The sequence below is a fragment of the Cololabis saira genome, chromosome 9 (assembly GCF_033807715.1).
Source record: "Cololabis saira isolate AMF1-May2022 chromosome 9, fColSai1.1, whole genome shotgun sequence".
Classification (NCBI taxonomy): Eukaryota; Metazoa; Chordata; class Actinopteri; order Beloniformes; family Belonidae; genus Cololabis; species Cololabis saira.
Window position 1 is genome coordinate 14,007,306 of NC_084595.1, and position 288,358 is coordinate 14,295,663.

The window sequence follows — 288,358 nt, forward strand, 5'->3', positions numbered from 1 at the left end:
AACCCTGGTTTTCACAGACAGTTGACACCTGTCTGGTCAAATTAGCATTTTAACAAATGTGCAAACAGGAAGCAGCTCCCATGGTGCATCATTTCCTGAATGCGTGCTAAGACAGACCGCATTCATCATGTCAGAACATTTTAATCAGAACATGGCCCAGGGGAAGAGACGAGCGTGTTTGTGTAGGATGGACCTGATTTCAGGAGGGCAGGTGGGGTGTTTGTGTTTATGGAAGCCTGGGGGTGGTGGACCTGTCAGAGCACTAAACCCTCTGATCCATTTAAGGCGGATATGTACCAACCACAAGCACACTGGTTCGTTTCATCTGCTCAGTCCAATGATGTTTTTATTTTATTTTTGTTTTTCTTTATGTGCTCTGGAGAAATGCCGCATGTTTGGAAAAGCTGCCTGGCTCCGCAGCATGCTAATTAACCAGACTGCGTTTGCCAGCTTACAGCAATGAGAAGCAAAGAGGCCAAATTCATGTGATCCAAAAACTATCTTTTTGGTTGTTGCGACAAACTCAAACTACAAATGAGGTAGCAGGATGCTAATGTTGGCGCTCCTTGATGCACGCCGTGTTGCTGAAGATGAAAACGAGCCTCTTTTGGGCTTGAGTTTATGGCGTGATGGGGGTTTTATAAGCCTGTCAGTTACAAATTCCTTTCATCATTCGTAGCAGAAGAGCAGTTTGTAGATCACTTTGAAAACTGCCTCCAGTTGGAATATATTTAAATATACTTTAGACTAAATCTGTTAAAAAGTGTATTTTCTAATAAGCGAACTTGCCGTCCACAGAAAGGGTTCATGGTTAGAACCAGCAGAGTCAGCGAGGAGGGTTCGTGGTTAATTACACAGCCAGCAGTGATGCTGCAGTCCTTCATCTCCTGAGATCTATGCTTGTTCGGTGCACGCCGAACTGGCACAGTCTCTGCATTGTGTGACAAAGCATTATGATGAATGAAAAGTTTTGGAGTCCGCTTCTTGAACAATGGCTCCTGCTGCTTTTTGACATTTGGCAGAAAGAGCCGCTTCTCAATATGGATTACTCATCAGTGGTTTGATCCTGCACTCAAATGTCACCAAAACAATAGCTCAGACTTGGCAACAGGGCCCGTCTTTCTACAGCTCCGCGGGGTAAGGACTTGGCAATAATTACCACATCTAATGTGGTCTTCCGATGGATGAAGACGTTGTGTTCAAGCACGCTGAGTCTCAGTTTATCTTTGCAAATTCATTTAAAAGTAAAGTCTCGACAAACCACATCAGTGTAACATTGTGTTGTTTTCCAAATGGGTTGCAAAGATGCAATAAATCTCAAAAAACCTCTGCAGCACATCATTCGGTGATGTAGAAGACCTACACGTGAGTGAAAACATGCTGGCTGACCCAGAACATGTGTAACCAGAGCATCAACCCGTCAATCTTTCAATGGTTGAAATCAATACCCCAGTTCTTTTATACTGTCTTGAATACCCAACGGTGGGTCCTTTGAGCTGCACAGGAAAAGCAGCCCCCCCTCCCTGATTCTGATGAAAAGCTGTACATCTTTGAGCCGTAAAGATAAGATCTGACATGACAGCAGATAAGCGTGTGTTTGAATGCTATTTCTCCCTCTTTTAAACCAAATCAATGATTTTTATTTTAACTACAAGCTGCACAGTACAAGACAACCCTGACGTCACCTTATATAATTGCAAGTAGCCCACGAGTTAGGACAAAATGCCTACTCAGCAACCAGAGCCACGTTATTATTCATCAAAGGCTGTTTCACCACACTTGACAGAGCCCAACAAGGACTGTTGTTTCCACTCCAAACGTTTCCATTCTGTTACAACACACGTACTTTAAGTCTTTAAGACTTTTTTTTCAGCGCATTTTTGAAGTTTGGTGCCTGATATCGAAAACAAACAATGAGAAATGAATAAAAACTAAACTCTGTCAGACAGCATAACAAGAAAGTATAATAAACAAAATCATGTGGTAATTCTTGGTTTGAGTAGGACAACAATATAAAAAGGTGTTTCTCCAGTGAAGTATTGTTTTGTAATGTTGAAAAACCAATCTCCCCGTGCTTGCATGGGTTTCCTCCGGGTACTCCGGTTTCCTCCCACAGTCCAAAAACATGCATGCTAGGTAAATTGGTGATTTTAAATTGCCCGTAGGTGTGAGTGTGAGTGTGCATGGTTGTTTGTCTGTATATGTGGCCCTGCGATGGATTTGCAACCTGTCCAGGGTGTAACCCCTGCCTCTCGCCTGAAAATAGCTGGGATAGGCTCCAGCCGACCCCTGTGACCCTGCAAAGGATAAAGCAGGTATAGATAATGGATGGATGGATGGATGGATGGAAAAACCAATCTGTGTATTAATTTCATGATGCTCACACTTTAATAACCACGTGGTTTTCCTAATATTTGGTTCCGGAGTCTGGGGTGATTTCAAAATTCTGCCGTCATGGTTCTGACCCACCGAAGGTCCGTCCCTTCAGCCGTATATCACACCGGTTTGCACCGGCTCAAAGACAAGAAAGATCCAGTCTTCAGAAGGAGATTCTCCTCAACAGCTACAAGCCGCTTCACGTCGTTGCCCCTCTTCTCCTCTCTGACCTCCTTCACCTCTTCACCCCCTCTGACACTGGGCAGCTGTCAAACCTCTGCCTGCAGGTTTGCCCCCCGGAGGCAGAGGGTTCATGGTAACTGCCCTATTGGCATATTGAACCCAATAACCTACAAGGCAATTGAAGTCATTACTCACAGCTTCTCTTTTCACACTGATGTCGGCGCCTGTTTCTTCCCTCAGTTTCATGTGTGCTGAGTCTTTCTTCTTTTTTCTTTTTGTATAACTTTGCTTCTTCTTCTTTTACCTCTGTTGTTTAGTGTGGATGACCAAAACTGACCTAATTACGTTATAATTAAGTATATATTTTTTGTTTTACCTGACTGTGTAAACAGAAAGGCGTGAAAGCAGCATCATATATACACTTATACGAGTGTGAAGGTGTGTATGTTTATTCTAGTGTGTCACCACCGGTTGCACAATAGTCTTAATTTTGGCCTGAGCCCGCTGCTTCCTGTTTGTTGACCAATAGTAGAGGAGCTGGACCAGGAAGGGCCGTCCTCCTCATTTGCATAATGAGGAAAAAATGCATCAGGTAAAGTGAAAAAAGGAGATGAGGGGGGTGAGGGGGATGAGGAAAAGGAAATGAGTTGCTTGTTTGGACTGTAAACATTGGGAAACAGTGAGCAAACAAATCCATACCGCTTTGTCCAAACTAACAATCCACATCATGAAAACTAGGAAAAGCAAATCAGCTTCCCAGTTTCATCCCAGTGAGGAATGACATTAGACAAAGAGGGTTTTTCTTCTTCTTAATAGTCTACACTTAACGTCTCTCTAAATGTCCTGGTGCAATGTATGGAATGGGTAAACAGAGCACCGGGCCGGCTCTTATTGGATCCAGCTGTTTCTGCAGAGGTTGCTCAATTCAGCCAGCTCCAATTCCCCAAGACATAAGAGTACAACAAAAGAGTGAGTGTTTATCAGACAAGTTTCCATCGCTGGAGCTCAATTTGAAAGGATATACATGCCGTGTACGAGGTTCACATTTTTATGCTTCGTATAAAAAGAGAAGAAAACGCGCCTGATGCTTTTACCCTGAAACACTTCACTGTGGTTCTGTGCCTGATCTGTAGACTAAATGCGATTCATATGGATATGATAAAGGGTGGTAATTGCACAGAAAATGTCTGTCTGCAGGAAAATCCTCCAATTTCCTGCACACATTTCACTTCTAATATTGTCAGGTTGTACAGCTGATTTGTGTTACCCACCTCTGGTCTGGGGTAAAAACAGCCACAGCAGCGATAAACAAGATCCAGGATGGCAGTCATGTATGTGATGAGTGGAAGAAAACGAACTCATAAAACAGAAGAGGAAAAAAAAGGAAAACTCTGGACATTTTCTTTTCAACTATTTTCTTTTTAAACAAATTTGCTCAACATTTCCATGAAACAATTGAGAACTGAAAAAAAGCCTTTGCTTTGATTGGAAGGAGAGTTTTGTCCAACTGTTGTAAGGTAGGAAATTGGGGATAAAATTGCAGCGTTTTTGGTCCCAGTTGCAACACCCCATGGGTCAGTGCTAACAGAGCTTTACATCTGTTCCCGTCACGGACTGCCAGCATGCATCAGAGCGCGAAGCCTCATACGTCTCAAGGAGCCGTCACTTTCCACAACAATTACATGACATGTTACAGGCTGGGTGAAGGCTGTAACTGACCACCTCTCGTGTGATGACATCAGCATCTAATAATGCTGACACATCAGAAAGAGAAAAATGCCTTTGTACCGTTAGTTTGATAAATCCAAGTCTGGCCAATCCAAATTACTTTGACTTAGCTGACCCTCACACTAATGTGCATCAATCCACAGCAACACATTCTGCTCTTGCTCTTTTCTGAGGCATTTGCTGAACGTGACTAAGACTGAAAGGAATATAAACTTTTACATCTTGTGTAGGAATGAAAGGTTGCGTTCCAGGATCAGTGACAGCTGTACTGCTGGCTCGGATCGCTGACTATAAATCCTGAAGTGCAAGATCCTGCCAAAGGTTTTTTTTTTTAACTTTGCCTTCCTGCACTTTTACAGCAGGGGACCGCTGTGTACACAAGATATAATTTTACCCTCCAGAGGAGGTGGTACTTTGGGCATACGTGTACTCTCACAGCAGTGTTGGCAGCGGTGAACATTTCTGATTAATAAACGAGTCCAAGTCATTTCTTTCTGCTTTTCTGCTTATTTCTCTTCTCACGTCAGTGCGGTCCATGGCCTATACGTTGGGTTTCATTTCCATTCTGTCAGTCATGAAGCACAGCAGGAATTTCTGGCTGCAGCTCGCTCACACGTATGCAGCTCAACCACAGATAAGCGGACATAACCAGTGATTGTGATCACAGTACTGGAGCACTGAGCTCGGCAAAAAGCGATTTCTGACTTTTGGCGCTTTTACACGAGTACCTACTCAGCGCGATTCGACTCGCTTCTCCACTACGGGTGGAGGCGGGTGGAGGCGTGCCGAGTGGATACTTTTTCTGTATCTATTCTGCTGATGTTCTAAGCATGCTGAGTCGGCCTGCATCTGACGTCATCACACTACACGCCACCGATTGGTCGGGGGGCGGGGCCGTCAGACGTTTGAATCAGGAGGCGGAAATCAGTGAAAGAGCGACTTGCGCTTTCTACATTTTATTCGACAGGGAATGGGAGCGCAAAAAGTCTGTTTGGTGATCCAACTCTGAGGTGCAGATGTTCATAAACCTGGTGGCTGAGGAGAGAATTAAAAAGGGATCTAGAAGGGTGATAAGGAATGACCAGATCCACCAGGCGCTAGGTCACTTCCCAGCTGCTCGCGGCTCACAGCTGACTTTCAGCAGCGCCGGGAAAAACTAAATTTTTTTAAAAAGCGTCACCGCTTGAAGCTTCTTTCACTTTTTTAACTTGATATCAAACACAAGTCACAGACCCAGCAGCACATTTATCATCTCCTCCAGGTTCTAAATCTTTAGTGTTGTTGTCTTCTCCGTTTAGATCACACAATCAAATACGTCACAGCAGCTTCGCTCCAACCCGCCTACTTCTGATCTGGGTGTCTAAAAACAAACAAGGAAAAAGGCGAGTGGAGGCGAGACGAGTCGCGCTGAGTAGATACCAGTGTAAAAGCGCCTTTTTATGTTGTCTGTTGTGTGGGCCTGCAGTGAGCTGGTTACCTGTCCATGATGGATGGATGGATGGATGGATGGATGGATGGATGGATGGAAGGATGGATGAAAGGATGGATGATGATAGATGATGATAGATGATGGAATGATGGATGGGTGTATGTATGATGGATGGATCAATGATGGATGATAGATGGATGATAGATGGATGGATGGATGGTAGATGGGTGGGTGAATGATAGATGGATGGATGGATGGATGGTAGATGGATGGATGGTAGAGGGATGGATGGATGATAGATGGATGGATGGTAGATAGATGGATGGATGGATGGATGGATGGATGGATGATATATGGATGGATGGTAGATAGATGGATGGATGGCTGGTAGATGGATGGATGGTAGATGGATGGATGGATGGCTGGTAGATGGATGGATGGTAGATGGATGGATGGATGAAAGGATGGATGATGATAGATGGATGGATGGATGGATGGATCAATGATGGATGATAGATGGATGGATGGATGGATGGTAGATAGATGGATGGATGGATGGATGGTAGATGGATGGATGGATGGATGGTAGATGGATGGATGGATGGTAGATGGATGGATGGATGGTAGATTGATGGATGGATGGATGGATGGTAGATGGATGGATGGATGAAAGGATGGATGATGATAGATGGATGGATGGATGGATGGATCAATGATGGATGATAGATGGATGGATGGATGGATGGTAGATAGATGGATGGATGGATGGATGGTAGATGGATGGATGGATGGATGGATGGATGGTAGATGGATGGATGGTAGATGGATGGATGGTAGATGGATGGATGGATGGATGGTAGATGGATGGATGGATGGTAGATTGATGGATGGATGGATGGATGGATGGATGGATGGATATGTGTTTTTTTTACATTGACTGGATTGGAGATCTTCTGAGGCATTTCCCGTTTGGCTGCACAACATGATGATGACAATGGATTCAGAAAATAGATTTTCTGATGATTTTCTGTTCTAAAGCATGACTGACCCCCCCACCCCTGGCTTAATCCGGTCTGAAGGTGACACGATGCCACATTCAGAGTAAATGCAGTCGAAACGCTGTCCTTTGGGCTGTTCCTCGGGCTGCAAGGACTTAGCCCTTCTTGTCTGGGAGCTCAAACACGCGGTAATAAAAGCTCACATCCGACGTTGCTCAGACAGGTACATGGAAACTGATCAAGGTGGTGAGCGCCCTTCCTTCCTGGCCGTTATGGGATGAACTGTGAGGGGGCTCTGTGTGTGGAGGAGGGATCCAGTTGCAGGCGGCTGAATCAGTGCTCTGTTAGGTCTCCCCTGGACACTGTCATAGCATGTTTGTTGAAGGCGGGTCAATGAGGACTTTCTTTGGCAGAAGGAATTTCACAGCACATGACAGCACATGCACAAACACACGCACACACACAAACACGCACAGACATATTAAAACCAGTGCTGCCCTGCAACCCTGCGACTGTGCTGAGAACGGATGTGAGTGTTGGTCAAGCAGGAGGTAAAGAGGCCGTCACAAAGACCGTGTATGGGGTAAAGTTTCCTCCGATAAAGCGAACTGGGCATTTGTTGTAGCCCAAATATGTTCGTCATGTTTGCTGCAGTTTAATGGAACTTGACACAGACAGAAAAGCAGTGCCGTACAAACAGTGGGAGTGTTTACACTTCAAGTTTTCAACTGTCAAAGAAATTAAACTGAGAGAGCTCTGCAAACCTTCTCACCACAAATTAAACACTAAGGTCATGTCCTTTTTTGTGGCTTCAAAGGTTTAAAGGTTCTAATCATTTTAAATATTTGCTGCATGAAATGTAATTTTCATAAATAAAATCATATGATATCATCAGATGCAGGCTTTATATTTTAGTGCTGGCAAACACATGAAAAGACTAATATGAAGGAGAATTTGTAGGACGCTGAAATCAGAGCAAAAAAGTTTGTCCACAAAAGAGCACCAAAAACAAGACCAATACAGGAATCAAACAAGTGCAGTCATTAGCCGTTGCTCCAAAACAATTGTTGGCTCCAAAATACCTCCAGCTCCAATTACTTCAGTTCTCAGGCTCATCTCTCTCCAGCTCATCTCTCTTCTTGTCCAATATGACCAACATATTAACCTGTTCACCCCTAGGGTTTTTGGAGGTGAATTTCACCTGAACCAGGCCTATCCAAATTAAATCAACAATATCTCCACAATTATAAGGGCAATATGCATAATCTTGGTCTCAATGGATAGCTAAGACCTCACAGCATACATTTCCAGTGTCAGAAAAATTTTGAATGTTCACATGACTGAGCAAATTGTGATAAACCAAAGAAAAAAAATGACATTTTTATTATCGTCAAATTTTTTTCATGGGAAAACACCATGATAGCAATGCATATAATTATAAAGATACCACTGCCTGGATTCAGCCACTCCTTGACTACAATTGTACCAAGTTCCATGAGAATAGCTTAAAGCACATAGATTTTATAAAGGTTTTAGTGTGGATAGTACCAGGCCAACTCTCTATTTGGGCAATTGGATACCTATACTGTGCCAAAATGTGCTTATTACCCTTTTTGAGGGGAATCTGGCTATAAAATACTTTGATGATTTTATGATACATGATTTCGTAAATGTTAAATCCATAAATCACTGTGTCTGTGCAGGTCTCTCAGTGGGTGTCGCTCTATGCGCTGCTGCGCTCCAGAGTTTACGGTCAATGGTAGAGGCCTGATCGATGAAGTCTCGTTCAAGTGTAATATCTCATTTGAAAGCTTGCGACATGTAGAATGTCAACAAAGTTTACGTAAATTCCTAAAAGCCACGAGAAGTCAACAAAATGGCTGCGACCGGCAGGATATGAAATGACGGCTGATTAAGCAGTTTCTGTCAGGCTGGTGTGGTTGAGGACCCAGATGCAGGAGAGCGAGAGGCAGGAGTTCAGCAAAAACACATCTCACGATACGGTACGATACACGATATTGAGGTCACGATAACGATACGATACGATACGATATTATAGCAGTATTTTTTAACAACCTTGATAGAGGAATATATGACTGGAAAAAACGGTCTTTTATTTGAAAGACACATAATACAAAACAATGCTGTGCGTTTGACCTATTGTTACAGTTTGTAATGCTTTATAACTGTTTAAGTTTTAAAGAGAAAGCCAGGCCAACCATTTTCCACAAACTGAACTAAAAGTAAATGTCAGGTTTGCATTATGCATCTTCAGTTTCATACAAGTACAAATATTTTGCCACAAATTGAATAGTTTCTCTCATGTATGATTTGACTTTTTTCTTTTCCAGAAATTTAACAACTAAAATTAAATAAATAAATACAAGTAAATAAATACATACAATTTTACATCATAAAAAAGATTGATTCATGCTCACCTTATAAGTGTAAGAGGAGATTTATTTTTGTTAAGGTTATTTTGGTAATTCAGGGTTCATTATTTTATAAATATATTCTTTATATTCTGTAAATCAGGGACTATAATTACACTAGTCAGTTTATCAGTTGTTAGTATGTTTTAGAGGGCGGAGTGATACGGCACTAGGTGTTGTGTTGATGTTCTGAAATCCTACACTGTTGAGCGGACATTGAAGTACACGCAAACTCACGCAGAAGTTGTCCCGTGTTTATCCTACTCACCACCCGAAAAAGGTTTAATTTAATATGGTTAGGCTTAACTCTACACCAGACTTAAATAAGTAAAGGTTCAGAGCTCAAAACAGGACCGCAAAACGGGACTACTTTCTTCTGAGCGGAGGAAGATTTTGGTCCGCGCGGTCGCGGCCGCGGTCGGATGCGCGTTTCTAGTCAACACAATAGATTAATATTGATAACACAATATTGCGATACAGGTTGTCACCTCCACGACACCTATCGTGACGTTTTTGTATCGCGAAATTTCGTGGCACGATATATTGTTACACCCCTAGTAAAAACCGAAAACTTGGCAGGACACATGGAGGAAGGAAACACTACGGAACGACAAGGAGCAAGGGAAAGACAAGACCAGATATACACAAGGGGGTAACGAGACACAGGTGTGAACAATCAGGGCAGATGGAAGACAGCCGGGGCAGAACAGAAACACAAACTGGGGGAAATGTCAGACACTGACAGTTTCATTTCTATGAAGGATGAAGCCTGAATGTTGGTCAAAGAATGGTGAGGATAGACGGAAAATGACAACGAAACGGTAAGGAAATAAAATATACTGCTTTTGGTCAGAATAGTTTTGGGATTTGCTGACATAGTGTGTGACGAACACCCAATCTGATGAGCAGGCTGTGAAATCTGAATTTTGGCTTTCGGTTTGTTTTGAGATCGGCATGAAGTGGTCAGTCCAGAAAAGATTATGTTTGGTATCATCTGAAAGTGTAGCTTTTGCAGTTTCATATGATACCCACTACGTTGGGGTGGAGAAAATGGTTCTTGCGTTTTGTTGCGTTTTGTTGCGGGTGTTGCTCGTGTTGGGGGCGCCATCATTGTTGCATATGTATTTTGAAGTTGTTATAAATCAAATACTTTGTTGACAAAACATACCTGGAGTTTTGACATATTGGCTTTAGAGTTTCTTCTTTGAGAAACAGTTGAAAGAAAATACCCTGACAGCACTTGAGTAACTTTTCCACACATGAACTGGTGAATACAGCTGCTGGACCTGGTACCGGGTCCGTCGGGGGCAACGGTTTGGCTGAATACTTAAAAAGGCTTAAAAAATGGCCATTCACAAATCCCTGGCCAGCCGGGTTGAAACAGGAAAAGGGAGACAGAAGAGAGAGTGAAGAACAGGAGAGGAGAGGCACAGATATATTATCAATGGTACATAAGATGGTACAAGATATGTTAGTAGTCATTATCCATTAGCTGGAGAACTAGGAGTTTTGTGTACATATGACTGATACATAGTTAGTTGGTGTACTATAGAGGCAGCTATATAAACAGATGTACACAGCAGACACTGAGGTGGTCAGAGGGGCGGGGGTGGTCAGGTCAGGATGTCAGCAGGCATCTAGCAGACATCCACATAGACAGGTGGTAACAAGCAGTGGGATGATCAGATGGGGGGACTGCAGGTCAGCATGCAGCTCCTGAGGCTCTGGCCTGCAAACAGGCACAGATGAGAAAAGGAGGGGGCAGACCAGCACAATAAACTACAAGAACAATGGAGAACAATGATGGTGATGAGATACTTCTAAATAATAACTGTAGGTTGGGCTGACGGAAGAAAAGAAAAGAAGAGGAGCATATCTACAACAAAGCTCTGTTTAAGACGAGATGCACTAGTCTTGTCCTGTAGCTGCAGCTTTGACTACTCGCCTTAACACACTAGTTCCACTAAATAGAGGCTTTACGAAACACTAACTAGAGGTTTTACCAGACACTTACTAGAGGCTTTACTAAACACTGACTAGAGGTTTTACTAAACACTAACTAGAGATTTTACTAAACACTAATGTTTGAAGTTTGCTTTTAAAGGTGGAGGTGGTGTCAGCCTCCTGAACCCAAACTGGAAGTTGGTTCCATAGTAACGGTTCCTGATAACAGAAGACTGTCCTCCAAATCTACATTTGGATACTCTAGTGGCGCTTTTATACTAGTACCTACTCAGCGCGACTCGACTCGCCTCCACTCGCCGCGCCTCGTTTGTTTTTAGACACCCAGATCAGAAGTAGGCAGGTTGGAGCGAAGCTGCTGTGATGTATTTGATTGTGTGATCTAAATGGAGAAAACAACACTAAAGATGTAGAACCTGGAGGAGATGATAAATGTGCTGCTGGGTCTGTGACTTGTGTTCGATATCAAGTTAAAAAATAAGAGTGAGAGAAGTTTCAAGCGGCGAAGCTTTTTTTTAAATTTTGTTTGTCTCTGCGCTGCTGAAAAGTCAGCTGGTAGCCGCGAGTAGCTATGAAGTGACAGAGCTCCTGGTAGATCTGGTCGTTCCTTATCGCCCGTCTAGATCTCTCCTCAGCCACCAGGTTTATGAACATCTGCACCTCAGAGTTGGATCACGAAACAGACTTTTTGCACTCCCATTGCCTGTCGAATAAAATTAAGAAACCGCAAGTCGCTCTTTCGCTGCTTCGCGCCTCCTGATTCAAACGTCTGACGGCCCCGCCCCCCGACCAATCGGTGGTGTATAGTGTGATGACGTCAGATCCAGGACCGACTCAGCACGCTTAGAACCTCGGCAGAATAGATACAGAAAAAGTATCAACTCGGCACGCCTCCACCCGCCTCGACCCGTAGTGGAGAAGCGCAAAACCGGGGCGTGGCGAGTCGAGTCGCGCTGAGTAGGTACTAGTGTAAAAGCGCCATAGGAACTACAAGTAAATCTGCACTTAGGAACATAAGGTACTATTATGTCTAGCAAATTTTGCAGAGCTAGGGCGTTTTTAACTTTAAACACAAGTAACAGCATTTTGAATTGGATTCTAAGTTTTACGACGAGCCAGTGGAGGGAAAAAAGGCGGTTTTTCAAACCTGACTAATCTGCTGTTTGAATGACAACCTGATTGCACATAACTCCAAGGTTTTTCACAGTTGTAGTGGAGGCCAGTGCAAAATCTGCTAATCTGTTCCTAAGGTGTTTGGACCAAATACAATATCCTGTTTAATCAGAATTCAAAAGCAAAAAGTTAGTGGACATCCAATCCTTAATGTCCTTAAGTCATGCCTGAAGTTTGGCTAACGGTTCTGGTTCATCTTCATAGCCAAATACAGCTGCGTATCATCAACATAGCAATGAACATTGATGCCGTGGTTCTGGATTATACTTCCCAAGGGCTGAAAATCTAAACTGAACAAGATTGGCCCTAGCACTGAACCCTGTGGAACACCATAGCAGACCCTTTTCCATGCAGAAAAGACCTCATTAACATGAAAATGTGGACTCTTGTCAGATAGATCTGATTTAAACCAACCAAAGAGCTGTCCCTTTAATACCAACAACATGCTCTAACCTGCAGTGAAATGCTGATTTACAGGGTCAAAAGCAGCACGGAGGTCCAGTAGAACCAGTATGGACACTCAGCCATTATCAGATGATAAAAGAAGGTAATTAACCAGCGATGTTGCTCTGCTATGATGCATTCTGAACATTGAGTTCATTTCTATACAGGTGGTTGTATAACTGGCTTGAAACTACAGAATTTTACATATAAATGGAAGGTTGGAAATTGGTCTATGATATGCTCAAGTGACTGGATCAAGAGAGACTTTTTTGAGTAAAGGTTTAATTGCTGTAACTTTAAAACTCATGGCACGTATGCTGAGGTTAAATTGAGCCAATATTGTTGTACCAATATGAACGAAAACATTTTGAATAGTCCAGTTAGGGATGGGGTCTAAAAGACTTTACTGATGATTTTGAAGATTATTGGGACAAAAATAGCCTCTTGAATGACAACAAAGCTTAATGTGCTCTTTTACTCTTCTACACAACTCACTCTCCTGTTGACTCATTTCCGTTGATCTGATTACGTCCCTGTGTTTGTTACTCTGATTGGTCGTATAGCGCTAACCAACTGAGTGCAAAGGCAGTTTGATAAGCTGCCATCAGCGCCACCCCCATTGGGAGAGGGCCCTATGGGTCGATTTCAGACCCTACATCTTTTTAGATAGGAGCCTGAACTATCAAACTAACTAACTAATCACATCATACATCGGGACGCTACAGTGACCAAGAAGAGAGAAAATCAAATCATCAATCTATTATTTGTTCAATAAACCCAAGGATTCACTCTCGTTCAGTCCCTCTGCACCTTCTTTTTAGGTCTTTAGACGCTAACATTAAAATCTGTTGTTTAAGTGGGAAACTTTTTCGTAGTGTTTGCAAGTGTTTTCTTATTGGAATTTGTACTTAGCTACGATGACAGCTATGTCTTTTCGACTAATCACGGAGAAGCTGTGTGACAAATGTCAATACTAAAAAAACGAACTATACAGTCGGAGCTAAAAGACCTCATAATGGCAGCTTGATCAACTATAAATGGGAGCACTTCCTGTGTTTTCTAGCAAAAAAAAAGGATCATTCAGTTCCTGAGGTCCAAAAGTACCTTATGTCCATCAGTCTTTCCACACCTGAGCTAATCTCTGTTTTCCTGAGAGTAGAAAATCAATAAACAAAATAACTCCTACAGTTCCAAACTATGTCTGCATTTGAGCGCAACATCTGCAGTCTGGATATGATTTTTTTTTTTTTATTTCGAACACTTTTCATATGGAATGTCATTAATTTGAAGTCACTGATTGGTTTCCAAGTAGGGGCTTTGGGGCACGCTCATGGTACAACAAGCAATCCCTGGAAGAAAGTAGTACATTTCTACTCTTAAAAGATATTGATGTGGGGTTTTAATTTGCAGGCAATTTTTCTGAAACTGATATATTAAAAAGTAACTGAAAGAATTTTTAAATTTGTCCTTTTTTTTCCTCAAATTTTGGAGGAAAGTAGGTTTTGGTGATTGTGAAGTTTTCAGGGTGAGAATGCAGCATGTCACGGAGCAGAGATGGTAGAAAGCATCTGTCGGCACAGTAGCAACTCAGTGACAGTAAGGAGTCTGGATTTCAGTCTGATTGAAAATTAATGGTGGAAATCGAGAGAAAAAAAAATCAGTGGCAAGACTAAATCCTGCAACGTTGATCTATGGACTGCTGTATGAGGAAAATGGGATGCTGATTGATGAGGAATGTTTTTCATTAGTAAATGCCACAAGGAATGCAAGCTGTCATGAAAGCCAGAGAAAGTCCTTCAAAGTTCTAGTCTGCGTTTCAAAATTGAAATAATTTGGATTTATAGTTCCACATTTCCCCTTACAATTCACTGGATCCTACTCAAATAATTTTAATTTCATTTTATGAGGCATATACAAAGCTAAAATGTTAAGCTCAGCTGCTTCCTAAATCAGGTTGGTGTGGTATCTGGGGTTTATCTCAGTTGAATGAACGTCCCTTAACAGGGATTCCATATGTTTTGCCAGGGTTTGTGATTACAGTGAGCCAGATGCCAAACAACCCACTGGAGAAGGTGGGGGGTTGGGGGGCTCTGCCATAATTTCATGCACTCAACAGTTGCCCTGACAGTTTGAAAAAGGTTTGTTTGCCTTGACTGGATTTTCCGAGGGGGTACTATGGGTTCTTTGGCGTTCCTGTAGTGCTCGCAGCAGCACTACAGGTAATAAACTTCCAAAATGTAGTAACTTTGTCATTTCATTTTGTAATAAAGCCGCATTTTGTAATAAACTGCCGCATTTTGTAATAAACTACCCAAACACATTTTGTAATAAATTTTGCCGCATTATGTAATAAGTTATTACATTTTGTGAAGATTATTACAAAATGCACTTGCAGCTTTTTTATTCTCTAGAAAATGTAATAACATTGTGCATTATGTAAAAACAATTCTAAAGCATAGTTTATTTGTTTGTTATTGGCCTATATAATTCCAAACTACAAATAGGCAACTAAAGTTATATTTGGAGTATTATACATAGATTTATTGGGCTACATAGCTCTAAGGGAAATTGCATAAAAAACAACAAAAGTCCCTCTTGTATAAATTCATTGTTAAACAAACAACAATAATATTATTACATAATGCACCATGTTATTACATTTCCTAGAAAATAAAAAAGTTGCAAGTGCATTTTATAATAATCTTCTCAAAATGCAATAACTTAATACATAATGTGGCAAAATGTATTACAAAATGCGGCTTTATTACAAAATGAAATGAAAAAGTTATTACATTTTGGACGTTTATTACGAAATGCCCCGTTATTACAAAATGCGGCTCAACAAGTCCTGCATCCTCCAACGCAACAAGTAACCAGCGCAGCGGCCGCGCAGGGACAGGGTTGATCCAGGGTTGATCCCGGGTTGATCCAGGGTTGATCCGGGGTTGATCCAGCGCGGGTCCCTGGCCGCTCCAGCTCCAGCTCCAGCCTGCAGCTGCAGGCGCGCAGCGCCGCACTGCTTCCCTGGATGTCAGCTGAGGGCGACAGAGGGAGGTGTCCCCCCTTCTCCAGATCTCCCTCTGTCCACAATAAACTTTCACTTTGGAAAGTCGGCACACACATGCACGCACAACCCGCCGTCCTCACAGAAACAACCCACGACTTGTTTCCAAACCTGACGGAGGGGAAGACGCGAAGACACATAGACAGACGCACGCAGGTGGAGCCTCTCTCTCTCCTTTTTTTTGATCAACATTATCTTTCTAATCTGCCGTTATCTTCTGGGACTCTACAGAGAAGAGAAAAGACAGCAACATGACTACAAATCGCGTTTTAACAGTCGGATAATCCGTTTTTTTTTTTGTTTTTTTTTTCTTTTCGTCTCGCGGCTCCAGAATCACCTGGGATGGAAAAAGTTTGCCTCCTCTGGATTGTAATAAAAACCTCCCAGGAAAGAATGAAGTAACCCGCGATGGAGCCGGACAGTGCCCCGCACTCCAACCTGAAAGCCACTGGAGTCGGGGGGTGAGTGGACACGTCTCTAACCCGTTTCCCCCCCCAGGTTCACGCTCGTCCCTGCGCGCTCCTGACGCCGTCAGGAGGAGCGGGTTTGACGCAGGAGCTCAACTGCTGCTCGTGTTAAGAAAAGTTAGGATACGAGCCTCTAGCAGGGGTAAAAAGTTGCTGTGGTGCTTCAATTTTTAATAGAAATTGCAATACTTATTGTACTTATATAGTGAGAGCACGCGGGTGATTTAGGACGGACTGTATTCTGTTATAGGCTGTTAATAAACTGTTAATTACGCAGTTATTACCGCTCTTCAGACACTTTCACTGAAAACCTCGGCTTTACTGTACTTAGTTGTATCTTTGCTGCTTGTTTCAAAATGAGCTGCCAAACGATCTGGGACTGATTTGAGAGAGATGTATGAGGAGGAGGAGGAGACAACCCCCTCTCTCCTCCCTGCTGAGCATCTCACTCAGCCGGTTGGCCGACCGTCGCGATGGGAGGAGAGATAGAAGTTAACATTTTGGATCATAAAACCCCGCTGAACATTTTGGGAGGCTTGCTCACACTCTGGACCGGAGACCCCCCCACCCCCCCTCTCTTCTCCCCCAGCCCCAGTGGCGTCAATTCAGTGGAAGCTAAGGTATGGCAAGGTTACGAGTCACAGAACTTAACTAGAGTATCAATCAACACGTCCAGCAAATACTCATCACAGAAGTCTGCTATGGAGCTTATCTGGGTGGTCAAGAAAATTAGAACTTTTTCAAATGCAGTCTCGCTTACTGCAAAAACTCAATCTTACCAGGAATATTTGTCTTATTTCTAGTTAAAATGTCTCAAAAAAATTTGACATTTTAACTAGAAATAAGACAAATATTCTTGTTAAGATTTTGAGTTTTTGCAGTGTATAATAACTAGTGAAATCGATCATGTTGTTCTGATTTGCATTTGTAGTTATTCTATATGTATTAAGTAATAGAATAATCAATACAAAGAGACAGAGAGTAATTCCATAAATGTATTTAAAAAAACAAACATTTACATTTAACCCTTGAAGCCAAGGTGTTGCGGCTGCCATACCTTGCCATACCCAATTGACGCCCCTGCCCAGCCCTGGTGCTGCTGCTGATACGGGTTTAGAGTGACATGAAAAGTAGAAGCAAGGAGAACTTTTTAAAGCTTCCTCCCAGTGTGGAAGTGGTTGACCAGCGCTGCACAACCACACATGTAACAGATTTCCTGTAACAGCTGCCATTAGGGCCCAGACCACTGAGGGGGGGGGGGACCAGCCCCATCTGCTGCGTTTTAACTAAATCATTAGCTGAGGGGTGTAAAACAATCCAACATGATCCCGGAGATTCACAGTCATCTGTGGAAGGTTAAAACTTTCACTGTGATATCACCTCCGTCTGTAAGCAAGTGGTGTTCATTTTAATATTAAACTACAAAAGTCACTAAAAAAAATCAATGGGGAGAAATTAGCTGCACATTGGCTGTCTTGGGATAATAAATGCACTGCTGTCTTAAGAAAGCAGGCCTAACCCCCCCCCCCCTGGGAACGTTTGGCACTTCTCCGATGAATGAAAGTTCCTTTAACCCCCCTCCACACACACACACACACACACACACACACACCATCACCAAAATCACTGGAAGGGTGGGATACACGATTTTAGAGATAAAAGGAACATTTTTTCCCCCTTTATCTTTTTATTTATTTAAATACGTCAGAGGTGGTGCTGTCGGAGCATCCACGGGGCCAGCGGTGCCGAAGGTCAGAAGGTCAACTGGTGAGAGGAGAACTTCCTCGTTGTCTCTGACCAGAGCGGAGCTGCTGCCCATGCTTCAGCAGGCATCATCACTGCAATCTGCACATACACAGTTTTAGCACATAGCGAATATAACCTAGAACCTCATCAATTCCTGTAACTTCTGATTCTGTAACGGTTGATTCCAGAAACTGGACGTCTCAATTTCACAATTACGGTTTCTTTAATTCAATTCTTTATTTTTAAAAAGGGGCAGTGTACATTGATCAACGTTTCCTTGCAGAAAGTAAATGTACTCGAGTTAGCGGAAATGCTAATTTTCATCGGCAGTCCCTTCGCCAGATGTTAATAGACTTTTTTGAAAAATAAAATAAAAAATGCACAATAGACATAATCACAAATGCATGCATCCATGCATGACATATCCCAACAAAGACAGATACAGTGATACAGCGATAAAATACAGTCATAAAATAGAATAGAATAAAACAAATGAATAAAAGTACAGTACAATCGTCAGATTTAGTCGTTTCATAAATGAAACCTTTACTTTTCAGGCCCGAGCATCAAATGGTAGTCAGAAACCCAACAGGGTGCTTCCACATGAACTTGACACCCGGTCAGATGTGCATGACTCTGATGTTTTTCTTTCTTTGTAGGAAAACTCTGATTCTCTGGACCTTTCTCTGTTGCAGCTGCTCTCTACGGCTCTCGCAGGCTCAAGGTAAGAGCAACGATGGATGAGTTTGGTCTCTATGTTTTCCCCCCAGTTACACTTTGGAGGAAGTAGTTTCACAAATTTGCTTCACAAAAACTGTACGATTCAAAACAGAAGTGATTCATGCAGGGTAAAGTTTCTCATACATGGTGTATCACCTGATGAGCCTCTTAAACAGAGAAAACATTCACCGGTGGGGGGCAGGTCGCTCCAGCAAAACCAACAATCTGTCATTGATTACTGCTCAAATCCGGGAGTCTCTGGCTTTATCCAACCAGGCTGCCTTGTTGTCTGGCACCTCCACAACCCAGATGTGTTGGTATCGACAGGTGAGTAAACAGCTGGAGCTGCTGGATCTGAACGGGGACCGGGGACCGGGGGGCATCCCGGAGGTTGGTGGGAGTGTGTACGAAAGCGACATAGGATCACAGAGACTAACCAGCTGTGGATGGATGTCCGTGCACATGTGCATGTGGGTTATGGTGTTGTAGCTCCTCTAGAAAAGGGTTTTATAAACACAAAGCATTTAGCATCTCTTACCAGGAGCAGAGGAACCCACCGATCCAACATCAAGCTCGCTCAGCTTCACCCTCTATTCTGACCTCTTCTGAAAGTGGATGTTGGGTTATGGCACTTTTCCACTAGTACCCACTCGGCTCAACTCAACTCGGCCTGGTTTCTTTTCCATAACAGTCCAGCAACTGGAGCAGAACACTAAAGATGTAGAACCTGGAGGAGATGATAGATGTGCTGCTGGGTCTGTGACTTGTGTTCGATATCAAGTTAAAAAATGAGAGTGAAGAAGCTTCAAGCAGCGACGCTTTTTAATTTCTTTTTAGTTTGTCTCGGCGCTGCTGAAAAGCCCGTTGGTAGCCGCGAGCAGCTATGAAGTGACAGAACTCCTGGTAGATCTGGTCGTTCCTTATCGCCCGTCTAGATCCCTTTTTAATTCTCTCCTCAGCCACCAGGTTTATGAACATCTGCACCTCAGAGTTGGATCATGAAACAGACTTCTGCGCTGCCATTGCCTGTCGAGTCGCTCTTTCGCTGATGTCACATCCTGACTCAGACGTCTGACTCCAACCCGCCGACCAATCGATGTGATGATGTCAGATACAGCCCGACTCAGCCCGCTTAGAACCTAGGCAGAATAGTTACAGAAATAGTATCTACTAGGCACGTTACACCCCTAGTGGGAAAGAACCAAACCGAGTGGAGGTGAGCCGAGCTGAGTGGAAAAGTGCCATTAGTTGATAGAAACCTCAGAATATCTTGTTTCAGTTTCATGGCGCTGGTTCTGATTAAAGGTGGGATGAGGTGGCCGTAGAGCACCACGCTGTGCGTCTAATCCTTCTGTCTCGGTTCTCCTTCAGCGGTCACCATGTTCCCTTTGCAAAAAGCTCTTGAGGAACCTTTTATCTCAGCTGTTTCGCTAAAATTTCAGTGTGGCTTCGTACAAATATCAAAAGGAGTGAAACCGTGGGATTGTAGGTCCCTGGAGGTATTTACCTTTCTCAACCTGCAGACCAAAACGCAGAGGGAGGATGTAACTGTTACGCGTGGTGGTTGTTGAGCCCCCATGCGACGGGGGTGTTTAGCCGTCCGCTAGCCGCTACGTTACTGGAGCGTTCTCATCTGAGTTCCCACGGAGACGGACTGGTCCGGCTGCTGGGAACCCTCAGGCTGGGTACGATAGGCTCTCTCATGCAGGGTAACGTGCTTTAAGGAATATCGGATGTTATGTGTCTACGTTTATGTTTGCATGGTTGTAGAAACCTGCTAGCTGCAAATAAGCACACTAGGAGAAAGGGGAGGGGCCCAGGGGAGTCGCGTGGCTCACATCAGCAGCAGCTATGAACAGAGCTGTGAAGACATGGTTGGGGGGGGTTGCCCTGCATCTCTAGAGTGTTGTGACCAGAGCATCTCACGGATATTTTAACAGCGCGCAGTAAATTGTGTCCGTTGTAAAAAAAGAAGAAGAAAAAGACCTTATGCGTCTCTGCAGGCTGATGTTGTGGTACCGCGGGTGGAATACCCTTGTGACATGTGTCGGCACAGTGCCAGATGTTGACCCAGCTGTTCTTAAGGTCACTGTTTGAGTCGACTCATCTACCTGTGCTTTGATGGAAGTCGTGAAACAAGCGATAATAATAAATATAACATAAATGAATGGCGTACATCCTGCCATATCCTGTTTAAAGCCTGGCTGGTCTGTTCAACAATAGTTTATTCATCTCTGAAGGTAAATCTTACTGAAGTGGACTAAGTGATTTCTCTTAACTCATCTTAACAAGTAAAGTGTGTTGGAGAGTTTCAAACCTTCACCAATATCTGCTGGAATGGAGATCCATGGCCTTGCTCAGGAGGCCAACAACAGCAATGTGCTATTAAGCATTCTTGGTCTCGACACATAGCTCGTGGTTCATCTGCCTTTATTAAAAATGTAGATAGACTGTTTTTATTCAATACTTTTCCCTCATGTGGCTATAAAACATAATTTTCTGCTCTTTGTTGTGGAACCCGGGCTGATTTTAACTGAGGCTGCTGCAGGAAACCCCGGCCTGCATCGACTTCACCCCCACGGTGAGGGTTAACCCAGGCGTGCATGTTCCCTGCTCTGTTAACGTTTTTCTGTCTGCTGTGAACACTCTTCAACTTAATTTGTCTCCGGGAAGTGTTGTACCCAGTTCTCTGTTATTTTTGTTCTGCTCATCGGGAGGTCACAGAAAGCCCGAGGCGACCCGCCTACCCGCTTAGATTTAGATATTATGCAGCAAAAGCTCTGAGAAAACATCACGCAATCAAGGAACAAATTTGCTTCCTCACACTTCATTAACAATTCAAATCAGTGCAGTGTTAGAAGACTGAGTGCAGACGGTCGTTCTGGTTTCAGGATGCGTTTGAAGTTTCCTCTCCACTGTTTCCCAGTCAGGCCGACCTCCTGCTGCCTGCACGCCGAGCCGGCGCTCCCTCCTCTCACAAGGACTCTTGTCTCTACATATTTCCCTTCTGCCGAGCAGCAATTCATTATTCAGCAGTTTATTTCTGTCCTGGACTCATTTGTTTTGCATTAATCTGGAATGGGACGGATCTTTTACATGTTTACGCAAGGTTTTAGGGCCTATATTGGACTCACCAAGAGGATTAATGTTCTGCATCTGAGATGTGCTGATTGATTTGGGATGGAATGCAATATTTTCCATAAACAACAAAGCTTTTGTTTGACAGTACTGATGAGTTGCAGGGACGCCTAACAAAAACCAAATGGGGACATGTCCTACCTGTTTTGATGTTGGTGCTCCGAGGGAACTGGCTGTTACACTGGAGGCAGATTTGAATAAAACCTCAGGGCTTTAGTTCCAGTGGCTCTCAGTGTGGCGGTTGGCGCTTCGCGGCCTTGAATAGAAACATTCTTCTTCCTGTTTTACATCGACGCAGAGTAAATTCACATGCTAGATGTTTTTGATACACTTTTCTGTGCATACCGTCGTATGTGGCAACCACGGGGAAAGACGGAAAGTTGCTTAAAGAAGCATCTGGAAACAGTTTGCAGTTTTTGTTGTTGTTGTAATTTCTGTGCTGAAATGTGGATTTAAATAAATGCTTTCACGAAGGTGCAGATCCAATTAGGAGCAATGAACAGTGCGCACAACACTGCGAAGTGTGAACATTACTCACACTTTCCCCCTGTGATGTGCAAGTGGCAATTAAAACGTGGAGAAAGCACTGCATTATGGTTTCATGATCCGTCGGAAAGGGAAGGTCTTTAATCAGCAGGCACCGCCAGATCCTCCCGCACAAACACACAAACCTCCTGCATCCACACAACTGCTCCCACCCAGGGACTCCTGCAGCTGGGGCTTCTCCACACCGTCCTAATTAAGACTGATGTAACGATTACATTATATGCAGCAATCCCCCAAACCCCATGCTGATGTGTGACCATGCAGCCTTTTTAATTAGCCTTGGTTGCAGGTTTACATTATTCTGTTCCTGTGGGGTACAACATGTTGTTTCTATCTCAGGTTTTCATTAAAATGCCTCATGTGATGTTTATATTGAGTGAAATGCAGTATTTTTAACCCTTCTTTGTCATTCTGCGTTTATGTTTGCAGTAAGCACGTGATTTATTTTGTCTCTGTCCTCTCTCTCTCTAAAGATGTGGATGTCCTGCAGCAGCTCGGACTTTCAGGCCGAAGGACAGGCAGCTCATCGCCTTCAGGCGCTCGCCCCATCCCCAATGGCGTCATCCCCTTCAAGTCGGGCGTCATCCTCACTCCGAGGGCCCGCGTTCAGGCGCCTCTGCGCACGGTGGTCCCCGCGTCCCACAACGCCTCCAGCCTCTCTCTGATCCTCAGCTTGTCTGTCCACCGCTTCAACAGCGCGTTTCTTTTCTCCGTTCTCTCGAGGAAGAGGAAACTGCAGCTGGGAGCGCAGTTGGCGCCGGGGAGGGTCGTCGTGCACGTCGGGCAGAAGAGCTCCGTCACCTTTGACTATGACACGTACGACGGCCAGTGGCATCATTTTGCTCTGGACATTCGAGGCCGTCACGCATTCTTGCACACATCTTGTGGTAAGAAGAGCCTGCATGCAGATCTGGAGCCCAGGAAAGAGGAGGCCCTGGACCCAGAGGGCTTCTTCCTGCTTGGCAAGTCCAGCAGCAACTCCGTGCCGTTTGAAGGAGCCATCTGCCAGTTCGACATTTATCCCTCTGCCGAGGCAGCTCATAACTATTGTGACTACATCAAGAAACATTGCAGAGAGGCCGACACGTATCGGCCCGTGTTTGCACCCCTGCTACCTCTCTTTTCAGACCCAAACATTACTGTCACTCACAAAACTCCAGCGTCATCGACTGTGATGTCCAAAAAGGCCAAAACATCCACGTTTGGCGTGACTGGGGAAAAAAACGGCAGGACTAAAGTTCTTCTTCCAGCGGACCGCTCGCTGATGCTGAACAAAACCTCTGCGCATCGGACGGCGAGTGGTCCAAAGCCGGGGGCCGTGTCTGTTCCTCCACTGATTCATTCATTGGAAAGTCCCGCCGGCTTCCCGGTTCAAACCGTTACCGCGTCTCTTCGGATCAGCGTGACCCCACTGAACCCCAACATACATGCCAGAAAGAACATAAAGCGCGGAGTGACAAGTTCTCCAAAACCTTACGGGAAAAGTGGACCTGTTCCCAGCAGAGCTGCTCCCACGCGGGGGTCTGCTGCTTCTGACGCCCCCGCTTCCCATCACAAGCAGCTGACCACAGTAGCTCCACACAAGCCCGGGCCAGACGGGACCGGTGTGCGGCGCTTCAACCCCACCTCGCTCATTCCAGTCACTCCAGCTGCAACAGATGGCTTCCAAACGTTCGACCTGGCGCCGACCCAGTTCTCGCTGCTCGCTGGACCACCTGGACTAAAGGGAGAACCGGGACCGCCGGTGAGTGACTCAGCTTTCCGTGAAAACACAGACCTGCACCACACGTCCAAGGAATGAATAAGTGCACGTGAGCGTGTTGCATGACGAGCAGGAGGTCGGTCTCTGCAGCGGTTTGTCTGTTTTATGAATGAAGCCGGGTTGCAGGGACCTCCCTTGTGGACTCGCTTGATAGTCTGTTGCTCAACAGTTGAGTTGTTTGCCCCTCGTTGTCTCAAAGCTGCTGCTGACTCGGATTCTGACGCATCTCATTGTGCGGTTTTGCAAACTTGGCAGTGCTACTCTTGCTAATAACCGGAAATTATTTGTTTCACTGCTTCCACCCATGTTTTTTTTCTTCTCAGCTGCTTGTTATATTAATAGTTTTCAATCAGCACCACATTGCTGCTGATTAATGTGTGATTTTTTTGATTTCTGGCAGCAGAGCGTTCACGGAGGTCCGTAGCTGCCGTTTGCCGCTGGCTCAGGGGAGAGGCTGGCGACGAGGTGCTAGATTCCTCTTGCGAGCGGCGTGACTGCTCAGAGAATGGACACTTTTAAAGTCGGGTCAAAGGTCGACGGGATAAAGCACGTACACAATCAGCCATTCAGAGTAAATATTTAAAGCCCCCCCCCCCCGGCAGCATGAATGCAGAACTCCGAGGTCTGAATCGTAAGGAAAACTGGACTCTTTTTGTTGGTTCTTGAAGAAACCTTTAAGAAACAAACAAAACAAAAAGAAGAAGGACAGATGTCTGTGGTTCTAACCTCTGGTGGTTACCATGGTTACGTGGATGCCTGAGAGTAAACACCCCCATTTGATTGTAGTGCTTCATCTCTCATGTGGAGACATTTTTACACATTTGCAACTATAACTACTTTAGTGTTGTGAAGCTGGTCCGTGTTGTCATTTGTAGAAGTTTGCTGCAAAAGGGATATGATATAGAATAAAACTTGAAGACTGAATGGTGTACACTTATAGGAACCCTGACCGATGCATGAGATTTTCATGGGCCGAAGATATCGGTGGTGCAGATGATGAGGTGCTGGTGGCAGAAATGAAATGAGAGCACTTGTTACCAGTCGTCTGCTCTCGTGCTGCTCGTCGGCTACATTTGCGATGGACAATGACAAAATCAAGGCTTGAATTAAATTCCTCGCCACATGTCGCCCCGCATAACTTCATCCTCCCATGGAGACGGTGCTGAGGAGACGTTGCACCGTAGGGGACATTTGTCAATTGTGGAGATCCACGCTGTAGAAACGTTTGATGTTGGGGTCCAGCAGGGTTTAGCAGTTCAGCAGCAGTGATTTACAAATCACTGTCAAAGATCAACTCTTGGACAGCAATTTGTTAAAGGAGCATGAGGCAGGATTGAGGCAGGATTTATGAAAAAAATTTGTATACGTTTTAAGTTTTCTAGTAATAATGTCAGATGAAGCGTTCCAAACCAAAAAGAATTAGCCCTCTAGTGTATCTCTCCGTTGCCTTGAACAGGCTGTGTGCTGCAAAATGTGCTGCAATTCCAGGCCGGAATTTCCTGCGCTGGGCTGCGGATGTGACGTCACATGACGCTGCATGCGCGTTCTCCCCGTTCTCCCGTGCCGGCTTCACTGTTGGCTGCAGTACCCCCGACGGCCGTCGTGGCGAAGGGTGGCGCTAGAGAGTCTCATTTCTTAAAAGGAGCCTCATGCTCCTTTAAGCTTTTTTTTTTTTTTTTTACTTTTTATACAGTACATGATCTGGCATTTAAACATGAAGACGGCCGAGTTTTCCTGGCAGGTTGGTGTTCTAACCCGACAACTTGTTTTGCACCTTTGACAAAACTATTGTGACACTTCGGCTTGAGTTATGGTTCTGCGTCAAACCAACGCCGTGCCTACGGCGTCACCGTGACGCCGTCACCGTGAACCCTTCGGACTTCTCCGTCACTCCATTTCGCCGCGGTGCAGTACCCCCCGTGACCGCTAATTTGCGATCGTTTCCTGAATGGTTTATCCGACTTTTTCCGGTCACAGTGAATCAAAGAGATAAGGACAACTATTGTGCAAAAAAACAAAACAAAAAAAATCATACATACACGAAGGAAATAGCGCTGAAAGTTCACGACTGCTTCAAACCAGAAACCGGAAATGCGTTGCTACCAAGCGAACCAATCACAGCCCTCTCCATCTGCGTGTGGTCTGCGTCGCCTCGACGCGTAGTTACAATTTTTGGGAGGTGCACGTCAGTGACGCCGTAGGCACGGCGTCGTTTTGACGCAGAACCATAACTCAAGCTTTAGGCTGACTGCTAAACATGAATACTTAGATATTAGATAGATATTGGAGGAGAATGGATGCACGGACGCTGACGGAGGAGTGCAGTAGAAGAGGAGCTCTCGACACGTCCTCCAGCAGCGTGCTGCTGAATCAGGTGTCTCTCAGCCGAAGGACGAGACATCTCAGAAACAGGGAGGCTGAGCTCACCGACGCCTGGGACTGAGTAAAGAGACAGAGTTTTCAACACAGCAGCCACCTTTTTCATATTTGAAGGTGTGTGCAGTGGGGTCGAGGACAGACGTGGGGGGAGGCGGGAGCAGCGTCGTTGAGACATTGTTCATTCATCTTAATTTTCCCCAAATTGATTTCCGGGTCGCAGGCAGGAGGACGGAGGACAGAGGAGTCTCGGCAGGAAAAAATTAGACAAATGATGCAGCCCCTGCGTCTTCATCAGAGTCAGGGTGGACGCAGAAGTAGAGGACAGCGGTTTGTTTTCAAGGGGAAACCGTCAAGGACGAACCTTTGGAGACACGGCGGAGCTGAGGGCGTGTCCAACACCAAACCCAGAGGAGCAAATATCCTTCAGAGTTACAAACATAGAGAGAAATGAGAATAATAATAGTAGAGTAGGAACATCTGGTGGAGGATGAGTTGAGTAATTAGAAGGAACTGGCGTTCAGGGACAGGAAAAGGTTTGATTTCTGCGTGTGGATATGCAGAAGTCAGCAGGCTCCAGTCCTGACTGTGCATCAGCATTCAGCAGCTGTAGCACATGGATCATTCATAGTTAAAAGCAGGTGTGTAGAGGGCAAACTGTCTCGTGTAAGAGGCCCCTGTGGACTTTATATGCAATCTGAATTCAGGGGGAGTTTGAGTGCTGCTCACTTTCTACATCGTTCTCCCTGTTTTAATGAATTAGCAACATGAGAACCATCACGGAGGACCTGGAAGAGGAGCAAGTACGTCACGTTAGTGTTCATCGACCGGCTCTATGTTGATCTTGTCATAACTTCACATCCTCCCACTTTTCCTCTTCAGCACACGAAGCGTTTAGCCAGACTTTCCACCGCTAGAACAACTTCTGTTTTGTATTAAATCACGATCGACCGAAAATGTATGTCTTCAGTTTGTGCTTTGACAGAGAGGAAAAATGGTGTGTTAGTTTGTGGTCACAACCCCCCCCCCCCAGACCCCCCGGGAGGATTTTCTTGGTCATATTGCTTGCTCATGTTCTAGAGCTCGCAGTTTGATGAGTTCAGTGAATTAATCGGCTATTAAATCACCGTTACTCTTCTGAATCATTTACCAGACATCTTTTTTGGCTTGGAAGGACAGCAGTTTTGTTTGAGTGGTATTAAAAAGGAAATATTCCTCTGCTCTGTTTCAAAGCTCCTGTTCTCCTCTGCAGACGGTGATGCTTTCAGAACTTTGCTGGAGCGCTGCCCCGAGAGTTTCATTCTGCCATAATTTGATCTTCCAGCTTGCGTGTGGTTGATCAAGACAGACAACTTTTCAAACATGAAATACTAGACACTCGTGACGAAGACGACCGGAACCCCAAACTACAGTACGACTCCAAAGCTCTCGTTTCTGCAGATAAATTGGATGAATCCTGTGAAGACATTAGTTGCAGCGCAGACTGTTTATCTTGTGCGGACAGCCTGATGGCTGACAGATTATAATCATGGCGAGGGGTTCGGACCAAAACCGCACACAAACAGCGCTGGATATTTCCTGCAGCTTTGACAAAGTCCAGTTTCAAAACTTGTTGAATGTTTCCTCTCCCCCTCTAAACTTCCGGAGATATGGGAAAATAAATTGCGATGCCGACATCTCGCGTTCCTCAGATTGACCCCTCATTAAACGCGACCTCTCGGAGCTTTGCTAATCCATGTATGAAATTGTTTTAAAGCCAGCCGATGCTTCTAATGAATGTGATTGGCTGTGGCGGGAACGGCGGTGACCTCCCTGCCGGCACAATGACCCGCGCTCGCGGTCCGTGCACCCGTCCGGCGACGGCCGGAGAGGATGCTTCTGCTTCTGAAGACTCCTCGCCGACTGCTTTGTGACTTCCAGCTCGCTTCACCGAAGAGGAGAAGACGAAGAAAACAACTTGCATTGTTTTCACTGACTGAACATCTACATTTATAAGAGTTTTCTTAACTTTGAAAAGTGGAAACTTGCTTTATTATTCACCGCTCCCCTGAAACGACAGAAGCTCTTACTTTCCCGTATCTATACGCCTGCTGCATTCAGCTCGTGACATCTTTTATCTCCTCCTTTCAGGGCCCTCCAGGATTTCCAGGGTTGCCGGGGAAACCAGGCAAGAGGGGCCCACGGGTAAGCATATCACATTTACAAGTGACAGGTGTCTCATTTACCGTCTCCTATAGTAGCATCCAGGTGTGTAACACCTTTAAGACTGTGACACCTTCATCATCAGGTGATAACTCTGTTAGCCGCGCGCCGAGCAGGAAAAGCCAGATGTTGCTTTGCACGGCTCTGGCTCTGATCACGCTCAACTGCTGCCGAGGTCCGACTGTTAATGTGAAGCACAAACAACCCTAATCTACAAATCTGTGGGTTTGCTAGCGTGTGATTAGCTGGATATGCAGAGTAAGAATTAGATGGAGGAGAGATTAGGGCGCTTTCTGCAGTGTATATTGTTGTGTTAAGATCGTGTACTTAATATCTCTAATGTAAATACTGTTAGAACTTAAATGAAACCTCCTGTTAGTGGACACGTCTGTTGGACCTTTAGCGTACGAGTCCTGTGGTGCAGTGTCTCTGCTTTTCAGGCTTTTTTCTTGAGATTTCCAGCTGATGAATGTGAACATCTGTGCTGGAAACTGCTTTAAAGTACTCGTTGTAGAGGAAATGATGAGGAGAGAAAGTGCTGGGATGCAATGGTTTTGTTTTCTGACTCCTGTCTGTGGTGGTGGAGAAGCTGAGTGCTGCTCTGTGAGCTTCACCTCCTCCTCCAGGGGTGAAAGTGAAGCTGAATCTGACCTGTGAGCTTCCCCTCCTCCTCTCTCAGGGATGAAAGTGAAGCTGAATCTGACCTGTGAGTAGGAATGGGCAATATTTTTACCGTTCACGATATACCGTCAAAAAAATCCCCACAGTAAGAATTTGTCATCTCGCTGTAAAAATGATAAATTCCGTTGATGACGTTTTTGTGTAAAGCCGGATTTATGGTTCTGCTTTAAATCGACGCACAACGAAGGAAGGAAGGAAGGAAGGAAGGAAGGAAGGAAGGAAGGAAGGAAGGAAGGAAGGAAGGAAGGAAGGAAGGAAGGAAGGAAGGAAGGAAGGAAGGAAGGAAGGAAGGAAGGAAGGAAGAAGGGAAGGAAGGAAGGAAGGAAGGAAGGAAGGAAGGAAGGAAGGAAGGAAGGAAGGAAGGAAGGAAGGAAGGAGAAGGAAGGAAGGAAGGAAGGAAGGAAGGAAGGAAGGAAGGAAGGAAGGAAGGAAGGAAGGAAGAAGGAAGGAAGGAAGGAAGGAAGGAAGGAAGGAAGAAGGAAGGAAAGGAAGGAAGGAAGGAAGGAAGGAAGGAAGGAAGGAAGGAAGGAAGGAAGGAAGGAAGGAAGGAAGGAAGGAAGGAAGAAGGAAGGGAAGGAAGGAAGGAAGGAAGGGAAGGAAGGAAGGAAGGAAGGAAGGAAGGAAGGAAGGAAGGAAGGAAGGAAGGAAGGAAGGAAGGAAGGAAGGAAGGAAGGAAGGAAGGAAGGAAGGAAGGAAGGAAGAAGGAAGGAAGGAAGGAAGGAAGGAAGGAAGGAAGGAAGGAAGAAGGAAGGAAGGAAGGGAAGGAAGGAAGGAAGGAAGGAAGAAGGAAGGAAGGAAGGAAGGAAGGAAGGAAGGAAGGAAGGAAGGAAGGAAGGAAGGAAGGAAGGAAGGAAGGAAGGAAGGAAGGAAGGAAGGAAGGAAGAAGGTAGGAAGGAAGGAAGGAAGGAAGGAAAGGAAGGAAGAAGGAAGGAAGGAAGGAAGGAAGGAAGGAAGGAAGAAGGAAGGAAGGAAGGAAGGAAGAAGGAAGAAGGAAGGAAGGAAGGAAGGAAGGAAGGAAGGAAGAAGGAAGGAAGGAAGGGAAGGAAGGAAGGAAGGAAGGAAGGAAGGAAGGAAGGAAGGAAGAAGGAAGGAAGGAAGGAAGGAAGGAAGGAAGGAAGGAAGGAAGGAAGGAAGGAAGGAAGGAAGAAGGAAAGAAATAGTTAAAAAGATGGAGTTGAATTGGGTATTTTTTTTATCGTCATTTTTATCGTTATCGGATAAATGCCAGAAATGATTTTTTAGTGCATACCGCCCATCTCTACCTGTGAGCTTCACCACCTCCTCTCAGGGGTGAAAGTGAAGCTGAAGCTGAGCCCGGCGTGTCGGTGGCGGGATGATGGTCCCGACTGCTCTTTTGTGCCGCTCCAGGCTTAAGCACGCCCTGCAAAGGGCTGGTGCTCCAGAGGAGGGTGTATATTTAACTACCTGCTGCAGCCTGCAGCCGGGCCTCAGCCGGGCCTCAGGGGAGGTACGTGGGAACCCAATCGCTTTAAACGGGAAGAATGAGGCTTTGTCCCCGTCTTATTAAGGTATTTAAGACCCTGTCTGGGGCTCAGTTGTTCCCTGCAGTCGTGCACCAACCTCTATAGAGCTCATTCATCATCAAGATCTCCACACACCGGCTCAAGAGGAGAGTTTTCACCGGCTGTTTCCTTGAACCGTCAGAGTTTCCTCGCAGGGGTACATGGTGCGAGGGAAAAGCCCCGAGCTGAAAGCTCACAAGTGGACTCTGGTCCAGTGAACGCTGAGCAACAACCGGATTAAAAGGGACATTCACTGCACGTTTTATTTATGCTTACTTCCTCGCATCTCTTTGCTCGGTTGTTTAGTAAACAGCAAACATTTATCAGAAAACGACTTCACTTTGAAAGAACAGTTAAGCTTGGTTACCGGATCTCATTCCCGCTGAAGTGCACTGGACCAAGAAGTAGCTGCGTGTGTGTTCTTAATTATAACAAATCGTAGTAAATCTTCAGAGCCGAGCAGTAAACGTCTCAGCTTACAGATATGCACCATATTGCCACAACCAGTCAGTTATGACTACATGCACGGATAAATCTGCAGATTTATAGATACAACACGAAATGTAAGAACCTGCAGCTCAGGCACTTTTGAAAGCAAACACAGATTTCTTTCAAAAGTTCATTTCATGTTTGTACAGCTCTGTTCATAGTAGCCGGTTGTGCTGCCCCTCGGGGGGGCAGAACATGAGGTAGGTTTGTAAGGTTTAGTGGAAATAGTGACGAAGAACTCAGATTTGGGGTATACGATGTTTCAGCATCTGGAACATCTGAACCTTTGGAGAAATGCATTTCAAACTGGCTGATCCAAACAAAGTGTTGGGTTATGTCAGAGTTTCTGATGTACTAGTCACCTCAGGCTCTTACATGAAAAAATAACAAAATGGAAATTTTTCTTAATATGTCTCCGGTAAAACTCTTTCAACACTCCAGTCTTACTATTTTGGCCCCAAAAAGACATCCTGATTAAAATGTAATACTATAGTAGCGTTCATACTTTCTCATCTTCCCGAACAGAACAGCATACATGACATGTTGGACGTTTATTCCTGCTATTTTAGATAACAAAAATACTAGACAAAATATAAAAAACCTCGGTCTCCTTTAGACATTCAAAGCCCTCATAAAAACAGAGATGTGGGTAATGAGTGTTCCCTCCTCTGTAGTCCAATCTGAAGCAGGGCCACGACCCCATTTCCACATCTACTCTCAGCTCTGATCTTGGAACGATATCAGCGAGTTACGTCACACCAGCCAAAGCTGCTATTGCAGAAAGTGTGTGAAGATCGACGCCTCTCCTGAACGCTGTTTGCACTCCTGCTCATCACGAAAGCTCTAGAGCACTCGGAGCCGCGGGATCGCCGGGGCTTCACCTCTCCGATGGCGAGCAGTCGTGTCTGACAGGTGGACGGCCTCAGCCTCAGCGCTGCTTCCACTCTGCAGCTCGCGCACGTGAAAGTGTCCACGTTCCTCGACGCAGCCGTAAGCCCTGCAGAGCGCCGGGGGTCATCCGGCCCTTGGGGGTGGGGGGGGTTTGGCTTGAGAGTGGATAAAAGAGGGCTTTGTGCAGAAAAGCAGAGCCGCGAGCATGCAGTCAGCGTGTCACACTGACTTTTGTGGAGTTGGGATAATAATTGCTTAACGGATGATTGACGTGACGTGAAATAAAGAGTCAAATTCAAGCGATCTCTGTTCTGCTTTTGTTTGAGTGTTGAAGAAAAACTAAACAAATTATTTGAGATCGTCTGTAATGGCCCACATCTGTAGGCATGAATAAGCACTTTTTCAGAGGCTGGATTCCAGTTTCCTCTGCCATTGTTGATTACGTCGACAGTTTCCACCGTTGTTTGCACTCGAGCTAATGGAGAGCACATTCAGGGCTGGAAATAATTGACAGGGGTTAAAAAAATACACCAGCAATGTCTGAAACTGTTAATTCTGAGCATCGAGCGTAACACTACGGGTATGATGTGCTCTAGACATCTCATTTAATCAATCATCAGTCAATTGCCTGACTATTAATACGGTGTAAATGTTTACTTTTGCTGCTGCCCATCAGGCGCATCCCTTCTGCTCCGGAGGGGGGGGCCCCACCTCACATTCCCAGCTGCAACAACAGATGTTTGTTTTCAATGAACGCTCTGAGTGAAACGCTGATCTCAATCATTAACAGACAACCCAGGGGAAGAGATACAAGTTCATCATTTGAGACATTTTTCTTGCAAAAATGCCAAATTTCTAACTATTTGAAGCTTTTTGAGTGATTGAAAGCACCTCAATTGACACATTTTCCACGTTTGTGCATGATCGGTTTAGTAGAAGAATAACAAAACGAATCACCTTACTGTATATATTACATGTATTAAGTATTATACATAGTTTCTATCCATGCAGTCCAGATCAAGCGTGTTTTCCAGGTCTTTGAAGACAGCAGCACTGCGCCGTCCGCCGGCCTCAGGTGTAGCCGCGTGTGTTTCCGTGTCCGTCTAGTCAGGTTGTGACGACACACTTAACTCATGAGATGATGCTGCACAGATACGAGACAGAATGTTTTCATTACTTTGAAGAGAAATTCAGATTTGAAAGGAAGGGTTAGCAACGAAGGATTTGATTCTTCAGGCTGTCAAAACAAAGCAGTTTTATTTCGAAATATTTTATTACTGCAGTTATGTGAACTTATATTGATGAAGTAGCATGGGCTTTTGAAAATGGACCACTTGTCCACAACATGAAAGGAAACTACTTAAATATTTCTTCTTGTATAAAGTAAAGTAGCTCAACTTTGCTAACACAGGATGCAAAAGAATCTGCCTCCGAGGTCATGTTGGCTGCAGTTTCCCCGACTCCTCAGTGAGGAAAAACACTATCGACTGCAATTGTAATGGATGCTTTAGATGAAAAGAGTACTGTCATGGGAGATATAAAAAAAAAAATATATAAAAAAAACCCATCCTAAATATGTTTAGATGTACAAATTAAATCTTTTTCTAATTTTTTTCCCAACCTTTCTCTATCTGGAGTATGTGTGCAGTGCGATTCAATAATGATTATGATTACGTTAATTATAATTCTGCGTTTAGTTGGTAGCGCTGGGCAGGGCCGTTCCTGACCCATTTGGCGCCCTAGGCAAAATATTTGCTGGCGCCCCCCCACCCCGTTCCCGTCCTGTCCACTATCACCACACACACACACACACACACACACACACACACACACACACACACACACACACACACACACACACACACACACACACAAACGGAATGGCAATTTCTTTAGGATGTATTAAATAATTAAATATATAATATGTAATAAATAAGTAATACAACAACTCAGAGCAGCAATTCAATAAAGAAACAAGTGCAAACACAAACAAAATATCAAATAGTTTCAATTTCAAATAGTAAAATAGGTCAAGTAAAAGGTATTGCACACAAATAATAACTACTACCAATAAAAACTATATACAAAATACCCTGTAAAAACCTCAATTTAGCCCACAACATCTTACAATAACAATTTTAACAACAATAACAACAGCATTATAGCCAGACAATCAGAAGTAAGTTTAACAATAAAACGTGAGGATTACTTAAATGCACATAATTGTCAAGGTCAGGGGCGAAGCAGGGGTCCCAGCGTAGGGGGGGTGAAGCATTCTAGAAGGGCCCTTGAGGCCTAAACATCCCCGTTAAAACATAATCGCTAAAAAAATGCCACAGATCAGCTCTCTGACACACAACCACAGCACGCAGCAACACGGTCAGAACTATTCAAATGAGGTTTCAGCACCATGGATTTACCAGTCATTATGTCAAACCTAACTATAACCCTAATGCAGACTTTAAAATATAAGTATCAAACTGGAGATACAAATCTAATGACATCCAGTGATGTCTATAGAAGCTCATTTCCGCCAGTAAAAGAAAAAAATAAGATGAAATCTTAGCCTTAAAAATAAAAATATCCCCACGGTAAGTCATAATAATGAAATAAAAAGTCATAATTTCAACTTTCTATCTCATAATTATGACTTTTCTATCTCATAATTTCGACTTTCTATCTCATAATTTCGACTTTATATCTCATAATTTCGACTTTCTATCTCATAATTATGACTTTATATCTCATAATTATGACTTTCTATCTCATAATTTAGACTTTATATTTCATAATTATGACTTATCGTGAGGATATATTTATTTTTAAGGCTAAGTTTTCATCTTAGCCATAGATGTCGGATTCGCTGAGTAGATCAATTCAGACATGTGTTCAACCTACACAATGACAGTTTACAATGTGCAACGACATGTATTTAACACAATCAGACACGGCGGTCAAACAGCAACAAACAAAGCTTACCAATGATGGTTTCATCCAGGGTTGGGCAGAAAACCACAACAAAACATATTTCCATCCACATCAAAACATATTTCCTGCTTTAAGGCTCCTTCTGATGCGACAACTGGCTAAAGGCTGATTTATGGTTCTGCGTTACAGCAACGCAGAGCTACGCCGTAGTGGGTGGGGGAGGGGGCGCCGCACGCGAGTGAGTTGAGGTTAGGGACCGCAGCAAAATTAATTGTGGCTGCCAGAGAGGCAGAAGGATGCAGCCAGGCAGAAATTAAAATTAGAAAAACTATTTCATTATTATTTTAAAGACTTTGGGCTATATATGTAGCCTACTGTTGTTGTTTTTTAGTGTATTCATTTCTAATTTTTCAAAAGTTTATTAAAAAAAAAAAAAAAAAAAAAAAAAAACAGCTGGTTGCATGGCGCCCCCTGGCATGCTGGCGCCCCTAGCATTTGCCTAACCTGCCCTATGGGCGGAACGGCCCTGGCGCTGGGCTTTACGGATGCGTGATTCATTTGAAGTCCAGATAGGGCGGGGTGGGAGTGGCTGATGGTCAGGGGGAGGGGCCACAGCAGCACCTGCTGCTCACTGAGAAGCACGACAACAGTGCCTGTTTTCACGTTAGTTTACAAAACTATTCAATAATACCTGAAAAAACTGTTGGTTGGTCACTTGTCGCTTTTTAAAAATTCGCTGATGGGTCTGAAAAACGTGCTAAACATAGCGACAAAGTTGCTATGTCTGAAACTGGCTGCCAGTTGTTGTGTAGGCAGTTATTGTTCTTCTTCTTGTGGTTTCATCTCGTGATCTGAGAGAAGAGAAGCAGTGAGGATGTATTGCTCCTCCTACTGGCTGGTTCACGATACAGCTCTTCAGGCAAGGAGTAAATACGTTTCTTTTTAAAATCGCAAGATCTTCATCACACCCCTCCTGTTTATGTATTTGAGTTTACTTGCTGGGGATTTCCAGAAGTGTTGTTCAAGCAAAGATGATCTTCATTCCTTTTGTCGCCCACGTGGAGATAGATGGGTCAAGTGAGTCATTCTCCCAGTTATTATTGATCTTGCTAGGATACCACCCCCCTAACGGCACTATGTGGCAAAAGATAAGATCTTATGTATCTGCAGGAATGCAATTTGTTATGCTTTGTACCAGCCTACCCGTTCCTCCACTTTTCCTTTGGGTTCTTACCCAAAGATAATGGCTTCCATACGTTTTAATAAGCACGAAAGAAAGTGGGAACGGTTTGAATAGAGCAGAGAGAGGAGGAAATCTGTCGATGAGCTTCTGTTAAGTGTCTCCATGTGTCCAGCAGCGAGCGCCTGTGAGGGGAGGGGTCTGTCCAGTGTGAGGGGAGGAGTCTGCCTTGGCCGGCTAACTCGTAGAAAGCATCTAAATCCCCAGACCCCCTACACCCCCAGGCCCGTCACTTTTATTCAGAGAAGCACTATCTGGGGGGGGGGGTGGACGTCTCCCTTCACAACCCCATGGAAACTCTGAACATCTCACAGAAAAGGAAGATATTTGGTTTCCTGTTCAGTCCATCTGAACATGTTTCAGTGCTTTCAGCTTCTTGGAGGAGATTTTCCGTGCTCAGCATTTTCTCCCAACTCCACACAAAGCATGCATTTGAACTGAAGAACCTTGGATAGGAGTTGTGGCTTTAATTTTCCAAAAAATTCCCTCTTTGCAGCTTGCTTGAATTAATGATCCCTTCAGTGTAAAAAATAAAGAAAAATAAAAGACCTCGTCCCTGCTCTCTGCTGTTGTAGATGGGTTGTTTAGATGAAGTATTTTGGCGCCGACGGCTCGATGTGTTGACGTAAAGCCCACTTTGTGTCTCAGATGCCTGCAGTCTGTGACACAAAGTGATGTGAGAGTACGGTGTGATGGATGAGTGGCCTTGACTTTGCAGGACACTAAGAACCACGAAAATCACACCCATATGTCACAGCTTGGAGAAGCAGGCGGGCACAGGAGGCAGACAGGACTCACAACATGTCTCACCTACACACTAACAAAGAGGCAGCTCGGGGCGGATCTGCCATTTAAAGGAGCTTGAGGCAGGATTGAGGCAGGATTTATGAAAAAAATTCATAAAAGTTTAAATTTTTCTAGTAATAAGGTCAGGTGAAGTGTTCCAAACCAAAACGAATGAGCCCTCTAGTGTATCTCTCCGTTGCCTTGAACAGGCTGTGTGCTGCAAAATGTGCTGCAGTGCTGGGGCCGAGTTTCCCGCGCTGCCCTGCGGATGTGACGTCAAATGACGCTGCATGCGCGTTCTCCCCGTTCTCCCGTGCCGGCTTCGCTGTTGGCTGCAGTACCCCCGACGGCCGTCGTGGTGAAGGGTGGCGCTATATAGTCTCATTTCTTAAAATGAGCCTCATGCTCCTTTAACATGCACACAAACACATGGTGGTGCGGCGGCAAAACACACGTCTGTGAACACCTCTCATACAGCATTAATTCACCTCTCTGTGTCGTCCTAATGGCCCCCTGTGAGTCCTTCTATTCTAATCATATGATTCTCCGTTTTCAGGGTCCTCCTGGCCCTCATGGGAATCCTGGTCATGCTGGACCGCCTGGGGTGAAGGTAAGAGGATAACGCTCTACGTAAAGTCCAATAAGTATCTGTAAGACACACCTCATTAAAAGGAGCCAGAATATGAGCTTTTCCTCTTCTTGTTTTATAAATAAAGTCAGCCAAAGAGTTAATGACATGTTTGGTTTCAGATCCACACCAAGACATTAATAGAGCTGGAAGTTATCAGTCCATTCAAAGAGTGACTACTAATGTTTTCAGTCGTCCGTCTCTAAAAACCAGTGGTTATGTATTTTCTATTTCTGTTTGAATATCCCTGTTTATATCATAATGCAACAGTAATTTAAGGAAATAACTTGTCTTTTAAGATGAATACATAAACTGTGTTTTGTGATGTTTATTTATAACTTTGTCAGGACCCAAAAGAATTCAAGCTGACTGTCACAGTCGACGGTTGAGGCAGATCAAAGTGTTGTTTGTTATGATCGTCTAATGGGAGTTGCTTGCTGGAAATATCAGGGATCATTTTAAAATTACCCTTCAAATAACTCTGATCTCATTAGCGGTATGTTTGCATTAATAATTGTAAACACAGCGGGAGAGCCGGTCTGTACTTTCAGTTGCCTCGACGACACAGCGCTGAGGCTGAGGTAAAGACGCGGGCACCAAAAAGTGCAGCAGCTGTGGTAGTAAAGTCTGTCCTGAGTGGTCCGATCACAAGTGGACAGTCGGAAGTACAAGTGTAAACGTTTCCAGGATGCTTCCGAGATCCGATTTCTCCGACTACATCCGTAGGTGGTCTGGGCCACATGCAGCCACGTTCTCTTAGCAGGGTAAACACTGCGATCGCCTGATCGCAGAGTCGTATTAAAGTATGAAACAACTAGCAGGAGCCATGAAAACACATGGGTAGTTTGCCCTCGTGTTCTTCGTCTTTTAATTTCAGCCAGAAAGGAAGGGTCTTCGGTGAAAAGTTTAGGCCAGGCAAGGCCAGGCCAGGCCAGGCCAGGCCAGGCCAGGCCAGGCCAGGCCAGGCCAGGCCAGGCCAGGCCAGGCCAGGCCAGGCCAGGCCAGGCAAGGCAAGGCCAGGGAACGCAACGCAATGCAACGCAATGCAACGCAACGCAACGCAACGCAAGTTTATTTGCATAGCACATTTCCGCAACAAGGCAATTCAAGGCACTTTACAAAATATAAATGGTGAAAAGGAAAGAGGACAACTAACTTACCTGTAAGCTAGAGTTATAGTTTAGTACTGAAATTAACACAGAGCAAGTATTTTAGGAAGTCCTGTTTCACAAGTCGATTCAAACCAAAACCTTTTAGCACATCATTAGTTTAATGTGTTGCTGCTGCATGCATGTAAAAAAAAAAACAATAACAATGCTTTTGGTGTTTGTAAGTGGAAATCATGTACTTGTTTATATGCATATAACAGTTCCAGTCACTTTCCATCATGTTGTTGCTTAAGAACTATGTGAAGATTGATTTTAATGCCAGGTATGAACAAGCACACCCAGAGCTATCTACTAGTGATCGGATCACTCAGATGGATGTTAATACCAGACCTAAACAGGCCCTCAGATAACTGATTTTGTCATTAATGGACAATCTCTTTTCACAACTGTCCACATATATATTAATGGTTAGTACTATGATTTGGTAAAACCTTTATCTATAAACAAATGCGCATTTTAATCTTGCAGCAGATGTTTGTTTTCTTAAGGTGTGTGAGTGTGTACTTCAGTACTTTTTTACAGTCTGATTGAACACATTTGATCAATGTTTGAAATCCTGACAAAAATCACAGATGGGAAATATGAAAGGACAAGATGAAGACAGTGATGGGTGCAGTGTGTGTAGTCTGGTGATTGTTGGGGTGTTTGTGTGATGTGTCTTATCTCTTTTCACAGAATTATCCTTTGTTATTAATCTGATCTGAAATAAAACTGTTCAGACTCGTGGAGCAGTTAGGGCTCTAGTCTGAACCCATCTGGAGTTCAAGAATTCCGACACATAAACACTTGTCAGTTTTCCTTTATGATTTTAATTTGAGAGACAATTTCACATGGAAGAACATGTCTTGTTCTGTGAGTCTGCATAGAATCAAACGACCTATGATAGACAGAGTAGTTTTTTTTTTTTTCTGAATTAGTTTGTGGTTTCAGTTAGTTTGAAGATCAGAACCACTTGGCTTTTTTTATCCTGTTAAAAATGCATTTGTCTCTTTCTAGAAGAAAAATGAGCTTTAGGTTTTTCTCTCCCATCAGTTTACACGTGCGTGAAGTTGTCTGTGTTCCAGCTGAATTCCTCTGTCGCCACAGTGGCTTCCACATCAGGCCCCTGCCACAAACTGGTGTCCTTTGTTGGAATAAATGAACAAAAAAAAAAGTTTGTACCTAGTCCGTATAAATGCATTGACTTTCAGGATTTTCCACTGTCTTAGTGCATAAAAATCACATAATTGATACCATTCTTTGGCCTGCTTTAAACATGGAAAAACCATTACTCTTATTTTGTACATATGTGTTAGCTGGAGCTAAACTTCAAACTGACATCGTTTGGCTCGTTTGCACACAATCCTCAAGCTGCAGACTGTCTCGTCTGTCACGGAGCTCTGCTTTTGTCCTGAATATAACTTTACAATAGGTAGAATGATAGTTTGAGACAAAAAGGTCACCACTACTGTAAGTAGACTGGCTGTTACTCTGCAATTAACTTAAAGAAGCAAATAGTATGAGTCAAATCCGAGGAGCCTTCCTAAGAGAGAATGCAACCATGGTAATGAATCTATTTATGGTGAAAACATTTTTTTGCCACAGAAATTACCTCATTCTTGCTGGGGAGAAAAATCAGAACAAATTCACTCAAGAGTTTTTTTTTAATTTAAAGCTATATCTGGCAGAAACATGCTGGTTTACATGAGTCGATTTACTTTAAATGGATAGTTTTGTGCCATTAATTTTCATCTCTGCTGACGCGCTAATCTGCTGTTATTCATAGTGAGGAGTTTTGTCAAATTCAACGCCAGTACTCCTTTAAAAGAGAAACTGCAGGATTCCTTTATGTCACCACAATACACAATGAATTATTTCTACACTCACACTTCAATTTGTCAAATGAAATATGTCTGTTCGGTCTGCTTCTTCTTGGATCCCTCACATTGTAATTCCACAGATTAGTGGGCAGCTCTTTCACAAGAGAAATCGGACCTCGAACGCTGACCCCAGACTGCCCTGACAGGATTCCCACTGCCCGAAAAGGGAGAAGAATGTCCTCAATCACTCCCTATCACATCTCGCCCTTTCGGTTTAAACCCAGTCATAGGATGGTATAAGCGGACCACATGTTTGTATTAATAAAAGCACTAGATTCCTCAATAAAAAAGAATGAAGACTTTACTCTCTAACAGTGTAAATGCAGCTCAGATTACAAGTGCCTCCGTGCTGTGTGAGGAGAAGTGCAGTTTCTGACTGTGGCAGTCAGAAACTACTCGATGAATAAGTGTTTGCTGAAAGGAAATGTCTCTAAAAGTATTAAACATACTGTGTTCTTTGTTTTTCTGCTTTAGGGTCACACAGGAGATCCTGGACTGTCCCCCGGTAAAGCTCCAAAAGGACAAAAAGTATACAATTTTTCATCTTTCTCTCCTTTGTAGGAATCCCAACTAATAAGACCTCTAGGCCTTACAAAGCCACGATTATGCTCTCCTACTACAAAACATTGTTAATAAAAATACTTGAAATATTCAAAATATTCCCACATTTATTTTTCAGATATTTGAAGCTAAAGTGCCCACATTTACTTTCCAGACACATAAAGCAGTCTGGGTGGATAATGATGTTTCAGTGATGTTGCAGCTTCTACCATCCAGCGGTAAAGATGCTGATCGACAGTGACACACTGCTGGTTTGAAGTGTGGTTTTTAATCAATGCCACAAGTTCAGAAAGTCTGAACACAACTTTGTAAGACGCTGTAATTGTTCATCCATTTTCCATTGTCTAATAGTAACGAGGAGAAAGATCTCTCGGGGTTGCTTGTAGTTGGAATCCAGCCGGGTGTAAACTATATGCATGATTGAAATGCACTAAACAGACAAGCTGCGGACAAATGTTAATGTTTTCTAAAGTAATGCTGCAGTATTACTTGCAGTTAAGAGCAGATATCTCTGCTAAGTGCTCTGACAAATGCTAGTTTATTCCCACCAAGCCAGTTTCCAGATACAGCTCAGTCTCTTGTGCCCACTTTTTGACATTTAACTCTACTCTCAGGCGTTAGGACCTGAAAACTATAGTTTAAACAAAAAAAAAAAACACAAAACTAATCCAAATACAGATTACAAATGGAGATTGGGGCCTAAACTACACCGTCCCATGAGTCTTTGCACTGACCAGCTGGAGGCTTGCCTGGCTGTGTTTTCCTTAAGCAGCTGATGTCAGAAGGCTCCCCAGTAACTCCGAAAGCAGCTGTCCAACTCTTGCTTGTTCAGACAACCTCCATGACCCCCATTTACTTGTCTTCAGTGCTGATGCTGCTCTCAGGATCTGACTGAGACTGAGCAGAAGTCATTTATTTTACTGTCGGGTCCAGAGACTGGAGCTGCTTGCTGCAATCTGTTTTTTTCTTGTTGTTTTTTCTTTACACATTTGATTGCAAGCTGGAACATCTCTGGTGAACTATGAGCGGAAGGATTTTCTTAATTTCCAAAAGGAAATGATTGATATGTTGACTCTTTGACATATCCCATCTACATAAGCAACTCCGGTGTGGATGTTAATAAGCCAGAGAAGCTTTATTAGTCGGGGTTCCTCTTAAAACAAGAAGAGTATTAGCTAACCTAATCATGTTGCTTATATGAGTATGACTTGTCCCTTCAGGGAGAGCCTGGTGTCATGGGCCCCCCTGGACCACCTGGCCAAGATGGACAAAAGGTAAAAAGAGAAAAAGTGCAGTTTTCAGAAAATGAACCGCTGTACTTGTGTTTATATGTGTCTGTTTAAATCCACTTGGACGTGACTGGCGGTCATCTAAGCTTGCAAGGCTTCGTTCCAGTCCGAGGATCAGTCTGGTTCAGTTTATCGAGAGTTAAATTAATGCACCCTCAACTCTTTCTGACAACTGTATCTGCCAAAGTGTGGTGCTCAGATAGTGCGTCCAAATGTCTGAGCTCTGGTTTGGAAAGCAGACCAACATACAGTAACACACCGGTGTCCTGGCTCCTTTGTGGGTCCCATTATTAGGTTTGGATATCCGAGCTGTTACATCATCAGTATCACAGGCCTCGTATCTAATGAAGCAAGTTGAGGGGAAAACGTCCATCGCTGGGTGAAAAGTTCTACAAGCTCCCTCCAAATGTTATGTCACTCCGTCTCTGGAGAACAAATCTTGTGAAAAGTAGGACAAGTAAGGAATGTGTGTTGGATTAGTGATGTGGTCCCACTTGTGATATGCATTATTGGACTTTCTTTGCACGCTGCTTTGTCGGGTTCTCCCGGCAGAGAACGATGGTTTGCAGAAGGGTTTTCTCCACGGACGTGTGCATTTCATTCTTAACCCACTCACCGTAATTACAAGTGTCAAGCGTTCCAGGGCCTGCTGGGATATCTCAGCATACTTGGCAAATATGGTGGATCATATAGCATCACTTTTTGAGCATTGTGTATTGCTCATTATGTCATATATTGGAATAGTATTTCAAAACAAAACAGTGAAATAATAAAGGTTTAACTTTAACTTTAACTGTATTTATTTCTATAGCACTTTTCATGCAGGTAAAGTGCAACACAAAGTGCTTTACATCAAAAAGTGAAAAGAAACATTCCCCCTTGGCCCCCCCACTCCCGTACCCTCATTCATACAACACACACACACACACACACACATACACATACACACAGCATACTATACAGATGCACACACACCAGGCAACCCCCAGATGTTTGTGTTTGTCTTCCTGAGGTTGTGTTAGTTCACCCTCTTTCTTCAGTTCTGAGGTTTTTAATAGAACAACATACAATTAGGTGAATACAACCCCAAATAAATGACAACAGGTCATATAATACTGTGTCATTGAAAATATAAGAACAAACTAATCCACAATGCAGAACCAGTGTCTGGAACAATGAAGCACAGCCTCGCTGCGTCCACAGGAAATAAGAGGGGAAGATGCAGCCAGAAGCAGTTTAGATGCACATAATTACCGAGTCATCAGCACGTGTGAGCACCGCTGTGAAAGCAGAGGTTTTGGCACGACTCGGCGTGTGTTAACACAATGCCAAGGAGGAAAGACATCAGCAGGGATCTTTCCAGGCGCACTTGTTGTTAATTTCCAAACAATTTAGAGTCTATAATTCAACGATGAGAAAGATAGTGCACAAGTGGGAAAAAAAAGAAGCAAATGAGAAGTTATCCCCAATAAGTTATCCCCAAGGTCAGATTGTGCATAAATAAGAGAAACTGCATAAAAGCTTGACCTGGCTCTCTATCAAAATATCGCAGGAGGGCTAAAGCGTCCACATTTGCAACTGACCAACCAAAACAAACAAGGCAGAGGTGGACAGGCTTGGCCGTGATCCAGAGTACCACATTTGTGGAAAACCAGAACCAGTTGTCAGTCATGATGATTTGCACTTGTTTTCTAGCTTCAGCACCTGGGCACCCTGCAGGTATTGAGTTAACCAAGAATTGTATTTATAACATTGGGTTTTATAACAGGACGATGATCCCGACCTGTGAACCGAGGTGTGAATCAAGTAGTGAATCGAGGCGCTGTAGCGGGGAGCAAGGTGGCCTAGTGGCTGGCCCTGTTGCCTGTACAGAAACCTGCTGGTTTGAGTCCTGGCTGCTGCCTCTCTGCATGGAGTTTGCATGTGGTCACCGTGCTTTTTACGTGTTCTCCTTGTACTCTGGCTTCCTCCCACGGTACAAAAAACATGCACGTTAGGCTGATTGACCAAAAGACTGAGCATATGTGACCGTATTCCTTGTGTGGTCCAGTTGTGGCGACCTGTCCCCCCATCTTTTGCTGGAAGACAACTGGGACAAACTTACAGACCCTGTAACACTGAATATGAGGAAGTTGGTATGGGTAATGGATGGATGGATCCATTAGATAGATAGATAGATAGATAGATAGATAGATAGATAGATAGATAGATAGATCACAACCGTCCTTAAATGGTGAATCTTCCACGTCATTATAGGCAGTGCTTTTTTCATCACACAGACACCAATAAACAGATCTGGAGATCTGGAGATCAGGACACTTCAACGTATGCACCAACTTCAAGGTTGGCAGGCGACTGTTGCTGCTCCTGACCCCCAGCCCCCCACTGGTGCTGATAGGACTCACTGGTGCTGATAGGACCCACTGGTGCTGTGGTAGGGTCCACTGGTGCTGTGGTAGGGTCCACTGGTGCTGTGATAGGACCCACTGGTGCTGTGGTAGGGCTGACTGGTGCTGATAGGACCCACTGGTGCTGATAGGACCCACTGGTGCTGTGGTAGGGTCCACTGGTGCTGTGGTAGGGTCCACTGGTGCTGTGGTAGGGTCCACTGGTGCTGTGGTAGGGCCCACTGGTGCTGTGGTAGGGTCCACTGGTGCTGTGGTAGGGTCCACTGGTGCTGTGGTAGGATCCACTGGTGCTGTGATAGGGCCCACTGGTGCTGTGATAGGGTCCACTGGTGCTGTGGTAGGGCCCTTTTTACATGCTGTTTTTTAAACACAGCTAGTCTGGTTTCAGTCCTAATATATATGTATTCTTAGCTTAATCATTCCAGCCTTTTCTTCTTGTTACACGCTGCTAATCAAATATAAAAATCACTGGGGGGTAATGGTTTTAAAGCACGTAGACTTCCTCTCGTCTGTGAGTGACAGGGAGACTCAAAGATTCAAGTTAAAAATCAGAATCAGAATCAGAAATCGGTTAATTGCCAAGTGCGTTACTGGACACACAAGGTATTCTTTTTGGTGTAGTTGGTGCAACAGATTTTTAAAAATATTATATATATGGTAAGTGATTCAGTGAGTTGAATGAAAGAGCGGTGTGTATTCATGTATTCATGTAAGGAATCAGGCTGGATTAAATGAAATGGAGGATGGAAAGACTTTGCAGAAAGAGAGAGGGATATGTTACCTGATTTGTCACAGTAGTTTCTGCCGAGGAAAGAGCATGAATGATTACAGGAGGAAAGAAACAACCCTTGACGGTTGATGATTGCTCTGTTGTGGGCTGATGTCGGAGTTCTTACGGCTATGAAGCTGGAAGCAACACAGGTTGTTGTAGTGACCTCACAAGTCAGCTATTAGACAAATGCCAGTTATGAAACAATGGTCAAACAATCCAAGAAAACCTTTGTAAGCAACTTGATTTCTCAATGAGGTGCGTGTGAATGCCCGGGCCTCAGTTTTTGACGCAATGGCTTGGCAATGGCAGCTCCTGCTGTACGGTCGTTAGTCAAACAGATCTGACTGTGAAGAATCATCTGGTGCTCAAGGTTCTTTCCTTTAGTGTCGTAGTGGGGAGCAGCTTAAGAAGAGGATACCTCTTCTCATGGCGTGAGTCATGGAGCGATGCAGCGTGCAGTCAAAGGAACAGGAAAAGAAAATCCCTGCGGTTCAGGGTTGTATTGTAATTTTTTGGGGCAGGAACCTCCTTTTCCATGTTTTTGACACCAGCTCAGGTGGAACTCTGATTTTTGTCCCAAAGAGCCTGAATTGAAGGCATCTGCACGGATTAATTCTGCAGGTTCTTGAACACATTTCACCTTTAATCCAAAGAAGTTTCTCAGTTCTGAAACCCGAGGAGGCCCGTCAGGCGAGCTTTTCTGGATTACCAAGACTCGGATTTCTGAGAATCTGCACCAGCATGCTCTTGGTGGAAGTCTGTGTGAACCTTCAAAACCCTCACTTTGATAAGAATTGACCCTTTGTCAAGCCCCGCCCCCGTTGCTAGGTCGGACAAAACTATCATCTCTCCGGTCCACTTCCATTGTAAAAACATCACTTCATTTCTAATTATTGGGCCAACGAAAATCAACAGCAACTAGATATAAATAAAAAGGAACACTTCAGGTACCGTGTGGTGAGTTTAAAAAACTGAGGTTTTGGGCGAAAATGAGATATTTTGATCAGTTTAGCTGATAGCAAAGTGGAAGGTGTGGCTGTCCACATTTATCCAAAGCAGACATTTTTCGTAATTTACGGTTGGTTTTGGGATGAAATGTTTTCCTGTGATTCTCTCTGGGTAGCAGGTGTCACTTTTACAACTTTTACACGCCGCTTAACCATTTTAAGATAAATAAATAAACACTTTCGCGGTTGTAGCTATGGGTTGCAGCCTGCTGTCTTTGATCTGGAAGTACGGATCGGATTTCTGCCAGTTTGGGGATAAAAATACGCTGCACCCTCACTGCACTACAAGTGTTCCTTTAACTAATACAAAGTTTAAAAAAAGAATCCAGTGATCTAAATTTCGATACGAGGCAAGTAAAAACTAGGCTTTTTCCATCGATGTGAACGAGAGAGACGGCTGTTTGGTCCAACCGGATATTCTGATCTGTAGCAACGGAGAATGATTTTTCTGATTGGTCAGTCAGGAACCAATCAGAAGGCTTACAAAGGGTCAATTGGATTGTTAAACTTATCAAACATGTCCAGAAGATGCTTTTATGTGTCACAAGACAACGTCATCAACAAAATCAGTGCTGCTATGTTGAGGATTTCTGCAGAGATGCTCCAAATGTACCAATCCTACAACAAATTGTAAAGAAATGATGAAATGATAAGCAAGTCGCTGCTACGAGGGAAAAGTTAGCGTGCGCTCGGTGGGAAAGCTACATGGGGTGTTTTTAGTCAACCTGCATATCTTACCAAAAGTGAATTTAGTCCATTTAGAGACACATGTTCCTCCAGAAACACCAAACAGGATGTGGCTCTGCATCGTACACTGGTCTGACAGCTGCTTTGGAAATTTCATGCAAAAAAAGCTGGATTTTATTTGGCTTAAAAAATTGATTGCAAACATTGGTGATTTCAACTTATCCGGGGAGCCCTGTGAGTATGATCAGTATGATTTGTTTGTTTTTACATGCACGTGGTGGATAGCTCAGTCTGTCAGCTCTGTGTACATGTCAACGATCCCGTTGAGAACCAATCACCAGGTTCAAATCTGTAGGAATAAATGACTCCAGCATTAAAAATGGCCGTTCTACATAAAAGCGCAGTGTCGTGTGACACGGTGGAAACGTGGGCATCACATGAGGCACATGTGCGGTCATACTCAAGACATTTTACAGCCATTGTATCGGTCTTACTAATCATTTCATTTTAGCAACACAGTAGAGGATTAATAACTGCTCGTTAGGAACATACAAAGTTGAGCACAATTAAAAGCTGACAGCCAGTTCAGAGCAGTGAAATGCATTGTGTGTGCAGCTAATAAAAACAAGGCCCTGGGCTTGGCGCTGCTCAAGGCCACCAGACACATCATTGCTCGCAGCTGCGCTCGACTCTCATTTTCTGGCATAGAAAGCCAAAACTCCGTAGATTGCTGAACTTCACTAAATTTCCACCACAAGCCACAGATGAATCATGAGGTCTGCCTTCTTTCTGTCTACCCAGCCTGTAAAACAGCGACCTGCTCGATCGGACTCTTTCTGCTGAGTTTTCTGCCGAGGCCCTGGCCCGCTGCCAGAAAAAGCCTCTCTCGCTGTGGGAAGTGTGTAAAGATGTAATGGGAACGTTGCCTGGGACACAGTCAGTAGTTTGCCGTGTAAAGTAAGAAGGGGGCTCGTGTAAGTGTGTGTCAAACCCAAACACTGTGGAGAGTATTACCAGTTCTGGACCGGAGTGTCTTTAACACAGCCAGTTATGACTTTTGCCAAAGTGGAGAAACACTCAATTTTTATGAGGTGTGCAGCCATCAGGACTTTTTTCTCCTTGCTCTTTCAGCTTCGCTCTGAAACATTCGTGTACCTGTGCACGCCGCTGATTTACGAGAGATGAAAGCATTTGGCTTGCCAGGCGGGAGTACGTTTCTTGTCTTCTAATAAGGAGTGAGATTCATGTGAAAACGATGCAGCTGCATTGCCAGGTGCTGACACAAATCAGGACGGACGCCGCTGCTGCGTCACCTCGGCTGCTGGCTGCAGAGGGGATCTGCTGTGAGTCACGCTCATTTGCTCCTCATAAGAAAAGGCAGCTAATCAGGAATGCATTCCTTTACCATGTTCATGTCGGATAACAGACTTTCAGAACCTTGAAAGCTGTCGTTATACCAAAAGATAAACAGGAATAGCCTTCTCCTCCCCCTCTTTTCAGTTTTTACTCGGCTCTGATGACCCAGGCATAACTTTTTAGTAGCTGTGCCGTTTTCTGTTCATTTACTTTCCTATCAAATATTCCCAACTTGCAGAATAAATACTGGCCCATCTGCAGATAAATAGATAAATAAATGGTTGACAGAAACTCGGTACAACAGCAACTGGGAGAGTTATTGTGCGAGCCCGGGCGCCGGCATCTGGCTTCTATCTGCATCCAGCAGCTGCTGGAGATGTGGGCAACATTTTGAGTATTAATTATCTCCGTGCTCATTTCAGAAGACTTATTGGACTCAGGTACACGGTCTGGGTAAAGGAGTTTTTATATCTCTGTTGCTTACTTCTCTCAGCAGTTATATATTATGTGTCTTTGTGATGTAATTTTCTCTGAAGATTAAACACTGAACTAAAAAAAAAAGATGGCTTTTTATCAAGATGAGACATCCTCCTGTCAGCAGGATTTAACCTTCCACCCTCTGTCAGTCTGGCTCGGCGCTAGTCCTTCAGTGACCTCATCAGTTTCCACTCCCATTGTGCAGCTAAAGCTTTCTCAAACTGGACCCGAGCCTCGGCCTGGACCCTCTTCTGTCAACAAGATTTAGACAACCATCAATCTGTTCGTTTTCTCTCCGCACTTCATCTTGTTCAGGGTGGCGCCGGGTCTGGAGCGCTTCCCAGTTACTGTTAGGGCCAGAGTCAAGGTACGCTCTGGAAAAAGGTAGACGTTGGCTTGCTTTTGCAGTAATTCATATTTGGAGGTGTGACTCATGTCTGGGGCTCTCTGACCACCGGAGTGCTGCTCTGGAAGCTCAAGGCAGAGGATGCGGACGCCAAGCAAAGCACAAACGATGACAATAACAGCCTCCCCCACGCGGCACGCAACAGGCACGGCGCTCACCGCTTGGTGCCGCTTGCTAGTTGGCGGGAGAATGGCAGAGTACAAAGGAAAACAAGTTTCCAAAACCCTGCACACTTGGCAGCTGGAAGTGTCTGGTTTGTATACGACATGGCCAGAAAGAACGATCTGTCCGTCCCGTGCTAATAAACATGCCCCTGCAGTCGTCTTACTTGTGAGAGAAAGCATGTGAGGAGCAGCCGGGAGGTTGGAGACGTACTGTAGGTACATGAGTCCGGCTCGCTGAGTTCAGGAGCCTGGTTTCCACGGTGACCAGTTTAGTGTTTGTTTTCCGCTCATTTGTCATCCTGGATGGATGCCCCATGTCTGCTGGCTGTGTCGGTACATGCCACAGCGCGCAGAGGTCACATTTTAGACTGAACTTTGACTGTGGCGGGCTGGCTGTTTGGCACAAGCAAATCAATCAAATCCATCAGTATTAGAGTGCACTGGCAAAGTTCCCACTTTCAGTGTGTGAGGGGCTTTAGACAGAGTCTGTGGGAGGAGCTGGGGCAGAGGAGGGGTGTGAGGTGTGAGGTGGTCTGGACAGGAAGCAGCAACAGCAGACGGAAAAAAGCAGCTTATATTCAATGCAGAGCCGTCTGGGAGATTTGCGAGGGCCTGTGCGAAATGGCCGGGGGGGTCCCTTGCCTGAAATTTTGGGGTTTTTCGGGTCGCATTGGGTGTCTATATGCGCAATTTTAACTCTCCAATTAGCAAAATACTGGATACCTTCCCCTGCCTCATCATCATCTCTTGCCTCGACGCGGGGCCCCACGGCTGCTTGAGACCCGGTCGGATCGGTGATTTTTGTAACAAATGTATCAAACGAGAGGCATTAAACTCTTCAATTTTCTTTAGTTTTTTTCTTTTTTCATTCCCTGATGGAAATTTCCTGAATCTGTCTCGTTCTCTCGACATTGTGTGACAGTTTGTTCCAACTCCACCTGTCTCGATCAGAGCACCTTGTGTCTGCGCTTGGTCAGACACAGTTGTATTGAACAACAGACACGCGTCATCACTGCACATATATTTATTGATATGCACAGACTAGTACACATTTAGGTCTGTAATGGAACGTGACTGTTGATATTTATAAGGGAAAGAAGGGAAGAAGGAAAAAAAAAAAAAAACGGCCCATAGCGCGAGGCCCCTTGAGGCGCGAGGCCCTGTGCGGTCGCACGGTTTGCACACCCCTTGCGGCGGCCCTGATTCAATGTACTGCACACGGGAAGTTTAATGCACAAAGGTGATCAGCTGTCTGGCCCGCTGTCTGGCCTGGTGTGCAAAACTTCATTTAAATATTGTAGTAAACTCTGTGAGTAAGAGCTGAAATGCGGGCTGAACTTTGTGACTTTGTGTCCTGTTGGTAGTAAAGTCAGGCTTAATTTAAATATTCAAATCAAGGCCTCAGTTTCCAGTTCATGACCTCATCAGGCTCCAGATGTGGAAGAAAGAGAATATCAGATATTTAGTCGTTAGTCTTGAGCTTTCAGGACGGGGCAGCTGTGGCGTAGTGGGAGGCGTTAATGGCCCCCGACCCGGAACGTGATCCCCACCCGCGTTGTGTGCTGAATATCCCCCACTGCCCCCCACGAGGGCCAATCTCACCGTGCCAGCCTCAAGCCCGGGCACGGACACTGTCAGGAAGGGTGTCCAATGGAAATCATTCTGTGGAACTTTATGATCCACTTTCAGAAGTCCTAAATGGGAAAATCCAGAAGAAGTTGCTTTGTTATAACTAGAACTTTTGTATTGTATTGATTATAAGCACCAGATGGCTGAAATAAAGTGTTGAATGAAGCTGATAGTAAAAACCATAGTAAAAACGACATCCCCCACCAGGGCCAACGCTGTAGTTTGTAGTTTTAATGAAAACCCTTCATATCTACATGAGGATTTAATATGTTTTTCCTTCAAACATGCACCAACTTTCCACCAGGATTTATGGCATTTGGCTCGGTGGGTTTTGCATAATTATGCTAATAAATAGATTATTTTCTTAGCAACATTGCATAACAACCACTGAGCAAAAGCTGAAGGCACAAATTAAAACAATCAAAATATACCACCCTCGTTTTGATGGCTTTTCCCAGGAAAGCAAATACTAAAAAGCTGGAGGTTTTGGTTGTTTGTTTTAGCACAATTCAGCACAAGTATCTGACTATTCTGTTCCAAGATAAGCTGGTTTCTGGCCACGGCTTCTTATTTAACAGTCAATTGGGATAAAATCTGCTCATTAAGTTGTGGAACTAGTTCTTTATGGGAAATATGACGTTTCTATCGAACATCCTTCCAGAAACAGCTTTTTGTTTGGCTTGTACAAAAACAGTTAGATGCAACCAGAAAGAAGACTAATCACGGTCTTCTGAACTGCTTCAGCTTGATAATATCATCTGATTAAGGAGAGGTTAATTCTGGTTTACAGGCTACTGACTCGCAGGCTCGAGGCTTCTCTGTGCGGAGACTTGTTTGTTTACACTGATGCTGCTTATTTCAGCCTTCGGCGCCTGTTGTTTACTGGCTCTGCCGCTGACAGGCCAACACAGCTGGTGGCTAATGACTTTACACTTGAGAGAACAGACTTGTTCATCCTTCAGAAATGACTTTACACGACTTTATCCGCGCTGCTGTTGGCCCCGGTGGTGACAGAGTGAATATCTTTGGTAAGCAGCTGGCACGCTCAGTGACCATCACTTATCCCTCGGGGTTTCAGGTGTTACTGCCTAATTGGTTTACTGCTGTTATTAATGTCCAATAGTGTGGAATTGTTTTGTGGGAGTGCGGTGGTCTGAGTGATTAGAAAAGCAGGAGCGGCGAGCAGCAACGTGCAGCAACGAGGAAGAGAAACCTGCATCGTTCTGCTGGGCTGTTTTATTCAGAGTTAAGCAGCACTGCTGATACGTGTTGTTTTGGTTTCAAAGCTATTACATTTGCTTTTTCTTTTTTAACTAACCTTGCCAGATTCCATTATAATTTTTTTTGAAGCTTTTATGTGTAAACAGTTCTACACTTGTAGCTGGGAAATTGTTTGACATGATTTTATGAAATCAAAATAAATGGATCATTACATAAATATCCTCCAAGAATGAATTCAGACATGATTATGATGATGTCAGAATTTTCTTCCAGTCACAGCATCTCAAAAACGAAAAGAAATGCCAGTGTAGATATTTGACAACAGTTACAATCACAGATGGTGATTGTGTATTTATCTGGGATTTAAATCCACATTTGATTTAAATGTTGACTTGCAGACAGTTACACAATTCCAATACTAATATAGAGCCTTTGTACTCCAGCTGGTACCCGGTACAGATCTGATGAGATCTGAGCTGTGGAAGAGACTGAATGTATCAGGCTTCATCCTTTTCCTCAGTAAATGATGACATAGATACAACATGAAAGCACTTAAGTGTTTTTTGTTAAACTCAGAGGTGTCAAGTAACGAAGTACATATACTTTGTTACCTTACTTAAGTAGAAATTTTGGTTATCTATACTTCACTGGAGTAATTATTTTTCAGACGATTTTTTACTTTTACTCCTTACATTTTCACGCAATTATCTGTACTTTTTACTCCTTACATTTTAAAAACAGCCTCGTTACTCTATTTCATTTCGGCCTTTAAAAAAAAAACTATCCAGTTAAATTGCTCCATCCAGATAGAGTGAATTTGGTTGTGGTTGTTTCAGATGTTCTTGTCCAGTTTTGTTCTTACATCCGTTCCCTCAGATTCCTGCAACTAAACTTGGATGTACATTCCAATAAAGGTTAGGATAAATGATAACATGCCTCTGAAGTTTGACTTTTTGCACCATTACAATACTTATAGGCAACTAGTCATCATATCTCCTGCTCTCTGAAACACATGTTAATGCTCAATAGTACACATATATGGTTCTTTAATATATTTGCATTATACTAAGATGCATTCATTTTCAATGTCTTTTGTCCTTAATGGATTTTCCCCCCTTACATTACTTTTACTTTTATACTTTAAGTAGTTTTGAAACCAGTACTTTTATACTTTTACTTGAGTAAAAAACTTGAGTTGATACTTCAACTTCTACAGGAGTATTTTTAAACTCTAGTATCTATACTTCTACCTGAGTAATGAATGTGAATACTTTTGACACCTCTGGTTAAACTACATAGGCAAGACTAATTACATGAAACTCTGTTAAACGTTTCAGAGGTAACGGTTCACACAGAACTCTGAGCGAGCTACACTTTTCTGTATTTTGTGATAAGATGCTGCACGGTACTTTCTCAAAATTATCATCAAATGTTTAATTTGTGTTTTCTTCTCTGTCAACAGGGACAGAGAGGCCACCCCGGTCCTGCTGGGCTCCCAGGGGAACCTGTGAGTACTTTTCCCCACTGAAATCCAGCTACAGTCCCCGAGGGGCCGCTTTCTGCGTGTTTAAGATGTTTCGTTGCACCAGCACACCTGATTCTAATTAATAGCCATCATCAGCTCGTCATCAATGCTCTGCACAAGTCTGTTGGTGACACAGCGATCTGTATCAGGGTGGGTTGAAGCAGGGAAACATCTCAAACCTGCAGGACACCGGTGCTCGAGGACTGCCCCCCTGCCCCCCGTCTTAAAGGAAGAAAACATGTCTTCTATGTTCAGACATTTAAGTTTGGACCCAGGCTGAATTCCCTCTGCAGCCGTAATGCACACAAATACACACCCGGACCTGTGAAGAACGGTCTTCATTGACAAGAAGGAAGTTAGTTCTTCAACAGATGTCCTGGCAGGCGCACAGTTTTTCCAGGGAGTTTTCTCTGCCATCAATAATCCAAGAAAAACACTGGAGAAGTTTACCAAGGAAGGCTGGAGATGGTTTACAGGCTAACGTTTCATCATGTCATTTTTTTTTTACTTCATTTTTTGCATGCACTGCACTTTTCATAAAGTTAAACAGCTGCTGAGAATTTCTGAAAACATTTTTTGAGCCACCACATTGTACTTTTGTACAGTATTGTACGTTATGTCATGACGGATAGGAAACACAATGCTTGGTCTTATCGTCGGGGGAATAAACACACGGAGAGCATCATTTGTTACCAGTGAGGACTCCGGCGTGTCCTCCCATTTATAGTTGCAGAGCAAGAGACGACGGGGGTGGGGGGGCTGACTGGCCTGAAGAAATGCTAACACAGAGACATGTTTAAAGAAGCAGTGATGGTGTCGACACGGAGGATCCAGACATCTGAGACACGCACTTCTGCAGTATCGGTGGGAAAAAGGCGAGAGTTTTCTGGCAGAGGTGAAAGTGGGCTAAATAGTTTGGACGTCATAGGTCACTCCTCAGCACATCCTCCCGCTCCTTCTCCTCCTCCTCCTCCCCCTTCTTTCCAGAGTCCAGACCCCATCTCATATCTGCAGAGGAATTTGCAGAGCACAGAAAGAAAACCCAGCTTTCCTCTCTCTTCCAGTACTCTCTGGACCTGAAACACACTTTTCTGTTGCCTAAACGTGATATTGTGTCCAGCGTGTGTGTAACTGTACACGAAGATAGCTAAGCAGACGCAAACTGGCACTGAAGGAGTTAACGACTCCGGCGTAGAAGTCCGTTTACTCGTAAATCTTTGTCTCATAGCGTTCTTACAACACCATAAATCTGTGACACTGAAGTTACAACGAAGGAAGATGCTTTTAGTTTGACATGAACACGGTGAACTTGTGGCAACGATTGTTTTACACAGTTTGCTGCATGGAAATGATCCCACACATGTTCAGAAATACAATATAAAACCAAGAAATCCTCACTGATACTTATCTTAACGTAGTTGTGTGTAAAGCTTCTCCGAGGCTCAAGGCCATGCGATCGATCACAGAGGAAACAACATGGCTGCTCTGGAGTATAGGGTTGCAACCTTTCAGAAATAGAAATAAGGGACGCCCGATTTCAGCAGCGCAGGCGCCAAAAAAAAGGGACATCCCCAAAACTTCTAAACTGCATAGATGTGTATTTATTTTATATGAAAAAACTAAATGCTTTGATTTCAAGTTTAAAGTGCTTTAATAGCATTGAACTTGCATGACTGTACAGACAGCCAACCAAGTAAGAGTAGTAAGAGTAAGAGTTAATTTATTTCAATAATTCAACTTAAAAGGTGAAACTAATATATTACATAGTCTCATTACATGCAAAGCAAGATATGTTAAACCTTTTATTTGTCATAATTTTGATGATTGAATTGTTTATTGATTTCATAAAATAGGTTATTTACATTTTTTGAGATTTTTTATTTGGGGTTTTCATAAACTGTGAGCCATAATTATCAAAATTATAAAAACAAATAAAGGCTTGAAATATCTCAGTTTGAATGTAGTGGGAAATAATATATTTGTTTCACCTTTAGTTGAATTTATTACGACTATAGTTTTGCAATATATTCACATTTTCCGACCTTCACCTGAATATTATGACATCAATAAATAAGAGCATAATATATGTCCGTATTGGTTAAATACGGAACGCAACTTTTAATTCCCAATTACGTAAAGATTCCGTATTTTAAGGGACGGGTGGCGACCCTACTGGACTACGACCCTGATCAGGTGTTGAGAGCCAACCGATAGCAAGCATCCTAATATCAATAGACGGCTGACTTCCTAAAGAGCCACTAGGTGGCGCTACGCCACCTAGGGCACATGATGTTTGGTCTGGTTAGCAGGTTAGGCCTCTGGTTGGGTCCTCAGGGTGCTGCGTGCTTCTTTCAGAGCGAGGACATCTGTCCTCAAATCTGGAGATGCCTGCGAGTGCAGGAAAGCCTGGTATGCACTCAGGAAAGCAAGAGAAATGGGAAGCCAAGAGAGCGTACAGGAAAAAGGTGGAAGCCTGCTACGGCGGCTCGAGCACCACATACTAGTGGAGTGAGCGAGAGAATGGGACTGAAGTTCTGTTGGAGGAGGACGGCCGTCTTTTTCAGATCCATCGAGCAGACGTGTCCAAATACTGAAACAGGCGGGAAGCTCTCGTACTGGATGAAATCCGCAGAGATTCTCAGACTTCTCCCAGGTCCACTCACCTCCATTGTAAAGTTGCTTTCGTCAACGCCGTAACTCCATCCAGGTCAACGAACCTTTATCACCTGAGGAAAACGAGACGAGACGCGATGAAAATAATGGTCATGTAACGATAACAATAATTAATATCTAATGCAGTATCATCGACGAATAAAAACAGGACTAAAATGTAGATTACAAAATAAAAACTATGCTAAAATGTGTTTTCATTTTCATTGACCAAAACGAGACGAGACGAAATGTTAAAACAAAGATCCTTAATCTCCATGTTTTCAGTAGTTTCCTCTGGTTTAGTTCTGCTGGGTGACGTCACGTCCTCCATCCCAGTCGCGGCCCGCGGGGAATCAGATCCAGAAGATGCAGCTGCAAAGTTAACGCAGAGCTCTAGGTTCACGTCAATTAAAAACAAGAAGAACCATCTTTGGATACACTTTCCTACATAGATGTTGAAAAGAAAACCCAATGTGTCTTCGAAAAAGAAAAAGATATGGAGAAATGCAGAAAAGTAATCATGTTGTAAACTCAAATTAGAGTCTTCTGTATCTGGAATGAATGTATTCTTGAGTCTATAACGTAACAATAATATAATAACAAGATAAATCTTTTTTGAATTGTAAAATTGTCCAAGACAAATTTCTCTCAAGAGAGACAATAAAGATTATCCTTATCCTTAAAAGGAGTTTGGCTAAATACAATCTGTGACTAAAACTAGACTAAAATGGTCCTGGACAATTCTGACTAAAATAAGACTAAAATGCTCAGACTTTTAGTCGACTGAAACTTGACACGACTAAAAGGAGTTTGAACGTGACTAAAACTAATACAAACTAAAATGTTAGCTTGATCCAAAGACTAGACTAAAACTAGAATTTAAACAGGCTGCCAAAAACAACACTACTTTGTTGTTATCACATCAAGGCTCACGTCACATCTTCGTTGCCGCCACACCCAACCTAAACCCAACCTAAAGGCCAAACCCGCCCACAGACTATGGAATAGTGGTGCTCTGCAGACTGGGGTGCGGTCTGATACGACGTTGTGATGCTCTGGGCTACAAAGCTCTGCAGAGGGGGGTCAGAGCTGCACAATTCACTATTTAAACTTTATTTGATTTTAAGTGCTTTTATATTCTACTTCAATTTTATAGTTTATGTGCTTTTTTTAATTGTGTGTGTAATTTGTGATGTTTGAGGGGCTCTATTAACGTTCACTCTTAACTGTAGCATATGACAATGAACTTGTGAAACTCATATGCATTAAGTCAAGGTTAAAAATCTTTTTATATACATATTACCATTAGTAATCTCTCTCAGTCCACTGTAACCTTTATTTCTTGCATCTCATTTGTTTTAGATGCATTTTATTTGAATGATTTTATGTAAAGTCCTTTGAATTATCTTTTACAAGAAATGGGCTATACCAACAAACTTACCTCACTGCACAGTTTAAAATACATTATTCACATATAGACATTATTAGGATGTTTTCTGATATCCGTGAAGGTATCCATGACTGACAGGAACATTAGAAATACCACCTTTGGACAGGAGGTGTGCCAGATTAATGGTAGCTGAAGACATATATTTCAAGGATTGAACTGGACAATACTTTATTAATCCTGTCTACACTCACAATATCTACACCTGCAGTGTGGTGCTTAATTCCCACGCTGCCACCTCGTCTCCATCAGCTTCCGCATTAATTCAGAGGAGAAATGGTCTACACGTTTGACTCTACTTCATGCACTTCTCCTCTTTCGCCAAAACTGGATTTTTTTTAGCGTTGCTGGGGATTTGGAGAGCTCAACCAGCTGCTCCAGTCTGTGAACACATTTCTTGTCGCCATGGTTATTTGTAACAGTTGTTCAAATTATAAGCAGAATGTTTTTGGGGAACAGAGCATCCAAACAAGAAATTAGTATTTTAATTGAAGAAGAAAATCTTAACAAGTTTGAATATGACTTCTGTTATTACTGGTTTCTCTAAACGAATGATCAGTTTTAAAGATGCACGACTATATTCGTCTGTTTTAATAAGTATCTGTGTTAAAGGCAACAGTTACGCTGCTGGTTTCAGTTTCACTGTTTTTTCCGTACATGTGATGTTAAACATTCCCCTCTAAGGGATGGATTTAGCTTGGTTTCATGACTCATGGATGCGTGACGATGATGATGATGATGATGATGATGACTGATGTACTACTCCACTGCAGCTGCAGCAGCATGTGGCCTGACCGCATCCTATTAACATTTACTACATTCACTACTCTTTCCTGAAGGCAACACTCACTTGGCTAAACAAAAAGCCTTTATTGAAACTCTGGGAGACGTGTTTGTAGGAACAACTGACCATTGTTTCTTCACAAACTTCATTATTCCTGCCTCTCTCGGCCGTCTCTTACTACGATCAGGGAGGCTGCAACCGAAACCATGTGTGCTTCAATGATGCTCTGTCCTGAAGAGCGTTTCTTCCTGCATCCTTTCTTCCTTCCCATCCCTCCTTCAGCCTTCTCCTCTTGTTGCACTGACTTCTGTACCGTCTTTGTCTCCACAGGGTGAACGGGGAGATGATGGAAGTCCGGGGGCCAAAGGCTATCCTGGCAGGCAGGTGCAGTAAATCTAGTGTTGCAGTGCTGATTGAGCAGGGACACACACACACACACACACACACACACACACACACACACACACACACACGTCAGCATCAGGGCCCCAAAAATGTGTTCTGTAAATCCAATGACTGTCACCTGTGGTCCAATCAGGCGATAGATTCCTCTACTTTGGTGAGGAACTGAAACGTCAAACGTTTTACCAGCAAGCTTATGAATCTTTATTTCGTCTTGTACACACATTTTTTTGCAGAACAAGATGAAAAGGTAAAAAAATGCAAAAAAAAAACAACATTTCTTTTGCTGAAAAGGTGTAGGCTGAAGCCGTAGCTTATAGTGCCTACCCTTTTTTCTTATGATCAGCATAAATATGAGACATTGGCTTTACTCCGTGGAAACAACAATACATAAAGAAGACAAAAATAAGTAAGACAAAATATAAAATTGACGTTTCACATTATAGAATGTTTTTGATAGTATACTTTGTAATTATAGTGTTTTATATTTATTTACAGTATTTTCTTTAAACATTTCCTTAAACTTGAAGATAGAACTACACATGTTTAGGTTGTTATTACAACTATTCTCGGTAATGAACCAAAGGAATGAGGACTCAGAGTTACTTATTTCACAGCTCCCCGGGTACCAACAAGCCTCCCTGCTCCTTGACTCCCTGCCGCACTTCTTAGTAACATGAAGAAGTAAAGCTGGGGAGCTCGAGCGGCTCTGTTTATTCTGAACACATTCACACTTTCGCTTTCAGCAAGATTAAACTCCGGAAACAGCGAGACACGTTTTTAACGTGCTCTCAGTCCCTGGATGTTGGAGGTGAGGTCAGATCCAGGTCCCGAGCACGGTTACTGTGTCACAACCCTGATCCCCACGGGCCCTGGGCGGCGTGTGATGGATTAGGTTTTAGCACCCCCTACCCTTAGAAGGCTGAGAGTGGCCGGGCCGGGAGTCCGTGTCCAGACGCTTGCTGTGAGGAGCTGCTGCGCTGAGGGCCGTCCGCCCCGCTGCATCAGCGTCTCTCAGCGTCTCGGAGGAACCTGTGAACGCTGTGGAAGTACTAACTGTTTAAATGTCAGCCACGGTGCCATTCACAGTTTAGGGTGAAACCATCAGCTCTTGATTATTACCAAGTATCAGTGTTTTGATTTGATTAGTTTAGTTTATTTTATTTAGCACATACAATAAAAAATAACATCACACAAATAAGTGCAGTTAAAATAAACTGTGCAGGGAGGAGCGAGCAAGTCAGTAGGCTTATGAGGAGCCCCCACCTAATAACATTTAACAATAAAGTTATGAGGATACAAAATCATAAAATAAAAATAAATAATAAATCATAAAAATTGCATGCAGAACATGAATGAAAATAAAAAATTACTGTAGACCTATGATCACATGATCATGAAAATATGAATATTATGATGAACAAATGGCAACACAGACTATGAAGTACAAAAGAAACATTAACAGTGGGAAAAGCAAGAGCTTTCTTGACTACATTGATGAATTAAATGCTCTCTTGAGCGACTTTTGAAAATGGATAGGGACCTACAATTGTTTGCAATATGGTACCAACTATTCCAGACTTTGACACCTCTAAACCTAAACAAAAATTGGCTTCTAGATTCCAGACATTTCGGCGGATGTAGGGCGAGGGCCTGCCGAGTAGGAATGAAATTGAGAGTTTGTAGCAAAGTATGACCTAAAGTGCTCAGGAACATTTTCTTCTGAGGAAAAATGCATATTTGGTAACTGTTGATGTCATAAATAGTAAGGATCTGTAGATTTTTAAATAAGGGAGCAGCAGAAGCATCCCAGACAGATCCAGATGCAAGTTTTACAAAACGATTCTGGAGAATTAAGATTTTATGGAGAGTAGTTGTAAATGTACTCTTTTTGCGGGTCAGATGAGACAAAACAAAACAGCCATGCGTCTGATTGTACCAACATAAATGTGATTTATTGTCTTTTACTTTAGGGTCTCCCGGGGCCTGTAGGCAGAACGGGACCAAAAGGAGTTAGGGTAAGTAGATATTGGCAAGCTTTATCAAGGTTCTACAGTATGTCTGAAACAAATGAGTAAATACTGCACAGACATTTTTCTGCATCGGTCTGTATTTTATATTCTTGCCGAGTCCTCTCTCTCCCTTTGGCAGCCACGGAGGAGGGAGGGATGTTTCTTTTACTGTATGATAACACCGTTGAACTTTCTCTTCTTGAATGAGCTGTGAAACGCCCCCCTGACCAGGGTGGGTACCCAACACGATGACGATGGTTCTCTCCGTGAAGTCTCTGAGTTCCAGTATCGTGAAGCTCCGTGTCAGCAGAGGGAACCTGTGATGCATTCAGGCGGCGTCGTTGTTCCTGTTATGGGCAGGTTCTGATCTTCAGAGATCCCTGATGCGAGGGTATGTGCCCTTGGACTACATCGTGGAAGCCAGCACCATGCAGTCCATGGGCATATACACTTGCTTCAAGGCTTGGCTCTTCCAGACCTCCCTGCTGTGACCCCCCCCCCCCCACTAACCCATCAAAGCTGTGTGGTGATATCGACGTGTAACAGTCCTGGACAATGTCGGCCATCTTTCCTCAGCATCAGTGTCTCCTGCTTCTCTTTTTTCCATATCTTTCTGTGTGAGGCTTATTGCTTTCTCCTCTCCATATTTTATTCATCTTCCCAGGGTCACATCGGCATTCCCGGGGTTTTTGGGTTTCCTGGTCCCGATGGCGAGAGAGTGAGTATCGGTGCCTTTGACAGTAAACCCCTGAAGAGCTGCGCTGTGACGGGCTCAAATGATGAAATAAAAATACATTTCATTGTTTGAGTAATGAGATAGCTTGGGGGACGTTTCACCGTATCAGCAGTTTGAGCTTCGTGCTTGTTTATGGAGCCTTGTAGACGGCATCGGGCCAAGCTCGGCACCACAAGCCCTTTACTCTCCTGGATAATGCTGAAGTCTGGAAGACGGATCTAAATTTACTTAAACACATCCATAATTCAAACTCCCATGGATCAAAACAAAAGCCCCACTTTTCTCAGGACGTAATTAGCAGGTTTTTCAAACTAGAGAAGACTGATTTTGATCTAAGTGACGAAGCAGCTTTGCATCGGGAGTCACGCAGCAGCAGCTCCTCTGGTGCTTTTGATTTGGCTGATTTTTATCACCATATACCTGAATTTATATTTATAAAACTCTTACTATTAATTTGTGCAACCTTTAACTATGTCAAGGTTTTTCTTTTCTTTCATATTTAATGACGAGGGCTGAACTGAAAAAAATATAGTATTGAGTTCATACGTTTTTTGCTTCTTCCCACTCCTTTTTCGAGCATAACACATTCGCTATTATATTTATTAATACTCTTCTACTTTGTTTACGATGGTACATTTATTATTTAGTGATTATTATTGTTATTTTTTATGTGTTTATACATTTTTTGTTTTGATTTATTGTTCTGCTGTTTTATTTATTTATTTTTTGTGCTTATGTTCGAAATTAAAGATATCAATCAATCAGTCAGTCTTTTAATCTATATATCTATCTATATCTATATCTATACTACTGGATCATCAGGCTTCAAGTTTTGCATTTAGACAGGTTTTCCTCTCTTCTAGCGCCTTATCCACCTCTCCATCTCTTCTTTTTTGTCTCCCTCTCTGTTTCTAGGGAATTCCTGGCGTTCGTGGGAAGAAGGGCAAGATGGGTAGGCCGGTAAAGTTTTCTCTCAACATACTTCTCAGACAACATTTTTAATGCAACTTGATGAGCGTGACGGCGTTTGTGCTGCCCGGACTCTGGTGTTCTGGTGAAGGCCGTGACTGTGAACCTTCTCTGGCGTGTGTTGGTGAACATGTGGAAGACGTCAGTCCCTCTGAGCCGTGTGCATCATGCATGTGCACGTTTCCAGGGAATTACTCCCTCTGGGACTAAGAGAAAACAACGTTCTTTTTAAAAATCAGGAACCACTGACTTCATTAAAGTTGGTGCACGTTTGAGGACCCGTGATGAACTTGCTGGCATTGATTAGGAAGCGTCGTACTGTGGGCCGTGTGCGTATTACTGTGTTGTGTATTAGGAGGACATGTTAATGGTACATGTCAGCGGTGGTTTTGGCCCTCTGGGAGCTCTACCCCTCACACCGGGGAAGTCTGCCATCGTTGGCGCCGTGAAGTACATTTCCCATCTTTCCAGACTGACATGGAAAACCCTGATAGTTCACACAACCAACGGTATAAATGAGAGATTTCCCATGTCCTCAGCCTGCCCGTACATGATATTTTAAATGTTGTTATGTAATACGGTCAGCTACATACTCTGAGGTCCAGGAGCAAGCTTCATGAGCAAGCAGTTTTTCTTCCTCTGTGGTGAACGGTGACGTCGGTTAGACCGCCTGTCCTGACTCAGCAATACACCAGTAAAAGACAGGCAGCCAAAAGGTTTCTGATGCTTTTCTCCAACAAGACAAATTAAATCTTTCACAAGATGCCAAAAGTAAATAAAGCACTGACTTTTTGTAATTTATGACATCTATCTTCTCCCCCCCTTTGTCAGCCAAAAAGATGCAATTTATCTTGTGAGGAAAACCTTGGTTGCTTGAATCTCAAAGTAAAAAGTGGATGTGAAAATATGAGATGGAAGACTTGTTCTTGTTCCAGGCTGACGAGTTATTGGTGTTTTTGGAGTGAGGCAAACTTTTCCACATTTGCTTTGGGGCTCGTGTTGCACCGCTTTAGGTACATTTGAGTAACATTGTAAAGGAGCCGTTGGCCACAGAAACATCTCCTGAGCTCTTCCACCCGTTTTCTTCTCCCGTCTGTCTTCAGACAGAGAAAGACGGAGATCTTTGGCCGTTTGGCCGTCGATAGCCCGCCACTCCGCAGCACTCGTCTCCCGTAGGAAAGTGTGAGTCGTGACGCACGGCAGGTTGCGCGCTGACCTTGGCACGCTGACAGGCACATGATGAGCGCGTAGCCTCGCGGCTGCATCACACCTCTCGTTCTGCCGCTATAATGGAGTTACAAGCGCCGAGCGAAGCAAGAAAAGACGCAGTCAGCAGTTCCTGGGCCAAGTAGCTTTATTCATCCATTTAGGCAAGTCCTGGGGGTTCGGTTCACGGGCGGCTGACTGCTCCCGTGCCGGTGCGTGCACACACACACACACACACACACACACACACACACACACACACACACACACACACACACACACACACACACACACACACACACACACACACACACACACACACACACACACTCGTCACTTGGAAACACTCAGGCATGGAATTTCCAGCCGGTCTCCTGGGAATGAAGGAGCCGTGTATTTGAGGGGATTTGCTCAGCTTTACTCTGCAAACTTCTGTTTTAGGAAACACTCTGTTGATCCCTGGTGTTTGGCAGATAAACCATGTGATAGCCAGCACATCCAACATTCAAATGGGCATTTTGACAGTGTGAGCGTGATCGTTTGACTCAATTCCCCCTCTGATTGCATGACCATCCTGTTTCTCTGTGCCATCAGGGGTTTCCTGGTGACTTTGGGGAGCGGGGACCTCCTGGCCCTGACGGGAACCCAGTAAGTGAGATGAAGTCGACCTCTGCGCAGATTTAGCATGTTTTTTTTTTGTTTTGTACCAGCAATAACAGGCCAGAAGCCTATAAGCCAGTTTACTCATCATTGTATGAGGGGAGGGGGGTCCACTGCAAGTATGAAGCCTTTGGAATCTGCAAGAGAGAAAACAAACAAACAGAAAAGGGAACAGGCAGAGACACAAACGGCAACCATTCCAGGGGCCGGATTCACCAATATGTTCTTAAGAACGATCTTAAGAATGTCTTAAGATCTAAAATTAAGAAGTTCATAAGAAAGTTCTTAAAGGTATTGTGACATGAAAAACACATTTTTCTTGATTTTTTGTGTTTTGTTGGGTGTCTTCACATCAATTACACCCAAAAAACAACAAACTTTTAACATTCAGTGTATTGTGTGCTTTCTGGGATTTTCCGCATAACTGTGCAAAAACGGCGCATCTGGTTTGGTGGCGGTTCGTTACGTATAGACCCGCTAAATCACCGCCCCCTCCACCCAGCTCCCTGCCTCCTCTCCTCTCCAGCGCACCATAAAGGCTGATTTATGGTTCCGCGTTACACCGACGTAGAGCCTACGGCGTAGGGTTACGCGGCGACGCGCACCGTACGCTGAACCCTACGGCGTAGGCTCTGCGTCGATTTAACGCGCAACCATAAATCAGGCTTAACACGGAGCTGTTTAGAGCCTCTTTTGTTCTCGTCACCGGAGGAAAACTGCTAAGAAGACCCGCGGCCACTGACTGGACTTAAGATAAGGGAACACAGCTGCTTGCATGCCTTTATTTTTATGATTGTTTGCTGTGGACTGCTTCTCCCTGCTGCTTTTCCGTGCATGCTTCGCCTGTCGTTCCCGGCTTAACTCTCCAACGCCGCTGTGAGCGTATGGGTGGGCTGGAGGAGGTTTGGAGGAGGAGCGGCGCAATTATTGACAGGAAAGGGGGAAATTGAAGCGTTTTTCACGGCGCAAAAAAACACTGTCATAAAAAGCCAGGAATGGAGTACTAGAGTGAAGTTTTTCTTGTTACACTCTTTTAGACACATTTGAGGGATGTTGGCCAAGACTTTTAATAGTGTTAAAAGCATGTTAAAAATGATGTCACAATAATACCTTTTAATACCTTTAAGTGCAATTCCTCAATATTTTCTTAAGAACCGTCTTAAGGACTGTCCTTTCTTACGAATTTCTTATTTTTCCTACTTAAGAACTTCTTAAAATATGTAATCGCATTGCACGCGCCAACAACATTTATACAGGTAGTTTGCGTCTTAACCGTCAGTCACTCACTAAACATGGAGAAGGAGAAAAAGAGATGTAGGAACTTTTCAAGGCAGGAGCTTGAGGTTATGGTGGATGAGATTAATGTGCGAAAAAAAATACTATTGGGGAAAATTAATAATAATTAACTACCACGCTAACTAACATGCTAACAAACAGTTAACAGGCTCTTTGTGTAATTAATTACAAAGTATATCCTCAAACTATGACCTACTAGTCTAAACTTGTGTTGAAAAAGGTGATATTAGAGTCTTCCCTTTCACATAAGAAATTTGAAGACAGGTCAAGGTTGTCTTAAAGTTAAGAAAAAAGTCAAGAACAAATTTGAGAACTTTTATTTCAAGAATACCATTTATTCTTAAGTTTTTTCTTAAGAAACTTAAGAAGAAATTTGAGAAAATACTTGAGAACTTTTTTGGAGAATATGACTTCTTCTCTTTTTTCTTCTTAAGACTGAACTTAAGAAAAAAAATACACTTAAGAAGATTTTTTTTCTTAAGAATGTTTTGTGAATCCGGCCCCAGGTCCCTAAAACTAGATCAGGACTACTGCCATTATATGTCCCCAAAACTGTGGGATGAGCATGTAGCAATTACACAGGTGTGTATGTCTGTTTAATTGTGTGTGTGTGTGCAAAGTGAAAACAAGGCTTTACCTGAACTGCAACTACAGTGGAGGAGGGAGGGCACAACCACGCCACCAAAGAGACCAGAAGCCGACAAGGAAGAAACCTGAGATTTAGCATAGTTGGCACAATGACCCCCTTCTCTGTGTGCACGGCATCACACCTGACAGACTCATCAGATTTTAACACGTGGTCATCATATAATATCCATTAGTTTGCATATTTAATACAGAAATGCAGCAGAATTTGTAAAAACAGAAGCAGGTCAAAGGACGGCTGCGGTTTGTTTTTCCGCGTGATTCCAGGTGAACATTGCTGATGAAAAGTAAAAGTGCTCGCAGAGCTCGCTTGCCTATTGCTCTGCAACAGTTTCATTCCTATCCAAGACCGAATCCTTGCAGTCATTCGCTCGCTGGTGTTTCATAATTAAAGCAGCACTATGTAACTTTTCCACCTTAATCTAATATTTCCAGAGTCATTGTGATGGTACATCAACTTCCAACAGGTTTAATGACACCTCTGTCATGATCTGAGGGGTCTGTATCGCCTCCACTGGCACTATGTAACTTTGAGGTGCATGGTAGGAACCCTGCCACACTAAAAAACTACACATTTTTACGGCTTTGACTGCTTTACGGCACATACGTCACTTCCCCCTCCTTCCTAATTCGTAGTTGAGACGAAAATGGGCGGGGCGTGGAGTGCAGAGCTCAGGAGAAGCTGGTATCATGGCCGAAGCAGTGAAAAAACAGAAGAAAATAAAAGTTTTATCGGAGGAGGCGCATTATTATACCCCCCTGTGCTGAAACAGGACAGGGGGGCGGGGGTGACTTCACTAATAAAACCAAATTGAACTTAGTGATTTTCAACATCGTCATATTTTATTGTTTAGCCAAAAATAGATACATTACCTCTTCGCTATCCATCCTGCAAACGACCGCTAAAAAAACAGAAAAGTAGTTTTGAAAGTCCGTCCCGTCTTATTTCATTATCAAAACAAATGCACGCAACGGGGACAGGATCTTTCCGGCAGTACGCGCTGATGCTCATGGGAAATGTAGTGTTCTTTCTGGTAAAGCACTACCGCTTTTGTCCAAAGGAGCCGCCAAACGCAACAAAAGCTGAAAGTTACATTGTGCTGCTTTAACACTGACGTGAAGACGGCAGCAGCACTTTCACCCTTCGCTCCTCTTTCCACTTTGGCCCTGGCTTCCAGTGACGGACGAGGTCAGTGTTCTCGAGACGCCTCCAGGTTTCATTTCCTCTCCTTCTCGAGGGAAGAGGCCAAATGCATCTCTCCTCATGCAAAGACGGGTGACAGGCACCAGGAAGGCCTCGCTGTGTCCACAGCTCGGAGGAGATGCAGGCATGGCATGTGGCGGGGAGGGGATCGTCGGGACAACAAGCCGCTCTGCCTGCCAAGTTACTCATTTGGTTTGCAGGACTGTAGGAAAGACATGGATCGTTTGCAAAGATATAAATGCTGAGTGTAGCCCATCAAGAGAATCCCTGGAGGGTCATGCTCCCATCTGACTGTGATGAACCTTCATCTCTCATCACTTCTCCTCTTCCTCTCACTCAGGGCGAGCTGGGAGCTCCTGGCCCGTGCGGAGTTAACGGTCTCATTGTGAGTGTTGTTCTGTCCTTCATTTGCATCTAGTGGTCTGTCCACTTTCTTCGTCCTTCAAAATGTCTTTGCCTGTTTTTCTTTCCTGGTGGAAAGTTGCTCGTTTTTCTAAACGCGTTTCTGAAGTGTAATTAAAACTCTCGAACACCTAATCCACGTCTCTCTGATCAGAAAATGCTGCTTTGTTTTATGACACGTTTGCAGCAGATGTGAAGCATCGTTATTCCTCGTGACACCGTCCAGCTGCATTATAAGAAAGATCAGCGTGTAAAAACTGCGACTGCCTAAAGTGTACCACATGACGAGCGCTGCTTCTAGTAGTTTTAGATGTGTGACGTGCGTTTGTGCTGTTTGCAGGGGGATATGGGCCCCGCCGGCATCATGGGCTTACCGGGACCTCCAGGACTCAAGGTGAATCTCACGGCTCGTCTTTGCTTCTGATTCCAGTTTGATGTAAAATTTCACCATCTCAGAAAAAACTCTTTCTGAATAACTTCAATTCATCCATCCTGTTTTGGCTTTGAGAGACATCGGTAGGGAGGAGGAATAATCCCGCCTGACATTAAGAGAGAGAAGAATTTTTGCCACCATGCTGCTCTCTTTTCACTAGATTTTTTGAGAGTTGAGGATACTTCCTGTTACAGTTCAACACCAGGAACGAAGTTTTCAACATCGTTGGCTGCGTCTCCTCTCCATGGTGCAGAATAAGCTCCTAGTTAAAGACGCTGAACCTCACCCCTACCCTCCATATCCTCAGATATGCTGATATGTGATGGTGCAGCATGGAGAGTCTCCCCCATCTTTGATATGTATATGATAGATCTGGCTTCCTTTGACATTTCTGGGGGAGGGCTGGACTGTGTTGAGAGGCTGTGCTTTCCAAAGGAGCTGGTGAGATGGATGCTGCGTGAAGCAGCGCGGCCTCAGGGTGCACATGCAAGGCTGGTTACTGGACGTGACCTTAATCGTAATTAAGGGCATGATCCCCTGAATCTTTTTATGATTGTGCACCGTAGATGTCAGAATCCCAGGTTGTTTACAAGAGTTCATGTAGGGTTTGTTTTGATTTTTTTTACCGATCAATGATTCCTGTCAGAGTACAGACACGAAGCAACGAAGCAAAACCCTCAACTCATCCGTGGTAGGTCTTTTTCTACCTGATCCTTAGACGACGATGCCGTTGCCGACCTGCCGTTGCCCCCGGCTACTTCTTTCACTTTGGTTCAATTATTAGTTTGTTTTAGGTTCTCTGTTTATATGTTTTTAACTGTAGCTTTTTTGCACCGTAGAGTTTTTAAAATCTCTCCTGTCATTTTTTGCCTGTTTCCAGGCGTTACGTGAATGTGCCGATGACAGCAAGTCCTTTATTTAAATACATTTAGTAAATACAATAAAGTTGCACACTGAAAATTATGTTTTCAATTTTCAGGTGTAGGAAACCTTTTTTATAAAAGTTTTTTTTAACAATTTTAAAATTACGTTGGTTCAATTTGGCAGAGGTGGATGTTCATCAGAATTTGCTCTAGGAGGTGTTAACGCCATCTCTTTTAATTGCCCAGCATGCTTTACGTTTTATTTTGTTGTGTTTCCAAGGGGGTGTCTGGAAACCCAGGGGACGCAGGCCTGAAAGGTGATAAGGTGATCAGCATATGTCCTTTTCAAAAACTTTATAACAATCTTTTACTCCTTTATCAGCTAACATGCAACATATGCTTTGTTTTATTACAGGGTGACGTTGGGTTGCCAGGGGAGCAGGGCGAGGCTGGTTTCCAAGGCGATAAGGTGCGTATGTTGGGATGTGCTTAGTTAATGTAGGAGATCATCCATGAAAATGTAATTTGCTTGTGTCTTGTACCTACAAACACAGATTAAACGTCATTTTGTGAGTGAACACCATCAGTGTTCTCGTGTTCAGTCCAACTTTTTCACCTTGAAACGTGGACTTGGAGTGAGGCTCGGCGTCAACAGTGATCCTCTGTGTTTCAGGGCGTCCGCGGCTCACCCGGGTTGCCAGGTCCTCGTGGACAACCGGGGCCGCAGGTAATTTATTTCTGTTGTTCAAACTCTGACCACCAGCCAAGAAAACATTAGGGAATTAATCTGGGAAACTTCTCCTCTACCAAACTATACCTACAAATTATTTCCCTTTTCTTGCTTCAGAGAAGACTTTTCACCAGTATAACGTTCTCTAAGTCCAAAATGTATTCAGATTCGGCAGGATAAAATGCTTGGGAATTTGTCGGAGACTTCTGCTCAATTTAATTAATTAATATTTGATTAGGCACCAACGGTTCCTCAAACAGCGAAGCACCAACGCTTTACTGCCTTAATGCTTTGAGCTGCACGAGTTTGCACTTGTGATCCAAAGTGTCCTGAATAACTCGAGTGTACTCCCGCGTGGTGCAAGATCCCTGCAGCCCCATGCCCTCTCCGTAATAACAGTGAATATGTTTTCTCCTCTTAGCCTTAATATACGTGAGCTGCAGAGTTTCATGAACATTTTCTGAATATCTGAAATCAATTCTACCGAGTAAACTGTCGGAGATGTCTACAAGGCAGCTTTCTTGCCATATTTCTGGGTTTTCTTGGTCATTTACAAACTAAAACTGCTAGTATAAAACACGTAGGACGTTGGTGTCGTGCTGTGGATTTTGCTCATTTTTTGAAGTTTGATGTTTTTTAGGGCAAACACGGGGAAAAGGGCCCTGGCGGCATCCCGGGTCCCGCTGGCCCAGAGGTAAGACTACCATACCTTATGTAGAGGGATCTAAAGTGGAAAGTCCTTTAAAGACATAAACATGTCCCAGTATTGACAGTACAAAGCTGTGTGCCTTATTTCCCGTCTCTGCACAGGGCTTCCCAGGGGACATCGGCCCGCCGGGACACAACGGCCCCGAGGGACCTAAGGTTAGTAAAGTGACAATGATTTCATTTCTGCCTCAAAGAAAACAGACTTTCACCGTGACTGTGTCGTCTGATAGGGAAAGCAAGGGCTGAGGGGGTTGCCAGGTCCTGCCGGGATGACTGGACTCAAGGTGGGAACGTTAATCTTACATGTTTTGAACAAGGAAGGAAACTTTCTCTTCCTCTCAGTTTGAGCAACCTGTGTTTTCGTCAGGGCGACGAGGGACCGACGGGCCCACCTGGACCTGCCGGAGCCGAGGTGAGTGCCGATCAGAGGAGCAGAGCAACTCTGGGCCGGTTAGAACCACAACGAGGCGATTAGCATCCCCAGACGTGCCACAAGCTCGCCACACGCAGCACACATGTGTCCTAGCCTAAACTTAGCTTTGGGTGAGCCATTGGATCTGCTGAGTCCTTTGGCTCACTCATCGCTCTATTGTTCTGCAGATGTTATGAAAGGCTTCCCGTTGGTCGGCATGTGCACACGTTACCGTCAATGCTCCGCAAATTGCTGTGTGACTTTCTACCAAAAAAAACAAGACAATCACAAACAAAAATAATCCTGAATGTGAAAATACAGAAACACTTATGTTACATCTGAAATAATACTAACATTATAAATATGGCTGCATGTGCTTTTCCTTCTTTTAAAGTGCATTTCTATAAAGATTTATATACAAGACTGTCTAAGAAAATTAGAATATTGTGATAAAGTTCTTTATTTTCTCTAAGGCAATTAAAAAAACAAAAATGCCATACATTCTGGATTCATTACAAATCAACTGGAATATTGCAAGCCTTTTATTATTTTAATATTGCGGATTATGGTTTACAGTTTAAGATTAAGATTCCCAGAATATTCAAATTTGGATATTTGAGTTTTTCTTAAGCTGTTAGCCATGATCAGCAATATTAAAATAATAAAAGGCTTGCAATATTTCAGTTGATTGGTAATGAATCCAGAATGTATGACATTTTTGCATTACAGAAAATAAAGGACTTTATCACAATATTCTAATTTTCTGAGACAGTCCTGTATGTTTCATATTGGTATGTGATATTATCAGTGACAACAAGATAAACTTCTGATTTATTGGCTAAATTGGGCAGATCTGGATGGCTTGGTCGTGTAAAGGCGTGCATGTCTGTCCAAAGACGTGATTGTCAGGATTCGTTCCAGGCGACACAATAACAGCTCTATTTCTGCAGAGGGCTGACTTCAATCTACTCCTCCCAAAAGCCACAAGTGATTACTGAGAAAAAACACAAGTGACCCGGAGGGTTTTTTCTGTGTGATAAGAAAGCCTTTGATGCCGGAAATAGCTCTTTTTGTTTTTTGGATCGTTAACTTTTGGAAAGTAATGTTTTAGTTTTGGCACCAGCTGCTGGTTTTTGTTTTGTTTCGCGGACTCTTGAGGGACGGCTGACTCGTGCACGCCGTACCTCTCACAGAGTTTGTGTGTCGACTTCGTTGGTTCTGTGGAGCTGCTGCACACTTCTGCTTTCTGTGCAGGGCAGGCCTGGGAGGCAGGGATTCCCTGGGTTGACGGGCTCAGACGGACCCAAGGTCAGTCATTCAGCTCAGAAACGCCGTCGTCCCTGACTGTGCTCTCCCCGGTTCTCTTGTATGATAATGCATCATCTGAATATGTGTAAATTAGATGTTAATCTCTGCTACCACTGGGGAAACTGCCCTGTGAGCCCGTTTCAACTCAAATTTCAACCGGACTAAAAACGAAAGGCATGAATAGGTTTGTGAAATGCTAATTTGGCTGCTTTGCTGCAGGGCGAGACGGGCATAACCGGCGAAGTCGGGCGGCTTGGTGAGAGGGTAAGGGCTTTTCTCCCTCTGTCTGTGTGATGCTCAGTGTTTCTGTGGAGATGCCCCAGAGATGCGCAGCATCTAAGAAATGCATGTTCATGAAAAAACGAGACATAAAACTAAGAGGCAGCATGTTCCCTCCTGCAGGGGCTGCCTGGTTTCATCGGGCCATTTGGAGAGGCGGGCATCGCCGGAGAAAAGGTTGGTTGAGTCTTGGACGTGATACCTGTAGGGCAGGGGTCGGCAACCTGCGGCTCTTTAGCGCCGCCCTAGTGGCTCCCTGGAGCTTTTTCAAAAATGTTTGACCTTTATTTTCCTTTTTTTCTTCTTTTTTTCTCTTTTTTCCTTTTTTCCTCCCTTTTTCCTTTCCTTTTTAATCTCGACATTTCAAAATCTTGACTTTTTTTTCTCTACATTTTGGCTTTTTTCTCAACATTTCGACTTTTTTTCGAGATTGTACTTCAACATTAATCTCGACATTTTGACTTTTTTCTTGAAATTTTGACTTTTTTCTCAACATTTTGACTTTTTTCTCAACATTTCGACTTCTTTTCGAGATTGTACTTCAACATTAATCTTGACATTTCAACTTTTTTTCTCGAAATTTTGACTTTTTTCTCGAAGTGCATAATGAAAAAATCTTCCCCCAGTTATAACTAATATAGATACATGCAGCATGTGTTGCCTTCATTCTAAGGCTTAAAGCTGATTTATGGTTACACGTTACACCATGTTGGTGCGTCGATTTAACGCAGAACCATAATGCAGGCTTTATACAAGACTATACAAGACTGTTTTTGGTCCAATATGGCTCTTTCGACATTTTGGGTTTCTGACCCCTGTAACCGGTCACTGCACACAATGTATGTTGCAAAGTGCTTATTATTCAAATCATTGTACAATTTGACATCAAATATGTGCGGGAAACAGAAATATGAGGTTGTGTGTTGCACTAACTAGGACTTGTGGTTCCACAGGGGGATCGAGGGAGAACTGGAGCCCCGGGGCCGCCCGGTGAACCAGGGTCGATGGTAAGGAGTAAGTCTGGACCCCATCTCTCGGACCAGGGGCCTTTCAATTCTAAATTTGGATGGGATGGGGGGGTGATGACAGATAGAACTACTGATTTTATAATCACGGAGAGTTGTTTCATAGTTGTTTGTGATGGATCATGTTGTCTCCATCAGGGTCACGCTGGAATACCTGGTGTAAGAGGATCACCGGGACCTGAAGGAATCCCAGTAAGTTCAACATCATCACAGCTGAAGACTAATTGTCTCTTTAAGCTTAGCTCTGGCGCAGTCACACTCAAAGACAGTGTCTTCACCCCCCTGCAGGGGCCTCCTGGTTCACGGGGATCTCCAGGCATCAGAGGACCCAAAGGCAGGAGGGTATGTGGCAAAAATCAGGCTTCAAACATCAGTTATCCTGAAATGGTGAACAGTTTACACCCAGGTCGTGTTTTATTGAAAATGTTCACAAACTTCAGAGATATTTAATTTATCCTACACAGTTCCAAGTAATCTGCAAAACTAGAGGCCTTACAAACACACGACCCGCAGCTCTGACTACCTTGTGTGAGTGGAGGTATAAAATCTTGAACTATAGCTGCAGACAGATGTGTTTGGTGATAGCGGCCCGGTCACAAAACATCAAATGAGGTACAGAGCGCTCCACACGTGCAGAGACAACAAGTTTTAGTGGATAGTATTGGTAGGTTTCTGCACAAAGATGCACATTCATGATGGATCTGTACCTACAAAGGATTTGTACAGTAATCCCTCGTTGTTCGCGGGGGGTTACGTTCCAAAAAGAACCCGTGATAGGGGAAATCTGGGAAGTAGTAACCTTTATTTTTTTTTTAATTATTATATAAGGCTTCAAATTGCGGAGATCAGCACCGCCCCACCGCGACCCGAGTAATTGGATTTGAACGGAAGAATCGGTGCAGAACGTTTTGTCGACATTATGGGTTTTGGAGAAAATTTGCAAACTTAAATTTCGCAAGCTGTTTTACGTATATGTATATGTATATGTACAGTACATATTAAACCGTAACATTATTGACACACAGTAAGTGCAGAAGCGGGGAGAGTGTTAAGCCAATCAGAATGTAGAACACAATGCACAATGCAAATCCGTGAAGCAGCGAGACCGTGAAAGGTGAACCGCGTTATAGCGAGGGATTACTGTATTCCAGCTGTACTCTTTTATAAAATGTCCGGATGAAAGTTCAGCAAACGGCTCTTTCACCCATTCAGTGTTATTACATTGTGAATAGTTGGGTTCAGTTTTAAAGGCTAAGAGCAATCAGCTACGAGATTCCTTTGTAATTGCTCCTGGGTGAGCTGATGGGATCGCCTGTCGACCAATTCTCGACCGACTCTCGACCGACTCTCGATTAACTCTAGACCGACTCTCGACCGACTCTGATCAACTCTGATCAAGTCTGATCAACTCTCGACCAACTCTGATCAACTCTGATCAACTCTTGACCAACTCCCGATCAACTTTCAATTAACACTTGATCAACTCTCGATTAACTCTAGACCGACTCTCGATCGACTCTCGACCGACTCTCGACCGACTCCCGATCAACTCTCGACCAACTCCCGATCAACTCTCGATTAACACTTGATCAACTCTCGATTAACTCTAGACCGACTCTCGATCGACTCTCGACCGACTCTCGGCCGACTCCCGACCGACTCTCGGCCGACTCCCGATCAACTCTCGACCAACTCTGATCAACTCTTGACCAACTCCCGATCAACTCTCGATTAACACTTGATCAACTCTCGATCGACTCTTACCGACTCTGATCAACTCTCGACCAACTCTCGACCGACTCTCGACCGACTCCCGATCAACTCTCGACCAACTCTGATCAACTCTTGACCAACTCCCGACCAACTCTCGATTAACACCTGATCAACTCTCGATCGACTCTTACCGACTCTGATCAACTCTCGACCAACTCTCCATCAACTCTCCATCAACTCTCAATTAACTCTTGTGTTTACTGTGGCAGCTAATGGCCTCTACGGTTGTGAAATGTTGGCTATGGCTGCGTCGGGGCTGCGGTAGCGCCGGGGCGGTAGCGCCGGGGCGGCGGTAGCGTCGGGGCGGCATTGTATCAACGCTCTCTGAAAACGGAGAGCGGTGGTATGTTGAGAGCTCTGCTGTGTGGCGAGCGTTGTGACAGGAAAAGGAAAGAACAAAAGGGAAATGAGGATAATGCAAGCAGCCTGCATGTTTAGCAGAGCGAACCGCGGCTCAGAGACTCAGGAACAAGAAACAACAAGGTGGTAATGTGCAAACACGGGACGGCGAGAGAGTCGACCTGAGAGTCTGTTCAGTTTTGTGCTGAACAAGATGTTTTCAGTAAACTGGAGTGAGACACACTGCAAAGACACACCACAGAGACACACCGCAAAGACACACCGCAGAGACACACCACAGAGACACACCGCAGAGACACACTGCAAAGACACACCACAGAGACACACTGCAAAGACACACTGCAAAGACACACCACAGAGACACACTGCAAAGACACACTGCAAAGACACACAGCGGAGACACACTGCAAAGACACACCACAGAGACACACCACAGAGACACACAGCGGAGACACACTGCAGAGACACACCACAGAGACACACCACAGAGACACACTGCAAAGACACACCACAGAGACACACTGCAAAGACACACTGCAGAGACACACTGCAGAGACACACTGCAAAGACACACTGCAGAGACACACTGTAGAGACACACTGCAGAGACACACTGCAGAGACACACCACAGAGACACACTGCAAAGACACACTGCAGAGACACACTGTAGAGACACACCACAGAGACACACCGCAGAGACACACTGCAGAGACACATCGCAGAGACACACTGCAGAGACACACCGCAGAGACACACTGCAGAGACACACCGCAGAGACACACTGCAGAGACACACTGCAGAGACACACCGCAAAGACACACTGCAGAGACACACCACAGAGACACACCGCAGAGACACACCGCAGAGACACACCGCAGAGACACACCGCAGAGACACACTGCAGAGACACACTGCAGAGACACACTGCAGAGACACACTGCAGAGACACACTGCAGAGACACACCACAGAGACACACCGCAGAGACACACTGCAGAGACACATTGCAGAGACACACCGCAAAGACACACCACAGAGACACACTGCAAAGACACACTGCAGAGACACACCGCAGAGACACACCACAGAGACACACCGCAGAGACACACTGCAGAGACACACTGCAGAGACACATCGCAGAGACACACCACAGAGACACACTGCAAAGACACACTGCAGAGACACTCCACAGAGACACTCCACAGAGACACACTGCAGAGACACATCGCAGAGACACACTGCAAAGACACACTGCAAAGACACACTGCAAAGACACACCACAGAGACACACCGCAGAGACACACTGCAGAGACACATCGCAGAGACACACTGCAGAGACACACCGCAGAGACACACTGCAGAGACACACCGCAGAGACACACTGCAGAGACACACTGCAGAGACACACCGCAAAGACACACTGCAGAGACACACCACAGAGACACACCGCAGAGACACACTGCAGAGACACACCGCAAAGACACACTGCAGAGACACACCGCAGAGACACACCGCAGAGACACACTGCAGAGACACACCCCAGAGACACACTGCAAAGACACACCACAGAGACACACTGCAGAGACACACCACAGAGACACACTGCAGAGACACACCACAGAGACACACCGCAGAGACACACCGCAGAGACACACCGCAGAGACACACCGCAGAGACACACCGCAGAGACACACTGCAGAGACACACCACAGAGACACACCGCAGAGACACACCACAGAGACACACCGCAAAGACACACTGCAGAGACACACTGCAGAGACACACTGCAGAGAGAAAGTGTTTGCTAGTTTGCCAAACGGCCACGATCTTTGATGATGCGCCTCTCATGTGAAATAACGCTTTGTACGCAATAAACCAGTAGTGCTGCCTCACCACTGCCAGGCTTTACTAAATGTGGATGGGGGGTGAAGGGGGGGGCAGGGGGTCTAAGAATATCTTAGCTGTTAAACAACTTGAGCTGCAGGTCCACTGAAGGACACACCAGTAACATGTATTATTCATCTCCCAGGGTCCACGGGGTCCTGACGGCGCAGTGGGGGAGGACGGGCCTGCGGGGCTGAAGGTGAGCACATGGGGGACGACTGCTAACCACCTCAAGATGGTGTTGTCTTACAGCTGCTTAGGAAAAATCTTTGGCCTCCAGTTGACGAATTACAGGCGTCAAAAACAAAGATGAGCAAAAGCCCGAAGTATCTCGACTGGAAGGATGAGCTGATTCTAACATCTAAAGAATATTCAGCACTTATTCAGTATTCAACTGTGCTGTTATGAGCAGAATCTCTGATCAAACAGATTTCAAATATTAATGCTTGCTGGTGGTGGACGGGAGCCCGACGCCTTCGATCAGGGGGCGTCTCAGAAAGCTGATGGTTCCTCATGTTCCTCTGCAGGGTTCTGACGGTCCGGTGGGACGACTGGGCCTCCCCGGGGAGATGGTGAGCAAGGTCCTTCACGTTCCTCTGGGAACTGTAGTCACATCATTAGTTCAGACCAATCCGGCTTCATTTGTTCATTTGGACTTGCAGAGTGTTTCGGTTAAACATGTAAAACTGAGACTTTAACTCCCATGTTTATGTTAAATATAGCATGTTTTTTCCTAATATCCTTTCTCTCTTTTTCTCTTCTGTCTCAGAGTTAGTTGTAACTGGACCCATCGGCTAAACGGGTTTTACAGATACTCAATAGGTGTCAACATAGTTTAGTTAAAGAGTTGTATTTGCAGCATTTAACAGCAGGATAGCTATTTCCAGTTAAGGTGAAAGGATGTAAATAATTCAATAAATAATGCAAGAAAGCAGCAGTGTCCTAGAAGCTGCATGTCCCGTATTTGTAATCCCTCGTAATCTCTCCTCACATCTGAGAGCGTTTCCTCTGGTCTTTGTCGCTCTGCAGGGGAAACTCGGGGAGCCGGGGGAAGCGGGGCCGCCGGGTTTTTCAGTAAGTGTCTCGGGGCCCAAAACTCTCATCGTTTAGCTCAGTCTTGATTTTACGGTGGACAGACCGGCTTCTGTAGGAGACTGTTTCTGTGGTGATTTCTGTATTTCCTCCATGTGAACATGTGTGTTACACATGACTGTTTTACTTTCAGGGTGTTCAGGGGCCCTCGGGACCTCCAGGAGCCAAAGGAATTACAGGAGAGCCAGTGAGTTTATCATTCATGCACACGACTGTAAAGCTGATCTGGGACTTAACCTCAGCTACCGTTTATTCCTTAAACTGTAACTGGTTCCTGGACAGGACCGCTCCGCTTCCACTTGCCCGCCCATAAATCCCCTTTCTGACACTTTTTATTCAGCAAAAAAGAACCCAAACAGTTTAATCCTCCTTCTCTGCTGCTTTCCAAGACTCTGACACATGAGCAGCAAAGTAGTGAGGCTGAGACAATCTGATTTACACCCCCCCCAAAAGGCTTTCTTTAGTCTGAATGAGTCTCAGTAGCACTTTCTTCATCCGTTGTTTGGAAGGTTTTTAGCCCTTTAGATCAACTCGTCTCATTTGCTCTTACTATCAGAGTTCTCTATCTGAGACGAGAACAACCCCTTAACTGTTTTATTGATGTCCCTGCTCGACTGCTGCAGGGGCCGCCGGGGCCACTGGGACGGATGGGGCCTCTGGGGGACATGGGGTTGACGGTGAGTTTGTCACGCCACCAGAGGAGGAACTCTCTGCGACTTTTACATCTGCACACAATAATCCAGGCTGTCGCTTTGATTTCTGCAGGGGCTTCCAGGGAAAACTGGAGAACGAGGACCACCTGGGGAAGCTGGTGAGAAGGTAGAGGCAACCATACATTAATTTAACGCTTGACTACCTCAGGGTCATAATCGCTTTTGGCCGTTAACTGTGTGTCAGATTCAATATTTTCACATGCAGCACCACTCAGATTAGTACATTTGAGCCAAAAATGAGCAAATAGTGAAGGCTTTAACTTCTGCTGTTACTCGTGTCATTTACGAGCAACAAAACTGAAGCCATCTCCTTCCTGTGACGAGGTTCTTGTACAGTTGTGTAGAAGATCAAAATAAATCCCACCGTTGCTCTGACTACCCAGGATGCACACTGACTTGTCACATAGTGAAAAGTTTGAGTTTAATCATCATTCAAGTCAAATGTTTTTCGCGAAAGACAAAACAAGCTGATGTGTCTGCTTTTCAGGGGGCCCCTGGTCTAGACGGAAGCTTCGGGGAGCAGGGTTTGATCGGCCAGACTGTGAGTAGAACACCTTTCTCTCCTGTTGTCATCTCTGTGAAGGAAATAACCTTCAAAAATATACAAACTCTCAATCTGTTTCCAAGGTGCCATCAAACGTGTCTGTCAGTTTGTAGCTTCGGTCTTAATCTTGATGTTCTTCTTGTCAGTCTTGGATAAAAGCAGCTATAAGATCTTTGCTGATTTGTCCATCAGGGTGAGCCAGGCATTGATGGAGAGGCCGGGACGGGTGGACCTGATGGAGCCAAGGCAAGTATAAAATAAAGATCCACAGTCAGGTTTATTGCTGATCCGTGAACCCGACCAACTCTCGACCAACTCTCGACCAACTCTCCATCAACTCTCCATCAACTCTCGATCGACTGTTGACCAATTCTCGACCGACTCTCGACCGACTCCCGATCAACTCTCGATTAACTCTTGACGACTCTCGATCGACTCTCGACCAACTCTGATCAACTCTCGACCAACTCTGATCAACTCTCGACCAACTCTGATCAACTCTTGACCGACTCTCAACCAACTCTGATCAACTCTCGACCAACTCTGATCAACTCTCGACCAACTCTCGACCGACTCTCGACCAACTCTGATCAACTCTCGACCAACTCTCGACCGACTCTGATCAACTCTGATCAACTCTGATCAACTCTCGACCAACTCTGATCAACTCTCGACCAACTCTTGACCGACTCTCGACCAACTCTGATCAACTCTCGACCAACTCTGATCAACTCTCGACCAACTCTCGACCGACTCTCGACCAACTCTGATCAACTCTCGACCAACTCTGATCAACTCTCGACCAACTCTCGACCGACTCTCGACCAACTCTGATCAACTCTCGACCAACTCTGATCAACTCTCGACCAACTCTCGACCGACTCTCGACCAACTCTGATCAACTCTCGACCAACTCTCGACCGACTCTCGACCAACTCTGATCAACTCTCGACCAACTCTGATCAACTCTCGACCAACTCTCGACCGACTCTCGACCAACTCTGATCAACTCTCGACCAACTCTGATCAACTCTCGACCGACTCTGGGCCGACTCCCGATCAACTCTCGACCAACTCTGATCAACTCTCGACCAACTCTGATCAACTCTCGACCAACTCTGATCAACTCTCGACCAACTCTGATCAACTCTGATCAACTCTGATCAACTCTGATCAACTCTCGACCAACTCTGATCAACTCTGATCAACTCTGATCAACTCTGATCAACTCTCGACCAACTCTGATCAACTCTGATCAACTCTCGACCAACTCTGATCAACTCTGATCAACTCTCGACCAACTCTGATCAACTCTCGACCAACTCTGATCAACTCTCGACCGACTCTCGACCGACTCTGATCAACTCTCCATCAACTCTCAATTAACTCTTGTGTTTACTGTGGCAGCTAATGGCCTCTACGGTTTGTGAAATGTTGGCTTTGGCCATGTCGGGGCTGCGGCACCCTCGGGGCTGCGGTAGCGTCGGGGCGGCATTGTGTCAACGCTCTCTGAAAACGGAGAGCGGTGGTATGTTGACAGCTCTGCTGTATGGCGAGCGTTGTGACAGGAAAAGGAAAGAACAAAAGGGAAATGAGGATAATGCAAGCAGCTTGCATGTTTAGCAGAGCGAACCGCGGCTCAGAGACTCAGGAACAAGAAACAACAAGGTGGTAATGTGCAAACACGGGATGGCGAGAGAGTCGACCTGAGAGTCTGTTCAGTTTTGTGCTGAACAAGATGTTTTCAGTAAAGTGGGGTGAGGGGTTCCAGGCCTCGTTGCAGTCTCTGGGTGGAAAAGCTGTCAAGGATATAGAGCTTCTGCTGCTGGGTCTGGAGGGATTTGCAGTGGCTGGATTGTTGAGTCAGAGCGGCATTAACTTGTGAAACATGAAAACGTCACAAATATTGAAAAGATTCAGTTGTCACATAGCTCTTAAATTGTCATTTTTTAAAGTTGTGATGTGTGAAGATGTTATGAGGTCGGCAATAGTCACGGTTTTATTTTATGATGATCCTGAAAGGGACAAAACGTTAACACCTCTTTGATGAGGAAAATGATCCGAAATGATCTGACCATCTTATGTTGCTGAATTTGGGTCAGATTCTATTTTATCTGCATATCGTTGCAGATTTGTTCATTTTTCAACAACTAATAAACAAGTTATTTTGTTGCATTTTGTCTTCGGAAAAGATTGTTTAGTTTGGAAAAAAAATGTAGATGCCTTAAGTCCACGTGGTGAACATACGGTTGTCCATTCAAGCGGGAGGGGTTGTTACTGGATATCGATTGCAAATCCCAGGTATCGATCAATAAGCGAACCCCAGGTATCAATATCGGGACTGAAAACATTGGATCATTGCATCCCTGGAAGACTGCAGGAACTAGACGATACTTAGTCGTCTACTTCCTGCATCAAGTATGAAATAATCAAGTATACCTTGAAATGAGATTGAAACATTTTTAATTAAAAAAAAAAATAAATAAATAAATCAGACAGCATGACCCAGTTTTTAAATTTTTTTTGCATGTAGTAGATAATATTTTTACAAACTTGTAAACATTATTTGTAACGTGCTTTTACATGTATTTTTTTATCGGATAAAAGCAACTCGTTAGTTTCACTAGTTCAGTCCCATAAAGATGGGAATTGTGGGAAATATGCTGTGTAATTAAAAACAAATAGACTGAATGATAATTTCCAAGCAATCTGAGTCATCTCTCCTGGTCGTGTTCTTGGTCTAAACTCTAAAATGATATTTTAATGCATCGGCTTAATCATCTTTCTGTGCCTCAGTTCTCAGTTCAGTCTTTCTCTTATGTTGTCATTCGCTGATTATCAGTTGTTGATAGTATTTCTCATGTTTTTTGACATTACAGTTGCTATAAGGTTGCATGATATGCTGGTTTTTCTCATGAGGAGACTTTTATTGTTTACAGTCAGACGGACGGTTCCTCTCAGCAACTTTCATCAGAAGTAAAGTTCTCCCGCTGTGGCCTACTTCCTCATGACGTGAGGCTCTGGGAGCATAAACACAACGTGTCAAGTCACATTGTTATGTTTTGTCTTGGAAGTAACTCCAATTCACAGCCGGCTGTGTCTAACTAATAAATAAGTCATGCTTTAGTGCCATTCTGGTTCGAGTACTGTAACTCTCTGTTTACATTCACGAGCTGTCACTCTGGAAACTTCAGCTTCAGTTTAGAGAGCGGCACAAACTTTTATGTCGATCCAGTCGATCGGCATCCTCTCTGTCTGAGATTCTTGAAGTTCCTTTTGGGGAAAAGATCAAATCCAGGGTTTTATTTGTTACCCGGGGTGTGCCTCTCGTTGGTAGATATAAACCCTGTTTACTACAGGAAGTTATCTGCGCTGATGATGTGAGGCCTTGCTGGAAAACTGAAACATCTCAGCGGTTAAGCTTTTGTTGACTTTGGACCACTGGAGCGTCGGGGGGAAGTCAAACAGAGTGACTCACGGGGAGGGAGGATCAGCAGGACGGTTTATAGGGACAGAGCCATGAGAACGGTCAGGAGAAGAGGGGAAGTCCAACCGAAAACAACGCTCACTTTCAAAATAAGACTAGAAAAAGGAGCAGCTGGTACGCACGTAGAAGACCAGATGAGACTGAACTTTATCATTTCACCGTTAGAAAACAAGACTGATCCAGAAAAACCCATAAAATAAATGAAAAAAAACACAAAATACAGTAAAAGGGCGAAAAGCAAACACAGGCTAAACCGACCGAAACCCACAGGAATGAAGCAGAGACTGGGCTTTAAATCTGGCCGAGTCAGAACCACGTAAAGCTCAGAATCCCAGCTGAAGTATCTCGTGGTTTTTAGCAGAATAGTTCAGGTAGGCTGAAAGGTGTCACCTGTTTCATCGGACTGGTACTAATCTCCCCAGGGGGAGAAGGGCGACGCCGGTCCGGAGGGCGCTAACGGAGACAGAGGTGAAATGGGCCTGAAAGGAAAAGAAGGAGCAGCCGGGCCTCCCGGACTCATGGGGGTGAGGGTGAGTGTCCCAGCAGCCACCTCCAAATGTCTCTCCCTTCCTCTAAAGACAGCTCCTTTTGATCTGCTCGTAACCTCGTCTTGATTTTCTCTTACCAGGGTCCAGAGGGCAAACCTGGAGGAATCGGTGAACGAGGAAAAGCGGGACAAAAGGTTTGTCAGTTAACTTGTTTGCAGCTTAGTGCACCTCTCTTTTCTGTGTCTGTTGGTTTACCCTCCTGTATGAGGAATGGCTCGCCGCTGCAGCCGCTAACAAACCGCCGGGTGGTTGGGGTCCGTACCCAGTACCCGAGTTGTAAAAAAAAAATCAGGGGGGATGGTGGATTTTATCATATGGGGACAGATAATTTGTGCTAATTACAAATAATATAATATATTACAAATAATAGCACTGACCAAAACACCTGCAGAAATACTGCAGGAATGACATAGCAGCAGTTATATGCAGCCTTCTGTAAGCTCTAAATATCCACTGGGCTTACATCAAATACATCAAAACACAAAAATAAAAAACAGTTTTCTGAACTTATCAATATGCCTCTGTCCTTCACAGGATAAGTAAAATGGATCACTGCAAAAACTCAAAATCTTAACAAGAATATTTTGTCTTATTTCTAGTTAAAATGTCTAATCTTAGTAAAAAAAAATCTCATTACACTTAAAACAAGACTCATCACTGGAAAAAACAACAATTTTCACCTGTTTCAAGTAGATTTTCACTTGAAATAAGTAGAAAAATCTGCCAGTGGAACAAGATTGTTTTGCTTGTAATGAGAAGATAAATCTTGTCCCACTGGCAGATTTTCCTACTTATTTCAAGTGAAAATCTACTTGAAACACGTGAAAATTGTCAAATAAGTTATTTTTCTGGTGTTATTTTTCTAGTGAGGACTCTAAATGTTGAAATAGCAGTAAAACCACATTCATTGATGAAATGACATAAGGGATGGAAAGGGGGGATGGCAGTTTTACTGGAGGGATGATTTTGACCGTTTTTATTTCAGGGGGGATGCCATCCCCCCTCATCCCCCCTCAACTCCAGTACTGTCACTACCCACCATGGGGGTGGTGTCTGAGCATGTTTGTACATACCTGCCCATTGGTGGTCTTTCTGCAGGGGGGCAAGGGTCCACTGGGCCACTCGGGCGAGACCGGCCTGGCGGGTGCGCAGGGAGAGCCGGGGTTTCCTGGACAGAAAGGAGCGAGAGGAACCGTCGGGCCAGTGGTATATATGAATAAAGCTCCTGCACTTTAAAGGAAACCCAGACTGCTCTTGTACGATGTCAAGCGTGCGTTTACTTCCTCAGGGTGCTCCAGGGAAGATGGGCCCGCAAGGCGATCCAGGCATACCAGGCTACAAGGTGGGCACTTCATTTAAAGCATGTCGATGCAGGTGGCTACGAAAAGCCACTGAGCTTCAGTGCTTCTGAAATGGAAGGAAAAGTTGAGTCTTTACTTTGAAAATTAATTATACAAATGCTTTAGCTTCTACGCTGAAGGCTTTCTTAATTCATTTTTAGGAGCTCACTAGAGGGTCTCACTTTTTGAAGAGACCCTGAGTGCAACTCTGCAAATTCTTTTTAAAATGTGTTTTTTTCGAGGGTTGTATCATTAAACGATGCCCTTTACTCGCTCGTGCATCATATGCTCTCATCGTTCCACTATTGCATCGGTGCTTCCTCTTCCTCTTCACCGGTGACTCCGGCCAGTGGATTCAGCTCCAGTCTCAGTCCGTAGTGTGTGTGGATGCACATGTGCATGTTCCTTCTCCATGATACTGTCCGGTCGCCCGCAGGGACCACGTCAGTTGCCTGCAGGCTCAACAATGTCTAAAATGAGTTTCCATTCTTTTTAAATACCATTTTCATTTGTGTGGATTAGAAAAAGGCCAGTATCGAACAAAGAGAGGAAGAGTGTGATTTAGAGGCAGCTTTAGGAGGACAGCAGTCTTGAAGCTTCGTTCAGAGCAGCACATGTTTTAAATGTGAAGAAGAAGCCCTGCGACAGGGAGATATTCAAGGAAGCAATGTTTAAAGAGGAAGAAAATGGTCTTTATATCATCTCCGCTCTCTCGGATGTCCAACAGTGGGCAAGTACCGTGGTTAGACTCGTGGACTCGACAGAGCAGCTGGACCGGGATCTGGTCAAATGCCGGTAGTTTAGCATCCAGTGTGATGAGTCGGTGGACAAATGACACATGTTTCCTACTACGATAAATCAATGTGATATATATTGTGAGGAAACGTTGAGGCAGCGCTTATAACAAGTGGATATCAAATATTGTCATCCAAAGAGAAACCCTGCCTTATTCAGTTCAGTCAAGCAAGTAGCCGTTCAGTATCCCTGAAGTAGCTCTCAGTTTCAGAAAGGTTGGTGACCCCTGCTGTGGACAATGAGGCAGATTCAACCTCCATCCAACCTCTCGGTTACCTGCTAAGCTTCCTGCTGGATGTCTGAAATGACTAATCCAAGATAAATGGAGGATCTTCACCAGTGTAAGGGCTGTAATCTGGGTCTCAAAAGGAAGCTAAGACGTGCTAGATCACTGCAGGAGTACACACACACACACACACACAAACACACACGCACACACACACACTCACACACACACACAAACACACACTCACACACAGCGGCCCGTGGTAAGTAAGAGGTTAAAAGGAGACATACTGACTAACCTCCTGAGGTATTAATGACCCGTCTATGGCCTGCAGTCCCCTTTCCAACTATTAGTGAGTTTCCATTTCCACCAGATTTGCCCAAATATCATAAAGAAAAACCTGCGATGGAAACACCTATAAACTTTTGTACGCTTTCATAAGGCAGTTTTTCAGACATGTCGTAGTCCAGTTTAGAGAAAAAGTGTAATGGAAAGACGTTTCACTGGTTTACACGTCTCCGGCATCACTGGATGTTACACAGTCTATCAATCCAAAGTCATCAGAATCCGTTTCTTTGGTCATATTTATGTGACGTAGTTGTGCCATAACTACTCATTCATTATGCATGACTGCGTTACATAAGGGCTTTGCCTTTGAATGATCATCGGAATGATCTTCTGCTGCCGTTGTCTTCTGTTGACTATTTTCACAACAGCGGCAATCGCAGTCATTTGTCCAAATCTAAAGGTGTTTTCATCTTCAAAGTCAAGATCTTCTCGCAGGAGGAGATGCAGAGAGAGAACTAGGAGAGCTATACTCATTCAAAGAAAAACACGGTTTAATGGAAACACCTGCTTTTGGTGTCAGACCTGATTTATCCTGAGATCAAGCACATGAAACCAACTCATCTGGACCTGTGATGTCAGAGTGACATGTTATCAGTGTGGTGGGATCATCTGAGGGTCTAAAGGCTGAAATATGCTTCTGCGTCACACCAACGCAGAGCACACGCCGCAGCCGTGACGCCGTGCTGAACCCTTCAAGGCTCAGTTATGCTTCTGCGTCAAAATGACGCCGTGCCTACGGCGTGTGGTTTGGATCGACGCAGAGGACACGCCGTCACCTGCGCCGTCTCTGACGTGCACCTCCTGAAAATTGTAACTACGCGTCGAAGGGTTCAGCACGGCGTCACGGCTGCGGCGTGTGCTCTGCGTCGGTGTGACGCAGAACCATAACTCAGCCTTCAGACTTCTCCGTCTCTCCATTTGGTCGCGGTGCAGTACCCCCCGCGGCCACTAGTTAGCGATCTTTTTCTGAATGGTTTATCCGACTTTTTCCGGTCACAGTAAATCAAAGAGATAAGGACAACTATTGTGCAAAAAACTAAAACAAAAAAAATCACATATAAACGAAGAAAAGAGCCCTGGAAGTTCACTACTGATTCAAACCGGAAACCGGAAATGCTTCGCTTTCAAACGAACCAATCACAGCCCTCTCGGTCTGCGTGTGGTCTGCGTCTCCTCGACGCGTAGTTACAATTTTCGGGAGGTGCACGTCAGCGACGGCGTGTCCTCTGCGTCGATCCAAACCACACGCCGTAGGCACGGCGCCATTTTGACGCAGAAGCATAATTCAGCCTTAAGGTGGACCATGGAAACATTCACCGTTTAGAGAAAACGCTTCAGAAACTGACTGTGGTGCAGCTGGTGTGAACTAAGATTAAGATTAAAACTGAAACTGGACTAAACTCACATTTAAAACTGAGTTTTTCAAAATAGGCTACATAAGATCTTACTGAATCTTTTGTGAAAGTATTTATTCACATCTAAATGTGTTGTTGCGTAGGATTTTTTCAATATTAATGTAACTTGTAAAGAAGACTAAAAGCCAAGAACAGAGATGAACATAACAAGAGAGACACGATTCAGCTCACTGCGACTGGGCCGAGTGCTTGTAACCTGCTTCTAAATAAACCAATGAAGAAGACACTTTGTTTGCAAGTGAAACTCAGGTTTGTTGTTTACTTTTTACACGTATGGAGGGCAACTTTATTGATCCCTCAAGGGAAATTACAACTGCATTTACAACGCCACGGCAAACAGCTTGTTGACACGCACAGTCGCATCTTTACTGTTGGATATTAAAACTGCTCCGTGGCTGCGGCGGATGAAGTGAGGATGGATGACACCGCTGCGGTCTCACGTCACGGGACGATTATCCGTCTCGGCGTGCTGCAGCGTGAAGTGGAGTCACAGCTGGGAGGCTGCTGCTCTGGAATTGCATTCAGTGAGTCCTTTTTGTTTTCGTAGGGTCACGTGGGGCCTCAGGGCCCACTCGGACCTCCTGGACCAAAAGGTGAAAAGGTAAATAATTTTCCACTCTTTATTTGCTGTTCTCAACAGTTGTCTGCAGCTTGATTGTGTTTAATGAGCCCCGGGAGCTTTTTCTTTTTCTTTCAAGTTATTGTTTGATGCGCTGACACTTGAGTTGAGTCTAATTAGTGCTTTCTTTGACTTCCTGTGTCCTTGCAATATTCCCAAAGTTATCCTTAATTTGATCAATGATCTGAACCAGGACACAGCCAATTAACTCACCATCATCAAATGTATATAATAAGCCGGGCACCTGGACTCCTCATAATTCTATATAATAGCTAGATAATTAGTGTTTATTTGACAGGAGTGCCCTGCGATTTAACTCGGTGTATCAGAGTTTAGTCACACACGGATATTTTTTCTATTTTTGAAATCCCTCAGCAGAAACCATCTGGATGTGGGGATTTGTTGTTTCCCACGTTGCCAGTATTCTCGCTTTAATAGCTGTATTTGTGCGCTAATTACATCAATGTCATGGTAACACGAGGGGTCATTGAAGAATGTATGATTGTCAGTTTAATGCCTGTTAATCCTGGGCTCCGCATCTGTGCGCTAAATGCAGATCTGAATCCCACGCCTGTTGTATTTAAATCTCTAATGCTGCATTTTATTGAATTTTATCCATGAACTTTCCTCTGGCCCATATCTATGAGTAATTATCTTGTTTTTGTTTTTGTTTAGTTTCCATGTAGGGCTTGTTCATTTGCTCTGACATATGTGCAGCATGTAACTATTTAAATAATACACACATCTGTGGCTATTGTTTATTGAATTCCATATAAAAAAAAACAAAACAAAAAAACAACCCTGGAGCAAACACTGTCTCCGTTTATGTGAAGTGAGATCATCGTGGGTAATCGCTTGTGCAATGATTTGCCATTTATATGACAAGCGGGTTTCAGGCAAACATGCCACTCATGCACTGCCTCTGCACGGACCATCTGATGTTCAGGATGTGATTTTTATCGCTTATTTAGGGAGAACAGGGAGATGACTGCAAGGCTGAGGGCCCTGCAGGTCCCCGAGGTGACAGAGTGAGTTTCTTACATGTGCTTCATTTAGGCGAGTTGTTTGTTAGCGATGCCATGGATTGCTGAACCTCTGCTTGTTGCCATGGTGAAACCAGGGTCCTGTTGGAGCCAGGGGAGAGAGAGGCAGGCCGGGTGACCCTGGATACATTGTAAGTCCCCATCAGGACTTTTTTTTTTTCAAATATAGGTGAATTTAGATCAAACTGTTGTAAACATGCAGAAAATGACGTGTCTCAGGGTCTGATGGGCGTGGACGGACCTCGAGGTAGAGCTGGTGCCCCAGGGCTTCCTGTAGGTATCCACTTTCAGTCTCCTAAAATGTTAAGCTCGCTCTTTATCTAAGCTCTGTGTGGAGTTGTCCGATGAAACGTTTGCGGTGATCAGATCAAATAGCTGTGATTGTTTCAGGGACACGTTGGACCAAAGGGACGACCGGGACCGAAGGGATCCAAGGGTGATCAAGTAAGGACATGAATGAAGAGTTGCGTCATTCTCTCTGTGAACATTATTCGGGGCGTAAAATGATTTGTGCCACTATGACAGAAATGTGAAACATGAACTCTTTATACCCCAGGGCCTGAAAGGAAAATCAGGGGCAGCGGGAGCATCTGGGGCCAAAGGACCACCAGTGAGTTAAACGCATTCCTCGTCAAAGTTAAGACCCAAGCATCAGTTAACATAAAAACAATATATTTTTTATCTTTTCCAAGGGTCCAGAGGGCCCGACTGGGCCGCGGGGGGTCCTGGGCAGAGAGGGACTTGAGGGTCAACCTGGAATTGATGGCATATTTGGAAAAGATGGAACTAGAGGAGCCAAGGTGGGAACAGTGCCCGTGGCTTTTGCTTCAGTCGGGAAAAAGAAAAAAAGAGTTCATCAGGTGCGTTCTGTGTCCAGGGTGAGCAAGGACAAGATGGAGAAGTGGGTTTACCTGGAAAATCTGGCCACCCGGGGGAAAAGGGTGTGATGGGACTTCCAGGAAGCCAAGGCTCTGTTGGTCCAAAGGTGAGAAGAAATCTCTTCTTTCTTCCTCTCTCATGTGGAGAACGTTTTGATCTCCTACACTGAGTTCTAGCACAATCATTTCATTGCGTTGAAAAAATGAAGCAGATTTATTAGCAATAGTAGTTGCCAACAAGTTTAAATCTTCTGGAACAGTCTCTCTTGGCCCTTCAGCTTTTTTTATATCTGGAAACCTTTCTGATTTCAAAGGCCAAAGTCTACATTGAAGTCTTTGTACCTTCATTCACAACATCTGCTGTCCCGTCCAGGAACATTGGGAAGTTCGTGTTGCGACAACAGTCATGAAGTTTGAACTCCTTACTCACGTGGCCTCGCCAATATTATATAAAACCCCAACTGCTCGACTGTGGCAGACAACTTTTATAGATGTTGTGCTATTAAACAAGGTTTACCTCCCTGCCCTTTCCTCAGGTATACTGTCTATCTCTGTTATTCTGGTTTATACATTGTTGCTAAAAGCAACAAAACAGGACAGAACTGATCCGATTTCACTGAGGTAGAGGTTGAATCCTCACAGGTCATTTTTGCTTCATGACACCAGCTGCGCTTAGTGTTGACTGTCGGGGAGACGCCTTTGACGAGTCATGAAATGAGCTTGATTGCTTTAATGTTTTAAGCCGCTCTTTCTTGTTTTGGGTGCGAGGGTTGGGAGGTGGATGTGAGGATGATATTAATATTTGGCTTTCCAGGGCGAGAGAGGTCTGCCAGGCCAGATTGGTCCGGCGGGGAAGAGAGGATCTGTTGGTGGAACTGGATTTCCAGGAAAACAAGGAGACCTGGGAACTAAAGGGCAACCGGTTAGCACTGCTTTTCTCATTATTCTCATTTCTCCTTCATGACAGCATCGTTAAGATGATCACGGGTCACGCTACTTTCCCATCTGTCTGTTTATCAGGGGGATAGCGGCGAACAAGGGTTTCCGGGAGTGTTCGGCCTGTTTGGACCGAAGGTAACATTCTCTGCGGTTTCCGTTCAACTCTTCACTTCCCCTTTCCTGCTCCTCACACTCAGACCAGTCTTCTCATATGGAAAAATATCAACTTTCAGTTTAACTACTTTTGCAAAGCTTTAACATTTCATGTTGTCAGGAGATCTATTAGATTATATCGTCTGTTGGAAGGTAAAGCATTAAAAGTGCATGTATCACTGCAGCATGTCCTGAGATGACATCTGCTGTATATGATAACCAGCAGACGAAACAGCAGGGTTTATTAGTCCAAATCTTCTTCCAAACCCCCCACCCCTTCTCTGCTGGAGCTCTAAGTGGCCAAACAGTTCTTTGTATTCAGTAGTTGTTCTGATTCAGAAGCACTTGGTGAAGATAATTACAGCAAAATCCCTGGATTTAGTCCACAGCTGAGGGTTCTGCAAGAAGAAGCCGAAGCTAATCCTTTGTGTTTATTATTCTAAATAAATTAGATTACAAATGTTGCACAACCTCATAAATAACTCTGCATTTTGTTACTGTTCTCGTGTCTTTATGACAACAGTTTCCTCCACAAAAGCAGCTACTTAAGGGTGTATTAAAAGATAAAAGCACAAAGTCAAAGTCAAAGTCAAACACATTCAAAAAGCAAATAAAAATCTCTAATACTTAAAAAACTCACCAGACGATAATAAGGCATTCCAAATGTACTTACACGAAGTTATTCTTAATTTGATCAATTTCAAATCGGATTGTAAACAGTCAGGAATGCAGTGAAGGAAGCCCAGAGTATTTTGAACTATTTGCAAATGCTGCAGAAAAAAGGCTGATCTAAACTGACGTACAGTGCGTTGCTGTGATCTAATGGAGTGGTGAATTACACTTCACCTTGGCAAACAGACTTTGATTTGACAACTGCACTGGTCTACTCATCCGACTTAAAAGAGCTGTCAAAGAAATCACACCCATGTTTCCGACAACAGATTGATATACGGAGCCAAAGGGACCAAAGCGGGAGCAGAGCTGAAAGGCAGATCAGAATTACCTAACCAAATGAGTTCAGTCTTGTTTTCCTTAAGAATTTTGATTAGCTGGTAGAAAATTTTTTTAAAGTTTAATGTCGGTAAAACCACCTTGAGAACTTTTCAAGGCTCCCTGAACCAAAATGGCTACCACGACATTATGCAGCACCTGGTAGGAGTAAGTTACTTCTGGTAGGGGTTAGGGTTAGTTCCCTCTGGTAGGGATTAGGGTTAGTTCCCTCTGGTAGGGGTTAGGGTTAGTTCTCTCTGGTAGGGTTAGGGTTAGTTCTCTCTGGTAGGGTTAGGGTTAGTTCCCTCTGGTAGGGGTTAGGTACTTCTGGTAGGGTTTAGGGTTAGTATCCTCTGGTAGGGGTTAGGGTTAGTATCCTCTGGTAGGGGTTAGTTTTAGTATCCTCTGGTAGGGGTTAGTTTTAGTATCCTCTGGTAGGGGTTAGGGTTAGTACCCTCTGGTAGGGGTTAGGGTTAGTATCCTCTGGTAGGGGTTAGGGTTAGTACCCTCTGGTAGGGGTTAGGGTTAGTTCCCTCTGGTAGGGGTTAGTTTTAGTATCCTCTGGTAGAGGTTAGGGTTAGTTCCCTCTGGTAGGGGTTAGGGTTAGGACCCTCTGGTAGGGGTTAGGGTTAGTTCCCTCTGGTAGGGGTTAGTTTTAGTATCCTCTGGTAGGGGTTAGGGTTAGTTCCCTCTGGTAGGGGTTAGGGTTAGGACCCTCTGGTAGGGGTTAGGGTTAGTTCCCTCTGGTAGGGGTTAGTTTTAGTATCCTCTGGTAGGGGTTAGGGTTAGGACCCTCTGGTAGGGGTTAGGGTTAGGATCCTCTGGTAGGGGTTAGGATGAGTACCCTCTGGTAGGGGTTAGGTTTAGTATATTCTGGTAGGGGTTAGGGTTAGTATCTTCTGGTAGGGGTTGGGGTTCATTCCCTCTGGTAGGGGTTAGGGTTAGGACCCTCTGGTAGGGGTTAGGGTTAATTCCCTCTGGTAGGGGTTAGGGTTAGTTCCCTCTGGTAGGGGTTAGGGTGAGTATCCTCTGGTAGGGGTTAGGGTTAGTTCCCTCTGGTAGGGGTTAGGGTTAGTACCCTCTGGTAGGGGTTAGGGTTAGTACACTCTGGTAAATGTAAATGTAAATGTACTTTATTTGTATAGCACCTTACATCAACCTCAAGGTGAACCAAAGTGCTTTACATAACATACAACAAAATAAAACAAGAATAAAAGTATAAAAAAAGTGTCGCCACACTACTGGGTATTAAAAGCCACCCTGAATAAATAAGTTTTAATTTTAGATTTAAAAAGGCCAAGGTCAGAGATGGTGCGTAACTCACAGGGGAGCTTATTCCAGAGCCTGGGGCCGGCAACTGAAAAAGCTCGGTCACCCCAGCGCTTCTGCTTTGACCTGGGCACTTCCAACAAACGTTGGTTGGAGGTAAGGGGTTAGGATTAGTATCCTCTTGTAGGGGTTAGGGTTAGTATCCTCTGGTAGGGGTTAGGGTGAGTATCCTCTGGTAGGGGTTAGGGTTAGTTCCCTCTGGTAGGGGTTAGGGTTAGTACCCTCTGGTAGGGGTTAGGGTGAGTATCCTCTGGTAGGGGTTAGGGTTAGTTCCCTCTGGTAGGGGTTAGGGTTAGGACCCTCTGGTAGGGGTTAGGGTTAGGACCCTCTGGTAGGGGTTAGGACCCTCTGGTAGGGGTTAGGGTTAGGACCCTCTGGTAGGCGTTAGGGTTAGGACCCTCTGGTAGGGGTTAGGGTTAGTATCCTCTGGTAGGGGTTAGGGTTAGTACCCTCTAGTAGGGGTTAGGGTTAGGACCCTCTGGTAGGGGTTAGGGTTAGTTCCCTCTGGTAGAGGTTATGGTTAGGACCCTCTGGTAGGGGTTAGGGTTAGTATCCTCTGGTAGGGGTTAGGGTTAGGACCCTCTGGTTATGGTTAGGGTTAGTACCCTCTGGTAGGGGTTAGGGTTAGTATCCTCTGGTAGGGGTTAGGGTGAGTGTTCTCTGGTAGGGGTTACGGTTAGGACCCTCTGGTAGGGGTTAGGGTTAGTACCCTCTGGTAGGGGTTAGGGTTAGTATCCTCTGGTAGGGGTCAGGGTGAGTATCCTCTGCTAGGGGTTAGGGTTAGTTCCCTCTGGTAGGGGTTAGTTCCCTCTGGTTATGGTTAGGGCTAGTACCCTCTGGTAGGGGTTAGGGTTAGTTCTCTCTGGTAGGAGTTAGGGTTAGTTCCCTCTGGTAGGGGTTAGGGTTAGTTCCCTCTGGTAGGGGTTAGGGTTAGGACCCTCTGGTAGGGGTTAGGGTTAGTTCCCTCTGGTAGGGGTTAGGGTTAGGACCCTTTGGTAGAGGTTAGGGTTAGTTCCCTCTGGTAGGGGTTAGGGTTAGGACCCTTTGGTAGAAGTTAGGGTTAGTTCCCTCTGGTAGGGGTTAGGGTTAGTTCCCTCTGGTAGGGGTTAGGGTTAGTATCCTCTGGTAGGGTTAGGGTTAGTACCCTCTGGTAGGGGTTAGTTTTAGTATCCTCTGGTAGAGGTTAGGATTAGTTCCCTCTGGTAGGGGTTAGGGTTAGTTCCCTCTGGTAGGGGTTAGGGTTAGTTCCCTCTGGTAGGGCTTAGGGTTAGTTCCCTCTGGTAGGGCTTAGGGTTAGTTCCCTCTGGTAGGGGTTAGGGTTAGTTCCCTCTGGTAGGGGTTAGGGTTAGTTCACTCTGGTAGGGGTTAGGGTTAGGGTTAGTACCCTCTAGTAGGGGTTAGGGTTAATTCCCTCTGGTAGGGCTTAGGGTTAGTTCCCTCTGGTACCCTCATAGTTGGTCAGGGATTCATCCTACAGTAAGATAATGACCCAAAACATAAGTTCAAGAACAATATAGTAAGCTTGAAAACATCAATTATCCAGCTCAGTCTCCAGACTTAAACCCCACCCAGCTGGTTTGGGATGCACTGAACAGGAGGGTGAAAGAGTGTGACACATTTATGAGAACTTCTGCAACAGAGTTGGGAAGATATTTCTAAAGATTATTTGATTTCTATTGTTGAAAGAATGCTGAAGAATGAGAGAGATCAGCTGTCATCTGAGCTAAAGGTGGCTACTTTGATGAGTCAAAGGTTTAGACTATATTTAGGTTCACACACTGATTCCATGATTCAGAAGTCAATTGTTTATGCCCTACACTTTCATTTCTGAGTACAATGAGATGGTGCATACATTTCAAGTAAAAACATTGGAGTCTTCTAAAACTTTTGACAGGTAGTATCATATATATATATGTATATATTTACTTCAATAGCAACTGTTCACAACAGTTCCAGAAGTGAACAATTAAGGTGGCAACTGCATGTTATATGAGCTTAACTAACTGTTATTTGGGTATTTGTTAGGCTTTAATCACTTTTCCTTACTTACGTTCTTACTTATATACTCTCCTTGATTTTGAACCAATATTACTAATATGACCAATGTTGAAGGTAGTTAAAGTAAAGAAGTAATTCTGACAACATTGTGTAAAAGTGTTTCTTTAAAATATTCCTTATGATAAAACAACGTCAACAAATAAGTCATTTTTGCTTCATGTATTTGGTTTCCTAATTTCTGAACAGGTAATCAGGTTTATGTTTTTATTTTATAAATTACAATTTTTGAGCTCTTTACCAACCAGTCGACTTGTTTGTGTCTCAGTGAAATTCCTGCTCCTGGTGGACTGTTTTTTGTTTTGATGATTGAAAGAAACTCCGTCTGCACTATCGATGATCCACAGCCACATGTCAGCTCGCTCGGCTTAGGCAAAGTTCCCATCAATGAAGAGCTAAAGCAAAAGTAAAAACAAACAAAACAAACTACCTCTTCCAATCTGCACAAATTAATTTCTAAGAAAGTTAAAAGGCCTACTTTCGGGCCGCTCGGTGGCGCAGTGGGTTAAGCGGCGGCTCATAAACTGAGGCTACAGTCCTCCTCCTGCAGCGGTCGCGGGTTCGAATCCAGCCCGTGCACCTTTGCTGCGTGTCTTCCCCGTTCTCTCTCTACCCCTTTCCAGTCTGCATCTCAATAAAGGGCCACTAGAGCCCAAAAAAATCTTAAAAAAAGGCTTACTTTCAAAAAACCTAGGGGACTAATTTAGACTATTCTGTTACAATTTAAATCTTTAACTTTAACATATCCTCCAGTAAGACTTGTTAATGTGTTTCCAGGGGCCCCCAGGAGACTTCGGCCCTGCAGGAATACAGGGACCAAAGGGACCACGAGGTTTGATGGTAAAATTAAGATTAATGGCATTGGAAGTTTTGGTGCAGTCTTTCAGACGATGAATTCCTACAAACTGCACTCTTGACATGAAAATTAAGTACAGCATCATCAGATGTTCCATCAAACCTGTGTCCTTCGTTGCTAACGTGCTTGGGTTTCCAGGGTGTGGAGGGCGCTTTGGGCCCCGTCGGCATCATCGGGCCCAGCGGTCATCCGGTATGTGCTTCATATTTCATCCCATCTGCCAGCTTTATGTGACTTCCCTGGCTCTCATTTGGCAGTGATAGAGTGATGTCCTGTCTTCTCTCTCTCCATCAGGGACCACAGGGGGACAAAGGCAGCCGGGGGGACACGGTGCGTGGCGCTGCTTTGATGAATCCTTGCCTGCCTGTACTGTGAGCACAGAATAGGATACTTAGCATGGAGACGGAGCACTCAGCCCCCTTTGCCCTCAGCACTTTTCTTTTCATTTCCTATTGTGTTCCGCTGTTTGTTGTTACACTCGCAGTGACACTTAGCTGCTGTGGAAATCCTGTCAGTGTGATAAATGCTGGCTGCTCGCTCGTCTCAAGCTTGTTAAGAGGTTTGTCAAGCATTCACACACAGGCAAATTCACCGCGCTGCTCCTTAAACGCCAACGTTCATGTGCAGCGTGGCTGAAAATGGGATTTGCCGTATGTAAATAAGATTTCAGAGTAAAAACTTGCAAGAAAGGCAAAAAGAGCATTTCAGAAAATGCAGCTCTTATAAAACGCATCAGTAGCAAAATCCTTTACTGGTTTGAAATCTGGCCGTCCCTGATTTCTATAATTGATTGAATTTTCTTTTATCTCCTCCAGGGGCTGCAAGGACCAAGAGTGAGTAATTATTCGCATCTGAATCATTAATCATCCCACAGCGTGAGATGTAATGAATGAATTACATCCCATTAAATCCTAAATTATACACTGAAGACTCACATGGTGCTGGATTTTTTCAGGGATCTCCTGGCCCTCAAGGACCCCCTGGACCACCAGTGAGTCCTCCCTTATGTACACTTTGCATATGAAAAAGAACCATTTTCCAAATGTGTGTGTTTTTCTTCACATTTAAGTCATTATTACACAGTTAAATCAAAAACATGGACTGAAAGTGCTGGAACATGTAAAGCAGGCTTTAATTTCAGAGTATTCACGTCCCTAATGGGACCAGTTGTTAGCTTGAACCCTCGAAGCTCTCCTAAAAAGTTCATGTTTGTTTTGTGGAGCCTGGAGCTGAAAAAGGCTTTCCTGCTTGCTGAGACTTGGCCAGGCCTTTTCCACTGCATCTCCAAATCTTTCTTTTTCCATTGTCTTTTGTTTGTCTTGTGATTCTTTTTTCTCTTCCACATTTTAAATGAAGTTCTGATGTTAATTATGTACTGTACATTGCGCAACAGTTCACCTCTTGATCGCCGAAGACCCCTGTGTTGCCTTCGAGCTGCATTTTGGATCAGAGGTTTCCAGTTGCTGCTCTGAGCTGGACCTGAGCAGATGTGTGTCCCTCTGTACTCGTGAGAGTTCATCCAGCTGCTTCCATCCTCGTGTATAACGTGTGTCCACCACTGGACCACAGGATGCTGTGCACCTTCATGCCATCACGCTGCTTCAGTGTGCAGGTGACATCCTAAAGTCCAGAGCAAAAGAAATGCCAAGCCTCATCCTTCCTTTTTTCTTCCCGCCATTCCACTTCAACGTGATCTCGGTCCTTCCTGTCCACAGAGAGCTGACAGTTCAGGTCCAGAAGAATTTGGACACAGTTTCTATACTTTTTCTTTTCTACACCTCCACAATAGATTTAGAATAAAATAATCCAAAATCTGGTCAAAGGGCAAGATATTGTCTTTAATTCAGGAGGTTTGTGAAAAATAGATCTACCATATTTTCTGGACTATAAGCCGCACCTGCACACAAGCCGCATCCGCTCTATTTAAAAAAAAAAGATATACAAGCCGCAGATATTTATGTTGTTAGATTAGATATTTACTACGTGTACAGAACGATTTTGAACTGTAAATTATGTACATGTTTGTACCTAAATAGATCCTTTCCTAACAGTGTCTTTTAACACGGCAGCAACTTTGCTGATTAAAACGGGACAGAACCAAGAGAAAATAACCGGTATTTATTTATCTGTTTGAAATCTGCTTCTACCTACTTCTTTCTGCTAAAGAAGAAGTAGCGTATTCTTTTTTGCATTTATTTTGTCTTAGTTTTGATTCTAATTCCGGTTAGAGCGCCCCGAGCGGTGGAAGAAAAATCTACTAAATAGCCGCACATTTGTATAAGCTGCATGGTTCAAAACCTATGAAAAAAGTAGCAGCTTATAGTCCAGAAAATACGGTACTATGTCAGCGTGGTCTGGAAGATGGAGGTCAGGCGGCCGCTTGACCTCTGAACTCTGCTCCATGTCATCGTCCACCTGCGGCGCAAAGTGCCGTCCCATCACCCTAGTAGCGCTTGGCTGAACGTGATCAGGGCGTAGAGCCCCGTTACCTCAGACCTCATCCTGCTGCTTCTGTCAGCAGTCAGTGAGCCATACACGCCCGTACCATAACACCGCCTCCACCGTGTCTCACACACGAGGTCAAAGGTTCTGGATCCTGAGCTGTTCTTCCCTTTTCCGCTCTTTTCTAAGTTCATCTTGGTGTCATCTTTCCAAACAATCTAGTTCCAGAACATGGATTTAAAATGTTTCCTGGCAAGGTCAGGAAACCATCTTCCCTGCTCTGGACTGGTAACAACCGGCAGCCCGGAGCTTGTTTTGAACCGTCTGTGTTTTCACTCATGAACCTGTCTCTTGATTGTAGAGTCTGACAGTGACAGACCTATCCTCTCTCTTGATGCTGTGATCATCCTCTTCAGTTGTGTTCCTTGGTCTTCCAGCTCCTGTGATGCTTCCCAGCATTCCCAGTGTTTGCTCTTCCTGACTGTATCTTACTTTTTAAAGATGTTCTTGGGAAAATGCAATCAGGCCTTCTTGTTCTGGAGGTTCATGAACGCTTGTAAATGTTCTTATGAATGAAGACTCATGAACAGGCGTGCAAGCCGGCCGGGGCCAGTCTGATGCACGTTTGAGATGTTTCCCAGCTTCAACTCTCCTGATTCTCATCGCTGGTCGTCATCAGCACGTCATCGAGGTCACAGCCACTTCCACCAGGGTTGTGTTGAAGCAGAGAAACGTCTAAAACCCGCTGTAGGCGGTACCGGCTCGTCTGCACGTCTAGCATCTTGTGGGGAACCAATTGCATTTCCTCTCAGTCTCCTCATGTGGGTTTACTTGGATAACACACCAGCCCAGCTCCTGGGGGGGGTTCTTCGCTCGGCTAAATAGTGATTGATTTGCCCGCTCCTAACATTCCCACCGCCTCTCAGTTGGACTTGTTTTGATTCCTTCAGCATGAGCTTGACTTGTTTGAATCACGCTGAGCGCTCCTGTAAATCCTTGTTGTGGGTTCTCACAATGAGCTGCAGACCTTTAGCTGCTGAGCTGATGACGAGATGCTGAAGCAGTCGGCCTCAGCAGCCCGCGAAACCACAGGCAATTGTCCATCTGCATGTTGCAGACTTGTAATTCTCCTCCAAACGGGATGTGGACGCTCTTCTAAATTAAATCTGACAGACTGGACTCGAAGGCCGTTTTCATGTTCATGACTGTCGCTGAGTGCCGTATGTGTCTGTAAACAGACTCAGAATCATGTTTATTTGGCCAAGCCAGGTCAAACAAGACATGGAACTTGACTCGGTATTTTCGCTCACTGTACAGTAAATAGGCAAATACAGGACTGTCTCAGAAAATTTGAATATTGTGATAAAGTTCTTTATTTTCTGTAATACAATTACAAAAACAAAAATGTCATACATTCTGGATTCATTACAAATCAACTGAAATATTGCAAGCCTTTTATTATCTTAATATTGCTGATCATGGCTTACAGTTTAAGAAAACTCAAATATCCTATCTCAAAAAATTAGAATATTCTGGGAATTTTAATCTGTAAACCATAATCAGCAATATTAAAATAATAAAAGGCTTGCAATATTTCAGTTGATTTGTAATTAATCCAGAATGTATGACATTTTTGTTTCTTTAATTGCATTACAGAAAATAAAGAACTTTATCACAATATTCAAATTTTCTGAGAGAGTCCTGTAGGCAAATGACAGCTCTTATTAACATATATACAATTTTAAAAAGTGAAAGGTGCAACAGTATGAGGTAGATATGGATATTGCATGGTGCATTGTTACAGCTTGTGATTGTGGTTATTATCATTATTGAACAGTGATTGATTACTCTGAGACTCTATAAGTGACGAGAGTTCATCAGAGCAACAGCTTGGGACATTCTGCTTCTGCTTCAGACATCTCCAGCATCGCACAGATGAAGCGGTTGTTCAGATAAGCGTGACTTGTTTCGGCGGGAGGATGTGCGTGGGCATCAGACAGGTTTAGCGTCCAGCAGTCGTCCAGCGGATGGAGCCAGAATATAAAAGCACTTTTGATGCTCGTGACGCTCCTAACGCATCGCAGCGCACACACACACGCCCTCCAGGAAGACGTCCAAACCAAATGTTGTCTTTTCCTCGGCGACTGCTGATCCAGAAAGTCAGCAAACATCCGATCGGCACTGAACACGAACAAAGATCAGGTCTGACTTCCTCCAGTCGTTTCACTCCACATTTACATTTCCTTAAATTCTTTTAAAAGTTGCTCATTTTCGGCCTCGTTAATCTTGTTTTATTCAGGGAATAATCCTTGTTGTGGGTTATTCTCTCCGTCTTGTAGGAGAGCTCAGAACACCTGATTTATGTCTATTGCAGCCGCGCCTCGTTATTAGCGCTCTCATTATCTTCGTTTTGAGGGAGCTGAACGTCACCAGTTTACAACTACAAATATAAACAATAAAAGAAAGAGGGGAAAAGTTGTGAAGATTTAATGACAAGAAAAAGCATCCTTATAGTTTTATTTGAAACAGCTTATGTCAAAATCAAATCTGTGATCATTCTAAGGCACAGAAGCAGTTTAAATGATCGAAAGCAGCCAGCAAAAGCTTGATGAATCATTTGAATATTTAAAAACAAAGTTCCTGAGATAAATTTCCCCCGGCGGGACACCGAGATTACTGAGAACTTTGTTAAGCTTGTCCTGCGGCGGCGGCGGCGCTCACATCCCTGGACTCAGAGGCACGGAGTGTGATGTCATCAGTGCTCCATCTCAGTAGAAACTAACGCCTGGTGCTCCGGACCAAACACAGGAAGTGGTTTCCAGATGGTGCTGTGGCGGTGCAGAGATGAACTTTATTTTAGAGGAGGAGAAAAGGTCTCTCGGGTCATATTTTGATTAGGACAACCAAGCCCGAGATTTGACCTTTGACTCTGTATTGTTCCTCACCTTCAGACATGTTTGTAACAAGATCGGGAGAAATAAGAGCTGGAGTGAATGATTCCCTGAAGTATTCGATGCCAGGAGGCCTTTTAGAAACAAAAGCAACGTTGAATGAACAAAAAAAGTTTTTTCTCTCGGCAGTGTTGGAAATGTCTCTGAAATACTTGGTAGACAAAAGATGAAACATTTGTTCTGTCTAAACTAAAATAGAAGTTAAAGTTAGTGTAAAAACTGTTGTCCATACAGACGTATGATGCAGTTAGCGTTTCACACCTTTGTGATAACTTTCTTCTCTCTGGTTTCAAGGGTCGTACCAGTTCCGCCTCGTCACCGGTGAGTGTTTCCAACGAGTCCACGATTAAACATTCAAAACCACAAAATACAAACTACAGACTGTCTTCTGCTTGCAGAGAACGGAGGCTCCTGGAGCCGCCTTTGACCTCCTCATCGATTCCCATGATGCACTAAGGCAGGAGGTCAGTGGCCAATTAAACTGCTAGATGTGATCAGAGCTGTTGATATGATAACGTGATTAATCACGACTGCAGACGCGACCGCTTGGCTTGATTAATATAAATAAATGAGATTAATACTAATTCATCAGTAGACGGTGATACGTCAACCCTGACTGAACATGTTGCTGCTGCTCAGAACGCAGTTCTAATCCCGAGACTGATCCAGCGCTCGTGTTCAACAGAATTCAGACCTGCCCATGTTGGACCAGGGCGCCGAGATCCTGAAGACCCTGCAGCATCTGAGCACGCTGATCCAAAGTCTGAGGAACCCCCTGGGGACCCGGGACAACCCGGCCCGGATCTGCAGGGACCTCTCCAGCTGTGAGCAGCGGATGCACGACGGTGAGAGCACGTCCCGCCGGCGCCGTCTGGCAGGGAACCCGTCCTTGTTGTGGCTGATCCGGGTCCTCCGTCTCCCAACAGGCCTTTACTGGGTCGACCCGAACCTCGGCTGCAGCGCCGACAGCATCGAAGTGGTGTGCAACTTCTCTACCGGAGGACAGACCTGCTTAAAACCCATCACCGTCTCAAAGGTCTGCTTCTGTCCCTCCGTCTGTCTTTTTTTATTTATGTTTATTTGAAATGGACATAGCAATTACATTGGACAAACCAGATGCATTGGTTAAGTGTTCTAGCACAAGTGCTAATTCGCAACACTTGTCCATAGGCAGCTTTTGAAAAGAATAGAGAGCAATAAAATATTAAGATAACAAGAAAGGGGGGGGAAAAAAAGAAAAAAAGAAAAGAAAAGAAATAAATGAAAAATGAAAAAAACAAACAACAAAACAATTGGAAAGGAAATCAAAGAAATACAAACAATTTTCAATTAGAAACATAAAAAGACAAAGCAAGCAGTCAACAAGTTAAGAACTATTCATGTGTACACTGCTGATTAGATTTTAACCACTGTTTGAGTCCTTTGTTAAAAGCTTTTGTATTGGTCTTTAATTTTAACTCAGTGGGTAGAGAGTTCCAAAGTTTTGCCCCCTTTACAGAGAGAGCAGACTGGCAGAAGTGTTGCATTGTGGGATGAGACAGTCACCACTAGTGGATGCTCGTGTGGTCGCTCTGTGAGAGCTGTGACGCCTAATGGCCACGTCAGAGAACAGTGATGACACATGATTATTTAAACAATTAAAGAAAAACTTCTGTTGGTTTTATTCATGGACCTCAGCTAAACTCAGAGACTCAGAAATATACATATATATATCACTTACAGACGGACAGGATTACTAATTAATTAAATAAGATCTGCCGTGCGACTACACGGCGGCACTTTGAACCAATAAGTGCACAGATGCTCATTTCTGGCTTGGCTCAGAAATCTCTAGCACCATTTGGATGATTCTAGCTTTAGATCTAAAAGGTTTGGTGTTGAGACCGGCAAATAAAACTCTGGATTTTTATTCTGCCCTTCATCCTTCGGAGATGTATTTTATCCTCAAGATATTGCACACACGACCCAAATCTGGGCTGGCCCGTTGACAGCCGTACCTGGGGCGACGGTCTGCGATCCAGATGTAACCGGTTCAGATTCAGCTGCGAGCCATCGGCTTCCAAGCTGCTCAAGTCTGTCTCTTCCCAGTCTTATTATTGTGAGCTAGGCTGTGCTAAAGATCCCTCTGCCCTCTAGTTGGAGGTGGGAGTGGGCCGAATCCAGATGAACTTCATCCACCTCCTGAGCACCGAGGCCGTGCAGCACATCGTGGTCCACTGCCTCAACGCTCCCGTGTGGGCGGCGGGACCTTCTCTGCAGCCGTCGCCCAGGGCCGTGGGCTTCAGGACCTGGTCCGGGGAGACCATCCAGGCGGGGGACTTCCTGGAGCCGCTCGTACCCACCGACGACTGCTGGGTACGCTCTTATGTCTGACAGAAAACTTTCCCCCTTTTCCACCAAACCGGTTCCAGGGCTGGTTCCAGGCCAGTGCTGGTTTGTTTTTCCATAGTTCGGGTGTAAGGGGAGCCACGTCATTACGTCACTGCAAACGTCAGTTACGTCGCTGCGTTGGTCCACATCTCTAAAAGACAGGTCGTCTTCTCCTCAGACCACTGCTGCTTTGCTGCATCCACATTAATTCTTCACTATTGCCGTTGGTCTAAATAACTCCGCTCCCTCCGCTTACATAAGCGTTTTTTTCTTCTAGCCCAGCAAAGAGTTGGTGCTACCTTGGAACCGGTTTTTCTGGCGCGGAGCCAGTTCTTTGTCAGTGGAAACAGAAAGCCCGGTTCCAAAACCAGCACTGGCACAGAACCAGAACCGGCCCTGGAACCGGTTTGGTGGAAAAGGGCTATCTGTGACCTCGTCCAAAATGCAGACAGCTTCTGGTCAGCACACCAAATGTCCTGAATCTAATCACCTGCCGACGGTCTTGGACTAAACACCTGTTAGTTCTCACTTCTCTAAAGGATTTCATGTTTGAACAATGATTAAATGACGATGTTTCGGAGTGCTCACAGCATCAGGAAAGAAATCGGCATTAGTGGAAACGTTATAAACGCAGTACTCTCGATAATCCACAAGAGACTGAGGAGTCTGTGGATCATCCAGCGTCACTGATGCTTGTTTTCTTCTAGACCTCGGTCAGACGCTTCATCCGCTGAACACGTGTGAAAGCAGAAGTGAAGTAAAAATTCCTAAGCACGTGTGACGTTAACGCTCTCGTGACTTTCAGATCCAGGACGGCCGCTGGCACCAGACCCACTTCGTCTTCGAGAGCCAGGACCCAAACCTACTGCCGGTGGTGGACGTGTACAACCTACCGCCCGCGGAGCCCGGCGCACGCTTCCACCTGGAGGTCGGACCCGTCTGCTTCCTGTAGGGCCCGGCGCTGGAGGCCCGGCGGCGCTCCGCCAGGACGCGGCAGATTCTTAGGTGTGGATGGGAGCGCCGTTTTCTTTCTACGAAATATGCCTGGACTGCAGAAACAGGAGGTGCCGGACAGCGGACACTCGGTGGGGCGCAGAGATGAGACTTCTGGCACTTCTCAGCCGACGGAGACGATAATAAGCTCCCTCCTCAAAGACAGTCTTGTGTGGTGCAAGACCTTGCTTCTCGCTCCGGGGGGGAAGGAGCGTGAACTTCTCGAACCTCCTCATCTCTCAGGCCATGTTGTAACATATTTCCTTCAATGTCTGGTAGAACCGTCGCGGTGTTTGAGGTCTGTACAGAAATATGGGCAGTTACATCTGCAGATTCACTTCCATGTACTTTCATGACGGGATTATTTATATATGTACTGTATATTGTGATATAAAGTGCAATGATTATTATTGGTGTTCAGAACTCTTTAGGGGTAGATCCGTATCACGTCACATCATTCAGGTATGCAGTGTGTCTCAGACACAAGACAAACTCTCCGGGTAACTATTTTTGAGCCTTTAACTGTCGACGCTGAGTATTTGTGCAGGTTTCGTCACACGAGCAGCCGCCGTGTGTTACTGTCGGTGTGGAGGTGGAGCCAATGCTCCCATACGTGTCACGACGCTACCTCGTTCTGCGCCTCTCGTCTCGCAGCGAACACAAGCCGTGTGGGTGGAGTCGCGCGGGACGGCACGGAGGCTGGTGCTGCGACGGCTGGCGGCTGACGCTCCGGCGACTAACATTTGTCAGAGCTTTGATTCCGCCTTAAAAAGGGCGACTAACATTTGTGAGAGCTTCGATTCCGCCTTAAAAAGGGCGACTAACATTCGCCAGAGCTTCGATTCCGCATTAAAAATGGCGACAAAAATTCATTAGAGCTTTGATTCCGCCTTAAAAAGGGAAGACTGTCAAACTTGTTACACGTGGGCCAAATCTTTCTTCTTCGTTGCATTTGTGAGGAAACATCCAACCAAAAGGTTTTTCTTGTCGAGTGGATTCTATTTAATTCTTATTTAAATTCTGGTCAGATTTCCGCCTCAAATCCAGACATAAAGGTTTCGCTGCATGTTTCCAGTTATCTGGAGCCTCAAAGGCTGCTGGGTAACGCATCAGAATGTGACTGGTCACATGGGTTCCCACGCTCCCGACAGGTACCGGGTCCCTGCGCTCTGTGTTTGGTCTGTACAGATGTTTCATGGCTGCCAGTGATTCAATAAAGCCTCATACTTTCACTGAGCTGTCCTCGTGTTCTTGAGCTAGCATGTTGGTTGTCGTGCACATAGACATATTTACGTAGCGCTGAGCCGTACGTCAACGTCGCAGCCATATTGGATGTGGCAAGACTGCGCTGTAAACTAATACAAGTAAATACTTATTTTCTTAAAGCGCCTTTCTACAAAGAAATGTACATTTTACGTCTCATTTATTCATTCACACACGCACTAAAATACTTGGGAAACAGTTAGGCACCAAATATAATATATGTAATTTTCTCAGATGGCAAAAATAAGAACTATTGATCCCACATAGGAGTAATTCATGTTCTATCAGCTATAGAGAACAAGGTAGTGCCGGAAAACAATATATATCCCCCTCACAAAAATAGAGAAACATGTTTTCTCATCAACAAAGCATATTTTTCATAAACATATTTTAAAATTTTCAAGTGACAAAATAACATATTTGAACCATTTTTCAGATTTTTTTCAGTTATTTTATTGTCTGAAAAATGGTTCAAAAGTTATTTTATTGTCTGAAAAATGGTTCAAATATTTTATTTTGTTATTTGAAAATTTGTTTATTTGTTTTGTTGATGAGAAAATATGTTTCTCTATTTTTCTTATTTTTGTGAGGGGGGATATATATTGTTTTTCGGCACTACCTTGTTCTCTATAGCTGATATAACATGAATTACTCCTGTGGGATCAATAAAGTTCTTATTTTTGCCTTCTGAGAAAATTAAATATATTATATTTGGTGCCTAACTGTTTCCCAAGTATATTAGTGCGTGTGTGAATGAATAAATGAGACGTAAAATGTAAATTTCTTTAAGGCGCTTTATGAAAAAAAGTTCATTTACTTGTATTAGTTTACAGCGCAGTCTTGCCACATCCAATATGGCGGCGACGTTGACGTATCGCAGCAGCGGCAAAACCACTCGATGCAGCGTCTACGTATATATGTCTATGGTCCTGCAGACCCCCTCCCCAAACAAACGACGCGGGAGACTCTGGAGGTTCAGAGGCTTGTATTTGGGTCACACTGGGTCTCAGCGGGGGCACATGGCGTGGCGGCCCCCGTCCACGGGCAGGTTGACCCCGGTGATGAAGCTGGCGGCGTCGGACGCCAGGAAGGCGATGCTGTGCGCCACCTCCTCCACCTCGCCGGGCCGGCCCAGCGCGTGGGTCTGACTGCACTTCGCCAGGAACTGCCGGCAAAGACACGACAGGGATGAGAAGCACACGTGTGAGATGACGTTTGTGGACTCACGCAACGCCACGGTGAGGTGGGTGAGGTGGGCGGGGCTACCTGAGCGTACTGCTCCTCGTTCAGCCCGGCTCTCTTGTGGACATCAGTGACGATCACGCCGGGACTGGAGAGGAAACGACACATTCAGCACCACGCAACCAGAGGCGTCGTGGCGACCAGAGACGGCGACGGTACCTACCAGACAGAGTTGACCCGGACCTGCTTTGACGCCAGCTCTGGAACAGAAAAGCCCATCAGTGTGGTTTTGTGCCGACGGTGAACTTTTGGCACTTTTCCACTAGTACTCAGCCCGGCTCGGCTCGGCTCCACTCAGTTTGGTTCTTTCCCACTAGGGGTCTAACGTGAAGAGTAGATACTTTTCTGTATCTACTCTGCAGAGGTTCTAAACGGCTGAGTCGTATCTGACGTCATCACACTACAGGCCACCGATTGGTCGGGGGGTTGGGAGTCAGACATCTGAGTCAGGATGTGACATCATTTCAAGAGCAACTCTGACGGCGGCTTCTTGTTCATTTTATTCCACCAGCAACGGCAGCAGAAGTCTGTTTGGTGATCCAACTCTGAGGTGCAGATGTTCATAAACCTGGTGGCTGAGGAGAGAATTATAAAGGGATCTAGACGGGCGATAAGGAACAACAAGATCTACCAGGAGCTCTGCCACTTCATAGCAGCTCGCGGCTACCAACAGACTTTTCAGCAGCGCCGAGACAAACTAAAGAAAATTAAAAAGCGTTGCCCCTTGAAGCTTCTCTCACTCTCATTTTTTAACTTGATATCGAACACAAGTCACAGACCCAGCAGCACATATGTCATCTCCTCCAGGTTCTACGTCTTTAGTGTTGTTGTCTTCTTCGTTTAGATCACACAATCAAATACGTGACAGCAGCTTCGCTCCAAACCCGCCTACTTCGGCTCCAATTATTATGGAGAAGAAACCGGGCCGAGCTGAGATGAGTAGAGCTGAGATGAGCAGAGCTCAGATGAGTAGAGCTGAGTAGGTACTAGTGGAAAAGTGCCATTTGACACACGAGTGACCCGACTCACCGAGCGCTGTGCAGCGCGTGAACTGGTCCACGGCGGACTTGGACATGCAGTACGCCAGCACGCCGGGGAACTGCAACAACAAAGGTTCACACTTCTCATCACGTGAGATGCTCCGGAAGTGGGCGGCACCGAGGCCGGCGTGCAGATCTAACACCTACGGATCTCTGTCCGTTCACGCTGGACACGTTGACGATGCAGCCTTTGGTCTCTATCAGGTGGGGCACGCACACCTGGGTCAGGTGGTACACCGACCTGCAACACACACACAGAGGCACTGCTTTAGGAACGGTAACTGCCCAGGAACTGACCCGGGGAACTACTTTACTTTTGTATAAAATCCAATATTCACAGTTATCCAAGTAGATGAGCGTCTCACCTCCATCCACCCCGATGTCGCACCATTAGAGGGCAATATAATTGTAGGAGCCAAAACAGCATTTATGTTTTTATTAAAGGAATAATTATGATTTCACCACTTCCCACATTTTTGGTTCTAGTTCATTGATTTGTTTTGGCAGTTTGGCCACTGAGTGACAGCTTGGCCACACCCATGGCAATTGTGGGTATGGTGCCAGCTAACAAAGGGAAGTGGAAAAAGTTTGAGGGACAATGGAGTCCGAGCCTTAGTTGGGAAGCAAACACAGTTTTTTAACCACAACTCACCGTAGAATCTCACCACAGCATTCTCATACATTTTCTTTCTTTCACATAAACTAGAACATACACTTTGTGCTGGCTTATGAAGTTTTGTAGGATATTTTTTGAGTTTATTTTCACACAATGACTGGCTGCATGGTGACTGGATCTGGATCTACAACCAAGGTGTGTTAAAACCACTCTTCTAAGGCTGGGGCTGTGGCTATATTGAAGTAAATAGCCAGAACAATAATATTAAACACAGAGGGGTCGCCCTGTGGAATAACTTCTCAAACCTAGTATCTAGCACTCCATCCCTCCTTGTGTTCAAAACAAGATTAAAAAACAAACTCATAGCTGAGACGTAAACAGCTGCTGACCCAGTACCATCAACGTCTGCTGTAGCTTGTGTGTCTGTCTCTACATGCACATACAAGTACACTGTATATACTATATATCCAGTTGCTCTTTGTTCTGGTTTATGCTATAGTCTGCTCCTTTTATCATATTTTTTATGATGTCTATTTTGACTATTATTTAATTTTATTGTGTTTTTTTTGTTTTGTTTTCATCTTTGTTTTTTTTGTCTTTGCTTCTTGTCTAGATACCTCTGTTACTTGTCCAATATATCCATTCTTTTTCAATGTTTGAACCCAAATTGTTAGTTTTGTTTTGTATAAAAACTCCTGGGTCGAGGTTCATACAAGGGTAGGCATAATAAGCCTTGGCTTCAGCCTATACCTTTTCGGTGCCATTTAAAATATTGGACCTTTTTTTATGTTGTATTATTTGTGTATCATAGAAGGGAGGTCACTCGATAAGCCCTCTCAGGTTTCTGACCTCTCTTCTCTTTTTTTTTCCTCTCTCTGACCTATATTCTTTTATGTTGTTGCTTTTTTTTAAACATTTTTTTGTAATTTTCTCTAAACGTATTCCATTATATTTTTTTATTTTCTTCTTTCAAAAATGTGCAAATAAATAAATCTAAAAAAAAAAAAAACTGACCCCAGGGAACTGACTGCATGTGAACAAACCGCAATAAGTCGTCTGGACGACGTCTGACAGAAGTGGAGAGATGTTTAGCTTTAATGCTCAGACATGTTGCTGAAAACATTTTTAAAACAGCTCAGCACGGAGTGAGGATTTGAGTTATTTCACGTCAACAACGTCGACCACCAGCTCCTCTGAGCAGCAGCGTTCTGGAGACACAGGTGAGGTCACCTGTCCGGCAGCCTGATTGAAATTAGAAACACGACGATAATCAGGAGCATGTCGGCAGATCTGGATCAGAATGACTCAAATAAAAATCCAGGTTTGAGTCTGGCCGTCAACCTGACGGAGATGCTGCGGCTGGACGCAAGGGGGCCTGTGCACAAGTTTCTGTCTCCCAAACCGCTTTGCTTTCTCCGCTCAGCTTCATTTAAAGGAGAACTTGACCTGACGCGTTGATAAATGTGCTGGCGAGGCCTTCACGAGACTGTCACCTAGAAAAATGTCATAATCCACTTAAAAAGGACAGAGCGCCCTTAAAAACCAATTTATATGTATTAGATTGTCCTGTGGTTGCAGGCGTCCCTGCTGATGGATGATAGGGGTCTCTGTATCGCACCGGTACCATGTAAAGACGGTTACACCCTCATATTCATCCAACCGAGCAGGAACATGCATTAAAATACGGTTAAAAGATTCAGAGATACACAAAAGTTCAAGCTGAAATCAAATCACGAGCGGCTGTGATCTGAGTGTTTATCCCGATTTTTAATCGAACGGGACAGAAAATACGTTTCTTAATTTAAGCAGCTCTCCGAGTCGAAAAAGGTATTTTCAATTAAACTGTTGCAACACGAGAAAGAAGGAAGACTTTTGAGGTGGAGTGCAGGAAGAGGTGACTGGCACGCCGTCGGCTCCGTGTCAGTCTCAGGGTGGACGTGGGGCTGAAGGGACCCAGGAAGTGCTGAAACACGCAGTTCCTCCAGCGACCACTAGGGGCGGCCGCCAAAGTGTTGACTGACAGATGCATTTCAGTATATGCCATCAACAACGAGGTTATATCAATTTGATGTCATTTTCTGTGAATTTTAGACCTGAGATCTGGATCAAGAGCATATACACTCTTATTTTTAAGAATAATACGGCCTTTTGTGCTGTCAACCGTACTAACAGACTGCTGTTGGTCTCAGAGAGTTCTCCCAGGGTCTTTGGTCCAGAACTGCTTCAGCTGCTTCAGACCGAGTCACCTTGGCCTTCAAGGCCGACGGCTCCAGTCCAACCACGGCCGTTGTCAGCCGCTTGGCCTGACCCACCTCGCTGGGCTGAGGTATGGTGGAGCTTGGCTGGAGCTCAGCTGGAGCTCAGCTGGAGCTCAGCTGGAGCTCGGATGGAGCTCGGATGGAGCTCGGATGGAGCTCGGATGGAGCTCGGATGGAGCCCGGATGGAGCTCGGATGGAGCTCAGCTAGAGCTCGGATGGAGCTCGGATGGAGCTCGGATGGAGCTCGGATGGAGCTCAGCTGGAGCTCGGATGGAGCTCGGATGGAGCTCAGCTGGAGCTCAGCTAGAGCTCAGCTAGAGCTCGGATGGAGCTCAGCTGGAGCTCGGATGGAGCTCAGCTAGAGCTCAGCTGGAGCTCGGATGGAGCTCGGATGGAGCTCAGCTAGAGCTCAGCTGGAGCTCAGCTAGAGCTCAGCTAGAGCTTGGATGGAGCTCGGATGGAGCTCAGCTAGAGCTCAGCTGGAGCTCGGATGGAGCTCGGATGGAGCTCAGCTGGAGCTCAGCTGGAGCTCGGATGGAGCTCAGCTGGAGCTCGGATGGAGCTCAGCTAGAGCTCAGCTAGAGCTCGGATGGAGCTCGGATGGAGCTCAGCTGGAGCTCGGATGGAGCTCGGCTAGAGCTCAGCTGGAGCTCGGATGGAGCTCGGATGGAGCTCGGATGGAGCTCGGATGGAGCTCGGATGGAGCTCGGATGGAGCTCGGATGGAGCTAAGATGGAGCTCGGATGGAGCTCGGATGGAGCTCGGATGGAGCTCGGATGGAGCTCGGATGGAGCTCGGATGGAGCTCGGATGGAGCTAAGATGGAGCTCGGATGGAGCTCGGATGGAGCTCGGATGGAGCTCGGATGGAGCTCGGATGGAGCTAAGATGGAGCTCGGATGGAGCTCGGATGGAGCTCGGATGGAGCTCGGATGGAGCACTGGCTGTTCTTGTGTCAGATCCTTTAGTAGCAACGTCTGTGACGAGGCTAGGTTCCATTAATCAGCACCACAGGTTAACATGAACTAAGTTACACTAAAACTGAATTAAGCCGGGCGTCTCTCATCCGACTGCCAGGTTGCTTCCCTCCTCCCATTTGCTCTTTGTTTTAGTTTTTTCAATTTTTAAGAAACGTTTTTCTGTTGGTCTCCTTAGCGAAGCAATAACTGTTATTGTTATTTTATTGGCTTTGTTTCAACTAATTTGGAACGTGTTCAACGGCATCGGCGAAGTGCCTGGAGATGATGTTTGTCAGGATTTGGTGAGATAGAAATCAAGCTGCACCGAATTCAGTTGAACTGAGTTGTCTTGCTCATTTCAGCAAGACGATGCACAAGAGAAACCTGCAGGTATTATAACGACCCGACCCCAATAAACAGGCCAAACCTGAGAAACAAAACCAGTGATATCATTTTGTACATCCTGCAAGCTAGAAAACTATCAAACAAACAAAAACTAAACGTAACGACTGAGGCCAGACTACTATTTCAGGCAGAACAGCCTTAACACTCGACCCTCAACTTTCTCCTGCTCCATTGCTAAATACTAACAGTGATTTAAAAGAGGGTGGGAGGGATCTGGTTTACAAAGGAGCTGACTTCCATCGGGCCGGCCACCTCCTACAAGTCTGATGGCGGCCCAAAGTAAGGGACAGCTGGAAGGAAGGGGAGGGGAAAGAAGTTTAAAATTAAGAACTTACAATAAAAAGGAAAACAGGAAAATATGAAAATATGTGAACTGCCGGTTGGGAGTTTGGGCACACGGTCTCATTCAAGTCAATGGGGGCTCTTGACTGGCAGGAAACATACCAAATTAAAAAGCAAATTAGGGGAAAAAAAGGGAAAAGGAAACAAAAACCAAGGAAAAAAGCAAATTAATGTATTTAACTCCGCTCTGGCTCTGCCGTCTGTTTTTTTTTTTTTTTTTCCATTTTTCCATATTCATTTATCCTATGTATTTATTTATTTATTTTTTGGCTGCTGTCTCTCTCCTAAAATAACCATCACTAGAAAACCATCATTCTCATACACACCACACACGTGCATGCATACATAAACGCACGCACACACGCACGCACAAACCCACATAGACGCCCACATATAAGAAGAAATGTGAGCAAAAACATTGATTTTGTTGTTTTGTACTGTTTTGTTTGTCTGTTTGTTTTCTAGCGTCCCCTCCTTTCCTGTATGCATTTTTGTTTGTGTTTTGCACACTTGTATTGTTACTTGTTTTGTATTTAAAAAAAAAAAAAAAAAGAGGTGTAATGCAACACAGTTCTAATATGTCCCTGTTTCGCTGTCTTTGAAGAGTATTAACTGGCAACCTTTTTAAAATTTGGAGTTCAGAAGAAAACAAATCTCAGTTTTTGACTTTGAACATCTAATCAGTGCTATTAAGTTCTAAATGAGCCGTGTTTCGTTTCATTGTTTTATTTACATTTTCCACACAAAACTTTTAGGGGACAGATTTTTCAAATGATCTTTTTCTTTTATGAAACTGCTCCTGCTAAAAGAAACTTGCATCCTTGGAGCTATTAAAAACGGTGATTTTCCGCCGGCACCGCTTCTCTGTCGTAAAAACACAAACACCTAATTTCCTCCACGGGGCTTCCCATGATGCACCTCTTCCCACTTGACTAACTAACCTCCACGAGTGCCTCACAGAGCTCACCTCACGTTGACGTTCATGACCTTGTCGTACTGGGCCAGGTCGCCGGTCTCGATGCTGCCCATGGCCAGGATGCCGGCGCTGTTGATCAGCACGTCCAGCCGGCCAAAGCGGGTTATGGTCTGCTCCACCGTTCTCCTCACCGTCTCCTCGTCCGTCAGGTCCCCGGGAACCAGCAGGGGCTGAGCAAATCACACATTACTGGCTCAAGCTAGTCTCACTGGACACCAGTACAGGTCAATAACATGCTGTTTTCATGCAACAATGACACGACACATTAATGCGTTGAAGGAAGAAATACAATATAAAGACTGAGAACAGAAACCGTGAAAAGCTTCAATTACATCCTTTCAGCATGATGCCACATGAATAATAAAAGCTGTCACACGTTACAGATATCTGTTAAAGAGATATCAGTTCTATCTAGAAACATCTGTAAAAACATCTGCAGGAGGCAGATTATTAGTCAGGGTTTTTTCCCCTAAAGATCTGACTGGTGAAGCTCAACCTGTCGAGTTTATACACCAAACTGCATAAAAAAAGTAAAATAATTTAGGTGCAGAAGCTCAACTTCCCACCATACATCATTCCCCTTCACATATTTTACTTCCCCACAAACACCTACAACTTAGAACATCAAGATCCCAATTCAGAGAGTACTTTAAATCCTCAAAAGAGAGAAATTCAGGGTTTTCTGTTTCACAAACTGAGGTGACTTTTACTGTAAGTGAGATAACTTCCTCTGTGACCCCGACCAGAAGGACCTAGAGACTAGTGGAGCTTTTCCACTAGTACCTACTCAGCCCGACTCGCCTCGGTACGGCTCGTCACGCATCGTCCCGGCTCCACCCGCTTTGGCCTCGTTTGTTTTTCCACAGCCAGGTGAGAAATGGGCGGGTTGGGGTGAAGCTGCTGTGACGTACTCGATTGCGCAACCCCTTTGTTCGTGTCGGCGCTGATGAGAAATCAGCTGAAGCCGCGAGCGACTGAGAGTAAAACAGAGCGCCTGTGGATCTGATCGTTCCTTATCGCCCGTCTACATCCCTTTTTTAATTCTCTCGTCAGCCACCAGGTTTATGAACATCTGCACCTCAGAGTTGGATCACCAAACAGACGTTTGCGCTGTATAATAAAATCGCCGCGAGCCGCCAGCAGCCCCCCAGTCTCGCGCTCAGAAGCTGTGCCGATTTTTTCCAGTGGCCAGCCGCGATACTGCAACAAAAAATCCCATGGGGCCCAGAAAGCTTTTTTCCCCATAGACTGCAATAGTAAAAGAGAAGCCTCTAAAACTGTTCACAGGACACCTCCAGCTGTAATCACCGGCAATTACTAATCTTTGTATTCTATATTTTTAAGTCATGGACTTTATATCCGTCAAAAATGTTTTATAACGGCCAGAAAAGTCAAACAAAAGTCTCTTTCTGGGCGTGACGTCACGGCCGTGTCGGTGCCATTGATGTTGCCCCGGAGGCCCCAGAGCATCATGGGAGGTGACTCAACTGCGCATGCTCTATGGGCCCGTGTACCAGGAAGTAAACCAGGAAGTCAGAAATTTTTTCGGCATATGCGCTGGCTGAGCAGAATGCATTGAAATGAATGGGCGGCCATTTTTGGTACTGTATCCAGTTAATATTATAGATCCATGGCCGCCAGTCGTTCTCGCGCTGACTTCCGCTTCCTGATTCAAACGTCTGACGGCCCCGCCCCCTGACCAATCAGTGGCGGGGAGGGTGATGACGTCAGATATAGTGACGGCTCAGCCCGCTTAGAACCTCGACAGAATAGATACAGACAAAGTATCTGCTTGTCACGGCTCCACCCGCCTCCACCCGTAGTGGAAAAGCACAAGACGGGGGGTGGCGGGTAGAAGCGCGCTGCGTAGGTACTAGTGGAAAAGGGCCATAGAAGGACCAGGGACCGGAGGACCAGGGACCAGAGGGCCCCGAGGGGCCCAGAGGCACCAGGGACTAGAAGGACCACAGGGACCAGAGAGACCAGAGAGACCAGGCTGAGACCAGGTCTCTCTGCATCTCATACCCTTCATAAAGCTGAAACAGGTTTAATCCGATCAGGACATCGATGCTGTAACAGTCTGAACACCGACGTGTGCGTCTGTTGATGCTGCCCTGGTTGCCATGGCGTCGTTGCTCTGGGAGAGCATACTGACAATCCACATATGTGGCGTGGCATATCCAGATGTTTATGTCGTTCTCAGCAGTCACACATGCACCATCTTATCTGCCAGCGCATCTCAAGTATCACCCACCACATGCTTTAACTTCACACCAAACACTGGGATGTTTTATTTATCCTGATGTCCTGCAGCCTTTTAAATAAATTGCTACTATGAATTTCCTCTGTAGGAATGATGATGCTAAACACAGCGTGATTAGAGGGGGAATGGTATGCGGAGCTGGCGGGGGGTCCTGACCACAAACCTGTACGATGAGTTTCACAGGATTTTAGCTCGACTTTTAGAAACTGGTATTATTAATGATTCACAGCATCCTGCTCTCGGCTCTGAGAGTAAAGAGCTGTTTCCATGCAGGACAGCTCGGTGTGATTGGATGTTTTCCTGGCCCCCACTTTCCCATCAAAACCCCTGGAAGGATTTTTCATTCGAGGGCAGATTGTTATTAAAAGAGACAAGCAAGACCATGTTACTTTTAAATCACCTGTGTGATTTATGTGTTTAGACTTTATCCTTAACTACTTTCATACCTGTCAAGTCTCCCGTTTTGGCCGGGAAACTACCGTATTTTACCATCTTTCCTGCCGTCCTCCCGGTAAATTTACCATTTTATAATATAATAATTTTTAAAAAGCATTATTGTGCCTCTCCAAACTGAATTGTCACTAGCCTCGCGAGAACTGCTGTAGCCTGGGTGGCAGTTATTGCGAGGTTAGTGGCAACAACGGAAACAAACTTGGAACAACAAATCAGAGATGGATGGATGTGACGAGAGAGAAGACATTTCTGCCAAAAAAGCGAAGACTTCGTGTAAATATCTCTAAAAATGGGAAATCGAATTTACTTTCCTAAAGAGGAGCAGGATGGGAGATGTTAGTGTCTCTCACGGGGAGAAGGAACGTGCGTCTATGTCATCAATCAGTGAATGCCAGAGGGCCACATGAGTGAAAATGTAAATTTTTCACTTGAAGACAATCAATGTGTATATAAACTGAACATAATATAAATAAATGTGCTTTAATTCACTTTTGTGTTTTCATTTAGGCTCTATTATAGCAATTACATACACAGGAATTTCCACAGCATTTCAGTGTCAACAAAGGTCGGCCTATCAGGCTATGAGCACATAATTAGGGCCCGAGCATTGACAGTGCGAAGGCCCTATTGTATCTGTAGGAATTGTTTTGTTTTTTTTTCTGACGAAATGAGAGCCTTTTTATTTTGCCCCCCTAAACGTGCCACAAAGGTCATCAAATTTTGCATGCCAGCCAGGCCTGGCGAAAAATGTGATATTTAATGATTTGCATTAATGGGCGTGGAAAAAGGGCTCAACAGCGCCCCCTAGAAAACTTTGTGCCTCAAGCCCCACGATACGGTTTGACGTACATGCACGAAAATCGGTACACACCTGTATCATGTCGCAACTTAAAGAAAAGTCTCTTGGGGCCATGGCCGAAACTGAACAGGAAGTTGGCCATTTTGAATTACTCGTGTAATTTTGGCGCAATTTATGCCATTTCTTCAGGCCGTTAATGCGTCCTGAACCGTAACGTGCACCCAGGTGTGTTATACATCAAAATGTGCGTCTCGATCCTGCGACGATGGGCATTACTTTTCTCAGTCAAAAGCGTTACCGTGGCGATGATAGACGCCAAAGAGCGCCCCCCCCCCCTTCATCTGATTGGTCCATATTTGATAGTTCCTACTTTCTGCCATAACTTTTGAATGGTTTGACATAAAGAGTCATGGGTGGTGTCATCGGACTTAGTTTGGAGTCCTTGAGTTTTATTGATGAAGATTGCACGCGCGAGGGCCCGTTCATCACTGCTTGCAGCTTTAATTGTAGTTTATAAGTGGTTGACACGTAGTTATTTTATATTTCTTGTAAACCTGTCTTGAAATGTAATACTGGACGTCATTTGGGCTGGTGGGACATTTCCCTTATTTTTAACTTGACAGGTATGACTGCTTTCCAGGTATTAAACCCCCCAGCCCTGTCTGAGTATCTGGCTGACGTCACACCTGGCCCTCACTGACCCTGAGGAGACAACACCATTGGATTATTTTTATTTACAAAGCCATCCTGAATAAACTCCCCTCATATCTGTCCAACTTGTTGTCTCCAGCCCACAGTGTGTACAGCTCCCACTCTTCCACACGGAAGCTGTATAAACTAAAGTCCCCAGGATTCATACAGAACTTGGCAAAGCAGCTTTCTCCTACGCTGCTCCTGGAACCACATTCAGAACTCTCTTCAACTTTCTGGACTCATCTCCTTGGGTGAATTCAAGATTCTTAACCCTTGTGCTGTCTTTGGGTCAAAATGACCCAATTCTTCTATCCTTCTTTCCTCCTGCCATGCTCTCTCCTTCCTTCTTCCTTTCCTCTTTTCCTCCTTTTTCACCCTCCTTTACTCCCTTTTCTTCCTACCTCCCTTTCGTCATTCGTTCCTTTATTACCTTCTTTGCTTTTCCTTCCTTCTTTCTTTCCTTTTCTCCATTCCTTCCTCCCTACCTTCTTTCCTGATTTTTCTCCATTCCTTCCTTTTTCCTCCCTTCTTGCTTTCCTTTTCTCCATTCCTTCCTCCCTACCTTCTTTCCTACTTCCTTCCTTCCTCCCTACCTTCTTTCCTACTTCCTTCCTTCTTTCTTTTCTCCCTTCTTTCCTCCCTTCCATATTTTCTCCCTTCTTTCCTCCCTTCCTTCTTTTCTCCTTTCTCACTTCCATCTTTTCTCCCTTCTTTCCTTACTCCCTTTCCTACTTCCTTCCTTCTTTCCTTATTTTCTCCATTCCTTCCTTCTTCTTCTCTCCCTTCTTTCTTTCCTTTTCTCCATTCCTTCCTCCCTACCCTCTTTTCATCTTTTCTCCCTTCCTTACTCCCTTTCCTACTTCTTTCCTTCCTTCTTTTCTCCCTTCACCCTCCCTTGACCCAACAGCACAAGGGTTAAACAGAAACTAACAGAAATGTGCACCTGCTATTTTTAATGTAAGGTATTGTAATGTTGTTTGCACTGTGTTGTTGTTGTTAAATTTATTTAATTGTTTTTGCACCAGTTAAGCCTCTTGGCCAGGTCCCCCTCGCAAAAGAGATTCAATCTCAAGGGATTTTCCAAGTAAAATAAAGGTTAAATAAAATTAAATAAACCTCCGCAGCTCCCACGTCGGTACACTGTTTGGCCACTTTGGCGAGGTTTTCCACGTCGCGGCCGTTCAGGGCCAGCAGAGCTCCGAGCTTGGCGAACAGGACACTCGTACCTGCCCCGATCCCCGAGCTGGCCCCCGTTATCAGGGCCACTTTGCCCTTCAGAGAGGAGACCTGAAACACACAAACAACACATGGCTACAGTTTTAAGGGGAACTTTTACGTGCAAAAAGGACGGTAAGATTTGGTAAAAACACAAAAATGTTTTGTTACAAATGTATAAGCCGGGTAACTGCCTTTAATAACGTCAGCTTACTTTAAATGCGTCCTCTGAAGCCATTTGTGCCAAGCTTGCTTATTTCTCAAATCCAGCTGAACCACACACGACGTCCTCTGTTGATGACGCAATCACACGCGACAGACACACATTTGTAGTTCAAACGTGACTTCAACATTGCGCATGTCCACGTTTCTTTAAATTGTCTTTTTTTTTAACATAATTTTGCTGAAATCCCAAAACATTAAAAAAAATGTTTAAGATAAGATAAGATATCCTTTATTTTCTCCCTCAGTGGGGAAACTTATTTTTGTTGGCAGCAGTACACTTAGCACACACATGCAGGGGAGGGGTAAAAAGACTAAAAAGTCAGAAATAAAAAATATATTAAAAAAATACAAAAAATATATATAAAATATGTATAATATGTATATACATATTATAAAAACAAAACATAACCAATGTATTTGCTCACCTGTAAAAAAATAAACTACAAGTTATTTTTTAAAGTGTTTATTAGAAACTTTGCCAATATATTTTCTTACATCACAAGAATAAAAACAAAAACAAACCGAAGTCAACTTGGTTGTTCAGAATTCAAAATGTTGATTAAAAAAAAAAAAAGAAGGCTTGAAGTTACATCAGTACTTGTTTCCTCCCTCTACAGCAGGTTTCCCATTTCTGCAGGACACCCATGTTAGTGGATATAACACAATTTGTGCCTCATCATCTAAAACTAACGTGAGCTACCCAGCGAAGGGATTGGCATGCATGGTCACATCTTTTATCCGGATTTCCTCCAGGGGTCGGAATGTCTTTTCATTTACAGGCAGCTTCTCCAGCTCATCCAGCGTCTCCAAGCCATCAATAATCCTACATGCAAGAGAGAGTAATATGTTACAGTGATAGATGATTACTTTGTGCATAAATAATAATAATAATAAAAAAGACTGGATCCTAATAGTATACATACACACACACACACACGTGTGTGTGTGTATATATATATATATATATATATATATATATATATATATATATACACACACACATACATACATGCATGCATACATACACACACAATAAAAAAAAAATACAAATAAGTCATCCTGGAATCTAGTCAGCTCTCCATCAACATTTAGTGTCGACATTATACACGTTTATATATATTTATATATTTATAAGCTTCCTACTTTCCAAAGACGGTGTACTTCATGTCCAGGTGAGGTTGTTTGGCATAGGTGAAGAAAAACTGGGAGCCATTTGAATTGGGACCAGAGTTTGCCATCGAGACAACTCCTCTGACATTGTGCTGAAATCAGGAAAGAAAATATATCCAATTCAATAACAATCATAAAAAAAAGAAAAAAAAAGAAAAGGTGAGCAGAGCTTCACCCAACTAACTCCATCATCTACTCACCTTCAAGTGTTCATTGAATTCATCTTCAAATTTGCGACCCCAGATACTAGTTCCTCCTTTTCCAGTGCCTAAAATGACAAGTGTAAGTAACAGAAGTAGGAAAAGTAACCTGGACATTTCAGGTGAAACTCCCACCTGTCGGGTCTCCAGTCTGAACCATGAAGCCTTTTACGTTTCTGTGGAAGGTGCAGCCAACATAAAACCCGCTGGCAGACAAAGCAAGGAAGTTCTGAAGACATTGAAGGACAGATAATTTGTGCTGATTACAAATAATATAATATATTACAAATAATAGCACTGACCAAAACACCTGCAGAAATACTGCAGGAATGACATAGCAGCAGTTAAATGCAGCCTTCTGTAAGCTTTAAATATCCACTGGGCTTACATCAAATACATCAAAACACAAGAATAAAAAACAGTTTTCTGAACTTATCAATATGATTCTGTCCTTCACAGGATAAGTAAAATGGATCACTGCAAAAACTTAACATTTTAACAAGAATATTTGTCTTATTTCTAGTTAAAATGTCTCATTTTAGTAAAAGAAATCTCATTACACTTAAAACAAGACTCATCACTGGAAAAAACAAAACAATTTCCACCTGTTTCAAGTAGATTTTCACTTAAAAGAAGTAGAAAAATCTGCCAGTGGAACAAGATTTTTTTGCTTGTAATAAGAACAACTACTTATTTCAAGTGAAAATTTACTTGAAACAGGTGAAAATTGTCAAATTAGTTATTTTTCTGGTGATGACTCTAAATGTTGAAATAGCAGTAAAACCACATTCATTGATGAAATGACATAAGGGATGGAAAGGGGGGATGGCAGTTTTACTGGGGGAATGATTTTGACTGTTTTTATTTCAGGGGGGATGGCATCCCCCCTCATCTCGAGTACTGGTTATATCATTATTATAATAAAACACTGCAGCCAGATGTCCTTTTATTATTAGTATTGTTCACTGTTTTGCGGTTCAACCCACCTCACATGCTCGCGGGGCGCGCTCACAAAACAACTCGATTTTAACGTCTCCTACATCTGTGTGGAGGGTGACCGCCTAAACAAGGAACATAAACACAAACACGCACATTATCAGGCTGCTCTGCTCAGTCTGTCGCAGGAAACAAGTCAAACAAGACCAATAACGCAGTTACACGCGTTTATTTGGGGAGGTAGGCCATTACGCCGGTAAAAGGTATTACATAATAACTTTTTGGAGATGTTTTATTCTACATTTACAACAGAAAACGCTCTAAATGTGCTAAACTGATGCTTACCATTTCAAATGTTTCGGTGTACTGGGTGCGTCGGAGAAATTCGTCCGGCTGGAGTGGGCATCCGGAATTCAATAGTTCCGCATTTGGAGGGGGGTGATGGAGACAACAGCTCTCGGTCTGTTTAGTGTCCTTGTGGTTCTGTGTTTGTGTCCCTGATGGCAGAAGGACAAACGGAGTGCAACCTTTGTGGACCGGGTCCCTAATTATGGTAGGCAAGGTAAGTTTATTTGTACAGGACTGTTTCAGAAAATTAGAATATTGTGATTTTCTTTAATGCAATTACAAAAACAAAAATGTCATACATTCTGGATTCATTACAAATCAACTGAAATATTGCAAGCCTTTTATTATTTTAATATTGCTGATCATGGCTTACAGCTTAAGAAAACTCAAATATCCTATCTAAAAAAATTAGAATATTCTGGGAAACTTACTCTTAAACTATAAGCCATAATCAGCAATATTAAAATAATAAAAGGCTTGCAATATTTCAGTTGATTTGAAATGAATCCAGAATGTATGACATTTTTTTTTTTTTTTTAATTGCATTACAGAAAATAAAGAACTTTATCACAATATTCGAATTTTCTGAGACAGTCCTGTATAGCACAATTCAACACAAGGTAATTCAAAGTGCTTTACGTCAACATTAAAAGCAGCAAGACACAATTAAACAGTAAATAACAAATAAAATGAAACAAAATGATAAGAGAAGAGGTAAGATAATAAAAAGCACAAGTTGTTAAAAAGTAAGGGCAGTAGAGTACAGCAGGTAAGTATTTAATTTAAGAGTACGCTTCAGTGAACAGTAATGTTTTTAGCCCTGATTAAAATATACATTAAATGCCATAATAGGTCCCCTTTAAAGGAGCTGACAGTTGGAGCAGACCTCAGGTCTACAGGAAGTTTGTTCCACCGGTGAGGAGCAGAATAACTGAACGCTGCCTCACCTTGCTTGGTTCTGGTTCTTGGGACACACAACAAACCAGATCCAGATGAACCTCAGGGGTCTCAGAGCTTCATAGGGAACTAACAGATCCAGCATGTATTTGGGTCCAAGACCATTCAGGTCTTTGTAGACCAGCAGTAAGATTTTAAACTCTATCCTTTGACTCACTGGAAGCCAGTGTAGTGATTTCATGACCGGTGTAATGTGGTCCAGTTTGTTTGTAAGTACTCCGGCGTCGGCCAACTAGTCTTTTGGTTGGCTGGCTTATGTCGGGTTCACATTTGGGAATTTTTTTGTCTCGTTTTTAAAAGATTGCATCTCCCACTGACAAATATGGGTCTTATTCATTTTGGAGAGCAATACAAAAATAGATAAATAAAAAGAGAACAAAATGGAATTGCTTGTTGACAGAACTTTGGTAGTGACATTTCCTTTCAGAGTTTTAACACAATTGTTGCTTATGAAGACAGCAACAAATCACAAAACTGCAAATTGGTTTTTAAGATCTGAGTGAACACTACACCTATCACATTCACTATTTGACACCTCGACAAATGATTTAAGAAAAACAAGAGATTCCAAGACAAATTTGGTCAACATGATTTATTTTATTTTCTCCGGTGGATGGTGCACAAGAGGACGAGACATGTTCAAACAGAATACTGAAACACGGCTGCATCAATTACGCTGTTGTCCATTTAATTTTGGCAAAAAAACACAGCACAAAAAGAAAAATGTGAATCCCTCATGACTTTAACTGAATTTGTACCCAGAATGATGACTTTTAAGACGACAGAACAAACCTGGAAGAAAGAGGTGAGGACGCCCCGTCATACAAACACACACTCACACACTTGACCTACGTGGTTCACAAGGACGATACGGATCAATTTATACATGATCACGGTTGAAATACAGAACCGGCATCAAACCGGGTGGTTTATCTTTAAAAACACGGCTCATCCTGTTCAAGATTCAAACACCCAGCTTCAATATTAAAACTAAAAAATAATATGTATAAATGTATATAAAATGTCATCACAGCTGTTTAAATTAATACAAAGAACAGGTGTCATAAAAAAGTAGGCAATAAACTCAAAAAAAAGGTGAGTATTAACTGGTTTCCTGAGAAATTCAGTTGTACTATAATACTTATAGCTGTCACGGCAGAAATAAAGTTAAATATTGAAAAGAAGGGAAAATACAGAAAAAAATGAGTTTAACAAGCCTGTGACAAAACCTACACAATATACTAACACTTTACTTGCAACCCACACATTTTATATTCTGCTTCGCCACAGCTAATATTTTTCTGGAGTCGTGAAGGAAAAACTCACAAAACGTTGATTGTCTGAATGTGACACGTATTGCTGTCATATTCTCTGTGCAATTCAAAACTCACCAGGTGTCACTTAAAGGTATAAAACAATTCATTACTGAGCAGATACGCGTTTGGTCTTGTGGCTTGCGGTCACTCAGCTGCCATACGGGAAAAAATATACAAAAACGCACTGTGCATCCATCAGGGGGGGGAATATTTGCTTTAGCCTAAGTGGAACTTCTGGGAAAGGTGCCGTAGTGCAAAAGCAGTTTCTAGGATCATTTCCTCTATTGAAATTCTCACGATTACAGTAGTAAAACAAGCAAATGGGGAAAAAGTAATGCCAATTCACAAAGGAAATCGTGTAGCTTAAATGAAAGCATTTATTGCACTGTGCAGCATAGTTGAGGCATGTTACTGAAACAGATGCCCCTAGCTTACAATACTTCTGTATTCTTCAGTCAAATAATGACACTGTTTATTGCTTCTATCCATGTTTTCTGATGTTTGGGTCTGTAGGAAAAGAAAAATAGATTTCTTTTTAAATTTTTAAATCAGGGTAAACACAAAAACCCTCTCATGTGTTGCATTTCCTCAGGGCCAAGCATCAGTTTATTCCACATCAATAGCAACACTTTGCTCAGTTATAAAAAAAAAAAAAAAAAAAAAAGAACGGTCCAGAGAAGTTTCCCCAGTGCAAACAACCACGAAAACGCTTCTCTACAAATAAACAAAATTTAAAAGGAAAAGAAAGAAAAATAAACATCTAATGAGGCTTTAATTCAAACATTTTTACTGCCTCGCAGGTGTGAATTTAGAGCCCGCTTCTAGTCAGAATTCAAAGATTAAAGTATAAAACACTGCTAAGCATCGACTACAAAAATAAAAACAAGGGTTGAAATCTCTCTCTCTCTCACACACGCACACACACTTAATTCTGAGCATTTTCAAAACAATGAACAGCACACCCAAACCCACGTTTTCTCTTCTTTCTTTTTTTCTAAATCAGCAGTACATTACAAAACTAGCAGAGTTAACCCTACACTCTGTGGTTTATGTACAAATAAAATTAACACCTCAAACGCACTGTAGTTAGGAAAGCAAAGAGACGCCAGATCCATCCCTTTGAGACTGCTGACGGCAGCCTCGGCTGACCTATGTTCAGGTGGTGATCAGTCACGGCGACGTGACAGACGGCAAGCGCGTCCTGCCGGGCCCACAGACGGCTGAGGCTTCGTGGCGGCTTGGACGCTGAAGGACGACGACGGTATCAACACACGACTGTGGAGATGTTCACCTCTGAAGACGCAACCACGAGGGTGAAACGCATAATCCACGATGATGACGGGAGAAGACAAACGTTAAGGCGACAAATCTGAAAATCCTTTCAAAAAATCATAAAACTCTCATCTCGTCTGTAAAACAAAAATCTATTCTTAACATTTACTTTCCCTTTTTATGTAAAAAAAAAAAAAAAGCAAAAAAAAGAGATATAGCTTGTTTTTGTGAGCGCATGATCTCAAATTGCTATCTACGGAAGAAAACAAAAGTTCAAATGTACATAATCTCATTTCACCGAGTCTAATATTTATCACTTTAAACATAATTATTTTAGATTTAAAATAACTCTTGGAGATGGGGTGCCATCTGCTCGGAGCAGGGGATTCCTGTAACGCCATTCATCGAGGTTAAAACAGAACATAGTAACAAGGTTGACGCATCATTACAGCGTCATAATAAACTAGCATGAGGCCAGAGGCTCAGAAAACTCATTTGCGGGTGTGTGATTTGTTGCCAACGACGCTCAGTAACCCAGACACACACAGGGTTCCCCGTCTAATAAGCACATCAAGCATTTCACAAAACCATCAACATTTGTTTCAGACATTTTATCAATATTAAGCGGCTTTCATGCTGTTGCCATCGCAGCGTTACTGTGTATAAACATCAAATTAACTTTCACGACTGATCTTATTTAAAGCCTCCTCATCTCTCGCCTCAGATTTGTTTGTTTTGCTCCGTGCACGCGAGTACAATCGCATAAAAACAGTAAAGGCCATCAATTCAAACCAAACAGAGTTCTCGCTGTGAGGTATTCTGAAGAGATAGTTTACTAATGTACAAGAAATGAGTGACAATTGCTTCTCACGGATGATCTCAGGATCACGCACTCGAAGATCACAAGTAAGATCGCTGCAACGATTCAGCAACTCCTCCATCTCCACCACATTTGCATTTGTAACCTTGGTAACCCTTTTAGCTCAGCATGTGAGAACATCCTTGATACCATCCATGCATCAAATGATTGATGAAGAACTGATAAGAACATTCTCACCGATGCAGTGGTGCCGTAAAGAGCTAGAAGATTACCAGCTGGATGTCATAATTAATTAATTGTTAGCTAGAATAATTACACTCTCGAGGACTCCCCGTTTTCTGATTTTGTATTTCTTGATTGATGTAATCAGAGTTATGTAACCTGGGCTTTTAGTGTGAATTTTGTAATCTGACATCAATATATGCCGGGTGCTTTTTGCGATAAAATCTTGATAAAACAGGAGCCTAACTGCAGATTAAATTGTAAACACATGATCCGGATCCCAATGGCACCGCTACATTATTGCCAAAAAAAAAACGAGATTACTGGGTTCTGATGTAAAGGCCTGAGATGTCATTTGTAAATTAATTAAAAAAAAAACAACCAGCGGCCTGCAGAGTCAGCCTTTGGGTTCATGTTGCCCAGCCTTGCTGGCGCTGCCCTGCAGCAAGGCCGAGTCCTGCTCCAGGTTCCACTCGGGGACAGCATGAACGTACTTCCAGTGTCCTGACCAGCTTGTCAGCTTCTGTTTTACTCACACGCCTGTTCAAGCCTGTTCTTTATCAGCTTTCCACAGCTGCTCCTTGACCTCGGTGGGCAGCGTGTTGAACAGGTCCTCCTCGACCACCAGGCCAGTTCTCTTCAGCTGCCGGCACTCGCCCAGCTCCACGGGCAGACACTCCAGCCGGTTTCCCCGCAGCTCTAGCTGCGTCAGTGCAGTCAGCTCTCCGAAACGGGACGGCAGAGACTGCAAGCAATTGTTCCCCAAGTTTAAAGTGCGAAGCTTCTTGCACTGGAAGAGCTCGTTCGGCAGGCTCTCGATCTTTGTGACGGGGAAAAATGGAAAGAACATAATGCGCAAATGTTAATTTACAGCAGCAGACAAAGCCTGAATGATGAAATCCAATGTACAAGAAACAAAGACTGCGTTTACATGCACTCAATAACCCTTTTAAAACGCGAATATTGGCAATAACCCGAATTTGCACGGCCATGTAAACCCCAATAACCCCTTTGAACCCGAATTTGCTCATATTCCGGTTTTTAAAAACCTGAATATGACCCCTGGGTTACTCCTTTTAAAACCCGAATATTGGGTCATGTAAACGCCAAACGGAATATCCCGATCAAACGGAACATGAATTTGTTTTCTGCGCATGCTCTGTTCACAAGGAATCCTGGTCTTTTGAGTCCAGGAAGTTCTTATAAACACGGAGAAACACAATACCACGTCACACTTTCGGAGTGAGGAGGAGACTAATCACATAAATGTAATGAAGGATATGAACATTTTGGCATTTGTAGACGGTAGAAAGTACGGGGATAGCGAGATTTACAAGAAGGTGAGCAAAAAGTTGCACGAAGCAGCATTTGTTTTGAATTTGGATAAAGGAAGAAGAAGCGGAAATGACGCTAATTGCGTCATCACGTTCTCCGCGCGTCGCTGTTTTGATCGGGATATCCTGAATGATTAATTACCATGTAAACAGGGATAACCCCGTTAGCTCACGCATGGAAACGGAATATTCCGAATGTTTCAGTAACCGGAATATTAGCAACCCAAATTTTGACTGCATGTAAACGTAGTCACTGATTCGCGTAGAAAACGGCGAGTTAAATACTCACCCTATTGGCCGTCACCGCCAGGTACTGAAGATTATAGAGGAAACCGATGTCAGTTGGAATGTAAGTGAGGTTGTTGTGGCTCAAGTCTAAGATGCGCAGCTTGCGGCAGTAAAACAACTGACTGGGAATCTTCTCAATCTTGTTTCTGTTTAGATACAACTTTTCCAGGTTGGTCAGAGTGCCAATCTGAATAGGAATATAGGCGATCTGGTTGTACCAGAGCTTCAGGCAGACTAGCCGGTGAAGGTGCTGGAAGCTGATGATCTCCTCAATAGTCTTCAGGTTGTTGTCCTTCAGATCGATCTCCTGCAGGTTGTGCAGACTGAAGATTGAATGCGGTATGCGCTCCAGATCGCAGCGAATGAGCTCCAGTTCTGTGAGGTTCACCATCTTTTTCAGACTGTTGAGCACCATCAGCTTAGTGCCTTCATTATTAATAGAAAGCTTCTGGAGGTGCAAGCCCACATCGGTCACCACTTGAGGTAGCTTGGTGAGATTGCTCTTCAGACGGAGAACTTTGAGCCTCTTGAGCTCCCGGAGCCCGTCGATGACGATGAAGCGGTTGTTTTCAGCGCTGAGATTCCCCGTCAGATGGAGCTCACTGAGATTCTTCAAACTGTAGATCCATAAAGGGATTTCTTTGATATCCGTGAACTTGATGTGCAGTGACTTCAGGTTTTCACGCAAAAAAGCCAAAGCTGGGGCTTCGATTTTGGCTGGAGTGTGATAAAGCCACATCTCGCGCAGGTTGACCAGCTGGGCGATGATGGGTGGAATAGTCACGTCGGGTATGAGCTCCAGTTTCAAGACCTCCAGCTCCATCAGATCAAACACTGTATCGGGAATGCCGCTCAACATGAAGAGGTGCAACTCCAACTTCTCCTGAGAGTTCTTGGTGATCCTCTGCCGGAGCTTATCAAGCGTCCACTCGTTGTTGAGGTTGAGCTGCCTCAGCTTATTTTCACTGACCTCTGAGAGGAACACGGCAAAGCGTTTAGAGTACAGAGGGTCATACTGATCTATCATGTGCAACATGAACGCAAAGTCATTCTTCACATCAGGGATGTCACTGTAGCTGCTCTCCTCACGAATCGACTCAAAGGAGTACTTCTTTAGCGAGCGCCGCAGCATCCAGCAGAGCGTGTACATGCAGATCAAACCATACACCACTACTAGACTTATGTAGAAGCAGGCTAGGATTTTAAAAAGTGTAGCCAGCGGGTGAGCGCAGCGGTAAACTCTGTAGCCAGTCAGGCTCTCTATATTTACAGAACAGTCCACACTGAATTTAATGTCGTGCACATAATACCCTGTGTAGCATATTATCAAAATGAACTTGATTACTTTGATGATGGTCTGACGAATGTACAGTCTGTATACAATGTCTCCTTCTTCCACGTGAATACGAAACTTTTTCACTTTTTCAAACAAGGCTTTTGCTTGTTCGCCCTCCTTCTTGTCCAAGACTCCCGTTTCTGTTCTATCCACAATGCCCTGCTCAAAGCGCGTCTTTGTCCTTTGCAGCATTGGAACACTTGCTTCGACGTCCTCGCTTATCACAGACTCTTTATGGTCCATGATGGATCCGTTCATTTTCATGGGTTTTGGATCACTTTCTTCGACCACGGTCTCCGACAGAGCCCTCGTTGTCCAGGGAGAGTCAAAGCATTTCAGCAGAATGGATACAAAGTGCTCTAGCTTGGAACTAGTCCGAGGAAACTTAAACCAGAAGTTGCTGCAAGCTAAAAAAATAAGGGTGTGTAGTAATACTAGGTAGGGGAAATACTTGGCAAACCAGTGCAATCTATTTTCATAGCACACGGCATCAACATAGTTGTACTGGTGGCGGTCCAGATCATACTGGATCCCTTTGGGTTCCAAGAACAATGATGTGGAAAAGTTGGGGGTGAAATTTTTCCTGCAGGTGTCATTGACGACCCATTTGCAGGGAAGGCAGATCATCTTGTCCTGGGTGATCTGCAGCGTCCCCCCGAACACGGAAATCATGAGCATGACAATGGAGATGTAGTCGGTGAACACATCCCACCATGGTTTCAGGATGCGGTATGCTGGCTGTGTGTCCACAAAGTACCGCAGCTCAGTGATGGGGATCATGGCTTATCTGTGAGGGGAAAAACACAAATGAAGACAAAAATAACACAAGCATCAACTGCACAAATTTGAAAAATATAATAATAAAAATGTTTCTTCCAATGTCTGAATCACCAAACAAAATCATACCAACAGGTTCATGTCAACTCAGAAGCTCATACATTGGATGATTTCCGATATTCATGTTAAATTCTTCCCAGAATAAGGATATTGAAAGTGTACCAAAGCATTTCTTGTTTGACTTAATTCAGAGGGCTACCATTTTATAGAATGGTTTTGAATTCAAAAAGATGCCATGATGTAGCCATTAAGAAGTCTAAAAAACTAGAATACCCAGAGAAAACCGAGGTAAGCATAGGGGAGGGCACACAGGAAGTCCACACAGGAAGGTCCTAGCTGGGATTTGAACCAGCAACCTCCTACCTGTGAGGCAACGGTCCTAACCACCATACAGGAGCAGATCAGTCATAAACACTAATCAACCAACTGTATTAGCGTTGAAGTCATTACATTTCAATGTATAAACATACTGCTACATTTCCCTGTTGTTATCCTAAGAAAGATAAATGTCAAACTAATGCAATTTTAATCTCTTTTCCCCCATGTCCTCCCATCGCTGTGGTTTAATGGCACTTAAGCAGAGAAGATTGTGCCAAGTGTTTTTTCCGAAGGTGCTCACCTTCTGATCAAATGCATTTTGACATCCAGGACTGACATAATGTTGTACCTTTACATGCCCAACTGTACAATAACGCTGTAAGCGCCATGTATAGCTTATAGTTTAACTTATAGTAATGACTTATAAACTTATAGTCGGCACATTACGAGTCAAATTAAAAAAACAGCCCAATATCTAAAAGACAGACATACAAAGACAGATGTATATAGGTTATTCAAATTATTTATTCCCTACGTTTTTCTACTTTGCTTAGAACACAGATTTTTAATTGTGGAATAAATTATAATGTCATTAAATGCCGAATGCCAATAAATGAATTCTCTTTTTTCTTGAGGTATACTTTGAAAAATTAAACCCCTTATGGCACTTAAGCTTTAATAATGATGTAAAAAATGCTCAAAAAGGCAGACGTTGATCCCAATTATTTACACAATACTTAATCATCTGCAGAATTCTAATAAGGAAAAGAGTTTGATAAAGCTAATTAACATTCTTTTAAATATTATGAACATCTCTTTAACTCCTGTTTTGAGCCAAACCTGCACATCTGTAGCACATCTCTGGATTAACCTTAGCGGGTTTTTTCTTGTTATTTCATACATGCTTTTACATTTGTTTTTCATCCAACTTATAAGAAAATTATTACTACAATTGTAAAATAAACGTATAAAACCCATAATTAATTTTCTGATCAACTGCTAAAGTTAAATACCAAACATGCAAGTTTGATTTACACTGGCGTGAAATACAGCCAACTCATAAATAATAAGAAAAGAGAAGATAACAAATGTGTAATGTGAACTGAAAGAATAAAGACACCCTTCATACACATGAAAAACTGTTTTACTTACAAATCCAAACTGTAAAGCTGAGTGACGCCATTCACAAACTGTCCAGAGCAATCGACGACTGCTCTCCTTGATCTCCACTGTTATGAGAGCAGATACAGTCCCTCACATCAACCTCTTGCCTTGTGCAACTGCACCACACCCAATACAACAACCCAGACCAGTCACTTTTCTAAAGATGATGTTCCGTTTTGGCTTGTTTAACCCAAACAACACACGCTCCAAAGGAGCCACCTTGCTCCCCTGCTCTCTATTCTTAGCCATTTCCGTTAATAATACCCAGAGTATTGTCTGTGGGGGCCTTGAGAAGCACCTCCCTCAACCTTCAGGAAGGGATCCTGTTTACCTTACAGATGCTTCTGTCTCCAACCAATGTCTCTCTGGAATACTCTGTCTTCACCTTTTGCACTCCTTCCCAAAAAACACACCCCCACCCACACACACACACAAAGGATAAAGAGTTGGCATTCATCACAGCTTGGACTTTGTAAGGAAACTGTAAAGTTAAGGGGGTTAGACACCTTGGCTGATGCTCAGCCAAATACGGAAACATATACAATACATAGGCTTCAGTTCTGATAAATGTTTACACACCTAGCAACATGTCCAGCACAGACGCTTGGATGGATAGATGATGTAGCAGCACCAGCTTCACCCAGTTAGAAAAATACTGGCCACTTTGGGAGTTATTATCTGTGCTTCAGCTCCCGATGAGGTCCCAGGCTGCCCTCCCAGTGTCTGTAAATCCAACAGTCCTCATGATCCTTAGGGCCTTTCATGACCATCAAATTGACCTGGAGATCTGAAAGAGACATTCATGAGACTGAGTGAGGCTCCTGCTGCTGTCCGGTTGATCTGATTATGACATGGACCAGTAAAGCTATTAAAGACAGTTATCTGCAAGCAGGTAAAACTACAATCCAATTTGCATGCCATGATTTTAAAGTGCTGAGCTTTCCTTGCCAAGAGCAATCGCAGATTGTGCTGGTTAAATGTTGCACTGGCTGGCTGCATGGTTGATGACGTGATGACAGTTTTAAAAGTTAATGCAGAGTGACGTTTTCCTGCATAACATCACATAACGAGACGCACAACTTAGCAGAAGCACGAAGGTATCTTTCAATTTTGTCCTGTTTGCAGATGAAACAAACCGGTTATGCTCTGGTAACGATCTTGAACAGCTGCTGGATACAGTGGAAACAGAGTTACACGTTTTGAAACTTTGGTTCAGTGTTAATAAATTGTCATTAAATGTAAATAAAACTAAATATATAATCTTTTGTAATCGTGAAGTCCATAAAATGGTTCAAATCAAGATAGATAAAATCGAAATAGAAAGAGTTTACGAGAATACATTTTTGGGAGTGGTCATTGACCATAAACTTTGTTGGAAACCGCATTGGTTATATCAAAAAGAAAATATCTAAGTCTATTGCTATTTTGTATAAGGCTAAATAATTTCTCAACACAAATGCATTACAAATACTATCATTCTCTCATACATTACTTACTGTGTGGAGATTTGGGGGAATTCATACAAAACAATCATAAATCCAATTATTTTGCTCAAAAAAAGACCAATCAGTTTTCAACAGAGCTGATTATCAGGAACCAACAAATAAATTATGTATTAATTGTCAGATGCTCAAATGTAATGAACTTGTTGATTTCAAAATATCAGAGTTGATGTACAAAGCTTATAATAATCTGTTGCCGCACTGTATCCAGAAGCTGCTTCAGCAAAGACAAAGTGTATATGAACTGAGAGGAAGCTGTATGTTCACAAAAACAATGAACAGAACGGAAGTCAAACATAGATGTGTTTCAGTTTATGGGGTTAATCTGTAGAATGTTTTGGAAATGGAAATTAAAGAGTGCAGTACATAGCAAATATTTAAAAAAATATTGAAGAATAAGATGCTGATTAATTGTGATAATATTATATGAGTGTTTATGTAAGTGTCAGAACTTAAATAGATAATAGGTCTATGGAGTATATTGAATGTTTTCAATCTACAAAAAGTAATTGAAATGTTTTTCTTTTAATTGATTTACTGCTCTGTATCAGTATATGTAGGAGCTGACAGAAATTGATTATAAAAGGGTTACATTAACGTAAATACTCCAACCCCGTAACATTTGTACAGACTCACATCCGACACTTTAAAAACCCCATATTGTACATTTCTGTCTATACTGTTCATTTCTGTTTATACATTTTATCTGTCATCTGTCATCCTACGTCACTTTTTGTAAAGATTCATATCCGGCACTTTTTAATCCTCATATTGTACATTTCTGTTTATTCCTTTATTGTATCTCTCAGTTTATCTCCATATATATTTGTTTGCTTTTATATTTTTTATTTTTATTTTTACTGTATTGCACCAATCACCACAACAAATTCCTTGTGTGCAGAGGTGGACAGAATACTCGACCCCAGTACTTGAGTAAGAGTACAATTACTACTGGTCAAAATTTACTCCGTTACAAGTAAAAGTAGCTCAGTCAAAATATTACTCGAGTAAGAGTAGAAAAGTACTTGCTTTTAAAAGGTACTTAAGTATCCAAAAGTAAATGCTTTTAAATTTACTTTAAGTAAAAGTAAGAGTAAGAGTAAATTTCTTATTTTCCACATCAGTAAATTACAACATTTTTTCTAAATTAATTTAAGGATCTTTTAACTCTTGTTTCTGAGAATTAACTCTTTGAAACCAGCTGCACTGATGTGCTGCTTTTAGAACCACAATGTTAAATAAAACCTGCAGTCTTGACTTGTTGCGGCTCTGTGTTGACAAACGCAAGCTACTTTGGCGGTATCGTTTTGAGGAGGCTTGACGTATTTCCGCTTTACGTACATCCCAGTGGAGAGCGTGCACTGTGATAGGTCTCCTCCTTTGACAAAAACAGCTTGTGTCCAATAGGATTTTAGGGAAGAAGAAAAAAGAGCAGACCTGAAAGTAACGAGTACTTTTCAGCCTTCCTAGAAATTTACTCTAGTAAAAGTAAAAATATTTGTCTTGGAAATGTATTCAAGTAAGAGTAATAAGTACCAAAGAAATCTAATACTCAAGTAAAGTACAAATCCTCTGGATATGTACAGTACTTAAGTACAGTACTCAAGTAAATTTACTCCGTTACTGTCCACCACTGCTTGTGTGTGTTGACAAACTTGGCAATAAACCCCCTTTCTGATTCCGATTCTAATAAGCCAAGCTTCATTCTACACCTTTTCAGTCTTGTTTTGTTTATATATTTCGGTCTAATGCAATATTAGCATTAACTTCATATTTATTTGTGGTTTTCTCTTCTTTCATTTCTTTTGTATTTGGAAATGACCGAAATAAACAAACAAAACAGACAAACAACCTGACAAAATACGAGTTGTCTGTTTCTCTCCCGTGGTGAGAGTGGGTGAGCACTTTGAGAAGAGCTTTGATGTGAAAACACTCAGCTAAACTGGGCTATCCTATTATTAGCTGTTAAGCTAACCCATCATCTGAAGTTTACATCCCCGCAAACGCTGCACTTAATGCGACGGTGCTGTATTTAACTGGGGCTCAGAATAAGCCCGAAAGGCTTCAACTTACTTCGTTCTGGGCGCTACATTCACAAAGGCACGTTATTTGAGTTATTGTTGGCTGTAATGTTTGCTCGTGGTTGTTTCTCTCTCCCCGGCCGGCTGCAGCTCGTCCGAGGCGGCGCTGCTGCAGTTCCTCCTCCGCGCCGCGCGGGGGCGCTGCGGGGCCGGCCGGGGGAAACGCAGCAGCACCGCTTCCTGCCCCCGCTGCTGCAGCTGGACATGTTTTGAGATCATTCACAACAGTTCAGATGCCGGCTTCATCAAAACAACCAATATAGCCCTTTTATTTTAATTTCCGAAATGTTTCGAAGTGGCTGTCTGAGGATGACAAGCAGGTTGAGCCGCCTGTCTGTTGCAAACTGTGTGTCTACCAGCATCCCAAAGAAGGACACACACTTTAAATCATCTGCAAAAGAAAATGGAATATTTTACAACTTGAATAAAGTATTTACACCCAGGACTTGCTACACGAGCCGAGTTAAAGTGAACTGCTGGAAGTGTAAGCGGCTTCTCGACCGAGAGCCTGCGTTCTTCTGCAGCTCGTGTGAGGCGGTGCAGCCGCCGGAGGAAGAAACCAGCTTCTTCACAATCATGGACTGGTCAGTCTCCCCACATCTCTCTTCTTTACCACATAATGCACGCAAGAAATCTCACTTAGTGTTTGAGCAACATGTTTAATTTCTAATTACAGTGTCAGTTCTGTATGTGGGTCAATGACGGATTTTCAACAGGTCAATTTTAGAATAATAAAAAAAGAATATCTATTGCAGTACTTCAAACATTAAGAATGTTGTGTACACATAAATTCATATAAAAATGTTAAATTAAGTGATTTCAGAGTTTTTTGTCAAGATGAATTAGCCTTAAAAAATGTCATGTGGTGCAACCATGATTCATATTAAAATAAATTAATTTCCTTAACATCTTGACATCTTTTTTTTTTTTACAAGTTTTCAGTATTATACAAAAATTGTTGTTTTTTCAATGGTCACACCGCATGATATTTCATAAAATGGACATAATCAGTCAAACTTTGTTTGTATATTATGATGGAAATATAAATACAAATGTGTTGCAATCTTACACACTACAAGACACTTGGAAATCATGCCAGATAGAAGAAGATTGATTTAAATACATTTAGAGTGATTTCAAAAAGGTTTTCAAAACAAGAGTCCTGGTTGGACGGTCGCACCACATGACATTTTGGCGCTTAAGACAACAACAAAATCCCCAAAAACTAGTATTTTTTGTAAAATTCAAGTGAGTCCATATGTGGGACAGGGAGGTCATATATATGGCATTTGTTTTATCCATTTAAACCTTTTTTTGAATTAAAAAAGTCTGTTTTTCAGAAAATATAGGCGTCACGTCATTGACCCATGTACAAATACTGCAGGCATCTTATAAACCAATGATAATTCAAATATATTTTTGGTAAAGTGAATTTAATTCTATTACTTCTGAAATAACATGGAAAGTAGTGTGGAATGATATCATTCAAGCATCAGAAAATCCTAACCATCAAACTATACACTTAAATATTGTTCATAGAGCGTACTTTTCTCCCAGACTTAGACATTCAATGAAGCTGGAATCATCTCCCCTCTGCCAATTATGTAAACAATGTTGCTTAGGTACTTTTACACATATGTTTTGTGAATGCCCTGGAGTACAGTTGTTTTGGTTACAAGATAGATAGATAGATAGATAGATAGATAGATAGATAGATAGATAGATAGATAGATAGATAGATAGATAGATAGATAGATAGATAGATAGATTGATTGTACCCTTGGGTAAATTTGGTTCACAGTGAGTGCCTCCTCATACAATCTAAAACCGTACACTCAACAACACAGGATAATATAAAGTGACAACAGTGCTTTGGCTAAAAGAACAAAGAACAAGAAGGATGGCCCCAAGATAAGAATCAAGATAAGTTAAAACATCAGTAGATAAAAACACTAAAATATTAAAACCAAGCCAAAGGATAAAACATGTGCCTTTTCATAAAAACAAGATAAAGGAAACAATACAAAACATAAATACAAAGTTATGTTGCAGTTCCCTCACTTATTAATAGCACTGTCACCAAAGTCACCAAATCTTTATCTAAAATATTAAATAAGGAGGTTCCATGCTGCCCCGTACTTTGTTTGCTGAATGATAATTCTCGATTCTCGATGTCAATACATGAAAAAAGAATTTGGCTTTCCGGCCTAACTGCTGCTAAAAGAATATTGGTAGTACGGTGGAAACCACCATATACTCTATCACTGGATCACTGGTGGCAAATTCTGATGGATATTTTAACCCTTGAGCTCTCTGTTGCACGGTCTCATGGAGCAAAAGAAAAGACCTTAACATCCTGGTCAGAAGCATCAGAGCTGTGAAGTCTTGCCTATAAAGGGGGTAACGGGGAGGGGATGGTGCAGATCACTCACTGGGGTGGGAGGGTATTTGTTTTTGTGAGAGCGTGTATGTGGGTCAAGGAGGAGACAGACAAGTATGCACAGTATATGCAGTACTCGAGTTGTAAAAAAAAAAAATCAGGGGGGGTGGTGGATTTTATCATATGGGGACAGATCATTTGTGCTGATTACAAATAATATAATCTATTACAAATAATAGCAGTGACCAAAACACCTGCAGAAATACTGCAGGAATAAGCAGCAGTTAAATGCAGCCTTCTGTAAGCTTTAAATATCCACTGGGCTTACATCAAATACATCAAAACACAAAAATAAAAACAGTTTTCTGAACTTATCAATATGCCTCTGTCCTTCACAGGATAAGTAAAATGGATCACTGCAAAAACTCAAAATCTTAACAAGAATATTTGTCTTATTTCTAGTTAAAATGTCTCATTTTAGTAAAAAAAATCTCATTACACTTAAAACAAGACTCATCACTGGAAAAAACAACAATTTTCACCTGTTTCAAGTAGATTTTCACTTGAAATAAGTAGAAAAATCTGCCAGTGGAACAAGATTTTTTGCTTGTAATAAGAAGATAAATCTTGTCCCACTGGCAGATTTTCCTACTTATTTAAATTAAAAATGTACCTGAAACAGGTGAAAATTGTCAAATAAGTTATTTTTCTGGTGATGACTCTAAATGTTGAAATAGCAGTAATACCACATTCATTGATGAAATGACATAAGGGATGGAAAGGGGGGATGGCAGTTTTACAGGGGGGATGATTTTGACCGTTTTTTATTCCAGAGGGGATGCCATCCCCCCTCATCCCCCCTCAACTCCAGTACTGAGTATATGAAATGTTTTTGTTTTGTTCTAACTGTTGTAATAAATTTTCGCCCCTTTTTTTTTGCGTTTGTTCTTTTCAAATGTATAGTGGACATGCTGCTACAACAAAATGTATAGAGCTGAGCCTGTGACTGTCTGCCTTTTTTTTTTTTTAAAGTTGGCATAAAATTAATAAAAAATTGTTAACAAAAAACATGTTTAATTTCTCGCATGTTTTTGCCTTTCTGCAGTGACTACACGTTTACTGTGGACACACACAAGCTGCAGACGAGATACCTGCAGCTCCAGCGGTCTCTGCACCCAGACAACTTCAGCCAGAGATCTGCGGTAGGCAGGAGATCATGGTTACCTGGATGATGGTCCAGGAGTCGGAGGAGGTTTACCTGTTTGAAAGCACTGAGACGCTGGGAATATGTCTGCCCTGTTGTCAAAGTTAGGGCACTTCAGTGTAGAGGGTTATTTAGTTGTTTCCTTGGCATGGTTCTTGTTATGAGGCCAAGGGAATAACTGGGAGGAGGGGGAGTGGTTGTATAACACTGATGCATCCAGGCCTATTTAAAGTAACTTCCCCCATATCAAGTTTAAAAACCAAACCAAAACAAGATCTCTGTTATTTATTACTGATTCCAAGTCATTTTCACTGTGTAATAAAGGCTCATATTTCTTAAACGGAGATGAGATGGAGAAAAAAACATATTTGGGAAAAACTATTTAATCGAATGAATTGTATATTTTCACAGTTTGAGACACTCAGAAAGAGCGGTACTCCATGTGTGGTGAGTGGTGTATCTTCAAGAAGGTATAATGTGGATCAGGCTCCAACTTAAAGCTGCCCACCTCCCACATGACCACTTACAATGCAAGAACGAAAGCAGAACATTGTTAAATCTTCTACATATTTGCTCAGTTGTATGTCTGAACAGAAGATTAAGTTCAGCCTGTAAGTATGTGGGTAAAGTCCTTTTGCAAGGCCAGGACACTTTAGCCACAACAGCCTAATCCATCGACTTTTTGAAAGATCACTTTATGAAATGAGTCGGTTACCCCGCTGTTGTGTTTTGCGTGGGGTTTGTGCTCTACCAACAGCTCTTAGAAGGTGTAGGGACTTATAGAAAAACTGTGATAACGACTTGAAACCAATGATTCACGGCCATTTCCACCAGTACACTTCATACTGAAACAACCGCAAAGGGCCAAGCTTTATGTGATCACTTATTCAGTAGCATCCAAGCCATCAAGATGTAAAACTGACAACAGCCATTCACCGACGCTCCCAATCCACTTCACGGCATTTTGGATGTCTTTTCTTACTTGTCTGGTTGTTACTTTATCTGTAAGTTGCTATGGTAGATTGGATGCCCATCCAGTGGGATTCAGTTAGTTTCTTCGGCCTCTGGGCAAAAAAAGGTAAAATCCAAAGGAACCAGACTTTGCAGACCAGCACAACAAACTACAAGAACAATTGAGAACAATTATGGTGATGAGATAGTTAATGATTAATAACTGAGGGTTGATCTGAAGAAAGGAAAGAGAGAAAATTAACAGTTATATAAATAAATAATAAATCTTCTGATAGTTGGGTTAAGGCGCCCCGAACCGATCTGATGTGTCACTACTCCCTCACAAAAGTTACCCAAGATTAGATTTTTTTTTTTTTTGCGTCACATAAACACAGATTCATGACTGTTTATTTGTATTCAACAGAATGTTAGTAGGCTATAAACAACAAATAATCAGTTCAGGATTCAAAATCTGTAAAATACTGTGTTTTTGTGCATCTTTCATCAGCTTTCTCACCACGGTTGCGGTCTATTACAGGATTGACAAACTGCTTTTTTAATTAATTAAACGAAGGGTTCATATGTGGAAAAGTAATGATCGGAGCTTCTACTCACAAATAACATGAAACATTGTTAACAGGACAAGATAAAAGGAACTTGGAAATGCCCATGACCATCTTACAGTAACCATGGTGACACATTCCTAAATGACCAAAACTCAAAGAAATCACTATCATGTAAAACTTAAACTAAATCCTGTCATTACAGGGGGCCAAATCAGTTAAGTTGGACAGTTAATGATGGTTTTCTGCTTTAAAAAGAAAGAAAAAGAACATTTAGTTTTCAAAACTTATGTTGGTTTTGTTCTTTTAACGATAACCTACAGATGAACTAAGATCTCGTACTGTATGCAAATTTGATTTTAGTTATAAATAAAATGAACTATCAGCTTGTATTAGAGACGCGTTGTATTCCTTCTGAAGTGTAACCCATATAACAGAAGAATTGATGTGGATTTTTTATTTTTATTATTTTAGAGACACTAAAAAAAAAATCCCTAGCGGTCTTTTTTTTCTGAAACATGGTAAAATATAAAAGAAGAAAGAGCCACACAAAATAAATTATGAACATAAAAATTAATATTATAGAATTTCATTTCATTTTATGAATGAAAGGAAAAACCCCCTGCGCTCACTCACGTCTGCGCCTTGGAGGATAAACTGGCATTTTTTAGGAATTCCATTCATTTGTTTAAGAAGTCTATATGTCTTTTAGAAAATGTAAAACATTCACTCTTTCATGTTAAAAAAAGGAAAGGGGGAGGGGTAAAACTGTCATAAATGGCAAATGAATACACCAGACCTTTACATCATTAACACAAAAGTAGACCCGACTAGTTTTCCGTAGGTCTCATACTGATCAGCCCGTAATATTGACAAGACTGTTATTTTGCCATTTCCTGATTGGTGGTTTTGTCGGTTGCCTGGTGCCACAACTCATGATCTTTCACATGTCCGTGATGTTGATTACTGTGGTTCGTTAAGCCAGATCAGTGAAAGATACCCTGAATATCATCCTTACATAGTCATAGATGCTTAAAACTTGTATGCTGTGATTTTGTGTTTTATTTGATTCTGTTTAACACAGTTCTACTGGCAAGACAGTCGGAGTTATCTTTTGAAAAAGTAGATAAATAAATCCATTGAACCTTTCACAGAAGGGAGAGGAGAAAGAAAAGCGTGTCGAGAGCATTGGAGCAGTCACTGTGAGGTGCACAAGCGCATGTGTTTCACATTATCAGGCGTCCTCTCTCTGGATCATTATGAAAAATGCACAGCCGTTTACAAGAGTGGCCATTACAAGTACAGGGCCGGGAAGCAGCGCGCTGCCCTGCATGTGATTTATTTTGTACACTCAGGTGGAAAAGTTCACAACATGACATGAAAACTAATCTCAGACTGAACAGAGAGCATGAAAGGGAAGCCCAGACCCCCACTCTCTCTCTCTCACACACACACACACACACACACACACACACATCATGCTTAATATTATTCAGGTCATTTTTTATTTATCTACCCCTCTGGCCATTTTTTTATTAATTAGCCACATCCATCCTCAGGGGTCTTCATCATGTATAGAAAAAACTCATTACTTACACAAGGTTACAAGGCAGGAATCTACAGCGCTGGTTGTTACCGTGGAGATACAGTCGCAGGACGGGCCCGTGGGCCAGAACGGGACACTATTGATTTCACGGGAGCTGACAGACCTGATAGCTGCAGAATGTGCTTAGATCTGCCAACTGTTTCCAGGATATCTTCCTCCCCGTCTGGGTTCCACACATCCGTCATGTCTAACGCGCACCTGCTTCTCTTGACAGTTCCTCACTGCTACGCGACACAAGGCGGGTGTCAGACACCTAATCGACGGTTTCACCGACGATTTGGTGTCTGACGGAGGTAGACTTCTGGAAGGCAGTGTATTAAACACTCAGATGTTATTCCCTTTAGTCAAAGTTTGGTATTTGTTTGAGGGACAGTGAATGTTGGTTGAATAGCACTCATAATAATACAGATTTGTTGTATTTAATGAACCCTGGACTGAACTGGCCTTCGTTAAAGGTTGATGTTATGAAACCATGTTTTGCAGAAAGAGCAGGAGTATTCAGAGAGCCAGTCAGCTCTTGTGAATAAAGCATACAGGACGCTGCTTAAGCCTTTGAGTCGTGGTCTGTACATGGTGAGTCTGAAACTCCTCGTTTATCTTCAGATGAATAGTTTCATAGCTGAAAACTCAGACTGTGCTCGGCCGGCCTTTGCCGGCCGACAGTCGAGGGAGTTTAAACGAGCAGTTTGATTAACTTTTCTGATGCGTTTCAGCTGGAGCTGGAGGGGATGCGTCTGGAAGAAGGCACCGACTCCGGGGCCGATCCAAACTTCCTCATGGAGCTGATGGAGATAAACGAAGCCGTCGATGAAGCGCAGACTCCCGAAGAAGCCACCAAGATCGGCCGGGATACCAAAGGTAAACCAATGCCTACATCTTCCGTTCATATCGTGGTTGTGTGATTTAGGTTAATAGTCAAATCAGAAAGTTACCCACCAGAACAGATATGTAAACATTGAAAATGTTCAAATTAGTTTCCAGACTTCAGCAAGAAACTGCTTCAGATCATTCTGATTATTTTCATGATTTCATTTGCACGTCACATCAGTTTATAGCTTAAGCTTCTCACTGCTGAATTAGGCTCAAAAGTAGTTTGAACAGCTACTGTTTGTTGGTGCTGTCCATGACACTGTGGCTGTCACACAGTTTAAACATTAAGGATCGCCGTTGTCCACGTTACAGTGTACTATGTACTGAGGGTGCTATTTAGAACGCCGCCTAAGATTCCAGTCCTTTGGTTACTATGGTAACCAAAGTTGCCACTGTATGGCGTTAATACTACTATCATTTAGCACAGTGGTCCTCAACCTTTTTTCAGTGATGTGTGAAAATATTGTGAAATATTTTTTCAGCCAAGTACCCCCTAACCAGCGCAAAGCACTTTTGGTTGTAAAAAAAAGACCTAAAACAGAGCACTGTGCCATCAGTAACTGATTTATTAAACATAAAAATATTGCTGCTATGCTTCAACCACGACTCCATCGTTGGTCCAAGTGATTGACAGGTGAAGCCAGGTGGCATTTGACAGGTTAGGTGGAACCATCCTGGTGTGGGGGATACTCTGCGGTTTTAGGATAATAAGTTGAATAGCCTACTCCTGAAGATAAAATTCATTTTATGAATTTAGACTTATATTTTCCTCAATTATTTATGAAATATTTATTTTTAAAGGATTTTTGCATGGATGCTACTTTTTAAATATATGTATATTTTAAAATCTCACGTACCCCCTGGAGTGCCTTCACGTGCCCCCATTTGAGAGCCACTGATTTAGCAGATGCTTTTATCCAAAGTGACTTACATCTGAGAGAACAAACGCACCATTTCAGCCAGACCCAAGCCCACCTCTGTAGCATCCCCCCCCCCGTCCTTTGTTGTAAAACGTTCACTTTTCCACGGTCCTCTTTGGAGGAGAAGAAGACAAACTTCTGGGCAACCCACCCCAAGGAGACCATAATACAAGGAATAAAACAAAAAGAGAAAACACATTGTTCGAAACAAAACTTCTCCACAAGTCTTTGCTTTTCACACATTAAAATGACCATAAAAAGTTGTCATCTTTTTAGAGCAATAAAAAGATGCACAGAAATAATGTCACAGAGGCTGAAATGATCTTTTTAACAATCACAAAGTGCATCCTGTCCAAAAACAAGAAAAAACAGTTCAGCTATCCGGGGAAACAAGTCAGATACCTTCACTCGTTCGGACCTTGTCGCTGGTCACTGCAGTGAACTTTGTTTCACTTCAGGTCATTTGGGAGGAGTTGAAAATGTCAATAATGGTAAGATGACTTTGCATCGATTGCATCGTATCTGACGACAGGACTTTATCAGCCTCTTTGCAGCTGTGTCTAACTAAGATATGAGAATGATTTGTTCGTACTTTTATTTCTTCCCATTTTTCTAAACTTTGCCCAAATAATGCACAAATCAATATGAAGCAAGAAAACACCGATCAATCTTTCCTTTGTCCTCTTTCTCGCTCAGATCACAGTCAAATGATGGAGAAAAGAAAAGAAAAGAGGGGCCGTGTCTCCTATTGTAAGAATCACAGGGCTAAGTCTAAATTACATCCAATGTATGAGACATCAGAACAGGAATAAGAAAACAAGATTACTGTAGTTTCACTCTGAAAATCTGAAGCCCCTGGGATCATTGTGCTGGTACTCACACTGCTCCAGCAAACTGATTGTCAAATATGGACACTTTCTGGCTGCTGTGCATCCTTCCTCGACTAGCCATGCCGCTTTCATAAGATATATATTACTATAAAATAACAAAATAGACTCATCTTAACAACAGTGCAAACAACAATGTGGATGCAGAGCAGCGACTTTGTTGACTTTGGCTGCAAACAGCTGATATCAAAAGCAAACTGTCTTATTAATGCTGCAACTGTCTCTAGGCACATACGCTCAGGATCTGCAACTGTGGGCCCTGATGTGTGAAATGCTTTTTATGTTGATCGTCTCCCTTCACAGAGTCGAAACTAACGGGAACATGGATCGGCTTCATTGTAAAACTGAAACTGAGCCGGTTAAACTGAAAGATCCACAACTGAAACCCATCCAACATCCAACAATATGCATCTATGTAATCATAAAATGATGTCAGTGCACTGTGTTACTGTGTGACATGACTTCATATGACTCAATTTCAATTGTATTTATGTATCGTCATGACCCCTGAGCAATTATTACATAAACATTACATAAACAGTGGCAGGTAAAAAAAACTCCCCTGGTGGGAGAAAAACCTTAAGCCAAACAAGTGGCAAGGAAAAACTCCCCTTTAGGAGGGAAGAAACCTGGACCAGGACCTGGATCATAAGGGGGGGACCATCCTGCCGGAGGCCAACTGGGCAGAGCAGGAAAAGAGAAGTGAATGAATGAAGAACAGAGAAAGAGAAAGAAAGATACAAACGCATTCATTCGCATCACTCTGCAAGAGGATTTTCCAAGGGGAGTTGGAAAAATGCTATTTTACAAACCTGATTAATATACAGTTTAAACGCCAAATCCTGATCGAAAACAACAGTTTTCTCACAGTTGCACGGGAAGCCATCGCAACACCATCTAATCCCTTCCTAAGACGCTTTGGACCAAAAATAATAACCTCTGTTTTATCTGAATTTGGAAGCAAAAAACTTTCCCGACATCGAGTCCTTGATGTTCCTAAGACACGCCTGAAGTTTAGCTAACGGTTCTGTTTCATCTGGCTTAAAAGACTAATAGAGCTGCGTATCATCAGCATGGCAATGAAAATGTATGCTTTGATTCTGGATTATACGTCCCAATGGCTGCATGTATAAACTGAACAAGATTGGCCCTTGTACTGAACCCTGCGGAACACCATATCAGACCCTCGACTGTTCTGAAGGAACCTCATGTACATCAACAAACTGGAATATGTCAGATAGATAAGAGTCAATATCCATGGAAACAATGTGATGACCTAGTTCTTCCTGAGTGGGGAGGTGGAGATTTAATGGAGTATTGCCATTGAAAGAGAATCCTTTCAAATCTGAGCTCAGTGGTCTTTTACATATGATCCACCTATCCCAGGATGTCCAATGTGGGCATAAATGTTTAACAGTTCAAGATGTCCGATATGTCAGCCACCTCCATCTTTGTGGTCTGTGCAGTTTCCACTTGTTCGCACATTTCAAACTGAGAGATCTGAGAGTTCTGAGAGATCATTTAAGATGCCACTCCGATGTCCGTCTCAGGTAGTGCACAGTGTAGGACTCTGGGTATTCAGCCAGCGCAGGTTCCAATGTTGATTGTTGGAAGGAGGAAAATAAATCCTTTCTGCACCAAAATGAACAACAATGGACGGTGATGGACGAATCCCTGCAGATCGATCACCCAGATCAGGTGGAGGCTCCAGACTGGTGAATCCCATCTTTTCCATCCATCTTCTTTATCACAGCTACACAAACCGACTGAGTAGGTTCAGGCATCCGTACAGTCAGATTTGCTGTTCTCCAGACCTCCTCTTCCAGTCGTACACCAGTTAAAACTCCCCGCACTCGCGGCTCAGCGGTGCATCGTCATGATCGCTGCTCTGCAAGACTGTCCTCACTTCTAGTAACTGTGTTTTGTCTTTTGTGCGGTCGGACACTCAGAACGTTAAAATAGATCAAATTCAGCTTTCCAGCTGTTAACATTTCCAAACACCCTTAGATTTGACGTAATGTATTTTTCCACTTTTGCTAAAATACATAATTTTGCCACATTTCGATTTTCTTTTGTCCGCCTTATTTTTCAGACTGCCCCGAGTGGCAGCAGTCTGCTATAGCATGTGGTCTGCAAACACATGTAGGTTTGCCATTATGCAAGAAAATATCCAGAGGGTTTGCTGTTTCTGGCTAAATGTTTTGTAAATGATCTATTAAGGTGACTAGACTGCAGACTGTGACAGGCAGGTCATGACCCTTCATGACCCTGATCCCAGGAGTTTCCGGTCCACTGTTGAGTGTCCTCAGGGTGGATCCGTACAATCTGTACATTTAAAAAAATGGACTTCGTGAATTTTTAATTTGGACTGGATTTAATTAAGTTTGACTATAAATAGATTACAATGAATTAGATTAAATTGAATTCAGTCGTTTAGGTTCTGCATGCAGTGCCATGAGATGATTTCCTGTCCCATAATGCAACACATCTCTACAGAGGAAGCATTTTGCAGAATTATCACTTTTTCAGCAGCATACTACGTACTAATGAACGTGTAGTACATACTGTATGGTGTTTTGCATCCGCAGTCCAGCAGAGCAAAGCTAACGGATACATCAGCACAACCATTAGTGGCCCCCACCCCAGATTCTTCCACCATCCCAAAGTAGCACCAGCGCCGTATAACGTAGACCTGGGAAATCCATTCAATAAATGGAAATTATACTTTACTGTCGTAACTAAGTTAGTCGTTCTTATGGTACGTGTGTTGCATTAACCAACATGTGCAAAACGTGAACGTTTCTTCTCTTTTGCAGTGAAACTTGCAGGATTGACAGATCAGATCGACGCTGCCCTCCATGAAGGTACTGCTGCACTGCAGTGTTGTCTGTGCTGCCTACTGTTGCTTTTGTTTACTTCTCACAGAGCAGCATCTCTTCCCTGAGTGCGTCACTAACTGAACTTTCTGTGCCCTCGTCCTTGTTTGTGCTCGTATTTGTCTAAAACAGGGGATCTTCATGCTGCCAAAGCGCTTCTCGTCCAAATGAAATACTTTGCAAACATTGAAGAGAAAGTGAAGGAAAAACTTTCTGACTTTATGTAAGATTGTCCTTTATTTGATGTCGCCTAATTCAATATTTTACAGCCACTTTAAAAAGAAAAGTTTTTAAACATTTGCACAAATAATTGTATATTAGCCTTGGTAAATGTGTTATTTTATTATTCAAAGATGAAATAAAAGCTGCAATGCAATATATGAAATTAATGTTTGTTTATTACTCCTCAAAGCTTTTTCTTTTTTTCGATGATACACTGTAAAAATATGCGGATGCTAGTTACCATCCGATTCATCATGGGCCTTTAATTCCACTAATTTCACAACTAATCATATCTACTTATATCAAATGTGCCAAAGATCTATAATTGGCTCTGATTTAAAAGCTCCGTCGAGTGTTTACGGCATATGATTATCCTGCCTGTCAGTTCAGGGCTTTGTCACGTTGAACACGCAGACGCAGGGCTGTTCCTCAGTTCCCCAGGTTACCTGTAGGGGGAGACATAGCACCTTGACAGTCGTCCTGCAGAGAAGGTGGATGTTGCACAAACAGGATATGAGACTAGACCAGAGAAGGGGTCCCTAATTGAGGTAGTCACAGTATTGAATTATTAATGCTACCTTTATATGTGGCATTAATGCTAGGATAATCAGGAGAACCTCACTGAATGAAAATTACTCAATGAGCCAAAAAATCTGTGATCTCTCTAAATTAGGGCTCACGAATTGAGGTACGTTTACTTCATACATTTATGCCTGCAGCATTTTCATAGATGCATCTAAATGTAAATTCCTTCATCCTTTCATCCATCTCGTATTTAACTTTTTTCAACCCCAATACCTTTGAGCGAAATTGTCATAATCTCTAATTACCTGAAAACGGAAGCTTAGAATAACATAAAAGCTTTTTAACCATGAAATGGGTACAGGAGTTTCTTTTCTAAAATATAGGAAGAGCCACTTGATCTGCTTGCAGAGCATAAACCATCAGATTGCATATCAAAAGTGTTATTTGGGATGCATGTGACCGCCTAAACAATGTTGTGTAAGTCGTTCGTTTCACACTGACACCGTCGGTTTGTGTACGACGTCCCACTGTAACGCAATCTGACTGGTTGCTGATTAAGTCTGGAGCAACAATGTCATGTGTCTGAGGCTGTTTGGGTCTATATATTTGTTTTATTTATTTCTTTACATGTCTATTTATTTCCATATGGAGAAGCAGTTGCCTTAATACCCTTGGATAGACTGAATGAAATGAAGCTTTTCCCACCAGGGGGCTAACAGAGCTATTTATTATTCATGTCGTAATCGGAAGGCATCTACGGTGGCTTACATTAATGAGAAAATGTGATCGACTGACAGCGAGACCACTGCTGTCTCCCAGAGCTCTTTGAAATTGAGTTTGAAAGAGACAAAATGGGGAAAAACTCACTACAGCCGAGCTGTGAAATAGACTTGGATGGGGAAGCTTGGCAGAATAACAAGGTGCATGTGACCGCTGTGCAGGGTGTGAAATGACTGAGGTCAATATCAGGCAGAGTTCTCAAACTGAGCTGCTGTTGGGAATGCTGACTGGTTATTATTGTGCAGTTCACTCACTTGTTTGCTAGTTAATCACTTCTTTTTTTTTTACCCACACTGAATGCAACTACAGCATTATGAAATAAAGAGAATTAGATGAGAAGATATTCCTGAAGATGTCTGTTCACAATCACAATCACATAAAGCAAGTCTGGAGTAAGAACGAAACGGCTCGAGAATAACTGGGATGACGGTGAAGAAAGCACAGACTGATCCAACGAAAATGCTGAACAGGCCTCTCTAGTGACACATTTCACAAACGGACCATATAATGGGCTGAAAATACACCAGTAGTACCAGTACCAGTACTATCTGTGATGGACTAGCCGCCCGTCCAGGGTGTACCCGCCTTTCACCTGAGCTGGGATAGGCAGCAGACCCCCAGCTGCACCGTGGGTAGAGAAAATGGATTGACAGTAGTACCAGTTGAGTAGTTAATTAGCATGTTTTTTTTTTTTTTATATTGGACTCATGGATATGGAGGAAGATATGAAATATAAAGACCCCAACAAAGTCAGTATAAAGGGAAATTAATGGATGGTGATGGATCTGCAGAAATCTTCACCCAAACATCCCTTGTTTGCTTGAATCAGGGTTGGACTTACCGTTAGGCAAAACTAGGCGGTTCCCTAGGACCCCAAGTTTCTGAGGGGCCTGTAAAAATCCTCATACATTTATGGTTTAATACAGTTATTACTTATTTGCACATATTATTTATATTTATGATTAAAAGCCCCAAATTTCTTAAATCCGCCAATGACTGTGTTTTTTTGTTTGTTTGTTTTTCTGTTGGCTATTAGTCTTCTTTTCATCCTGTTTGGTTATGTTGAAGTGACGGTTAAGGAAATATTGATTTAGGCAGCTCAGCCTTCGCTGGAGAAGAAAAAAATCTTGCTGAATGTCCTTGACAAGTTTTACATGAAAGTAATTTGTGCCCATTGCCTGTTCAAAGCGCTTTACATCATGAAATTCCACAGAAATAACAGAAACGACACACTGCAGATTAAAAGAGAAGAATATTTCTTGTTCTCACACTTTTCTATGCACACAAATTCACGGTAAACCCTGATTCTGAAGCAGTTTTGTCAGATTTCCAGCCTGAACGATCCATAGCTCCTCCCCATTCAAGGGATTAAAAATCGAACCGAAAAAGCGAACTCAAAATTTTATAAATGAATTATTTATGCCCGTATAATTCTAAGAAGTAAATTATTTAGCCATAATCAGGCTTTTTGATGCTCTGTAGATGTCTACGGTTGGCCGTGAACGCACTGATTTGACTGTGACAGAGTTGGTGGAACTAATCCATCACCGTGTTGCGGAGCCGACAGCTCGGGTTTAGTTGATGCAGGTTCAGAAAACCTTGAGTCAAGGAATTTATCTCTGAGTTGTGAAACCTCCTTTCTGGAATCCCCCCTTGAGTCTTGTGAATTTGGTTAAGAACCTTATACACAGAAAAGTCCATCCTTTCCTGGATCAGAAGAACGGTAGAACATCCTTTTCTTCCTCCTCTGACTGAATGTCTGGTTTGCGTTTCACTCCAGCGCTGGAGCCATCATCACCTCCGAGGGCACGATGTGCCAACCTGCTAATTGAGCCCGCTGGTCCTGCAGACAGATGTGAAATGAAAACACGCTGCAGTCACGTTAGAAGCTTGTCAGAGAGACTCTGCCGCAGCGGGGAACGTCAGGAGTTTATGTTCATCTTACGTGCTGATGTGGGACCAAGCTGTAAAAGTGAAAGAGATTACACATCCAATTTTTGAAACACATGATGTGTGATTCTAAAATATTTTCATTTTCTTCACACTTAATGCGTTGAGGATGAGAGATTAAGATGTTGTAGTCATGCCCTGAATGAGACAACATTACTGAGGCAAAACAAACGGGAGCCATCCAAACACCAGGAGGGTTTCAGATATCTAAAGAATAAAACTCCACAAGGAAATGACTGTTCTTACAATCATGTAATCTTCAACGGAACAGCTAATGCAGCTTTTGATGATTAAGAAAACCAAAGCAAATAAAAACAAACCATTTTATTTGATGACTGTGTGTTTCAAACGGCTTCCTAAAGATCAAGCAAACGGCATCCTGCTCTGGGAAAACATCTCGGGTGGGTCTGACATGCCTTAGTGAATTTTTAAACAAATCACAGCAAATTTATCTCAACACAAACATAATTTACAGTAGTAACAGTCGGAAAACTGGCGGCACACTTGCTCCGCCAAGGCTGCATCACTCATAGACGTTACACAACATTTCAAAAAGAGCATCATTCCAGGTCTAGTTTGTCCCTCATAGAGACCAGAGCTGGGTAGAGTAGCCAAAAATTGTACTCAAGTAAAAGTACTGTTACTTCAGAATAATATGACTCAAGTAGAAGTAAAAAGTAGTCATCCAAATAATTACTTGAGTAAAAGTAAAAAAGTACTTGGTGAAAAAACTACTCAAGTACTGAGTAACTGTTTAGTAACATCTGATTTATTTTTTTAACACAACCATTCAAACAGACAAAAGTACAAAATAATCATCTTCAGGCAAATTAAATCAATAAAATAATACAATAAATTAAAATGAATAAAAAATTAAAAAATGCTTAAATTAAAATAAGCTTAAAGTAAATTCAAGTACCTTAATAAATAATAAAATAAATAAGATAACAGAATAAAAAAATAAATAAAGCACAAGTATCACAACATTTCAAGCCTTTGTACTTTTCTTTTTTAACCAGGCTCCGCAGGCAGAACTAGAACAAGCCCATGAACTCATAGAAACTCTGTATGTGTTTATGTCTGTGTAAATGTGACAAAACATGCAAAAACATTTTTCCCAAAGAATCACTCAGTGATGTCATGAGATTGACGCGTAAGCGGAGGGGATAAAAGAAAAGTAATGAGCTCAACGTAGCCTAATGTAGCGGAGTAAGAGTAACAGTTTCTTCTTCACAAATCTACTCAAGTAAAAGTAAAAAGTATAGTGATTCAAAACTACTCCTAAAAGTACATTTCCCAAAACTTACTCAAGTAAATGTAACGGAGTAAATGTAACTCGTTACTACCCACCTCTGATAGAGACATACTGAAGAATCCTTATTTGCATGTCAGACTTTATACTTTGAGAAAGCTTCCTTGGTATCATGGGAGTTTTGTTGCTCTTCTATCGATTATGACCTGCAGAACATCAAATTACTCCAGGCATACCTGGCAAGTGTTGTTGCTGACAGAAAAGTTTGACCTGGTCTCCAGCTCCATGACGGATGGCGGGTGCAGGGAACGAGCCGTTAATCATACCCATGTGACCTGAACATAAATATCACAAGATGGATGTGTTCTTGTGACCCCAATCGTAATGTTTTCATGAGCATATGAAGACAGACGTGTCAGCGGGCCATTGAAACAGTTGTGCCAATGCTTAACGGAAAAGAAAACAATAATGGAGAAACGTGCCATTATGAACTTTCTGCCCTGGGTCCAAACAACTGCCAATTTAAGATCTGATTGGCAGATAGGATTATAACACACATACACACACACACACACACACACACACACACACACACACACACACACACACACACACACACACACACACACAGCCATATAGACATTTACACACACACTCACGCACACACACATATATATATATATATATATATATATATATATATTCACACATGCACACATACACACACATAGCCACACATATGCATACACGCACACACACGCACACTTAGCCACGCATACATATACACGCTCACACACACACACGCTCTCACACACACACACACACACACACACACACACACACACACACATACAGCCACTCAGTCATATACATATACACACACACATACACACACATAGCCACACATATGCATACACACACACATACACACACGCACACTTAGCCACACACACACACACACACACACACACACACACACACACACACACACACACACACACACACACACACACACACACATACACACACATACACAGCCACACAAACATATACATACACACGGTGGATGTAAAAAAAAAAGATCTGATTGGCAAAGGTTAAAACAAAGGAGGGGCGTGAATGACTATAACAAAAGTCTTTTCTTCTCACAGCCAAGCGACGGTCTTATGATTCCCTCTGCTCAGATTATATATGGCTCAGCTGCTGAGTGTCATTCCCAGCATCCCTCAGCCACTCCAGGCCTACTGCGTGTACTTGTGTCTCCCCAGGATGTAATGCCATTATAATCCAGCACCATTAGGCTGTCTGCCCGCCCTTAATCTGTGCTTTAATTTTGTTTTCCTCATCTCACCAAGCTTCCTTGTTCAGCTCCCAAACTATAGCTCATTTTGAAGCATTGCTCTGTGCGAATGTGCTCTCTGAATTGATCGATAGTCGTCTTTTTTAGAGCTTATTTTTCAGTCCGGTCTTCCATCTGGCTCTCGTTACAGACACCTCTCAGACACTGCTTTTAAAAAATATGCACTTATTTCTGATATGGGTATTTGGGGGAACTGAACTGGCAGGATGGCACCTATTCTGCTATTTAGCTCACTGGGTTTCTTCTTTTTATCTGTACATAAACATTCATTGATTTTCTCCACGATTGCCATCATTGTTATTCATCTGTTTCATTAAAACTTTGGATGTGACATCTCAAGCACTCCAGATTGACGTGCTTTTCCTCACTGAATGTAGTAAGTCGAACTGGAACACACTTTGACAATAACTGCCTTTGTTCTCAGCTGCATATTTGTGGGGAGAATCCCCAGCGGGGAGCCTTGCTGCGGCAGTCTTCAAGCTTTTGATAAAGGGCCTGCTAAGAGGTTACTGGGGGAATCTCTGCTCTCCTCAGCAATATGAGGCAAAGGCCTGTGCATTTAGATACAGATTTGTGTGGGACTCATTGTGTGTTTGTACACACGGGTGCATATGTGTTTCTTCATATCCCTTTGACTGCTATGAATGGGTAATCAGGCTGCCAAAAAGCAACTGTCAAATAAGCCTCTTATCAATTGCCTTTCTGAAAACCTCTTGTCACACGTATTCCTCTGATACTGGGTTTGATCTGGCGCATTCCACCAATCAAATACATTTTCTGTTGTGTCATGTAGCCCACATCACAATGTGAGGCTTTGGCTGGGAAGAAAATAGGAAGCTTACGGAAGCAAAGAGAATGCATCTTCAAAGTCAAATAATCCAATGAAAACAAATATCAAATATTTTCCCTGTTAAGAGCTTGTCCCCTTCTTGTATTTCTGCAATCTGCAGGGGGGGAAACCAAGGTCCAGTTTTAATTACACATCTGTGAAGCAGCAGAATGCAGGAGAATCTGCAAGTTAAGAGGGATTTTTTTTCCGGTTCTTGTCTGTCCTATTGAAACATCAGGCGATATTGCTTCAAAAGACTCATTCGTGGTTTTTGAGTCTGCAAAGCCTTTGAAGGTGAACAACCAGGGGTTTTAAACAACGTGCATGTGTGTGGAAACACTGATCAGCCATTCACTTTCGACTGAGTAGAAAGCAAACCAGTCGCCTCTGGTGAGATAGCTCTCCTCACCTTATCTCTGTGCTGTGCTGCAAAAACTCCGCTGCCTATCTCACACTGATCACATTGCCTTCAGTTCAGATTTGGTCTGTTTGTTTCTTGTCTCGTCTGAATAGTCCAGACAACATTGTGTTACAGTGCTCAATCAAGTTCTGGAAGCCAGTCAGTCAAAGATAATACATTTATTTTTCTGTGCCTCCTGGCAAATGTGGCTCTTTTCCTAAAATGTCTCAGATACAAACCGATATCATCCAATATCCAACTATGTGGCGAGTTAATAAGTGTGGGCTAGAATTACTAAGGCCAACCAAGTGTACCACAAAAAAAAATAAAAATCAAACAAAAGAAAAAACCACCAATGTTATTGGTAACAAAGATACTCTATACAGAAGATAGCGCATTACCGTTACTGCCAATGGTATGAAATGGTATACACTTCCTGTCTCCTAAGTGGGCGTGGTCGCCCCTCTCCCCACATCGTTTTGGAACATACAACACTAGATACAGTACAACTTTAATATTTGCGCCTTATTTTGCCGCTCGTTTTTTCTTTTTTTTATCTGCTACCTTTTATCTGCTCTGCTTTATCTGATATCAACCCAGTACAAGATCATCGGATCAGTCTAATATTCTTTTTTCCCTTCCAAAAAGACAGTTCCAGAAAGAAAGGCAAGTTTTATTTTAGTTTTAAACTTCATTTTATCCGATGGGAAAATGACTTTGGCAGTTCTGCAGTGACCGAAGACTCTGAGCAGAGCTATGTATTATTATTATATTATATTATTAGCTATGAGAGCCAAATCTCGCGAGAGTGTGTTGCTCAGACAGAGACAGGTCTCAAACAAAGTTAATTTTCTCCTAATCTGTCGGTCTGAAAATTGCCATTTTGGTGTCAGAATGTTCAGAAGGTTTGTGGCTTTTGAAAAATGGGTCCCATATTTACTTAGGTTACTATGGGGCGAAGGAATTGGTAATAATCTGTGCTCACGTTCACTTTTCTCATAGGACTCAATAGACTCAGGACCTGCTGTTAGTCTCCTAAAGGGGCGGGGCAGTGGGGAAACCCACGTGACACAGATACAGGAATCTGAACCGTAGTGGGGTGTCTCGTTCATGGAACGTCTCTGGTGGTAACTACGAATCATTTACAAACTTGACCTCTTTACACCAATAACATTAGCACCTGTGGTTTAACCCGCATCTAATGATTAGCCTAATCTCTGCTCATGTTTATTTCATCTTGATACACAAAAGTATTGAAGGTATATTAAGGGATTTGTGTCATGAAAGGTGGTATTTGAAACAAAACATCAACAAAACACAAAGCGTTCGTTCCTCACACCCCCTCCCTCCAGGTCTCATCGTGAACTCACCCAAACCTTCCTACACGAGCAGAAACCCCCACCCTGAAGGTGACTGCCTGGAGTCATTTAGGGGCAGCTTGTCCCTACTCTCAGTAACAGCGAGAGCTGTTAATGCAGACTTTTTTTTTTCCAGTGTACCCATAAAACAGGTACTGTAGTTAGTGGACGGTGATGAGGTATTCACTGAGTGTGACGAACTGTGTTCTGGATAAAATTTGCATACAATACTTACCCTTCCATTTACACAAGTCTAAGTAATGTCTTTCACAAAATTAGACATGTGTCTTACCCGACACCTATTATATTGATATGTTCTGTAGTTTGGGCCATGCAGTTACCAAATCTGTAAAATGAACTGAGTCGAAAGGCTACATTTCAAAGTCTTAGTGTACATCACATTGTAGCTTCCCACTCAGCAGCTTGCAAAAGGGTGACTGCCAAATCAAAAGCTACATAGCCAAAGCCACCTTCAGGTTTTTGTGTGGAGCACAACTAAGGTACTGGGGATTCCTCTCAGCAGTACATAACACCCAAAACTCAAGTCTATCAATGGTCTTTTTATTTCCTGCACTCTTCAGAGTATCATGTCCAGCTCGTAGACTCTAGCTGCTACAGTTTTTATGATAGGTCTACACAGAAGCGTTGCGGCAACCCATAACGAAGGCTGACTTCAACACTTCTGGTGGATTCTGTCTTCACAGGATGGGATTATCTGAACTCTCCTCAGATCATCTACCAACCCTCAGTTCTGTGTGCATTCTTCTGGCAGAAGCGCAGGCAGATAGGTGAATTTCAGGCTTGAAGCCGGCTGTGATTCATTTTTACCCCTTTGTGCAAGGATGTGTGTTCAAATGTGTGACCTCAATGTATAAATTTATTTGCTAGACTCTGGGCTTTGATTGGCTGGCGCATGCTATGAAGCAGGTAAAATTGAAAATCCCACAACTTTTGCAGGAGACAATTCAAAAAACGTAATGCACACAACCCAGAATACATTTCAGCAACTGATGACGCCCAACCCCACTCAATATGTGTGGAGACAGACGCAGATGATGCGCACAAAGCTGCTGTCTGAATCCAGCTTTAACTGGGTGATATTGATTAGCTGAGTGGATGCAGCTGGCTGCTCTGTTGCCACAAACACCACAGCTCCCACTATAGCTGATCCTAAAACACACCTCCCAAGCCCAGCGTATACTTCTCATCTCCAGTTGAGTTAACTGCTGATCAGCTGAACCCATCCATCTTGTAACACTTAAACCGCTTTCGACTTTGAGCATAGCTGCAGGTTTAATTTGAAATGCTACGTTTAGATATTGCTATGGGAAAGCAGAGATAACTAATAGCTAAACAAAAAGGTGCTTTTCAACTGATCCACTGAAAGTAACTAAACTCCTTCTTTCACATAAGTACCCATGAGACTTCAATTATCAGTGTTCACATTCAAATTCCTGTAAGTTCAGGACCATGGACAGTGCAGGAGAAACACTTCCTCACAAACAATGCATTTCACGTTTCACAAATAAAATTACATACATTTCATTGCTGGGGTCAGTTTAAAAAATCTAAACAAGGATGTGGATTGTGAGATTTCTTTATTGCTAGAGGGCAACAGGCTAATGGGTAATAAATCAAAAGTCATACAGCTAAAACTGTTACAGAGATGGACTGTAAAAGATCCTTCAAATATTTTTTTGTTCTTGTACACTTTTAAACCAATTTAGGTTCTATAAGGTTCTTCGAAATGTGCTGGTTCCATAAAGACTTGTACATCACTTATGATATATGTGCTTTCTGTACACTGTACGAAGCAGTTTGCTTCTACAATCAACCCCTGATTAACATATCAGGGGGGTAATGAGGGGATTCAGTGTTTTGCCCAAAGACAGTGACATATGGGAGAGGCAGAGATCAAACCGTTAGAGGGTGAACAGTTGGAGGACGAGCTGCTCCACCGGCCCACAGCCATCCTTTTTGTGTTCTTGCTTTACTGTTTCATGTTGGTTTTATAAATGTAAACCAAACCAGTCATATATTTTACTTCATTACCAACTCTTTTAATTGAAAATGATGGAAAAAAGGATTTTTAAAAATAAAGTGTATTGTTATATCGCAAACGACTTACCACACTCAACCTCTCCCAGCAAACTTTGCCTTATCTAGGGTTCGTCTGCATCACCTTCACACCCATCACACATCTAAACACTCTTTATTACTTGAAAATTATCAAGAAAAATGTCCATTCCTTTAACGAGAAGATGTAGGGGTTTTCTGACTGCTTGAATGCCTGTGAGCTTTCCGTAGGGGTTGGGGGACGTTTCCTGTCAGGAAGGGAGATACGACACAAACTTCGGCAGGTCCAGACATCCAGCCAAAAATGTTCAAGCCAGGATCGAGGCAGGGATATGAACGTCGCCAGAGAAACAGCAACAGGAAAGATTAAGCGCCAATGTCTGTGTTTGGGATGGCTGTAAAAGCAATCAGTTTGGAAGACTTGGATACACAGTGTTCGTTTTGCATAAAAAACACATCAACATTGACATCAAAAGTAAGAAATAATCATCCCAACATAACAGATGAGTGAAACCAAAAACAGAAAAACATGCCATGCCCACTTTCAACCCCACTTTAGTACAATTGCAGTGTACAAATCATACATTTTTTAAATCAAAACAACAATATATTCAGAGTGATTACTGTTATTTTAATGTTTTTCCCAAAAAGAAGGCATTCAAATGTTTCTGCTCATGATATCCTCTTGACATTTGAAAACGTACATTTCCAATGTTTGGTACACAGCAGTAAAAGAATCCCAATTCACATAGTTTGCTGTGAAATCAAGATTTGGAAATGATTTTATGTAAAATATACACCGTTCCACCTATTGCACCGGGCCGTGTAGAAGTTTCAATGTGAGAAAAGGGCTCTGCAGATAACTCATTATTATGTTTGTAACATTGAACTGAATTGTAAACACTTTTATGAAACAGGAAATGCTTTGGATTGGAAGCACTCTGTAAGCTCTCCTGGTAGATGTGAATGCTAATGTGCAATCTTCAAGGAAGGAGACGTCACAGCTCAGCTTTACTGCGGGTAGGCCAGACAGGATTCATTTTTAAAAGGAAGAAAATACAAGATGATTGCATTTGTGGTGCAGGTACCAACCAAATACTGTGCTTTCAAAACACAATTCTCTCATTGAGTTTTATATGCAGGAAGGCTGCAAAGTCTAGACACCTGGGGCATTATAATGCCTTAACCCAATATATCTCTGGGCCTCTATACTTGCCTGTTTTTTCTTATAGGGGAGAAGGATATACATGTGACATTGATTATTAATTCCTACGGCCATCGTTTTTAAGAAAACACAAACCGCAACGGTGCTTTGTTTACTCATGCTGCTGATGTTTCTCTCTTTACAACACACATCTGATCCTACCAACTCCATCAACAACTTAACCTTTTTCTGCTGCGCCCGTTCCTATGACAACTCCAGCCCCCGCTGCAACTTTGCAGCACGGGGAACGCAGAAGCCAGATAATAGGTTTGATTGATCTTGTTTCTCTCTGCGGGTCTGATATCAAGACTGATAGTGTTTATGTCATTGGCCAAGATGAAAAGGTGATCATTTATTTTGTGCTGCTTACAAACTATGTGTATGAAAATGTCTTTGAGCAGTGGGTAAGTATAGGGTTTCCTAATTTGTAATGATGTGTGTTGAATGTGTTGAATGAGAATTACAACTCTTGTGTTTTGTGAGAGCGCACATGCATATCTAGCCATGCACTTATATCAAAGTACATTTCTAAGGAAAGAGGTGCAGGACTTGGTGTAAACAGTGAATGTCTTTTACAGCACTCACAAATACCTTGTGGTTTTGAAATTTTCCATGTTATGAAAACATAATTGTATTATGGCCTCTTGGTGTTATATGAGTATCTGGCTGCAAGGAGAACACTGAGCTTCTCTCTGAATTTCTACCTTATTGCATCTGACAGGACAGTAACCGCATAATTCAATTCTGTCACCAAGTTCAAATTGGGAAATTTAAGAGAGTGCTTCGCCATTGACCCTTAGGGCTCAGTGTCTCTTCAGCTTAAATCACATAAGAATATGCCGTTCATAGACGGACTGCTGTTGTAATCCAGATTCTGGAAAAAAATAGCAACTTGTTTAGATGTGGGGCACGGTGACGATGATGATGTGGTACGGTCAGTTGGACTCTCTTACCAATCACAAGTGTGGAATTAAATTAATCACTCTCTGGGCTGTCAGTTTGTGTCGACCAGGAGACATTTATCTTTGAAGCCACGTAAGTAATTTGGCAATAATGATTCCTTTGATTAATTCCCTGCCTGAATCCCTGCCAGGAGAGCAGGGGTTCACAGGCAGTGACAGATTGATGACACTTGTGTCCTGTAGCCCCTCAAACTTTACAATGATTACGCTTGTGGACAAAAGACAACACAGATAAATAGCATACTCCTAAACTACTCCCGTAAGATATATTGAATGTGAATGAAACCTATCTGGGATAAACCCAAGATACTGTGCTGACAGAAATGACGTGAACCTGTTGGAATTCACTTGTGTTATCCATTAATTTCCTATTGAACATGTCCCGATGATAAGCCAAGTCAAAATAATTCACAAACACAATGAACTTGAGTTGATTATTCACACGTGGTTGTGATTTCTTTCTTTACTAAACACGCCCATTACACATTCACGGTGTTGGAGTTAAAACCAAGTGAATCCCTGGAGATATGAGGTGATTATAACGTCCTCTTGCAGCAATGCTAAGCATGTGTCTTCAGTTGTTCTGGATCAGACCTGCACAGTGTCCAAGAAGATTTTTTCTTTACAGAACAATCAAATATGCGAGTTCAAGTCGGTGAAGCGGCAGTCTAAGCAAAGAGGCCCTGGCTACGTTCTCCAGCTTTTCTCAGGGAATGCCAAGGTGTTACCAAGCCAGCTGAAAGATGATGTGTCCCAGATCTGCCCTGCGGTCCCCAGGGAGAGGCACAGGAAGCATTGTAACCATGTCCCTGAACTTCTACAACTGGTTCCTCTCAATGTTTGAAAGAACCCCAACTGTCTTTGTTAAAGTAAGTAGTTCACTCATTTTTCTAGGGTCCTTAGTCTGACTTAGTACTGACCATTCCTGCATCCTCCAATTTGTTCATGTGGCCCCGTCTAACCAGAAAACCTGGAAGTGTATTTCTGTGAATTGTGCCAATATCCAAAAAGTAGGAGAGTGGTTCCATAATAATAAAATAATAAAGTGGTTGTAAATTTGGAAATGACAAGATATCCGGGTTCCTACGATAATGAGGCTGCTGTAGTGTCATGGAAATGTAAAGTAAACCAGGTAAGTCCCCATCTTTTTCAAGGCAGCCCTTGCCAAGACAGCAGCAGTCCAAAATCCATTACTATTATTAGAATAAAACATAAATCATATACAATATTATAGTTCTAAAAGGGTAAAATAATAGTGAAAGCAACATTACCTGGCCCTCGCTGAGTCAGCCTTCACGTTCTCGTTTAAAAGCTCTAACCGGGAGCAGCTTCTGCAGATTTAACACAGTCTGTAAGCTGCTCCAGGCTGCAGGGGTCGAGAACTTAAAAGCCTTTTTGCTCAGTTCAGTGTGAGCTTTGGGGACTGAATGTACCCAGACGAAGACCTGGAACGCTGATGTCCTGACAGATTGAAACTTGACCTGAATCTCTGCAGGGAGTCGAGGATGAAAAATGCTTTCACAAACAAATCCATATTCCATATTTTTTTTCTTACTTTTTTTTAAGAAGTAAATGTTCTGTATTCTTAAAACCAGGGTCTGTAGTGTACAGAATTTAATTGTATCAGCGCCCTTTGAAAAAGTATTTTATACTTCAGCTTTGGTGAAAGAGTACATGTCAATGTTAAAGCAACATATGTAAAAAACAACATGTGTATAGCAACATCCTGTGCACATGCAACGGTGTACCTGAAAACCCTAACCCTAACCCTAAATTCAAACGAATAAATAATTTATTCATCCTCAAAAAGGATATTAATTCTTGCAGTTGTCATAAGTTAGGCCTCTTGTATAGAGGTATTGTAGAGGTTTGTCGCTGCGGGCAGGAAGGATCTTCTGCAGCGGTCTGTGACCCTGAATCTGAAGAAACGCTCAGCTGGATCACTGAATCACCGAGAAAGAAGAGCAACATTAAACAGCAGTAAAAGCTTCACCGTGCCAACTTTTCTCCTGAATGTGTCGCAGGCCTTCGTCATTCCTCTACTTGTATTATTGACCACAGTGGATCACCTGTCTCCTGGCCTTCTGGACCTTCCTCTGCTCCACCAGTGAACTGCATCACCTCTGTCACCACATCCAGAAGTGGACACTTATCAACCAATGAAAGGATGCTAAATATTTTGGGGTATTTTTGGGTAAAAACAACGCATTTAAGAGGACCTCATCTTCTGTCATTTGACGCCTTGGAAAGCAGCGGCACATTTTCTTAGTTCTGTTTTTGTCTGTAAATATTTACACACAACACAGCTTTCCATGAACCGAAATGGAAATTAATGACTGTTATCCTCCACACTATTGAAGCTTTTGAGAAACACTGGAGTCTTAATTTGGGGCGTCACTTGAGCTATTCTTTTAATTCAGCCAGATGTCAAAGTGAAATAGTGCTTCATTACTACATTTAATTGGTATTCTGAATAATAATAATAATTAAAAAAACGTTTTTGGCCACAGGTCTAAACTAAATATGAAAATATAGTGTGGATAGCAAAACAAGTCTTCTTTAAACCACTTGTCAAAATTATTAATGCGATAAACTAAGTCTGCAAACCGTCTTAAATAATTGGTGTCAAAGGTAACGCGCAGTGTTGTTCTTTGGAATTGAGCAGTTGAAAGCAAGTCTGGTTAAAAAGAAAGTGGGAAATTAAACCGGCATTTATAAATCCTAATGCCAGCTTGATGAGACTAGCCTGAGCTGTTTACTGTAGGGGTCACATGACTGTTTACCAAGCTTCATCTTGCTTATCCATCAGCTCTGCGAGTGCGCCGCCTGCTCGGCTGCTCTGACTTCTCCTTTCTCTGCCTCACAAACACTCGCCAGTTGATGGTGAAATATTCTGAAGTCCGGGAGCCGTGTCGTATGTGTGGGTGTTGCATTTCACTCGATATTTCTTTCAACTCTAGATTCCTGACTGTAGCCATGGAAACCCTGCTCCGCTATGACCCCCCCCCCCTTTGATAATACCTTACTAAACTCACACTTTGTAATTTAATAATGTGCAATAGCTGTAATTGGATTAGTATGTTATTAGAGCCATTATGCTTATCTTCACCACCCTCCATTAAATCTTTTAAATGTTCCTCTCATTGATTTACTTTTTTAGAGCTGAATAGTGTCAGAAAGTACCATAAAGCAAACGTTCTACGAGGCAAATGTTTGACAAATTTTCGCATTGGTATGCAGTAACTAAGGGAAAGTTACCTGCTGGAAATTAAAGCATTGTTAAATGGATCACAAAAGTCGTTTTTACTTTCAGATGGGTGTGTTCTGAACGGCTGCAAAGCTCCATCTTTGGCATGTCCCCTTGGCTGATTCCAGCTGCCTGCTTAAGGAATTAAGGCGATTTGGAAGGCCCGGGCAGATGTAACAGCTGAGTTGACATTAGGCTGTGCGGGACAACATACTGTTCAGATAAAGAAAATACTCTGGACTGGTAACTCGGAGGCTCAACGATGTTGCCTGCATCATTATGTCCCAGACAAGCTCTCCGATTTGCAAGCCAAAGTATATTTTCTTGTCAACCGGCCATGCATATTGGAGGGAACGGAGATAGACAGGTGGGTTATGCAGGTGTGGAAACCTGCAGCAGAATGTGCCTTCCCGGGACAAGGGATGCCAGATGTCAGAGTTGTGGTGCTGAAAGGAAACCTGGAATAACGTTGGAGTGACTGCTGGATTCAGGTTGAATATACAAAACTTTATATCAGTTGTAGAAGATTTTACACGGCAGGATACAACAACTAACCAACAATCTGTATGTCACACAGAAATAGCATAGAACCATAAATCAATCAGCTCTGCAGCTCTAATGTATAAGCTTTTCCTAAAAAGAAGGTCATCATCAGCATCATCATTATCAGCATCATAGTTGACTAAACCAGAGCCATGTTTGACTTTGAAAAGTAAAATGCTCAACATAAAACACGAAAGCTCCCCAGGACCCGTTTGGGCTTCTGTGCAGTCTTGCAAAACGTCTGTAAGTTCACTCATTCCTGTTATCTGTGACGCAGCTGTGAAACTACCTGCTGGTGTTTTTCGCTGGACCAGTTTGCCTTTTGTGCACAAGGCAAGGCGAGTTCATCCGTATAGCACAATTCAACAACAAGCTGCTTTACAACAAAGTGCTTTACAGAGACCTTAAAACATCACATAGTAGAAGAGGTTAAAAAGAGGTTAAAAGCAGCTATTAATGACAGACAGACATCAGTTAAAAAGAATGAAACAAAGGAGAAGCAAGAAATAAAGGCTGCAGTGCATAATGGGAGATTACCGGTACTGAAATGCAGCAGTAAATAAAAGGTTTTCAACCTTAACTTAAAGCAGCTGGCTGTTTCAGCAGTCCTGATGCATTCTGGGAGTTTGTTCCACAGATGACGAACGTAAAATCTGAACGATGCCTCGCCGTGATTGGTTCTAACTCTGGGTACATAAAGTGGGCGTGGCCATGAGGACCTGAGGGTTTTGGTTGGTTCATCATGGACCAGGAAATCAGAGATCTGTTTTGGAGACTATTCAGAGATTTATAAACTAACAGCTGGATTTAACATCTGGTCTGGGTAAGACAGCATAAAGATCCAAGACCTGGACTTATATGGTCCACTCTCCTGGACTGAGTGAGGACTTGGTCTCCTGTGCCGCTTTTGCACTAGTATCGCTTCTCCTCGGTTCTACCCGCCACGGCCCCATTTTGCGCTTTCGCACTAGGGCTGAGACGGGTAGAGCTGCTCCAAGCCGATACTATTTTCTGTAACCATTTCAGCGAGGTTCTATAGCGGGCTAAGCCGGGACTATTTCTGACGTCACCACCCTCCGCGCCACTGATTGGTCGGGGGGCGGGGCCGTCAGACGTTTGAATCAGGAAGCGGGAGTCAGAGCGAGAGCGACCCGCGGCTCGCAGCGATTTTATTATAAAGCGCAAAACGTCTGTTTGGTGATCCAACTCTGAGGTGCAGATGTTCATAAACCTGGTATGGGGGCTGACGAGAGAATTAAAAAAGGGATGTAGACGGGCTGTTTTACTCTCAGCCGCTCGCGGCTCCAGCTGATTTCTCATCAGTGCCGACACAAACAAAGGGGTTGCGCAATCGAGTACGTCACAGCAGCTTCACCCCAACCTGCCCACTTCTCACCTGGCAGTGCGAAAACACACGGGTGGAGCCGTGTCAAGCCGCGCGGAGCCGGGCTGAAGTGAGACTAATGCAAAAGTGCCAATGGTCTCAGTGAGGACTTGGTTCCTAGTCTTAGTAAGGACTTGGTCTCCTGGTCTTAGTGAGGACTCAGGTCTCTTGGTCTTAGTGAGGACTTGGTCTCATGGTCTTAGTGAGGACTCAGGTCTCCTGGTCTTAGTGAGGACTTGGTCTCCTGGTCTTAGTGAGGACCACTACTGTCTCAATGCAGCTGTTAAAGTTCAGGTCTGAGTCCAGAATCAGTCCCAGATTTCGGAATTTCAGAAAACTTTGAACTTGTGAAGTGGATTTGAGAGATTTCACGTCCTTTTGTGTAACTATGAAGTATAGTATTCCACCTTGTTTAGGCAACACGCCGCAAGCGTTTCAAGCTTCTTTTGTCAAAATACTCAGTTTTGACCAATTTCTTGCTATCATTTATTTCTCCTCTTCTGTCACGCGTTCCTCCAGTCACATATTCCATCAAGTGAAATGGTGGATATGAAGTTTCCCTCCCTTGTCTTAGCAAAAGGTCGATCAGCGTTGAACACTACGGGCCATGTTGTTTGTTTCCAACGAATCTATGGAGGATTCATCAGAATGAAGCGTTCCTCTAAAGCACTCTTAACAGGAGATGTTGTAAAACTGTGCTGAACCGGAGCTTCGTGGATATAGACAGTTTATCATGGTTGCCCTGCCAGATGGGTTTGTAGGTCCAACAAGTAATGATGCAGCAGTTGGACCAGGCAAGATCTGTAAATGGACCATAGTTCATTAAATAGCTTTATGAAGACAAATTAAGCTGCTATTTTAAAATCCAGACACAGAACTATATTGCCCATGGCTGTGAGAAACAAATGAGCTGTGAACACATCAAAACTGTTTGAGGCAGCAATTTGACTGGAATCAATTTGGAATTGACACCTAAAGCTCAAACAGAAGGATAGAAAAACAAAACTCCAAGATAAGTACGGTCTATTTAAAATGAATAACATGAGTAACGCTCTTACGCAAATTAGTCTAATTTAAGCTGTCCATAGTCAGCGATCATTTAATGCTGACCATGTCTTACTGTCTGCTTTTATAATTCAGATAGCAGTATGGAAAACACAATGACGTTTTAAAAATTCTATAAAATATTACTTTAAACCATTAAATAGGTGGATTAGAAATATTAATCGAACATCTCTGTTTCATAGATTGCTCATGCCCTAAAAATTAATGTCGTTTTTTTTTCAAGCTCTAAGAATCTGAGTATTTTATTATTGTTATTATTTTTACTTTAAAATTCACACCAGCAGGAAGAAACCCTCCTCTGTAAAATATGAAATGCTATGGTAAGAAGTTAAAAGGTTAAAAGGCAACTACCGTATTTTACTTGTGTACGAACTGTCAGCTGTGGTTATGTCATCTATGAGCCAGGTGTCCAGCTCTGCAGGATGAAGTGATGGATGAAATCATCCAAAACTTTACATTTCATAAATATCCATTTTTTTTCCTTCTATAGGTTCTGCCTGTCAGAGGAAGTTGTAGCACAGCAAGTTCACAACTACATCTGAACATAAAATATTCATCAAGGTTAAGAAGGCTCCTGTCTCAGTGTGAGAAAGCAACTGAATTCCATAAGTTCCAGTTCATGAAGTCGAAATGCTTGTTCCATGCTCTCATAGCTCCTGTGGGATTTTAAGGAAAAGGATGCAGTCTTACCTTCTCACGTGCTGTTATGTTATAAATGATCAGATACATATTCATTCATTTCTACGAAAAGCGTATGTCGGTAGTTCAGAGTTTTACTGCGCAGTGACATGTGTTCACTCAAACCTAATCACGGGCTTCAGTTTTGGCATAACAGCGTGCAACAGATGTCCAGAGACCCACACATTTCTAACGTCCTGACTGATGGCTGTGCCACATGTTGATGTGCCTCCCTGCTCATGTGGCGGCTTTAAATTTACATTTTATTTTAAATCTAAAGGAACACTCGCATTTCAAGTTTTGTCTTTATACCAAGGCAGCATCTCCAGTGATCCCCCTCCACTTATGCTTGAAATTTTTTTTAAAAAGGCTCAAGACCTTCCTTTTTAGTTTAGCTTGTAACTGAATTTTATTTATTTTATTAATGTAGTTTAGTTAATTGTTATCTAGTTATTTATTATTATTTTAACAAATTTTTCAATTATTTTATTACATGAACTTTTTAGGTTTTTTTTTTTTAGGGGGGGGGGGGGGGGGGCTGGTGTGGATAGATCCCCAAGATATTGTTCCTCACCTCAGTGTCAGGTATTTATTTATTTAGGTATTTATTTATTAATGAGGTTTTTTATTTTTTATGATGTTTGTGATTATGTTTTAATGTCTATGTGGGGGTATATGTTATATGCTGTGTGGGTATTTTTATGAGGATGTGTGTGAAAACGACCAGGTGTGTGTTTTTAACCATGAGTGTGTGAGTTTTTCTATGTTAAGGGTGCGTCCCAATACTCCCCCTCGCCCTCCTTTTCTTCCCTAACCCTAACTTTTGCGCGTTCCCGTGAAGGTAGTGGTGTCCCAATTCCTCTTTTCACCAAGGGGGAGGGGGCATAACGAGGGCTAGGGGCTGAGAATAGCCCCTTCAAATCGAGGGATTTCAGATGCTGACTTGGCGAGCGAGGGGGTATGAAGATTTCCCAGAATGCTTTTCGTCGTCATTTGCGGACTGAATCAAAAAAAAAAACATGGAGGACATTTCTGGTTTTTTGGGGAGTAAAATCAATATTTTGAGTTAGTTTCTGCATAAAAATGCATTTTGATTACATTTCTCGGCGCAAACCGATATTTTACTTTCATAATATTCACTCAGTGAATGTACATCATCCCTTTTTTGTCCGTTGTTCGCTAAGATCGCGCCGGAATATGGTTACGTAAGCTACGTAAGCTACGCCGTAGGTTCCGTAAGCTACGCCGTAGGCTGCGTCTATTTATAGCTCGCCGACCGAGGAAAACATGCTTTACAGACTCGTCTCGATTTTGAGCAAGCAAGCATTTTTTCATTTTTTTGAGTCAAATGGCGAACCGCAAAGAGCAGGAGGATATTGAACCCACAAATGTAAGTATAATGTCCCATGGAATTAAAAAAATCACAGTGCTTTTGTATGTTTTAACAGTTTGAACAGTACATAGAAATACCACATTGTTTATTGTTTATTTTTAATACCAAAGAGTGAAATTACCGGAGTCAAATTACTTGTTGGACAATGTTAGAACCTGGCCAATAAAGCTGATTCTGATTCTGAGTTAACGTAAGATAATATGTGGCTGTTCATGATGAGTCGGGTAGATAACATTGCCGTGTCCTGTTAACTACTCGTTAACTCTCATATTTTCTACAAATTTGTTGTATATTTCACATTACTATAAGGCAGCAACGTTATTTGGGGGGGGTTACGAAGTAATAACGTTGCTTGCTGCCTTGTTATCATAGTTCAAACGTTTTCTTTTTGTTGTTTGTTTTTTTTTTTTTACGAGGACGTTTGTGCATTGCAGTAATCACATTTCATTCCAGGGACTCCGGATCAGGTCCGACACCTAATAAGCTTTAGGACTACCAACGAGGAGAATTTCAATAAGAAGAAATATGCTGCTAAACCACTGTGGGAGTGAGTGATCTAGCTATCTGCTTGCAGAATATCTGTGATGGGGTCCTTAACCATGGTATAACTACTATTCATCACTGTTTTCTGTTACAGGAAACTCATCAAAGAGCTGGAACTGGAGGGAAAGGTGACCACAGCACAAATTGGCAAAAAATGGGAAAATCTTAAAAAAAATATAAGGTAAGCAATGGTTATGGTAAGTTATATTATCTGCTGAAGAGATGATGCTTAACAAAAAAAAATCCATGTAAAGTATTTATTAATAATCTTCTGTAAATTGTGTGTGTGTGTGTGTGTGTGTGTGTGTGTGTGTGTGTGTGTGTGTGTGTGTGTGTGTGTGTGTGTGTGTGTGTGTGTGTGTGTGTGTGTGTGTGTGTGTGTGTGTGCGTGTGCTCCGGGACAGACAGTGGGGAGGCCACAACAGCCTCATGGCCTTTCTACGAAGATATGCATGAGCTTTTGGGGTCCAGACCTTCAATCCAGCCTCCATGTTTGTTGGCCTCTTATGAAGATCCCACGCAAATACTCATGGTAAGTTTAGCAGTAAAAAAGCACAATCTTATTCCCCAGTCCTTCTTCCTATAGCTAGCTTGTGCTACGACCGGTGGTTCCTCCTGATTGTGAGTGATACGACACTACAGTACCTGAAGATCTAACTGTTATTTTCTTTTCAGAACATAATCGACCCTCCATCCTCACCGGTGTCCTCTCTGACAAATTCAGAGGAAAGCACAGAGGTAATTTTTATTTATACAGTGATAATGAACCTGGTATGGTGTTGTGGGTGTGTATGATAGTCCAGTCATGTGTGTAATCAACATGTGTATCCATCTTTTTTTTTATCTCAGAACACTTTGGAAGACGCCAGCACATCGGCCTCAAGCTCTGCCTCACCAGCTGGAAGAGGAAGCTGGAAGCTTCAGGCATCAGGTCCACTTTCCCCCCGATCCCCAAAAAAAAGAAACTCTCTATGCAGGACTTCCTTCAAGCTGAGGCCGCCAAAGAAGACAGAAGATGTCAAAAGAATGAAGAACACATGGACAGGATCCTGAACCTTTTAGAGAAAATGGTGGACCAGACACCTCATCAGCAGTAGCAGCACATACACTGCAAACTTTTTTTGTACATATTTCTGTGCAAATTTTTTTATATGGAACAGCACCTTTCTTTGTTCTGCGTGCAATGTTTACTTTTTTTCTTTTTAAAAATGTTATTTGAATATAGCAAATAAAGCCTTTTTTACTGCGGATTCTCTCACTATCCTTATTTTACTATTGATCTCGTTGTACAGTTTATAATTTGAGACATTACCTTACTTTGAGAAACCCCAGAAGAGAAAACTGTTGTGAAACAAGTTTTATTAGACAATTTAAAAGTATTTCCAAGTGAGTAAAACCACACAAGTACAAAACTATATGAAGAACATATGGACAGGTTCCTAAACCTTTTAGAGAAAATGGTGGACAGGACACCTCATCAGCAGTAGCAGCACATACACTGCAAACTTTTTTTTTTGTAAATATTTCTGTGCACATTTTTTTATATGGAATATAAGTGCCATATTAACAGAGCTACCGCTGAAATTAAAACAGCTTTTGGCTCTCAGCTTCCTGATCAGGGTAGGGATGGAAACGAGGGGTAGGGGGAGAATTGGGACAGGCACCTGGGCCAAGTGCCCTAGATTTCAAGTGCCCTAAAATCTCCCCCTTCTTTTTTAGGGCTTAGGGAAGAAAAGAAGTGCGAGTGGAGAAAAGAAGGGCGAGTGAAGGAGAATTGGGATTGGCCCTTAATGTTGATTTTATTATGTAAAGCACTTTGCGTTACTATTGTATGAAAAGTCCTTTATAAATAGAGTTTGATTTGATTTGTATGTATCTTACATTTTCATCACTTAAATACTGCAGGAGTCATTAAGTTGAGAAGATAAAGGCGAAGGTTGCTAGCGAGCTGAAAGTGAACACCAGTGCAATATATCGCGACAGAGTGTGACATACTTTGGTTGGTAAATTGATTTCCTTCACGTCCATACGGGACAAAGAAAAAGCTGAATGAATATTAATTAAAAATGTTCAGTGTTAATTTAAAAAAAAGAGGAAAGTTTAAAATAAAAATATAAAAAAAACACTTGATTCTGGTCGACACTCGATATCGGAACATCTCGACTCGTTCATCTTCTCTACCATCTTTACTTACTATGGTGGCAGTTACGTAGATGACGCCCTAAAAAGTAATAAAATATTCTTTCAAATTATTTGAAACTGATATTTTAAAATGAAAAGTATTTTCTGCCTCAGTTACTAATGTAATTAGCCATCTGATTTGAAAGTTCAGTTGTGAGAACTGGAATAAACCAGGATACTGATGTCTTGAGAATTTAAACGGGAATAAAGAGAAATACTGTGGGGTGTGTTGATGAAATATTACTTTTGTGGTAATTATAGGGTTTGAACGTTCACTCCTGCATCCTGACTTTGTTCCAGACTTGTCTGCTGAAGAGTTTTGACATCCCTCCCAGTAGCAGCTGCAAACAGGTGACTTCTTCCCCTTCATCAACCACACGTCTGCTAAAACTGGATCACGCAGAGAACTTCACGTCTGGGTTCTGATGAGAACACAAGCTTCGTTTGTAGTGACATAATCAGCGACATCCGTCTTTGTACTCTTGAGCCGGTCCCTGAACATCCTGGTGTGGAAACCGCTCAATGAACAGGCTGGAATAAACACGATGAAAAGACCATTTGTTTTTGATTACTTCCTGGATTCTCGTTGTTTGTCATCTGTTGTTAACTATCTAACTATTGTTAAATATTCTTTTCCACCACAGAGGAGACTGTGAAGGCATCTGGGACTGCTCAGTCTCGCCTCCCGAGGGTGACATCCTCTCCCAAAATCATCCTTCTATCACTTTCGTGGACAAATTACCCCGACAGCCTGGCAGGCGGTAATTGAAAGGTCTGACAGTGGATTTCATTTAGAAGCCTGAGAGCTGAGACGATGAAGACAAAAATCAGAGGCTGCAGTCGTTACATAATCATCACTGGTTGGATCACATCTTATGCACTTCTGACACCTTTATCTGTTTTTTTATTTATCCTTTTTATTTATCCTTTATTTATCCAGGAAAGTCCCATTGAGATACAATATCTCTTCTGCCAGGGAGACCTTTATCTCCACAGCTTGTCGTTTTGTTTTGTTTTTTTTTACCTGCCTCTCAGCATTTCATTGCAGCCAGTTCCCCGAAGTGTGTTGCTGAACTTCATAGCTCGTTGGGATAATCTGCCAGGAGGTCATGTCTTCTGTTTCTAGTCCAGCGAGTGGGCAGTGGTCCCACGGGGTTTTTAGGTGATACTCAAATGATGTACACGAGTGAACCATTAGGAGATTTCAGTTTTTTATAATCCTGAGTGTGTTGAAAGAGGAGGCTTTGTGAAAAAACAACACTGTGACATGCCGGGTCTCTCCACAGGAGCCAGACTCTCTCCATGAATAATCCCACCTTGTACGTTTGTTTGTTTTAACGGTTGTGCAGGCTACTATTAGCTTATTTAAAGGAGCTTGAGGCTCCTTTTAAGAAATTAGACTCTCTAGCGCCACCCTTCACCACGACGGCCGTCGGGGGTACTGCAGCCAACAGCGAAGCCGGCACGGGAGAACGGGGAGAACGCGCATGCAGCGTCATGTGACGTCACATCCGCAGCCCAGCGCGGGAAATTCCGGCCCGGAATTGCAGCACATTTTGCAGCACACAGCCTGTTCAAGGCAACGGAGAGCTACACTAGAGGGCTCATTCGTTTTGGTTTGGAACGCTTCATCTGACATTATTACTAGAAAACTTGAAACATTTACGAATTATTTTCATAAATCCTGCCTCAATCCTGCCTCAAGCTCCTTTAAAGTGTGTTTTTTTTTTTGAGTGATTTGTAAATATGTAGATTTTAATGTATGCACGATACGAGAACGGCCGTCAGGAAAACTTGAGGGTGCTTTTCTAAACAATACCTTCTGACAAGGTCACATTCCTCACATCTCTTGTTTGGATGTCTCGTTAAGCCTGTTAAAAGCTCCGTGGCAATGAGGACAAGCATTTCATCTTTGTGAGGGAGGATCTGTTGTCTACGAAACATCGGGGGGCTTCTAACGACGCGTCAACGTTTTTTCCCCTTTGACTCAGAAAGGCTTTTTGGTGGTGGGAGGTGAGGAGACTCTGATCGTCTCTATTTGAATGCTTACAGGGGAAAGCTGAGCACAGTGTGTTTAATTCATTACATCTTCTCTTTAGTACGGCTCTAACAGCCGTTTTATTTCCTTCTCGCTGCCGTCTGGGCAGACAGCAACAACACAGCCAACAAGTCATCCGTCAGAACCGCATGGCCGGGTCCCCGCTGAGCGCTGAGGTTTGCCACGAGGCGTCACACACTCCCGCAGAAGCGGCAGAGCCAAAGGGTTTGTTGAAGTACACATGGCGTGGAAATCAGCCATCCTACGCCTCCTCTTTGTTTGTTTTTTTCCCTTAGTACATGCTGCCCATCTTATCGTTCCCTGCTCTGTCCAGCATCGCTGTGAAAGGCGTGGCCGCCGGCCCCTCGGGGAGCCATTTGCCTTCTATAAAGCCTATTGCTATGGAAATAGTGTGTAATTTCAGGGGCCATTAGCACTGAGAGTGCAGGCATGCATATAGAGCGCGACTATCATCACTGTGGAGCACAGTATCACCCTGGGCAGAATCTTATATTCATTGCTCCTTAGCCAGTCTCTGCTCCACAACATATCATGCACCAGATACCAGTGGAATAAGGAATTGACAGGCTGAGGAGTGGGCAGCTGGAAAAGAGATGTGAGCTGGATAGAGTGAACGGAGAAAGACTAAATCAGGGGGGAGGCAACCACTCTGAGTGCCACAAGTACAGAGGCACGGGGTGTTAAGGAGGAATGGAGATAGCTATGAGGTGGATGTACGAGGAAGGTGATAGTAGAGGGGGGTTTTAAGGAGAGAGAAGCCTGAATCAATATTTATACCGTGAGGAAAGACAATTTTGAGGCAGTAATTAAATTGGCGTGTCATATTTCATTCCATTACTCGGCCGCGCTTGCATGCAAATGAACCAAAAGGCGTCCTTTTCAAGTGGATTTCATTTCTTTTATGACAGTGAGTAGAAGTGAGCCAGGCAGAGAAAAATAAAACACTCCTCCAGTATTCATGAGCCTATTGTTGGGAACTAGGGGGCCGTTCAGCTGCAGTTCAGGCAGAGGGGAGGTTGGCGCCAGTCGACTGCGCTGTAAAAGCGTCTCCACCTGGGACAGGGGTGAAGAGGCAAACCCATCTCATTTGAATAATTATCAGAACAAGGAACATGACTGTCGCTGATTGGAAACACAATCTGATTTCCAGCGTCACCTCCCTTCCTCTCTTCTCTGGAGAAGAAAGAGGAATAAATCACATCAGAGTTAATGTTGCTCTGGAAGTCTGCTTGTGCAGATACTTCGGTGGAGACGGCGCCTCTTCAAGCACACTACAAATCTCATGTCACTTTCACACGCATGACTGCATGGATGAGTCTGGAAGGTGACTGCCCCTCCGTAAACCCTGACACTGGTGTTTACAGTAAGCATTAGTTGCAGGCGCCTCAACTAATACTTACTGGGGGCAGAAAAACGCAGCTGTGCTCAGTACAGCCAATTAAAAGTTTCCCTTCCGTCTTTTTTGCCTTTCAGCATTGCCTGTTCTTTTTCTGTTTCAAATCTGCTGTGCAGAAAAGGATCAAAAGATAGGAGAAAGTGTTCAAAGCACTGCAGCAGTGATTTTTTCCCCCCTAACTAACTGAAATTGCCTTTTTCGCACCTTCTTCTATTCTAACTGAGTGTATTCCATCTCCTACGAGAGAGATAGAGAGAGAAATGACCCCGCCCAGAGTGCGCAGGCAGAGGCATTAAATGGCAAAAGGATAGAAAGCCTTTGGAGCGATGCCATGCTCCCAGTACAAGTTCTGCTGATGGCATCTGAAGTGCTGCCAGTGGGAAACACAACATTAACAGCGAGCGCGCTGGAGAGGAGAACAGATGCTTATGTTGGGTATCCCAGTGCCAGCACCCATAGGGACCCACGGTTGTCTGACATGTTCTGTGTTGCTGCAACTGTCTGGAGTTTGTGTGCTCGGCGTGCAAAGTCAGTGCAGAAAGTAAGAACTTGTGCAGCAGATGTATATCTTATCACCATGAAGAACTTATGAGCTCTGTAAACACTGACATGTGATGCATACGGTCTTAGATGATTTGCTCATTTGCTATTGCCTTAATCGCTAGTAACTAGTGTACGTCACATACTACTACTACTACTACTACTACTACTACTACTACTACTACTACTACTACTACTACTACTACTAATAATAATAATAATAACAATAATAACCCTTGTGCACGTTCAGGCGTGCTGCAGTGAAAGCGCTTGCGTATTACTACTTGCATGTAGATGTCTTCAGGCCTGGACATTTAGCGGATGACACCACCCATGAGTCTTTATGTAAAACCATTCAAAAGTTATTGCAGAAAATCGGAACTATCACATAACGACCAATCAGAAGAAGGGGCGGGGCTAATTTGCACCAATTATGTTCAAGGACTCAAAACCGAGTCTGATGACACCACCCACGAGTCTTTATATCAAACCATTTAAAAGTTATGGCAGAAAGTAGGAACTATCAAATACGGACCAATCAGATGAAGGGGGGTCTATCGTCGCCACGGTAACGCTTTTGACTGAGAAAAGTAATGCGCGCCGTCGCAGGATCGAGACGCACATTTTGAACACACCTGGGTTCACGTCACGATTCGGGCTGCATTAACGGCCGAAGAAATGGCATAAATTGCGCCAAAATTACACGTTTAATTCAAAATGGCCGACTTCCTGTTCGGTTTCGGCCATGGTGCCAAGAGACTTTTCTTTAAGTTGTGACATGATACAGGTGTGTACGGATTTTCGTGCATGTACGTCAAACCGTATTGTGGGGCTTGAGGCACAAAGTTTTCTAGGGGGCGCTGTTGAGCCATTAGGCCACGCCCATTAATGCAAACCATTAAATATCAAATTTTTCGCCAGGCCTGGCTTGCGTGCAAAATTTTGTGACACGTTTTTGGGGGCACGTTTAAGGGGGTAAAAAGGCCCTCATTTCATCGGAAGAAAAACGAGGATAAAAACAAATGCAAAAAAAAGTTAATAAATGCTGGTTGTAATGACAGTCACTTCTTGGTATTTGCATTTTCATTTTTAAACCTTTAATTTTGACATCTGGCTTTCTGAACCCGGAGATACTGTACGTCCACCCAGCAGGTACTGCGACACCAACCTGTTCCTCTAAGTGACCCAAGACTTATTTAATCATAGATTCAAGTCTGAAGTTAAATAGCGCCATGAACACAGCCAGCTCATTCTGCCACCGCTCCACCTTGGGAGGTAGTAACAGCGGTGAAACAGTGTGTGAAATGGTAATTCTGAAAGATGTAACAGGTGCATGAAGATGGCTGCACACTGAGCGGAGGATGAAAGCAGTGCATCACGGGGACGATGAAAGCTGGTCTGCTGGGAAAACACCTTGATGGAAACATCTAACTAAGTTACACGTAAGTTAAAGACTGTCATAAATATTGTTTGCGTGTTTGTTTATGTCTCTTTCTATATCCTGCTTTACTCTGAATGGATCTTCCGTGCATGAAACCATTATAGGAATATGTATGTATTTGTGAGAATCAGTGCTATTGTGTAGTTGTTTGTAAACATTATTAGTGGACAGCCAATATAGTTTCTCTAAGCCAATAGCTGTACATGGTCATTGGACATTGGTAACTGAGCTGTGGAAGATGAAGAGACAACAACTAAGTGTCTGTTCTTGCAGGAGGAGACTTTGATGTGACCACAGCAGCCAGAGAGGTGGAGCCAGCTGGACCGGCATTATTATGGACTTTGTCACGTGACTTGGACTTCTAGCTACCCAGCAAACCCTGTTGTCTTGCTTAGCAACCCGGAGGAGCCCCCACCTGCCGCCTCCCCCCTGCAGCCTCGGGGTAGGCAAGGAGCAATGGAGGAAACTCATCTAAATTTATACCAATGGGATTGATTAACCTCAGATAATATTGATAACAATGTTTACATATTGTAGGACAAAATAAAAATAGTTTATTTCGTCACATCACGGGACGGACTCATTACTCCGAGGAAGTTAATATGTCCAAGAAGAAAAAAAAAGGAAAGGAAAAGTCAAATGCCTGCTCTCTAAAGGATAATCATTCTGCTGGTGTTGACAAGCTGATAAAACGTCATGCATGGCCTCTCACTTTGTCGGGAGCAGCCAGCCAGAAGAATGACGTGTCTACTCATTACTGTGGAGAACAGTGGTGGGAGCACACAGCTGCCAGACACAGGGACTGGTGCTCGGTGGCTTTCGGGGGGGGGGGGGGGTCTCTGCTGGTTTCTGGGTCAGCTGAGATCTGCACAAGAGTGCTCACTTTGACGTCCAGAGCACCAAACCAAAGTCTTAGTTTCCCACGTCACAAGCGTTAATGACAGCTGGAAGGCCATCACTCCTTCGATTCAGGGTCATGGAGAGCTGAACCTTCACTGAGGGGGGAAAAAAACCACACAGAAGCAACTGATCATCAGCTGATCAATCATACAATGGTAGTTTCCGTGGTATTTCCTTCATTGGGAAAAGTGCATCTTTGAGCTGTGAGATGAAAGAAATACAAACACCATCATGCAAATTGCAAACCTTTTTTGTGTTTGTCTTTTGTCTTTGACCGTGACTTCAAAGCTCCTCGACATTACACTGGTCTCGTGAAGATTTTTACATCCATGCTTCAGCTTACCAACTGTAGATGGCACTGGAGGCCCAGTGGACTATTTTTGTGTGTGTGTGTGTGTGTGTGTGTGTGTGTGGGGAGAATATTTTTGCATGCGAGTGTGTGTGTGTACACGAACACGAAACCACGTTGTGTCTGAATCTGCACATATGCCTCCCAGATTCAATTATTCATCATTTCCAGCGCAAATATGGTTCGTCTTTTCTCTGTCCTTCTTTTCTCTTTTTCCCCCTCCCTCTTACAGTTTTCTTTATTATTTATGAAGCCAAGTCTCATGATGTTTGAATAAAATAGAAAGCTGAGCAACAATAATGTTGCTGCGGGGGTGCCGTAATTGTGTTCTGAACAGACTCGCAGGGAAATGTATTGCCCCTGCGTTGTGGTACACCCTTCTGCCAAGTCAGGCGCATTTGTTTGCCCCATGTCTCAACACTGATAACCAGCATCTGCCGCCTGCATCATTCCCACCATAACCAGCAGATAGGATTCACAAATACTGCAGCCCCGAACACGTATCGACCAATAAATCATCCAACAGTCCACCATGCCATTTATTTAGCTTCATACATTTATGCTTTCTGTCTGTGAGGGGATTTTAGACAAAGAATTATTCATTATGACATATCAACTTTGCAAAGAGACTCTCTATCTCTGTTAAATCCACAATTCATTCAGCAGCCACAGTAAATGTACATTTATTGACCGTCGCATCTTGCCATGAATCATTCGAGCACAACCAGCGGTTGAGAGCGCTTCACAAACACAACGTGAAGACCGCTGACTTTGTCTCACTCTGAACGGCAGCAAGCACTTCAAGGGCAAAAATCATAAATACTGGGTTAGATTTCTAGTGATTGTACAATTTTTTTTTTTTAAACTATAGGAAAACATCCTATAATGAAATCAAAATCTTACAGAGACGTAGGGAGAGAGGGAAAACATACTGTATTTAGTAGATTTTTCATCTTGTCACTGGAGGATGAAGACATCTCTGCAGGCCTCCATTGCAAAAGAAATGAGTCTGTAAAAAATTGTTGTGGTGACTGAAATGAAAATCCATCTTCATTAAATGTTAAAAATGATTACATATTTGGGATGTCTTCAACATGGCTTGTGTGGTGCAAAGGCCGAATAAACACGGTTGTTAAATAAAAGGACAAATAATGCAGTACGGTCATGTTGTTGGCACGACAGCAGAATATTGCTTAATACTAATATCTTAGAATTCAATTTGCATGTTACTGGTACAAACTGGGACTGAAAAAAACTGTTTTGCAGATTTGGGATTTTATGTTACTCTTTGCTTCCTGCAGATTTTTTTTTTTTTTTAAAGGGAGAAAAAAAGTGCCATGAGAATGTCTTTCCTCTTTCCTACTCTTGGTAGCTCTGCAGCTTAAATCAGAATTTCATTTTCATTGCTGGGATTTACAGATTTATAGTTTTCATATAACTGTCCTATTCAGGAGAGAAAGGCTGGAATCAATCATTTTATAAATACATTTGTTGTTTAGGGGTTCGGTTTATGCTCAGTGGAAAGAGAGGAATGTGAGGTAGGCCATTGTAAAAACCAAATACTGCACATACTAAGCAATATGCACTATATACTTGCAGATGGATGCAGTATGTACTACAGTAATATGCAGTATGTACTGCAGATGGTTGCAGTATGTACTGCAGTACTATGCGGTATGTACAGGTGGATGCAGTATGTACTGCAGTATGTACTGCAGATGGATGCAGTATGTACTGCAGTATGTACTGCAGTATTTTGCAGTATGTACTGCACATGTATGCAGTATGTACTGCAGTACTTTGCAATTTTTACTGCAGATGGTTGCAGTATGTACTGCAGTATGTACTGCAGTACTTTGCAGTATGTACTGCACATGGATGCAGTATGTACTGCAGATGGATGCAGTATGTACTGCAGATGGATGCAGTATGTACTGCAGTACTATGCAGTATGTACTGCAGATTGATGCAGTATGTACTGCAGATGGATGCAGTATGTACTGCAGTACTATGCAGTATGTACTGCAGATTGATGCAGTATGTACTGCAGATTGATGCAGTATGTACTGCAGTACTATGCAGTATGTACTGCAGATTGATGCAGTATGTACTGCAGATGGATGCAGTATGTACTGCAGTACTATGCAGTATGTACTGCAGATTGATGCAGTATGTACTGCAGTACTATGCAGTATGTACTGCAGATTGATGCAGCACACTGATCAATTTGAACTCAATAGTATGTAGCATGACTAAAAGCTACAATGCTACAGAATTCATGACGGGATTCTGGTTTTGGAAGTGGGACACAGGTTCCCCGTCTTTCTGCTGCAGTGTTCTCAGACCCCAGATGCTAAAATGATGAGGGACCTGAATGTGAGCCAGTTGTGCATCCTTCCAGCCCCACTACCCTTGTCTGTCTTGTTTTTCTTACCCATCCTGCAGTTCTTCGTTCACTGGCAGGCAGATACGTAACCCCAATGAAGCCACGGAGAAGGACAAAAAAAAGGCAGTGAATGTGGCTACCAGCCAAGAGAATATAAGTCTTTACTGTGTCTTGGTCATGGTTGGCGCTGCTACAAGGAGGCTAAAGATAAGATGGGAGCTAGGATTTCTGCTTAAAGATTAAAAAGAGGGAGGGATTTGGGGAGAGATAGATTGGAGAGGCAGAGTTAAAGGAAAAGGGGAGGAGACAGAGGGCGATAAGGGACGGAGTTAAAACGAGAGGAGGGCAAGAGGGACCACACTTGAGTAAGAGGAAACAAGTTTGGATTGGAAGATTTAGTGAAGAGAAGAGATAAAGCAGGGGGATGGGGTCGGTTGAATGGAGAGAGACGCAGAGTCAGAGAGTGGAAAGAAAGAAGCCAGACAGAGAGCATGTTTAAGCTGGCTGCTTTGTCAGAAGAGAAGATTCTGGACTTGATTCCCACACTTTCAAATCTGTTATTTTCACTTAGTGCACATTCACACAAGCTCACCCTCCCTCCCGATCCCCCCACTGACCCACACTCGCATTACTCTGGTCTCACTCCGGTTTGAGCACGAATGCTGCCAGTACACAAGTAATGACATCATAAAACGAAGCACTCGCTGGTCTGCTCAAAGTACTCGAGATCTCAGAGAATCAGCCCAGGAAAAATGATGGCCGTATCCTGGTCACCTTTTCACTTTTGAAATGTCTGGATGTTGTGTCTACGTTATTAAAAGATAGGTAGCATCTGTTATGGTAAAGAATTTAATCAGTCACCACTGCAACACTTCCATACGTTTGTCTCAGAAGACATGATTCAAGCTCTGGCAACAAACACGATTGAGTACAAGATCAAAATGATGGAAGATATGTGAACACTAATACGAAGGAAATGTTGGGCGTGTACCTGAAGACGGGCTTGGTAGCAAGGGCTGGAACACGTATTTAATAGGAGACAGATACTCCCCTGTTGCTGATGTGATGTACCATAACAGATTCAGATCTCTGTTGACACCATGACGTTACAGGGTTTGAGACTGAAAAGAGGGACAACTCTGGAAACTCACGGCTTGAATCATTCAGAGAGAAATGCCTGCAGGTGGGACCCGAAGAGCACGATTCTGTGGATGATCATTCCTTTCAATGGGAGGTTCAACAGCATCCAGCTGTATATGTGAAGGAAGACAACTCGGCATGATGCTTGACCTTGATGTTCACCAAGAGAGCAACACTGGAATACGAGTCAAACCTGAACGTGGAGTATCAGGTGATTTTGTAATGAAGCTTGCCTCCACACTTCCAAAAGGCGTGGATTTGTTGGACTCGGAAATCCCGGCGTTGTTACATGTACAGTACATCTTCTGGCACACCATCACACCTGCTGTGGTCAATGCCTGGCTCCCCCCGACACATGGCCAAGCTCTCAAGATGCCAAAGACGGAGAAACTGAACATGAGAAAGTTCCCGGTACAACAAGCACTGTCTCTATTTGCCATGTTTGTGATGTCCTTGACTTGTATCATCATGCCTTTTTGGCATGTACATAAATTGATTATTAATACCAATATTGATTCTGGACACAACACTTAAAACTCAGAAGAGAGGACGACCATCTTCAGGCAACAGGAGCCCAGATGCAGCAGGAAGTCCCTTGAATGCTGGGAAGAGACCATTCCCAGCCGATGGGAGTCCAACCGGTCCCTCTTCCAAGAAAGCATGTGCACACCCCCCACAGGATGTGCACAGATGGACCTATCTGGACATTTCCACGATAAACGTGAAGAGCGGACGCTGCAGACATTGCACTAAAGGGTAAACTAATACCCAGTGCAGCAAGTGGGATGCTCACCTCTTCCCCCTTTCGGAGGACGAGAACTGTTTCCGGGACTATCACTGTAAATAAATGTAAAAATTCTTGTTGTTGCAGTAAATTAGTGTTAATAACAACATGACTGATTTTTACTGTTCTGGGACAAAAAAAAACCTGCAAATGAATCTTTAGTTCTGTATTGTTGTTCAGACGATGAGTACAGATACAGGAGAGCCCAACGTTACAATATTACAACGTATCCTTAAAAAAGTACTCAGAAAATCAGGTTTTTAAAATGTTTTCATCCTCAAAGGCCTCCTACAACAACATCTTAATGGTTGAAATGTCTTTTTCTGTGTGTTAATCTATATTTGGGTTTTACATGGTTGCTGGTGTTCTTGGGGTCTTGTTCTTTTGATATTTAGCTTGTCTGTTGTTGTTAACTTCACTTATTGTTTTACCTTCATATGTGGGTGTGGCAGCCGACAACCGTGACGTAGAATGTTTCAGTTTTCTGTTAACATAATAAAAATGATGTTGTCAACAACTCACCTTGAGCTCAGTAGACTATAAAGTCCATGTTTACGGCATCTCCAGGATTTTTTAAACATTTTTCCGTCTTTTCTTGTTTTTATTTTGGGATTTTCCCCGAAACAACAGTCCCAAGACCACCATAATTTCCCCGTCTTGTATGTCTTCTTCCATTGTATTGTGTTTTCCGGTTGTTATGGCTGTTGCCATGCTTCTTCCTCTTCATTTTTCTTAGATCCCATTTGATCATGTGAGATTTCTGGCTCGGAGGACGAGATTCTTGAGTCTCTGCGGGACAGAATCGTTGTGTGTGTGGTGTGCTGAGATTATCAGAAATCAGTATCAGTAAGATAAATGCCCGTTTTTATTTTTAATCCTCATGTGTGGGATCTGTACAGAGAAAAAACATCTCTTCAGATTAAAAACAAAATCCTCATATGTGTACCCCGCTTAATAGAAGAGGCGAGAGGAGTAAATATAGTTGTAACTTCGTTTTTGATTGACAGCATGTAGTTTTAAGATGTTTTCATGTGAGAATGTAGTTATTATAACTTTATATTTGTGGGCAAGTCATAAAGTTTACCACAAAGTTCAGAGACGTTTTCCCCCGGTCTTTTCCCTGCTACCAAACTTTATTTATAACATGGTAAGCATACAAAAGCATAAAGTTAATTAAGAACGCATCGTATGAAGTATTGGTTATAAATACCAGAGCGGGAGCGATGTAAGGCCCATCCGCAATAGTATTAGTGTTTCAGGTGTTTGTTTTTATGACCAGTTAAACTGTAGAACATGATGTGAGGCTGTTAGCTCTGATGTGACGTCATCAAGAACACAAGTAGGCCCAGAAAGCTTTTTTCCCATAGACCGCAATAGTAAAAGAGAAGCCTCTAAAACTGTTCACAGGACACCTCCAGCTGTAATCACCGGCAATTACTAATCTTTGTATTCTATATTTTTAAGTCATGGACTTTATATCTGTCAAAAATGTTTTATAACGGCCAGAAAAGTCAAAGAAAAGTCTCTTTCTGGGCGTGACGTCACGGCTGACGTCACAGCCGTGTCCGTGCATTCCACGGATGTATTATATTAATATATATTATGTAATTATATTATATTAATACATTAATAATATATGTAATACTATACATGTAATAATATACATTAATTAAGATATTATATTAATACATTTTATATTAATATTCGCGTCATTGCCCCGGGGCATGATGGGAGGCCCCAGAGCATCATGGGAGGTGACTCAACTACGCATGCTCTATGGGCCCGTGTATGCGGAAGTAAACCCGGAAGCTAGAGATTTTTTCGGCGTATGCGCTGGCTGAGCAGAATGCATTGAAATGAATGGGCGGCCATTTTCAATCTCCCATCCAGTTTTATAATAGATCCATGCTGGAACTGCAGAAAAAGAGAGATCCGTTTCTTGTGTCCTCCCAAGTACGTTTGTTTTTCAACCTCTGTTTATCGTCTGTGTACTGGTCTGCCTCACTGGTTGGAGTTTCTTCTGTTTTTCGAGTAAATACCTTTTGCTTTTGATTCCTGCCTTAGGAGCGCTTTTGGTTAAATAGAGTTCTTTGTTTTGAAGGTCCTTCTGCCTTATAACCTGCATTTGGGTCAACTCCGCTCAACACACAACAGTGTCTTTATGTCACCCACCGCGTACATGTCCTGCTCCACATGCAAGTGCAACATCTCCTCCTGCTTTTAGAAATTTAATATGCTATCATTTGTCTGAGGAAAAAGAAAATCCCATTTCTGATATGAGTACTTCAAGAAAAAATAGCAGATTAGATTGGGAATGCTGAACGCAAGTGTACAACATCACAACATAACACATCATCCCTTTGGGGCTATTTTTGAAATAAATTCTCCCATCAAATTGAATGGAAAGTTTGGACTAGTGCTTCCTCTCTGTAGAAGGATGGTAGACAAAAGAAAGGGAAAGGTTGGCCTGCTGAGTCATTCTCTCTGAGGAGCCGCTGGAGAGGAGATTTCACTGAAGATTAGATGCGAGATCTCACTTGTGGAAGCTTCCAGCGAGGTTCTCTGGGTATGAGAGTTTACTTTGAATCATACTCATTAAAAAAAATGGTGCTCAAAGAAATTCAAACATCAACCAGATTTTTTTTTTTCCCAAGGAAATCTCTAGCTTATTCTTAAAATAACAAAATGAAAGTATTAAAGCCTTGGAGGAGGTGGAAAATACAAAGAGAAGCACCACTGTATTGAGCTTTCAAACATGTTACGCTGCTGCCCTGGGAGAGTTCAGCCAGTATTAGTAAGTTTCTGTCTGCTTTAGAAAGAAGCAAGAGAAATGGAATGTGTTTGTCCCTTTCCTCTCTGTTATCATAGTTAATGGAGCAGCTCCAGGCTCTGCGTCGATGTGACAATGCAGATTAGAGTTTCAGCACACCAGTCTTGAAGCTTTAGAGGAAAGTTTTCCCAAAATCCTTCAAGAACTTTCCTGCACCAAAAAGAATAATGCACAAATATTTCCATTCAAGAATGCAATATGGGCTCAAAACAAAAGAAGGAGACTCTCGAGTGTTGTCTGGATGTGTAGACCATCAGTGCTCATTGTGGAGGGGGAGAGAAAACCTTAAGACAGTATTTTACCATCCCTCAAACACTGAAACTATAGCATCACTGTTGACATCTATTCCTTCTTTCCAAAAGGTCCAGGCATTTCCAGCAGCCCAGATCCACATGGATCCTTCTTACTTAGGCTTTCAATGGGCTGCTGGAGATGCCTTGGTCAGTAATATTTATCCTAACCAGCTTGATCAAATCTGGTTATAGATTATACAATTATCTTAAACTAGTTGCGTGTCATTTTGATGAGGTCGCTCTGAACCCACTGCTCTGTCCCTAGTTTTGCTGAAGAGTTTAAAACGTGCAAAATAGCTGTAAATTGTACAAAACAATGGATGTAGGGGTTAAGCTGTGTGGCCCACTGGTTTCTGAAGAGCTGTTTTGAAGCCTATTTTTCTACATACGGGGTGCAGCCACGTTGCTGGGGAAGCTGAGGGGAACATGCACAACGTCTGTCAATCAAAGTTCCTTCAGTGGGTCCCCGCCGAAATACCTCCAGAGCTGCCGGGAGACGTTTACAGAAGAATATACTCTTTAAAAAAGTTTTTGACAGTAAAATCAAATAGTTTTTAGCCGACGGCTAGGTTTGTACAAACAGCTGGTTGCAGAAAGACTATGAAGAAGTAATAGCGGCCAGCCGTTGGTCGAACTGACTGTCTGTCATTCATTCAAAGAAGAAATAAATGTATTGCTGTATAAACATTTTGCTGCTGTTTTACAAAAAAAATCAATCCCCGTCAGAGTTCTCATGGCTGTGGGACCAAAAATCCTTTTGAACCGGATTGTAAATATATTTATCTTTGCTCAAAAGTTGGACATTTTAAGACGTCAATCTTAGCTCCACTGAGGATTCAATCTGAATGTTGGATATTTGGCCCTCGGACATACCAAGTTATACAACTTAAACCCCATCACACTGTAGTTTAACCTAACAAGAAGATGAAGGTTATTTGATCTCATTTCCTGTGTCCTTAAAATATAAAACAATCCCCTCCACCACCAGTGGTCCCTTTACCTGCATTTTTTGCTTTAAACCCATTACATGGTGTCAATTCAAAGTCAAATGTGTCACGGATCAAATCAAAACCCAGAATCTGTAATCAATTACGGAATTACTACCACTGAATGACGCCTTATGACGTAGTGGTAAAGGTCAGTAATAACTTTATCAGTTACATCAACTTGATCGTACACAAAAAAGATAAAGAAGGAACAACTTACCGGAGGTTGCTGGTTCTCCATGACTGTGACCAGCACATTTTTGGTGCTCTGACGTTCACGCAAGGCACTACTAGATCTCGACTATGTCCCACCTCCCCTCTGCAGATTGAACCGGTGCTGGTTTGACACTCGTTTCAGACTTGTAATTGCAAAAAGAAAATGCACACCAGGAAAGTCAGTTTGAAAAGGGGGATGGTTTCATGGTGAGAAAAGAAATGTGTAACCCAGAAAAATGATTTCAATCTCAGTTAGAAAGTCTGAGTTCTTGGCTACAGATTCTGGGTTTTGGTTCTCAGATATTTGGTCTTTACTTCTCACCATACTGACACGGGTACGTTTTAACATGAGTTTATGTCCCAGTTGGGCAGACCCAAGACCTCCCCAATATGGAGATGTGACCAAATTAAGCTCAACCCGATGAAGAACATGGGTTTTCCCTCCTGTGAGCTCATCTTTTACTGGAGAGGCCAAACGCCCTACGTGTGCAGCCGTCTAGGGGACGGGCCTCTGTGTTCTGACCCTTGTTCTTTGGACTGGTTTTCATTTGTGCCTGTGCACTCAGGAGCGGTAGGCAGGCTGCAGATTAGTTCCCATTTCTAATTTAAATGAATGTTTGGTAAGTGGAGCATCTACCAGATCATAACAGTGTATGTGTTGACTTTTCTGCCCCACTCAGGAGGAACAGCAGAAATTGAGCCGTTCAGATTTTGATCCTGTTCCTACATCGCATAAAGACCCCGGTTTATGCACCATAAAGTTTGCTGCGACAGCACGTGACTAACTTTTTTCTCAATTATAAAAACAAAATGATCAGTCAAGGCGATCAGGACCGCTACTTAAACTGATGTCTGCTGTACATAGTTATATTGTAGTCGGTCAAGCAAAGATAACACATTTTACAGTCTTCAGTGTCTGTAAGTAAATAGCTAAACATATTTATGTGTGTGATGTCATTTTTCATCGTCTTAGATGGTATACAGAAGGCTGCAGGTCACATTTGCCTTTTCATAGGTCAAACATGCATTTTTACCACTTAGAACACTGCATTTTTCTGGCCAAATAGAAAGTGCCATTACACACTGCAGCATTGTTTTCTCAGTTTATTCATTATTTACTGCACACTTGCCAAGCATTATGTTGTTGTGTTTTTCAGATATCTGTGTAGACGAACACTAATAGCTATGGAAGACCCCGAGGCAACTTCAAGCCTGCCTTTGAGAGTCATTCATCCATCCTCACATGCCTATCCACCCTCCATCTTCATTCCTTCAGTAATTGTTGGGTAGATAAAATGTGCAGTGTTATATCATGTACAGTGTGATATAAACAATCAATGTAATAGACATGATTTCAGAAAATAAAAATAGAAATTCCTGTAAAATACATAAGGCTATATGTAATTCAATTTAACACCATAATGCACTATTACATTGATCATTGACTACAATTACATGCGCACTGTAATAACTGTTATCAACACTGCAAGCAAAGCAAAAGTCTAATTAAGCTGTTAACATAATCCTCCGCGCTGACAGCTCCCTGTAATAATCCTCTGCATGTGAGTGAAGTGTGCATCTTGAGAGGCAGCTGCAAGAATTGGAACAAGTCTTGACAAATGAAAAAAGACAAAAAAAATAGTTTCTGATCCTCCTGCTATCAAATTTTACCATAAAATAATTACTGCAAAGACTCTGTAGAGGCACAAAAGCTTTTAATTCCTGCGGCTCTCTGGCAGCGCTGCTCTGACAGCGTATCTGCTTTCCTGACTCTTATTACAATCCCACCGGAATGGCACGAACACTTGTTCAAAATCTGCACCGCAATTGGTTTTTGCAGAGTCTGTAATGTTATGGGATTCTAACGCGTTTCCCTCCCAACTATTTGAATACCGGTACATTAAAGCCACACAGAAGAGTAGCAAGAAGCACCATATCCCTCTGTGAAGCCTGTAGTATTTGTTTAGATTCTCTGTTAGATATTTAGCACAATCCAGCTACAGCCAAAGTGTTGTGATTTCAACATATTGCAACATGTTTTTCTTGTGTGTACATAGCAGAAGATACCTTTAAAAAAAAAAAAAAAAACTGTACATACCATCTTCTTGTCCGGATAGTGAATACTTCATGCTGATTCCACTTAACAGATTTTCACAAGTCACAGGTTACCTTTGGCACAAATATCTCTCAAGGAATCTGCCAAAAGTCATAGCGCAGTTTCATCACACTGTGACTCGTGAGAGCTTGCAGCCGTAGATTCAAGGAGCTGCAATCGCCAAGTTGAGGTTGTACCGCAAAGTTAACACATGCAAAAGATAAATTATTACAAGTAAACTATGGATGATAATGTCTTCTGTAATTTCATTTGTGTTAACATAAATCTCCACATCTGTAAATACGTTTCTGTGCATTCACATTCAAAGCACGTTTGTGTGAAAATTGGACATACAAGTAGACATTTTCTCCACATGGTCTTACATGATCTATCTTCTTCTATAACTTCAAATTCAGTTCACGTGTGTGATTTTTCTTTACAGCAGAATACAAGTTAAAATTTTTGTTGCACAAGTTCTCACATTGTATTTTAACATGTTTTCCCAACAAATCTACAAGCTTGTGCATTTTGGCACACATCGACCTCCATACCTTTTGGCTGAAATTGATTTTTCCCACTTTATCTGCAATGAAGTTCCACCTTGAAGATGTGCACTCTTCACAGCAGACAACTTTAGTCTTGAGGCAAGAGCAAGGCACTTAATGTTTCCAAATTAAATGTCAGAACCATTTAAAGCAAAAAGGCTTTTCCTCAGTTCTTTGTAGGGCTGTTTTCACTCCAGTTATGTCTGGGATCAGGGCTGGACAACACCACCACTCCAAGATCAAGATCTGCTGTACAGTTCCAAGATATGTCTGCCTAAACACAACCCAGTATTTGATACCTAAATAGAAACAAAACTAAAAACAGCACACTTAAACCCAATTACACAGATCTAATGAATATCCTGGAATTAGTAAACTACAGGAAAATAGACAAACCTTTCCTCTCAGGATTGAAGCAGGAAGGTCTCTGATTCATATCTATCAGTTGACAACCCCTCTTTCTCACAAAAACTGATTATTTTTTGTTTTCCTCAGTAGTGTGAGTCAATTTATGTGTCCACCACATCAAGGCCACTTATTGGCTTGCCATTTCTTTCCCTGATGGAGCATTATGCAGTGTCACCACGTACTGCATCGTGAAATATGTTGCACCTGTTCATACACGGTTTTTCTCGCTCGGATGATGCCTCCTTTTGAAATAAATTAGGTCACAGGACGCCGTCTACCTCATCTCACTGTGAGAGAGGCGTGTATTGTTTGTCCAAGGTGAGCTAATTAACTTGTGAGCTAATGGTCCGCGGAGGTTGAATCTGTGAGTATCTCGAGGTGGATGCAGCACAAAATCAGCTGTTCTCCACAACTAAAACTCAGAAGTGTTAGGATTTTATGACATTGTTTAAAGTTTTGAATGGTTTTTCTATAAGACTCTACAGTGGTGGTGGTTTTCGGGGCAGGATCACCTCCTGTTTTTTTATGACTAGACTGTTGACACTGTTTGGCTGAGTTCTCTTCTTTAGGTGAAGACAATGAAGAGAAATAGATGTTTTAAAACTGATGGGTCCTATCCTGTTTTTCCTAAAGTTTTAGTTGTCTTAGATCTTTTCTGGGTTGACACCTCAAGTAGGAAGCTATCAACAGAGATATAAGGCTGAAGGTGTGACATGTTTGGGTGTCTTTCCCTGCAGCCGGCTCCACAGACGGGGTTCACATACAAAACACCTCCTTTTCCAGTATAAATACGACTGGATGGATGACCACTGTGTGCATTTCTCTCCTACCTCTGTGGTTTGAGAGAAGTGTACCTCCGGCTGGAAAATATTGTGCATGATATGATAAAGCTCGTATTAACATATGATTCTGTTCATTGGTTTTTCTTATGGTGCACCAGACAAACGAACATGCATCTCTTTCAGGAGCATATCAGACTGATCGAGCCAAAACCTGGCTTTGATCAGAACATATGTACTCTGGTCCATAATGTATGAGACAGTTACCATTAAAACAAGATAATTTGGTCAATGAAATCACCCTCTAACAACACAACCACGACTGTTTTACAGCCGTTTTAGTGTGTACTCCCTGTGCATCCTGACTTTTTTGTTACTGCCTCCATCTTGCTCCTTTGAAGTCCCTCGGTGGAAAGCTCAGCACCTGTTCTGCTCTGCATGAGCATAGGGGCTTGGTAGTGGTGGGGGTGTGAGGGGATGGATATCTGGAGTCTGGGGGCCCGTCACTCCAGACCTCTCTGACAGAGTTGGGCAGCAGGCAGATGCTTCCAGGATCAGTGAATCTTTGACTGCAGGCGAGGAGTGAACAGCCGGGTGTAGGAATAGATTTCCCTTGCGTCTGGGGGTCTCTCTGTCTCTGCCGTTCCTTCTCTCCGTCTTTTCAGAAACAAAATGAGCACCGCTGGCAGGAGAGATAGTCAATGCAACTGTGAGAGTGCATGTGTCCCTACGAGTGATTGCTGATTGCTTGAATATAAATTGGATGTGCTCATTCACCTAAATCAAGGCCACATGCTTGGTCCTGCAGTAAAGTGCTCTGAGTGCAATGAAGCGTAGCGCTGTATTTGCCGCCTTGCTTCTGGAAATAATGCCGACCACTTTTCCTGCCCTCCATGAAATACTTGGGGTAACCTTCAAAGACTGTTGTTGTCAGCTGTATTGATGACTGACCTGTTTCCAGTTGCGTCCAGTCCATGTTAGATAGCACGTGTATGATTTTTCCTGAAGGGTCGCCCGGAGGAAACCTCTGCTCTCAAAAATAATGGCAGCATGACTTAGATTTGCAGAGCAGCACCCAAACGAACCACGATTATCCTGGAACAACGTCCCACGGACTAACGGGACCACAGCAGAGATGTTTGGCTACAGTGCACTGAGCTCGGTTCGGCAAAAGCCAAAAGCAGCCAATCAACTATCGCATAACAAACGTAGCCTACTATAAAGCACAGTGGTGGTGGGATGATGATCTGGGATTGTTTTCAAACGCAGCAGCTGGGTAAGTGTTTTGGAAAGTTGTGGGCGTTCCCATTAACGACGGTAATAACAGTTTAAGCAAGAGGTTCTTTGACTGGACAATATGCCCCTCAGATAATCTGCTGATGGTCCAGCATTTACCAGGGTGAAATAATGATTATAGCTAAGTATGTAGTGAACAGAGAACTGGACAAACCCTCTGACTCAAAAAGTCTGCCATAAAACAAGTCTTTTACTTTTATTTGTGGCTGTCTGAAAATGTTGTTTCTGTAACGCTGCAGACCCTCGTTGTTGTGATTGGTTAGATGAGGACCCAAACGCAGGAGAGAGAGTAGGAGGCCGGAGGCAGGAGTTTTCAACAAAAAGGGTTTATTAACAAAAAAACAAGAACTAAAAGCGCTGCGGGCCAGGATCAACAAAAACCAGGATCATGAAAAACTACGGGGAGACATGGAGGTAGAAACAGTACGGACCGACAGGGAACAAAGGAATGACAAGACCAGATATACACAGGGGATAACGAGACACGACGAGACACAGGTGCAGACAATCAGGGCAAATTGGAAACAGGAGGGACAGAACTGAAACTCAAAAACTGGGGGGAAGTGTCAAACCCTGACACTCGTTGAATATTAGTTTTCCAGTTCCCGGTCTTTGTCTCCACCAGGGAGGTAACGGTTTGGCTGTGAGGTACGGAGACTGTGTTGGATGGATGGAGGGATGAATCCCAAAGGAAATTTAGGGCATCCAGTAACTGAAAAAAACACTATAAAAAACACTTAACAGTAGACAACTGACTCACAACTGACAGACATTCAGACATGATTACACAAATTAGTACAGTATACCGCGGTATTTCACAGTGATTTTTTTGGTACTAGGGGCCATGAAATGACCAACAAAACAGACAAGCATCAGTATCAAGTTATCAAATCAATGTACATGCTTTATGTACAGTAATACAACTTATAGTTGGTTTATGCTTAAGTGTCAGCTAAATGTAATTATCTATATTCAGTCACTAAAGTCTCTCCCTCTATTTATATTGTATGATATAAAACACACACATCATAAATATAATATATTAGAGGCTTCATGTGAAGAAGTATGTAGTATGTTTGTCGTGTTTGCACTTCTCCGTTTCTTGCATCTTTTTTTCCTTTCTTTGGTCAGATTCAGGTCGTGCTTTGGCGTGACGTCACTGCCCTGCGCCAAACAAGTGTTGAAAAGCGACATAGTCATGTCTTTTAGATCTTCTGTAGACAACAAGACCCCGCCTTTCAAGGAGAATGAAAGTAATATCACAAATATCACTGAAACATTTGAGTAATACTACTGTACATAAATGAATAGATTTATCCACTCTGCTGTTTGTAGATAAGTTTTAGATATCTACAACAACAATAACCTGCTCTTTGCATGAAACATCGTAAACCGACTACCCTGGGATTTATAATCATTCATCTCACCTGCGTGGACCTAAGCCGTGCATATAATTTTTTTATGTGGAGTTGCGCCGGCGGCGCCGCATAATATTAAAATAATTAAGAAATGACCGTCACTGTGAGCCTGAAAATCTCACGGTATCATCACCGTGGCTTTATGCCACCGCAGCTTTACGCCACCATGGATTTACACCGAAATACAAAATCCCCCCTAATCTCCACCCAACTCCACACTCCTCAGGAGAGGTCAGGTGGAGGGACCTGACCGACTCCTCCACTAAAATCATCTATAAACGTAGCTGAGGAGCCTCGGTTGAAATTAAGCTGTCATATCTTATCTGGTTGGTATTTTGAACAAAATATGAGTTTTTTCATTAAGACTTCTAAAACAAAGAAAAAGCACACCATCCTTTCAAACTGCATGAGAGAAGTAAAGATGACCGACTACTTTACTTGTTTGAAAGCCGTATACGAATAATTTCTGACGTCTATATACGTTTTATACTATACTCTCAATAGCTGGAAGGCCAACGCTCGTCTTCTTTATGTAACCTTTCAGGTCTTTTGACAGCACAGAAAAGTCCTCATCTGCAGTATATTTAACCTCTCAGCAGCATTTCAGTGGCAAAGCAACACGCATTCATATCATTTTTAGGTGGATGGCATTTTCTTTCATAAAAACAAACCATACACCTTAATGCTGCTACCTTGAACATTATTGTCAGTTGAAATTTTGCAGCGCTACCCTCAGTCTAGACAGGATCAATAAATAACCAGTTACCTCCCAGACCTGTGAACATATACAACACAGAGTATTCGTAATGGGTTATATATGAATTTCAAGCAAATCAGACTTTCATTGCACTCACTGATAACCCCGTCTGGGTTTATTATTATTATTATTTATTTAGTTTTCTTTTGTACATGAGATTCACTGTAGCATCAGGTGCCTTTAAAAAATACAAAACAAGATAGATACATTTTTGAAAAAAACTGTCTATAAGCATTTCAATTTTACTTTAACAAAATAAAATCACCAGCATAATTTTGGTCCAAGACATCATATGCAAAAGGAATATAATAAGTTTTTTTTAATTTAAAATGTTTCAGCTTTTGTATTCCCTGTTATTCTTGCAGATTTATCATCATATATGGGTTCTCATGCATGTCAGAAGTTAAAGTGCCAATGGCTTATGAGGTCAAGCAGTTTTCTTCCAATTGGGAGTCTGGTGGTTAAAGAGCTTTTTTTTTTATTATAGATATTAAATTATAGAATCTCATCACTTCCAACAGATAATACCAACATTGAGATATTGAGAATGATGAAGAACAACCTAGCGTGGTCAGGGCACGCTTTTATAGGCTTTGAAATAAACTCATGAGAAGGCAAATAAATAAATAAATAAATAAAATAAAAACTACAAAAACAAACACAACAGGAGCAACCTGAGCTCCTGTGACCTCCTCATCAGACTTGCGAGATGCGTCCGTGTCCAGAGGAGGATACTCTTTGTTGTTCTTTTTGTGGGTGGGTCTCAGTACAGAGGGGGCGTAGCATTCTCGATGGGCCCGTATGATAGTCATTTTAACATTCAACAACACCTCATCCTACCCATCAAACAACATTTATTCTCACTTTTATTGAGCCAAGCAAGCCTATAGGCCTATGCTGCAGAAAGCAGACTAAAGTCACAAACTTGTTCAGAAGAACACACACACATAGGCCTGACAGCTGTCAATCACATGGAGCTGAAAACTCAGATAGTCACGGACTGACTCAGTTCCATCTTTGATACAGCTTAAATACAAAAAAAACATAACTGGTCTAAAATTACACAATCTATTTAGATAGATATAGACACAGCGTCTATAACATCATTTCTGAGCTCTATAATCAGGGCTGCACATAATTATTTTGGTCTGGTGCTCAGAGGAGCCCCTGGATATGTGACTTGGGGCTCCAAAAACGCGGTGACCCGTCTCGCCGGATCGATAAAAGAGGGATGCAGGAATAAGTTATAGGCAAAACTATATTTATTCACTTATAAAGATGAATTAACAAATTATGGTGCGTGTTAGTCTTTAGAGTCAGTATAAAACTTACAGTTTTTATCGGCCAGATTGGGATGATCACGGCATCATTTGCACCTAGGGTTGCCAACTTTCAGAAATAGAAATAAAGGACGCCCCGATTTCAGCAGCGCAGGAGCCAAAAAAAAAGGCCCAAAATTTCTAAACTGCATAAAAATGTGTTTATTTTATATGAAAAAACGTGTTCTTTAATAGCATTGAACTTGCATGACTGTACAGACAGCCAACCATATAGCAGCTGAAATAGCCGCCTATGCTCTGTATGTCCACATCAGCCAAGGTGTAGAATATGGTGTAAAAGTTAATTTATTTCAATAATTCAACTAGAATATGGTGTAAAAGTTAACTTATTTCAATAATTCAACTAGAATTTGGTGTAAAAGTTAACTTATTTCAATAATTCAACTAGAATATGGTGTAAAACTTAATTTATTTCAATAATTCAACTAGAATATGGTGTAAAAGTTAATCTATTTCAATAATTCAACTTAAAAGGTGAAACTAATATATTACCTAGTCTTATTACATGCAAAGCAAGATATGTTGAACCTTTATTTGTTATAATTTTGATGATGGAATTGTTTATTGATTTCATAAAATATTCTCTAATTTATTTTTTATTTGGGGTTTTCATAAACTGTGAGCCATAATCAGAGAGCAGCGTCTTGCTGGTGCAGGTAACTGCTGCACGCAGTGACGGACACTGGTTGATTTATGGTTCCGCGTTGCACCAACGCAGAGCTTACGGGGTAGGATACGCGGGAACGCGAACGTACGGTACGCGTCGTCGCGTAACATCATGTGCCATTTCTCGGCGAACACACGTTTTCTGTTCGATTCGGGTAGTGGTTCAGTTTGGCGTCTCTTTGTAGTTGGTGGTGGTGGAATGCCAAAATAATTACTTAATGGCGCTTGCTTCTTGGACATTTTGACGAGACGTGTTGGGGTTTGTTCAGTAAAGCTGATCCTTACCTCTCTTCCTGCCAACCCACCGCCGCCACGATCATGGAGGGGGACGCGCTGTGATTGGCCAGTACCAACTTTGAGTGGCAGTTCTGGGGAAAAGCTCTCGCAATAGATTTTTTAATATTAGTATTCTGGTCTGGCCACAACCAATAATATGAGCCCCAGCTGTTGGTACGCAAAAGCGCTTCGCAGCACAAGATTGACAGCGCACTGTGGATTTTGACGGCGCATGCGCTCTGGCGGCCCACTTATGTGCAGCCCTGTCTATAATAGATAATAGACTCTGCGGTCTAGTTGACAACAACACAAAGCACATTTAAATAGGCAGGTGGTCAAGGCTACCACAACATTCTGATAAAGAAATTATTTATGAAGGTTGACTGACTCACCAATGGCAGTTGACGCTTCCATAACCCTTGGCCCGAACAAAATATTCCAGGTAACGTGGAAAACAGGGTAACATTCAAAACTTTGTACATGCTTAGTCCTCTTTTAAAGTTCATCTCCTTCATGGCAGCAAACTTGCCGAGTCAGCAAATTGGCTGTAACTGTTACAGCCAATCAGCGTTGGCTCACAGCCCCGATGCGTTCAGGACAGTTTGTAAAGTAAGAATTAGCCTACACTGCACCCGCACAATGCACACGTATCACACAAAACAGGGCCCTATCATTGGGCCCTGTGAGCTTGTGGGCCCGGTGGCGACCGCCCCCTTGCCCCCCGTCTGGCTCCGCTACTGGATGAGGCCTTTAGAATCAGAATGTTTGAGGCTCAAGAAAGAGAGAGAAGCTGCTCGTCAGTGTTCGGGAACTGACAGCGTGTTCATGAGTTTGGCAAGAGTAGTTTTACACTATTATATTATAACTGGATTGAAACCGACCCAACACTGCAAAGGTCATAATTTTTTTCACCACATTTGATAATTCTGTGAAACTTTTTTTATTTTTATTTTTATTTTTTTTAATAGAAGTTTTTGACAAAGTGAAAAGGACTTGATGGAATAACCAAATTTAAATGGTACCGAACACAAGAGAAAGGTTGAGGTGAAAGAAGTCAGTCCTAGAAACGGGTTTTACATGTGAATTGAAAAGGACAAATCCGAGTCAAAGATGACGCCCTGGTTTCTCACAGTGGGTCCAGTAGGACGGTAGGACCTGGAGCAACCTCAAGAACTTTCTTTGGGTTTCATTTGGCTTCTGTGTTACATTTAATTGATACCCTTTATCTTGGTCTGACTTTTAAATGATTTGTTGTGGCAAAATATTCATTAATTGTTTAAACAATAAGACTTCTGGTGGACCTTGGGATATTCAGACATTTTTCTTCCTTTTTTTAAATATATACTTCTTCTGAGCCAAACTTGAATGTACAATTCTCCTGAACATCGCCCATCTGTTTCGGAGAGCTCTTTCACCTTCAGGCTGCTGCTTCATCAGTGGTGTTGGAGACTCGGGCAGGGATGGGGGGGTTCGTTTTTGTTTTTCGCGATGTGTCTTAGACACTTTTGAAAAACTTTAATTTCAATTTCAGCTGCTGGTCCACGCCACAGGTTATGTGTAGTTCCCTCACATAAAACCTTAAACTGGTACATTTAAATTTAAAGGGGACGTATTATGAAAAACACGTTTTCTCTGGCTTTAACATATATAAAGTGGTCTCCCCTCAGCCTGCCAACTCAGAGAAGGAGGAAAGCAACCAAATTCTGCAGTGTCTGTACAGCCGCCCGGATGAGCGGTCCAGTGTGATGTGGCTTCTACGAGCCGTTCAGATTCTGCTCCCTTTCGTTACGTAACCAAAATGTGATTTACATAGGTTGGCCTCCGATGCGTGAAACCACGCCCACAACTAACTCCGCCGGCCGGAGCTTCCGCCATTTTTTCGTAGCGGTGTATCGCGTCATTCAGGCAGCCAATCAGCACAGAGCCTCATTATCATAGCCCCGCCCACTCAGAATCCCACATAGATAATGAGGTTAGAGAATGGGACGATAAAGACATGGCTCAGAGGCTGAATTTCTAATTTATTTAGCAAAAACAATCAGAAGCTTGTTTTTAAGACATTCAAGGCCTGTTTAAAATAGGTATTAGATGCCATAATAGGTCCCCTTTAAGGTTGAGTTTCAACAAAAAAGGGATGAACATCAAAAGTTCTTCTTTGATTTCTCTTGTTGTTTACTCATGGTGTTCAGGATCTGACGGCTTTATGAGGCCAGCCCTGACTGAGAGCTGCTCAGAGCTGCTCAGCTGCCATCTGAACATAAGGGCTGCTGGCTATTACAATCTGCTACTTTTAGTTCCATTTTCCGCATTTTATTTAGGATTCATGTGAGTTTGGCGCATCTGCAGCATTTCTTCCAATTAATTCCAGTGCTTTTTTTTGCAAACATTTGCAGGCCATAGGCCGAGAGTAGGGCATCCTCTCTACCCCCTCTTCTCCACCTCCGCAGGTCTTTCCCACCAAATATTACAACTTTATTTTTATTCTTAATGATTCTCAATGAGGGTAAAATGAGAAAAGAACGAGAGAAAAATGGTTTGCTATATGTGGTAACAACAAACTTTTCTTTAAAATAATTTAGTCCGTCAGTGTTGCGTGTAGAGTAATGGTGGATCTGTAGCTGGATTTGCAGAAACTTAACCGTGAAATAAAATGAACTTTTAAAAACACAGTAAGTGGGGCAAGAGAAATGGAACCGGGAACATCGTTCTGATGGATTCTTTTGTGGATGGTACCACGTAGGGCTCTGGGCTCGGGACAACACTCTGCCAGGAAACTGTGGGTCTTGACAGTGACGCGTACCACTAAGATGAATGTTTCTGCCGACCAAGCACATCAGGAAATTTATTCCTTGGCATGGGGACTCTTTCAACACCATAGGTGCGTTTCCACTGGCGGTAGATTTTTTGAGAGCAGGGACGTTTGCGTGTGTTTCCATTACCAGGAACAGCCCCATAATGTGGCCTTCAGGAACCTTTACGTAGCCAAAAAATGGCCCTGTAGTAGGAGAGGGGCTACCTGGGGGGTTGTCTATGCTGATTTAGTATTTTAAAAGCAGAAAATTACATTCAGTGCTCTCGCGTGAACATATATAATGTGACCACAAATCATTAAAGCATTTTGACTAAAGACATTTCGCTACAAGCAGATTTGATGCAGTGACAGACATGAAAAAAGTGATGGATGGAGCGACGAGTCGGTTCAGGTCTTGCTGTCAGACCTCTTTATTACACCAATAAAGAGGTCCGACGGGGTTTTTATTTTAATCATAATTGCTACAACGTATACGTATATTTAAAAAAAAAAAAAAAAAAAGTAAATAAAGTAGCATCCATTGTTTATGTTTTTTTCTTCTCTGCATTTTTCTGCTGGCCGTTTGCGAACTGCAAAAAATGCACATTACCGCCACCTGGTGGTCAGCGACGCTATTTTTTCAGTCAAAGGTTCTTGTGTGGCGCTATGGTGTGGTGGAGACACGCCGGCTGAAGAGGCCTAGGAGATGGTCGGCCCTGTTAGAGGTTCCTGTCTGGCAGCTTTACCCTGAACTCCTGCTAGTGGAATGATGGCACTCTGCTGCCCCCACACACTGCAAAAACTGTTCACAAGCAGTTTATGGACCCAAGTTCTCCAGGACTTTATTCTAACCATATCAAGCCTCTCTGAGTGTGATGGCACAACACGTTAGATCGACTCATTTTCACTTTGTGACATAAATTTAAGGATGTGGACACCTTTAGAAGTATTTTGGAGTTAAACTTGTGTTGACCTTTTACTTACTTTGAAAGCTATGCAAAAACTATGCACTGTACCTTTGGACCAGGACCAGCTTCTTTTAGATGATAAAACAGATTTAACCCTCCTGTCAAACAAATCACGTACACAATTCTTCAAGCTCAAACTTTACAGTAATCGTAAAACATCAAAAGGACCAAGATTAAACCATTTCCCACTGATTTATACATCAAAGGTAATCAGCCACTATAAATGACAATCACAAAATGAATTTAAATAATATTCCACAGTAAGCTTCAGTGTCTTATACTGGTGATAATGGTGATGCCAAAATGATAACAGATTGAATAATAAAAAAAAAACCCCACACACATGCACACACAACATTGAGACAATGCATTGCAGCCATATATCTTCGCATAGAAAACGCAGATTTTCCCTTGTAGGCATGAAGTACACGAATAATCCGATGACATAAATCTCTCAAAACGTATGAACAGTATTATAAATAGACTTGGAAGTTTTGGATTTTTTTAATTTTTCAATCTGAAACAACAACAAAGGTCTAGGATAAAACAAATGTTGGGCCATCGATCTGGAAAAAAGTTATAAAAACATTTCTAGACATTCAGGAGTTCAAAATTCAACATTAAGAATGATGATTCCCAAATGGAAAACATTCAGGCCCAATAGTCGACATCCCAGCAATTTACCCTCAAAGTCAGACCTTCTAATACTCAGAGATCTGTTGTTTTTTGTAATCTTAGAAAAAAGGAAGAGTTAAAAAAGATTAATCTTGTGGTTTTTATCCACAAACAAAACAAAACAAAACAAAACAAAACAAAACAAAACAAAAGCATTGGCTAAAAAGAGCCAATGATATCACGATAATGAACATGAGGATTAAAGTCAAGTATTTTCCTTTAAAATATTAACGATTCATTAAGTTAAAAATCGAATTATGTTTGGTCGGTTTCAGGCCTTTCCTGCCTTACAGTCCACCAGCTCACATCATTCAGTCAGAACATTTGCCTCGGACCCCATTGACTCCAGCACACAAAAAGAAAATTTGCCAGATATCTTGAGGGCTTTCTTCAGTCACGTCTAAAATTGCTCAGTGATCAGATTAGCTTTCATCGTGTGTGCACAAAGTGCTGCTCGACGACTTTTTGACTAGGCTTTAGTGCATGTCACTGTTAACCTTGTTGCTTTTTTTGTACCTCGAGAAGGTGCCATGTTGTATAACTCTTCAGTTGTGAATAATACGTCTCACAGGAATGATGAGGAAGTAAAAAGGAAAAGTCATAGAGATTTGTCTTTCTGGCTTTTAAGTAGCAAAAACCGCACGCGGAACCGCTCTTGTGTTTCCATCAGTCTTTCCACTGGGAGCCCGTGTACCATTTTCAAAAGGACAGAAAGAGAAGGCGTGTGCGCTGACCTATACCGTGGACCAGTTGCTTGTAAATAGACACTGTTGTTGTCCTTCACTAGAAAGACTTTCTCACCAGCACAATTCATCCAAGCTCTTCTCTGATTTACAGCATGCGGCTTGCGGACCGTCAGGGTGGTGCCTTTATCTCTACCTTGTCTTGCTAAATGAATTCCAAATGGCATGCAGCCCAGTTCTTTGTCAGTGCATTTGTTATCGCTGACAACCACAACCCCCCTTTAAACAAATATAAATCTGGGGGAAACAATCGCTGAACAAGATGCAACGTTAACTTTTGAAATATCACGCTGGCCATCAGTTTCCGTAGCAGATAATTTACTCCGCACGCATGAAACATGAAAGTAACAGTAACATCAGTAATCTTGGCAAATAATTTCTCCCCAACTTCAAATATAACCATATTAGTACCCCAGTATCATTAAACTACAGTATCATTGACAAGTAAAGAAGCAATAGAAGTACACTACATGACATATAAGATCTCTACATCTCTACAACAATCCTCATTTTTGGGCAGTTTGGTGATGATGACGGGGAGCAAAGCTGCCAACAGGTCTGTAATAGTTGAGCACTGGAACCATAGAAACCAGCTCACTGTCACGGTGGGAACTGCCTGACAGACTAAATTAACTACGACTGAACCTTTGTTCATGTTGAGGGCAAAGTAAATCACTATTAAATTCATTTAAAACCAGTTTGCTGTGAGCGGCAAGAGCCGAACAGGACGTTGGACGTGCCCAAATCCCTTCCCTAGGGATCAGGTAACAGGCTAAGTAAATGTCTGAAGCACCTTTATTGGCTTCTCTTGATGTGGAGGAGGAGCGACTTTACTCTGAGTCCCCCATGGACGTCAGAGCTGGACGTTAGAGCTGGTGCTCAAAGCTGGACGTCAGAGCTGGACGTCAGATGGAGAACGGAGCCATGCTCATTCTGAATTAAATGTCTTTCGGTAAGGAAATTAAAAAAATATCATTATGAAAGGGTTAAAGGAGCCGTCTGTAAGAAATGGCCAAAACTGGTACTGCAGTCACTTTCAAAATATTGTTGAGCGGCGTGTACCCTCCCCCTCCTCCCCCCGACCAGAGGTTGCCAGGTAGGCTGCAGAATGCAGCAGGAACGTAGGCTGCCATGGCTGCGATAATTAGAGCCGAGCTGGCAACCCGGATGCCGAAACAATACTGACTTGGTGATTGGGAGATAGGTGGAGGGTGGAGCTTCAGAAACAATACTGACTTGGTGATTGGGAGATAGGTGGAGGGTGGAGCTTCAGAAACAATACTGACTTGGTGATTGGGAGATAGGTGGAGGGTGGAGCTTCAGGCCAAAACAAAAAATGACAACATAAACATCAGTTGAGGGCTGCAACTCCTCTTTTTAAACTGGAATATCCTGGCTTGAGTGCTGTTGTCAGTGACATAAGTATTTGAAATGAACATGATTTTTAAATGTCTGTTGACATATCGGGGTCATTTTATGATTCGTTTTATTATTGCTCTTACATACAGCTCCTTTAAATGAATGATTACAAAAACAGAACAAAACAAAAAAGGTTTGTAAGCAATTAGCTTATGAATCAAATGCTAATTATTATTTTTCCCAACAGTTCAGCTAATGACTTACAAGTCAAAAGTACCTGTCTCAATTAAATGCAATCTTTCCAGCTTTTGGAAAGTGTTCCATTCATCCCTACACATAGACTGTAAAACATAGTACTTGTCATAGATATTACTTTTTCTCTCTTTTTTTTAAGAGTAACCGTAAAATGATTATTTTTTGATCCATCACCTGTATGAATAGGCTGCAGATAGTTGAACCTGCAGGACTCAGTTATGACTCCTGACCAGTCAGACCCGTTCACAACTACATCTTGGTAAATAAAAACAGTTGAGTTACAGCAGCTTGATATTTTCAGAGGAACACTTCAGGGGGTGAGAGGAGGTTGAACTAATCTCATGGTCAGAGGGGTTTCGGTCTGAGGGGACATCATTCACAGGGCGAGCGAGATGCGGTGGAGAGCAGAGGCTCTCAGACAGATTGGCCAATATCAGTCTTGGGAGCGGATGTCATGACATTTTGTTGTTGGTGTGCCATCTCTTTAAGCCAAGGGCTGGAGAGCTGTGCTTTCTTGATGGTTGCATCAGACACTATCCTTGTGATGGAAGCGAGGGATCAAACACAGCAACATCAATTCCAAACTCACCGAAAGCCAAAACTGCATTCACATGTTGACTGCAGAAGATGCAACATCTTATATGAGCAACAATTCTTCTCTTTCCCTTCCCATCCTCTCAATACTGCTAAAGAACCAGATTCTGTCTATTTCATTATGCGTGAGAGACTGAAAGTGGCTCAGAGTGATTGATGGAACCACACTGAAACAGATACAATTAGGCAAAATTAAATCCAGTGTAGCTCACGCTGTTTGTCAATGGAAGATGATTCTACAAGCAGAGGGTGCTTTGTTAATGTTACAAAAACTCCCAAACAACCCAAAAGCATGTTCCCTCTCTTTTTATCTTGTGGGGCAATCCTTCTAAATGCCATCTGCAGCTCAAGCAGATTTCCTTTACACAAATCTAAGCAGCAGGAACAAATTGACAGCTGAACAGAAGTGATGAATAATTCACCAACTTCTTTATCGCCACTTATCAGTTTTTTTTCTTCTGAAATGCTCAGTCTTGTTGTGCAAGCTTTTGCCTTATTTGCACGGTTAAGTCTATAAAGTTTCACATTTCCACACCCCTCGTGGGACAACACCTTGACCTTGCCTAATGTGCAAGAAAAAAGAGCACGCTCAGCATGAATACAGCTGGGAGATTTTGGCATTAATGTATTCATCTCTTGAGGAGTTCAGGTACTGGGATTGCTGGGGATATTGTGGAAATTACCTCGTGAGCGATCCAACTGGGGCCAGCTGGTGGTCATTGTAAGCGAAAGCAACTGAAAAGAAAGTAAACAGAACTGAGAGACCAATCAAAACAGAACAGAAAGCAACGCCAAACTGAAGATGGTGAACTGAACAGTTCAAAGCTGCTTTGAGGTCAGTTTAGGTTAGGCTCTTCCCCAGAACTGTGATGCTTTGTCTCTGCAGATGAAATGTTTTCACTACGGATACGGTGCTAAAGGCAGTGAAATGAAAGCAGCGAGTACTTCAACACAGAAAAACTATTTTAGTTGCCATGGGGAATTTGGGAAGACGCTATAAGAAAATATGACTAAAATACCTGTTTAGTCTCCTAAAACTTCTTTTTGTTTGTTTAATTTTCATTTATTTAATCTACTAGCAGTTTTTATATGTGCTTTCATTGACTTTTGAGTTCAGTTTGGAATAAAAGACCTTACTGATTCACTTTATTTCACCGATTTACCACAACATTATGACCACTGGCAGGTAACTTGTGGTCCTGCCAGTGTACACAAGTACGTTTTAATTAGCAGATGCCTTTTTTCAACACGGCTTACAAATACATGAAACATAATCAGGCCAAAATGTAGAAGGACACTTTCAGTTTGTGTGAGGTGCAATATTTTTAAAAGAAAAAGGAAATTATACACAAAAACGCAACCAAATCTAAAGCTACAGAGAATCAGCTGGACTAGAGAAGAGTCAGGGGGAGTGGGGTTAGATTCTGTTAGTTCTGTTAGGCAGTAAGGAGAGAAATTGAAGATGGAAAAGATGTGTCTTAATGATCTTATTTAAAGGAGCATGAGGCTCCTTTAAGAAATGAGACTCATTAGCGCCACCTTCGCCACGACGGCCGTCAAGGGTACTGCAGCCAACAGCGAAGCCGGCACGGGAGAACGCACATGCAGCGCCATTTGACGTCACATCCGCAGTACAGCGCGGGAAATTCGGGCCCGGAATTGCAGCACATTTTGCAGCACACAGCCTGTTCAAGGCAACGGAGAGATACGCTAGATTATTACTAGAAAACTTAAAACGTATACAAATTTTTTTCATAAATCCTGCCTCAAGCTCCTTTAAGATAGAGAGGGACAAACCTGCTCTCATAGCAACTGGCTGGTGGTTCCACCAGAGTGGATCAGTCTGTGAGAACTGTATGGACATTGTTTATTTAATCATTGCTCAACTGTCATGCTATTGGTCTCTAGAAAGTGTCTAGAGACACATTATATTGTATTAGATGCTGTATAAATACAATTCAATTGAAATGAATTGAACTGAACTGAATTAATACGCCATTTCTGTGTAGAGTACAATGAGCAACAAGTGTAAGCCTATATGACTGAATTGAGGTAGGTGGGAGCTGACTAAGAGATCACTATCTAAGACTGGACCATCTGTAAAGGTTTCACACAACAAAGTAAAAGACTAGCAGTTGTCGAGATAGACACCAGTACAGTAGCATAGTTAGGGCCAGCCTGATTATCTTTATGTTGTATAATGCAAATAAGCATAACTGGGTAACAGCGTCAACCTGGTCAGACAAGGAAAGCTGATCACCAATCATATCCCCCATATTTGTCACCTCTTTGGAAGGTGAGATAAATGTAATTATTTTTTAAAATACTTGTGGACAGACTTATGGGCAGGAATGTCCAAGAGCTCGGCCTTGGAAATATTTTATGCAGAGGTGCAGTTCCTTCATCCTTGAGGAAATATTGGCAAGCGGACATTTGTACTGGGATGTTAGTGTCATCTAGCAGGAATAACAGGAAAAGCTAGGTGTCATCAGCATAGCAGTGATATGATAACCCAGGCGAGCAGATGACCAATAAAATTGTGCACATGGTAAATAGAAAAGGGCCCAAGTAACAAGCGTTAGGGAACCCCAGCGTAGAGGTGATGAGAAAGGGAAGATGTAAGATGTAAGATATGATTCTACCCAGTAGCATTAAGAAGTCTGATGGAAGCAGCATGGGTGAAGGACCTTCGGTGGCACTACTTCTCACAGTGAGGGTGCAGGAGTGTACCGCCGGAGGAGGTTCACAGTTCCTTCACAGTCTGGTGCAGTAGGTGGGATCAATTGTCCATGATGGATGTCATCTTTGTTGACACCCTCCTCTCCACCACCTCCTCTGCTGAGTAGGAAGCCCTGGACAGCACCGGCCCTCCTAACCAGCTTGGTAAGCCTCTTCCTGTCCCGGTCAGTGCTGCCCGCTCCCCAGCAGACCACAGCATAGAGGATGGCAGAGGCCACCACAGAGTTGCAGAAGGACCTCACCCTCCTCATAAGGTGGAGGCAACTTTGGCCCTACTTGTAGAGGGCGTTGGTGTTGGTGGACTAGTCCAGTTTTTTGTTCGGGTGAACACCCAGGTATATGAAGCTATCCTGTTAGCTTCAGGTACCTGGGTGAGTCCTGGATGTTCATAGGTTCTTCAGTGGTTCTTCCTCCCAAATTCAATCACCATCTCCTTCTTCTTACTGATGTTCAAGCAAAGGTGGCTGTGCTCACACCAGTCCGCAAGGTCCATGATGATCGACCTGTACTCCAGATCGCTCCCCTCAGACAGATGGATATGAGCGCTGTCACGAAGAGCGGCCCATATATCAAACTAGGGATGCAAATTATCGATTATTTCATTAATTGATAGTTGATAACCTTATCGATCGATCATCGATTAGTTGATAAGCAGCGTTTTTCCCCCATCTGAGATACAAACATAATTTTTTTTGCTTATATAAAATACAAAGGACATTTTAATGTATTCCTTAATCAAATATTTATTTGATACAAAAGTAACAAAAAGACATTTTTGTACCACAAGGAATATAATATAAAGTGCACTTCAAGGCTATTAGTAGTAGCAGCAGCCATAATAGTGTCATTTGTGTCAAGCAAATTTTAAGTTCTAGTTACGTTTTAAGTTAGAGTTTTGGCAGTGTTCAAAATAAAATTATGAGACCTGCTGTATTGGAGCACATTTTCTTTTAGTTAAAACTGTAGCGGGGACAGATGTTTAGAGAAACCTATGTATGTACCGGGTGAAGGCTGATTTATGGTTCCGCGTTACAACAACGCAGAGCCAAGAAGGTCCTGGGTTCGATTCCCGCCGGGGATGCTGTGGGCGCTGAAGTGCGTGTTAGTTCCCCCATGACTTCAGCACCCACACCATGGGTGGGGTTGGCGAAAGGATCTTTCTGTGTGGAGTTTGTATGTTCTCCCCGTGTTCCCCTGGGTAGCTAATGGGAGCTACCCTCACAAAAACATGAACACAGTCCTGGGCTATACATGCCCCCTCTGGCCAACCGGGGCGCCAGATGGGGTGGGGAGGATCCGGCCGGAATAACGTGATCCTTCCACGCGCTACGTCCCGCCGGAGAAACCCCACCCTGTCTGGTGAAAAGATGCGGCCTGCTCACTCCTCAGGTTAAGGAGGAGACCTGAGCTCAGTGTAGGGCCCTCCCAGGGTTGGTAGAGGATGGCAATGCACAGGACTGTTAGGTAGGAGCACTCTGTGATAAAATGGGGACAAAACCGGGATAAAAAAAAAAAAGATTAATTGTAATCGTTAATTTTAATCGGGTAATTTCATAACGGCAATTAATCAAAAATCGATTAATTATTAACATCCCTATATCAAACAGAGCAATACAATCTAGTGGTACATTATAATGTTGGACATTCAGCAACAGATTAACAGGTGCACACGTAATCCATACTTTGTGTCTGGGTATTGCCGCTTCCGCCAGCCAACACGAGCGGTTAGTCGCCCATCAGTTAAAACAACTGATTGCGGGGCAGGGGAAGTGAGGTCACAGTCACTGGCCTGCAAAATTCCCACCACACGTTTATTTTTGTTTATTGCATTTATTTTTTGATTTTATAGACCTGTGAGATTATTGCATTAAGATGGTAACAATGAAGGTGATTTATATGATTTTTCTCTATTCATGATAAAACATTATAGTTGACTGTATTGAAGGAGAAAATCATGTTTATTGATAAATATTTGGGGGGAGGGGCTTAGGATATACAAGAGGCTGCCAGAATATACTTTATTAATTGTATTAATTGTTTAATAATTGACATATTGGATTAAGGATGAAGAATTGGATTAAGGATTACAGATTATGGAGAAACGGACTATCACCCTGAGAGTGGATACTCTCCTGTACATGTTGGTAAAATGTTTGTTTGTTTTTTTGTTGTTTTGTTTTGAGTGTGGGAGCAGGGACATAATAAACCCACCACCAACAAAAAATTGGCTTGCTATCATTTTTATTGCACAACACAAACCCTGTCACAGTAAATATGTTTAAAGTGAACAGAGATTTGGAAAATTAAATGAACTACACATGTGGGTTACTCTCTCAAAACCCCAACTAAAATATGAAATTGCTCAAACTAATCTATGAATGTTTGGAGTTTGCAGCCTTGGTAAATCAAGCAGGCTGTGGACTGAGAATTGATTTTTATGTAGAAGAAAATGTGTATAATACAAATGTATTGTCAGGGACTCATGGCTTCTTCTCATGAGAGCATTCTTTGCTTCCCACATCCTTGAAGCTCCCAGTAGTGGTGCTCTAAATCTCTTCTGTTAGCGAAGATCACAATCACTCTGAGAGTACCTGAATGGCTTTTTAACCTCTGGTCCTGGAGTGGACCATTTATTACAAACAAACCCCTCCAAGCTGTCCTCTTTGGCACTCCCAGAAACTGCCACCACTAATCAGGACATAAGCACTGCGAGTATGGACACACTTCCTGCCGTGCCTGTTGATGCAGACCAAATGTGAGACTGTGATGTAGCGACATGAACACAGTTTCTATGCGAATGTATCCTTGAGTGTGATTGCAGGCTGTCCCTGACAGCGCATGCATGCTTCTTTGTGGCCATGGGAAGAAGTTCTGTTTATTGGTAACTGTGAAGAGACTGCATCCGAATCTCCATATTAAAGGCAAGCCTGCTAATTTGCAGCTATCCCTCAGGTCATATTCAATCAAATTGGCTCATTGAATTGCAAGTGAAGTCAAGACTTATTACCCTCATTCTGCAGAAATGCAATACTTACATAGCATGAATATAGTAGGATTATCTTTTACCCGCATAAAGCTTTAACATTCATGGTACGCTTATTTCATTGCTAGCATCCTTTAGAAGACAATCTATTGTTGGTGCCAGTTCTGGGAGAGAAAATTAAAGCAAGCCTTCACTCAAATTAAATTTTGGGGCAATTGTTGATACTGTCTAGATTTAAAGGGGACCTATTATGGCATCTAATACCTATTTTAAACAGGCCTTGAATGTATTAAAAACAAGCTTTTGATTGTTTTTGCTAAATAAATGAGAAATTCAGCCTCTGAGCCATGTCTTTATCTTCCCATTCTCTAACCTCCTTCTCTATGCGGGATTCTGTGTGGGCGGAGAGGCTATGATAATGACGCACTGTGCTGATTGGCTGCCTGAATGACACGATTCACCGCTACGAAAAAATCCGGCCGGCGGAGTTACCGTGTCCTTACTGCACGCCATGCGAGCTAGCGTCAGCGACAAAATCAATTCCATTGCTTTATTTTCTATTGGACTGTCCTAACTGGCCGCACCGACGCAGCGCTGCACGACGCGGCGCGCCGTTTTGAGCTGAACATTTGTCAGACGCCTGCTTCTATTTTCTTTCTGTCGCTCGGTTTGAAAGCCGGTTGAAAGCGCTGTAGGAAACAGTCATGGATGAGGAACGGCTGATCCAGTTAGTTGAAATGATACCTCCTCATTTCACTACAAAAACCTCAATAAAGTGGCAGCTGGCTGGAGAGAGATGGACAGAGAGCGACCGATGTCACGCAGTGCTACGCGATAGTCGGACGCTCGCATGCAGTTAGGACACAGGGTTTAGTTGTGGGCGTGGTTTGCATTTTGGTTACGTAACGAAAGTGAGTAGAATCTGAACGGCTTGTAGAAGCCACATCACACTAGTTGGCTCATCCGGGCGGGCTGTAAAGACACTGCAGAATTTGGTTGCTTTCCTCCTTCTCTGAGTTGGCAGGCTGAGGGGAGACCACTTTATATTTGTTAAAGCAAGAAAAAACGTGTTTTTCATAATAGGTCCCCTTTAATGAGGCCGTAGTTTCTCTGTTGCTCAGGAGTTTTCATTAAGTCACTTTTTGAACTGATTGAAAATAGAGGAGGATGTCTTTAACACTTCACCTCATAATTGACTAAAAAAGAGACTAAGGTTTAAAAACTGTCCCACGATGCCCGACACCAAATATAATTCTGCAGTGCCAAGTTATTAAGACACACTGATTGCCATTTTAATGACTGCCTTCCAGTCGTCCGTATACTGGTGGTGAGAGAGGGTAGCGTGTCTCTGAGTTGTGCAAGTAGATCTGAGTACAAACGATCATGGTGACAGCCTCTGTGGGGAGTTGAGGTGTAATTCTCAACCCATTATCAGATCGGATCCTTCCCATTCTCGACGTCCACACCTGCGATTTCTGTCACTCACGGCTCACATGCCCGCACATGTCCACATGTTGTGATCTTCTAACTTTCCATCATGAAGACCAGTTCATTTCAATACAAATGTTAAGAATAAACCAGCATTTTTGCACTTTCCTCAAAGTTTTCCCTGTGACTCTGTCTATTTTTACATAACATTTCGTGTGTGCAAGTTAAAACTTGAAAATTCTAATCCTTCAACTTTGACACTTCTGGGCGTTGAGACTGTGTAACTTTCACATGCAACACCTCTGCTTCAGATGACTACTGTCAGAACGGGAGAATTGGTTGTGTAAGGTTGGAGGAAATCAATGGTGTTACATCTAGAAACCCAGAGGTGACCTACATCCACATCTTCTCTTTTTGCATGAGCTTTCTTTAGTTAGTTTAGACATTGGTTCTGACTGAAATCAAATATTAACTATTACTCTACGCAATTCACAGGAACATCACCATGAAGAAAAAAAAGGAGAGATTTGGCATCTAAAATAATGTCTTTTTGTGTGTTACCATAAAAGAGTAGGGAAAAAACACTGTATTTAGAATAGAATAGAATGTGTAAATTGAAACAAAAAACGTAGTTCCTAAAATCCATCCATTAACAGTCAATTATACATTTTATCCATTGATGTCTTTCTGACACTGTGCAGCGTGTCCTGGATCTTTCCCTCCTCCTCCCAGTTGCCTGAATCACCTGCCAAGGGAGGCGTCCAGGGGGCATCCTCATCCGTTGCCCGAACCACCTCAACTGGCTCCTCTCGACGTGGAGCAGCAGAGACCATGATACGAGTCTCTCCCAGAAGATTGAGCTTCTCACCCTCTCTCCAAGGGAGAGCCCAGACACCCTATGGAGGAAACTCATTTCAGCCACTTGTATCCTCGATCTTATTCTTTTGGTCAACAGTTCATGACCGTAGGTGAGGGTGTGAACGTAGTGCGACCGGTGAACAGAAAGCCACAACAGACCAGTACAGAGTCCACATTTTTTTACCAATATTGACCAATCAGAAGAAGGGGCGCGGCTAATTCAGGCCAATGAAGGTCAAGTACTCAATACCGAGTCTGATGACACCACCCACATGTCTTTATCACAACCCGTTCAAAAGTTATGGCAGAGAATAGGGACTATCAAATATCGACCAATCAGAAAAAGGGGCGGGACTAATTTGCACCAATTATGGTCAAGTACTCAATACCAATACCTCAAGTCTGATGGTACACCACCCACGACTGTCTATGTCAAACCATTCAAAAGTTATGGCAGAAAATAGGAAATATGAAATATCGACCAATCAGAAGAAGGGGCGGAGCCAATTTACACCAATGAAGGTTAAGGACTCTAAACCAAATCCAATGAGATCACCCACGACTGTCTATGTCAAACCATTCAAAGGTTATGGCACAAAATAGGAACTATCAAATATCGATAAGGGGGGGGGGGGCGCGCTTTTTGGCGTCTATTGTCGCCACGGTAACGCTTTTGACTGAGAAAAGTAATACCCATCGTCGCAGGATCGAAACGCACATTTTGATGTATAACACACCTGGGTGCATGTTACGGTTTGGGCCTTATTAACGGCCGAAGAAATGGCATAAATTCCGCCAAAATTACACGATTAAATGAAAATGGCCGACGTCCTGTTCAGTTTCGGGCATGGCACCAAGAGACTTTTCTTTAAGTTGCGACATGATATGTTTCAAAAGCATTAATATTAGCACAACTTTATCAGCTTGGTGGGAATTTCTTAAAATAGCTAAAATTTCACTTTTTCCATGTGACCGTACACCCATATGGAACAACCCAGACATCGTGAAAAATGATAAAAAGATGGTTAACTTCGTTCAATGGAGAGATCAAGGAATACGGTACTTACAGCACGTAATTGTAGGAGGACAGTTTGTACCTTTCAATACACTTATTGTTCAATACGGAGTTAGCAGGAATACATTTTTAGAGTATCAACAACTTAAGGCAATAATAAATAAAACATACAAAATTAGCCAATTAGATTTACAACTTCCCGCTAAGATAATAGATTTATTGAATCTAAGCACTTTAAAGTTGTTATCAAAACTCTACAGGTTAGTGTCTAAACTGGACGATTCAGTCTCTCTCCCGATCTCTAAGTGGGAGGCGGATCTCTCTCTTAATACCGACCAGTTTTCTTGGTCACAAATATGCTTAAATACGTTTACTATGACTAAAAACCCAAACCTACAACTTATACAGTACAAAGTTCTTCATAGAATACATTATACTGGACAAAGGATGTTCCAGATGGGCTTTGTCACCTCTAATATCTGTTCACAGTGCACAGAGAACACCCCAGATAATTATATGCATGCTTTATGGTTCTGTACACCGGTACAGAGGTTCTGGAAGGAGATTTGTGAGGATTTATCCACATGGATCAACCACAGAATCCCAGTGTGCCCCACGGTATGTATATTAGGTCACCTGGGAGACACTCAAATAGATCCTAATTGGACACACCGGGTTCTCACTGCCTTATGTATCGCAAAGAAAACCATTCTAGTAAATTGGAAACAAAAATCCAGTTTATGTATCAACCATTTTAGGAATCTTTTATCAGATCATATTAGTAGTGAGATAATGTCTGCCTCCACTGAACAACATTCGGCTGAATTGCACTCTCTGTGGTCCCCGTTTATTGGCTTCGTTACCTAGTGGGGGCGGGGGGGGTGGTGATCTCGTAGCCCTTGGGGTTGGGGGTCGGCTTGGGGGGTCTGGGGCGCGGGCCTCTGGTGGCCCCTGGGGGGCGGTGGGGGGGGCCGCGGGGCCCTGTCCCTAGCCGGTGGGGGCCTTGGGGGCCTGTGGGGGGGGTTACCTCATGGCGGTGGGGGGGGGGTGGCTGGGGAGGGCTCCGGCGGGGGGCTGTGGCTGGGGCGTCTCCAGGCCTCCCGGGGGGGGCGGGGCCGTGGACGTGGGGGTCCCACCCGGAGGGCCCGGCCCTGCCTGGGTGGGGGGTGGCTGTCTGCGCTGGGGGGGCATTGCTGCCTTGGTCCTCCGTCGCTGGGCGGGGGCCAAGTGCCCCTGCGGATGTGGGGACTCCGGGACCCTTGGGGTGTCCGCCGGGGTGGCCTCGGGGGGGGGGTGGGGCCGGGTCCGGGGAGCGGGCCTCCCCTGACCGGGGGGTGCACGGGCGGGCGCGACGGCGGGGTGGCACCATTCCCAGGTATCTATGTCTTATGTTGTCAGTATGAATGGGAGGATGTTGGACCGTTTCCCCCTCCGTCTGGGGGCTCCGGCGGCGCCGGGGGCGCCCTTGGAGGTACGGTGGGGCCCTTGCCCGGCTCGGGGGGCCGGCCCCCGTCTACTGGACGGCCGGTGGGGGGACGCGGGTGTCTTATCAGGGCCGGCTTTGCTGGTCCTGCTTCCTGGCTTCGGCCTCCGCTCCCCCTCTTGCCCCCCCTACACGATTCATACGCACATAGGCGAAAGGCGGGGGGTCCGGGTCGTGGGGGGCACTGTCCCGCGGGGCCTGGCACTCCCCGCCTCACGGTTTTAACAGCAAAATAGACACTGCACATTCAACACTTTATAAATACACTTGACAAGGACACGTAGTTCGGGAGGGGGGGGGGTCGGTGTCAATCGATACTTGGCCCTCCCTCCTCCCTGTTTTTATGGCATTAATCACATGCACTCAACACAAGGGGCGGGAGGGGGTCCCACATCACCCGCGTTCCCTCACCGGCCTGGGCCTGGGACGGGTGGGTCGGGTTACCCGGGCCTGGCGGGGCCCGCCGTGCAGCCTGGGGTGCCTTCTGGCGGTGCTGGACCCCCCCGGGGAGGGGGAAACGGTGCGTGATTGTATGTCTGTGTCGGTGAGAATGCGGTATGGAAGGGTCCTGCCATGGAGGATTTGAGCCTCCATTGGCAGGACATCAAAAACTTAATAATTTATCAATATTATATTATACAAAGATGGTTATTATTATTATTATTATTATTAGTATTATTATTAGTAGTATTATTATTATTATTATTATGTATAGTATATTATATTATTATTAGTATAGGTATCGGATAGGTGAATGGATGAATGAATGGGATGCCTGGGTCTGGGGCCCTCCGTTGTCGGGCCTGCGCGGGTGTCGCCTTGTTGGGGGGTTCCCTCTCTCCGGGCCCGTCTCCGGTCCCCCCCGCTGCCTCTACGGCGGGGCGCCCCTCTGGTCTTGGAGGGCCACTTTCGTGGGGGACGGGTGCGCCTGCCCGCGTCGGCGGCCGGGGCGGCTCTGTCTCTCCGGGCAGGCTGGCCCCCTGCCGGGTGGGGGTTGTTGGCCTGAAGGGTGAGGGCCTCCTGGCCGCGTGTCCGGCCCGGACCGGGTGGCCGGGGATTGCCTGGGTCGCGGTCCGCCGCCGCGGGATCCCTGGCTGCTTCTTTCCGCGCCGTGGGGGCCCCGCCCGCGGGCCCCCTCGGCCGCCGCCGGGTGGGGGGGGGGCCTCGCAGGCGGTGGGTTGCCTCCCTCCTACTTCTCCCCTCTGTGGGGTTGCCGGTGGCCTGGGTTCCGGGCTCTTCCTTGTCGGCCTCTGGTCTCGCGGGTGGCGGGGTTGCTCCCCCCCCTCCCCCACTATAGATACACTTCAGGTGGAGCTTTGTTTGGTTTATTACACACACACACACACACACACACACACACACACACACACACACACACACACACACACACACACACACACACACACACACACATATAGTCATTTAGTCACATGCATACACACACACACACACACACACACACACACACACACACACACACACACACACACACACACACACACACATGCATGATCATATACATACACACACACACACATAGACATACACACTGGCTTGTTCACCTGCATGCTGGCTCTCTAGTTTTTGGGTTTAGGTAGCGGTAGCGATAGCTTAGCTCAGACTGCGATCAGATCTCAAGATTTAGGTCGATTGCTGTTCGTGTTTTGGATGGCTCCGTGCCGGTTTCGTGCTTTGTTTGTGGTTTTTTTGTTGCAGATTTCCAGTGCTTGACGTGTGTCTCCGTGTGTTCCTGCTTCCTGGATTGGCAGTGGATGTCGTCACCCCCCCCCCCCACCCCAAAAAAAACAAAAAAAAACAAACAAAAAAAAAAAACAAAAAAAAAAACACTGGGTTTGTATGTGTATATTTATGTATGTGTACGCATATGTGTGCGTATATATATGTATATATTACATATAGTAATAATGCACATATATACACTTTTGGTTTCTACCGTCATGGTATCAATCAATAATATGTGTGCAGACAAGGTAAAAAAAAAAAAAAAAAAAAAAAAAAAAAGTTGCGACATAATACAGGTGTGTACTGATTTTCTTGCATGTACGTCAAACTGTACTGTGAGGCTTTAGGCACGGAGTTTTATGACCGATAAAAGCAATGCGCATTGTCGCAGGATGGAGACGCACATTTTGATGTATAACCCACCTGGGTGCACGTTACGGTTCAGGCCGTATTAACTGCCGAAGCAATGGCATAAATTGCGCCAAAATTACACGATTAATTCAAAATGGCTGACTTCCTGTTCGGTTTCAGCCATGGCACCAAGAGACTTTTCTTTAAGTTGCGACATGATTAGGGGTGTAACAATACATCGTGCCACGAAATTTCGCGATACGAAAACGCCACGAAACGTGTCGTGGAGGTGACAAGGTGTATCGCGATATTGGGTTATTAATATTAATCTATTGTTTTCACTAGAAGCGCGCATCCGACCGCGCGTGGCGACCGCGCCTCGACCCGCGGACCAAAATCTTACTCCGCTCAGAAGAAAGTAGTACCTTTTTGCGGCCCCGATCACGTGACTCTTGCAGGGTTTTGAGCTCTGAACCTTTACTTATGTAAGTCTGGTGTAGAGTTAAGCCTTACCTTATTAAATTAAACCTTTTTCGGGTCGTGAGTAGGATAAACACGGGAAAACTTCTTACGAGTTGGAGTGTACTTTAATGTCCCTCAACAGTGTAGGATTTTAGAACATCAACACAGCACCTAGTGCCGTACTGTGGCGTATCACTCCACCCAATCTAAAACAGACTAATCACTACAGATAAACTGACTAGTGTAATTATAGTCCCTGATTTACATCAGAATATAAAGAATATATTTATAAAATAATGAACCCTGAATTCCCAAAATAACCTTCTTAACAAAAATAAATCTCCTCTTACACTTATAAGGTGAGCATCAATCAATCTTTTTCATGATTTAAAATTGTATGTATTTATTTGCTTGTATTTATTTATTTAATTTTAGTTGTTAAATTTCTGGAAAAGAAAAAAGTCAAATCATACATGAGAGAAACTATTCAGTCACTCACTCACTCATCTTCTCCCGCTTTATCCGTTACCGGGTCGCGGGGGCAGCAGCCTCAGCAGGGATGCCCAGACTTCCCTCACCCCAGACACTTCCTCCAGCTCTTCCGGGGGGAGCCCGAGGCGTTCCCAGGCCAGCCGAGAGACATAGTCTCTCCAGTGTGTCCTGGGTCTTCCCCGGGGTCTCCTCCCGGTGGGACATGCCTGCAACACCTCCCTAGGGAGGCGTCCAGGAGGCATCCGGTACAGATGCCCCAACTCCTCACCCTATCTCTAAGGGAGCGTCCAGCCACCCTGCGGAGGAAACTCATCTCGGCCGCTTGTATCCGCGATCTTGTCCTTTCGGTCACTACCCAAAGTTCATGACCATAGGTGAGGGTAGGGGCGTAGATTGACCGGTAAATCGAGAGCTTCGCCTTTCGACTCAGCTCCCTCTTCACCACGACGGTCCAGTACATCGACCGCATTACTGCGGACGCTGCACCGATCCGTCTGTCAATCTCACGCTCCATTGTTCCCTCACTCGTGAACAAGATCCCGAGATACTTGAACTCCTCCACCTGAGGCAGGACTTCTCCACCCACCCGGAGAAGGCATGCCACCCTTTTCCGGTCGAGAACCATGGCCTCGGTCTTGGAGGTGCTGATTCTCATCCCTGCCGCGTCGCACTCGGCCGCAAACCGCCCCAGCACATGCTGGAGGTCCCGGTTTGATGAAGCCAACAGGACAACATCATCTGCAAAAAGCAGAGATGAAATCCTGAGGTTCCCAAACCGGATCCCCTCCGGCCCCTGGCTGCGCCTAGAAATCCTGTCCATAAAAATTATGAACAGGACCGGTGACAAAGGGCAGCCCTGCCGGAGTCCAACATGCACTGGGAACAAGTCTGACTTACTGCCGGCAATGCGAACCAGACTCCTGCTTCGATCATACAGAGACCGGACAGCCCTTAGTAGAGGGCCCCGGACTCCATACTCACTCAGCACCCCCCACAGAATGGCACGAGGGACACGGTCAAATGCCTTCTCCAGATCCACAAAGCACATGTAGACTGGTTGGGCAAATTCCCATGAACCCTCGAGCACCCTGCGGAGGGTATAGAGCTGGTCCAGTGTTCCACGACCGGGACGAAAACCGCATTGTTCCTCCTGAATCCGAGGTTCTACTATCGGCCGTAATCTCCTCTCCAGTACCCTGGCGTAGACTTTCCCCGGGAGGCTGAGAAGTGTGATCCCCCTGTAGTTGGAACACACTCTCCGGTCCCCCTTTTTAAACAGAGGGACCACCACCCCGGTTTGCCACCCCAGCAGTACTGTCCCCTTCCTCCATGCAATGTCGCAGAGGCGTGTCAACCAAGACAGCCCTACGACATCCAGAGACTTGAGGTACTCAGGGCGAATATCATCCACCCCCGGTGCCCGGCCACCGAGGAGCTTACGAACCACCTCGGTGACCTCGGCTTGGGTGATGGATGAGCACGCCTCCGAGCCCCAACCCTCTGCTTCCTCAGTGGAAGGCATGTCAGTCGGGTTAAGAAGATCCTCAAAGTATTCCTTCCACCGTCCGACAATGTCCCCAGTCGAGGTCAACAGCTCCCCACCAGCACCATAAACGGTGCCGGCAGAGTACTGCTTCCCCCTTCTGAGGCGCCGAACGGTCCTCCAGAATTTCCTCGAGGCCGACCGAAAGTCCTCCTCCATGGCCTCCCCGAACTCCTCCCAGACCCGAGTTTTTGCCTCCAAGACTGCCCGAGCCGCGGCCCGCTTGGCCTGCCGGTACCTATCTACTGCGTCAGGAGTCCCACCGGCCAACATAGCCCGGTAGGACTCCTTCTTCTACTCCTTCCCGGGATCCGAGAGAAGCTCTCCCGGAGGTGGGAGTTGAAGATGTCCCTGACAGAGGGCTCGGCCAGACGTTCCCAACAGACCCTCACAATCCGTTTGGGTCTGCCCGGTCTGTCCAACCTCTCCCTCCGCCAGCGCATCCAACTCACCACCAGGTGGTGATCAGTTGACAGCTCAGCCCCTCTCTTCACCCGAGTGTCCAAGACATGCGGCCGAAGGTCAGCTGAAACGACAACAAAGTTGATCATTGACCTCCGGCCTAGGCTGTCCTGGTGCCACGTGCCTCCGATGTTTCCTCTTCATAACAAGCTTGTGAACCGCTCTTAGTCTGGCCCGTCACCCAGGACCTGTTTGCCATGGGAGTCCCTACCACGGGCGAAAGTGCCCCCGACAACATAGCTCCTAGGATCACTCGGGCACACAAACCCCTCCACCACAGTAAGGTGGCGGTTCAAGGAGGGACTATTCAGTTTGTGGCAAAATATTTGTACTTGTATGAAACTGAAGATGCATAATGCAAACCTGAAATTTACTTTTAGTTCAGTTTGTGGAAAATGGTTGGCCTGGCTTTCTCTTTAAAACTTAAACAGTTATAAAGCATTACAAACTGTAACAATAGGGCAAACACACAGCATTGTTTTGTATTTTGTGTCTTTCAAATAAAAGACAATTTTTTCCAGTCATATGTTCCTCATTCAAGGTTGTTAAAAAAATACTGCTATAATATCGTATCATATCGTTATCGTGACCTAGATATCGTGTATCGTACCGTATCGTGAGATTAGTGTATCGTTACACCCGTAGACATGATACAGGTGTGTACCGATTTTCGTGAATGTACGTCAAACTGTATTGTGGGGCTTGAGGCACGAAATTTTCTAGGGGGTGCTGTTGTATGGGCTCAAATTAATGCCATAAGTATTTTGTATCTGTAAATAAACTTTGTACTTGTAGAAATATTTTGTGCGTGTGCAAAAAATCGTTCTCTGACGACTCTGCTATCGTCGGCCTCATCACTGATGAAGACGATAGCGAGTACAGAGAACTGTCCCAGGACTTTGTGGACTGGTGCCTGCAGAATCACCTCCAGATCAACGCGGGGAAAACCAAAGAACTGGTGGTGGATTTCCGCAGGTGTAATAAATCCCCCTCGACACCGGTGAACATCCAGGGAAAGGACATTGAGATGGTGACATCTTATAAGTACCTGGGTGTTCACCTCAACAATAAACTGGACTGGACTACTAATTCCTCTGCACTCCACAAAAAAGGCCAGAGCAGACTCTATCTGCTCAGGAAACTGAGGGCCTTTGGTGTACAGGAGAAACTCCTGAAAACTTTTTATAACACTGTGGTGGCATCAGCCATTTTTTACAGAGTGGTCTGCTGGGGCAGCAACATCACAGCTGCAGACAGAAGGAGGCTGGACAAAACCATCAAGAGGGCCGGCTCTGTCGTGGGCTGCTCTCTGGACACAGTACAGGTGGTGGGAGAGAGGAGGATGATGGCTAAGCTGTCATCCATGATGGAGAAGGACTCCCACCCCATGAAGGACACCTTCAGAGCGCTGGAGAGCTCCTTCAGCGACAGGCTCCTTCACCCTAGGTGTGTGAAGGAGCGTTACAGAAGGTCCTTCCACCCTGCAGCTGTGAGACTACACAACCAGCACTGCTCACAGTAGACCACATACAAACCTGACAATAAATGTACATAAGGCAAATAATGTGCAATCTTTCACTCACTGCAACGTGCAATTATGTATATATATATCCATCTGTAAATATCCGTCTGTTATCTTTTTCATATACTAATATCTTATTATTTATCTTTATTCTTCTTATTATTATTATTATTATTGTATACCAGTTTACTGTTTATAGTGTTTATAGTGTGTTATTATTATTACTGTGTTATTACTTTTTCTATTGTTGCCTCTTGTTTTTGCACTATCCCCTTTGCTGCTGTAAACTGCAAATTTCCCCTCTGTGGGACTATTAAAGGTTTATCTTATCTTATCTTATCTTATCTTAAAATATTTGTACTTGCAAAAAATTGCAAAACATAAATATATTATATTTGGTGCCTAACTGTTTCCCAAGTATATTAGTGCGTGTGTGAATGAATAAATGAGACGTAAAACGTAAATTTATTTGTAGAAAGGTGCTTTATGAAAATAAGCCCATTTACTTGTATTACTTTGCAGCCCAGTCTTGCCACATCATATATGGCGGCGACGTCAGTAGGCGATGCAATGTGTTGATTGGCTATTCAGAAACGCTTTGAAACCCGTGCCAAAGATCTCTGATTGGCTCTTAGTTTTGGCACGTCAAAACAGTGCCAAAATTCGTAGTTGTAAAAAAGGTTTGTAGCTTTTGAAAAAAAGTTTGTAGCTTTTGTAAAAAAAGTTTGTAGCTTTGTAAAAAAGGTTTGTAGCTTTGTAAAAAAACTTTGTGGCTTTGTAAAAAGTTTTTAGCTTTGTATCTAGAAGTACAAATATGTTTTGCAAGTACAAATATTTTTTTCACACGCACAAAATATTTTTACAAGTACAAATATTTTTTGCAAGTACAAATATTTTTTGCACACGCACAAAATATTTCTACAAGTAAAAAGTTTATTTACAGATACAAAATACTTATGGCATTAATTTGAACCCATACTGTTGAGCCATTAGGCCACGCCCATTAATGCAAACCATTAAATATCAATTTGTTTGGCTTGCGTGCAAAATTGGGTGACTTTTGGGGCACGTTTAGGGGTGCAAAAAAGCACTCATTTCGTCGGAAAAAAAAAAAAGAGAAAAAAATAAAATAAATTCCTACAGATACAATAGGGCCTTCACACTGTCAGTGCTCAGGCCCTAATTAAATGTAATTGTCTTTTCAGCTAAATATTCATTTGTGGTAACATGTTACACATAAAAAAGATCTGCCCAAGTCAAAGAGAATATTAAATAAATGCTCAATTGAGCCATGTTACACCACAAAAAAACAACAACAAAAAAACTAGTAAGGCCTTACGCTAGTTAAAACAGCACACCCCACAAGGCCACAGGAAAATGATCTTTGTCATTAGTTGTGGGTTGACACCTTTTTAGTGTCTCACCAGTATGAGGAAGTTAAACATGTTTAATCATTATTATTGTAAGTTTTTTATCTTGTCTTATGCAAACCATGTTACTGATGAGGGGTGCTCCCTTGGAAAGCGATCTGGTCATATTTGGGTAATTAGTGACCCAGAAAGATGCCTAATCTTTATGTAGTCTTTAGATGTGAGAGGGAGTCACACTTGATGGGTAGTGTTTCAGACAGTCCAAGATTTGGACTTATAAATGTTTTTGGTGGTTTTTAATCATCAAGATGCTCATAATTAACATCAGCTGGAGGATGAGAGGCTGCTGCCTTGATCGCTGTAAGACCTGCCGCTGATGGCACCGGCGCAGGCTCATAACAAAACTCCTTTCATTAACAGCCGTCATTTTTATCCTTATTTATGAGACTGAAGCGCTGATAAACATAATAGATAACTGCTGCCACACCCTGTGACTTATATGAGTTATTCATTGGTGCTCTATTAGGACTTAACCTTCTTGTTTCTATGTATTGAAACTCACATCTTGAATGTAAGCCGGGGTCTTTATAAGCAGAACCCAGATGTTCAAAAACTCACGTTTGCTTCTTCATCATTGTTGCATCCAAGTTTCTATCCATCCATCCAAAATGCATTTCATTAAGTTTAACACCAGGGATGCTAAAAGTATATCTATTGAAATTATGGACCAACAATATCAGTATTTGAAAATCAGGCAAAAGGAAACTCGTGGAGTCAAACCAGAAGAGCGAAATGTCTGTGGTCCAGTCGAAGAACTCACTGGAGGAGAACCTGCCAAGGGGGAGCTGGTGTCTGGGTGTGGATCTCCATAATCCCTGCAGATTTATGTGGTTAGTTTGTGGAGAACACGTACCTAGATTTGCAGTAGCGATCGTAAAACAATAAATAAATAAATTATATAAATAAATTTGCTCTAAAGCAGGAAAATGGACCATGACGATGGAACTGAACAGCGCAAAGTCTCAGAAACCTTTCAGTATTCACACTGTTTGTTTTTTATGTTCTTTTCTGGTATTTGAATCTGTTTTTTTCCATCTTTTTACCTTTTGTAAAGTAGCTAGCTCCCCTTTCTGCAGGCGTCAAGGGTTCTGATTTTAACTTTAATTTTGTCTGTAGTCTGAGTGGAGATTTAATGGAGCTTTGAACAGCTGCTTATTCGGTCGCGAACATCTGGTCACACTGAAGTAGAACATTTTACCTCTCTTGTTGGATCTGTGCAGGAAACAGCAGCAGAGTTCAAACCTCACCAGTTTCAGAAATATTCACCTTCTCAAGAAAAACGGTGCCAGCTGTCAAACAGTTTGTTTTCTCTCTGACTCACAGCAGTGCGGTGGCGTGGAGGTTTAGTTAAGAAGGTACTGGTGGGATCATGAACAATTTTAAAGCCACCATTTTCACTTTCATTATTGCTGGTGTTTGGTTCTGAGAGCTACGTGCCGCTCAGGGCTGCGGACTTATTCAAATAAACACGTAGCTTAGGCAGATGATGCTGCAGCTCGGTGGAAAATTAACCTCCTGTGGTCTCTGGTCCAACCTAATCAGAGAGGATAGTAGGCTGTGACGCATTGACCGTCATCTCTCCTATGGGGGGCATTGTTTATAAAGATCACAGTTTGGCTTCTACAGCAGGTCTTAAACTTCAGTATTTAAAAACCTGAACACCTGATAATGTGTTGGCAACACCATATAACCAATAATGCCACATATGTCACACTACTGATACGTAATAGATTTTGCTAATATTTAGCAAAATTCCAAGTGTAAATGTTTTATATGATATATTTTTAAATATATCATATATACTTATTTTATTATTAGAAATATATATATATATATATATATATATATATATATATAATTAGGGCTGTCCAAGTTAGTGCGTTAACGATGCGTTAACTTAACGTTCTCTTAACGCCGACAATTTTTTTAACGCACACGATTAAAAAAAAAAAAGAAAAAAAAAAGGTGCATATCATTTCAGGCGCTTGACGGCACCCGTAATTCGAGGAAAAGTCTGGTGAACTGAAAGATGGAGAATGAAAAGCGACTTTTGAACAGCAAGTTCACTTTCAAAAAGATGCCAGATGGTTGTACCATCGATTTGAAATGAATTACCACCGAAGTACGTTGAGTCTCAAATACCAGAGAGCGCAGCGCTGCTCCGCCCCCCCCCCCCCTCGTCAAAATCAGACAACGCTGGATAGCAGCTTGCAAAAAAGGACGAGTCAAATCAAATCAAACTGCATTTGTTAAGCGCTTTTCTTACAAAATAAGAAATGCAACGCAAAGCGCTTTACATAAAACATAAAACTCAACAATGCTCCCCCCCGCCGCCACCGCCGCACACACACACACACACACACACACACACACACACACACACACACACACACACACACACACACACACACACACACACACACACACACACACACACACACACACACACACACACACACACACACACACACACACACACACACACACACACACAGCGCACAGACGGGCGCACACTGCGATTCGCACTGAGGATTCAGGTGAGGAAATGGCTGAGTTACTCCCGTTCCGTTACATGTGCACTTTATTTGTTTGCAATTCATTTTTTGTATCCCCTGTTTTTAACCCACTTAGGAGATATTTTTTGAGCCTTTTATTTTCCTCCATATGAGAGACATAATTACAGGGAAACTTTAACTGACCAATGCACTTCTTGTACAATGTTTGTGATGCATATGGTTCATTGTTTTACACTGAGCTGCTTAAAACAGGAATCTTAAGTTAGTCTTTCCAAGTGTAAAGTTGGGGACTACATTGTGTTTGTATTTATGAAGGAATGTTACATTCAGGTCAAAAGATTTTTTTGTGGAAATTGAATAAACATTGGCATAAAGCAGCATATTTGCCCTTTCTCAGGTTGTTAACAGTATTAAAAACATTAAAAAAATACCTTGAGGTAATTTAGAACAGCACAAAATGTGTGAATAAATATGAAATAAATATGCGATTAATCGCAGTTAATTACAGAAATCATGGATTAATTAAGATTAAAAATTTTAATCGTTGGCCAGCACTAATATATATATATATATATACCCTTTTTGTTTTTTGTTTTTTTTTTGGGGGGGGGGTTGAGGGGTGACATCGGCTGCTAGTCCAAGACGCGAAAAACATATGGAAACGCACAACGAGAACACAAGCCCTGGAAATCTCCATCCATCCATCCATCCATCCATCCATCCATCCATCCATCCATCCATCCATCCATCCATCCATCCATCCATCCATCCATCCATCCATCCATCCATCCATCCATCCTCTTCTGCTTATCCGGAACCGAGTCGTGGGGGCTGCAGCCTCAACAGTGATGCCCAGACTTCCTTCACCCGAGACACTTCCTCCAGCTCTTCCGAGGGGAGTCCGAAGCGTTCCCAGGCCAGCCGAGAGACATAGTCTCTCCAGCACGTCTCCGAGTGCCCACTCTCTGCTTCCTCAATGGAAGGCATGTCAGTTGGGTTGAGGAGATCCTCGAAGTATTCCTTCCACCGTCCGACGATGTCCCCAGTCGAGGTCAACAGCTCCCCACCCGCACCGTAAATGGTGCCGGCAGAGTACTGCTTCCCCCTTCTGAGGCCAAAATTTCCTAGAGGACGACCGAAAGTCTTCCTCCATGGCCTCACTGAACTCCTCCCAGACCTGAGTTTTTGCCTCCAGGACTGCCCGAGCTGCGGCTTGCTTGGCCTGCCGGTACCTATCTACTGCGTCAGGAGTCCCACAGGCCAACATAGCCTGGTAGGACTCCTTCTTCAGTCTGACGGCATCCTTTACTTCTGGTGTCCACCACCGGGTTCTAGGATTGCCGACAGGCACCGGAGACCTTGCGTCAACAACTCCGAGCCGCCGCATCAACAATGGAGGCAGAGAACATGGTCCACTCAGACTCAATGACCCCCGCCTCCCCCGGGATCTGAGAGAAGTACTTTCGGAGGTGAGAGTTGAAGATGCCCCTGACAGAGGGCTCAGCCAGACGTTCCCAACAGACCCTCACAATACGTTTGGGTCTGTCCGGTCTGTCCAACCTCCTCCTCCGCCAGCGCATCCAACTCACCACCAGGTGGTTATCAGTTTACAGCTCAGCCCCTCTCTTCACCTGAGTGTCCAAGACATGCGGCCTCCAACTGGAGGTTTACTAACACTAACTAGAGGTTTACTAAACACTCAATATAGACTTTACTAAACAGAAAGGCTTTATGTTTGGTTTTAAAAGTGGAGCTGGTGTTATCCTCCTTAACCCAGATTGGAAGTTGGTTCCATAGTAATGGTGCCTGATGGCAGAACTATTGGCACCACTGCTGTTTTCCCATTCCTGATGTTCTCTACTGTAGTCTAAGCCCACATTCCTGATCTTCTCTACTGTAGTCTAAGTCTAAAACCCTTGCTACTTCTCCAGCTCTTCATGTTCCTTCTATTGCTGTGATTTGGGATTACTACATCAATCACCACTGCTCTCTTCTAGAGTTTGTCGATCACCACTATGTCCAGTTGGTTAGCCATCAGCAGTTTACTCGTCTGAATCTGGAAGTACTGCAGGATCGTCACTCTTTCATTCTCCACTATTGGCCCAGTTGTTTCACTGCAAATTTTTCTTCAGTATTGTTCACCTGAATTACGCCAACTGAAAGGAACTTAAGTTGGTTGCAGCAAACAGTAGCCATACTGACTCTGAAAGTGACTTGATCATTGTAGACATCGTTACTATGTGTCCAAGGTTGTGTGTGACATATGCACGTCTAAGTGAGTGCTCCCAGAACCCACAGAGATCACACTGAACTGGCTAAGATGTGAACAAAACTAGAAATACACGGGAGTCTGTCTTCTAAGGGCTGAAGTTGCCCTTAGAAGGGATGGGGCAACTGGTGGCATGCCTTCATGCTGATTAGACAATAACACTGAGAGGATAGCTCAAAGGGTCAAATTGGTCATGATAACTGTGAGACAGCATTTAAATGAATGCTTTTCCTGGTGGCCATGTGCCAACTAATTTCCTTGCGAACAGACCTCCTCTGGTGCTTACCACTATTCAAAGACACTGTAGGAATTATGACCACACGGGGATAATTAATGTGACAGCTCCTGTTGGAAGACGCAATGACGTGCATCTCTAGTGGGACAAAGTGTCATTACAAGACCTGCAAGCCTGATCACACTCACACTGTCCATTAGCACAGTATTGTCAGATCTTTATGCCCCCTTGTGGAAATAAGTGATATTGCTTTAAACTTCCGCAATCAAAGAAGCCTTTAAAAACTCAGACTTATCAAATCTGCCAGAATCTTTATTCTTTGTGTTTATTTAATTCACACTAATGAGAGATTAAGATGGAACCAAATATTAGCTGAGGTGCTATTGATTCAGTTAGTTACTCTAGTAATAAACAATGACCTATTTTTAGTCTCTTACATTTTAGCGTTAGCGTTTTAGCATGTAGTTAGTCAGAGACATGCAGGTGTGTTAGAGTGAGAGATTCAGTTGTAAGCAATTTGAGTAAGAGTTATCAAGATCAAACGGGGGTTTGGTTTCTCAGATCAGGGGATGGAGGCTAGTGCCATCTCTTATCTTTATCTGCATTGTTTCAGAAGTATCATCATTAGTGTCGGAGATTATTTGGCGCTGAGTCTGACGAAAGAAAACTCTTTTCAGATCACATAACAGCAAGCTGAGATGACAGTGTACCCGGCTGCTGAAATGTGACTCCCCTTAAGCAAAGTTTGCACTAAACTCCATTCACTTAATTTGCACGCTTGAAGAGATCCGTTGCAATGAGATCTATTAGGACAGGTTAGCATCACAGTCAAAACATTTTTGCAGCACCCTGAAGTGCAAGTCATTATGCCGTTTTGCCATGGAATCATATATCCTCAACGAGTGTTAAGAGGCGTTTTCTTATTTTGAAGCAGCATATTCCTCGAGGCTAGCAGAAAGAGTAATTTGCTAGGATCTTTACAGGATTCTCCTCAGCTATCTGTGAATTCTCATGGGAGCTAGGAGTCTTGTGAGCCTGATCTATCACTTTTTAATGTCTGTGCTTTTCTTGAGTGGTCGTGACTCAGTGGAATTAAACTGGAGCAACCTCTGCAACACTTTTCGTTCGTCTATCTGGGTCATACTGATAAGCTCAATCTGCTCTTTATAAAGCTCACAGAGGGGAAAGTTGCAAATGTTGTGGGCTGTGAATGCAGCCCAGAGCAGGACACAATGAATTTCACTGGTTTAAGTAAGCATGGAACGATGAAGAAATAAATAACTGACTGGATGTCTAATTTATCTTTCCCTTTGTCGAAGCGACACCCTTGAAAATCCCATTCATCCCTGAATCGTTGCATATGGGGGAGAAAAAGCTGGATATGAGCAGTGTTCTGGAGGAAACCTCTAGAGAGAACCATTTTTAAACTACTAATGCACTCACTTAATCCAACATTAGCAAATTAGATGACTAACGATTCATATCAGAAGTAATTGAAAATCGTTACTTTTGCTTGCTTCTTACCCAAAATCTTATTAGCAACGTATTCATATGAGTGACTAATCGAATCACTCAGTCATCAAAGCCCTCTCTCCCAGGGTAGGTTTCAGCTGCCCTAGACCCGGAACCACGACAGCGCAAAGAAGAAGGGGGACACAGGAATCTTTAATAAACCTGATTTAGGAGGGGGTATCCTCTTCAATGTAAAGTCGTAAAGCACTATGCATAGTGGGATGGAAGTTGTGGAATGGAAATTTGGTGGGATGGAAATACAGAGGAGCGAGGAGGGGAAATTAGAATAGGAAACATTAAGGAAGGCAGAGAAAGGGCCAGAGAAGAGGAGGAAGAGAACAAAGCAAGAACAAACACAGACTGCAGCAAAGCCTCTCATGAGGGAGACACAGCGATGGCTCGGAAGACAAATCAGGGCCACAGAGGTGATTTTGTTGCTGCACTCCTCTCCCCGCCCTCCCTTGTTCTTCCAGATCTCCTCGGCAGACAACTAACACGCCGTATATATATTCCAGCCATCCTGGTTGTGACTAGAATCAAAAGCACATGCTTGTTTTATTTACAGAATTCATATTAGAGGCAGAACCTTGGGCGTGCTACTTTATTCTTGCATAACTTAATGAAGGGCAGCCAGTCAGCCGTGGCCCATTCCTCATGGAGCTGATCGAACAATGGCATCCAGCTGTGCCGGACAAATTGGAATCCTACTGGTTCTTCGTTGGAGACCAGTGCACACACCACTGAAAAAAACACACGGCTCTGCAAGTAGGCTGGTACCTCATTAGGGTACGTCCATCATGGACATATTCTGGGAACAATAGGCTCGGCTGCTGCTAAACATACCCATTATAACCTCAGGGAACCATCTTTGGGGCACTTTTCCGTCGAGGAATTAAAAAACTGTATAAATGTTTCTGAGAATTTGAGCGGACGAAAAGTCAAAGTCCTGCCAGTTAATTTATTTTGTTGTCACAAGGAATTAGGGGGTTCACATCTAGGTGAGCAGAGGATGATAAACTGCAGTCTAAAGTCATCAGAGGAGAAGCTGGAGGTGGAGAATGAGGGAGGGAGAAACAAACAAGAGGATAGAATACACTATTTGCAAAGGGTTAGGGATCCTAAGTGACAGAATTGTGTTTTTTTCAAAAGTCGGGGAAGGCAGAAACACATGAAAAAATGGGCTGCTTCTAAATGTAGGGAGCAGTATTCATAAAACAAATCTCAGTTTGGATGCTTTTAAGGGCTCGCACCAAAGCATGGCTAGAAACATAATCCCAACTCGTGCCCTCCTTTTCTCAGGGTATGATACACAGCTAACAAGAAATAGGGCTGTGCTGTCTGCATCAAGAACAAAGTTACTAAGTTACATCATTTTGAAGTCTTTGTTTAAAAACTGGTCTGATCATGTATGCTATGTTGTTTTTTTCTTCTTCCTTTCTTTGCTCGGGAAAGCAAACGCGTTAGAGGGCCTCAGCTCCCAGCACGAGTTGAAAGGGCGAGGAAGCGAGGAAGAGACGAGAGAGCGGGTGGAGCTTAGACGAGGCTCTCGCTGGTGCAGCAGAGCCAGGAATGCCGGTCCTGAGGGAGAGATGGTGGCACTGCAATGACGTTTTTAGGGCAGCTGTGAGAGATATAGATGAGGATCAGATGCTATCCATTCGTCTCTGAGAAGCATTGATAAAGTACACAAACATACACATAAAACACAAATATGCATGCATGGAATATGAAAACAGCATGCTCCAATGTTGCTCCTCATTTTATTTGCCTTCATAATGAGATCGATCTACAATTTAAGCTTGTGCTTATAATCAAAACAGCATTAATCAAACTGAGAATAAATATATTCACCAGTGAATGGCCGGACAGACCGAGATATTTTCTCTTCCATGCCACTGACGCATGCTCGATCGCATAAATAAACAGAAGGTAAATGAGCAGTTTTGTTGCACCATGCTGTTAAAAGCAGAAAATAAAAGCACAGCCAGGCAGGTTGTCTTGTTTACATGCTACATGCTCCCTCACCCTCAACCCTCTCCACTGCAGAGCATCCTCCGCTGTCTGTGTCACCGCTTTATTGCTAAGGAATATGAGAGCTCATGTCACTAATGTGTATTAGTGTTAAAGTGGCCTGCTAACTGTTGTCGTAATCATTGGATGTTTTACACAAACATGTTGTGGCATATATGGGTTGGTCACATTTGTAGTTTTTCATCCCTTAAACGCAGACTGCTCACTTTCAAGGTTTCAGCGTTTTTGCTGAGAATCCGCTGCCACCAATACAGATATTCTGTATATTAGTATCCTCGTAATATTCATGCTTAAACATTAACTTCAATAAAGTCTAAAACCCAGCGGGAGAGAGGGAAAGAAAGGCCAATTACATCTACTTCTTCTGACATACTTTGACTTCAATCCCTCGTCTCCTCATTGCCATTTCTCCGAGTTTCAGTGACTTTATCTGTTAGACTGACTCAAACAGCCTTTTTTTCTGTGCACATGAGCAAAATTTAAGCTTAAACACAGTCAGCTCTCCTTCAGGAGCCTTTATCTCCCTCGAGTCTCGAGCCCCTGGTAGGTCGCTTGGAAAGGCAGGAGACATGACCAGCCAAGACGATGGACAGTTTTAATACAGCAGCACATGCTCTCTTGGGAGTCTAGTGGTTACCCCTGAAGATATTATGGGCGGCAAAATGAAGCACATCCATTTCCTGCAGCCTGAAGGATGACATGTAGCAACGTGGGCCTCTGCACAAACTCCCAGTGATTAAGAGATCAAAATGAATGCTCCAATCCCCATCCTCCTGCACGCTTGCGAGTGACAAGCATCGCTTCTCTCCATACAGTCATGGTGACTTTGATTATTTTTGCTCACAGCACAGCAGGCAATACCATAACAATCAAGGGGGGAGAGTGCTGCAGCAGTAATGGTTGTTATGGGACAGTTCTTATGGCTGCCTCTGTTTGTTATCACAGGCTGCTGTTGCACGGTGAAAATGAAGATGTGGACAGGTAACTTATAAAAATCAGTTGCTGGAGGACGGCAGACATCAGTGGAGAAGTGGAAGATGCAGTTCACAGGTAGCAGTCATAATATGTCTTTTGCAGAACTGCTTTGTGTCTCAAGGCTGATGGCTCAAGGTTAGAGGGAGAGTTTGAATTTGTACGCTTGCAGCCACAAACTGAGCGTTTCACAATCACATTTTAATGGGCTGGAAACATGTGTGGAGTTTTTTGTTAAATACAGCCACTCCTTCCTGCAGCTGCTGTCTCCCATAAGATCAGACGGTGGATAATCAACTCCCCGCTGTGGTTCAGAGCCATCAGATCATCGCTGCTTCTCCTGTGGCTGTGGCTCCCTTAATCTAACACTCAAGAGGGTGGAAAAACGGCACACTGATGAATCCAATTAACACTTGCTTCAAAGGTTCACCGCCTATATCACCGTCATGCTCTCACGTCTCCGGTTTGCTTGTTCCACCTCCAAGCCGCGCCTGCAGCTTGCCAACACCTCATCTCTTTTCTGCTGATGCTTGGTTGAACAGTTTGGATGTCTCAGTGGGTTTAGGGGAAGCGTGGGTGGGAAGCCTGGGTACCTAGGTGCATCATGTTTTCGTGTTGCAGACAATCTGATAGATGAATAGCCTTTCTTTATGTTAGGTACCCTCAAATCATTCTACACCTTTCTGATATTCATGAGATCAAAACAAAAAAAGATTCCCCTCGACAGGCATCAAAATATGTTGTGGTTAAAAAGCAACCCCAAAGATTTGCACCAGTCTTTTAAACGCAGGGTGCAGTGGGTCTGCTTGGTTCATTGAGGTTGTGTAAAGCAGCTTTGATGAACCAACCAGATAAAGATTGTGAGCTAAAAATCTGAAAGGAACTTTTGACATTTTCAGCTCAGTTGGCCTCTGCAGGTGTGGAGGTGTAATCACTCTTGAGCCTTTCACACTGAAGCAGTGAGGTGTGTGGGGTACGTGGGACAGAAATAGTGATTTGACCGGACCCATGTCCTAACCCTATAAGCTTTACTCTTGTTCGCAGTTACTTTATCATTTTCTCTTCCATCATTACTTTCTGTTTCTTAGGCCGTATTTATACTGCAGCCATCAAGTGACACAGTATAATTCGTTTTTCCTCCTATGTGTCATAAAAATGGATATCGCTAGAGTATGTGTAGCAGTAAAAAAAGATATGGATACAAATTAGGGGTGTCAAATTAGCGCATTAATTGCGATTAATTAATTACAGGCATATTTAGCGCGTTATGTTTTTTAATCCTTTAATCTATTTTTTAATCTCTAATGTTAGTTTTTCTGTTTGCGAGTTGCCTTTATTTTGAAATCTGTGTTTGTGCACAGCAGCTGCATTATGTTTGTGGTCCAGGCTGAAATAACACAGCAAGACTGTTACTGAAGAGGTTGTTAGACTGTTAGTGAGGAGGTTGTTAGACTGTTACTGAGGAGGTTGTTAGACTGTTACTGAAGAGGTTGTTGGACTGTTACTGAGGAGGTTGTTAGACTTTTACTGAAGAGGTTGTTGGACTGTTACTGAGGAGGTTGTTAGACTGTTACTGAGGAGGTTGTTAGACTGTTACTGAGGAGGTTGTTAGACTGTTACTGAAGAGGTTGTTAGACTGTTACTGAGGAGGTTGTTAGACTGTTACTGAGGAGGTTGTTAGACTGTTACTGAGGAGGTTGTTAGACTGTTACTGAGGAGGTTGTTAGACTGTTACTGAAGAGGTTGTTAGACTGTTACTGAGGAGGTTGTTAGACTGTTACTGAGGAGGTTGTTAGACTGTTACTGAAGAGATTGTAAGACTGTTACTTAGGAGGTTTGTTTGGCTGGGCTATGACAAGCGTGGAGAGGTGGATCTTACAGGGATTTCACCTCTTTATACATCTGTTCTGCAGGTGTGGCAGGTTTCCGAAGTTTCTCATGTATCTGATGTGCCTCTTGGCATGTGGTTGTTTGAGGAGTCATTGTTCTTCAACAGCTTCCCTCCGCTCTCCCTCCAGTCTGCAAGTTTGGTTCAGGGAGTCCAGACGGTCATCCAAGGAGATGATGAAGCAGAATTTGAACATCACATCGGTCAGACTGACTGAAAGAGTTGTCAGGGAAGTCTACACTATTCTATCACAGCCTCGGAGGACTTTTGCAGAAAACACAACTCTGCCTGACCCCTGGGATGAAGAGAGGATATATGGCTCTCCAAATGTTTCTGTTGCTCCAGCAGTAAAGGACCCGTGGGACGATGACGGTGCCTACTATCTCTTGCGAGCTTTCAGCTTGATAAGTCTAGATTCTACAGAAGAAAGTAGTGTACTGTTGCGTCCTGTTGGTCGCGTTGTGTGTGTTTGAGAGCTGCGGCCAGGTGAGCTCCGGCCAGGTGAGCTGCCCCAGCTGTGGCTGGTTGGGGATAATCACCTGGGCTGCTTTATAAAAGGAGGAGGACACCACCCTGGTGCCAGCTGGAGTTGGTGAAAGAATGTGCAGTATCTTAATGGAGTGTGTGGTTTGGGTTTGTTGCTTTTTGTTTGTTTCTGCTCTTGTTTTCAGGTTTGGGTTTTGGTGTTCTGCTGGGCTTTGTTTAATTGTTTTAACTTAAATAAAAACCTCCTTGTCTTCACGTGTCGGTTCTCCTGGTATCACTTCCTCAAACCCGGGTCACGTTAATGTTACGTCGTAACATGTACGAAGTCTGTGTGACGGTCCTGAGCCTACTGTATGTTTGAGGGTTAAGGGATTCACATTAATTTAAGTAGTTCCAGTTTTTCTATTTTGCAAACCCAAGTGTTTCTGGGTCGGCAGGAGAGCTCAATCGCCTTGCAGGCTGCTTACTTGACAAATTTTCTTACTTGACAGAGTTTCTTTCAAAAGATGATGGAAGGAACACTAGAAAAAAGTTGGAAATGGGCAATAAATATGAACTAGCCATCGAGACGTGCAAGCGGAAAAGCAACCATCTGTCTTGATGTCAACTGTAGCTCTGGGAGGTAGTAACCTCTTTGTTCATGCGTGATACAGTTGTAAGAAATGAGAAGGATGGTAGCCCACAAATACTCTTCCAAGCAGCTCCTGCAGAGGACTTCCAAGTTTATTCTGTAAAACAAGCAACTTCGGAGTAAATACAGATGTAAAATAGATGTTTGAATGGTGGGGTTTCTTGAATGGGTATTTCTTATCAGTGACACCCGCTTTTCCTTTTGTTAGCATTATAAAGTAATTGCAGCTCACAATATCATATACCATATTGATCGTACAACTCTCTCTGATGCTGAACTGAGGCCCCTTTACAATCAATTTATATTTTCTTGAAGATTAAACATTTTTCTCAAAGCTTTCCTCTTCTCTCCGCATCAATTGTCTGCTTTAATAAAGGAACTCAGAATGATTCAGGTCATTGTTACACTTTATAAAAAGAAAATACGATTTATTTTCCAGTCGCTTTGGATAGTTTTACCAGCACATTTTCTCTTTGACATAAAAAGTCCAAACTGAAGGAAGGGATTTCCATGCTTGAATGAGACTCCGATGAACAGACACACCTTAGTAAGTGATGCACGCTGCACCTGCAGCAGTCAACACTGGCAGCACGTTCATTTTCATGTGCTCTGCTTCAACACGCTGACTTTGGCATTGGCAGTTTTTTATTGTTTACCAGTGGTGAATGTTTCTGCAGCAGATCAGGCTCTTGTAGCTTCAACAGAAGTAGGACTATGTACGACTTCACTTTTTAGTTTGGATCAGTGACAATGTCAAAGTAGATCTTTTTAACGGTGGCTAAAAATTATTTTTGTTTGTGTTCTCTTGTTTTGTGCTGTGAAACATGCACTTCCATTGGCTCAACCCAAAATGGATGAGACATTATATCAATTATTTGTTGCAATTCTAAATTGGGCTGGAAATCTATAATGTACATGGCTGAGTAAAGTGTCCCATCACTAAGTTAAGAGAGACTATTTTTGTCAAATGAATCTTTAATTATAATTTTGAGATTTGATGGAGAAACCCGTGAAAAGTGTCCATGGACTGACTTGAAGGCTGTTCACACCAACAAGTACATTTATGAGTCTGCATACTGCCGAATGATGAACGCACTACACCCTCCAATAGTTTTTCAGCTCTGAAATGGACCTTGATGATCTGCTGCTGGTGATGTATGACATGTAGAGAGAGAAAATGAAAAGCAAGAGTGCTATGGTCCAGGGGCGCAGATAGGATTTTTGAACTGGGGGGGACCAAGCTGTCAGCAATGATTCCAACTATTTTGTGTAAATGCATAAGACCAGAAACTCTTTTAGGGGGCCTACGTGTGCGTGGTGGAACAATGGGCCTTAGAGACAGATTGTCACACTTGTCCTCTGCCTCCTTAAGTGGGAAACGGGCCCCCTTCTATTTCATTTAGGGTATGTATGTATGTGTGTGTGTGTGTGTGTGTGTGTGTGTGTGTGTGTGTGTGTGTGTGTGTGTGTGTGTGTGTGTGTGTGTGTGTGTGTGTGTAAATGTATATGTATTATGTATATGTATGTATAAAAAGTTGTTAACAAAAAAATAATATAATAGGATAATATTTCTTTCTGCCACTTTATTGAGGTTTTTGTAGTGAAATGAGGAGGTATCATAGAGATAACTTCTCATTTCAACTAACTGGATCAGCCGTTCTTCATCCATGACTGTTTCCTACAGCGCTTTCAACCTGCTTTCAACCGGTGTTCTGAGATTTCTTCCTACCTAAAATTTTTTCCTACCGTAGCGAAAAATTATAATAAATAAAATCAATCAAACCTTCTTGCTGAAATTTTGTGAGTGGGCATCAATTTTATTTTATCCCAGTAATCATCAACGAAGACATCAAGAATAAACTACACGGCCAAAGACTGCTTGGGAGTTGCTTGGTGTATTCTTAGTTACTCTTGGTATCTAGTTCTACTGGAAAACCACTCTAAAAGTGATCCCACCTACGTTTACATCTATAATTAACTTTTCACAGCTTTGCTCTTGTAGTTCTATTTCGTCCCTTAATGACCGCCAGGCGGTGCTGTAAGCACTGGATATCTCAGCTCGCACATGTCAAGTACAAATAACAACAATGTCACCCGTGACCCCTGCATGACCCCCGGAAGGGTAAATCTTCCGGCGTCGGCATGGGATCGGTTCCTCCGCATTCTTCTTGCGAAGCGAGAAGAATGCAGGACGGAAGTACAGGACGGAAATAGAAGGCTGGTTAAAGCTTCTTCCTTTCCTCCCTACACCGCCGGCCCTGTGCAGCTTCGTGCGTTAAGGTGAAGGCAGCGTTGTCCGCACTGCCCTGGCGTACTTAGAGCTGGATACACTGCGTGCGGAGGTGGCCTCTAGCGCCTTCCACAGGGGCAACCCTTCTCTGGTGGGGTTCACCATTCCGCCTTCGTCTGATTTTCTGAGGGAGCTGAATTCATGCTGGAGAGATGTCACAGCCCTCTCCAGGCCGACATCAGATGGCCGCGCTCTGGCGGCGATGGAGGACGCAGAAGTGGCTGGTCTCCGCCTCATGCCCCCCATCGAGCCCTCCATTGCAGCGCTGGTAGTGGATCCTGATGAGGCTCTGAAGCCAGACCCCAAGTGCCCCTCTACCCAGTGTAGAGTTACTGATGGGTATATCTGTAAGGCCTATGACACAGCGGCGCGCATTGGCCGGGTGGGAAACACCCTTTCCCATCTCCTGCTGGCTCTCTCCACTTCCCTGCAGGATGCACAGGTGGACGATTCCACACGTGACATGTGTGACATATCCCTACAGGCTTTTGCCTCCCAGACGAGGGAGGTGGGGCGGCTGATGTCCACCCTGGTGCACACGCGCCATCATGTCTGGCTGGCGCAGTCACCTTTGACGGAGACTGCCCGTAGGGTTCTTCGTCAGGCACCAGCGGAGCCGGGGGAGCTGTGTGGGGCAACTGCTCTGGAAGCTCTGAACCGCACCGCCCTGGCTGATGAGACCAGGCAGCGACTGGTGCACCTTCACAGGAGAGTGCCCGCTTCCAGTACACCGAGAGGCCTTTCGTCTGCCCCTAGGCGTCGCCCCCAGCTGCCTGCCCACGGAGGCCGGCGCAACTCCCGATGGTCCATTGGACAGCCTGCTGGTGACTTTCGCCCCCCTGTGCGTGGACCGTCCCAGCAGCGTCGGGGTGTTGACCTCGACCGTCGCCCCCCCCCCCCCCCCCCGGCACGTCCAGAGGCCGGGGGAGACGGCGCTAGGGCCACGGGGCCGGTCGTCGGCTGCTTTTCTTATCAGCAGCTCAGTTACTGGGCTGCCTGCTCATCGCACCTCTGGGTGATTTCCACCTTAACCCGGGGGTACGAACTGCAGTTCCGACACTGGCCCCCTACCTCCTGCCGGGTCAAGATGACCATCATCAGAGACCCGGCGAACATTCTGGCTCTGGCTCAGGAGTTGTCCGTCCTACTGGCCAAGAGCGCTATCGTGCCGGTATCGTGCTGCAGCCCCGGGGGTTCTACTCGACTTACTTTCTCGTCAGCAAGAAAGATGGCGGCCTTCGTCCCATCTTGGACCTCAGAGGCCTCAACAGGTACATAAAGGCCCTGCCCTTCCGGATGCTGACCGCAGCAGATGCTCTGCGTGTGGTCGGTCAGGGGGAGTGGTTTACAACTGTGGACCTACAGGACGCTTACTTTCACGTGCCAATCACGGCATGGCACCAGCGATTCCTGAGGTTCGCCTACCAGAGCCGACATTATCAGTTCAGGGTGCTCCCGTTCGGGCTCTCCCTGTCCCCGAGAGTTTTCACCCGGTGCGTGGCGGCAGCCGTTGCTCCTCTGCAGGCACGGGGTATGAATATTCTGCCGTACCTAGACGACTGGCTGGTATGTGCGCCATCACGAGACCAGGTGGTAGAGGACACAGCCCTCCTTTTGTCACATGTGGCCAGGCTGGGGCTCACAGTGAACAGAGGAAAGAGCTGTCTAATTCCCTCCCAGCGAGTCGTCTACCTGGGATTGGTGCTTGACTCGGTGACCATGAGGGCCTGTCTTTCACTGAGGCGTGTGAGCGACATCCTGCAGCTCCTTCCCCGATTGAGAAGGGGCAGACGGCTGCCTTACATCCAGTTCCTGCAGCTTTTGGGCAAACTGACAGCCGCCTCGGCTGTTATGCCTTTGGGCCTGCTGTCGCTACGCCCCTTGCAAATGTGGCTGAACGGCTTTCGCCTGGATGCCGAAAGGCACAGGCACAGGCTGGTCAAGGTGTCACGGGTGTGCCCATGCCCTGGCACCCTGGAAAGACCGGGCATTCCTGCTGGGGGATGTGCCCTTAGGCGCTATTCCCTCCTTCCGGGAGACTGTCACCGCGGATGCCTCCCTCTCGGGGTGGGGTGCTGTTTGGCATGGCAGGCCTGCAGTGGTGGTGGCAGTGGTCTGCCCTTGGCCACACACGCCACATCTATGTGTTGGAGCTCCGTGCTGTGCACCTCGCACTCAAATCTGTCGGTCATTAAGGGACGAAATAGAACGAAAGTTACGACTGTAACTACGGTTCTATGAGTCACGGATGACCGCCAGGCCTTCTGGTCTCGTGCTCTCGCGAGAAGATTCTAGGAACTGATCCCATGCCGACACCGGGACATGCAGGGGTCATGGGTGACGTGACATTGTTGTTATTTGTACTCGACATGTGCATGCGTGAACGGAGATATCCAGTGCTTACAGCACCGCCTGGCGGTCATCCAGGACTCAGAACCGTAGTTACAGTCATAACTTTCGTGTTAGAACAGTGGACTTCAGACAGATCAATACAGGAATCCCAACGACCACATCTGTGTACATGTGGTCAAAGGTAGGGGAAGGAAGTGTTCGGATGATTCCACATCTGTTGACATTTGAACAAAATATCCGGCTCCTCCCCGCCCTGAACTCTCCCAAGTCCCACCCCCTTGATTTATCTGGGGTGTCATAACGATCAAATATATCTTGTTAAGAAGCTAAAAATAATTGTCATATACTTTTATAGCAGGATCTGTTTATGGAATACACATGAAACAAAAGTTAGAAAGTCTCATGGGCCCTCAGTTTCAAGGACTTGGAGAGATTAACTTATGTAAGTTGGCAGCATTTCTAGAATAAGAAAGGATTACCGCAGTTTATTCTTGTGGTGTTTTGTATAGGGTGTTTCATTTGATAAATAAAAACCTGGAAAAGGAAACTTGAATTTCCTTTATGAATGTCATTGCTCTCCAGGAAGCAACAGAAACTCATCCAATCAGAAGACAGTTTAAGACACTTAGGGCCCAATTTACTAAAGGTTTGCGTGTGTAAAAACGTGTGCAAACTTGACAGCACCCGCAAACCAAAGTGCCAGCTGATCTACTAACAGCGTGCAAAGAGGACTGCGCCTCTCAAATGCGCAAAATAGCACACGCAATCCATTTAGTACTTTTGCCCTGATGAATAATCAATATGGGGCGTACCCACTAGAAATCACTAAATACTGGGAGGGAAAGATGCAAATTGGTCCATTTACCACGCGCAATGAGATTTACCAAGCCTGAAAGTTTTTCGTGGATTGTGATTGCGTCTGTATTTAATACGTTCGAAAGGAAGGTGCTAATCTCCACATGCAAAAGGAGAAATATTTTATTTGAATGTTAAATTGAGTATTATTCAGCAAAAGGTTGCCACAGGAGGCACATTAATTTTTTTATTTGTGATAATAAATAAATCACGTGTTTTCATGGAGAAAAAAGTGTTTCTCATTGTGCGCCTATATGTTCTGCAGTCATACCCCGGTGTTGTGCAGTATTCAGCACCCCTGCCGTGAAAAGCCCCCCCCCCCGTCTGACAAAAATGATATTCTCATAACGTGTTCTGTTCATGTTCTGTTGTCCATGTTCTGTTTAGCGTCCAGTTTTGTGTTAATGATTCATGTTTAAATGCGCTCATGGATTCGGGTAAAAAAAAAAAAATCGGGTAAATGGTTATTGATGTCATTAATCAATAGCCTGCTTACTGTGTTGTCTTCCATAATATTTGTAAATATATATAATATAAACTCCTAAGTATGTGTTTGTGTGAGTGTGTATATATAAATATATTGAAGTGTCAGTGTGTTGTTTTTTTTCTTGGTCTACTTATCATTGAATATACGAGGGGGTGCTTTTCACGGCAGGGGTGCTGAATACAACAATTTGCCTCTTCCACTAATATCTCTATAACTCCAACTCGTCAAATTTCATTTTGCGCTTGCGACTATATCCTGCTTTCCATCCACTCTCCATTAGGGTTGCACGGTATACCGGTACCAGTATAGTACCGCGGTACTGGAGTTTTGAAAACGGTACTATACCAGCATTTAAAAACAAACGGTACTTTTATATATTTTTTCTATGCAAACAAATTGGTAAATTGGAGCCTGTCTCTTTAAGCACGGCGAGGTCCGCGAGTGTGACGTAGTTGCAGAAGCAGAGCCGCCTCCCCCTCCCACTCGCATGTTTAGACGGAGGAAAAGAGAGAAACGAGAAGTCGCGTGTAGACAGACAGAGCGGGTTGAAATAAAGTTGAAATAAATAGAGATGGCAGCTGCAGAAAAGCCCGTACTTTTGGACAAAATGGGGGCCCGAAGTACGGTGTGGGAATATTTTGGGTTCAAACCGAGCGTAAGGGCGAGCCGCTGAACCCAGCAGCACCCTGCAGCGCTGCTACAACGTGTGTCTCGCTAAAGGAGGCAACACTTCAAACTTGTCCAAACGTTTAAAGGACAACCACATGGACTTGTTCCGCGACTTCAGTCAAGAACAACAGCTGATAACTTTGTTCACCAGTTCACTGCACTGTCATGTCAATGAAAGAAGTACAAAGCCTCTCCCAGCCCGTAGTAAACCTACACTAGCCTACATACACAGTTAAAACATGTCCATGGTTAATAGAAAAAAAAAAATACATTCTTAAAATATTTAAATAAATTCCACAGACTAGAATATAACTTGAATATATTTGTATGTATTTTTACATTATTTAATGTTTCATATATATTATAAACCATTAAGGCAATGAATTATATGAATGAGCCTCAATTAATTTTTCTAGTTATGCCCATTTAATGTTTCATGTGGCCTATAGTTTCAAAACACAAACCTTTTGAACAATGAAAACAAGTAAAATAAAGCAATGGCATTCAAATTAAAATGACCATGTTAATTAAAATACTGTACCCCCTCCCTCCCCCAATTACAGAAGTCTAGTGCTCCTGGCAATATCTGTGTATTCCAGCATCAAGCTGTGCATCTGAACGTGTCTTCAGCACATCTGGGAATATCTGCAGTCCAAGGCGTTCTAGACTGACCGAGGAAAATGTAGACATTCTTGTTTTCTTGGCTAGGAACCTGAAAAATGAAAAGTTTTTGCTGCTACAGTATTTTATTTAACACGGTGACTTTAATTTGAATGGCATTGCTTTATTTTACTTGGTTTCACTGTTCTAAAGGTTTGAAAATTTTAATATCCCATGCCAATTATTTATTTTATTCATTGTTGTTATTGTTCCCAAAGTCTGCTTTAAAATAAAGGAAAATATTGACATTTGAGAGTGTTCCACCTTTTTACAAAAAGTATCGAAAAGTATCGAAAAGTATCGAAATTCATATTGGTATCGGTATCGAAACAGAAATTTGGTATCGTGACAACCCTACTCTCCATGGCGCAAAGTTTGCGCCGCAAACCGTAAGACGCGCAACACCTCATTTAAATACTGAGGTTTGCACCTGTTATCAATTGCGCACGCAATCTTAGTTGATCACCCGCAAAACACACAACAACAGCACGCGCAAACTTTTTCAGTGCACACGCAATTTAGTACTCTTTATTTAGGATCTTAGTAAATCGGGCTCTTAAATGGGCAAATGCTAACTGAACCCTGGCAGAAACTTCTCGCTTTCTCCTTAGAACTATGGCAAGAATGTGCAGGGTGCAGGCTTACTCTGGAGGTAACAAAGAAATAACCAAAATAAAGATGGCTGGAAATTATCATAAAGCTACTAGAAAAAAAACTCCAAAAACCAAATAAATATCAAATAAATATGCCTAAATAGTTGATTTCAACCAGCTTTCCTCTCCACACTATCTTCAGAGCTCATTAGCTTAAACCCTCGTAAAAGGAGACCGGTCAGATATTTCTTAGTCTACAGATGGGAAACAGAATCAAAGTGTCAAAGGTCTTGTTCCCAAAGATTTCTACGTGTCATACAAATATCTGTTTTTGAGAGACACCTGACGTCGCCAGAGAAAAGTGCATTTAAACCGTCGTAGCATGAACTGGAACTTGTGAGGTCCAAGAGGTCGGATTTCTGCAAGTTCGCCCCATTGTAGCGGACCAGAATTTACATTTTCATCAATGAGCTAATGTGCAGTGGCGCCAATAAATTTATGAGCAGACCATGAGGAAGATGAGGAGAAAGGCATAAAAAAAAAAAGTAATCACAGCTCTCAGTGGGATACGTTAGATTTTTATTGAAATGGCTGTGAATGAGGCTTCAGTGAAACATAATTCATTTGGAGTTTCTCAAAATTAAAGGGCTGCTTTTAACCATCAATGTCACAATAAAGGTAATCTAGAGCGATGTTAAAGTAACTTCCGTCAGACTGTTTAGACTCAGCCAGAAATAATTAAAGTTTTATTTGATTTTTGGACTGAATTTTGAAGTGGTCCCAAATTAGGATTGAAATGGGACTTAATGAGATTTGTGCTGTTATGAAAAACGGATCAGAGTGACGTTGGAGCACTACAATCAGATTTGGGTGATGATTGCCCGCAGCTTGAACGTAGCCTGAGTTGAAATAGAGTTTGAAATAGGGGTGAAATATCAGGTCAACCTGAAAGAAACCTGATTCTTAATAATAATCACTTCTACTCAGTTAATCTGTGTGAATGCTTTGCCACTAATCAGCGCTATAATAATGATAGCAAAAAGAAAAATAAAGAGTAGCGTTGAGGCTATTTGACAATATTGTGATTAGATTCTTTCTCCGCAGTCACTTTCATTGTATGACATTCTTGTCTTGATTAAGTAAATTGAAAAATATTTAACAGGAATGCAGGAATGTGAGTTCACGCCTTTATCATTTCTCCTCATTTTTATTTTCTATTAAAAATCGTCAATGACAGTTGGCTGAATATACTCAGACGATACCTGAGCTCTGAGGTGTCTGTTTAGAAAGTCTGCTGTGTTTACCTCTCACAAAAGATTGGCCTCTGATCTTCAGATCTATTGTCTGGGTAAAGTACCCCCTTGGCACTGAAACAAGTAAGGAATGAAGATGAAGAAAATGATGCTGCAAAACACGGAAATTCGGAGAGGACAGCCAAATGTGGGATTGCAGAGATGGAGAATGATGGATAAATGAGGGCTAAGGAAGATGGCATTGAGAAAAAAGAGATGCATTGAAGAGGAGAAGGAACCCTTAAGAATGACTCGACCTCCCCCTCCCCTCCCCTCTACACACAGGCCTGATGGAAAAGGAAAGGAGATTGTTGAACTCATCATGTATTCACACAGCTCCTTCTCCAAGGCCCACCATTGAAGTGCTCTCTGTAATGGATTGAATGAGATGCCAAGGCCCTCTGTGCATTTCGATCCTTGTCATATTTTTTTATTGACAGCTCCTTACATTTCAGCCGGGGGTGGCAAACTCGAGAAAGCAGGACAGGATTTTGATCTTTCTTATTGCCTTCATCCCCTTTATAATTCGTGTCTACATGTAGCATGCGTAGGTGAGCTGAATACAGGCCTGCATCTTACTTTTGTTGGGAAATAACAAGCGAGCGATAAAGACTTGAGGTTTGGTTTGAACGAGGTGATGAGACTTACTTACTTTTTTGTTTTTTAGACGGATGAATATTGTTTTTATTTTAATTATCTTACATCTTTTGTTGTTTTATTTCACTAAAATACTGTAGCCGGACCCGCACATCCTCTGTTTATGAAAAGCGGTCGTATAGAGGAGTGCATACAGACAGCACTGTAACAACGAATGTGGAGGGGAGGGGCAACCATGTGGGCGATCAATAAACCAATAATCAAAGCTCAGAATAATAAAGTTAGTAAGGAGAAAACAAATAGTGTAATGACACGGAGAGGAAGGCATGATATGTAGAAATTTAAAAGTAAATGCTCCTTCATTTAATTTTAAGGTTACACTGTGAAGATATGATTTAAAAAAAAAAAAAGGCAAATTCAACAACTTTATAGGTCCTGTTATATCTTCAGCTAAATTATGACACGGCATGTTACAATATGCCACTATACTGTACATGTTATCTCAAAGAGATAACATGCTGATTTAATAAGCTGATTTAATAAACAAACAAACAAAACAAATAACCTCAATGTCTCAATACTTACTAAGAGGGCAAGTAGCAGCCAGGTGCTCCTAATCAATGCACTTAAATAATAGATTACCGGTGCCGTGATCATGTCTGTAAAAGCAAATGTGTCAGTTTGCCGGTTTGAAGCATTCAGGTGTGTGTGTGTGTGTGTTAAAGCCAAGGCAGAAAGACATGAGTAATTGTTGGAGAGACGCCATTGTTGCTGCGCCTCATCCTGAGACCGGCTAAAAGGCCATTTCCAAACTATGCAGAGTCCATCGTGCTGCAGCGAGGGAGATTATTTCCGAGTGGAAAACATTTAAGAGTTATCCGCCTTCTCAGGAATGGACATGCCAGCAGGTTCACCCTATGGTCATGCCAAGAAGAGAAACAGCAAAACAACCCCCCCCTCAAAAAAAAAAGTTACATCTCTGTAAGCCTCTACACACTCAAGGCACGTTTCCACTAGCAGGGGTTCAGGGTAAACCTGACAGTCAGGAAACAGGGCTAACTGTTTCTCGGCCCCTTTAGCTGGCGTGTCTCCCTTGCACTTTAGCGCCGCACAATAACCTTTGACTGAAAAAATAGCACAGCCGACCACCAGGTGGCGGTATTGTGCATTTATTTTGCTGTTCGCATACTGCCAGCAGCACAAAAGGAGAATTCAGCAATAGAAGAAAGAGAAGAAGAGACACATAAACTAGGGATGCTAATTGCAACATTTTAACATATAACATACATAATTGAGATTAAAACAAAGAAAAAACCTGCTGGACCTCTACATTGGCGTAACACGCCGACAAGGCCTGAACTGACTCGTCACCCCATCTCTTGTTTTTTCTTGTAAATTCCAACTTCAAAATGTTTCCAGTCCAAATAGTTTGAATAACTTATGTTCATGTGTGAGAGCTGAACATAATTTAGAAATCCCGATTAGGAGAGACCCCCCCCCCTCCCCTCGCCAGGAGGTTCCTATTGGCCAATATGACAACATGAGCGCCTCTCCTACCACAGGAATATTTTTCACCCCTGGAAGGCTCCTGAAGGCCACTTTCTGCAGGACTGTTCCTGATAAATCCCGCTAATGGAAACGCACTTTCTGTGTGCATCTGTTAGTTTACTGGATGTTAAAGTGCACAACAAAGCAGCTGGAGCCTCATTTATAAAGCTTGCTTGCGCACAAAACAGGGCTTGAAAGATGCGCAAGCCATCTTCTACGCAAAGGTTGGGATTTAAAAAGGAAAAACTAACCAAAAAATCTGCATATCCCTACGCCAACCCTGACTCTCCCATAGGAACATACTTAAGATATGGGGAACTGGCGACGCAGGCGGTGAGGTGGTGAAATGAAGCCAGATTCATGTCATACTTTTAATGTCATCACATATCAAACTTATAATATAATAGCGCTGATCGTGTCCCTCTGTGTTTGAAGCGTCAGTCAGGACGCTCTGGTGCTGCTGGAGCTGCAGCCGCGGTGAGTGGGCTTGCCACCCGTCCCTTGAAATACGGAATTGTTACGTAATTAGGAATTAAAGGTTTATTCCGTATTTCACAATTGTCCCATGCACGTCTGTCACACACGCACACACTAGTTAAGCCTATTTATGCCTAAATTATGGTTCCACGTTAAATGGATGCAGAGCCTACGCCGTAGGGTTACGCCGTAGGCACTGTACGCGTGGCCGCGTAACCTACGCCGTATGCTCTGCGTCGATTTAATGCGGAACCATAAATCAGCCTTAAGCAGCACTGAGGGGAGAGGGGAGGGGAGGAGGGGGAGCGGGGCTGCCATCCCTTCTTCGCACAGGGTGTCTTGATGATTTGCAATTACAGGCTGAGCCTACCGTTAGTTCATAAACTGTAAAAAGTGGGGGGGACAAAAACATGAGTTTGAAAAGTGGGGAGGACAATGAGGGGGACAATTTCCCCTGTCCCCAGTGGAAATTGTGCCCTTGCGCCTCACGGCATTTTATTTTCACTCGCTTTATTTTATACCATTTATATACTATTTATACTTTTACTGTGACCACCAAATAATGTCATTTTCCTGGCCTCCACCTCATCCACAACATCTTGATCTCAGTCTCCATGAAATTCAGTGGCACGGTGGCTTGACACGTCTCATTCATCCTGACGCCCAAACAGGCTGCAGGAAGCCACTGCGCATGCTCAGCAGGCTCATTCATATGCAAATACTACTTTGCATTGCCCATTTATGGTATAAAGTGGGCGTGTAGAGGGCGGGATATGAGCCGAATTCAGCTGCGCAACCTTCCAGCTGGACTATGATTTATAAAGCGAACATTGCGTGCAAGTGTGCGTGCACACGGTTTTATAAATCCAGATTTTTTTTGCGCCCGCCATTTTCGGCTTTTGGGTTTACGTGCACTTTTAGTATGAATCCTACGCACTCTTTTATAAATGAGGCCCCTGGTCTTGTTTGCAAAGTTTCATCTAAACAAATCACAAAACCCCTGCAACAGTGCTATTTGGACAGCTGAGATCGAAGTGGGGTGGATGGGTATAATTTACAGCATCTGAATTAGCACATACACTTTGTTCTGTCAATCATAGTGATGGAAATTAGGTGTGTGGGGGGGGTTTGGGGCGTCATATAGTCATGAAGTTGACCATTAACTACTAATACCAATGAATTCTAGAGGCAAACATGAGGATAATTGTCTGACAAAAAGAAGACAAGATATTATTTATTGCAAGGACCAAGTCAAAAGCTGGACCTGAACCCGACTGAAAAGCTCTGATGGGATCTCAAAGCCCATTGATGTGAGAATACCACTTCTGACCTTGCTTTGTAATACCACTTTGTTACATAGAAAGGCTCTTGAGCAGCAAAAAATACTTTCTTGTTAAAATGTAATTTCTAATTTCATCCAAAGCAATACAGCCCAAGCCACTTTGGTATCCCTTCCCAGGCCTTCCTAACTACCTAACAGCACCATGCCCCACATCGAGAATGTTGACAACAGCCCATAAAATGAGAGTACATCATATCAGAGGCGACTAACACACGGAATGATGGAAGAGAAAACGATGGAGACACCAAGCAAGAAACCGAATGAATCTTAGTGTTGTAAAAGCACCTTAACCTCCACACCCATAAGAGGCCTTGCTGAGAAAAAAAAAAACATTGCAAAAGCTCCTTGTGTCACTTCAACGTTGCAGTTGGTAAGTTCATTTTTGAGTTGAGAAACAAAGCTGCTCTCTTGGCACCACCTCCAGCGCACAATGCAGTTTACAAGTTTCCACTGATCCTGCTGCAGCTCCTCCAATCACAGCCAGGGGGCGTGCTTGTCAAATGTCACTCACCGATTCCAACACAGCTCCAAGATTATTGGGAAGTTCCCAACTGGAGCTTGGAGGGAGCTGCACATAAACAAATGAACCAACCCCCCCCCCATAAACTGGAGCAATACTTGAAAGAAGAACAGTCAACATGTACTAGAATGATGGCATTAGATTGAACGATTGAAGTTACTGCTACTAATGGGGTTTCAACAAGCGATGTAATCATGGGGTCTAGTTAGTTTTTCAGCACACTTCCTTTTAGTTTTTCAAGTGTGTAACACATTTCTAATATCCCATGGTGGTGCTCATCTGAGGAGCTATTTGCCTAATTTGAAGATCTGGTAAAGCCCAGATCTTTTATTTAGGGGATCCTGATTCCGACTTGAAAATAAAGAGGTTTTGCTTTCCTCTTCACGCGTCTGTACCACACCGTGCATGATCTGTGGCAGAACAAATACGGCTTGTCTGCTCACATGTGTGCAGCTCACCACTGACACATGACAGTTGGATTATTGATTGTTGTTTTCACTGTCACCCTTGAGAAGCTGGCAGCTACGGTTTCAGATGTTCTGAACAACACAGTTGTGAGAATTATTCCATGCCTGGAGGTGCAGCAACACAAGCACACAAGATTGATGCAGTAAAACCCTCCTGAGTTTTGCAGGGCAGTCCTTCCTGTCAAGCTGCTGCTATCAACCCGAACAAAGAAAATCAATGGCTCTCTCTTATTTTAGTTTGAGTTTCATTGCCTGTAAATCTGTGTCACAAAACTGCCTGTTTTTGGACAACTATGATACAATTTATGGGTTTTTAATTCAAATATACCAATATAACTGAAACAATTACAGATGCAAGTGGCTGGAATCAGGGTGTAAACAGACTGCCGACTTTAAAATCAAAAGCATGTCGTTTCAATGAACATTTGATAAATATTTCATGCATTGAATTCTATACTGAAGGCAACTGAAAGCCTTGACCACATGAATCTCCAGAGAAAACTCCTTGACTGTGTCTCTTTCTTTTTAGTGAAATGAACCACGGAACATCTGAGCATCTGCTGTGACAGTAATAACTAGAGCATTAGTACTTGGAAAGGTTTTTTTAGTTTCCTTATTAGCATTGAACCACTGGACTAATATGATTGATGGACAGCCGGCTCAGCCAATGGCTAGCTGTTATCACTCCCTCTTCTTTACTCGTTCTGCTACCGCACTTATCGAAGCAACCACCCATTTGTATTAACCCCACTTCGGCTAAACGTGACAGTTATTTTAGATTTTTGTTAAACATTATATCCTGCTGTAAACATGTAAATGGTGGGCGTGTCTGTGTCGACTTCCGAACCAACATGGCTCCACAAAGAAAAACGAGCTTCAAAACCAATGGGTCATGCGACCGAATGCTTCGTCCATTGTTTTACACAGTCTATTATTGAGGTGAAGGGATATTATTATTTTTTTTTTTGTTTTGGTTATGATATCATTTCTGTGGTCACGTTGAGTAGAGAGATACCGGGTCACATGCTTATCGGTGGGTATATTAGTTCATTTAGTCACCTGTTCATTCTCATTGAGGGGATAGAGAGAGGGTGAGCTGGGTCACCATATTTTTTGTTGACCACTATTTTCTTTGATCACTGTGATTACTTTGAATTTGGGGACTTTTTCATAGTTTTATCAACTTACTACTACCGTGAATAAAAAGTTAATCTCAGGGAAGTCTTTTGTTAAGTGCGTCAGACAATCAGGTCCGACTTCATACTCTCAGCAACTCCTTTGTTCCTTGAAGGCGTTATACACAATCTATTGCAAGGTATGGAGATTAGACAGCAATGGAATAAATGAAGCTGACCTTTTACACAAGTTGTAGCTGATAAATGTTGACCAACAGTAACTTTTATTAATATCACAGCAGTCTATTGTTCTGTTTCACCTGGAACCAGTGAAGAAGCAATAACGGTAAAAAACTCAGAAAGCAATATAATCCTACCAATCCCACCTGAATCTACCTTGTCCACCCACTCTGAAGTTCATTGTTATAAATCTACATTTTAATTGAGCAAGCAGGCAAATTTTGATCAACAAATCAAAGGTTGATTTTTATTTATTTTTTTAAATGTCAGAGCTGTCAACTTCTTTACATTTCCAATTTGAAATTTCAATAATAGCGAATAAAATGAAGAGATTTTCTGTGAAGTATTTAGATATATTTGATTCACGAAGGATAAGATTGTATGTCTGCATCCATCCACACTAACCAAAGAAAAACAGTACACCAACAGTCTTTTCATCAGGCTATTCCACTGCTTTGTACCGTAGTATTGAAGCTACTGTAGTCCAGGTTGCATTCAGAAACCACTTTAGACAACGTTCAGATCAAAAACTACAATACTAATTTTTTTGCAATGATCTAAAAAAAATAACTTAATGATCTTTTTGGCTTCTCCTTAATCAGAAGTCCACAGATGTCTTCCTTCTCCACACTATAGAAACTCCTTGCACCCAGTTGTTGCACCGTGTTACAGACGAGAATGTGACTTAGTAATCTTTGCAGGTGAGACATCCATATCAATACACCGTTTATGTTTTCAGTTGAAATTTAATGATGGAAACCTTGTAATTGTGGAAAGAAAACATTAAGGTTACATGTTTACAAATATGATGGATTGTGTAAATATACCACTAAAAATGTTAGACAATCAGTTTACCTTCAGAAACATTGGAATTTGAGCGTGATTTATTTTCTCATTTTAAATCTTGCATATTGTTCATGTAAAATGACCGACATTCTTCATGCACTGTGCGACTGGTGGACGTGACTGTGCATACACATATCTCCATATCTTTCATTGCCATGAAACCAATTTGTTTTGGAACACTACTCCATCTTTATCCTTTTTCTTCCGTCCTACTCTTTCTCCAGAAAACAAGTAGCATTTGTGTAACTTTTTGAGAGAAATCAACAAAACCTTTGCGTAAATGTGACTCAGGCCGACATTAAAAGGCATGAAACATGCAAACCCAGTGCACGTCTGAGACGAGTCCCTTGGTCTGCTGGTCTGGATCCAGCCTGTAGATATTTGGATTCCAGCCACTAATTAAGTTGTAGCTTCATTGAACAGTTGAACATTGATGAGCCAGTCACCTCCAACACAATTCAAGGCACTATTCTCCCATAATGAATATAGCGCATCCCATTAGACTAAAGTGTAAAGAGTTATGAAAGAATATATACGTGTTCATAGCTACACACACACACACACACACACACACACACACACACACACACACACACACACACACACACACACACCAGCGTACTCCCTGTAAGTGGAGGGTTCACCACAGTGGATCAACACAGTCTGCACTGCAGTTTGGCACAGGTTTCACACTGGATGCCCCTCCTGACGCAACCCTGCAGGCAAAGGGACAAGGGGGTTGAACACTGGAGCCACAAAAGGAAAGCCCGATGCTCTGCCAACAGAACTTTTCAGGAAAATCTAACTCCATCTGATAAAGATTTTGAATACGTTTGCTTTACATGAGCTAATAAGCAAACTTTGACAGTTCTATTTCTACAGACAAATTGAGATCACTCAGGGCTTGACTCACCAGATTGCTCACGGAGGCTGAAAAGAAAAAAAAAATGACCTCAGAAAATCATCTCAATTCTTTTTGAAGGATTACGAATCCTCTGTAAATCAGAGTTAAATGATGTTCATTCGGTCGCTCTCTTCTCTTTGTGCTTTGCATGTTTCAGTGACAGTTTCCAGGAGTGTATTAATAAGGGGTTGTAATGACCACAATACTTATAAAGGCCATCTGGTGAGGAGTTTAAAATACATTATTGGACCTACCATCAAAACTCTGATCTTAGCTCTGCATCTCTTATTATTCCATTTAATTTAGTAGTGTGAAGTATGTGATTTAGAAAAAAAAAAGTGTGTCTGTGTGAGTCCATCCATCTATTCATCAATTAATCAATCCATCCAGTCTCTTATGGATCACTACTTATCAAGTAGAAGAGTATATTGTTAAACTGTACATTTCCTTTTTTATTGTGTTTTGCCTCTAAATTAATCCACAATTGTGATTTAATTTTAAAAAAGATAGCATTTTCTTGTTACATTATGAACTATACTTCAGCAGCAGTGTGGCTGTGGTATACTTAGTTGGGCAACAGTCATCTGCAAAAGTTAGCTTTTTCAATCCTGTGATTTTTGTTTGAAACCATAATAGGTCAGGAGGTTAGTAGATATCCAACAGAGAGATCCATATATAACAGGTGGAGGTTAACACTGTGATGGTCAGATGAAACGCATAGACATAGAGGAAAAAAACAGGGGGCAGAGCAGCACAACAAACTACATGAACAATTGAGCGCAATTATGGGGATGAGATACTTACAATTAATAACTGTGAATTGAGTTGAAGAAAAAAAGGGCAAGGAACACCGCTCAGTGGATCATGTTGGTGTCTCCCTGCAACGTAGCTCTATAGCAACAGATGTAGGATGAAGCTGTAGTTATGACTACTGGCCCTAACACACTAGAGTTACACTAACTAAAGGTTTACTAACATCAACTAGAGGTTTACTAAACACTAACTACAGGTTTACAAAACACTAACTAGAGGTTTTACTAAACACTAACAGTTCCTGATAGCAGAAGATCCGTCCTCCAAATCTACATTTGGATACTCTAGAAATTACGAGTAAACCTGCACTCTGAGAACGGAGAGCATTGTTGGGAACATAAGGTACTATTAGGTCTTGCAAATATCGCAGAGCTAGGCCATTTTGAGCTTGATACGCAAGTAATACAATTTTGAATATGATTCTAAGTTTTACGGGGACCAATGGAGGGAGGCTAACACTGGAGAGACGTGCTCTCTCCTCCTGATTCCTGTCAGCACTCGCACTGCTGCATTCTGGATCAGCTGCAGGATATTCAGAGAATCACTTGGGTATCCTGCTAATAAAACATCACAGTAATCTAGTCTAGAAGTGATAAACCCTGTGAATTAGGTTTGCAGCATCACTCTGGGAGAGGATGTTCCTAATCTTTTTGATATTATGGAGATGAAAAAAAACGCTCTTGCAAACCTGATTAATATGCTGCTTAAACCACAAATCCTGATCAAATATAACTCCAAGGTTTCGCACAGTTATACCAGGAGCTGTTGCATCAAATACCGTGGTTCTGGATAATATTTCCCAAGAGCTGCATGTGTAAGCAGAACAAGATCGTCCCTAGTATTGGACCCTGCAGGACACCGTAGCAGACCCTCGACTGTGCAGAAGAAACCTCATTAACATGAACGCAGTGGAATCTGTCAGATAGGATTTAAACTCGCTTAGAGCTGTCCCTTTAATCCCAACAACATGTTCTGACTTGTGCAGTAAAATGCTGATCTACAGTGAGGTCCAGTAGAACCAGTATGGACACTAATCCCTTATCTGAGGCCATAAGAACATCATTTGTGACTCCAGTGCTCTCTCTGCGCTATGATTCATTCTGAACCCTGACTGGAAAACTTCAAATAAATTATTTCTATACAGGTGGCCATATAACCGTCTTGAAACCACCACCTGGTAGCAAGTAGATCCATCTTGAAGATCAATAACTTGTTCAATATGATGATGTCATGCAATGTATGACTTGACACTGGTACATTACATGTCTCATTCATTACATTCATGTCTCAACTTGATGTAGAAGAATGATAGCCCCCTTTCTTTCCCACGTCTCTTCAGGCTTTGGGGCTTTTTTGCCACCACACCATTTAATTTGGGTAAAAGTCTGAACTTTGCATAGGACACTAAAAAAATGAAAGAAAATTTATCTTGGATCATTGTGCTGTTCATGGCCTCTTTTGACCAAGCTTTATGTCTCACGCAGATGGCCTTATTCACCTTTATTTATATGGTCTGACCTTGTGGTAAATTTGCAGGGACGCTTACTCCTGGCAAGACTGGCAACTGCCTTGAATTTGAATAGTTCTGTAACCTTTTCAAGACTGATATACAGCTGCACATGCTTCTCTGTAACCATTGCTTATGTCTTATGTCTTATGTGAGAGTGAGACATCTCTTCATGTGTAGACAATCTTGGTAATCTGCGCGAGGAGCGCAGGGTTTTGACGCTGCGCGATACGTCTCTGTAATGCTCTGTCGAGTTGCTTATTAAAATCAAGGAAAAGCAAAGGGAAGGGAGCGAGTTATGATTCCAAGGCCACACACAACTGCTTTCAAATAAATTGTATTTCATTCATAAAAATAATATCTACCCACATGTAATGAATTGGGTTATGTGAAAAATGTACACAAATAAAAAAACTAAAAAAAACGGACAGTGCATGTAGAAGAACTTCCTGACCTCCCATCAAAGTCCATGACTCTGCTTGAGCTGCTTACTTTCATCCACGAGAAACAGCTCGCAGAAATCTACCCCAATCTGTGGACTGCACTCAGAATTGGTCTGACGCTTCCAGTGACAGTAGCGGAAGCAGAAAGGAGTTTTTCCAAGCTGAAGCTTATTAAAACATGCTTGAGGTCCACTATGTCACAGGAGCGTCTCTCTGGACTCGCCATCATCAGCATCAATCATACAGTTGCACAACAGATTTCATATGATGATGTAATTGTTGATTTTGCTGCAAAGAAGGCTAGAAAAGTCAAGTTCTAGATTGCACTTTACCACTTTACACCGGTTGTGAAAGAGTGAAAGAGCCAGGTTAAAAAAAATCTGCTACAGTCTGAGCACTCAATTCAGATTAGGTGAATAAGCCTAATTGTATTTTTTTTTTTTTATTCATTTTATTTTATTCATTAGTTATTAGGGGTGTAACGATACACTAATCTCACGATACGGTACGATACACGATATTGAGGTCACGATAACGATACGATACAATATTATAGCAGTATTTTTTAACAACCTTGAATGAGGAACATATGACAAAAAATTGGAAAATGGAAAATGGATGGAAAAAATTGTCTTTTATTTGAAAGACACAAAATACAAAACAATACTGTACGTTTGCCCTATTGTTACAGTTTGTAATGCTTTATAGCTGTTTAAGTTTTAAAGAGAAAGCCAGGCAAACCATTTTCCACAAACTGAACTAAATGTAAATGTCAGGTTTGCATTATGCATTTTCAGATTCATACAAGTACAAATATTTTGCCACAAATTGAATAGTTTCCCTCATGTATGATTTGACATTTTTATTTTCCAGAAATGTAACAACTAAAATTAAATAAATAAATAGAAGTAAATAAATACATACAATTTTACATCCTAAAAAAAGATTGATTCATGCTCACCTTATAAGTGTAAGAGGAGATTTATTTTTGTTAAGAAGGTTATTTTGGTAATTCAGGGGTGATTATTTTATAAATATATTCTTTATATTTTGATGTAAATCAGGGACTATAATTACACTAGTCAGTTTATCTGTAGTGATTAGCAGTGTTGGGGGTAACGCGCTACAAAAGTAACGCAATTACAGTAATGTATTACTATTTGCTGTAACGCAGTAATATAACGCATTACTAATACATTTTCGGTAATATTTTACTCGTTACAATCTAAGTAACGCGCGTTACAACGCATTTTAACCCGTTTAGCTGTTGTTTTTTAAAGAATTCACCAACACCGCGTCCGCGAGACATCCCGACAACAGAAAAAAGCGTTGGGAACGCGGCGCGGCGGAACGTAGCGCCGCTGGACACTGTTTGTGTGGGGACTGTTCAGTGAGCAGAGCCGGCAGGGAAAAGTCAACAGTGCGGCGTGTAACTTAAATCTACCATGGTCTCAGCGTTAGGGCTCGGCCAAGTGAGGCTGTATTAATATATGGGCTTTATACATTTATTAAATATATATGAGCGCGGAGTCGGCGAGGAGCTGCGCGCGGCGAGGAGTAGGAGCCGGCTCACTGTCAGTCGCGCTGTGAGAGCGGATTTATGGTTCCGCGTTAAATCGACGCAGAGCTTTCGCCCTAGGGTACGCAGTAGTTCGCGTAACCCACGGCGTATGGCCTGCGTTGGTGTAACGCGGAACCATAAATCAGCCTTAAACCACACCTGCAGCCCATCAGGAGGAGAGGTGAAAACAGCTGCGAGTTGTTGAATGCTGGTTCGTTTTGTTAACTCTGAGAGCTTTATTGGTTTGTTTGTTAGCTTGCTGGTGTTTTTTTTTCTCTCTGGGAGTTATTTATGAAGAAGTTCTGAGTTCCGTGTGAGCAGTATTCGAGTTGAGGGGGGATGAGGGGTGATGTGATGGCACCCCCCCTGAAATTAAAACGGTCCAAATCACCCCACCCTGAAATAAAAACGGTCCAAATCATCCCCCCTGAAATAAAAACAGTCCAAATCATCCCCCCCTGAAATAAAAACGGTCCAAATCACCCCCCCCTGAAATAAAAACAGTCCAAATCATCCCCCCTGAAATAAAAACAGTCCAAATCATCCCCCCTGAAATAAAAACAGTCCAAATCATCCCCCCCTGAAATAAAAACGGTCCAAATCACCCCCCCCTGAAATAAAAACAGTCCAAATCATCCCCCCCCTGAAATAAAAACAGTCCAAATCATCCCCCCCTGAAATAAAAACAGTCCAAATCATCCCCCCCTGAAATAAAAACGGTCCAAATCATCCCCCCTGAAATAAAAACGGTCCAAATCACCCCCCCCTGAAATAAAAACAGTCCAAATCATCCCCCCCTGAAATAAAAACAGTCCAAATCACCCCCCCCTGAAATAAAGACGGTCCAAATCATCCCCCCTGAAATAAAGACGGTGCAAATCATCCCCCCTGAAATAAAAACGGTCCAAATCATCCCCCCTGTAAAACTGCCATCCCTCCTTTCCATCCCTTATGTCATTTCATCAATGAATGTGGTTTTACTGCTGTTTCAACATTTAGAGTCATCACCAGAAAAATAACACCAGAAAAATAACTTATTTGACAATTTTCACCTGTTTCAAGTAAATTTTCACTTGAAATAAGTAGAAAAATCTGCCAGTGGGACAAGATTTATCTTTTTTTGCTATTTTGTTGAAAGTAACTCAAAAGTAATACACAAGTAGTGTAACGCATTACAATTCAGATATAGTAATATTGTAATGTAACTAATTACTTTCAAATGACAGTAACTAGTAATATATAATGTATTATATTTTGGATGTAACTTGCCCAACACTGGTGATTAGTCTGTTTTAGATTGGGCGGAGTGATAGGCCACAGTACGGCACTAGGTGCTGTGTTGATGTTCTAAAATCCTACACTGTAGAGGGACATTAAAGTACACTGGAACTCAGCAGAAGTTTTCCCGTGTTTATCCTACTCACGAACCCAAAAAGGTTAAATTTAATAAGGTAAGGCTTAACTCTACACCAGCCTTACATAAGTAAAGGTTCAGAGCTCAAAATGTGACCGCAAAGCGGTACCATTTTCTTCTGAGCGGAGTCAGATTTTGGTCCGCGGGTCGAGGCGCGGTCGGCACGCGCGGTCGGATGCGCGTTACTAGTCAACACAATAGATATAAATAACCCAATATCGCGATACACTTTGTCACCTCCACGACACGTATTGTTAGGTTTTTGTATCGCGAAATTTCGTGGCACGATATATTTTTACACTCCTATTAGTTATACATTTGAATGTGTGAAGGATTAGTATAATTTACACAGGGATTTTTTACACACTGTATTTCATTTTTTTTTTTTTTCTTCGTTGCGCGGGGGGTTTGGTGGATGGACAGTTCGCCCAGGGCGCAAAAGTAGCCAGGTCCGCCTCTGTACATGAAGGATGGTGACAAGTTATTCATCTTTACAACCATCGATCACGGCACCGCTGTATTTATATACCCACTTTGTGGTTTCTACTGAGGTTGACCAACTTTTTTTATTTAATTAGATTAACTTTTATACAGGTCCTTTTTTAGAAAAAGGACTAAATCAGTCAATCAAAACTTTATTTAGAAAGCACTTTAACATGCCACAAGGCAACAAGGTGTTATACAGGTGAATAAAATACAACAAATAAAACCATGAGATACAAATAAAAGCAGTACACAGCATCCCTAAAATAAACAAGACAATACAAGGACAGGCCTACTGATCGTGCTTCGTGGAATTACAAGCCAGTGTGACAAAAAAAAGTTTTTAAAAGATTTGAAATCATTGAAAGTTCTGGCAGACCTAACAGAGACGTATGGTTGCATTAAACTGACATGTAGTCCCGTCAATACGTTTTCTGGAAACTGAGTAAATAAATGTAATATAATGTAATTTTGCAGATAATTTTCCGAATTTATAATATCAGCATCTAATAAATTATTTAATGATCCAAATATTTATCCAGCAGTTATTTCAATTTGCTCCAAAAATATATAAATTTTGCTTGTGCTACATCTTTTCACCAAATAAATAATGTAAAAAAAGCTCAATATTAATGCCTTTCGTGTACATCCACAGTCGGAGTCTGAGTCTTGGATGCTTGAAATTAATTTGCAATATGACATTAACTCCAGACAACCACAGAGAACGAGGCAATGATGTATACAAACTAATGAGTAATTTATAATATTCACATTCACAACCTTGCCAAATAAATGGTAACAGGATTTAAAAATCTGCCAGCTGTTTGTGAAAAAAGCTGCAGCATGTTAGCAGCTTATAAAAATATATCTATCAAACAAAGCTGACATCAGTAATGTATTTATAAAATGCCAGACATGGACAAGTTACAGTTTGGCTGATGAAGACTCATGTTATAGATACAATAGCACAAGATTTAAGTGGATTCCCCAGAACAAACTTCCATCATTTATTTATTTTAACTGGAGATGCAGTAAAGTTTCTGCTAGTGAGAGTCACCAACCACATGTTAAACCCTTGCTGCTGTGGAGAATTAAATGTAAGAGGTGCTTAAGGGGGATCAGGTTACATGAATGGCAATACTCATGCACAAAGAAGAATAAATAATTACACAAACATATATATATATAATATATATATTTTAGGGCTGGGGATTGATTCAAATGTCAAGAATCGATTCGATTTAATTCGATTCCGATATCGATTTGGGTTAGTGTTATTAAAAATGTTTTTTGAGCTGTTACCTGAATTATATTATTTCTGTGTAGTTATGCAACATTAATACTAGTATTATATTGATGATATAACTGCTTTCAGAAACATATTGTGCGGCAGAATTATCAAACAGATCCAGAGCAGCAAACAGCACCTATGAAATTTCTTTTTTTCCCACATTCTGTTTTAATTTTTCCATTTTCTGTGTTTTGATTTGTATGTGGTTTTTAGCATTTTGTGCAAATGTAACCCACTAGTTATTCTGGTGTCCAACAAAACATTCCTTTTTTGGGCATAAACAAAGAAATTCCAAAAGTTATTTGTATAAATTAATAACTAAGAAATAAATAACTCAAATAGGCCTTTCAATAACCATTTAATGTGCAAAAAAATAAAGACATTGCAACAGCTCATTCAGTAAACAAATAATTTTAGCTTGTATAATTTATTTAACGGCGACGTCTTTAAAAGGTGGAATCGTAATTTTGTATTACAGTACGAGACGCTCTCCTCGTGTGGTGAGCGAGCGAGGTCAGTTGAAAATACAGCTGGTTGTCTGCGCGAACGGACGCAAACGTATTTTCCAGCCTTAACAGGGAAGCTGCTCTGTACCTGGGAGTAAACCGGTGGTTCTGGTTTCTCAGGCATGTTTGTTGTGTTGATGAGGGAAGCGGGTGTGGGAGGGGGCAGAGAAGTGCACAGTATCCCCAGTTTATAGTGACCCCTCTTGGAGCATTTTCTCGAAAGAAAAGTTAATTTAGTCCAAGAAGAAAAAAAAACAACCTTTACACAAATTTTTAAGCCTCTCAGTAGTTTTTATAAAACTTTAAAAAGCGTTTTGTTAACGCTACCACTACTCTTCAACACCATGTTCATTGTTTGATAGTTTCACACCACGCGCATGTGTGGATTTAATGACGTGACTACTGGTGAGAAGTCAGCACGCTTAGAACCTCGGCAGCCTCGTTACAGAAAAAGTATCTGATTGGCACGGCTCCACCTGCCTCGTCCCGTAGTGGAAAAGCGCAAGACGGGGGCGTGACGAGTAGAAGCGCGCTGAGTAGGTACTAGTAGAAAAGGGCAATAAATGTGATACTGAGTGTCATCTAAAGTGTAGGCCTACTAAAAGAAACAAAATAATCAAATAGATCATTTATAAACCATTTGGTGTAAACACGTTATCTACTTTATTTTTGGTTTTAAATAAACTGCAACAGCAACAACAATTTGAAGTGGAACAACAATTAAGTGCAACAACAAAGTACTACAAAAACTAGAACTATAATTAAAATCACTCAACTTAGATAAACAGTATCTCGTCAATATGTTCTCCATATAAGAATAAATTCATATGCACAAAAACAGACATTATTAAATGGAATAAAGAAAATCAAACAAATACTTAAATAATGATGTAAATGAAGGTACCAGAAGCAAGGTAACAAAAATTTTTTAAAAATCAAATATTAAGTTAAACAATTAGTTCTGAAAACTATGTAAAAATGTGCAAAAGCTTTGGTAAAATTTGGGAGAAAAAAATCTAAATAAACTACTGTAATACAAACGTTTTACTTTTTTTTTATTTGTCCTCAATACTCCACCCTCTCCTTAGAAGCTGTGTTTCCTTGCTTTTCTGGAGGCAAAGTCATTTATGACATCACTATAAGAAATCTGATGGCCAACAGATTGGTCCGTTTTTGCGACATGGTGGGCCTTCAACCTACTCCTCAGATGCGAAGTGCCGTGAACAATAATGCACGGTAACATATCATGCAAGATGGGGGCGCTGCCGTCACTCACGGTACACGCTCTGACGATACACCGGGCATTTGTATTAGTCTTTCTGCTGACACTGTGTGTCAAATCTGTTTTATGTGTTTGTTTACACCAGGGCAAGGCAAGTAATGCTGCGTTCCATTTACCTCGGAAGTCGGAACTCGGAACTGGGAATGACGTCTCAGCCGAGTTATCAGCGTTCCAGTTACAAAGTAGGTAAAGAAGTTTGTAGTTCGCATATACCACATGAAAAATGTAAATTACACTATAGCAGCATATATATGCCAAACAATACTTGTATACGATTGAAATAGTGTGACCAAAACTAGAATGAAGTGCTACGAATTTTTACAGAGCTCTCTTCTACTGTTTACAACCGGGGCAGCCATCTTGGAATGTGAACTCGGGGGTGGTGAAGACTCTCCCACTTTCCCAGTGGGAAATCCCCTTCGAGGGGCGTTCCAGTTGAAAAATCAAACTGGGAACTGGGAAATCCCCACCTCCGAGGACAAATGGAACGCGGCATAAGTTTGGCCTCGGGCCAAATTTTGTCGGAGCAACTGAATGGTGGGCCAGAGCCAGAACATCACATCAATCAGGCGAAACGTGTTTTTTTTTTCTACTAAACAAAACTTTTTTCCCCTTATCTATAGGCTACTAGTATTATTATACTATTATATCTTGTACAAAAAAGTAATTTAAGAAAGTCATTAGTTTAAATAAAGTAACTTGAATTTGCTAGACTGTTATTAGTGTGTTATTACTGCTTTAGCGCTACTCTGTGGCTGCGTTATGAAACCGCTTATAAGTAACTTGGTGATAATAATATTATTTTCTGCCAAGCTACTAACAAATGCAGTCCTTCTTTAAAATACACAGAACGACATTAAACACACGAAAAACCCATGACGCACCTATGAACAGTAGCACAGGGGACAGTCACGGAGCAGCAGCTCTCTGTGTCTCCTGAAGCGAGTGAGAGGATATGCAAATGAGGCGGATTTTCCAACGTATTTTTACACATATAATGGACGTTTTACCATTTAAAAGACCAACAGCAATAACTCAATGTAAGTTATCAGTTGCATTTTTCACAGTTTAAAACACATACGTCTTACCATCTCAACAGCTTCAGGAGTTTTGCCGGAGGTCTGTTCCTACGTCACTCCTGAATATTTGTGTGCAACTCTAATTAAGGCCCCCCATGCTACAGGTGACAGGGAACTATACAGAATTGTGTGCGTCCGGAATCATGAAGATTCTACTTTTATTTATTTTATCTTTTCTAAATAAAGGCTTTGAATTCTGTATGAAATTGAACTTAACTAGATTATCAATCAACACGTCCAGCAAATACTCATCACAGAAGTCTGCTATGTACAACAGTAGCTTATCTGTGTGGTCAAGAAAATTTGAACTTTTTCAAATGCAGCCTCGCTCACTGCAAAAACTCAAAATCTTACCAGGAATATTTGTCTTATTTCTAGTTAAAATGTCTCATTTTTAGTCAAAAAATCTCATTACACTTAAAACAAGAGTCATTACCAGAAAAATAACTTGTTATTTGACCATTTTCACCTGTTTCAAGTAAATTTTCACTTGAAATAAGTAGAAAAATCTGCCAGTGGGACAAGATTTATCTTCTCATTACAAGCAAAACAATCTTGTTCCACTGGCAGATTTTTCTACTTATTTTAAGTGAAAATCTACTTGAAACAGGTGAAAATGGTTGTTTTTGAGTCTTGTCTTAAATGCAATGAGATTTTTTTTGACTAAAAATTAGACATTTTAACTAGAAATAAGACAAATATTCTTGTTAAGATTTGGAGTTTTTGCAGTGTATAATAACTAGTGAAATCGATCATGTTGTTCTGATTTGCATTTGTAGTTATTCTATATGTATTAAGTAATAGAATAATCAATACAAAGAGACACAGAGTAATTCCATAAATGTATTTGACAAAACAAACATTTACATTTAACCCTTGAAGCCAAGGTGTGGCGGCTGCCATACCTTGCCATACCCAATTGACGCCCCTGCAGGCAACTTACCTGGTTGGGGAGGCTGCTCCTGGAACCGCCGGACCCGGCATGAACAACACCGCGGCAGTGGTCACGGGGCCCTAAAAAGCCGCTTAGTTCGCTTATGCCTTGGGCCGGCTCTGGCCACACCTCTCTGCAAACAATTGCCATAAAACATTATTTCCACATGTCTAAACACTGTATGTCATAAAGAGCAATAAACCGATGCACTAGTGCTACTGCAGCCAATCAGTCTCAATCTCCCAATACCGTAGAGTTATAAAATAATGGGACCCCGGGTCTCCATTACTATTCTTCAGGTAATATTTTCTGCACATAACCGTTGCTAAAGACTCTGAAAGGTTCACAAACACTATTTCTAATGTTTCCTGAAACACAACAAGCAGGGCAAACCTATTGAATGAATGTATTTTGGTTATTCACATTCAGAAATAATACATATTTCAATTGTTTCGATTGCAACCAATTGAAGCCCACCCTGATTATCATGGCAACTCAACAATTTCAACAACAATGTTCATATAATTAAATCACTGACCTTGATTGACTAGTTTTCTCTCGGGAAACTTTTTTTAAAAAACAATTACAAGTGTTTATAATCATTAATTAACATTAATTTGAACAGAGTTTCTGTAAACTTACATTTGTCTTTTAAATCGTTCCAGAGTTTGATTCCTGACACGGACACACATCTTTGCCTAACATTCGTGCCTTGCCTTATTGTATTCTAATCGTAGCAGACCTCTCAGGTTATAAGCACTTTTTCTTAATTTAAAAAAGGATTGAATGCTTGAGGGATTGTTCTTATTTACAACACAAAACAGTATAATCAAAATATTTAATTTTACAATGGTTGACAAATTTTAATAGATTTGATTTTATGAAAAGGTAATTTGTAGGATCACGAATGCCTACTTTATTAATTACTCTGTGCCCTTTTCTGTAAGTTAATTAGAGGATCTATGCATGTTTTACAGGTGTTTCCCCAAATTTCACAGCAGTAAGAAAGATAGGGAAGCACAAGTGATGAATATGCAGACATTTCATATTCAATATATGTTTTGTTTTATAGAGTATACCAAGTGTTTTTGATATCTTACTCCTGATGTAGTGTATATGTGGGTTCCATTATATCTGATGATTTACGCTCACTCCCATAAATTTTACGTTTGTGTTTGCCTTGTTGCACCAGAAATTCACAAATTTTGATTGAATTTTCAGTGATACCTTATTTGAATCAAGCCACCTTTTAAATTTTGTCAGCTCTGTTTCAATGTGGGAAATTAACTATGTCATATAAGGTCACTGAACAATAGAAATTAGTATCATCTGCAAAAATGACCCTCCTCCTTGAACCGCCACCTTACCGTGGTGGAGGGGTTTGAGCACCCGAATGATCCTAGGAGCTATGTTGTCCGGGGCTTAATGCCCCTGGTAGGGTCTCCCATGGCAAACAGGTCCTAGGTGACGGGTCAGACAAAGAGCGGTTCAAAGCCCCTTATGAAGCAAGAACCAGCAAGGAAGTGTACGTCGCCCGGACTGGCGTTACCGGGGCCCCACCCTGGAGCCAGGCCTGGGGTCGGGGCTCGCAGGCGAGCGTCTGGTGGCCGGGTCTTGGCCCACGGGACCCGGCCGGGCGCAGCCCGAAGGAGCGACGTGGGCCCGCCCTCCCGTAGGCCCACCACCCGCGGGAGAGTTCATAAGGGGAAGGTGCCGTGCGATTTGGGTGGCAGCCGTGGGCGGGGGCCCCGGCGACCCAATCCCCGGACGACGACTCTGGCTTTAGGGACATGGAATGTCACCTCGCTGGGGGGGAAAGAGCCTGAGCTTGTGCGGGAGGCTGAGAGGTACCGACTAGAGATAGTCGGGCTCACCTCCACGCACAGCCTGGGCTCTGGAACCCAACTCCTTGAGAGAGGTTGGACTCTCTTCCACTCTGGAGTTGCCCATGGTGAGAGGCGGCGAGCTGGTGTGGGCTTGCTAATAGCTCCCCAGCTCAGCCGCCATGTGTTGGAGTTCTCCCCACTTAGCGAGAGGGTCGCTTCCCTGCGCCTTCGGGTCGGGGATAGGTCTCTCACTGTCGTTTCGGCTTACGGGCCGAACGGCAGCGCAGAGTACCCGGCCTTCCTGGAGGCCCTGGGAGGGGTGCTGGAAAGTGCCCCAACTGGGGACTCCATCGTTCTGTTGGGGGACTTCAACGCTCACGTGGGCAGCGACAGTGTTACCTGGAGAGGTGTGATTGGGAGGAACGGCCTCCCCGATCTGAACCCGAGTGGTGTTTTGTTGTTGGACTTCTGTGCTAGCCACAGTCTGTCCATCACGAACACCATGTTCGAGCATAAGGGTGTCCATCAGTGCACGTGGCACCAGGACACCCTAGGCCGGAGGTCAATGATCGACTTTGTTGTCGTTTCATCTGACCTTCGGCCGTATGTCTTGGACACTCGGGTGAAGAGAGGGGCTGAGCTGTCAACTGATCACCACCTGGTGGTGAGTTGGATCCGCTGGCAGGGGAGGAAGCTGGTCAGACCTGGAAGACCCAAGCGTATCGTGAGGGTCTGCTGGGAACGTCTGGCAGATTCCCCTGTCAGGGAGGTCTTCAACTCCCACCTCCGGGAGAGCTTTGACCGGATTCCGAGGGAGGCCGGAGACATTGAGTCCGAATGGACCATGTTCTCCACTTCCATTGTTGACGCGGCCGTCCAGAGCTGCGGCCGTAAGGTCTCCGGCGCCTGTCGGTGGTGTGGTGGACACCGGAAGTAAGGGATGCCGTCAAGCTGAAGAAGGAGTCCTACCGAGCCTGGCTAGCTCGGCGGACTCCCGAGGCAGCTGACGGGTACCGGCAGGCCAAGCGGACTGCGGCCCGGGCGGTCGCGGAAGCAAAAACTCGGGTCTGGGAAAAGTTCGGGGAGGCCATGGAGGAGGACTACCGGTCGGCCTCGAGGAAATTCTGGCAAACCATCCGGCGCCTCAGGAGGGGGAAGCAGTGCTCCACCAACACTGTTTACAGTGGAGGAGGGGAGCTGTTGACCTCGACTGGGGACATCGTCGGGCGGTGGAAGGAATACTTCGAGGATCTCCTCAATCCCGCTGACACGCCTTCCGTCGAGGAAGCAGAGGCTGAGGACTCAGAGGTTGATTCATTCATCACCCAAGCTGAAGTCACTGAGGTAGTTCGGAAGCTCCTCAGTGGCAAGGCACCGGGGGTGGATGAGATCCGCCCTGAGTACCTCAAGTCTCTGGATGTTGCGGGGCTGTCGTGGCTGACACGCCTCTGCAGCATCGCGTGGCAGTCGGGGACAGTGCCTCTGGACTGGCAGACCGGGGTGGTGGTCCCTCTCTTCAAAAAGGGGGACCGGAGGGTGTGTTCCAACTACCGGGGAATCACACTCCTCAGCCTCCCGGGGAAAGTCTATTCCAGGGTGCTGGAGAGGAGAATTCGGCCGATAGTCGAACCTCAGATTCAAGAGGAACAATGCGGTTTTCGTCCCGGTCGTGGAACACTGGACCAGCTCTACACCCTCCGCAGGGTGCTCGAGGGCGCATGGGAGTTTGCCCAACCAGTCCACATGTGTTTTGTGGACTTGGAGAAGGCTTTCGACCGTGTCCCACGTGGCGTCCTGTGGGGGGTGCTCCGAGAGTATGGGGTCGGAGGCCCTCTGCTGAGGGCTGTACGGTCCCTGTATGACCGGAGCAGGAGCTTGGTTCGCATTGCCGGCAGTAAGTCAGACCTGTTCCCGGTGCGTGTTGGACTCCGGCAGGGCTGCCCTTTGTCACCGGTTCTGTTCATTATTTTTATGGACAGAATTTCTAGGCGCAGCCAGGGGCCGGAGGGGGTACGGTTCGGGAGCCACTTGATTTCATCTCTGCTTTTTGCAGATGATGTGGTCTTGTTGGCTCCCTCGAGCCAGGACCTTCAGCATGCACTGGGGCGGTTTGCAGCCGAGTGTGAAGCAGCTGGGATGAGAATCAGCACCTCTAAGTCTGAGGCCATGGTTCTCGACCGGAAAAAGGTGGCTTGCACCCTCCAGGTCGGGGGAGAGTTCCTGCCTCAGGTGGAGGAGTTCAAGTATCTTGGGGTCTTGTTCACGAGTGAGGGGAGAGCGGAGCGCGAGATCGACAGGCGGATCGGTGCAGCGGCCGCAGTAATGCGGTCATTGTATCGGTCCGTCGTGGTGAAGAGGGAGCTGAGCCGAAAGGCAAAGCTCTCAGTTTACCGGTCGATCTACGTTCCCACCCTCACCTATGGTCATGAACTCTGGGTCATGACCGAAAGAACGGGATCCCGGATACAAGCGGCCGAAATGAGTTTCCTCCGCAGGGTGGCGGGGCGCTCCCTTAGAGATAGGGTGAGGAGCTCTGTCACCCGGGAGGAGCTCGGAGTAGAGCCGCTGCTCCTCCACATCGAGAGGAGCCAGCTGAGGTGGCTCGGGCACCTGTATAGGATGCCCCCTGGACGCCTCCCTCGTGAGGTGTTCCGGGCATGTCCCACCGGGAGGAGGCCCCGAGGAAGACCCAGGACACGCTGGAGTGACTACGTCGCTCGGCTGGCCTGGGAACGCCTTGGAGTCCCCCCGGAAGAGCTGGAGGAGGTGTCCGGGGAGAGGGAAGTCTGGGGATCCCTGCTCCGACTGCTGCCCCCGCGACCCGGACTCGGATAATGCGGTGGACAATGGATGGATGGATGCAAAAATGACCAATTTCAAAATTCTTTATATTTTAAAAATGTCATTTAAATAAAGAATGAATCATTTTGGCCCCAAGACGGAGCCTTGGGGAATTCCGAATGACAAAGTTTTCTGTTGTGATACTATTCCATTAATTTCTAAGTATTGAAGTCCATTATTTAGGTAGCTTTTTAACCAGCTATTAACTCATTTGATCCCAAAACAATCACACTTCTGCAAAAGTAAATTATGATCGAGGGCTTTCCGTAGATCATTAAAAATTCCAATTGTTCAGCAGTTGTTACATTTTCAATAAAATCCATTACCACTAAAGATGTTGATCTATTGCTGTGAAATCCATACAGACAATATGTTGTATTTTTCCAAAAAAAACAAATGAACATTTTTTCCAATATTTTTTTAAATTGATCTAATAATGATATTAGCCTGTCATTATTTACATGTTTTTTGTCCCCATCTTTATAGATTGGAAGGACTTTAGCCGGCTTAATTTCGTCATGAAATATTCCTTTTTCAAAACAACTGTTGCAGATATAAGTTAAGGGCTTGACTACAGACTGAATCACCTCCTTGATCATTGACATTTCAATATCAATACAATCTGTAGATCTCTTGCATTTTCTAACAACTTCTAGTACATCACTCTCACACACTGTTCCAAGATACAGGGATTTTGGATTCTTCAGGTTCCCAATCTGCCATTTCCTGTTTGTAAAAGGGTGTTTATGAACATTTAGGATTATGTTGGTCATTCACCTCCCATATGACTGACCAAGTTGCCTTAACATTTGTTTTTAAACTTTTGAGGGTGGCATGCAAGAACGTTAAGATTAAATGCTAAAGACTTTGTTTTTCAAATGCTATATAATATGCTTTCTTTTTATGTATAATATAAAAAGTCATTTAACATGTAGCAAAGCATTATGAAATGAAACAAGCTTACCATCAAAATTCTTAAAGGGGACCTATTATGAAAAACATGTTTTTTCTTGCTTTAACATATATAAAGTGGTCTCCCCTCAGCCTGCCAACTCAAAGAAGGAGGAAAGCAACCAAATTCTGCAGTGTCTGTACAGCCGCCCGGATGATCCATCCAGTGTGATGTGGCTTCTACGAGCCGTTCAGATTCTGCTCCTGTCGTTACGTAATGACGGGCGCGATTTACATAGGTTGGCCTCCGATGCGTGAAACCACGCCCACAACTAACTCTGCCGGCCGGAGCTTCCCCCATTTTTTCGTAGCGGTGCAACGCGTCATTCAGACAGCCAATCAGCGCAGTGCCTCATTATCACAGCCCCGCCCACTCATAATCCCGCATAGATAATGAGGTTAGAGAATGGGAAGATAAAGACATGGCTCAGAGGCTGAATTTCTAATTTATTTAGCAAAAACAATCAAAAGCTTGTTTTTAAGACATTCAAGGCCTGTTTAAAATAGGTATTAAATGCCATAATAGGTCCCCTTTAATATATCAAAAGTAAATTAAAGGTTGGAGCCTTGTTTTTCTCTAGCAAGTTTATTTTATCATTCATATCCTCAGTTATATTATTCAGTAGAAGAAGTAAACACTCCAGTTAAAAGACTGCACCTTGAAGAGCTGCGCATTGAAGCATCTGTCACCAGGTTTTTCTTCATCTATCAGGCATTTGTTATATCATCACTAGCATTTTTTCAAAAGACACCAAACTTAATTTTATGTCATCTGGATTTGCAGTTCAGCTCTCTTTTGAAGGATTTCAGAGTAGACAGACTGGCAAACAGCCCACAAAACAATGTGTGGTATGCATCTAAATATGAGCTGAGACAGAAAAATATACTGAAAGAGTCTGAAGCAATAATAAAAGTTATGACTCCAATCGTGGATTCACAACGCTTAATGTGACATTCAGGGCAAGATGCAGCTGAGTTATCACAACTCCCTGTGTAGATGGAGCCTTCAGGACCTGCAGGAACTGCAGTTTAGATTAAAAGGTGATCCTGATATGAACAGTGGGAATCCTATGTGCTAATATTGAAAAAAATGAACAAATAAATAAAAATACACTTGTCTTTTTGTCCAGAATGTTTATTAATGCTTGTGTAGAGAGCAGAACATAACATCTGGAAATAGTTGCATAGCTTACTCTGCCTTTTTATAAACTGTTATTCATGTATCACGCTTAAAGATGGTGAACTATCCACATTCTTGACGTTCCAAAGTTTTCCAAAAGGAACCATGTATCTTAACTGATTCACGCTCATAAAATCCATCCATTTTCTACACTCGCTTCATTCTGTACAGGGTTACGGGGCTCTCCTGGAGCGTATCCCAGCTACTCATAAAATCATTTATTAATTTTGTCAATACATCCACCACACGGTTTGGGGATTGTGCTCCATCACGCGTCGTCGTGTCCTTGAGCAGGACGCTGAACCTCCACCTTGCTTTCCCAATGTGGGAAACGGTTATGGAAATCTGAAGCCCTGATGTACATCTACAATGTATATATGTAGAGTAAATGACGACGTTACAGAAATGCTGACGTGCAATGTCTGTCCATATGTCTGTTTTCCTTTTGAAATTGAATTATTTATTTTTTTGAATCAGACTTTTTTTAATTTGACTTTTGAGAAAGACTTTGTTTAAATTAGCTACCAGTTGTGGTATGTTAGGGAATAAAAAGAGTCCATGGTTAGGGTTAGAGTGTCACATGAGCACGGCTCTATACCAAACGAGCACAGTGAAATATCATTTCACAACTTCAGCAGCTTTTTTGGCTGCAAAGCACCAGGCTGGTCAAAAAGTTTGCTTCAGAAATAATCCTGGCAGATTAGAAAGAAGAAAACAAATTAAAAAAAAAAATTCCAAACAATCATAAATACTTCATTATTCTGTGAATGCAAAAAACCTTCATATTTCAACTACAATTCTGGAACACTGTTTATTCTTTTCACATTATCTGCAAAACCCTCCCACTGTGTTGCTGTTGTGTAATCTTTAGCTCTGCATAATCACAAGAAATTGCCAGATTTTTAAATAAAGAAGTTCAGTAACACAACTCATCTTTTGGAAGATGTTGAAAGTCGATTACAAATCGAGGAGCAGAATTGGCTGGTTTCCGTAGACCTATTAAGTGATATCATGAGCTCTTCTGCTAATGTTTATACTGAACCAGCAGCCTGTTGTGTTGGTAAATAAGTGGTATGCCTTACCTGAAGATCAGGATCTAAAACTCCCTTGCAGGCTGGGTTTAGGATCTATCAGAATATTGTGCTTCACAGTATAACTGTGCGTGATATGTTTTCCCCTGAAAAGGTTCAATTACCGAGCCATTTTGTCCCAGAGTCAGACTCATTCATCACACAGCAGAGTTAAGAGTCAAATATCCAAGAGAAATGACATGCTCCACAAACACAGACTGCATTTAGATGCCTTATAAAATAGACTTTTTATATTTTTACAGTTCAGCTTGAATTTAATGACACACGACACTGAAAACTAGATAAACAATTAAAAAAGTGCAATTCTTTGCAATGAAATTACACTTTTGGTGAAAATCAGAATTTTCAGGGAGGTATAATTATTTAAAATAACAGCAGTATTCATCAAACTGTGACACAAGTCTCATGCTGATCATTATCCATCATTTTCAGTCCTCAAGTCATCCACTGCATTTATTGTTCCTTTAAGCTCTGCGTGTGCTGCAGTCATAATAAAAGCTATTTGTTCCTTTTATGTTGGTCAATGAGGTAAATGATTAATACTAATACTGACAAATAAGCAATAACACAAAACCCAACACAATGTTTAATCCTGGAAAATGTTCCATGTTTCATTTTCCATTTACAGATGGGGCCACATGCTATGAAATGAAAATGGTCAAAAGTCAAAATAAAGGAGAGAGAAAAGGAAAAATATACGATTGTTACATGCCATCCAAAACCTGAAAGTCTATTCAACATGTATAAAAATCTGAATTATCTTCCCACCAACAGAGACACAATCACAGGTAATCTTCTTCTGAATCCCGGTTCAGGGGCCTCATTTATAAAGCTTGCTTGCGCACAAAACAGGGCTTGAAAGATGCGCAAGCCACCTTCTACGCAAAGGCTGGGATGTGAATACAAAAAACTAACTGAAAAATGTGCGTATCTCTATGCCAAACCTGACCCTCCCGTAGGAACATACTTAAGACATGGGGAACTGGCGACGCAGGCGCTGAGGTGGTGAAATGAAGCCAGATTCATGTCATACTCTTAATAATGTCATCACATATCAGACTTATAATATAATAGCGCTGATCGTGTCCCTCTGTGTTTGAAGCGTCAGTCAGGACGCTCTGGTGCTGCTGGTGCTGCAGCCGCGCTGGACACGCCGTGAACATCCTCGTCACCCACCCACCGCTTCCAACCGTAGAGTGACTGAGGACAGAACAAATGAGGGGCTCTACAGAGCCCCTAAAGGGACACAGATTTTTCTTTTATATATAATGAGTTTTACGTGCGCAGAGACGCGCACCTACGCCGTAGGCTCTGCGTTGGTGTGACGCGGAATCATAAACCAGCCTTCAGCAGGACTGAGGGGAGAGGGGAGGGGAGGAGGGGGGAGGGGGAGCGGGGCTGCCGTCCCGTCTTCGCATCGCCTTCGCACAGGGTGTGTTGATAATTTGCAATTACAGGCTGAGCCTACCGTTAGTTTTTAAACTGTAAAAAGTGGGGGGACAAAAACATGATTTTGAAAAGTGGGGGGGACATGTCCCCCTTGTCCCCAGTGGAAACTGCGCCGTGGCACTCACGGCGTTTAGCGCAGCAACGGCGTGCTGCCACTCACTCGCTTTATTTTATACTATTTATATACTTTTTCTACTTTTACTGTGACCACCAAATAATGTCGTTTTCCTGGCCTAAACCTCATCCACAACATCTCGATCTTAGTCTCCGTGAAATTCAGTGGCACGGTGGCTCGACACGTCTCATTCATCCTGACGCCCAAACAGGCTGCAGGAAGCCACTGCGCATGCTCAGCAGGCTCATTCATATGCAAATACTACTTTGCATTGCCCATTTATGGTATGAAGTGGGCGTGTAGAGGGCGGGATATGTGGCGAATTCACCTGCGCAACCTTCCAGCTGGACTATGATTTATAAAGCGAACATTGCGTCCAAGTGTGCGTGCACGCGGTTTTATAAATCCGGATTTTTTTTTGCGCCCGCCATTTTCGGCTTTTGGTTTTACGTGCACTTTTAGTATGAATCCTACACACTCTTTTATAAATGAGGCCCCTGGTCTTAACAGCACGGCACAGCAACGTTTCACTCTCACCCCAGAGAAGCTGAGCTACAGCGAGACGAGTCGCAACAAATCAAATGCCATCAGACTTAAAGCTCGTAAATGAATGGAGGTGCCACAAGTCAGACTGTATTATCAGGAGAGCGTCATGTTTTCCCCCCTTATGCAGTGTTACAGGGCTCTCTCCCCCACGGACTCAGTGACTTGAATTCGTATAACATCTTATAAAAGTTTATTTTGGATTAACGACGAGACCGGCAGAAGTCACATCATAAACGGGTCAGAACAAATCTCAGCTCAAAGATTTTACACAACTACAACTACAGTACAACAATCCTGCTAAACACACGTATGTGCTATGAGCTTACTATCCCAAAAAGAGAATAAAGTAATATAATCTTATAATTAAATGTATAATAAATACATTAACATTAACCCTTATGTTGTGTTCCACTCAAATTTGACCATTTTAAAAGTTTTAAAATGGGTTTTGGAACAAGCTGAGTCCAACGGTTTCATGTTCTGAGATGGAGATGATCATTCATGCCTTCATTTCATCACATCTTGATTTTCACATTTAAGTAAAAAAATCTGTAATCTCCTTTGAAAAGCAGTAAATAAAATTTAAAAAGCAATTCATTAAATTAATTAATTACAGATCTCAATTATTAATTGCTCAATTTTTTTAATTGCTTGACTGTACTACACAGGACCTAGATAATATGCCAGGTCCATTGAAACCATAGTGATGAACATGAACCGCTAAGAGGAGAAACTAAACTTTGCTTTATAAAACGTTAGCAAGCCTCTTCGAAGAAAGTCACCCGGGCACAACAAAACATGCATAGGATTATTTTCCCTGATGAACAGATCTACAAGTCTGCAGTTTAAAGGCTTGTTCCGTATTTTACTTGGGCTTTTGAAAGCTGAATTGTGGGTATTACTTTATGCAACTATAAAAATATTACATTACTCAGTAACTGAATATCTGAATATTTCTTATAGTCAAAAGAATCAAAACTTGTATCATTCATACCCAAATAAGCCGACAAAAATAAAAACAGACAAGAACCAGTGATAACATGTCATTTTACAGTTTTTTACTTAGTTTTTTACTTAGTTTTGACCGGGAAGACTAACTTGTTCGGCGTGAAATGAACATTACATGAGGGTTAAATTGCTATTATGACTTTTTTCTCGTGTGCCATGGGATTTTGTAGGACTGGTAACTCATAATGCTTTATGTAATACATATTTTTATTTAAGAAAGCTTATAATTAATATTATTAACCTGCTAATATGAAGTTTGCCCATGAGATATTTAAAGGATATTCAGCACGGAGATTTTTCTTTCTCAAACTGACCTTGAGAGCGTTATTAAATCGCAAAACATTAATTTCCTCTTTGAATATGTCAGTTTTCAATACCTGGGGAGAAAAGAGACTGAATTCCTGACATCAACATCCAATGAACAAATGTCAGCAACCCTTTATTCAGAGGTAGGTTCACGATGTTTAAAAGGAAACAGGAAGCACAAGAGGTATTTCAGAAAACATGCAAGTTAACCCAGACCTTGATTCTGAACTTTTTCTAATGAAACCCCGTGAAGTCATTCACAGAATGAAATGAGAGCATAAAATAAGTTTCTGTCTGTAGCTCTGGGGCAAAAAAACATAACAATAACTCAGTGAGCTACAAAATATATGTTGTCAACTCGAATGCTAAGATTTACTCACAAAATCTTTTGAGCTTTCAAAAAACTCAGTCACCTCATATTCAATATTCAGCAAGAAAGCAGGATGTCAAAGAAGCTTTTCCACAGAACTCCACCAATGAGATGTGTGAGAGAGGGCAAGCCCCACAGGAGCCTCCAAGGTGACACATTTTGCAAATATTCTTCAGAGACTGATCCTAATTTAAACTTCTATTACTTTTTTCGCTCCTCAGAGCTGAAAGACAACACAAAAAGACTGTGGCTGTGGGTTCATGGGTAGACCTCATGGTCGTCAGTTACACTCTTTACTTTGCATCGAGGCTTTAAATTTACATACAGATGTTGATAAATAAGTAACGCAGCCCAAGCATAGTTGCTAATATCTGGCATATACCTAACCTGAGAATCCCCAAATTACTTGTTCCTGTTCAAACTTAACATCATCTTAACACTCTTTCATGGGACTCCTCTTAAAAACCTTAAAACCTGTATTTGATCTCAGCACCCACGATATTCACGCCTTGGTTGGACTCCTGCTTCACAGTGGTGACGGCCTTTTTAACAGAGGAGTAAAGACGTGAACCGGGGGCCTCCAAGAACAAAGTCTGTTGAAGCAGCTTTTCTGGAAAGTGCAGATTTTGACATGGCTAACTGGTCTGGCGTCAGTACTGGGATTGATGGGGTGGAGGTCAGTGAAGGAAGTGGTCAGGTCAGCATTCAGACATTACTGGACACATTTTAACAGCCTACCAGCCAGTTGTTAGATTACATGAAACATCTAACTGTTGTGAACTTGAGGTACTCTGGTGAGAGGTGGATCAGCTTGTAAAACTGAGATGAAAGCTCAAGAACTCATGAACCTTTGATCTGTTGCGATTTAGAGACATTTATCTTAAAAGAAATGTTGACGATTACAGTAGTTTCTAAAATGTGAGCGCTGCATACAGTTCCATTTCTAAAATAACATTTTGCTTTTATTTTCAACACAACTACATTATTCATTGACATGACAAATACCACAGAGCCAGCTAAGCTGAAGTTGTTTTTGTCTGGAAGTTACTCTCATGTAGTGTTACTGTTTCAATTAACATGTAAATAAAGTCTTGCTTACCCCTGGCATTGACATCTGTCCCGGCTGATGCAATCACATGTCGACAGCCTGAAATACGGATGTAAACACATGCATGACACCACGGGCGATGCACTGAGAAAACCACAGCTGGTGGTTCGAGTCACACGTGACCACGTTCTTCTAGAAGTGTAAACACAATGCATCCTGGGACACATTGAAAGGGTGTCTACGAAAGGGAAATCCTCTGTCTAGGTTAAAGGATGTGCTTATTTGTGCAACAGTGGCATCGTATTCAAGTGAGAAAAAACAATCAGGAACCACAAAAGCTATGTTAAATACTCTCTCATTTGCCAAACTTTTCTTATTTTATTTTCCATATTATATATATATATATATATATATATATATATATATATATATATATATATATATATATATATATATATATATATATATATTATACACACTGTATATATATATATTCCCTTCTGTAAATAATAAAATGCTATCGTGCTGAATTTAAGTTGAGTTTATTACTAAATCTGAAAAAAGGAAAATATAAAGTAAGAGTCAAGTGTGTGGTTTAGTCCTCTGCTTTCACCCCCAGGCTTAAAAACAAACAAACCAAAAAAACACCTTTGTGGTCTCAGCAAGCCAAAATCATGTAACTACGGCAGACACATGTTAATACCAGGTTAGAGCTGTCAACTGGGGACAAATTGTAGCATCAGGTGTAGACGGGGCCCACATGAAGCGTCGCATAACAATATAGCACTGAACTCAGAGCCTTTAGAGATGCAATTCCAACCTGATCTCACAAAAATCCGTGAAATGCCCACGACCTCTCACCACTATTTTCCACGGCACCAACACGGAAATGGTATAATTCCGTGTGAGCACCACTGATATTGTACGATGCGAAGTCAATGGGCTCCGTTGTCGTGATATATACACGGATTATTACATTATCATTATGTATATATTATTCTTTATTATAGTGGCTAAGTTATGAGTTTTTGACGCGCAAGTTACTGTTTGTTACTGTCAGTTTGTAAAAGCATGTTTTTAACGCTGTTTTAACAGTGTTTTAATGGTGTTTTTATGATTTTTAACAGTATTTTGACGGCGAGTATTAAACCGTGTTTTCTAGTATTTAACGTAAATTCGAGTATTTAACCATGTTGTTTGCTGTCGCCATGACGACGGAGTAAGTGATGTGAAATTATTATTTTTAGCAAAAACCACAAGCGTTTCCTACTTCTAACCAATCATAAGTGGTGCATTAACCTAACCAGACCTTAACCAGAGCGTCGTCCAGCCACAAACTATCCTTTTTAATTGCTTTTGAACCAGGAAGTGGAGACAGGCGATATTTAAATTCATTGTTTTAACCATTCTGCCATTTCGTCAACCACAGGGAATTCCCTGGGCATCCCCTCTACATCATAGAGTGAAGAGCGTAGATCCTGATCACGTGACGAGTGCCCCGATCGCGGATGTGATGTCATTGATTACTGTTGCTATGGACGTGAAAGTAAACCGTTTTGAAATAAAGTTTCATACAAAAAAAAAAGGAAGTAAACCGTTAAATATATTGTGGATCACTCGGGCAAGACAAACCCCTCCACCACAGTAAGGTGGCGGTTCAAGGAGGGGTAGGCTAATTCATATGTATAATGAAATATGAAATAGGCTAATTCATATTTCATATTTCATTATACAGTCTGGATTTGCTAAAATATCAGATTTGGGCTGGCAGTGCAAACATAGCTTCTAATTCTGATACTATTAATACCAGAAACTGTTTTAAGCACAAATATGATGATTCTATGAATGTTTTTTTTGCATGTCTGAATGTAAAGGAATTTTTCTTCTATGTTTCACCTTTTGTTCTGATTCATTCTCTGTAGTATTTAAGGGCTGTGCTATATTTTTCTCCCAAGCTGCTGGGGGTTGGTGATAAAGAAAGCTAAGTGCATGAGACGGGCTTGGCTCTTTCTGCTCTGTTGATTAACCAGAATGTTATTCTGTTAACTAAACCCGAGTAAATGGGAAACGTTTTTCTTCTCTCTCACTGACAAAATTCCACCATTATACATTTGTACAACGGCTTTGTGCTGAGCTTGAAGCTCTCTGAGGAAACTGTCATCATATTCCACTTCATCACAAGGGGGGTGACTCAAATAAATTGGCAGTCATCATTTTTTGGTGCAACATGAGAAAACTCTTATTTAAAAGATGAAACTTGAGCTAATGGATAGTTGTTACAGAACAGCAAATTACAGCTTTGCTATATATGTGAAGTTCAGACAAAATAATTTGTTTATTTGAGGTCCTCTTTGCCAGATGTAGCGTTATCTAGCAACGTTACATACAGTAATGCACATAAATGACCATCCCCCAACACACACCCTTACTTTCCTAGTGTGAGGGAGAAGCGATTGATAGATGTTAGAGATGAAAAAAACAAATGAGAACTGAACTTTGACTCTGGTGAGGAGGAAAAAAGACAAAATACACTGGTATCTCCTATAAATGAAAACTTTAAAGCCACGTGATGTAGCAATACCACCTGGGGGTATGTGCTAATCCTTTTCTGTCACAGGGGTCTGCTGGAGCCTTTCCCAGCTAATTTCAGGCGAGAGTTAGGGGTCCACACTGGACAGGTCGCCAGTCTATCGCAGGGCCACATATATACAAACAACCAGACATACTGACACTCACACCTACGGGCAATTTAGAATCATCAATCAACTACTATGCATGTTCTTGGACTGTGAGAGGAAGCCGGAGTACCCGGAAGGAACCCACGCAAGCACGGGGAGAACATGCAAACTACAGTACACTCAAAGACTCCCACGGGGCCAGGGAGTCAAACCGGGAACCTTCTCACTGTGAGGTAATAGTGCTAACCACCAAGTCACCGTGCTGCGCGGCATGTGCTAATACGTCTACTAAATGTACCATGCATGTTTGTGATAGAGATAGATAAATAGATCAGATCAAAGTTACTCCCCTTTATGAGGTACTAACTAAAGGGTTTAAAAATATTTTTTGTTCCAAAATAACAAACACAAGACTCTGTTAAGCTAAAATATGCTCTTGTGATCACATGTTTAGTTAAAACAAAGAAACTATAGTAATGTATATGCCAAGGCCAAAAGGATTAGCCCTCCATTCTTCTTGTGATATGAACTGACAACAATCCCTTTGATAGTACCTTGCTTGGAACATGTCTCTTGGACGACTTTAGCCCGTTCTTCCATGATAAATTGCTCCATCTCATCCAAACGGCATAGTCATTAAGCTTGAGCTCCCTTCACTGATTCACTGAAGGAAGTGAGATGTATGTTTTGGGTCACAGTCTTCTTGGAAGACCCAGTGGTGACCTTTAACATGACTGGCAACAGTTTTCATTTCATGATCTCACCCATCAAAACAAGGTTCCTTGTGTGTGAGGGGACAAAACAGACTGGTCACACGATTATCACACCACACCCCAGAAATGCAATCAGGTCCTGAAAAAGCCAGCTTAACAATCCTCTTAGCAGATGTCCAAGGATTCTTGTTGACTTCATACCATTTTCCTCTCCAAGGTTTAGAAAACATTTTTGTATGCACAGCTTGAAGATGCTTGTCTTTCCTTATCTTCCCCTGCTGAAAGCATCACTGGTTTCAGATGAGAGGTATGTAGAGGGTGGAAAAGTAACAGCTTTGTCTCATACTATCGTGAGCTCTCGTTAACAGTTTCCTAAGCATTAATGGACATCAAAGGCATTAGAACATCCACTGTTGACCCTTTATTTAACTCTACATGACCACAGTGGAATAAAATGTCCCTTTTGTCATTGAAAAGCATTTTTTGTGGTTGGCTTTACTGCACCTAATGACACAGCAACAATATTTACTCTGAAGGGTTTTGATGGGGTCAATGATCAGTGATCAGTTAATCATCAGTCTGCTTAAATTGGATTTTCCCTGAAATAAACCCTGTTCAAAACATTATCTGACACTAAAAACCCTATAAAACGGTGTCTCATGACATGATTAATCCTAAAAAGTTTCTTTATAAGAAAACAGCAGTTTTTCGAGATGCATTGTATTTTCCCTTAATTGTATATTTTCCCTGGGTTTCGGCACTAATTGGCCCACTTTGGGTATGTCTTTTTTATTTTTGTTTAAAAGCAGTGTCGTCATTCATGTTCCAGAATAGTGACTTTAATGTTTGCATCACTGTGACTCAGGCGATGATCTTTTCTGTCACTGTTGTTATGAGTCTCTAAAAGTTTTCACTCAAACTACCAAACTACAAACTGCCTCGTTAGCTTATTGGCAAAAGTCCTGACAAAATTTGCTGCAAATTTATCTTCTTCAAAGAAAGTTTCAATGCTGTGAAAATAATTTCAGTTTGTGGATCACTGGATCTGGTAGAGAGTGCTGAAGTGTGTCACCAAGGACATTAAAATAGCACCAAATTGTACTTGAGTGTTGTTGAGAGCTGCATTTTCGTTTCCCTCCAGGGAATGGAAGAGTAAAAAAAGGAATCAGTGAAGATGAGCTGTCTACCCTCATCTACACAACCATCACTGAGCTGCATGGTAATGTGGTGCAAAGAACAAAAGTCAGAGGTTACCAAACAAGTGCAAGTTTGTTGCGCCCTGCAGAGTTCACTTCTATTCAGTTAGGATCTGTCAGAAGAATTCAACAAAACAACTGGTGTCTTCCGATCAGAGATGAGCTGCAGTGCTGAACTTTCATAATGACATGGTTATTTCATGGGATACTTTGTTGTTTTAATGAGTCTCAGATAGTCTGAATGGTCAGAGTGGGTGCACTGATCTGTGTTTATACTGGGGGAACTGTTGCATATTTGTTAAGAATAACTATTTTTCTGAAGACACTAAAAAGCTAGAGGCTGGTTTAGAAATGGAAACATGAAAACGAGAAAAAAAATCATGTGCACATTGTTTTCATTTGTCTCTAGCCATATCAGGTATTGTGTCTAGCTATTCACTCTTTTGAAAAGTCTCTTTTATGTAAAAATATCTGACATTCTTAAGCCTACAGGAATCAGCAATTGCTTTTTAATTTTCAATGTATCTGTGAATGTACTTTTGAACCTATAAGAGCAATGTAACTAAGCATTTAAAACAAATGTAAAAATGGTGGAATACCTCCAAAGAACCCAAAATATTTCTTTTTGTTTTCTAACCAACTCCATTTCATTAATTGGTATTCATAATTTTTTTGCATTTCAGGCCAGTAAGATACCCCCAAAAAACCCCAAGATGTCTCAGGGCCTCAATGTCAAAATCACCTGTAGCCGAGGTTAAAATAAAGCTTCATTTTTGCTCAGTAAAGTAATCCCTTTTCCAGGTGATTTGAATCAGTTATTGATACAGCAGATTACCGTTGTCCATTGTAGGCTCGTGCCCTTTCCCTTTATGCATGAAAATCCATTCAGATTTCATGAATTATTTATCATTTCTATGTCTTATAGAAGAAAAAAAAATCCCTTCCAATGTTTCTTTCAGGAGAGTTGATTGATTTTTCTAACACACTGTTGTCAAATTGGATATTTCTTTATTTTTGCTCTTTAAGAGACTCAACTTTTCATGGATACTGCTTTTGGGCCAAATTATGTCACAATCGCCATATTAACAATAACGGATGCACAATTAACAGAAGAAATGCAGCTTTCAAGAAAAATAACTTTTTGTCTTTCTTATTAATTTTCCCTTCTCTTTATCCAATGTTTCCCATTTCCACATTTCTTTGTATCTTTTTGGTCTGTTTGCACATGTTTGGAGACGCATTCCCATCTCCCTCCTGGCGCTCCTTCAGTCAGGCATGCCCAACTGTGGTTCATCTGCTGCCGTGCTGCGGAAATCCAGTGTATCTGCCCTGGTTCATGAGTTTACTCTCTGTCAGATTGATCCCACTGCACCACCACAGAGACGGTTATCCTCATGTCTGTGGTAGCGCCCAGTTCCTCAACAGTTTCCCCTTGTGTAACGCCTTTGCTCAGGTCACCTTTCAGCCATGGTCATTTATTTCAAGTCTTGAGGCCTTTTTCTTTCCCGTCTCGCTCTCCCCTAATCGGCCACGCTACTATCCAACCTCAGCCTCGCTGCTACCAAAAGAACTCCTTCCACCCCACTACTCTCTCTTACACTCCAATAACCAGAGAATTACTGTCTTTAATTCTTGTTATCCAGGAGTATATATGCATTCAGAAGTTACACAATCGTATGTGGAGCTGCAGGATCTCTGAACACACGTATCAGAGGATGGAACTCACTGTGGCCAGTGTGCAGCCACCCAGACCACTGAGCTGCCACTGAAACACCATTCACTGTAATTGAAGGGCTGCCTGAATTTAAAAAACCTACTGTCTTGTTTTCAATCATTACTTCACTGAACTAGTTTCAGTTTATTTCCGGTCCTTGGAAAACCCTGATGCACATCAATGTGTCATTAACGGACTTGTGCAGACCTTGATGCCATGCTAATGGTGACCCATTAGTTTGAATCAGTTGTGCTGAAGCAGGGAAACATCTAAAACATGCAGGACAGCAGACCTCGAGGACAGGAATTGAAGACCCCTGGTTTAGAGTTATTGCCTGACACAACTGGGGTGAGGATTGGGAGTTCAGAGTAATTGAAATGAACTCCTCATTTATCTTTATTAAAGCTGTCATTACTTCAATAGTGATATGCATTCTGATTACAGTGTTCAGGTTCAGGTACACACAATTACACAGGACCTGCTGCCCACCAATATTTCTGCTGCTCCCTTCAAATATATCTGCGCTGCGTTGAGAAGTTGGCATAGTGAGATTGGATCTTCCTTGGGCAGCAGTTCAATTATTCCAGGCTTCATTACACAAAACACGGGGGCCAGTCTACCCACTTTCCACAGAGGTCAGGCAAAGAAATCTTGCCTTCTGAGAAAATGAATAGCCTGTTTCCCAGGTTACAGGTGCGCCAATGAGCTGATCCACTTCAGAAGGACAAAAAGAAACTTTTTGCTGGGAGAGCCAAATGACATGATAAGAAGCCCGTGGGTTTCATGGCGCCACTCATCTACTGAAACAAGCCCTGTGAATTAAGTCAAATTGGGAACATGCATAGGAATAAAGGATAACCACTTTGGGAGGCCGTGTACACAGACAACTCAGGCAGGTGTCTTCATCAGACAAGTTGTCTGAGGAACACAGCTGATTGGCTCTGTGTGCCCTTGCATAGTGACCATGTCATTTATTATGGATACACTTGCCGGTGACTCCACACCTCGTCTTACGGACCAACGGCGCAATTATGACAGCTGAGGTCAAAATATTGAGATCCACCTGCCCGCATTTATATTCCGGTCACTCACCTCGGGCCGAGCTGGCAGGCATTAAGCTAAGATAATTGAGGTACAGAGCAGTGGAATATTTGTCCAGCAACTCTCGTGTGCAGGTTTTTGTGCCTTGTGCATCTTTCTCTGTTATCAACTGAGAAGAGGTAAACATTTCTAAGGCTTAGGCATACATGAGTCAGACGGTCATATGAAAGGAGGCTTTAAGAAGACCTCAATTCATCACATCTGTCAAGCAGGGCTGCAGCTGATGATTACTTTGGTGGTCAACTAAGCTGTTGGTTTATTTTTTGATGGGACTAATCAGTGTTTCTGCCCCGTTAGGCCCCACATGTCCCTTGCTGTGATTTGAGGCCCGTGCAATATAACTACTGGGAAATCTGAGTCACTTATCACAGCCCACACAAGCAACTCACTCACTAGTGCATCCAAAAGGGAAGACGTAGGCTAAGGATGTGCTGATGTAGCTGTGTCCAGCAAGCCCTCGGTGGCATCACCACTGTCACACAGGACATCAACCATCTTCTTTAATGAACTACCCCTTCCTTTCTGTCTGTTCTTTTGTGCATGTTTGCAGGCCGATACTTCGGGAGCTGCGTGCTGGCCTGGCTTGCTAACGTTAGCTGTGGCTGCGATCGCGACCGGGTGCTTTGGGTTTATGTGGCTAAACGTGAGCTGCTTCGGTTGGGAGCAAAGTCCTTTCCACAAAGAAAGGTGCCCTAGGGCTTTTTAGAAATGCAAATTCCCCATTCACAGGGCCGACAACTTTCACATGCTCCTCCATTTTCACTTCTCCAACCCCCCCCACACCTGTCCAGCTACAACGGAAGCCTACCAGCGTTGCTGAACATGCCCAAACACACGGACAGCCAATCAATGTCTACTTCAAGGTGGGACTGACTGTTGTTTTCCACCCACAACTCAAGCACAAGAAGCCCACCGCACAGACACAGATTTCAAAATAAAGGCAACTCGCAAACAAAAAAAGTAAAGTTAGAGGTTAAAAAATAGATTAAGTGATTAAAAAACATAACGTGCTAAATATACCTTTAGTTAATTATTCACAATTAACGCGCTAATTCAACACCCCTAATCAAAATACCGAATAAACTTTCCCCTCTGGGTGGTTAAGGGCACAAAGCTGACTTAAAAACAAACAACAAAGAGAGTTGTATGCTTACAACTTCTACTTGTCTTGATAAATGGATAATACATGGAAGACTAAGAAGTCATTGCCACCTACTTACCGTAGTTACATTTTTGTGTCTTAGGTTTACGAAATTTAAATATGTGAGGAAGGATTTTCAAATTTTCTTTTTAAATTTTCTTTATTGTCCCCCAAGCTTGCTTTGTTGACCTATTTCAGCATTCAAGACAATTTTGAGAAGTTTACACGTAGAAATGTTGTCTCTTGCTTATTATTGCTAGATTATATAAGCAGAATAAGACACCCAGAAGGTAAAAAATCCTTGATTTGAGTTGATTTCTGTTTGTAGCCCTGACAATTTGCCTGCAAGATTACTGCTTTGTGAAGTTCTGAAATAAATAATGAAAATATAACAAAATTGGTAAAGATTGCCCACATATATGTCTTACTATTTGAAAAATGTTAAAAATATATCTTTTGAGAAGGTGTTTGAAAAAAAATCTAGTGGCTGAACCTGCTTCAGCAACAAGCAGATGAGATATGCTGCAGTCACAACTGTTTTTCTAACTGGGTCCCAAAAACTGTGACTAAGACAAGCTACTCGGTCAAGGAGAATGTTGTATATCTACTTCCTTGATTTCTTGATTTATAGTCAGTCCACTTACAGTATGCTCTTTCCTTCCTTCTTATGAAGTTCATCAAATATATCGACTTGATTTCAACATGTTTCGTCATTTACTGTAAATTTGCTGTTTCCAAAAAATAAATCCGACGTTATTTGTATAGAGATTTTTATACATTTTTATACACACAAAGTTCTTTCCAGGCTGAGAATGTAAAAATAGTAAATTATAAAGAAAATGATTAAAGCAGTACCTCCTGAGCCCACCCCGACCCTGACTAAAAAGAAAAGAAGAGACAACCTTCTGCTCAGTACCATAAGGATTATGACCCAGAATACTGCTTAGTAGGATTCATGGAGCTTTGTCCATATATTCTGCTTCTTCAGTGAGTTGGGACCCAGAAGTACTGCTTCCAAGAGTTAAATCTGCAGCAGGCCGTCTCCTGATGTCACTGGAGATGGTGGGGGATTGATGGTTCTCCTGTTTCCGTGGGAGGAGAGTAAAGTTCTTGCAAAGGTCATCTCTCCATCCCTCTCCTCAGGGACAACAGAACAGACAAAAGTGGGAGCCTGTTACAAAAGACCAAACATAATGACATTTTTATGGCTTTGATGAATAAGGCAACCTCTAAAAAGGAGCTTTTTTTTCTTACATTATTTCTGATATTCCTTCTTCCCAACGCAACCTAATTTCACTTAAAAATCTAAGATAAATAAGACCTATTTAACAATCTGTCTCACGCTGGTGGCAGGTAATGTGGTGAAA

General features: G+C 42.9%; 5 protein-coding genes across 6 annotated transcripts; 2 read left to right on the top strand and 3 right to left on the bottom strand.

Moving 5' to 3' along the window:
- Nucleotides 1-15,840: 15,840 nt before the first annotated feature.
- col27a1b (collagen, type XXVII, alpha 1b) lies at nt 15,841-106,754 on the top strand. Its single transcript, XM_061730524.1, has 61 exons — nt 15,841-16,250; nt 18,662-18,726; nt 22,880-24,150; nt 28,675-28,728; nt 37,841-37,894; nt 41,415-41,468; nt 42,722-42,775; nt 54,380-54,424; nt 59,656-59,709; nt 61,701-61,745; nt 62,404-62,457; nt 63,391-63,435; nt 65,245-65,298; nt 68,796-68,840; nt 69,198-69,251; nt 70,434-70,478; nt 70,569-70,622; nt 70,827-70,880; nt 71,524-71,577; nt 71,694-71,747; nt 71,822-71,875; nt 71,959-72,003; nt 73,258-73,311; nt 73,531-73,575; nt 73,714-73,767; nt 74,544-74,597; nt 74,754-74,807; nt 74,904-74,957; nt 78,776-78,829; nt 79,158-79,202; nt 79,660-79,704; nt 79,856-79,909; nt 80,346-80,399; nt 80,488-80,541; nt 80,923-80,976; nt 81,172-81,225; nt 84,889-84,996; nt 85,095-85,148; nt 86,113-86,220; nt 86,303-86,356; nt 89,686-89,739; nt 90,729-90,785; nt 90,878-90,931; nt 91,020-91,073; nt 91,191-91,244; nt 91,357-91,410; nt 91,493-91,600; nt 91,678-91,785; nt 92,493-92,600; nt 92,699-92,752; nt 97,922-97,984; nt 98,139-98,192; nt 98,295-98,330; nt 98,816-98,833; nt 98,956-98,991; nt 103,688-103,714; nt 103,792-103,857; nt 104,079-104,238; nt 104,320-104,429; nt 105,530-105,748; nt 106,569-106,754. Exons 1-61 carry the CDS (start codon nt 16,198-16,200, stop codon nt 106,713-106,715), a joined length of 5,055 nt encoding a protein of 1,684 aa, XP_061586508.1. The 5' UTR covers nt 15,841-16,197; the 3' UTR covers nt 106,716-106,754.
- A 2,235-nt stretch (nt 106,755-108,989) lies between these two features.
- On the bottom strand, nt 108,990-121,581 carry zgc:101858 (uncharacterized protein LOC449555 homolog). The gene is made up of 8 exons (XM_061729855.1): nt 121,494-121,581; nt 121,181-121,351; nt 115,848-116,026; nt 110,449-110,542; nt 110,291-110,360; nt 109,425-109,461; nt 109,286-109,349; nt 108,990-109,184 (listed from the first exon to the last, which is right to left on the bottom strand). Exons 1-8 carry the CDS (start codon nt 121,515-121,517, stop codon nt 109,026-109,028), a joined length of 798 nt encoding a protein of 265 aa, XP_061585839.1. The 5' UTR covers nt 121,518-121,581; the 3' UTR covers nt 108,990-109,025.
- Nucleotides 121,582-121,996: 415 nt separating this feature from the next.
- Nucleotides 121,997-124,202, bottom strand: ppil3 (peptidylprolyl isomerase (cyclophilin)-like 3). The gene is made up of 6 exons (XM_061729856.1): nt 124,156-124,202; nt 123,861-123,935; nt 123,010-123,103; nt 122,875-122,942; nt 122,648-122,766; nt 121,997-122,327 (listed from the first exon to the last, which is right to left on the bottom strand). The coding sequence occupies exons 1-6, from the start codon at nt 124,156-124,158 to the stop codon at nt 122,201-122,203; spliced, it is 486 nt and encodes a 161-aa protein (XP_061585840.1). The 5' UTR covers nt 124,159-124,202; the 3' UTR covers nt 121,997-122,200.
- A 1,490-nt stretch (nt 124,203-125,692) lies between these two features.
- lrrc8ab (leucine rich repeat containing 8 VRAC subunit Ab) lies at nt 125,693-137,712 on the bottom strand. 2 transcript variants are annotated; one of them, XM_061730525.1, is made up of 4 exons: nt 137,598-137,712; nt 134,602-134,809; nt 130,369-132,490; nt 125,693-129,565 (listed from the first exon to the last, which is right to left on the bottom strand). In XM_061730525.1, the coding sequence occupies exons 3-4, from the start codon at nt 132,481-132,483 to the stop codon at nt 129,290-129,292; spliced, it is 2,391 nt and encodes a 796-aa protein (XP_061586509.1). In that variant the 5' UTR covers nt 132,484-132,490; nt 134,602-134,809; nt 137,598-137,712; the 3' UTR covers nt 125,693-129,289. The 2 variants fall into 2 exon arrangements, with proteins under 2 accessions (XP_061586509.1, XP_061586511.1); XM_061730527.1 differs by lacking the exons at nt 134,602-134,809; nt 137,598-137,712 and adding an exon at nt 134,011-134,061.
- A 64-nt stretch (nt 137,713-137,776) lies between these two features.
- Nucleotides 137,777-150,232, top strand: hscb (HscB mitochondrial iron-sulfur cluster cochaperone). Its single transcript, XM_061729857.1, has 6 exons — nt 137,777-138,189; nt 141,091-141,187; nt 144,793-144,882; nt 145,023-145,167; nt 149,803-149,850; nt 149,995-150,232. Exons 1-6 carry the CDS (start codon nt 137,891-137,893, stop codon nt 150,087-150,089), a joined length of 774 nt encoding a protein of 257 aa, XP_061585841.1. The 5' UTR covers nt 137,777-137,890; the 3' UTR covers nt 150,090-150,232.
- The last annotated feature ends 138,126 nt before the right edge of the window (nt 150,233-288,358 follow it).

Bases quoted from the DNA above. Each gene is read 5' to 3' on its own strand.
- hscb (XM_061729857.1), top strand. From the start codon at position 137,891: ATGTTTCGAAGTGGCTGTCTGAGGATGACAAGCAGGTTGAGCCGCCTG. The intron at 145,168-149,802 runs GTAAACCAATGC...TCTCTTTTGCAG, and splicing joins GATCGGCCGGGATACCAAAG to TGAAACTTGCAGGATTGACA. The intron at 149,851-149,994 runs GTACTGCTGCAC...TGTCTAAAACAG, and splicing joins CGACGCTGCCCTCCATGAAG to GGGATCTTCATGCTGCCAAA.
- lrrc8ab (XM_061730525.1), bottom strand. From the start codon at position 132,483: ATGATCCCCATCACTGAGCTGCGGTACTTTGTGGACACACAGCCAGCA. The intron at 129,566-130,368 runs GTGAGTATTTAA...CCCGTCACAAAG, and splicing joins TGGCGGTGACGGCCAATAGG to ATCGAGAGCCTGCCGAACGA.
- zgc:101858 (XM_061729855.1), bottom strand. From the start codon at position 121,517: ATGGCTTCAGAGGACGCATTTAAA. The intron at 116,027-121,180 runs GTTTATTTAATT...TGATTTGCTCAG, and splicing joins CCGACGTGGGAGCTGCGGAG to CCCCTGCTGGTTCCCGGGGA. The intron at 109,462-110,290 runs GTGAGTCGGGTC...TTTCTGTTCCAG, and splicing joins CACGCGCTGCACAGCGCTCG to AGCTGGCGTCAAAGCAGGTC.
- col27a1b (XM_061730524.1), top strand. From the start codon at position 16,198: ATGGAGCCGGACAGTGCCCCGCACTCCAACCTGAAAGCCACTGGAGTC. The intron at 65,299-68,795 runs GTAAGTGAGATG...CCTCTCACTCAG, and splicing joins CTGGCCCTGACGGGAACCCA to GGCGAGCTGGGAGCTCCTGG. The intron at 78,830-79,157 runs GTGAGCACATGG...GTTCCTCTGCAG, and splicing joins ACGGGCCTGCGGGGCTGAAG to GGTTCTGACGGTCCGGTGGG.
- ppil3 (XM_061729856.1), bottom strand. The intron at 122,943-123,009 runs GTGGGAGTTTCA...TTGTCATTTTAG, and splicing joins TCAGACTGGAGACCCGACAG to GCACTGGAAAAGGAGGAACT. The intron at 122,328-122,647 runs GTAGGAAGCTTA...TCTTGCATGTAG, and splicing joins AAGTACACCGTCTTTGGAAA to GATTATTGATGGCTTGGAGA.